The sequence below is a fragment of the Prionailurus viverrinus genome, chromosome D2, assembly GCF_022837055.1.
Source record: "Prionailurus viverrinus isolate Anna chromosome D2, UM_Priviv_1.0, whole genome shotgun sequence".
NCBI lineage: Eukaryota > Metazoa > Chordata > Mammalia > Carnivora > Felidae > Prionailurus > Prionailurus viverrinus.
The window spans coordinates 12,389,403-12,611,472 of record NC_062571.1 but is presented as its reverse complement, the minus strand read 5'-3'; the positions used below and the strand labels follow the sequence as shown (position 1 = coordinate 12,611,472).

Sequence of the window (222,070 nt, the reverse complement as noted above, 5' to 3'; positions counted from 1 at the left end):
GTCACGCCCCAGTTAGAGGAGGGGGTAGGTGCTGGGAATTAGCAAGCAGGGACTGGACCAGGAGCATGTTCCTGAACACATCCATCCAGATTTTCAGCGTTATTCAGTGCGGGCGGGATCCTTTGCCTGGTGATGTGGACGTTCGGCCAAACATGGGGTCCTACCCGCGAGACAAACTCACGAGTGTATAAAATAATTCAGTGTCAGGTGGGTGGGGTCCCCAAGTGATAAAGGGCAGTAGGGCCGGAATAATTGCCCAAGGAGAGCTTCCTGGGGGGATTGGGGGGTGGGAACAAACCAGGTCTTCTGGAAGGGATGGAATTTCATCAGGAGGCTGGGGAAGGGACGTTCTGGAACGTGGAGCCGCGAGTGGATTCAAGGCGCCATCCCCCAGTTGAGAATTTGGAAAAGGAAAGTTGAGAATTTGGGAGGAAGGCTTAATACCAAACCTAGGAGGAATGTGAACTCACTCTAACACTCCCAGGACAACCATTGAGAGTTCTTGACAAAGGGAGATTAAGTGGTATCCTGACGAATGGTTGATCATTAATTTGGCACTGGGTTGAAACAGAGATGGGAGATTCAAGACTGTTGAAAGGGAAAAGGGAGTGGGGGGAGGATGAGAAAGGAAAAGGTGGAAATTGAGAAGAATTGAATCTACGAGGCATTACAATGAAAGAAGGAATGAGACCTGATTTTGAATTTGATATGGGGGTTGGGGAGAGGACTTAAAACTGGGTGTAAGGTTTTGAGCCCCAAGGCTGCCTTTTGAAGTCAGGGGGGAGGACCCAGGACAGTGGGTGTTGGGTATGTATTTGCTGGCAGACCTGTTAAAACCTGGAGGTGTCAACAGGGCATTTTTCTTGCCTGTTGCCAACTAAAATTAAGGACCTAGGACCCAACTTGAAATAATTTTCCCCATAAACAGCAAATTCAGCATAACATAAGGAGCGTGAGTCCCGAACCAGTAGAAAACATAAAAAGCAAATGAAGTCCACCCTCTGAACATAAAATCTTTGCTCTACTCTCGACATCTTTTTCCTTTAAATTCATTAGCCATCAGAGAAAATACTAAGTTTCTACAGGTACTAATTGGCTTTGCAACCGCAGTAACCCTCAGGAACAGAGACCCATCCCCATTTTACTCAAGAGGGGCACAGAGATTCAGAGAGGTTTAAATCATTCTGCTAAGGTCACATGGCTGGAAGGCTTCAGGTGACCCAAGCTGGTCCAGGATCAGCTCCAGGACAACCTACAACCTTAACCACTATATTAACCGTAACCGATACATAGCTTCTGTATTGTATTACTGTGTGTGTGTGTGTGTGTGTGTGTGTGTGTGTGTGTGTGTGTGTGTGTGTGTGTCTTGTTGTTAAAGTGACTAAGGCTGCTTGCAATCCGTGGCAATGCAGTGGCTTTTCCTTCAACTCCCTCCGGGAATTGCAGTGCTCTCTGCCTCTGTTCCCCTGCCCCAAAAGTACTTCCTGACTCCTCCATGCCACCCCTAGCTTCAGCTGCTGCACCTCTGGGCTTCCAGGCCCCAGCACTGCCCATTCGAATTGCCAAGAACTCCGTCTGGAGGCTCCTCTTCTTCCTCTGTGCTTACCTGCACACAGCATGAAGCCTGAAAACACCCAGCTGGCTTTTTCCTGCCTGTGCCTCAGACTCTCTCCTCCTTCAAACCCCCACCCCACCTCCTGTTTCGCTTCAGAGCTACGCTGAAACTATTGCCTGTGCCTGGAATGCTCTCACCCCTCTCACGAATTCTCTCCGTTTTTGGTGCTCAGGCAGCTTCTGAACCTCCTATTGGTTCACGGAATTTTCCTCGGCTAATAGAGGAGCAAGAGCACTTCTCCAGTTTACTGGTTCCAAGTACCAAGACCATTAAGACACAATCCCTTTTGTGCACAGCTCACGGTCTATGGAAGACAGACATACCAGCAACATGGTGGATGTTAACTAGTTTTAGCAGAATTAATACTAGCAACAGTTGCCTAAGTTAGTAGCTTCACGTAGATGTGGAGAAATGAGATTTACAGAAGTTAGATAATGCACCCGGTTCCAGAGTGGGAAAGCCAGGATTTGAATGTTTTCAAATTTCAGTGTCTCTGAAACCAAAGCTCAGATTCTGCCACACCCTCCCGCCTTTCTATAAATGGAGAGGTTTCTCCCTCAATTTCCATCCACAAGGTGTATCTGCTCTGTTGTTTATACATAATGTTCATGCTGTATTTACATATGCTTCTGTTCACTTATTTCATCAGTATGTTCTTGCTCAAGTAAGTCTCATATGTACTGTAAACTGTCTGTCGTTTCCTATTTATAGCCCTGCACTCAGTGAACACTCCCTGGTGCTGGGGAATGTGACATCTACGCTGTGCTGCTGACTAGGACAATGTGGGCTGGCTGCCAGCCAGCCACTCCTTTAGGATTTCTAGTTTTAAATACATGTAGATGCATAATCTTCATCATAGAATACTTAATTTTATGTAGTGCCCTGGTCATTTCCTAAGTGTATATAATAATTAGGTATTTTTCTCTAGTTGTCTTGAGTGTCTTTTCCCCCGATATAAGCTCTTTGGGGAAAGGCTGATGTGTTCTATTCTTTTCCAGAGTCCAGAGAGCCTCACTAATACTGTGTGCACATTAATAAAAGCTAACAGTTTGAAAACTCAGTAGTACTTTTAAGAACTATTTGATATCTGCAGTAGCATATGAACCCACAATGACATAATACACCAGTTTTTTTTTATTATCTTTTTTTAAACCTGCCACTTTAGAGACTCATACTTTTTCACTGACTGCTGTCATCTGGATGAGACAAAAGGAAGACAAAATTCAGGAAGCAGGCTGTATCTATAAGAAACCAAGTTAAACTTTCTATATGGTTTATTCAGACAAAAGTCCAGGCAAATGAGCAGAGAAATAGCTTAACTGGCTATTTCACTGAAAAAGACATCTGTTCTAATCTCACTCTCCTGTGAGCTTTGGCCACTGACCACATATGGTTATGGAAGATTCCTTTATTTACTAGATGTTATGTAGAAATAAATGTGTTAGTGTCTCAATTCCAGGGGAATTCACCTGATTTGTGAATAAGATGATCACTATTTTAAACAACTTAACCTCAATTATTATCTCAGATAAAGATAACATAAATTAAATAACCATCCCCTAACAAAGGGTGATAACTATTTGTGAGAGTATTTTTGTAATTATGTCATGTTCCAGAACAATGTTCATCCCAAGATAATATTATAGGAAACTATTAGGAGATCAATCCAAAAACTTTATGGCTTCTCAGATCCTACTTTTAGTTATCTTATTCTAACAATGAGTTTTCACATGTTAATCACTTTTTTCCAATCTTTATTGAGGCACAAATGACAAATAAAAATTGTAAACATTTAAGGTGTACAATGCAATGATTTGATATGCATATAATATGTGAATGATTACCATAATACAGGTAATTAACATATCTATCATTTCACATATAGTCACCATGCCGTACGTTGTATCCCCAGAATTTATCGCATAACTGAAAGTTTATACCCTTTGACCAACGCTTCCCTATTTTCTCCACTCTCCAGCCCCTGGCAACTGCCACTCTACTCTCTGCTTCTGCAAAAGAATATTGTGACCCGTATTCATTTTAGATGGCCCACATGAATGTTTCATTGAAAATAATACTGATTTAGGGGCGCCTGGGTGGCTCAGTCGGTTAAGCGGCCAACTTCAGCTCGGGTCATGATCTTGCAGTCCGTGAGATAGAGCACCGCGTCGGGCTCTGTGCTGACAGCTTGGAGCCTGAAGCCTGTTTCAGATTCTGTGTCTCCTTCTCTCTGACCCTCCCCTGTTCATGCTCTGTCTCTCCCTGTCTCAAAAATAAATAAAATGTTTAAAAAAATTAAAAAAAAAAAAGAAAATAATACTGATTTAGCCGCAGGAGTCCCACAAGAAAACAAATAGGAGGCATCCGTACTGGTAAAGAAGTTAAACTGTCACTACTTGCACATGACATGATATTTTATATAGAAAATCCTAAAGATTCCACCAAAAAAACTATTAGATCTGATAAATAAATTCAGTAAAGTCACAGAATATAACATAAATATACAGAAATCTGTTGCATTTTTATACATGAATAAAGGAGTAGCAGAAAGGGAATTTAAAAACAATACCATTTACAACTGCACCAAAAAGAATAAAAAAACCTAGGAATAAGTGTACCCAGGGGTAAAAGACCTATACTCTGAAAACTATAAAATGCTGATGAAAGAAGCTGAAGATGACACAAACAAATGGAAAAATATCCCCATGCTCATGGATTGGAAGAATGAATAATGTTAAAATATCCATATGACTCAAAGCAATCTACAGATTCAATGCCAATTCCTATCAATATACTAACAGCATTTTTCACAGAACTAGAACAAAAACTCCTAAACTTGTATGGAACCACAGAAGACCCTGAGTAGCCAGAGAAATCTGGGAAAGAACAAAGCTGGAGGTATCACAATACTGGGTTTCAAGATATGCTACAAAGCTGTAGTAATCAAAACAGTTTGGTGCTGGCACAAAAACAGACACATAGATCAATGGGACACTATAGGAAGCCCAGAAATAAACCCCATGATTATATGGTCAATTAAACTATGACAAGGGAGGCAAGAATATACAACGGGGCAAAGGTAATTTCTTCAATAAATAGGGCTGGGAAAACTGGACAATTATATGTAAAAGAATGAAACAGGACCACTTTCTAAACACCACACACACACACACACACACACACACACTCAAAATTAATTACCTAAATGTGAGAACTGAAACTAAAAATCCTGGAAGAGAACAGGCAGTAATTTCTGACATCAGCCATGGCAACATTTTTCTAGATCTGTCTCCTAAGGCAAGGGAAACAAAAGCAAAATTAAGCTATCAGGACTACACCAAAATAAAAAGCTTTTGTACAGCAAAAGAAACCACCATCAAAACAAAAAGGCAACCTATTGGGGCGCCTGGGTGGCGCAGTCGGTTAAGCGTCCGACTTCAGCCCGGTCACGATCTCACGGTCTGTGAGTTCGAGCCCCGCGTCAGGCTCTGGGCTGATGGCTCAGAGCCTGGAGCCTGTTTCCGATTCTGTGTCTCCCTCTCTCTCTGCCCCTCCCCTGTTCATGCTCTGTCTCTCTCTGTCCCAAAAATAAATAAACGTTGAAAAAAAAAAATTAAAAAAAAAAAAAGGCAACCTATTGAATGAGAAAAGATATTTGCAAATGACATATCCAATAAGGGGTTAATATCCACAATACACACAGAACTTATACAACTTAACACCAAAAAGACAAATAATCTGATTAAACATGGGCAGAGAACCTGAATAGACATTTTTCCAAAGACATACAGATGGCCAACAGACACGTGAAAAGATGCTCAACATCACTAATCATAAGGGAAATGCAAATAAAACCACAATGAGATATCACCTTAGAAAGTTAGAAAGGCTAATATCAAAATGACAGCTAGAAAGGCTAATATCAAAATGACAAGAAATAGCAAGTGTTGCTAAGGACATGGAGAAAAAGGAACTCTCATGCATTGTTGGAAATGTGAATTGGTGCAGCCACTGTGGAAAAAGTGTGGATATTCCTCAAAAAAATTAAAAATAGAATCACCATATGATCCAGTAAATCCACTATTAGGTATTTGCCCAAAGAAAACAAAATCACTAATTTAAAAAGATATATGTACCCCTATGTTTATTGCAGCACTATTGATAATAGCCAAGATATGGAAGCAACCTAAGCATCCATCAATAGACAAATGGATAAGGAAAATGTAATATGCATGTGTGTAGTGGAATATTATGCAGTCATGAAAAGGGATGAGATCTTGGATGAGATCTTGTCATTTGAGACAACATGGGTGGGCACACAAGGTATTATGCTAACTCAAATAGGTCTGACTGAGAAAGACAAGTACCATGTGATTTCAGATATAAGTGGAATATAAAAAAAATGGATAAACAAAGAAAAAGCAGATTCAGACCTATAAATACAGAGAACAAACTGATGGTTGCCAGAGAGAAGAGGGGTGGCAGTTGGGCAAAATGGGTGAAGGGAAGAGGGATATGCTGGCTTCTAGTTACGCAATGAACAATCATCAGAATAAAAGGCACAACACAAGGAATGTAGTCAATGCTATTATAATAATGATTTCATGGGATATACGGTAGCTATACTCGTGGTGAACAGAGCATAATGTATAAACTTGTCAAATCACTAAGTTGAAATAAATGTAACATTGTGTGCCAGCTATACTCAATAAATAACTAAAAAGCAATAGTGATTTGTGATAGATCATATTATCTTTGCCTGAGATTGTCAAATAACATTCAATCTGAGTCAAGTGCAAAAAAAGGTATTATTTCTTAATTTTGTTAATAAATCTTCATAAAGTCCTATTCCTAGAGTGCCTGAGTGGCTCAGTCAGTTAAGTGTCTGACTTGACTTCGGCTCAGGCCATGATCTCATGGTTTCTGAGATCAAGCCCTGCATGGGACTCCATTCTGACAGCACAGAGCCTACTTGGGATTTTCTCTCTCCGTCTCTCTCTGGCCCTCTCTGGCTCCTGTTCTCTCTGTCTAAATAAATAAACAAACAAACAAACTTAAAAAACAGTCCTGTTCCCATGTGGTAAACAATGTAACCAAACTTGAAAATTTGCATAAATTTTGCCAAGAATTCAAATTTGCATAAATAAATAAATTCAGCATAAATTGTGATGACTGATTGTAATGTACTTCACTATATGACTGCACTCAGTCATATAGCAAGAAGGTTGTTAGACCATGATGGCTTATTACTTTGTCTTAGCTAATTAGAAGACAAGTACTTACAAAACTATATTTGTAAAAATCTCCTTGTTGGAATGGGATTATCAATAGTCACCATTTGGCTTCTGGCTCTATGTTTAATGCTGAGAGTCACTAACGACTTAGCAAGGTGGGTAGGCATCAGATCTGCCAAAATTTTAAAAAATTGTAACACATTTCCTTATAAGATCCTTATGAGATCAAGTGTGCTTAGCAGGGTAAAGTAAGTGACTATGTTTAACTAGAACTTCTGTAGACAATCCACGCCAATGGTATAGGCTACTTAGATGCTGCGATTAGAATCCAGACCTTCTGGGGCAAGGTTGCATTATAAAGCGTTCTCTGGATATTTTATCTTTCTATAAAATAGATTAGACAACTGGCTTCAGGGGATTATTTTAGAGGATACAAAAGACTTCTTTAAGTCCTGATTCACCCACCGGCTTTAATTTTAACTAATTTTGTTTGCCTAACTTAAGGTTTTCCTTCCAATTAAAATCAGAGGCCACCTAAGTTTGGGAGTTATGTAAAAGCATCTTTTCGTAAAGCAGAGAGAATTTCAGGAGACTAGATGTAAGGACATCCAATTGAGGATGGGAAAATAACAGACTGGGAAAACTGGGTGCTTAAGGCACAATTGGCCTGTTCCACATTCCCCCAGGGTCAGCCAGGTATAGCCATTCAAGTATTGAAGACAAGGCACACATTTGGTGCTAGACTTTTTTGATGGGTTAATTGACCCCGAATAATTTTACCTAGCATTTATATTTTATACCTTCAATAAACCTATGCTGATCATGCATTCATCAATTACTATTTATTGAACACTTACTATGTACCTGACACTGATGAACAACTGAGAACAAAATATTCCAGTTGGGGGAGATGAAAACAAAGGAATGAACAAGTAATTAGATACTGTGTGAAGTGTTGATGGGTAAAAGTGCTAATGAATGAAAACAAATTAAGAAAAGACTTGACAGTAGAGTGATGTGGGTGGGTGTGAGAATAATTTATTTGGGAAGATCAGGGAAGTCCTCTTCAAGTGCTTATTCCCCTTGGAACAGAGGCCTGAAGAAGTGAGGGAGCCATGTGTGGACAGGATAAAAGAGCAGTGTAGGCAGATGTCTGGATGGGGCCCCATTTGGAGCAGATGTGGGGACCGCAGATGTAAAGTTCCTCAGCAAGAATGGGCCCCTCTGCTCAAAGACCAGCAAGGTCAGATGGGTGAGCAGGAGTAGACCCTTTGGCCTTATTAGCCACAGCAAGGGCTTGTGACAGTTGGTAAGCACCTGAAAGTAGTTCAACAGGCAATATCAAAACTGGAAGCAATCAACCAAATTACCAGAATACTTCCAAGACTGAATTCAACGGCTGCCTCTGAAAATGGTACAAATCTAGTACCAGAGAACCAAGAAGGAAAATGATTCCAGCGTGAGACAAAATGAGACATTATCATTGGAAAGGTATTATTAGTACAAAGAGCAAAATTCTATTGTCTTCTCACTGAACTGTAGGTACACTCAGTCCTGCTATAATGCTTGTTTCAAAACTGCAGATCTGTTCCAACACGAATGATATATTAGGGTACAATTTTAGCATAATGCGATTTTGCATTTGCTTATGCAAAATTTTGTCTTGGAGAAACACCAGATGACCACAGAAAACTGCACCCACGTGAACTGAGCCGTGTAGGAATGTGCAAAATGCACGCCAGCACAGCTCCGGCCAGGACAATGAGCCACGCCCAGTCCCATCTGGGGTTACAACTTTCTGTCTGATTTCAGATATTCCTCCTTCCACTCCTTATGTTAACTTGCAAGCAGCTCCTTTTGCAAAGGTCGTCCTGTCCCCCTGGGCCCAGTGATCTTCTCTTTAATTCCCACCCAGACTACTTCGTATTTTTCCTCTCTATTCTTTTTCTCCCTTGACTTCATTTCTCTCATTTTTCTCTCTTTTTTGTTCCCTTCCTCCAGCACCCTGACCATGGGCTTGGGAGCCGTGCAAATAATTCTACAGAAAGTTTCAGGTGTTTCTCAAGGGAAAGGTGCCATAGGTGCTTCAGTATGTATGCATTTCTCAACCACTGAGCATGTATCAAACTGAGATAATATGCGAATTTCATGTAGTGTTGCTGCTAAAGCATATATACGTTATTTCGTATTCACTTTTTTCCAATCAACACTATAGTATACTGATTTTCCATGTTGGGACATACCTTTCATAGTTATTTCATACACACTGCATTTATTAGAGCACAAGTGATCTGACCATTGCCCTACTGTTAGCATTTGTTTCTATTTTTTTTGGCTATTATTGAATCACATCTGCAGTAAATATTGCTCTTTCTCTCTGGGGATTATTTCCTAAAATCCTCTTCCCCAAAGCAGGATTACTGGGTCAAAAGATGTGAACATTTTTTTTAAAAAAACAACTTTATTAAAATATGATTTATAGACACTAACCTGTAATAGGCATGTGAACATTTTCATGGTCCTTGGTATGTCACTGTCGGGAGTGAGGGCAAAGGGAGTTGAGAGGTAGGACAGGGACAAAAATCACAACCATCACTGGGGAAATAAGATGCATGTCTTTAAACCTTTCTGCATATCCAGTTCAAATGGATCTTCTGCAAAAATCCTTCCCATATCCCCCCAGAAGAATTAATCTCTCTCTTTCCTACATCCTATTTATCAATGATTTTAACGCCACCTCATCTTGGCTGAGAACTCTTTAGTTTACATAGTATGTCTACAATCTCATTTCTTCTGCAGTTTTTACCCTCATTTTATAGATAAGGAAACTGAGACTCAGATTAAATGCCTTCCCAAGGAAGGCAGAGGCAATGCCAGGTCTTTAAACACAGGGTCCTTTCCTTTACAGAGATATGAAAGGACAACTCATATTAATGGTGAACTTTTCATTTTGGCTTTTGAAATAATGCTGACTTCTCCATGCAGCCTCTCCAAGAGGTTGGGCAGCCTCTCAGTTTTTCGAAACTCCACCAGGGACAAGAAAGCACATCCAGCTGTCTTCAGAACAGTGATTCCTGGCAGGGTGGACTGAGAGGTGGGAGGCAGAAAGGAGGGTAAGAGAATCACCTTCCACAGATTCTGATAACCTGGGGGTGTGCCAGGATCTGGGAAGGGGTTGGGGAGACAAGTGCAGCTTACAAAGAGAATCTGGTAAGCAGCCTAGATGGACCATCGTCAATCAAAACTTAAGATCTGCCAACTGTCCACGGGATCATCGTTTCTCACCTGGTTCCATTCGGGACATTCCCATCACAATGGGATTTCCTGCTTATGGACCATTTAATTCTGATTACAAACTATTCCTACACACACACACACACAAAGGTGTAAGAATAAAGAACATTTGAACCAATACAATGGGAGCAGATCAAGGAAGGGCATTTCAACCCCTCTTCGTTATAATCCTGGGAAGAAATGTGTCCTACTAATGGCTGAGTGGCCCAGGGGGCAAAGGGCTGGCCTAGAAATCATGAATGCCAATGAACATGAAAACCAATGGGTTGTTAACAGTATTCTCTATATCTACCTAGTGAAAGCCTGCTGGGAAGTTCCTCTTCCTTCCTTCATCCGCTGCCTGGGATGCAGATGTGTTAGCTGGAGCTCAGCAGTTGATTGAAACCATGAGGTGTGAAACCATGAGGGAGAGTGCTGCAAGCTGCAAGGACCCCAAGGACTGCGTGGACTGCCCCACTGCCTGCACTGGTGACCCCTGGACTTCTCTTATGTGAGAAAAGAATCAGAGTGAAGGGCCAAGTCCAACAAAGGGGATCAATCACAGAGAGTCTCCTGCAGAGTGTACCCCAACCCCTCATAGCTGACGGCGCAAGCTTCCTCTGCAGGGTACATCCTGATTCTCATCTTTTCCAATGCTTGCAGGTTGGATCTGGACTTTGGTCTGATAGGAGGCCTTGTACAGGATCTGGTCTGGAATGAGGGTATGGTAGAGGGTATGGTAGAGAGAAAACAACAGCTACATGGTCACTAACGTATCAGTGCAGGTGCCTGCCTGGAGGAGAGCTTTTCAGTCTGCGCATGGGGAAGGATTAGCTTTTATTTTATTTTCTTTTTATTTTTTAAAAATATTTATTTTTAGAGAGAGAGACACAGAATGCCAGCAGAGGAAAGACAGAGAGAGAGAGAGAGAGAGAGAAAGAGAGAGAGAGAGAGAGACACTCAGAAGGAGGCTCTAGGCTCTTAGCTGTCAGCACAGACCCCAACGCGGGGTTCCAACCCACGAACCATGAGATCATGACCTGAGCTGAAGGCAGACGCTCAACCAGCTAAGACACCCAGGTGCCCCAAGGATTAGTTTTTAAATGCCCGATCTGTAGTGGACTGATACTTTTATAAAAAACAACTAAAATTAAAAAATTTTTAAGTGCTAAAACTCATACTTTTAATTACTAGATTGAACAGATATAAAATTACTCTATCAAATTGCTATAAAACTTTCTAATCACAGATGCTCTCAGGTTGTGTTCTTGTCTCGCTGAGTACTGGTCACAATCCACAGACTAATTCTGGTCTGTAGACCACACTTTGGATAGCATGGACCTTTTAACCTATACCCAAAAGGAATACCGTGTGTGTGTGTGTGTGTGTGTGTGTGTGTGTGTGTGTGTGTGTGTGTGTGATGTATATTAATTGAAATGTCTCATCAAGATAGAGTGAATAATCCTATGTTAGATCATTTTTATACTGAACAATGCTATAATAAATGTAAGTAATCTGACAAGGTCACCACTGGTTAGTTTTCACCAGCTTGTTGGAGGCAGTGAAGTGAGTGAAAGACAATTCACTAAAGGTCTCAGACTCCCATAGCTAAACACATTGTTGGGCCAATGAATCCACCCACCCTGCCTCCAGTTTTCTGGTTATGTGAGATAATACAAATTACCTTTTGGCTCAAGCCATTTTGAGTAGGGGTTTCATTTACTTGTAGGCAAAAACTTCTTACAAGTTCTGGATGCTGACCTTCAGTTCATATGCTGATCCTTAAATAATGTGGCCATGCCCTCAGTCAGTAGCACTAAAGGTCTGCTTATAGTCTCTCTCAAAGACAGAGGTTTGCTGGTTAATAGTCAAGAGCCTGGTTGAAAGTTGTGGTTTTAAGGCTGGGTTTTCCTACTCATTCTTCTGATAACCTTGGAACATTCTGGAACATCAGAAAGCTGTACAATTTGATCAGGTTGTTTGGACCCATACATGGTTGTTCACACTGTGTTGTGACTTGGCTTAGATATAGTTGTTTCTGGCTCACAAAAGGGGATTCTGGAAGAGACACCTGTAGGAAACTCACATTTATCACCTGTACCTTGTTGAGGATATTGCTTACAATATTACCCAGAGCCTTAGATTGCCATTAAATCCAAATGCCAGGAAAATCTTCATCTTCCCTAAGGTACTAATATGGGTTTTCTTCCAGAAATTTAACTATTTTCTTTTTTGTTCCATCTGCTTAAGGAACTATGAGGGCAAAATATAAGGTGCACCTTTAATAACTGCAGACCCTACGTATTAGCTCCTTTAGCCTTTCTCCCATCTTGATCTTCCACTCCCATCTATATTATTCTCATTCTCAATTTTCAAATTTGTTGTAATTTTAATTGTAAAGCTCCTCAGATCAAACCTGCTAACCCTCTTTTCAATGTCTGACTACAGATTAAATCAGATTACTATGAAATTCAAGGGCAGGTTTGAAGAAAAAATAATTCATAAATATAAGACATCCTTAAGGATGTGGGGAGGGCAAAGGGATGATTTTTGGTGATGGAAGGGGGATGGAAAATAGATGTCAGGTGACAACTTAAGCTGGTCCTCTACCAAAGAATTGGAAACCATCTGATGGGCAAATGGATTTGTTACCTACAGTTAAAGCTGTAGGCCCCCCTTGGGATGCCTGGGTAGCTCAGTCAGTTAGGTGTCCAACTTCGGCTCAGGTCATGATCTTGTGGTTCGTGAGTTCGAGCCCCACGTTGGGCTCTGTACTGATAGCTCAGAGCCTGAGGCCTGTTTCAGATTCTGTGCCTCCCTCTCTCTCTGCCCCTCCCCTGCTCATGTTTTGCATACCCTCCCCCACCCCCACCTCAAAAATAAATAAACATTAAAAAAATTGTTTTTAAGCTGCAGGCTTTCTTAATACCCTACTAGTATTTTAAGTATTTACTTGAAGCCCAGAAGGTGTTCACACTCCCAAGTCGATACACCAAAGCAGGCTTTGGCAAAGGTGAAGAGAATGCCTTCCTTTTGTAAAGTGAGAGGACAGTAGTTTTGAAAAGATTGCTAGAAAAGGAAAACTAGTGTGTATGGGCTGAACTGTATCTCCCCCAAACTTCATACATTGAAGGCCTAAGCCCCAGTATATCAGATATGACTATATTTGGAGATAGGGCCTTTAAAGAAATAATTAAGTTACCATGTGGCCATTAGGATGGACCCTAATAATGACTAATGTCCTTGTAAGAGGAAATTCAGACACCCAAGGAAATACCAGGAGTGCACAGAGGAAAGACCGTGTGGAAAGGCATCACGATGGCAGCCATCTTTAAGCCAAAGAGAGAGCCCTCGTGGGAAACTAACCTTGCTAACGCCTTGAACATTTCCTCCAACATTTCCAGAAATAAATGTCTGCTGTTTAAGCTTCCAAGTGTGCTAGCAAACTAAGACACAGTGTGACACCTCAACTTTCTGAGTTTTCTCAGTCACATCTTTCTTTTTAAGTCTGTGCATTAGGACTATGTAAGAACATATACCAAGACAAAAAAGACTGGAAAGAAATCGGCCACATGCTAACGATGTATGCATTAGGATGTATATACGTCCACAAATTATTTTTATATCTTCTATTTTTAAAAATGTGACATAGTTGTATTCTTTTTCCTGCTTTAAAAATAACTTATTTTGAAACTGCTTAAAACTCACAAATAGGTGGATCATTTTTAAAAAGGAATGCAATGGAACTGGAGATCTAGAATGGATTCCTTTGAAACCACCCAAGTTTGTGTAGCCCTTGGAGGGTATACCCGACACAAACCCCAGTTGGAGGCCCTGCCGATTACATAACTTATTTGACCCATTTTGACCCATTTACTCTTTATATCCCATTCTGCATCCATCTGATAATAACCACATGGACTGCCTGTCCAGCCACCTTTCACCTGTTGTCAGCATCTTGCTCATTCTAGGTCTAGATCTTATGCTCTGAATCCCATGAGTCTTGATCTCCCCCAACCCGGCAATGAATAGTCCTACCTTGTCCTACCTGTCTTTTATAGTGTGATTACTCTGATTTGTATCATACTTAGTTCTCTATGTTTTTGTGCTCTCTTCATTGCACAAATGTTTGCTGAGTAGCTACTATGTGTAAGCATGGATCTGAGGAAATAGTAGGGAACAAAACAAAGTCCCTCCTCTCATGATGCTTCCTACAGATGGGAAGACAGATAATAAACAAACGAAAACCTACAGTGTCCAGTGGTGACCCAGGCTGTGAAGAATAATGGGGTAGGGTGAGAAGCCAGAGAGAGGGAGGTGTGGGTAAGAAGGCATGCTAGTTGGATAGGGGCATGAGGAAGACCATGCTAGCTGGATAGGGGCATTAAGGAAGGAACCCCTAATGAGGGGACACTAGCCCAGTGGTTTTCGAAATGTGGGACCAGCAGCATCAGCAGCATTTGGGAACTTGTTAAAATGCACATTCTCAGGGTCCTAACCTAGACCTAACGAATCAGACACCCTAGGAGTGAGCCCCATATCTGTGTTTTAACAAACCCTCCAGGGCATTCCGATGCCGGCTAAAGCCCGAGACCCACTATGTAAGTCCATAAGACTCATCAGCTGGCATTTACATGGCCATCTCCGAATTATCCTCTAGAATTCTCCTCTGGTGCAGGGCCTTGCACACATATCGGGTGGTCCATGAATGTCTTTAGGCTGGATGGAGTAAGGCACTTTTCTTTGCTCAAGCTGTTCACCCCAGCCTCCATGAGGAATAGTGATGCTTTTGTGGCACATCCATGATGCCTTGGTTTCATAATCTCTTCTCACTTTTCCTTGCCCTCTTTCAATTCTCCGCCTACATATTTCCCTTTACACTATTACCTTTTTACTTTTACTTTGTTTGACATGTACCTTCTCTTTCCTCTCATATTCTCTAATAAACAAGAGACATACCCATGTACTTCCCCTTTGATCCAGGTAATTCTGAAAATCAAATTCCTCCTAAACACAGCCACATAGTTCCTGTTTGAGTTCAACTGAAAGTAAAATCGTAGTCATTCAGTCATTCACTCATTCATTCGTTTGTTCTTTCAGCATCTACTATGTGCTGGACATGGTTTCAGGCAGGGGTAGATCAAATCTATCTGTAAAGGGCCAGAGAGTAAATGTTTTAGGCTTTGCAGGCCAAGAAGCAATGTCCTCAACTTTTTTTTTTTTTCAAGATTTTTATTTTTAATCTCTCCATCCAACATGATGTGGGGGGGGGGGTGGTTCTGATCTACAACCCTAAGATCAAGAGCTGCATGCTCTACTGAGCCAGCCAGGCACCCCAGTAATGTCCTCAATTCCTGAAGCAGCTTCTCTCACCAAAAAGCCAGTAGTGGTTTTGTTTTTGTGTGTATGTGTGGTTTTTTTGTGTTTTTTGTTTTGTTTTTTTTCAGATTTTAAAATGTAAAAACCATTCTTAGCTTGTTGGCTATATAAATACTAGGGTTGGGCTGGATTTGACCCTGGGCTATTGTTTGCTGACCCCTGGTTTTAGACACTGGCGATACAACATTGAATGGGATAGATGAACACGACTTCTGTCATGGAACTTACATTATGGTTGAGGGAGACAGGAAATAAATATAATAAATAAATAATATGTAAGAAATGCTTAGTGCTACGGGGAAAATAGAGAAAAGTGGGAACACTGGGAATGTGACAGGAGGGAACTATGAATTTTAAATAAGGTGGTGAGGAAAAGCTTCAATGAAAAAGTGTCAATTGAGCAAAGACTAAAAGAAAGTCAAGGAATGATCCATGAGGCTGTGCAGAGGAAGAGTATACCAGGCAGACAAACAGTCAGTACAAAGGTCCTGAGGTTAGAGTATGCCTGGTATGGGAAGTGGCCAGAGGAGCCAGAGAAAGAATGAGAGAGGAGAGTGGTAGGTGAGGTCAGTGTGTATAGTCATGTGTTGTATGTGTGCATGTGCTTGTGTGGTGTTTGGGATGTGAGCAGAGGAGCAGTTGTTGAAAAAGGGATGTTCAGGAGTACCTCCTGGTCCCTGAACTCTGTCTTACATCCTGAGCCTGATCCCAGTTTGCTCCTCCCAATTAAATCAGAAAGGATCTGATATCAGCCCCTGTCCAGAGTCATTCCACCTGATTCTCTGTCATGGCTGAACCCGGGCCAGCAGTGGGAGTACAAGCTGCTGAACAGGGCCTCGGTTCTAAGGGAGAACTGAAAACTCCACTAGAACATTCAGGTAACCTCTCAGATTTGAAATGAAGGGAACAAATAAAGGATTTCCTGTTAGAGTTGAAAGGTTCTGTCTTTGAAAGGACCACATCGGAAAGGACTGGGTGTTTTGGGTGGTTGTTTACAGGATCTTTACTGGAGGAGAGAAAATAAACCACTTCCTAGGAAAGACCTCCCCTCCACCCCCCAATCAACGTGCATCATGAGGAAGGGAATGCAGGTGGCTCTGGTTTAGGGCATCCTTAGGCATATCCAGGCCAGCTGTGACTTGGGTTGCCAGAATTCAGGCTTAAGAGGGTGCGCTCTTACGCTGAAATACAAACAGAAATGGACTTTGGGAATTGGGACCCTCGTTAACTCTGGTCTCGATCCTAAGTTATCCCCAGTGGGCCTGCTAGCACCCATCCTCCATACCACTGCCAGCGTGAGCTTTCAGAAAAGACAATCCAATTCCCACGATTCTTCAATTGTCCCCTCCTATCACTTCTAGTGATTCCCAGAATTATAGAATTCCTAAGCCTGTGAAATTTTAAGCAAAAATTGAGGGGGCCAATGTTGAATTGCCAATTTTTTATTGTTACTATTGCTTAATGATGGGACATTTTACCACCAAAATATAGGAATGATGTAGTCTCAGAATAAAAAAAGAGTCTTTTTTAATTGAATATGGTTAACCACGAAACATTGGCTTTATATAAACTTGCTTTACTTAGATAAAATTCACCTATTTATATGGGTAACTATATGTGATTGTACACATATAAATAATATGCGATGATAATGCATGTAATTTTAGACAATCTTACAGATAGAGTAGGCAGTTAGTTAGACATGAGCTAGAGGCTAGGATGGTGATAAGTTACACATTAGAAGCCTGGGGACACAACATCCTGACTTTGAGGCTTCCAAGACCTCAGGGCTAAAAGACCAGGAGCCACAGGTGCAGAACATGTACCCTCCTCTTCAACCTTTGTCCCAGGGTAACCTACAGCTTCATTATATTTACTTGGGGTTTCGATCTTCCCCCGCCCCCAGAAGGGGAAGTTGGCCATGACACTTTGGACAAGGACCTTGTAGGGCCTAAAGCTTCCCCACCCAACTGGTGGGAAGGCGTCCCTGAGATGATTGGAAACAACCTAGCTATGACCCATAACCTATGCAAACATATAACCCGGTGCGGACGCCACCTCTGGGCCTGCCCGCTCTCCCACCTTGAGAATGTACTGTCCTTAATAAACTGCTTTGTGCTTGCCACCTTCTTTCTGGTTGTCTTTACTTGAGCGTGGATATCACATAAACCAAGACCCGAACAAGGCCGGCCCCAGAACAGTGCCTGTGAGCAGTAAGCCGAGCGTGAGCTCCGTGACAGCCCACGAGGCCCTCCCCCAGCCCTCACGACCCACCCGTCACGCTAGACGCACCAGCTATTCTGAACCCCTGCCTGCCAGATTCCTGAGCTTCACCCTTTCTCCTCCCAGCCTTTGGGTAAGCTCCTGCTCGTCTCTCAAACCCTGCTCAGTTACCTTATTGGGTTTTCTTTGTTTCCGCGTCTTAGAAAACAGACTTGATTGGGCAGGTGCTCGGCGTGCTCCCGGCGGGCCCCGCGCGGCGGCCGCGTGCTCCCGGCGGGCCCCGCGCGGCGGCCGCGTGCTCCCGGCGGGCCCCGCGCGGCGGCCGCGTGCTCCCGGCGGGCCCCGCGCGGCGGCCGCGTGCTCCCGGCGGGCCCCGCGCGGCGGCCGCGTGCTCCCGGCGGGCCCCGCGCGGCGGCCGCGTGCTCCCGGCGGGCCCCGCGCGGCGGCCGCGTGCTCCCGGCGGGCCCCGCGCGGCGGCCGCGTGCTCCCGGCGGGCCCCGCGCGGCGGCCGCGTGCTCCCGGCGGGCCCCGCGCGGCGGCCGCGTGCTCCCGGCGGGCCCCGCGCGGCGGCCGCGTGCTCCCGGCGGGCCCCGCGCGGCGGCCGCGTGCTCCCGGCGGGCCCCGCGCGGCGGCCGCGTGCTCCCGGCGGGCCCCGCGCGGCGGCCGGGGACTTGTCCTGCTTACACTTGCACGTGAAGAACCCTGGCCAGCTGTGCGCGCCAGAGGCCGCGTCGCAAGGTAAGGTGTAGTTCTAATCACCAGCTAAGGAGGCAGAGAGAGGGCTGGGTGTCTGCCAGACCTTGGAAAGTGAGGGCCCTTTGGACCAGCTTCCCTTCAGAGAGACCCAGGGTCTCTTAGCCAACGTGCTGTGGCTGTCAGGCAAGGTTCTGTGAGGGGCTGCCCCGCGCGGTCTAGAATGGTTAGCAGCAAACATGGTCACCACCCGCTAGATGCCGGGCAACCACAAATGCCCCCAATTTTGCCAGCTGTCACCAATTGCCCCTTCCCCGGAGAACGACTGTGGTGGGGTGATGCAAGCCAAACACTTCTAGTAGGATCTACTGGTGTTTAACTTTCTGGCATCGGCTTGCTTGGCCGGACCATAGGAGTCCAAGTCCACTGGCAATCCTGAGTAGCACTCGTTGACCTCGTGTTGTGTAGCAGTGAACTCTGTGAAGTGGGCACTGGCATCTTTTATACACAGGAAGAAGGAAAATAGCCTGACGCCCGTAAATCAACTGAGGAAGTCGTTGAAGACAAGGCAAGGCTATCCCCTCCTACCTTGGGTCCTACTTTTGAGTCCCCGGAGGTTCAACCAGGGGTGGGAGCCTATTTAAAGGGTAGAACCTGGACCCAACTCAGGTGCGATCCCAAAGGCCTTCTGTTTTCTGGTTCTAAAAGTGTGAATATTTCTTCTGTATAACAGCATAAGGATATATTTTTTATAGCACTGATTAAAAGATGTTTGGAAAATAGCTATGTATTCCTGCTTTTGTACTGAACAGAGAGCATTAATTAGAAAGCCTGGCAACTCCACGGAAAGATGGTTATAAGAGTATTACATTATTCCAATATGTTAGGAAAAAAGTGCTTTTCTGCAGCATGACTACTTTTTGAAGTATCATTTCTTTGCCTAAAAAATGCATATTTGGAACCTATTGTATAGCACAACCTAGAAGTAATGGTATGCATGCATATTTAAAAAAAATTTTTTTAAATGTTTATTTATTTTTGAGACAGAGAGAGAGCATGAATGGGGGAAGGTCAGAGAGAGGGAGACACAGAATCCGAAACAGGCTCCAGGCTCTGAGCTGTCAGCACAGAGCCCGACGCGGGGCTCGAACTCACGGACCGTGTGGTCATGACCTGAGCTGAAGTCAGACACTTAACTGAGCCACCCAGGCGTCCCCCCAAAAAAATTTTTTTAATGTTTATTTATTTTTGAGAGAGACAGAGCACAAGCTGGGGAGGGGCAGAGGGAGAAGGAAACACAGAATCTGAAGCAGGATCCAGGCTCTGAGCTGTCAGTACAGACACAGGCGCGTGAACCCACAGACCGCAAGATGGTGACCTGAGCTGGTGGGACGCTTAACTGACTGAGCCACGCAGGCACCCCCATGTTTCTTTTTTTTTTTTTTTAATGTTTATTGATTTTAAGAGAGAGAGCATGCACAAGTGCATGTGCAAGTGGGAGAGAAGCAGAGAGAGAGAGAGAGAGAGAATCCCAAGCAGGCTCCACTATCACCAAGGAGCCTGATGTGGGGCTCGATCCCATGATGGGGCTCTGTCCCACAACCATGAGATCAAGACCAGAGCCGAAATGAAGAGTTGGACGCTCAACTGATTGACCCACCCAGGAACCCCTGGGTATTTTTCTATAAACAATTACACAAGACTGCACGCCTCATTGCACATTGTTTTGTATATTTAGCTTAAGAAACCGGGTTAGTGGACCCGGGTTAGTGGAAACCACAGTTAGTGGACCTGGCTCTTCTTGTGAGGAAGGACATGGTAACCAAGGCGGGAGACCCCCGTAGCCACACCACTTCTGCAATCTTCATCCAGTATCACAACTGCTGAGGGGTCTTGCGTGAAGTCCTACCCAGAGTCTCCTGAGAACACACCTCATCCTACGTCAACAGCTCCATCATCTGGATCACAGCACTCAAGGAAAACTGCATCAGGATCCCAAGGGAATGGGAGTGCTGGGTAAGACTTGACTAAAACCAAGCCAAGGAAAAGAAAAAAGAGTGCTTCAAGCCTGTGTGGTGCTGAGGCTTACAGCGATGCGAGCCAGCCCTGCCACATCAGAGCGGCCGTTGGATGCTACAACCACAATGTGGGTTCCCTTTCCCCATTCACAAGTGCTTACTACAGGAATGGGATGGCTTTCCTGGCCTGTTGATGGGACTGTGACTGCAACAAAGGAAAGGCAATGTTATATTAAGGTGATTTCTATCCCCCTCTTTGCACAGAATACATACAAGTTTACCTTTTCTGTAATTAAAAAAAAAACCCACAAAAAACAAAACAAACCCAAAACATAAAACTTTGGTAATATGTCTAAACAGTGGGGTGCCTGGGTGGCTCAGTCAGTTAACTTGATTTCGGCTCAGGCCACAACCTCATGGTTTCTGAGATGGAGCTTTGCATGGGGCTCCGTGCTGACCATGCCAGAGACTGCTTGGGATTCTCTCTCTCCCTCCCTCTCCCTGCCCCTGCCTTGCTCGTGAGTGTCCCCCCACTCAAGATAAATAAATAAACGTTAAAAAAAATCTAAACATTAGCAAAGTATGTAGCATTCAGAGTATCATAAATGTTGGCATTTTAAAATGTTATATCACTCTTTGAAAAATATTGAGATAAACCTAAATTTAATGGTAGTTTGAAAACTGTCAGCATCTATGTTAAATTGTATGAGTAAATTAATTAAAAGACAGGAAAAAAAGATTTTTTTTCATTCATGCCCTAGAATAGTATCATTTTTATATCTTTGTTATCATGTTGATAGAAAAAGAGAGTCCCTTTCCCTGACTAGACTCAACATTCCAGGTTTATTTCTAGGTCCTGTCACAGAAGGAGCATAGTAGGTGCTCATGAAATTCTTACCAAACTGAACTGATTTTGAGCAAAAATTATCCTGTTCAAAGCAAAGTTTCCTTAATGAGAATGACTCAGACATGAGTCCATTAGATAACAAAACCACCTCCCTGGGGTATTAACATCAAATCCTACATGAGAGACCAAGTAACTATTCTCCGTCCAGAAGGGTCCTGAGAAAAAACGATAGGTGTCCATACAGGTTAAAAGCAAATACAGTTTTAGGGTGCCTTGGTAGCTCAGTTGGTCAACTCCAACTCTTGATTTTGGCTCAGGTCATCATCTCACGGTTTGTGGGGTTTGAGCCCCACATCTGCTTGGGATTCTCCCTCTCTCTCTGCCCCTCTCTGGCTCTGTATCTTTCTCTCTCTCAAAATAAATAAACTTTTAAAAAAATTTAAAAAATATATAATTTTAAATTGTTGCCCACAAAATAGAATCCTTTGGTAAGATGATATTCCATAGATAATGCTAAGAAATAAAACACAGCTGATTGTCATATTGTTGGGGGAGGGGAAAGCAAATGAGTAAAACAGCGATCATGAAACTGTTGCTATCATTATCTTTAAAGGACATAATGTGTTATGGGTAGAGTTTTTTAACTTAACGTGAAAACTTAAAAAGAAAATATTATTCTCTATTAAGTAGTCTAACCTAGGTGCAAACTGTAGTTTTCACTTAAAACCTGCTGGCTTAGGGCTTACATGGGCTTCTGTGTAATGCGCACGCATTTCCTATCAGCCAGGAAGCCCTGCAGATAAATAACTGGACAGAAACTCCTAAGTGCTTGTTAGTCTTGCAAATCCAGTAACTGTGTGGACTTAATATCCTTCATTCCAGTTAGAAGATCTGAAACTAAAACAATCAGCAAACCACTCTTTTCATATATGGTGTAACATTTTGTCTCGGCACCCCCCCCCCCCCCCCCCCACAGAGTTGCCATGCAGCACAGGAGGGTTTACAAAAGTCAAGACTCATCTTCTTCCAGGAACTAGAGGGCTAAATATTTACAAATGCAAAGAGAGACTGTATGTCTGAGACCCTCTCAAGGGAGGAGTGGTTGACTGAGAGGGTCTTTTTTTTTCCCCCTTTCTAGGTTTACGTTGAAGATATATCATAGCAAAACAAATGATGAAAAATGAGAAATGTGTCCAACTGCTTGTTTGGACAGCAGCAGCATCAGCTGGCTGGTTTGGCCCATCTGTGGAGCATTTTCAGACTTACTCTGCTGTCTTTGCATCAGTTCCATCCTTTACCACTGTCTTGTGATATTAGGGCTCAGCACAGATCAGCTTTCCTGCTGTCTTTGAGCCTGAGCAATTAGGCCTGAAAAGTGAATTTTTTCTTCTTTTTATAAGTTTTATTTTAAATTAATGATACCACTACATTGTGGTTATTTTTTTACCAAAATATCTAGATTTAGAAAAAACTTTTATAAATTACAAAAATAATGCAAGGCTGTTATAAAAAAATTCAAACATTCAGAAAAGCGTAATGTAAAAAGGAGACTTTTTCCTTTTCCCTCTATATATTCCACATCCAGAGGTAATTTGGGATTTGTATTAGGAACATAGCCTCTGGAGTGCGTGTCCCAACTCTGCCACTCTTACTGGGAGACCTTTGGCAAGTTCCTTGGCCTTCTTGTGTCTTAGTTTTCTCATCGGTAGAACAGGGACAGTTACGGAACTCAACTCATAGGGTTATTGTGAGGGTTAAATTCGTTATTACATGTGAAGCACCTGGAACAGTGCTTGGCACACAATAAGCACTAGATTTGTGAGTTACAGTTCTCAGTAGTGGTAATACTGTCAACGTGTTCTGTGTTACTTAGGATACAGGATTAGCTGCCGTAACAGAGACTCCAAACTACAGTGGCTCAAACACTATAGAGGTTTCTTCCTCTTTCTAGAAGCATTTGGAGGAGTGAGCAGGTAGTTGCCTCTGTTCCACGAAGGGGTCCTTGTCTGCATCAAAGGGTTATCTCTGGGTCCAGCTGCAGGAAGAAACAAAGGAAGTGAAAGACAACCAGCTTCCTTTTGAAGGATGTGACCTTTACTTGCATGCATCATTTCTGCTCACGTCCCTTTGGCCAGAATTTAGACCCTCTGCCAAACCTGGCTAAAGAAGGAGGCTTTGGTCATCCATGTACGTGTAGGATTGGGCTACATTGCCCCCTGGGATCTCTATACCCACCCAAGCTAATGTAGTCTTTAGATGCCCATTTAAAACGTACAGGATTGGCAGGAGACCAGAATTCTATTACTAAATGAAATAAAGCAGGGATACTGAAAAACAATTAGCAAGCTCTGCCCCACAAGCTTTCTTTTTTTAATGGCATCATTTCACGCATATTGCTCTACACATAGATTTTTCTCTTAGCAATATGTTGGGTAGGTCTCCCTATGTCAGTATGTAAATATTTATGTTGCCTGTCAGTTCACTGTATTCTGGGAACAGAGGTCTCTTAATTCACTGAACCAAGCCTTATTGATGGGCATTAAGACTGTTTTCAATTCTTACTCTTACGGAGTTTCCATGTGCATCCTTCTACGTAGATATTTTTTGCAGGTTTTTTGCTGGCACTTCTTTAACATAGGTTTGTAGAAGTGTATATGGGCTTAAAATGTTGTCACATACTATAAAATTCTACTCTGAAATTATTGTGTCAATTTGAGCTTTTCCAATAACATATGATAGTCTTCTTATCTATAGAGGAGAGAAGTCCCCCTTTGGAGAGACAACCATTTCTATCTGACAGCCTTGTCTGGAGGGACTGTGGTAAGAACCCCCACCCCACCCATAAATGATAGTCCTGATTTATAGCTGGCTCAGTCTTATGGTACAGAAAAGGGACAAAAGACAAGAGGAAGAAACCTGACATTTATTGAGGACTAGGTATTATTATTATATATATGGAAATAGAGACACAGAGCTGTTATGTAGCTTGCCTACTTCACATACCTAGTAAGGCCTTGCTCCCCTCTCTGCTACCTTTTTTTGGGAAGCTTTCTTTATGTTTTCTTCTCTTAAATTAGCTTTATTGATGTATTACTTACATGCAGTACAGTTCAGCAACCTTAAATATGCAGTTTGGCAAATTTTAACAAATAGATACAGTCATGTAACCACCATCACAATGATGCTATGGAACATTTCCATCACGCCAAAAAGATCCTTTGTGGTTTTTGTTTTTGTTTTTGTTTTACAGTCAGTCCCTGTCTTCCACCCAGCCACTTCTCCATCTCAGTTTCCTCTTTTGTTAAATTGGCTAATAATAGCGCCTACCTTCTATGGTGTTTGCAAGGATTAAGTTATTCCATATAAAGTACTTAAAACAATGCCTGGTCCTTTAAGCATTAAGGTTGTGTTTTGGTATTCTTCTTTCATGATCATCCTCATCACTTGTTACTGTGTACCTATAAGTTAACTAAACTTGATTTCATTGGCACTCTGAGATTTCCTTGCCCAGTACCAAATATAACTGTCTGGATTATACAGAGGAGGCAGCCTCAGGAAAATGGGGGACAAGGGCTATCATAAGGCAGCTACCCCAGCCTTTGATTCTGGGACATAGTTGTCTAATCCATAGAGGGAGCTATTGGGAGCATTTTTTGCAGATTTGCACTAATATGCCCTTTCATTACAGTGTGTGTGTGTGGGGGGGGGGGGGATTTGACAAAGATTCAGGAGAGTTGTAGCTCTACACTGACCTGCTGAGTTAGTGACCAAGTATTAAGTGTTCCCATCCATTAGTGCCCACTCAATCTCAGAACATGTGGCTCTCTCTGATTAAATTACATGAATACCGCTTTGTGCATACCCTAGACATGTATAGCACATTGTTGCAAAACTAGACATGCTTTAAAGTTAATTTGAAATCCATGTATCTTTTTCAATGCACAAGATTGTTGTTAAAGTAGCTACATTACATTCCCACAGACCTGCAACACTTACTTCCTTCCTGGCCAGAGTATTTGACTCACTTCTCAAAGCACTGGCTGTGTGGGGCAGTGTGCCACAGTAGACTGGGAGGAAGCTCTACAGAACCGGAAGGCAACACAGGACATCTGGTCTGGCCTGGCCCCACCACATAATGCTTTCAGGAGACCTGCTGTCTACATGAGGGCTGAGCCCGTGTGTAGCTACCCTATAAGCAAAGACAGAGATGGGCAGAGAAATTGCAAGTGAAAATTATTTATTAATAATGAAGAGAGAAGACGGAAAAGAGGCAACTGAAACAGAGTTGCAGTCCATTACAATGTGGTTTTTGAAGCTCCTGGGGCTTTCTTTTAAGTTCTGTGAGGGCCAGGCTGGTGTCTTCTCTTTATGAGCTGCTCAGCAGAAAGCAGGCACACAGTGGGTTCTGGGTGAACTGTCTTCTCCCTTGGAAGCACTGCGAGTGGACAGTCTCCCTCTTCCATCTGTGACAACCCCCAGGATCCTTGTCCAACGCTCTTCTTTGTACCCCCTCTGCATGTTGGTGTTCTCGGAGTTTCCTCCTCTTACTGCTCTAATACCCCTTTTCAACTGATTTTACATCTTCTACTGATTTAAATGTCCTTGTTTGTGCTGTGAATCCTCTAAATCTTCCTCTCCAGCCCCGATCTCTCTACTGAGTGCCCAGTGGACATTTCCATTGCTGTCCCATAGACATCTTAAATTCAACATTTCCAAAACTGGAAATTAAAATTCTTTCCCTCAAGTGTGTTCTTCCACCTGATTCTTCATCTGGGTCCATGACACCATCTTTCCCTACTTAAAGGGAGTAGGGAAAGATGCTTTGTCTAGAAACCTAAGGCTTCTTCGATTCCTCCTTTTCCATCTCCACTCCCCATGCCTAATCAGTAGTCATAATTGTAGCTAATATTGATTGAGCACATCCTATGTGTCAGACACTATACTAATCCCTAATATTTTAATTTAGTACACTAACTATATGAGGTAGGTACTCTTAGCATCATTTTATAGGTGAGGAAACTGAGGCACAGATTGCTTGCTCAAGGTCACAGAGTGAATAGATAGCTGAACTGAAACTTGGATCTGTTTAATTCTAAAACTTGAGTTCATCATTGCCACTGTGCACTACCTTTGATCACGTGTCCTAAACCCTCCTCACATCTGCATTTCTCTCTCCAACCCCTGCCCTGGGCTGGCCTTTTTGATACTTGCATCATTTCTCATGTGGACTAATGCCACCTTCTATTAATGTCTGCAGCTTCCAGCCTGCACTTCCATATGGCTAATGCAGAGTTCTAAAACTTTTCGGTGGTTTGGCATTGCCTGTAGGAGACAGCCTGACCTCCTAAGAGTGGCAAAAGGAAAACGAGCTCTTCACCCAGATTTTTGCCATCATCTCTCTGCTTGCCCACACATGTCCTGTATTTCCATCTACTCCATGATGGGTCGTGATCTTTCATTTCTTAGGGACTTTGCCCCCTTTGTTCTTTTTTGTGGACTGACCTTTTTACCTACACATCTGTGAATTCTACTTGTCCCTTAAAATTCAGCTCAAACGGTAACTTCCCTATAAAGACATCTGTGATGTTGTGCTTTATAATAAGAAATATATTATTTAGTCTTTGTCCTTTTTCTGGCACAGAGCTCCTTAAACCCTTGGAATTTCCTAAGTGATAAGAGTCATAAAGATCTCTTTGTTATTCATAACAAGCTCTTTTCAACCACACTGGGTTTATGTTAATAAGGTGACTTTTTGAAAGACCCTGAGGATGGGGGCTGGATGCCAAATATAACTAGATTTGGAACTTTCAGTCCCACCTCCAGACCTCTGGGGACTCCAGCGGGACTGGAGGTTGGATCAATCACCAATGGCCAGTGATATAATCAATCATGTCAACATAATGAAGCCTCCATAAAAATTCCTAATTTAGAGTTCATTCATTCATCTGATAAACATTTAACACTTGCTCTGAACATGTCTTACACTAGGCATTTGGAGAGCTTCTGGGTTGGTGGACATAGGGAGGTGTTGGAAGGGTGTGGGAGCGCCATGTCCCTTCCTCCATACCTGGTGCTGTGTGTGTCATTATATCTATATCTATATCTATATCTATATATCTATATATATACGTATATATGTATATATATCTATATATATGTATGTCTATACATATATATATACATATATATATAGACATACACATATATATTAAGCAGCCTGTTTTCCTGTTCTTCAAGCTATTCTAGAAAACTATCAAACTTGAGATGGGGGAGGTGGGAACCTCGGATTTTATAGCTGGTCAGAAGCACAGGTGACAGCCAGGGCTTGCAATTGGTATCTGAAGTGAGGACAGTCCTGTGGGACTGAACCCTTAACCTGTGGGATCTGACATTATCTTCAGGTAGATAGTGTCAGGACTGAGTGAATTGTAGGACACCTAGCTGGTGTTGGAGAATTGCTTGGTATGAGAACCGCCCCCCCCCCCACATGTCTGATGCCAGAATTATTGACAGTAGAATGGTAAATAGAGGAGAAACAATGAGTTCCTCCCTTTCAACATCACAGCCCTCCTAGGCACGATGAAATGTTCTTTCCTCTGTGCTATGTTACTTTTATTTCTTTAATAAGCTGCAGCAATAACTCCTTTATTTGCATGTTACCACAGAGTCCTGGCTGAGAACATACCGTTGCCATGTCCCATCTAAAGAGGACGCATTTCCATCGTTACAAGTGGATTCTTAATCATTGGCCATTTAGTCATTCAATAAAGTCTTACTGAGCTCCTTCACTTAAATCTCAGTGCTAAGTACAGGGGGTAGAAAATTAGTAAGACCGGGAACCATGCATTAAAGAGCTCTTAGCTCGTTAGTACACTTTCATTATTATGTACCTTATCTCTTAGGGCAGGGACCAGGTTCTAATCATACATGTATTTCCAATGCCTAATATAAGGTGTGCTCAGGGCAAGTGTTAAGTAAATGTTTGTCAAATGAATGAATGAACCTGAATTCTACTTCTGTTCCAACTTACGGATTAAAAACAGAAGTGAGGAGTAAGGATAAAATCTCTCTCCAGAGCCTGACATCTTGCTTTCCAATGAACATCCTCAGAGGATTCCAAAAACCCAAAGCACACTTCCAGAACCAGCACTTGCAGCATGAACCCCACCCACATGATCCATTTAGGGACCCCTGGCTTGAGGCCCAGATAAAATTATTGTGATCATGATGCTAATGGATAGGACTTTCATAAACCATGGAAGGGTAGGATTTTGTTTTCTCCTGTGTCTAGAACATACCAACCTCAGTGAAGCCTTTAACATAAAAATGGGACCTGCATGGGGCCCCTGGGTGGCTCAGTGGTTAAGAGTCTGACTCCTGATTTCAGCGCAGGTCATGATCTCATGGTTCGTGAATTTCAGCCCTGCATTGGGCTCCATGCTCAGCATGGAGTCTGCTTGGGATTCTCTCTCTCCCTCCCTCTCTGCCCCTCCCCGACTTGTTCTCTGTCTCTCACAATAAACAAGTAAACTTTGAAAAAAATGGACCTGCAGTTTACTTCCAACCCCTGAAATTACTGCCTTGGTTCTCATATTCTAAAAACCCAAAAGGAATTACTCATTGGTATTTGTGGGTCATTATCGGAGTCATTATGTGGTCATTATCAGGATAAACAGTCATTGTCAGAGGAAGAAAAAGAAGGGTACATGAAGATGACAGTGTGGGTCACAAGCAGAGTGTCCTCTAGATTAAGCCAGTTGAGGGGCACCTGTGTGGCTCAGTCAGTTAAGCTCCCGACTTTGGCTCAGGTCATGATCTCACAGTTCGTGAGTTTGAGCCCCAGATCGGGCTCTGTGCTGACAGCTCAGGGCTTGGAGCCTGCTTCTGATTCTGTGTTTCCCTCTCTCTCTCTGCCCCTCCCTACTCGTACTCTCTCTCTCTCTTAAAAAAAATAAATAGATTAAGCCAGGAGTTTCTGCCATCACCATGGAGCAATTTCAGTGTGCACTGTCCCATCTCCAAGAAGGTTGGGAAACCCCAGGAAACATAGAAATAACTCCCAGGACTATAATTCATCAGGCCCCTTGGTTCCAGAAACTAGGCAGAGCTGCCACACTGGTCCAAGCCAGTGACACCGGATAGCCCCAGGCTTGGACCTAGCAAAGCTCAAACAAGGCTAGAGTATGGAAAAGTAGGAAGAGACGGTCCTTTGTCATCCCTCAGTTTTGGAGAAAACCTTCATGAATCTCAGCATCGTCAGTAGCAATGTGACTTGCTCCTCAGGTCTCAGGTGGAGGCGGGCCTCTGGGGCAGCCCCAGGAAAACTGAGGGATGGAGAGGGTCTGAGGGTCTTCCTCTGTGAGTGTGTATGTTTGTGTGTGACTGAGGGTAAGTGTGTGTGTGGGTATAACTTTCTGATCCCAAATCATCCCTCACATCTGCTCTTCCACTTAGAGGCCCTATTAAAGGCCACCTGAGCACTCCTCTGTCCCTCCCCTGCCAACCAAAGGGACGTCTCTCCTCTGTGTCTCCTAGCACGCTTTGTCCTGTGATAGCGACCATTTCCTGCTATGTGTTGTGGTCATTTAACTTCTCTGCCTGACCTGACTGAAAGCCCCCTGAAGACCGTACGAGATCCAGTCTGGCTTAGGGCTCCCAGCACATAGTAGGTATTTGACGAGTATGTCATGACATTTGAATCAATCCCATGCTCAGCTGCCAGTGTTCTTCAGTACAGACTTGGAGAGTTTTCTCTCCCTACATCCGTCCCTTCAGCTCCAGAGAGCACCTGCTCAGGCAGCCTGGCACGGGGATGGGAACAGCAGCTGGCCCAGGCTTTGTCCTTACCACTCCACACAACGGAAGCCCCACCTGGCCCAGGGGCTTACAGGGCACCGGGTGACTGAAGGCCCAGCCTGGGAGCCAGAGGTGCTGGTCTGTGGGGTCTGGACAACAGCCCTCCTGGAGCCTTAGTTTCTCTTTGGTGGCTAGAGGATCAGCCCCTTTCTACCTTCCTCACAGGGTATTGGAGGTGACAGCAATGGCAGCTTTTAAAAAGCATTAAGCGAGGGGCATCTGGGTGGGTCAGTCGGTTAAGCGTCTAACTTCGGCTCAGGCCATGATCTCATGGTTCATGGGTTTGAGCCCCACGCTGGGTTCTGTGCTGACAGCTGGGAGCCTGGAGCCTGATTCGGATTCTGTGTCTCCTTCTCTCTCTGCCCCTCTCTTGTGTGCACTCACTCTCTCTCTCTCAAAAATAAATAAACGTTATAAAAAATGTAAAAATAAAAAGCATCAAGTGATGCACTAATACCAAGTAATATTACGATGAAAATAATTTTGGTCTGGTCTTTTTGGGGAGAGAAAAATGTAGTTATCAGTGTCCTACAAATAAGCCGTTGAAAATGAATGTGAATGAAGTAAAACTCAAAAGAGGAAGAAGAGAAAACAATCCCGAGCCTTTCTGAAGCTGCTCCTTGGTGTGGAAATGAAGCCAAGGGACTTAGCATTAACAGATCAGGCTCCCCAGGTGTGACTTGCCCAGACCAATGGTGAAGGTCTGTCCCTGACCCAGGAGGCCCGGACTATCATGGGGAGAAACTTTCCAGCAAAGCTGCTGCTGGGCATGCGGCTTGTTGGTACACTCAGCTGGCATATCTTTTCTTGTTGTCTTTTTTTTTTTTTTTTGCTGTGGTTATCTCATGTTAGAAGTTGCTGGAAGTACATTTCTCTCTCTCCTGAGAGAGAAGGTTATGCTGGCTTTGCATGTAGAATCACTTCTCAGTTTCTCCAGACCAGTGGCCTTTCCTTTTCCCATTTTTCTTTCTCTAGTCTTTGGCTATTCTACTAGATGTTAGTATTTGAAGGGAGGGTAGATTGGAGGGGAACATAAGTAGAGTTAAAATTATATCTGACAGTGGATTTGATAAATGTTTTAGTAGGGGAGAAGTTAGTATTTAACTATTGTTTTATTAAATTTGTTTCCCATATTTTTCCTTTTTTTAAAAAATTTTTTAATGTTTAATTTTTTTCTACTTTTTTTTAAATGAAATTTATTGTCAAATTGGTTTCCATACAACACCGAGTGCTCATCCCAACAGGTGCCCTCCTCAATGCCCATCACCCACCCCTCCCCTCCCTCTCACCCCCCATCAACCCTCCGTTCTCAATTTTTAAGAGTCTCTTATTTTTAATGTTTAATTTTGAGAGAGAGAGACAGACCATGAGCAGGGGAGGGGCAGAGAGGGAGACACAGAATCTGAAGCAGCTCCAGGCTCTGAGTTGTCAGCACAGAGCCCAGTGCAGGGCTGGAACCCACGAACCTCGAGATCATGACCTGAGCTGAAGTCTGATGCTTAACTGACTGAGCTGCCCAGGTGCCCCTCCCATATTTTTTCTTATAGATTTTCAAAATTGGCCATATATCAGAGAACAGAATACAAAATATCTATCATATCAACTTTAGTAAATTCATACATGGCATGTAAAAACAGGAGCTTCCAGAAGGTGGTGCCAAAGTCTGCCTTTTCTCCACCTCCTTCCTCACTCTAGAGTTTCAGTCTGCACATTTCACTCTCAAGAAAATGAAGTCTCTGTATCAGCACAGCCCAGCTCTAGTAAGAGATCCACAGCAGAAGATGTCAAGGGGGGAAAAATAGCCTCAAGAGGTGTAGCCGTGGTTGACACAGCTAAGAACTTCCAGGTTTCCCGATTGTTGATGGGTTTTGTGCCAATTTAGGTTTGAAGAAATGTACCAGCAGGTGAAGGTCAGCCTCCCTCCCCATCTGCCACCTCTGCCTCCCACCGACCTCAGGGAGGTCAGATGTTTTGCTTAACAGTGAGGTACTGGGACCCCAGGGCAGAAGAAGGCTCTAAATTTGAGAGTAAGAGACTATAAATGTAAGACAGGAGATCCTGAGCCCCAGTGGCTGCCACTGCTGTCTTCAGGCTCATGACTCTGCCCCAGGCCACGGCAAGGACACAAATGGAGATGAAAGAAAGGGAAACCATCCAAGTGACAGGATTGTCTCTATGCATTGCCTCAAGTCTGGGGAAAAGGGCTGTGCAGGTGAGGAAACCAAAGAGAGTGAGAAATTGCAAAGCCAGGCTAACTAAACATTGACACCAAGCCTAAGCATCTGTTAATTGCTATCTAGGTACGTGGCATTATGAAAATGGAAAAGAGATGCAGTCCCTGGCCTCCAGGAATTAATAAGTAGGGGGAAGGAAAGATTATTCCATCCAGGAGTATGTTAAAGCTAGCTGGCACCTGTGTGCTAAGTGTGGACATCTATGTTCAGTAATACCGCGTCAGTAGCTTCGTATCAGCGGTGGTGGGAGTATTTACACCAGGGAAATCAGTAAACACTGCAAATCATGGCTCCCCCTCACCCAGAGCTGAATGTTAACCATTTACCAGCACACAGATTATTTGCCCCACAGCACAAACTGCTTAAATAAAGGGGGAGCGGGACATGCCAAGGCTGGGAAGCAATGGAGAGTGTTGTGGGTTTGCATTCAAGGTCAAGCTCTCCCACTTGTTGACCGTCTGACCCTAGCCTCAGTTTCTATCTGTCTTTGGGACTAAAATCCTATGCTCATTGCCAAGGTGACAGGGGTAACCTTGTAAAATTTGTGAAATGATGCATGTCTCATCCCAGTTTTATGAGAAATACAGAAGATAATGAATATTTATTTTTTCAATTATTCAATAATGTTTATTGATTTTTTCTGTATGCCAGACATTGTGCTACCTGGGCAGTCATAAAACATAAAAATACTTTGCAGGGGCGCCTGGGTGGCGCAGTCGGTTAAGCGTCCGACTTCAGCCAGGTCACGATCTCGCGGTCCGTGAGTTCGAGCCCCGCGTCGGGCTCTGGGCTGATGGCTCAGAGCCTGGAGCCTGTTTCCGATTCTGTGACTCCCTCTCTCTCTGCCCCTCCCCCGTTCATGCTCTGTCTCTCTCTGTCCCAAAAATAAATAAACGTTGAAAAAAAAAATTTAAAAAAAATACTTTGTAGATTATAAGGCTTTTGTACAAAATCCTTTATAAACTAGAAGGCGTCATACATGATTTTTTTTCCTCCGCTTTCTTCGTGTCTCCCAGTCTGGATACACTCAAGTTTGCCGTATGACACATCCTGCAACTCATTGTACTCTGATGCCCGCATTTAAACTACAACACATGGCAGCCATCAAGAACAATGGTATGGAAAGAAAACTGAGCCAAGAAAATATCCTTGAAGTATTTCATTGACTGGAAATACGTAATAACAAAATTTGTACCAAATTATCTCTACATGTATATATGAACCCAAGAGAATATACATTAAAATATTCACAGTAGCTTTCTCTAGGTGGTGAGATTGATGATTTTGATTTTTCCTCCTTGCTTAGATGTGATTTTACTTTTTCTACAAAAATTACCCATGTAATTTTTGAGTTAAAGATGAAGAAAAACATAAAAAATTTTCATTTAGCTATTTGTTCTATAAAATATTAAATTTAGATTTGAAAGGAGCCTTAGAGATCTTTACAGATGAGGAAACTGAGGTCCAGGGAGATGAGAACTGAACTAGTTGGACTTCCTTCTCTAAATTGGACATTTTCTTTCCCCTCTTTCCATATGGGTTTGCAGAGCTCTTGATTATTAGTCTGAATCTATGCACTTTGTAATTAGATTCTCATCTTTAATTATCTTCCTGACTTTTTGATGTCTCTCCTTACCCTAGTATGGTAGTTTTTCTTTGACTTGTTTCTTTCTTTCTTTCTTTCTTTCTTTCTTTCTTTCTTTCTTTCTTTCTTTCTCTTTTCTTTTTTTTTTTTTAATAATGTTCAAGTGGCTGCTTGGTTTCTTTGGCTTTTGTCTTTGAAAGACTCCTGAGGTAAATTAGCATTTTATTCTAATCAGTAGCCTCTTTAATTATATCTTCTCACATTTGCCCTTTGGTCTCTACCAACTAATTTTCTCAGAAATTTCCAAGGATGAATCATAATTCCTCAAAGCCATCATTCCTGGAATCAGAATATTTTTTTCTTTATCTGATGTAGGCTCAAGTAAGAGTTCTTGTATTATTAATACAAAGGTTTTTGCCTTCTGGGCCTCAGTTTCCATCTGCTAAGTGGATATTTTCTCTACTCACTTGATGACTATTTCTTACTGAAAACATCTTGGAAAATCTGAAGCCCCTCCAGCCTCAACTGGCAGACACTTGACTCCTTAGATTGCATCTGAGTGAATGGATCTGGGCCAGGGGTTGTGATGGAAGCTAAAGAATCAGAGCTGCCTCTCAAGATGGGGAAGCTTGGACTGTACATGGGGGAAGCCCAAAGGGCCACAGCCAGGGTCAGAGCAAGTGAATTTGAATTCGACTTTTTTTTTTTTAAACTAAAGCCTCTTCTCTGACTGATGTCCCACACCCACTTACCCTGCTCAGGCCACCTATGACTACAGTTTGCTCCCTTTTCTGTGGCCATTCATGAGACTTAAACACACACACACACACACACACACACACACACACACACACACACACAGAGTAAATGAATTGATGTAGGCTTTCAGGTTTTCTCTGAGAGTCAAGGGTAACAGTGTCAAGTACAAATATATTTCTGTATATTCTATATATATGTTATATAGAGAATATGTAGGTGTTTATATTATAGATATTATATATATGTTTAATATATATGTGTAATAAATCTATATAATTAACATATATTAAATTAACATTTATATTTATATACTATGCATGCAAACCACAAAGGTAAGCTGCATATGTAATTTCAAGTTTTTTTTAGCAGCCTTCTTAAAAAAAAAGGAAAATGAGATGTGATAGTAATTTTAGTAATACACTTTATTTAACCCAGTATATCCTAAATATTATCATTGTCACATGTAATGAATAGTAAAAAAATATATAATCAGGATATTTTACATTCTCTTGTTCCTACCAAGTCTTTGAAATCCAGTGGTCATTCCACATTGAGAGTGCCTCTCAATTCGGACATTTTAAGTGTTCATGAGGCACATGTGGTTAGTGGCTACACACTGGAGAACACAGTTTGGAGGTGTATCTATATGAATTGCCAAGGTTTGTAAGATGGAGAAGAATATAAAATGGGACTTCCAAGTGCATTTAATCTTACTAAAGGTGTCCCCTCTGTGGAATTGGAAACAGGGAATGAAGTTTTACTACACACCTGGCGTTATGAATATATGCAGTTATTTTTGTGTGTAAATCAAAACTCCCAACAACCCTATAAGACGAGTAGAGAATGCTTATTTTACAAGTGAGAAAAATGAAACTCAGGTAGTCTAGATGGCTACCTAAAGGTGCCCCAGCGAGCAACTGGAGGAGGCAGGGTACAAACCCAGGTCTTTGTAGTGCCAGAGCGCAGAGGTTTTCCCTGCCCCACACCCTCAGTGTTCCAAGCACACAGATGTCCTGGATATCTGGTGGGAGACAAGCAAGTAACCAAGTGTGATAAGGTTGCTCAAGGCCAGTGTGAGAACACTAAGAAAGGGCATCCAGCTCAGACTGGGTCAGGAACAGCTTCTTGAAACCTACTGAGTCTGCTGAGGGTGATGGAGCTGAGGGAAAGGCCACCTCAGAGAGCTGCTGCAGGAAGGTGTCAAGGGTGGCTCTTTGGGGACCGCAGATGTCTCCAGGTGGCTAGAACAGGGCCTCCATGTGCTGTGGCAGATACATGGGCTGAAAGCAGAGAAGTCAGTGAAGGGTATAGAACCAAGGGATTTTACCCCCCAACAGCTATGGGGTTTTAAGCATGTGATTGATACGAAGGGATTTGACTTACATGGCCCCACACCCTGGACACAGAGTGGAGGGTGAACAAGGGACCCTGCCTGGGTATGATCCCACTTGTACGTTTCTTTTGTAAATTTAAACTTCAAGTCTAACCAAAGGGGGTGACCCCCAGCGGTTAGGACCTGCCCAGTCAACAGAATGAAGCAAGAACTCTGGAAGGTGCTTGATGTTCATGCCAGGACTTGGGGCCAGGCAAATCTAAACTCAAGTCCTGGCTTTGCTATTCTCTAGCTGTGCCACCTTCTCCAAGACTCAATTTCTACATCTGTAAAGTGGGAACCACACAGGGACTAACCCGGTAGAGCTCTTGTGAGGATTAAGTGAAACAGTAGTGGCCAAATGCTTAGCAGAGTAGCTGGTACCTGGCCAAGGCTGAATCAAGCGTGCCCGATGGTGTCACTGTTACCAAAGCAGTGACACAGCCAAGCATCTAGGACCATGGGTGGATGGCAGCACACGGTCTTCCCAAGTCACTTCCTGTGTCACATGCAACTTGGCATGTAGCCAGGTACAGGATACCTGTCCCATGACCAAGGTTAGTTAAATGATACAAACAATATGTAAAGTACAACTGTGGCCAGTGTTTCAGGGGAGAACTGTGCTCTAGTTAGAAGTGAAGAAACGCGCTCAGTGTAGTTTGCCAGGGCTGTGGTAACAAAGCACCACAAACTGGGTGGCTTGATACAACAGAAAGGTATTTTCTCCCAGCTCTGGAGGCTGGAAGTCTGAAATCAAGGCGTCCACAGCCATGCTCCCTCTGAAGGCTCTAGGGGACAATCCTTCCCTGCCTCTTCCAGCTTCTGGTGGTGGCTGGCAATCTAGCATTCTTGGCTTGTAGCGCCGGCTGCAAAGGGTGCACCTGCATCCCATTACCAGGTGTGGGTGCAGAGGCTCACACAGGTGGAGGAATGTGGCGGCTCCTGTTCTTCCTCTCCTGTGTCCTGTTTACACTTAGTTCTGCCTTCTCTCCCTCTTTTTTTTTTTTTTAATTTTTTTTTTGAAAGACAGAGAACGTGACCAGGGAAGGGGCAGAGGGAGAGGGAGACACAGGATCTGAAGCAGGTTCCAGGCTCTGAACTGTCAGCATAGAGCCCGATGTGGGGCTCGAACTCACAAATCACGAGATCATGCCCTGAGCCAAAGTCGGACACTCAACCGACTGAGTTGAGGTGCCCCTCTCACTCTTTTTAATATCACCCAACATGGAGTCAAATATATTTTAAAATATTTTTATACTTGCTGAAAAAAATCATCATGCCCTCTTCTCTAGCTATCTGGTGCATGAAAAAAAGTGAGTTAGCTTTCAGAATATACATTGCTAATCCTTCCCTGCAATTTGTCAGGAGATATCGAGAAACTTGGAGGCAGGAATTTCAGTCTGGGGACATGCTCTGAGGATAAAGATATGTTCATTAAGATGTTTTCCATGTCAATATAAAACTTTTTTAGGAAGTGTACTTTATCTTTCTTTTAAATAAAATAGCTTTGGGGCGCCTGGGTGGCGCAGTCAGTTAAGCGTCCGACTTCAGCCAGGTCACGATCTCGCCGTCCGTGAGTTCGAGCCCCACGTCGGGCTCTGGGCTGATGGCTCAGAGCCTGGAGCCTGTTTCTGATTCTGTGTCTCCCTCTCTCTCTGCCCCTCCCCCATTCATGCTCTGTCTCTCTCTGTCCCAAAAATAAATAAACGTTGAAAAAAAAAATTTAAATAAAATAGCTTTATTAGGCTATAATTGACATGAAGTAAACTGCACATATTTAAAGCATACGGTTTGATAAATCCTGGTGCATGAATAAACTCATCATTATGATAACATTTTGTAATTTATTTTTGTCTGCTATTTTATAATGTAGAATGTGCATTTTGTCAAGTTATGAAATATTATTAGAAAATTATTTTAATGATTACATAGTATCTTATGGGATATAACTTATAATATGGAAAAATGATAGATGATTGAAATATTCAACAAGAGAGAATTGTTATTGGCGAGTGAGTATACACACACATGCATGCACACACATACAGAGGAAAAGACTGAAAAAAATCTTAGCTGCTAACAGTGACTATCTAGGTGGTAGGATTCCAGGTGGCTTTTTCTCTGTTTCTGTTTTTCTATGTTTTATGCACAGAACCATCATAATTAATTTTAAAAAACAAAAATAATTCATTTTTTTCTGAAAATTAAAAATTCAATGTCTAAAAGTAGAATTTGACACACAACAGTGGGATATATTGTCATTTAAAATGTTTAGGTGGCTCAGTTAAGCAGCTGACTTCGGCTCAGGTCATGATCTCATGGCTCAGTGAGTTCAAGCCCCTCGTCGGGCTCTATGATGACAGCTCAGAGCTGGAGCCTGCTTTGGATTCTGTGTCTCCCTCTCTCTCTGCCCTTCCCCCATTCACACTCTGTCTTCTGTCTCTCTCAAAATATGAACGTTAAAAATAATAATAATAAATTTTTAAAAGAATATTTCATGATATGAGAAAACATGTTATATTTAGTAAAATAAACAGCTTACAAAATAATATAGCTTAATTAAAAATTTTCAATGTTTATTTTTGAGAGAGAGAGAGAGAGAGAGGGGGGCAGAGCGTGAGAACTGCGAGATCATGACCTGAGCCCAAGTTGGATGCTTAACTGACTGAACCACCAGGCGCCCCAATAGTTTAAAGAGCATTGAAAAGACAAACTATCATTAATATGCCAAATGATCTCTAGACAGTGGGATTATGGGAGATCTGAATTTCCTGTATTTCCCAGATTTTCAACAATGGATGTAAATATATCAACTGTAAGAGAAGTTATTAAAAGTCATGTTATAAAATTCAGTATTTTCAGGTTGTGAAGCAATGGTTAATTTTTATCTTATTTGATGGCTTTCTATGTTTTCAAATACTCAGTGAAAATAAAAATGAGCTTAAACTGTATCAGTTACTGCAATACAAAATAGTAAGATCAGGGGAACACTAATAATAACGTACCTCATGATCGTTTGACATGTGTTGTGTTATCCAGTGTTTTCGTGTATAGCTTCTCACTTGACCTCAAAGGAAGTCTGAACAGGTGAAAACAACCGTGTGGCTCTGAAAAGATGCTGCCTCCCCATGCCGGTTGCCCAGCCAGCATGTCCTACGGGACATGTCCAAATCTGCAGCCGAAGGCCGGTGCATGCTGCTTCTAAGCCTTCTACATAAGTAAACAAAATTGTATGGAATGCTTCAGTTTTCTGTAAGCTGGGGTTTTTTTTAACCTGTTAAAGATCGAAATAGAACATAAAATTTACCATTTTCACCATTTTTTAAAGTGTACATTTCAGTGGCATTAAGTGCATTCACACTATTATGCAGCTGTCGCCTCCATCCACCCCCAGGACATTTTCGTCCACAGCCAAGGGATCGTAAAGGGTTCTGAATGGGTAGTCACATAACACATTTTATTCCTGTCCTAATGGTCAGGTAAAGAAACCGAGATTTTCTAGCTGTTCTTTCCTTGCCTTTCCCATTTTCTTCTCAACACTTGCAGTCTGGCTTCTGCCCACAGCTGCCCTGGAATTGGTCCCATCACAGGGCTGTCAGCATGTCCTGGTGGCAGAATGTCCTGGGCTGCTTACTTCTGGTCTGCAGGATTGGAAAATCTGTTTTCTAATCCCTCCTGGAAATTTTCTCCTTCTGAAATTTCTTTAACACCCTCTCTCCTAGGTTTCCTCTTACCTCTTGGATCTTTCTTCTGACTTCTCCTCGTCCTGGCTCAGGAACTCACCTCCACTCCCAGAACCACCTGTCTGGTTTCCCTGCCTCTAGGCCTGCCCTGCCAACCAGTGTGATATTTCTTAGAGGGAAATGGGATCCTGCCTCAAGTCTACAAATGTGACATGAGTTGACAGGATAAAACCTAAGCTGCTTAGTTAGATATACAATGCTCCTTCTGACCTGGCTGTCCATGACCTCAAACACTATCCTCAGTAGCACCCCTTTAAAGTCTGCAGCATAGAACCATTTGTAGTTCCAGTGTTGGAGATCTAGGCTGCTTATACATTGTCAGCATACGTGTAGTCCCTCTACTCTAGAATGTAGGTTATGATTGCTTGTGTGGCTGTCTCCCACCACAGGGCAATCTCCTGGAGGGCAGGGATCTTGCTTGCCCTCTTATATCTCAGTGTTTAGTATGACACCTTATAGTTGGACAAAAAGTTAATAAATGTAAGCAGCTCCAGAAAATAGATTGATGTCTTGATGGAGATCTCAAAATCATTAAAGGGTACAGCTAGGACTGAAAGCCAGGTCTTCAAAAGTCCTGCCCTTCCCACTATAAACATTCTTAGTACTGAGCCACCTGGTCCAGGGACAAGATGCCGAGAGGAAATGGATGCAGTTCCTGCACGGTCCTAGGAAAATAAGAAAACAGAGTAAGTGCTGCAACCCTAGACTAGGGTAGAAAGACTTATTACCAGAAATCATTTTACGGACAGCCCAAATTGAGGAGTTTTTTTATAGCTGGTATTATAAAGCCACACCACAACAGTGAAGAAGACCAGCATCTGGTGGGAGCCCCTCTCCCACCTCCTGCTGTATGTTCTGGAACAAGAGCCAGCACTGTGCTTCAGCAGAGGATGTCACTCTTTCCTCCCCCAGACTAGGGGGTCTGCTTGTCCCCGATCACAGCCTACAAGAGCTTGTGGCTGCATATGAGCTCACACAAGACAGAAAGGCAGAGTGCTATAGCTGAAAGAGAGCTACATCGGGGTCCTCTAGTCTTCTTTTCTAGATCGGCCACTAACTGGCTGCATGACCTCATAATGCCCAGGAGCCTTCTTCATATGTACACCAAAGGGATATTTGGAGATCTTTCAACTCTGACATTCAGAAAGAGGAAAATATTGCCAGTTAAAGATTGTTCAGTACTTTTAAGGCTAAACTGATTCACATTTTCCAAACTATCAAAGGAATGGCTGAATCCTCTTAGGGTGCGGGTAGTCACAGACTTATCTCCACTCGCCCATGACTATGACCCGAGTCTTGATTACTGTTGCTTATGTAAATGCCCAATTTATTTGAGGTGCTTCTTGGGAAGAAAGGACTTTCACTGCACTCTTGGTTTTAACTATTTTCACATGTTATGAGTTGGGATAAATGACATAATTGATTCATCTGTGTGATATAGAACCTGCTCAGAGTTCTTTGAAAGATGGCTGTACTGCATGAGAGATCTGGCCAGCGCCACTGCTGAGAGGGAAAGGAGAGAGAAAAACAGAGAGAGACAGAGAGATTACCTCTTACAAACCCAGATGGTTTCCTTAGTGGTTGTGAGCGGTTTCCACAAAACCCACCTATCATTTAGTCAAGACTGTTAATTAGGGGGCACAGATTTGGACTGCTGTCTGTACCCCCCAAGCTGGTTATTAACCAGGAGGCTGAGCTCGTGGTTGCAGCAAACACTGGAAATTCACCAAGTGCTGCCCTGGGGGAGATGGTCCACCTCCATGTCCTAGATGGCCATGGGGTTCAGGCATTTCATTGTCCAAAGTCCTACATGCATCTTACTTTACTTAATATTCACAACCACAAAAGGGGTAGAAAATACAAGATTGAATCGCCAGATTAGGAAACTGAGGGTCAGAGAGAAAAAAGAACTCACCCAACATTACACAACTGGGGGTTCAAAACCATTCCTGACCCTAAGACCATACTCTGCCTCTCTGATAGCCTGATCCACCTGCTTCCTTTCCCTGCCTGTTAGGTATTCTGCATTTCACCATCTACCAAACGAATACAGCCACTTACATCCCTCCTTCTGTCTCCCCAGTCTCATGATTCTCTCTGACTCTGATTGTTTCATGGGTTACTTACCACCTGGTAAGTTTCCTGAGGCCAAGGAGCATGGCTCCTACTTTGTTTTTCATCCCAAATCACTAGATAGCAAGCTGGGCACATTTGATGGTCAATGGGGCAACACAGAACCCACAAATGACATGTTCAAAGACCACAGATTTTTGACTCATGGAATGACCCTTCCCTTTGTGTCCTCAACTTTTTTCTCTCCCACAGTCTTGTTTGTGTTTCACAGACCCTCCTGCAGCTCTTCGGATGTCAACCAAAATGTCATTCCACCGGAGTCTTCCCTGACCACTGGATTTCAAGTTTTACCCTGGTTATTCCCTTTCATGGTCTCCCTCTGTCTCTCTCTCTCTGTCTTTAATTTCTCTATAAATGTGTTGTTCTTTGTTTATGTTATAGAACCCAGAGTTCTAAGCCACATCTTTGAATTATTCTGTCCCATGTACATATGAGATGTGAGATATACATGTTAATAAACTTGGGTTTGGGGAGTTTTATTCGTTTTTGCCTTGTTAATCTTGCTTTTATTATACAATGTCACCTGAAATCTATGATGAGTAGAAGAAAATTCTTCCCCTACTGTGTGTCCCGATTGTTTTTTTTTTCCTTTGTGTATTTACTTGATAAGCTCCTGGTTGTCCCGAATGGCCTCTGCTGTAACAACAGCCTCCCTTTCTAGTGTTGATAGGTTTCAACTGTAGAGTGCTGGGGTCCACTGCAGTATTGCTAATAAGTACAAAAAAAAACTTTGAATTTTCTGCTTGGAAAAAAAAAAATCTCCCAAGAAATGTGTTTAGGCCTATTAAGTGTCACTGTCTGTTGACATGCTAAAAGTCTCTTCCTTAAAACCAGTTGTCACAGATCAGGATGCCAGCCCCATTGCTTCACTCACCTGTGACCATGACCTGCATCTTGATTACTGCATTGGACATAGATTTGCTTTGCTATTTTCTCAAGGCATCTCAACATAATAAATTATGTTTTTATTCAAGTATAATTAACACAGTGCTATATTAGTTCCGGTGTACAATATAATGATCAACAATTCCATAGAGTTCTTAGTGCTCATCAAGATAAACGTACTCTTAATTCCCTTTATCTATTTTACTCGTAACTCCTCCTACCTCCTCTCTGGCAATCACAAGTTTGTTCTGCATATTTAAGAGTCCGGTTTTTGTCATTTCTCTTTTTTTGTTTGTTTGTTTTGTCTCTTTAAATTCCACATGAGTGAAATTATATGGTATTTGTCTTTCTCTTACTGATTTATTTAACTTAGCATTAGAATTAGACCCCTAGAAGATTCTAGGTCCATCCATGTTGTTGCACATGGCAAGATTTTATTCTCTTCTATGGCCGAGTAGTATTCCATTGTGTGTATTACACCACTTCTTTATCCATTCATGTACTGATGGACACTTGGATTGCTTCCCTATCTTGACTATTGTAAATAACACTGCAATAAATATAGGGGGGCATATATCTTTTCTAATTAATGTTTTCATTTTCTTTGGGTAAATAACCAGTAGTGTATCATATGGTAATTCTACTTTTAATTTTTTGAGGAACTTCTAGACTGTTTTCCACAGGGGCTACACCAATTTGCATTCCCACCGACAGTGCGTGAGGGTTCCTTTTTCTCACATCCTCACCAACACTTGTTATTCCTTATATTTTTTATTCTAGCCATTCTGACTAGAGAAAAAAAGTGATTTTCATTGTGGTTTTAATTTGCATTTCCCTAATGATTAATGATGTTGAGCATCTTTTCATGTGTCTGTTGGCCATCTGTATGTCTTCTTGGGAAAAATGTCTCCTATTCACATCCTCTGCCCATTTTTTAATCAGATTGCTTAGTTGTTGTTGTAGTTGTTGGTTTTTTTGGTGTGGAGTTGTATAAATTCTTTAGATATTTTGCATATTAACCTCTTACCAGATATATCATTTGCAAATATCTTCTCTCAGTAGGGTGCACTTTTGTTGGTGGTTTCCTTCACTATGCAGAAGTTTTTCATTTTGGTGCAGTGTCTATAGTTTAATTTTGCTTTACTTTCCCTTGCCAAAGGAGACATACCTAGAAAAATGTTTCTACAGCTGATGTCCAAGAAATTACTGCCTATGTTTTCTTCTAGGAACTTTATATTTCCAGGTCTCACATTAGGTCTTTAATCCATTTTGAGTTTATTTTTGTGTATGGTGTAAGAAAGTGGTCTAGATTCATTCTTCTGTATGTAGCTATCCAGTTTTCCCAACACCATTTGCTGAAGAGACTGTCTTTTCTTCATTGCGTAGTCTTGCCTCTTTATCATAGATTAATTGACCATATAATTGTAGATTTATTTCTGAGTTCTCGGTTCTGTTGATCTATGTGTCTATTTTTGTGCCGGTACCATACTATTTGGATTACTACACATTTGTAGTATATCTTATAGTCTGGGATTGTCATACCTCCAGCTTCACTCTTTTCCAAAATTGCTTTGGCTATTCAGTCTTTTGTGGTTCCATACAGATTTTAGTATCATTCATTTTAGTTTTGTGGTGTATGTGCTCAGTATTTTTTAACATTTTTAAAAATGTTTATTTATTTAAGTAATCTCTACACCCAATGTGGGGCTTGAACTCACAACCCAGAGATCAAGAGTCACATGCTCTTCTGACTGAGCCAGCCAGATGCCCTTATACTATTGGTATTCTGATAGAGATTGCATTAAATCTGTAGATTGCTTTGGATAATATGGACTTTTAAACAATGTTAATTATTCTAATCCATGAGCCTGGAATATCTTTCCATTTATTTGTGTTGTCTTCAATTTTTTTAAATCAGTGTTTTATAGTTTTTGGAATATAGGCCTTTCACCTCCTTGGTTAAGTTTATTCCTAGATATTTTATTATTCTTGGTACAATTGTAAATGGGACTTTTTTTTTAAATTTCTCTATCCGCAACTTTATTATTAGTGTATATAAAAATACATATATATATATGTATATATATATTAATACAACATTAATGTATATATATTCATATATATATGTGTGTGTGTGTATATATATATATATATATATATATATATATATATATATATATGTTGTATATATATACCGGAGCTGTTTTCAGGATGTGTTGTAGCAGGAGCCACTTCGGGGGGACACCTGCTGAGTGAGGTGAGTTGGATAGAGCAGACACAGAGGAGAACACTGGGGCCGGGCTGTGGTGTTGGCAAGATGGGTGGCGGGTGTTCACGCTGGTTTCTGGAAGTGTCAGTCTATCCACGCGGGGGTTGGATGGGGGAGAAATGACCTCCGCCAGCTCTTTTGTTCTTGGAGAAGTCTCCAAAAGATCCCTTTCCTTCCAGCACACATTCTGAGATTAGTATAAATCAGTGTTCACATATACCGGAAGTGCTTTTCAAACTGTGCTTCTAATGCTGGATCGTGGTAGAGCTGTTTGTTATCCTTTTTCTTTAAGAGCAGGGACTCAGTTTCCTATCACTCTCCAGCTCTTCTAGAGCTAAGCCCCCTGACTTTTAAAGTACCCTCAGTTAAGCCCCACTGATTGTAAAATCTCGCAAAGCTAAGCCCCACCAGTTTTCAAAGCCAGATGTTATGGGGACTTGTCTTCCCAGAGCAGGTCCCCTGTGTCTGGGATGCTGGGTGTGGGGTCGGCTCCTCATCTTTCTCCATGCTTGGGGCGTCCCTCCTGTTTGTGGTTAGTCCTTTCAGAAGTTTGCTTCCTGACCATGTTTCTGCCCCTCCTACCCTTCTCACCTCCTCTCTGCGAGTAACCGTAGAAAGTCTGTTCTGTCAGGATTCAGGTCATTTCCTGAGTTTGTTGCACTGATGTGCGTGTTTTCTAGATGTGTCTGTGGGTTGAGGTGACCTTGGGATCCTCCTACATTCCACCATCTTCTCTCCTCCTCAATGCATCTCTTTTCTTCTTTGTAGAACTTACCACAATATGTAATGATATGCTCACTTGAGTCTCTGCCTGTTTTTCCCCCTAGAACATGAACCCCCAAAGGTCAGGGACCGTGTACATTTTGTTTGCCAGAGACTCAAAATGTACTTGTTGAATGAATGATGATGGTATCTTTCATTATCTTCTTTCTCTAAGGACCAACTATGTATGTGGTGAGGAGGGGCCCAAGCTAGAAATCAGGGAATCAGGCCCCAGTTTAGGCTCAGTTACCCCCGTGTTGAATGATCAGTGCACACACTCTCTCTTGGGCTCAGCTTTTTACCTGCAAAGCAAGGATAATGGTTCCAGTCACACATGTTCTGAGGCTACTGGGTGAAGAAGGTGGGATAATTTTAGATTTACCTCACTGTTAAAGTTAAAGCCTGATCTTTTATTATTACTTTTTAAAAATTTTTAAATATTTATTTTTAAGAAAGAGAGAGAGAGACAGAGCACGAGCAGGGGAGGGGCAGAGAGAGAGAGGGAGACACAGAATCAGAAGCAGGCTCCAGGCTCTGAACTGTCAGTGCAGAGCCCGACACAGGGCTCGAACCCATGAGCTGTGAGATCATGACCTGGACCCAAGTTGGACATTTAACCGACTAAGCCACCCCAGTTAAAGCCTGATCTAAATGTGACAAATTATAGGTGCCTTGGTGGGATGGGGAGGGAGGCAGCGGGGGTGCAGAGTTCACATCTAACTTTTTTTTAACCTAATTTTTGTGAATAAGCCATCCAGATATATGGTTCAAAAAATATCAAAACCTACAAAAAGGGATACAGTGACAATCCTCCAGGCCTCTGTTACCATGGGCCCAATCCCACCCTCAGCTAACCATTGCTGTTTGTTTCTTTTATAGCATTCCAGAGTTTCTTTATCCATATACAAGCAAACATGGAACTATTTCGCCCACAGGATTATGTCTTATACCTGCAAGTTTTCTAACTATCTTGCTCTGTGCCCAGTACTGAGTAAATCTTCCATAGATATCTGTTGGTGAAAGTGATTAACAGGTATTATAACCAAAAAATTGGGCAAGAAGGAATATGACTTTGCAGTGTGCTTTAAGGAGGGTAATCAATGTACATGCTGAATATGGACCATTAAAATGAACAGTCTGCCTGCACTTTTCCTGCTCTCTTCCAAGACCATTGCCTACATCCGAGCCTTTGTTTGGTTTTGCTTTTTGTTTTTTATTTTTCTTTAACGTTTATTTACTTTTGAGAGACATAGAGCATGAGTGGGGGAGGGGCAGAGAGAGAGAGGAAGACACAGAATCCAAAGCAGGCTCCAGGCTCTGAGCTGTCAGCCCAGAGCCCAACGTGGGGCTCGAACTCACGAACCGTTAGATCATGACCTGAGCCGAAGTCGGACGCCCAACCGACTGGGCCACCCAGGCGCCCCTTGCTTTTTGTTTTTTAATGGATGTCAGAAGTGTATTGGGAAATCGTAATTCATTGATTGTTACAAGGATAAAATTAGTTACTTCATGAAAAGGTCTTACAACAGTGTCTGGCACAAAGACAGAACCCAATGAGCACTAGAAATTGATATCACGTGCCTTCTTACCTCCTAGTCACAATTCACCTCGAATGCCCTGTTATTCCTGTCCCCCCCGAGATTCATACGTGGAAGTCCTAACCCCCTGTACCTTAGAATGTAACTGTATTGGGAGGTTGGATCTTTAAAAGGGAATTAAGGTAAAATGAGCTCATGTGGGTTGGTCGTAACCCAGTATGACTGGTGTCCTTATAAGAAAATAGGACACAGACAACTCAGAGGAAGACCATGTGAGGACACAGTGACGAGTGGCCATCTGCCAGCCAAGAAGAGAGGCCTCAGAAAGAAAGTAACCCTGTGGACACCTTGCTCGTGGACTTCCTTCCAGCCTCCAGAAAAGTGAGGCAACGAACTTCTATGGTTGAAGCCACCCACCCTGTGGGCCTTTGTTTCAGGGGTCAAACGTATCCAACTAGAGAAGTTCCTTGTCTTGTGTTTTAGAGCCAGCCGCCATGCCACCCTGAGGCACAAGGCTCCGCCAGCCCCCGGTGAAGGAGTTTCTGCCCAGAAGGGGGAGGGAGGAGTATGTGTCCCCGCTGTGCCTGGACACAGAAGCCATCTTCCCGGCCAACTCTTAGAAGGTGCGTGTGCACAGCAGCAGCCACAGCCCTGCTGTGGGGAGAAGCTGACCTGCGATGAGGGGACCTCCGGGGGCCCGCCCAGGCTTCACCCCAACACCTGAAGGCCAACCCCACCTCTGCCCCCCCTAAGCTCTGTTCATTGGAGGCGGTTTGGGATGTTCGCAACTTAGAGCATCCTGACTAATGCCGTCTCTGCAGAATAAGATCCTAACTCAGCAGCTCCTGGTCAATGCTGCTGGCCAGGCTCCTCTCTCACTGCTGCCCCCTCTCTCATGCAGGGGGACACTCCATGGGCTGGACAGAGGGGGGTCTGCTTTCACCTCTGAGCCCCCAGATGGTTCTCCAACCAAAACCACCACCCTCAGCTCTGCAAGTGCCTGCTGACACCCCCCCAAGCCACCTCGGCCGGAGAGTCCCCCACCCAAGTTCCCCACCCGCAGGCTGAACCTCCCACCTCTGAGCTTCCCCGGCTACACGGTGTTTGTGAGCGTCTCTGCCTTGGGCTCCTCAAGGCCAAGGCCTGTGTAGTAAACGCCTCTGCATTCTCAGAACCTGCCTTAGTGCCTGATGCCTGTGTTGCAGGTGACCAGCTGGGCGGGCCTGCTGGGGACCGGCTCGTCCGTGGTGGTTTGGCCGTTAGCTCCTGGGAGCCCACCAGTGCTCACAGAGATGCAGCCTACAGGCCAGTTTCGAGTCTCCTACAACTTGCCGTTGCAGAGTCATGTGGGATCCAGACTGAGGCCGAGCCCGAAAAGCAGCTCATAGTTAAAATGCCATTGCCAAGTGGTCACTTGAGCAGCTCTTACTGAAGCGTGACAGATTGGGCTGCCCCCTGGCCCGGGGGCTCGCTGTCCTTGCTGCGCTGACCAGAGTCCAGCACGTGGCTACATATTAAAGGAAGCAGGCCAGGTGGGGCAAGTTACAGTTTATAAAGTCACCTGCCCTGGTGCTGGGGTGGTGGGGGGTGGTGTGTGTGTGTGTGTGTGGGGGGGGGTGATCATCACTGTGCTTTTGGGCAGAACTGTACAGCATTTCAGAGCTAAATGCGAGACTTGCCAGGCCGGCTCTGCCCTCAGTGAGCTGTGTGACCTCAGGGACTCTCCTACCCTCTCTGAGCCTTTCATCACCCAGAGAGAACAGTATGTTAAATTAACGGGAATATGCTTAGGAATGCATGAAATACTATGCCTGAAAATGTTTTCTTTTAACACGTTAGAGATGATCGTTGTTGGTTTTTTTGCTTGTTTGCTTCTCCTCAAGCATTTTTAATTCCCATGCTCAGCCCTCCTCCCCCCACCTTCTCAGGTTCCAGCCTCCTCTGGTGATCCCAGGCCTGCTTCCCATTCCCCCTAACAGCCCACACGACCTGTGAGACCGGACCCCTCTTCTCTTCCGCCCGCCAAACCTTGTTCTGTGCACTCCTCGTTCTTACGTGTCCCCTGAGCCTTCCCTCATGCTGGACTTCCTTCTCTTTCCCTCTTGACCTTGTGATTCTCAGCCCTGGAGCCGAGGGGTCATACGTCTCCTACGTGACTGCTCGCTTCAGGGCACGTGTGGCTGAGTCACTCCCATCACAGTGGGAATGAGGTCGGAGGGGACCGAGAGAGCGGAATACACCTCTCACCACTGACGGTCCCCCATCACCACCCTGGAACTTTCAACGGCAGCACCGTTCACTGCTCCCAACTGGCGGAATCTTCTAGATACAGGGCTAAGAGCTCATATACATATTTTATTTCACTTTTTCACAGTAGACCTGTGTGTTGATCACCTGGTTTGGACAGAAGAGCCATGGTTATCAGCAAGGCTATGTTTATTAAAGTTTATTTATTTATGTTGACAGAGACAGAGAGAGCATGAGCTGGGGAGAGGGGCAGAGAGAGAAAGAGAGAGAGAAAATCCCAAGCAGGCTCTGTGCTGTCAGCGTTAACTCACAAACCATGAGATCGTGACCTGAACTGAAATCAAGAGTCAGACGCTTAACCAACTGAGCCACCCAGGCGCCCTAGCAAGTCTATGTTTAAAGCAGTGAGGCATGGTACTTGGCCATCCCACACAGGTTCCGGAGTGACCCATTTCTGGCCTCAGCAGCTTAGCGCTGGGCTTGTGAATGTCCTTCTTCCTCCTCTGGGGCTTCCGTGTGCTCCAGAAAGCCACGTGGCTCAGCCATCTACTCAGCTGACGGGCAGTGGCTCAGGCTGCATGCCTTCTGGTGGAGGGCTCTCACTGCATCGTCATGGGAGATTGTTCTGAAGCTTGGTAATTGAGTTTGTCCAAGCAGAAGGCTGGCGCTGTTCCCATGACCCAGATGCGCTGAGGCAGCATGTGGTGGACGGGCCAGGGCCGTTGTGGCTGTGGTGTGGCTTTGTGCTGTTCCTATGGGCAGAGGGGGGCAGCTCACCCACCCACTAGCTCCCCAGACTGGCTCTCACTGCTTGTGTGACTCCACTTCTCCCCGACTCGTTTGAGCCCTGTGATTCCCTGGGCTTTACCCTTTCCTTCATTTATATGCTGCTGTGAACTGAATGCTGTCTCCCCCAAAAGTCATGTGTCGAAAGCCCAACCCCCAGTGTGATGGTATTTGGAGTTGGGGCCTTTGGGAGATAATTGGGCTAGGAGAGGTCACGAGGGTGGGGCTCTCATGGTAGGATTAGTGCCCTTATGAGAAGAAACACCAGAGCTTACTTTCACTCTGGCATGTGAGGACACAGCAAGAAGGTGACCATCTACAAGCCAGGAAGAGTCCTCAGGACCCCTGGCCTCTGAGACCATGAGAAAGTCCATTTCTGTTGTTTAAGCCACATACTCTTTGGTACCTTGTTACGACAGCCCGAGCAGACGAACACTGTTAGTTTCCTTATCCTCAGTTCAGGACAAGCGATCGGGCATGACTGCCATTAGAATTCTTCTCCCCAGTGCTGCTTCCCACTTCAAGAGCCCAGTGGGAAAGCATTTTGTTTAGGATCTGCTGCTAGATACTCTTGCACCAGGTTTCAATTCTCTATCTACTCTAGAAGGCATCTGTCCAGATCCAGGCCTCTGCTGGTGACATCCTACCATCCCTGACTGCGCGGCCCGGCCCTGCCCACCGCACGGTCCTCAGTTTGCCTTCCGTCCTCCTCTTTCGCTCCCTCCAGCCCTGGTCTCCAGGCGGCTGATGGTGGAGGCCGCTCCCTGGCACCGTGGGCCGGGAGCTCATGCTTCCCTCTCCAAGCACAAAGCATCACTATGCACTGCCTCACAGGAGAAACGCAAATGAATCTCTGGGTGTGGCCCAGCCTGGGGCCCCAAGTGCTGGACTGCAGTTTTTCTTACTGTGGCCTTTGTTTTCCCTTCCAACAGGCTGGACCTGACCTATAAAGATAGCCTGAAATTTTAATACACCCCAACAGGGACATCACAACCAACTGGGTAACAAGGGCCCTTGATTCAAAGACCACTTAACATTCAGCACTGCACAACAAAGCTTGAGATGCCCTACAAGCTATGGATTGTAAGTGAAAGAAAAGTTCATTGAAGTTTTCCCAAACGGTCAAGAATCTTAAAGCTCTACATGACTAACATTACCAAGTGAGGAAGCTGAAACTCCCCTGAACTTTGGTAATAAAAAACAGTATTTGATTAATCATGTTCTAGGAAAGAATTATCTGTCTCTTCTCTCCACAGAAGATTATACTGCAGAATCATTCTTATGTGAAGAGGCGTATACAGCCAGAAAATAAAGGGAACAAAGTATTTAGAAATGCTTCAGGCAATTAATTAGTAAAATCCCTGCATTGTTCTTCTGGGTTTTGTGATATTTGTGGTGCTGATTGGCTTCTTAAATTTTGTAATTTGTTGTTCAAGTAAATATTCACTTTAACTAGTTTTGTATTAGTAGTTTTGTTTTTCTTTCCTTAAAGAGGGTTTCCGACATTGAGGAAGCTTCACAAAACCTGGATCGAGCCCAGCCTCTGGAACTGCTTTCTCAGAACGACTCCGAACACACACCTCTCACCCTTTTGCCCTGCCCTGTGGCTGTCGGCGAGCCTTTCTACATAGTTCACTGGAACAGACATTCCAGCCACCCTCCATGGCTAAATGTGTGTGTGCCCAGCAGACCCGTGGTCTAACCCTAACAGCTCATTCTCCCTGCTGTGCACGCACCTTCCTCTCCTGAAAATAAGATATGGTTATTCCCAGGCCCTGCGGAATCTGCTTTCGCTTCTCCGTGTCCTGTTCAAGCGCTACGTTGTCCGGAGACGATAATGGGCTACAAAGAGGAATATGGAGCATAGCAGGCAGCTTGGGTGCCTTTCCAAGAAATCCTGGAAAGAACTGGATCTAGTTCCCCTCCCCACCAAAACTTGAGCAAACCCCTGAAAAGTACTCCCCTGGAGCAGAGTGTGATGTTGCCAGGCTCTTGGGGATTCACTGGTAGTTCCGTTTCCAGGCAAGTAGGCAATATCCATGCTCTTGACCGCTGTGGGCCTCAGTTTGCACTAAGTTCCCTTTTTGCCCCAGATCCACTTAATGCCAAAGTTTTAATGCGGTTACTGAATGACCCCGGGAGGCCTGCACCATCTGCCTGTTTGCTTAGATACCGGTTCAGCATTGTCCTAGATTTGGAGTTTGTTACAAATAATCCCACTCTGGATACCTGACTGAATTTAAATCTGATACACTGCTTGTTGGGAGGGATGAAACATTCGAACACAGTTTTATGGAGATAGTTGCACTGCGAGGTGATGAAAAATCACTGAATTGTACATTTGAAATGGGTGAATTTTAAAATCCACTCATTTGGTGGATCCAATAAAGTCGTTTAAAAAAAAAATCTGATAGGGGCGCCTGGGTGGCGCAGTCGGTTAAGCGTCCGACTTCAGCCAGGTCACGATCTCTCGATCCGTGAGTTCGAGCCCCGCGTCGGGCTCTGGGCTGATGGCTCAGAGCCTGGAGCCTGTTTCGGATTCTGTGTTTCCCTCTCTCTCTGCCCCTCCCCCGTTCATGCTCTGTCTCTCTCTGTCCCAAAAATAAATAAACGTTGAAAAAAAAAATCTGATATGTTTTGTAGTCTTTTAATTTAGGAAGTACAAGCATGAGAGAAAAAAAAAAGAAAGAAAGAAAGAGGTGTGTAAGTCACTCGTATTTCACAAAAAGTGAGATTTGTTTGCTGAAATCTTGCCTAAGAATAATCTCAGCTTACAAAACCCTTCTCATTCATGGTATTTCACCTACTCCCCCATGAATCTCTCAGCGTTCCTGAAATGTTTGAAACTCTTAGCTTTCAAAGTTTAAGAATGCAAATGAGACCAGAAACCCACAAGAAATGGCTAAGAACAAACACCGCAGCCATCAAACATCTAATACGTGCTGATCACGAAAATGAAGCGATCACTATGCTTTTCTGTAAGTTTAGGTTTGCTGAGGCAGGACAAATCTATCGTCTCTTACAGCAAAACGAAACCTTGCAGGAGTGGAATGTAGAGACTGACAGCCACATGACACAAAGTTTTCAGGTGCTGAGTTTTAAAAATGTGAAACGACAATAATTCTGGGGCTGCTGGAACCGATGAGGTAGTTTTCACCTAACAATTCACATCTATTAATGTGAATAAGGACAGTTTCTGTTGCCTCAGGGGCCATGCCTTCTTCAGTTGACTGCTTCTCCCCATTAGTGTGTGTGCCTTCACAGGGCCTTTATTAATATGGTCAGGCTGTGGTGGTTATGTGGTTTCTAACTCTCATGCATTTCCGTAGCTGCAATCAGCAGTACCGAATAGGACAGCGTGCATTCTCCCAGCAAAGTACCAGCAAGGATTTGTTTATCTAAGTGAGCTACTTACTACCTTGGAAATTCTAGTCCTCCGAAGTGGAACACAGATGCATTTTATGGGGCTTGGAGCATGGGGTGGGGGTGGGGGTGCTGGAAAGGCCTGGAGGGTGGGCACGCTGTGGTCAGTAGGTCTGGGGCAGCTGTGCGGCTGCAGGTTCCTGGATACCTGCACCCTCAGTCAAGACAGAAAGTACAGAGCTGGAAGAGAAGCCTGGTGGTGAGCTGGACCTCAGCAACAAGCCAAGGTGCAGAACAGATTTCCTTCTTTGGAGTGCTGCCTTCTCACCCTTTAAGTATTTAAAAGAATATCTGAGGACAGCTGACAGATAATTAAAAAATAATAATTTCATGCAAATATTCTGTTTCCCAAAAAAAGTTCATTCTCAACTTGTAACTGCCTACAGACGATAATCTGGGAAGGTCTACAACGATGTAGGAAGGAAGATGTCTGTCACCGTTTGGGCCCCTCCAGCATCTGAACTCTCTTCCTACATTGGGGAATGTCCTGCTTTAGGAAGTAGAAACTCCCACCTTGGCCGCTGAAGATGCTATAGATGCTTATGCTTCCAGCCGCCATTGCTGCTAGGATGTGGGAACATGGCCAAGACTCTACCAAACAGATGGCCTTGCCCCAGACTTTGACTTAGAAGTTCTTGACTCAAAGAAGCGTGAGCTGCATAATCTATTCTAGAGAGAGATTCCCTTACCCAACAGCCCCGTACAACCTTTACAACCCCTTGCCTGCCCCTACTATATAGAGCCTGGTCCTGCCAAGTATGTACGTTCTCAGATTCCTTTTTGTCACTAGATGACTGTTCGGCACACTTCTGGCCAGGCTAATATAGGTGGAGTTTTGTCTTGAGATTTCTGGGAAAACTCTTGCCTTCCTGATATGAGAGTCACGCTTTCTGTCTTCTCCCAGTTTCTGCCTTGACAACACAAATGTCTTATCTGGGGCTTCAGCAGCCATGTTGCAACCATGAGGTTGCAACCACGAGGTAACAACTCTCAGGATTGTTAGAGCCAATATACTAAGGGTGGTAGAACAGACCAAAGAGCCAGAGTCCTTGGCAGATTTTTTGGACAGTTGAATCCATGCTTGCAACCACTGACTTCTAGATATGTGAGAAAAATAAGCATTTATTTGTAACCTATTTATTAACCAGGTTTTCTGTTATCTGCACCGTTTTCATCCCCAGTGGATACAGGCAGCTTCCAGTGTCTGGCGTTGGTATAGCCTGTGACACAAACTTCCACGTCAAATTGACACCAGGAGTGATGGCAGCAACATACCCTCGGGAAATGGGGGAGAATTTGAGACTGATCATCTAGCCTGTTTGGATCTCATGACAAAGGAAATTCAAGTAGTATTAAGACAGTTCATGCGCAAATGATGCCTTGTTGTCACTTGCAGCGGCCGTCCAGTACAGTGAAGGTCCCACTGAGGTTAGGGCATTGAGAAACCAAGCCATTGCTTCCAGAAAACAGCAAGAAGGGAGCAAAGAATTCAAGAACTGTGGGGGTGGAGTGGTTGATCCTAATGGCTGGAAAGATTAAGAAGCGAATGGCAAGGTCTTAACTTCTCGTCCAAGGCACAGTCTGAAAACAAGGGGCTTTCAATGACTACGGAAAGAATACCTTATCTTTTTGCAACTGCAACTGAAACCAGCAGGCAGATTCTGTGGGTTCCTGATTTGCAACATCTGTTAGCTTCACAACCTCCTCTCGTCTCTCATTGGTAGTTAAGGGACTGCTTGGAGAGAGTGAGAAATGGGACACGCGGGGCGGAGGACTCACAGAACACAAAGCTTCCCTTGTTTTACAAAGTAGCCCCTTCTCCCTGCTGTTCATCATGTGCTTGAAGACCCATAATGTTCCTGCCTGAGAAGTCACTTTGCCACCTCTCATGGTCTTCAGACCAAAACCGGAGCTAAATGCCAACACGTGTCTCATGTAACAAAGCCAAACCTGGATGGAAGAGACTTCTACACCAAAGTAAGTGCAAGATTTTGCTCTTTATCTTGGCAAAAGTCTTGGAAATACACGTGGGGATCAATTCTGAGGGTGTTAAACTGGATGTCTCCTTCCCAAGAGATTCTCGCTCAGTGTGCTTCCTGGAGCAGGGGGAGTGGTTCTAAGCCTTGGCTTGCTTGCTTGGTTGAATGAAACCCGGTGGCCCACACCAAGAGAGGTTGAAAGGCCTCAATTCCTTTGGCATGATGGAGAAGCGAGAGCCCAAGGAAATAGGAACGTTGGTGTGGATATACTGCGTCTGAGCCATTCACCAATCCCCCAACTCTGTTCCCTGAGAGGGACCAGGAGATACCCCTTTCATCGAGGCACTGAGAAATACATTGGTGAGGGAAATGCTACCACCTCTCAAAAGCACTGCCATGGCTGTTTTATGTACATCAGGGATGCTGTTCAGAGCTGCTGGAGTCAAATAGACTCCCTCACATTTGCCAGGATTCCGGGCGTCAGAGGTCAGTGGGGGCACAACCACCAGGAGAGGCAAGGTCATCTCAGTGGAAGGCCTGCTGACTGGCTCAGGGCCAGTCTGGGAATCAGAATTATCTACACATCGGATCTCTTTGGCAGAAACTAATTGACCATGAGTCCTAGCACTGAAATAGATGGGTAGTCCTCCATGGCCCTACGTAATCCACACCAGGATGCTCCAGCTTGGACACGTCATCAACAGACAACTTGTACCCATATGCAATTCTTAGGCCTGAACTTGAACGCTTCAGAAGTGGTAACTTCCGACAACATCCACATCTAACGGTCCAGCTGATGTAGAAGATGGATGGGTCTTAGTGATAATGAGTTATCATGAGCTTCACAAGGTGGTAACTTTGTACAGCAAATCCACACAGCTCCTGGAGGAAGATGCTTTTTTCTCATTCCCATTAAGCAAAGAACTCCAAAACTGCTTTCTCTCATCTGGCAAGGACGGCTTCCCTTCTTGCTTCAGTATTATGTCAACTCCGACTCCACATCACAGTTTGGTCTATAGAAATTGTAATCAGCTCAACATTCTTTAGGACAACACAGTGATTACTCCATTGATGATATCATGCTCGAGGGGCCCAACAGCACAAATCATATATATTCTAGATGTGTTGTTAAGAAACATGCAAATCATAGTGTGGGAAATACATTGCATGAATATACAGGGACTTGTGACCTTAGGAGACAATTTTATTTATTTTTAAAATGCTTATTTATTTATTTTTGAGAGAGAGAGAGAGAGAGAGAGAGAGAGAGAGAGAGAGAGAAGAGAGAGCAAACTCGTGCAAGTGGGGGAGAGGCAGAGAGAGAGGGAGACATAGAATCTGAAGAAGGCTCCAGGCTCTGAGCTGTCAGCACAGAGCCCGATGCAGGGCTCGATGGAGGGCTCGAACCCATCAACTGTGAGATCATGACCTGAGCCAAAGTCGGATGCTTAACCAACCGAGCCACCCAGGTGCCACCCCACCCCCCTTTGGAGCCAATTTTAGAGAGTCTAGTGATCTTAGCAGGCTGAGATAGCTTCTCCAAAGCGAAGGATGAGCGGTTGTACCTTACACAACCTCCTATAGGAAAGGGAGACAATGCTTTGAAGTCCTCAATGGAAGCAACATCTGTCACATTGGGTGAGTTACTGGGTGACTCAAAGGGTGCTAATTTTGAGGAATGGCCCAGAGATACAGAAGACTCTCCATCTTGCTCACGCCGCAGTACAATCTGTTCTGCTGCCTTCGACTCAGTGGATCCAATGGCGTTCCAAGTGCCAATGGCAGATTGGACAGACGTATGGTACTCGTGACAAGCCCTATTAGGAGAATCACAGTGTCAACTCTCAGTGATACCTTCTTTGTCAAATAGCTATTTTCCTTTTGAGAAAAAAACTTGGCTTGCTACTGGGCCATGAAAGAAACTGAATGCCTTATGAAGAAACTCAGATTACCATGCAGTCTAGAGCTGTCCATTTGAGCCTAATGTTATTTTGGTCCATCAAGTCACCAAGTCAGGTCACCAAAAGACCCAGTTACACTGGAGACGCTCAGTATTCAAGAGGAGAGGTTAGCTAGCACCTTGAATGTAAGTCAGCTTCTTTCCCCAGCTAGTCCACTGCTTATTCAGTGGGTTCATGGACACAAAGACCATGTAGGCAGAGACTCAGCCTTGTTTTAAGCAACTTAGACTTCCCCTTCCACGGTTGACCTGGCTTCTTTCCAGCATCACTAACCAAATGAGTCTTGCAAAAGGCACCAAATTCAGAGGAGGTCCTACACAGACACCTGGAAGCAGATTGTTATATAGACTTCTTTCATCATGGAGGGGGATCAGTGATTTGTCCTCACTGAAAGAGACAATGCTTCTGAACTTGGATTTCTTTTCCCACCATGCCTATGCTCTCATGCTCAGACTTTCTGAATGGCATGTTCATCATCATGGCATTCCACACAATATTGCTTCTGACTAAAAACCTCACTTTGCACCAAAAGAAGAAATAAGGTGGGCTAATTTCTGTCCCTTAGAAGCAGCTGGGCTTAAAGAATAATGGAATGACAGTTGTAGACTTGGTGATGTTGCCTGCTGGAAGATACACCTGCAAGGACAATGTGACTGTCCTGCACACACAGGCTATCTTCTGATCTCAAGGCCAATATATGGTGTTTCTCCTGCAGCCAGGATATGTGGGCACAGGATCCAAGGGGATGGCATCTCTGATATGCCAAATGACCCACTTGCAAAGTTTTTGTTTCTGTTCCCTTCTCCTTTGGGCTTTGTGAGTTTGAAGGTCATAGCGACTGAGGAGGAATTCTTCTCCCAGGGGACTCCAGCATAGCTCCCTTGAGATCAAAATGGACATACTGGCTATTCCAGACTCTTCGTGCCAGGGGCTGAAATTGCACGAAAGCTCACTTCTACTGTTGGCTGTGATGATAGTGACACTCAAGGGGATGTAAGATTGCCATCACACAATGGGCAAAAGGAGGCCCGTAGAAGCTAGCCGTGCTGGTGGGTCTCTTACCGTGGGATGTCCAATGGGAAATAACTTTTTGTTAAAAAAATTAACATACTCAGGGTGCCTGGGTGGCTCAGTCGGTTAAGTGTTTGGCTCTTGATTTTGGCTCAGGTCATGATCTCATGGTTCATGGGTTTGAGCCCTGTGTTGGGCTCTGTGCTGACAGCTCAGAGCCTGGAGCCTGCTTTGGATTCTTTGTTTCCCTCTCTGTCTCTGCCCCTCCCCCACTCATTCTCTCTCTCTCTCTCTCTCTCTCTCTCTCTCTAATAAAAAAAACCTTAAAATAAAAATTAACATACTCAGATCCCTCAGACATGAGGGTTATCTCCTGATTAGCTGAGATGCTTGATAAAGAGAAATGGAGATTTTGTAATATGCATTGAAGAGACGAGTCATAAATTGGTATCTTTTTATGACTTATAGCTTTGTGACGAGTTGCAAAAATAATGAACTCTAACTTCTACTTATATTTTCTTCCTTGCTGTGCCTTATGTGTGTTTATATCTATTTTAACTAATTGCCTTGTATTTTAATTTTTCTTCTGTTTATATAAGATAAATTAGGACTAGACAACTTAATCTAGGAGATCAGAATATTGAGATGGGCAGTGGCAGGATGAAAGGAAGAATGACTGTGCCCCACAGGTGCTGGACTCCAAGCTGGACCCAGGAAATGACCTTTCAGTGTGACCCCTTGGTGAGGAGGAGTGAAGGTATTTTTCAAGTGTACAAGGCATGTTGCATTCTTTTTAAATATTTTCTTAAAAATATTTATTTATTATTGAGAGAGGGAGAGAGGGAGAGAGACAGAGCGACAGAGCGACAGAGCAGGAGTGGGAGAGGGGCAGAGAGAGAGGGAGACACAGAATCTGAAGCAGGCTCCAGCACAGCAGGCTGTCAGCAGGCTGTCAGCACAGAGCCTGATGTGGGGCTCGAACCCAGGAACTGCGAGATCATGACCTGAGCTGAAATCAGACACTTAAAGGACTGAGCCACCCAGGTGCCCCAGGCGTGTTGCATTCTATTCAGTGCAAATATTTTTATTTTACATAGTTTTTATTTTCAAAAATGTTAAGAATAGTGAGAAGCACATTTGATGCTGGTAGAGACTGCTAATTCCTCCCCAGATCCATTCTCCTCTTCATCCATAATCACAGAACCTTGACTTCTAGCTGTGCATGTTGCCATATGGAATAAAAACTACATTTTCCAATCTCTCTTGCAGTTGCCTCTTTAAGGTAACTAAGTTTTAACAATGAGGGGAAAGCAGATGCATTCTGTGGTATTTCTGGGAAGGCTCCATAAACAGGAAAGGACAAGGGCCCTCTAGTTCTCCCCTGTTCTTCCTAAGGCCAGCCTGGGAGGTGGATGCAATGGTTGGAGAGCTGGCAGCCATATTGGGTCCTAAGGTAGTCTTGCGAATAGAGGTCTCACATGGTGAAAGAGAAATATCAGAGCCTGGGCCTCTGATGACAAACTATATTCTTTCAGTATAATAAGGTAATAACAGATATTTTTTTTAATCTCCAGGCAAACACAGGGAAGACATTGATAAACAAGGCATCATTTCTAGCTGAAGGAAACTTACAGACAAGTGGGGTGACTGACAAATTGTGCAAGGTTGCCCTGTAATCACACAGGTGGTGCATTTAATCTAATCCTGAGTAGATGGTGGGTGGCATAGTCTGGGGAGACTTTCAGGAGGAAGTAACCTCCTTATACATGAATAGGATTTGGCTAGTTGTTGGAGGAAAGGGTGGAAAGAGTTTTCTAGGTGTAGGAGAGTTAAGAGTTGTTTAACATTCTGTAGCACCTGTTAGAGAGACAAGTCAGGGAGGTAAGCTTGGGTAGGGGTGTGGACTTTATCCTCAGAACGGTGAGGGACAAGTGAATATTATTAAGCCTGGGAGCAACATGGTCAGACTTACTCTTCAGAGAGCTCACTCCAGTTGCTCTGTGCAGAAGGGATTGAGGGGAACAAGATCACAGGTGGGGGATTATTTCCTCTCTATTTTTTATTTTAGAGAGAGAGCATGAACACGTGAGCAGGGGAGAGGGGCAGAGGGGAAAAGAGAGAGAGAGAGAGAGAGAGGGAGAGAGGGAGAATCTTAAGCAAATTCAACGCTCAGTTCAGAGCCTGAGGTGGGGCTTGATCCCACCACCCTGGGATCCTGAACTGAGCAGAAATCAAGAGTCTAGATGCTCGACCTACTGAGCCACCCAGGCACCGCGGTATTTCCTCTTCAAATGGCGATGAGAAGGGACAGTTGGAGAAGCTGGAACAGGAGCCTGACGCCAAAGGTACACGTTGCCTTGGTGAAGCACCTGGAATATATCGGGAAGGTGTAAACACTAATTTGGAGGAAAAACAGGGCTGGATCCAGGCTCCGCGGGGCCAGTTTTAGAAAAACCCACAATTTCGCTTGAAGTTGACTCTACAGATGAGAAAAGGAGTCACAAGAAATTACTGGAGCCTTGGAGATTCGGGCCTCTTTCTTCTGTTTACCCGAACTGCTCGTCTGGAGTGCTTCCAGAGGTCAGCCTGGCATCCCCTCTCTGTCCCCAGCACTCCACAACTGCCGGCATCCCGGGGTGACCTGGAGAGATGGCCTGGGGTGTAAACTAAGTCAAGTTTTCTGTCTGGGAGCATCGATCCTGTCTGGCGCCGCAAATGAGGGGACTGGGGGTCTGGCGGACAGAACACCCCGCTGGCTGGGCTGGACTGGAATGTGAGGCAGCACACCCAGGGCAGCAACGCTTCACTCCTGAGTCCTGTGGCCTCCGTGGCGCTGACCCAGCCTCGCCCCGCCCACGCTCCTCGCTGGCCGAACTGCGCCGTTGGGAGGCGAGGGGCGCTGTGAGGGGCGCACGCTATGCATCTCCGGGAGGAAAATGCCCCGGTTACCAGGTTACCACCGGGACCAGGCAGCAGCCACAGAACCATTCCCTTCCTCACTCGCGGTATACGTGACCTCAAAAACACAAACTTTATCTTGGGCATTTTCTGGATTTAGAAATAAGTGTCACCCCAGCCTGAGATTTCCAAGGAAAAGCACCACCACTTCACAGCCGGAGTCGTACAGTTATACATTTTAATTAAAAAAAAAAAAAAAAAAAAGACTGAGTTTGTTGCTTTGAAATAAAAGAATTAACTTGTGCGAAACAAGTAATCATCAGCAGGTAGCGGGAGGCAGTGAGAAGCACCAACCGAGGGCGGGCGGTTGGTGGGGGGGCTTCGGGTGCTGGACGGAGCGGGGAAGGGGAGCGGGGGTGGCGTGCCGTGCCGCAGGCAGAGCCTAGAGTCCGCCCGGCGGCGATGCGGAGTGGAGACCCAGTGGCGGGCGGCAGTGCGGTGCTGGGGCGCGCGGCGCGGTGTCTGGCCCGGGGCTCTGCGGTGCTGGGGCGCGCCGTGAGGTGCGGGACCAGGGGACGGGTGCGCTGCTGGGGCGCGCGGGCGCGGTGTCTGGCCGGGAGGGCTGTGCGGTGCTGGGGCGCGCGGTGCCCGGCGGGGCAGGGGGCGGTACGGTGATGGGGCGCCCCACACAGTATCCGGCGGCTGTAGGTGCGGTGCTGGGGCGCGCGGCGCGGTGTCTGGCGGGGCGGGACAGGGGGCGGTGCGGTGATGGGGCGCACCTCGCGGTGTCTGGCGGGGGCGGGGCAGGAGGCGGTGCGGTGATGGGGCGCGCGGCGCGGGGTCTGGCGGGAGCGGAGCAGAGGGCGGTGCGGTGATGGGGCGCGCGGCGCGGTGTCTGGCGGGGGCGGGGCAGGAGGCGGTGCGGTGATGGGGCGCGCGGCGCGGCGTCTGGCGGGAGCGGAGCAGAGGGCGGTGCGGTGATGGGGCGCGCGGCGCGGTGTCCGGCGGGGGCGGGGCAGGAGGCGCTGCGGTGATGGGGCGCACCTCGCGGTGTCTGGCGGGAGCGGAGCAGAGGGCGGTGCGGTGATGGGGCGCGCGGCGCGGCGTCTGGCGGGAGCGGAGCAGAGGGCGGTGCGGTGATGGGGCGCGCGGCGCGGTGTCCGGCGGGGGCGGGGCAGGAGGCGCTGCGGTGATGGGGCGCACCTCGCGGTGTCTGGCGGGAGCGGAGCAGAGGGCGGTGCGGTGATGGGGCGCGCGGCGCGGTGTCTGGCGGGGGCGGGACAGGGGGTGGTGCGGTGCTGGGGCGCGCGGCGCCGTGTCCGGCGGGGGCGGGGCAGGAGGCGCTGCGGTGATGGGGCGCACCTCGCGGTGTCTGGCGGGAGCGGAGCAGAGGGCGGTGCGGTGATGGGGCGCGCGGCGCGGTGTCTGGCGGGGGCGGGACAGGGGGCGGTGCGGTGCTGGGGCGCGCGGCGCCGTGTCCGGCGGGGGCGGGGCAGGAGGCGCTGCGGTGATGGGGCGCGCGGCGCCGACTCTGGCGGGGGCGGGGCAGAGGGCGGTGCGGTGCTGGGGCGCGCGGCGCGGCGTCTGGCGGGGGCGGGACAGGGGGCGGTGCGGTGCTGGGGCGCGCGGCGCGGTGTCCGGCGGGGGCGGGGCAGGAGGCGCTGCGGTGATGGGGCGCGCGGCGCCGACTCTGGCGGGGGCGGGGCAGAGGGCGGTGCGGTGATGGGGCGCGCGGCGCGGTGTCTGGCGTGAGCGGAGCAGAGGGCGGTGCGGAGCAGAGGGCGGTGCGGTGCTGGGGCGCGCCGCTGGGTGTCTGGCGGGGTCGGGGCAGGAGGCGCTGCGGTGATGGGGCGCGCGGCGCCGACTCTGGCGGGGGCGGGGCAGAGGGCGGTGCGGTGATGGGGCGCGCGGCGCGGCGTCTGGCGGGGGCGGGACAGGGGGCGGGGCGGTGCTGGGGCGCGTCGCGCGGAGCCGGGGGGCGGGGCAGAGTAGTGGCGCGGCGTCTGGAGGGGGGCGGGGCGGCGCCGGGGACGCGCAGTGCGGGGGGCGGGGCGGGGCCACGCGGGGCGAGAGGGCGTGCGGCTCGGGGCCGCGGGGTGGGCGCCCGCGGGCGCGCGGGGCGGCGCAGGGGCGCGCGGGGCTGGCGGGCGCGCGGGGGCGGCGGGCGCGGCGCTGCCAATCGCAGACAAAGGCCGCCCCAGCGAATCATGTGGTGCCGGGGGAGGAAGTGCGGCTTGTTTTCTTTCCTCCAGTCGCCGGGCTCCGGGCGGAGCGCGATGCTCGGAGACCCCCGCGGGGGCGGCGGCGGCGGCGGCGGCGGCGAGCCCCGATGAGGCCCGAGCGCCCCCGGCCCCGCTGCAGCGCCCCCGGCCCGATGGAGGCTCCGCCGTGGGACCCTCTCCGCAACGACTCGCTGCCGCCCACGCTGACCCCGGCCGTGCCCCCCTACGTGAAGCTCGGCCTCACCATCGTCTACACCGTGTTCTACTCGCTGCTCTTCGTGTTCATCTACGTCCAGCTCTGGCTGGTGCTGCGCTACCGCCACAAGCGGCTTAGCTACCAGAGCGTCTTCCTCTTCCTCTGCCTCTTCTGGGCCTCCCTGCGGACGGTCCTCTTCTCCTTCTACTTCAAGGATTTCGTGGCGGCCAATGCGCTCAGCCCCTTCGTCTTCTGGCTGCTCTACTGCTTTCCCGTGTGCCTGCAGTTCTTCACCCTCACGCTGATGAACTTGTATTTCACGCAGGTGAGTCGCGGAACGCAGCGCCGCGAGCCGGAGGCACCTGGGCGGGCGCTCACCTGGCGGGTGGCTCCCCGCCCTGCTCGGCGCCGCCGGATGCCGGGGCGACGGCTGCCCGGGGGCGGTCCCAGAGCCCCAGGGCTGACCGTGTAGGGGAAAAGGCAGTGGGCTGGGGTCACCCGAGCCCTGTCCTACCTGCAGGCCATTCTGCAGGTACAGGTACAAGGTATCGCCCTTGTATTCCCAAAAGAGGCGAAAGCGAAAGGAAGTCGGGGCCGGAGGCCACCACGTCTGTCTCTGCCCTTAGCTCAACATGGTCCGGTGGGCCATGGGACAGTCGGGCCCTCACTGTCCAGACACAGCCGCATCTTCCCTCACACACACATCAGGATCGGTACTGTGGGAAGTGTGTCCGCCAGGAAGACTTGAACTGTAGAATTTCTCCTCCATCCCGTCATCCCAGGTCACCTAACTCTGAGCCTGGAAAGGTCATCCGCATGTTTGGCCTCCAGATTTGGGCCAGACGCCGATTTTTTTTTTTTTTTTTTTTTTTTTTTTTTTTTGAGTGATGGCAGGGTGGGATTGTCCCGTTTCAGGTAAGATGTTTTTCATCTCCAGTTTAGGAGCCCTCTTGAATGAACTGGAGCTTACTAATTCATTTCACAGGGTTGCTAAACAGCAGTCTGGGGTTACACCCAGCTCCCCAGCTGCTGCGGCAGGAGGTCGGGCTTGCTGTCTGAGCCGGTCTGAGAGGCCCCCAAGAAAAAGCCATAAAGTTTACTGGGGCTCTTTTACGGGCACAGAGGAACCAGTTTATGAGGCATGTTGTTAATAAGCTAATGGGAGACCATGTGAATCGACTTGGCTGCTGTGACGGCTGCCTTGAGAAAAGGACAGCTATTGTAAAGTGCTGTGCAAATACCGTGTAAAGAATTGCATAAAGGTTTAATAGCACAATGCCATCACCGCCATCTCTGATTCTCATTAGCTTTCCAAGCACTAAAGCATGCATTTTCACCAGGACTCTGCCCATGTCACCTGTTGATTTAAGAGCTCTCTCATGGGCAGAGGCTTTGTGCAAGCAGGCCTTACATTCCTTTTCACAGCGTCCCTGTTTCTCTAAAGAAAATGCCATTGCTTAAAAAAAAGAAAGGCCAGAAAAGGTAGAAGCAGCCCATGACTGGAAATCTGGTGGAAATACGTTCTGACTGCAAAATAGCACATGTACCATTTAGTAGCTGTTATAACCTTATAAAAATGGATCCACACTTGAAGTCTGCCGATATGTTCTGTGTAGCACCCTGTTTTCCAGTCCACAAGTGGTGGGTTTTATCTCTCCAGCTACTACTCTTAAGCTCCCAAACTGGTTGAGGCAGTCAGCTACATTGCAGACTACTCCAGCTTTTTAGTGGGATCAGAAAGAGATAGTTCCTGCAAGATACAAAAGTCAGGTGGGTTGATGTTACTTCCAGCACTGTGACAGCGATCGTGTTTTGTACTGAGATCGTTTGTGCCCCTTTTTGAAGAAAAAAAAGAAAAGGGAAACGTAGGGCAGTGCCATAGCTCTCTGCTAATCACATGCAAATCCTCCGCCCGGCTGGATTAGGGCCAGGGCCACAGTTTCTGCACCATCTGCTGGTTGGCAAGTAAATGCTGAGTGAGGGAAAGAGTGACCAGGCAGACAGAGCTGCTCAGGCCAAGAGGCCTCAAGCTCTGGCCTCTTTATATCTTCCCAGTCTTTTTTTCCCCTTTATATATCCAGGGTGGCTGGCGGAGGAAGGTGGTGCCTCCGTGCTGGCATCCGAGACCCTGCAGAGCAGAGCCATCCCCTGGCTTCCTGACAAATGCTCTGATATTTCTGGGGAGTTCTAAAGGGAGTCACGCTTTGGGGCTCAGCTCGGCGCTCAGCTCTGACGTCACTCCCTCTTCCCTCCCATGTACCTTCTCTTATTTAAAAAAATTTTTTTTATGTTTATTTATTTTTGAGAGAGAGACAGAGAGAGACAGAGCATGAGCATGGGAGGGGCAGAGAGAGAGGGAGACACAGAATCTGAAGCAGGCTCCAGGCACCGAGCCTCAGCACAGAGCCAGACACGGGGCTTGAACCCACGAACTGTGAGATCACGACCTGAGCTGAAGCCGGATGCTTAACTGACTGAGCCCCGCAGGTGCCCCCCTCCTCCACGTGCCTTCTCTTAGACAAGGTTCTCAACCACTGGAATTGCCAGGAGAGAGAGCCTTAAGAATTCCTGCTGCCCGGTCCCATCTCAGAACAAGTACATCATATTTTGGGGGAGGGGTAGCAGGAAATAATTAAGAAGTGTCTACTGTGTGCTAGGCACAGTTCTGAGTGGTTTGCTTATGCTTCACGGCAGTCCCCAGATAGTGTTCCCTTTTTGGGGAAGGTCAGAGAGGTTCAGTGACTCACTCAGGGTCACATGGTCAGTGCACGGAAGAGCCGGGAGACCCACCCACACTTCTGACATCTGAGTGTCAGGCCTGTCCTGCGTGGTACAGTGTTTCTGGGAGAACATAGCCTATTGCATATGTGACACCTGTTCTGCGAGGGGCGAACATCTGGCTGGGGAGACACAAAATGTACTGTGTACCACACAGTTAAGCAATGACTTCAGGGATCTAGAGCAGTGTATGCTTAAGCTTCAGGAGGCTTGAGTGGGAGCCGAGTCCTCAGGGAAGAGGCGGGTTTGGGGCAGTTTGGGAGGCTGCTTGGGAAGGAGAGGGCAGTGGCAGAGGGCGTGGCAGAAGCCTGGGGAGGAACTGGAAGGTGGTTCTGGAGCTGGAGGAAGTTTTTACTGTCATTGTCATCTGTGTCTGGCCCTGCGCCTGGGGCTCACTGACGTGTCTGTGGATCCTCCTTGATGACCCGTGAGAAGGATCTTCTCACTCTCTCCTCCGAGGGTCGGAGAGGTGAAGACGCAGCCTGTGCAGCACCTGGTGAGGTGCGCTGACCATCCGAGTGCTGCGGTCTGGTCCTTCAGGGGCTGCACTCTTAAGTCTCTCCCCTTCCGTCTTTGGAATCTGGCTCTTCTGGGACTGGCCCAAGGTGGGGGTGAGGGGGTGGGGCGTGGACAGGGTTGTCTCAAGTGACTCCCTGCCTGTTCACTTCCAGCTTGTTCGCCTCTGGCTCTGTGGGTAACCCTGCCATGTGGCCATGTCTACATCGTGGACTTGGTTTTGTCCTGGCCCCCTCTGCCCGCCCCCCTTCCGTCCAATCCTGGCTTTGGGTGGGGCCACACAGGTCATGGGCTGGTGCCCACACGAGGTCTCCTCCCAGGCCCCCACCTGCCTCTTTCCTTTCTTTGCCCGCCTGGGGGCCCTGCCACCCACACAGATCCCAGGTGGAGGCAGGTGCTGCTCCTGAGTCCCTGGTGTCCTCAGACCTCCATGGCACAGGCTGGCCTCTGGCAGGACTCTCTCCACACACAACCCGTTTTGTTCTCAGGTCCCCACCTCTTGGGACTGAGCGTTCCCAGCGCAGCTCCTACCCGGGGAGCAGGGTGGCCAGGTCCCCTGCTTCCTGATCCCCCTGAGCAGTTCCCTTGGAGTTTTGTCTCCAGGGACCTGGGGCGACGGTCACATCTTCCACCATGAATGTTGCCCTCCTGCCGGCAGGCTGATTGATGACTCCTTTTCTCCACTCTCTGCCCTGTCATATGGCCTGGAAGGTGGGGAGTTGGCTACTGGTAGTAATGGTTCTGCCCACTCTGAGCAGGCCCTGTGAAGGGTGTGAACGGCCGGCCCAGATGTCTGGGGCTCTCTCCGGAACACGGAGCACGGAGTACCTTTCGTTTCTGGCTCCGGGCCCCAGCACCCGTGCCGGCCCCCACCAAGCTCCCCCTCGGCTCCTTGCTGGCTCGGAAGGGGTGGGGCCGAGGCGTGAACCGAGGCCTTTCCTCCAGAGCCTGCTCTTCTAGCACCATTTGCCCTTCCATTTGCCCTTCACATAGAGGTTTCCATCAGAGCAGGACCCTGACACCCGAGGCACATGGGGCTGAGGTATTGCCGTGCCTCCCACCCCAGCTCCTGGGCCAGGGCAGCCCCTGGGCAGGGCGGGTCTGTCTGCAGACGTGGCGGTGTGGCCGTGGGCTCGGTGATCCCCGGGCAGCTGTGTCTTCCAGCCATTCTCACTGGGAATTACGAGTCTGGACCCCAGACTCTTGGGGTCCCTGAGTTCGGTTGAGTGGAGGGGGTTCAGCTTCTTGCTGCTACAGCTTTGTCTTGAGCCCGGTGACAGATTCCTGCCATCATAGTAGGGTGGTTTGAGGAAGGAAAAGGAGAGGTGCCCTCTCTCGGTGGGGGGCGATGCGGTGTGATTAGTGGATGCTGAGGCAGGAGCCAGGACCGTTGCGCGTCTTACGGGGCAGCTGGGAAGCTGCAAGGGGGGTTGGGGGGGCGGGGCGCTGAGACTCACGGGAGGTGTCAGAGTCACCGTGGGGACCGGGGCTCATCCTGGGGGTCTGGGGGCCATGGTGGGTGTCGGAGCACATCATGGGGGCCTGGGGCTCATGACGTGCCAGTAAAGGCCTGTGAATCAGGAGGCATCACTGGGAATGGAAGGAGCAGGGACTCTGGGCAGAGCTGGGTTCGAATCCTGGCTTCACCCCGAGTGTGGCTCCCGTGGATGGTTATTGACCTTCCTCCCTGGGGAAGCGGCCACCATGGTGCCCATCCCCCTGGTTGGAGCAGGTCAAAGGAGATAGTGTCTGTGCGGCATCTCTCTGCACCTCAGTTAAGGTCCTCTTTCTGCCTCTAGCGGCAGGGACCACACCCCAGTGCTGGCTCTCCTTTTATCACCCCATCGGGTCACCAAAATGACTTTGACCACCGCGTGGCGGCATTTGTGTTTGTAATACGGTCGTGGCGCATGGCCTGCCCTCAGGGAGAGTGTGGAAGAGCCAGGAGCCGGGGAGAGTAGGAGGCTCAGCCGCCTGGCCCTTCATTTTGCAGGTGAGCCGACCGAGGCCAGGAGAATGCTAGTGACTTGTCCAGGGTCACCCAGCCTGGCATGAAGAGCCGGGATGAGACCTAGGACCTGTGAGCCTGTGCTTGGTGCACACACGACCCCCAACTCAAAATGCATCCCTGTCCTCAGCCCTGCTGACAGGAAGCCAGGAGGCAGCCAGAATCGAGTCCAGGGATCCTCTCTCCCCCCGCCTCCCCCACCAGGAAAAGGGAGGTGTTGATCTTAGGAAGAAACAAGTCTTGGCAGTCCATTTAATCAAGAAATATTTACTGAATACCTGTTGTGTGCCAGGCCCTGATCCAGGAGTTGAGCGGGGGGACGCTTGTAGGCCTGTTGGTGATTATGAAGAAGTAAGAAGCTTAGGAACACACAAGGCAAGCCTTTCACAGCCCCCAGGTACCTTATTTCAAAGCTGGGACCAGTCACACCAAGGCAGGGCATATGCTCGGCCTCACCTCTGTGCACTGCACCCATGATCTCCTTGTCCTTGGCACGGGCTCCTTGTGGTCAGTCAGTGGACTAACAGCCTCCAGAGCTGTGTGTGTACCTGTGTGTGTACATCTGTGTGCATGTGTCTGTGTATGTGTACCTGTGTGTGTGCTTCTGTGTGCATACATCTGTGTGCATGCCTCTGTGTGTACCTGTTTGTGTGCTTCTGTGTGTGTACGTCTATGTACATGCCTCTGTGTGTGTACACCTGTGTGCCTGCATCTCTGTGTACCTGTGTGCATGCTTCGGTGTGTGTACATCTGTGTACATGTTTGTGTGTGTATCTGTACCTGTGTGTGTGCTTCTGTGTGTGAACATCTGTGCACATGCCTCTATATGTGTGTACGCCTGTGTGCATGCCCCTATGCGTATACATCTGTGTGCATGCCCCTGTGTGTGAACGTTTGTGTACATGCCTGTGTGTACCTGTGTGTGCCTGTGTACCTGCTTCTGTGTATGTGTACCTATATGCATGCCTCTCTGTGTACCTGTGTGCATGTCTTTCTGTGTGTACCTGTGTGTGCGTGCCTGTGTGCATGCCTCTGTGTGTGTATGTACCTGCATGTCTTCCTGTGTGTGTGTGTGTAAGCGTCTGTGTATATGTCTGTGTATGTGCCTCTACGAGGGCATGGGCACACAGAGCCCAGGACAAGTTTCCTTATTTACCTTGTGTACCGCCCGGCTCCAGCCTCTCCCAGGAAGTAGCTTCCCAGCTTTCTAAAAATTTCCCCCAGGAAGAAGGCTTCTAATTCCACAGCCTGGCTCCCAAGATCTCTCTTTGCAGCACAAGCTTTTAATTCTCCCTGCTCCCATTATTACTGCTTTGGTGCCGACCTAAGGTGAACCATATCTCATTAATGCCCTCGGCGCTCCTGGGAATGGTTAGACTCACACAGTGTATGTGAAATCAAACCCCACTGACCACGAAGCCTTGATTTCCCAACAGCAGAGTCCGATCCAAGCGCTGCCGGCTTCATCTGTGTGCACCGAGCCCAGACCTGCGGCTCCTGTCCCCACCGGGAGCTTTGGTCTGGGTCCCACACACCCTGCTACCTACAGGGTTTTGTGGCATCTTTTTCCTCCCTGACTTTCCCCAGGTCAGATGAGCAGGGCCTGTGGGGTTGGGGGTGGAGGCAGGGAGAGAGCACTGTCCCCAGGTGGGTATCATTCCCAGGGAGGGTGGCGGGTGCCCTCCCCAAGGACAGGGCTTTCATGTGTCCCCCATCTAAATGCCTGAGGCTTCCAGTGCCTGGGAGGGGCTCTTCCTGGAGGTGCTGGGCTGGGCAGTGAGGGCCGGGCTGTCTAGACGACAGACATTGACGGGCTCAAAGGCCGCTCACCCCCGTGACATCACCCTGAACTTCTTCGGTTTTCGAGAACAACACATCATGTGATCTGGAGCGCTGCTTTCGGCCGTCGGTTCCTGTTCTTCAGCTCCAGTGAGAGGAGAAGAGGCTCTTCCTGGTTTGTGGGCCTGTCTCAGCCCTGACGTTCTGGCAGGTCGGTTTTCCCGGGACAGAAATAGCCTCAGCAAACAATTTCAGACCATACCTGGCACGTTGGCATTCACGGAGGTTTGCAAAGGCTTGTAAATATTTTACTGTTTGTTTATCCTGGGGCTGAAGTGTGGAGTCTGGTAACCAGTGGGGACAGATTGAGGCCGAGTGGTTTTTCTCTACAAGTGGGTTGATTTCCTCAAATTTGTGCGTGGAGGGCCCTGAGGAAGGAAGTGGTGCTGGGTGCCCACGTCAGTGTTTTAGGCCTTTTTTGCTGCATACGGTTTCTGCTGTGTATTCTTTTATTTATATATATATATATACACATATGTGTGTGTGTGTGTATGTGTGTGTGTGTGTGTATATCTTTTAAAAGGTAAAAGCTATTCTTAGCTCACAGGCCATACAAAAACAGACCACGGGCTGCATTTGGTCCTTGGGACGAGGTTAGAACAAACCCAGCATTTACCACCAAGCTCCCGCCCCATCTTTACCTTGTTATTTTTGCTGGGACCCATTGGAAATGGACTCGGATTTTCATATGTCTCATGGTTAGAGAGCATCATTCACTCTCCCCTCCCCTGCCAGGGGCTGGGGAGAGACAGATGAGGGGCCTCGACCAGCTTGATGTCTTGTGACATCATCGGCTCTCTACCCTCTTTAATTGCAGACATACTTGCTAAACGTATGTAAAATTGCACACACGCAATGGAATCGGCTCCCGGGCCGCACCTGCCTCACGCTGCTCTCCTGGGCTTGCTGTTGGGGGCTGTGTCGTCCATCAGGCATGGTGCACGAACAGTGGTCACAGGGAGAGAAGGGTGCAGAATGTGAACACCACCAGCTCCCCTCCACAGCCCCTCCCCCCCACCATGGCTAGGTGGCTAGGCCCCCGTCAGGTCCGCACTCCTGTCGTGAGGGGACAGCACAAGCACAAAGCTGTGTCCACATACAGCTTTCACACACCTTTGCGCCGGAACCTAGAGATTCACTTCGTTCATTCAGCAAGGTATGTTTTTAAAATTAAGGTGGGGAGCACCTGGGTGGCTCCGTCACTTCAGCGTCTGACTTCAGCTCAGGTCATGATCTCGCAGTTCGTGGGTTCGAGCCCCGCATCGAGCTCTGTGCTGACAGCTTGTAGCCTGGAGCCTGCTTCGGATTCTGTGTCTCCCTCTTTCTCTGCCCCTCCCCCACTCATGCCTCTGTCTCTCAAAAATAAACATTAAAAAATAAAATTAAGGTGAACTGCACATAACACACAACTAATTTGTGTTGTGTACTGTTTAGTGGCATTTAGGCCATTCGTGCTATGCAGCTGTCATCTTTCTTTAATTCTAGAATGTTTCCATTACTCCAAACCCGTCGGGTCGGCGCTCTATGGGCAGCCACGGAGTGCCCTCTGTCTCTGCGAGTTGACCTGTTCTGGATATTTCTCATCAGAGGAGTCACCCAGCAAGTGCCCTGGTGTGCCTGCTTCTCTCACCGAGCATAATGTTTTCGGGGTTCATCCACGTCATAGCTGGTATCATGACATCATTTCTTTCTTTTTTAAAGTTTTTAAATGTCTTTTTATTTTTGAGAGAGAGCGAGTGAGTGGGGAAGGGACAGAGAACGAGAGGGGGGCAGAGGAAGTGAAGTGGGCTCAGCGCTGACAGCCGACAGCACGACCTGGGGCTCAAACTCACGACTGCGAGGTCATGACCTGAGCCAAAGTCGGACGCTTAACCGTCGGAGCTATCTAGGTGCCCCACGACATCATTCCTTTTCAAGGCTGCATAATGCTTGGTTGTGGGCGTCTGCCACGGATGGTTACCCTTTCCTCCGTGGATGGACGTTGGGGTTGCCTGGTCTTGTGTTTCTGAGCACCTGTTCCTCTCTAGATGCCGTGTAGACAAGATGAAGGTCGAACATGGCTCCTGCCTTGAAGGAACTTGGTGTTGAGGGGGAAGCAGACTACCTGACGAACATCTCTCGTGCCATTGGCCGACATTACTTGGTCACAGTCCTCACAGCCGTGACACAAAGTGGGATGTCTCCAACAGAAGGTTGAACCAATGGCTTTTGTTACCGTTGAAGTGTAGGGCAAATCTTGTTTGCTCTGGTTTGTTCATGGTGGCGGCTTCCTGGGGCCCAGAGCAATATCGGGACAGAAGGATGGTACTTGGAGGGGTTGGCTGGTTAGCTCCCGTTTCTCCCCATGGGGTCAGGCCGAACAGATAGAGTCCTTCCTCCCACGACAGCCCTTCACAGATGTATCCTCCCGGGTCCTATCCACTTGGGGTGGGACAGTCTCAGTTCCTTTCATTGTTTCTGATGGGATGTGGGTTTGTCCCTCCCCATCCTGGTCCCTGTCGGCCCCGCCCCGTGTCCCACGGTGAGCGGTGAGCCGGGGTGGGGGAGCAGCTCCAGGAGCACGAGGCCGCCCTCCCCGTGAGCAGTTTCTCCCTGCCAGACGGCATTGCTTTCTTAGGACAGACGGATGGCGGCTGTCTCCGGGCAGGGAGCATCGTCTCTGCCGTCTTCGTGTGCTCAGGCTGCAGGAACAGAACCGCACCGACTCTGCAGCTTGACAGAAATTTGCTGCTCACGGTTCTGGAGCTGGGAGTCTGAGATCAGGGCGTCGCTGTGGCCGGGCTGTGGCGAGAGCCGCTTTCTGGTTGCAGATGGTGACTCCTCTGAGTCCTCACCTGGCGGAGAGCAGAGAGAGCTCTCTGGGGTCCACTGAAGGAGGACCCTGCTGACACCATCACATTGAGGGGCAGGACTTCAGCACGTGAATTTGGGGGAACGCAAGTTGGCAGTCAGTAGCAGGTACCCCACTGCTCCCAGCGAGGGCCAGAGTTCCCAGGAAATGTCAGGATCCTCCTCATTTCTGAGGCAGAAGGTTCCGTGGGGGGAGCCCCCGAGGCGTTTTCACCGCTAACCTATTTTGTAGTTCTGCGTACCTTCCTGCAAGGATCCGTGGCGTAGCGAGACGTGGTGCGCTGGAGGGGCGCAGGGACCTGCCTTCTTGGAGCCTTTGGGCCCCGCCGGCCGGTAACCCCCGGCTGAGCTTCCCGTGCTGGACAGAGTGGCCTCCGTGCTGCTAAGGTGTTACTTATTTCAGCGCATCCGGAACCATTACAGGCAGGGCCTTGACTGGCAAATCGGGAATGGCCTCTGTTGCCAGAGGAGTGGTTCAGAAGCCTAGTAATGATAATGGCACCTTGCGTGGCCAAGGTCATTCCCGTACATGAGGCTGAAGAGAGAGAATCCTGCCAGGGAGGCCGATCCGCATTGTCAGTCCCCGCCTGTCCCACAGGGAGGGAGGCCGCCTCTCCCTGTGGCCTCTGCCCAGGCGGCCTTGGCAGGCCAGGGTGGGTCTCTGCTGCTGGGGGCTGTGGGACCCACCTCCTTCCTCCCCTGCAGGTGGGGCACATGTGCACCTGGAGGCAAGGCCGCAGCAGTCACGGTGGGCTTCCCGGGGCAGAGGACGCAGGCTGCCCTCCAGAAAGGCACTTCATGTTCCAGAGTTTCTTTTCTTTTTTTCTTTCTTTTTTTTTTTTAATGTTTTACTTATTTTAGAAAGGACGGGGAGGGGCAGAGAGGGAGGGAGACACAGAATCCAAAGCAGGCTGTAGGCCCTAAGCTGTCAGCACAGAGCCCGACATGGGGCTCGAACCCACGAACCGTGAGATCGTGCCCTGAGCCAAAGTCGGTGGCTTAACTGACTGAGCCACCCAGGCACCAAGTCCTAGAGTTTTAAAGGTAGAAGGCACCTTCATGGCTATTGGGACTTTGTCTCACTGATAGACACGGAAGGTAAAGAGGGGTCCTCGGGGCTGAGCAAAGCAGGTTCATGGCCATCTGGCCAGCCACGCCCCTGAATCCAGATACTCCGGTGACAGACGACAAGGAAAAGCGCTAAAACTGAGGGCCAGGGTTCGGTGCGTCGTTAGGCGAGGGCCTCCGGACAGAGGTGCACGCTCCCGGGCACCACTGCCCCTCCTGGGCTGCCTGCCAGACTGCCTTAATCAGTGTGGGGCCCGGAGCCTTCTGGAGCGGCCTGGCCGGTGTGGGCGCTGTCAGATGGAGCGAGGTTGTGTTGACGAAGGACAAGGAGGGGTAGAGACAGAGCAGACTTGGCCTGACCAGTGGGGAGTGCCAACAGGAGAGGAAGGGAGGAGGCAGTAGAGATGGTGAGGCCTTTCCCGCTGCCGTTCAGAGGAGGGCCGAGTGTCGGGGGCAGGTTAGGTGTGAGGCCCGGCTCCTGCTGCCCAGAGCTCCTAGTCGGGCTGCAGGGGTGACACAGACACGCACGTGCATGCACGCGCAGGCGCCCGGAAAGGCATCTTTGGCTCTGGGTCCGCTGGACAGGACAGGACGGCAGACTCTCAGGCTGGAGACGGCTGTCGGTACTTGTAGGGAGTTCTGGGCTTTACAGACGGGGAGGCAGCATCACTGTCGGTCCTGAGATCACGCAGGAAAGAAGCTTGCCTGGTGCTGGGGGCTCCCGTGTTCCTCAGGTCAGCGTGAGGCTGAGCAGGACTCACTCCTGGGGCCGTGAGCTTGCCAAGTTCAAAAGCAGGCGCTGGGGAGGTGGAGACCTGACCCTGGCCCCCCGTCACCTCCCTGCGGGTCCCTCACAACCTGGCCAGCTCAGGACCCAGACAGAGCACACCTTGCCTCCAGGCTACCGCACCCCAGAATTACAAGGCACGAACAGCATACACCTTTTTCTTTCATGGGGTTCTGTGGCTTTAAAGACACAGACAGCGGGACGCCTGGGTGGCCCAGTCAGTTAAGCGTCCGACTTCGGCTCAGTTGTGATTTCGTGGTTCGTGAGTTCAAGCCCCACATCGGGCTCTGTGCTGACAGCTCAGAACCTGGAGCCTGTTTTGGATTCTGTGTTTCCCTCTCTCTGCCCCTCCCCCGCTCACGCTGGGTCTCTCTCTCTCTCTCTCTCTCTCTCTCTCTCAAAAATAAATAAACGTTAAAAAAATTAAAAATTAAAAAAAAGTAAAGACACGGACAGTCTCTGCAAAGATAGAGACACCGTGCTTGCCCTTGTTTTCACAGAGAGCAGACCTGAACAGCTGATCTCCCTAGAGCTGTCTTTTGCTCATCTCCAGGATTGCCACAGAAAGGGAGAAATCCCACATTTGGGTCTCAGGGACTTTGTCATGTCACCCTGCTCTGGTGAATGAGGGTGCTCAGCATGGGGAAACACTGAGGCAGCTGACTGATGACTGTCACCTGGGGAGAACAGGCCCCCGGGTTTGCATAATTTCCCCAATATGTCAGGAAGTGGGCACCCCAGAGGGACCTTAATAAGAGCAAAGAGCGAATGTGTCATGGTTCCTAATCTTTTCGAGTGTGAAAGTTCCTTTTATGGTCAAGAGAGCCTCCGTGGTCACAGTTTAGAAGTTGTGCATTTACAATCGTGGCTTGAGAAGATAACACAAGGACTAACAATAGTAACAGCAGCAAACACACAGAGTGCCTGCAAGGTGGCCACGGTTGTCTAAGTGCTGTGTGTGTGTGTGTGTGTGTGTGTGTGTGTGTGTGTGTGTGTGTGTGTTAATCCACCTAATCGTCACAGAAACCTATGAGGTGGGCACTGTTATTAATTTCATTTTACAGATGCGGTACATGAGGCACGGAGAGGTTAGGCAACTTTTCCAAAGTCACCCAGCTGATAATTAGTGGAGCCATGATTCAAGTCCAGGGGAGCCAGCGCGAGTCCACACTCTTCACCAGCTTTACATGTCTCTGTGCCAGAGACAGACACACAGCTGTGGCCTGTGGACAGTGGGATACCGGGCCTTAGTGAGAATGCATGAAGCAGGGTGTGTGTTTCAACCTTCGAATGTTGCAAACACATCACAGCGGGTGAACAAAGAAGTTGCACAAAGGTAGGGAAGGTGGTAACATGTTCAGATGAAGTGAAAAACCAGGCAAGAAGGTACTATGTATTTGTTATATGTGATACGTGTTATTTTGTGGACACATACGTATTTATTTGTATGCGATGTGTTATTTAGGAATACCTACGTACATAGTAAGAGTATAAACTCTCCTGGGTATAGTAATGCTGGATTCAGAAAGCAAAGATCTGTGCAGAGGAGGGAGGGGTCAGAGTGGGGGAGAGAGATGCTGGGGGCCTCGTGTTTATCTTTTTGATTTATTAAAAATAAAACAGACCTGGAGCAAACCTTGCAGGTCGTAACAGGTGGCCTGACCTGCGTGGTGGGTACATGAGTATTGGCTGTGTTACTTCTTTGGGTATACGTGACATATTCTATGATGAAGCTTGAACAGCCGTAAGTTTGCGAAGTTTTCAAACGAACGTGCCTACATACATTTAAAAGTAGTGCGTGTGTGAGCGAGAGAGACCTCCTGGTTTCTTCCGACCTCAGCCTGCGTGGTGCACACAGCGTCAGCCCCACTCCGTTCCTGCGAGACTCTCCCAGGGACCACGGCACTGAGGATCCGGGGCGGTGGGGTCTGGAGACTGTTATGGGTGGGAAAGTTGGGGGGGGGTGTCCGCCCTGCGTGTTCATTTCCAAGCGGCAGAGCTTCAGGGGATATGGAGCCCCAGAGACACGGGTCGTGTTTGGTGGGGGTTCATCAGGCGGGATGTCTGCATGCGACTCTGAATCAAGTGCACATTTGGAAGTTCAGTCGGTCGTCGCAGACAGTTCCTCTGGGGCCAGAGAGCTTTTGTTTAGTTTCGCTGAATGCACAAGGGAGACCGTCCTACACGCAGAGTAGCGTGGGGAGTTTCTGCCAGAAGCAGCCAACGTGACATTAGGAAAAATGATTGTAAGGCAGCAAATGGCCAACTTGAGTCAGTAGGAGGAAAAATAGGCAGGAGTTCAAAAGGTCGAGCGGGGTGGGTGAGAGGGTCAGGGACTGTAATTTACCAGGGGAAGGAGGCAGAGGTCAGCAGCCGCTCTCGAGCCTTTCTGCTTCTGTCCAAGCAAGTACGTCATCTATAGCCCTCCTGCGTCATCTGAAAGGTGATGCAAAGGGCCTGGGGTTCCCAAGGGGACCTCGGAGGGCCCACAGTGGGGAGGCGGGGTCACGTTCTGCCCCAGCCACAGGGGTCAACTGGGGGACAGCTTCCAGCTTCACCCCATGTCTACCTGGAACTGGGTCTTAAATCAGAATCTGAGGAGGCAGGTTTGCGCAGTGACTTCCGCAACCCCAGATGACATCTTGGGAAAGTCCGCTAGTTTTCCTCCCGTGGGCACCCGTTCTGGGCAGGACTTTCTACAGTGGTGAGAATGATGCTGAGCCCGTGGGGCGTCTGCGATGGGAAACACTGTATTTTTGTGATGGAGCAGCCACCTTCCAGGGCAGCAGCTGTGTGCTCCTGCCCTACCCTGTCCTCCCAGCCTTCACCGCCATGGGGGCCCCCTGAAAACCCTGGTGTTTTCACCGACTGTGTAGACACCAAAGGGATGTCGGGAAAGGAGACCTGACCCCTTCGTTCACCCTTCTCCTTCCCCAAGAGGCAGCTGGGGCTCTCCCTTCATCAGAGCTCCAGCCACACCTCACAGTCCCCCGGGGCCACCACCCCCTGCTGCCCGTGACACCCTGCGGCCCCTCCTTCCTGTCTCAGTTTCCCTGCCATGGGCCTCCCTCTGAGGGTGCCCTCCACCACCCCCCATCATCTAGCCTCTCTCTCACACCTCCTGTCTCCAGGCCCCTCTCCCTGGGGCCTGTCCCCTCCCCAGGCCCCTCTCCCGTGGCCTGTCCCCTCCCCAGGCCCCTGTCTTGGCCTGCTGCTCGCTTCCTTCCTGCTCCTGCACTTGGGTGGGGACACAACCCGCTCCACACGGCCACCGCCCTGTGAGATTTACAACACTGTTACCACTCCCAAGGAGACCCCTGTAGCCTGAAGCTCCCTGTGTCTCCCCAGATGCCCAGACCTGGGTCACCAATTACCTGCCTTCTGCCTTGGATTTGCCTTCACTTTCACCTCCCCTCTCAAGCCCCCGGCGGGCCCTTTGCTTCTCGTCCCCCTGCTGCCCCCACCCCGATTCTCATCATCCCTGCTGCCCCCCCCCCCCGCCCCCTGAAAGCACCGCTCCCATGTCCATTTCCCCCACTGAACACCTTCTGTGATGTCCCACCCGGGGACACACGTGCCTTCCTGCCCACGGGCTGCTGCTTCCCAGCCCTGCCGCTGTGCCACTGCCGTCCCGGAGCCGTAAGGTGCCCCCCTCGGCCGTCCTCCTCTCCTCACGTCATCTCAGGTCTGCTCCTGCCTCCTCATAGCCACTTACACCCCCTCACACCCCCTCACACCTCCCTATACTTCCCTACACCCGTTCACACCCCCTCGCACCCCCTCAAATCACTCATGCCTCCCCACACCTCTGCCCTCCTCACATCACCGGCATGTCTGTGTCTGGTTGTGAGTTTCTGGAGGTCAGGGACCAACTTTTCTCTGTCTTGCAGTCCTTGAGTCCAGATTCCGTGCGCCATGTCAGGTGACCTGATGTGAACGCCATCAATCTGAAAGTGGGAATGACACGGATTTTTGTCTGGTCTCAGATTTTCCTTAGCTATTCACACAGTCCCTGACTTCCTCCTCCCTGATTTTATGGGTCTGGTTTTGTACTGAGCAGGCAGGGCCTCTGCCGTCAGGAGCACCGTAAAACAGGCAAAGATAATTAATCTTTGTGTGCCTGCCCTTCAGGAGCTGTCTCCTCTCCCGACCGAGTTCCTGCCGAGGTCAGCGGGAGCTAGCAGTGGACTGGAGGAGATGGGCAGCCTGATAAGGGATCCCTGGGGGGCCAGAGAGCAGGGATTACCCAGAATGCTTAGCTCCACTTCTGGGCACTAACCAACCTTTAATGACGTCTCTTGGAGCACAGATTGGATTAGGGGTGAGTGCAAGAGTTTGGATTTATTTTGCTGGAAATTTGGTCCAGACATTTATGTACTTTTCATTAATGGAGGCAAAAACTGTGCTGTAAAAAATATACACGTACGTGTATTTATATGCACGTGCGTGTTTGTATGTGTGTGTACTTGTGTGGGGGGAGTATATAATAACGGAATGTATATATTGCGCTTTAAAATGGCAGGAATTTAAATATAGCTTTAAGGAACTTGACTTTTGGAGGATTAACTTGAAGGATAAAGGAAGATGTTCTCAGCACGGCTCGACTAGATTCAATTGCATTCGAGGCATACACTCGTCACAAATTGTCAGCAGCGGGTCGAGTTTTTACAAATCATGGACAAGCCTTGTATTTTGATGTGGTTATCACCTTGGCTTTGAGTTTAGAGAGGATCAGATGATTTACGATCAGATTGTGCCTTTCCCTGGTGATGACCTTGTCCCTCCGGGCAAGGTGGGAGTTTGAGTTTTGTGGGGTTTCCCCCTCTTTTATTGCACAAGTCATCCCGTGGTCCCTCAGGGTGGAACCCCTCACCCACGGGCCCCCCATGCTCAGCGCACTCCTTGGCTGCTGTCTGTGTTTAAGGGGGAAAAGTCTGAGTATCATTTAGAAGTTATCCTTCCTTCTTGTTTGTTGCGACTATTATTATTGCCATCATTACTCTTACTAAGGCCGCAGTGAACAGTCCGTGCTTAGTGCCGAGCTCTTTTCCTGAACTCTTTTCCCGAACTCTTTCATTCTCATTCAGAAGATCTTACGTGGCCAAGTAAGTTTGGAAAACGGTTGCCTACCGTATGTTTTGCTCAAAGATTTACAGCAGGGGCGCCTGGGTGGCGCAGTCGGTTAGGCGTCCGACTTCAGCCAGGTCACGATCTCGCGGTCCGGGAGTTCGAGCCCCGCGTCAGGCTCTAGGCTGATGGCTCGGAGCCTGGAGCCTGTTTCCGATTCTGTGTCTCCCTCTCTCTCTGCCCCTCCCCCGTTCATGCTCTGTCTCTCTCTGTCCCAAAAATAAATTTAAAAAAAACGTTGAAAAAAAAATTAAAAAAAAAAAAGATTTACAGCAGATCAGAGTCTTTTCCAGACTCTGGGAAGTTCCTGCAGGGAAAAACTGTTTAGCCTAGCAGTTCCTAAATGTGTTTGATCCCATGACATTTATTTCCCTAACACTGATGAATTCTCAGTTCTGTGGGAACACCTTGAGAAGCTGTGCCTCCGAGGAAATTTCTTAGAAGCGGAACTGTTGGAGCAAAGCATGTGATTGCTTATGAGGCTTGCATCCTGGACCGAGTTTTTGATGGTCGCGGCTGGGCACGCCGCCCTTCACCACGCTCCGAGAGGGGTGTTCTGGGGTCCAGGCTGGCCTCGGAGGCAGTCCCCCCGCACCTGACTCTGTGCGGTCTACGAACGTATGCAGGCGAGCTACAGAGGCAGGGGGCTGTGGGAAGTTGAGAAACGTCTGTTTGGTTTGTAAAGAAGGTGGGCAGGTGGGGACTCCTTCCGCGCATCCAGCCTGAAGACCCAGCGCTGGCTGGTGGCGGGAGCAGCAGGGAGCCCTGTTCGCCTGAGTTGACCCTGATCCACCCAGACTCCCTCCTGTTGTCTCTGAGCCACCAGGAGCTGCTGCAAGGACCAGAGGGGGCAGTACTCCGGGCGAGACAAGAGGAGGCCGAGGTGCCCACCGCTGGAGCCCATGGCTTGCATGTCGGCTCCCTGCGCTCAGACCCGCTGAGGCCAGAGCCTCTTTCTGGTCTGCGTCCCATCTTGTCTCCTCTGGGTGTCTCCCCTCCAGCTGTAGGCCTGTTGAAGGCACTTGGCACAGAGCCGAGTCCACAGGATGCGACCACCTAGTCGTGCCCCGTCCGGGGGACGCTATCCCATGGAGTGCCCTTGGGCCATGCCCGGGAGCACCGGGATAGGCCTGGTGTGTATGAGTAAACTGAGTCACTCAGGCCGAAGTTACCTGCCGCTGACCAAGCCCCACTAAGTGCGGCACAACGTTAAAAATATTTGCACATTGACTTGACAAGGTCAGGCACTTTTTCAAAATATTGTAGTTTCGGGACACCTGGGTGGCTCAGTTGGTTCAGGGTCCAAGTTTGTGAGTTTGAGCCTGGCATCAGCCTCTGCTCTGACAGTGGAGAGCCTGCTTGAGATTCTCTCTCTCCTTCTCTCTCTGCCTCTCCCCTGCTCGTTCTCTCTCTCTCTCTCTCTCAAAATAAGTAAATAAACTTCATTAAAAAAATACTGTGGTTTTTTCTACACTTCGATATCTATGAATTCTTAATTTTTATTATTATATTTTTAGATGTTTATTTATTTTTGAGAGAGAGACAGAGCATGCGCAGGGGACAGGCAGAGAGAAAGGGAGACAGAGAATCTGAAGCAGCCTCCAGGCTTGAGCTGTCAGCACAAAGCCTGATGCGGGGATCGAACTCACAAGCCATGAGATCATGACCTGAGCCGAAGTCGGCCGCTTAACCCACTGAGCCACCCAGGCGCCCCTGAAAATGCGTTTTAAAAGGAGGGTTGGTAGTTCTGCTGATTGTAAAGCCTGTGGGAATAGGTGTGGTCCCTCCTCCCCCAGATACAGAGTCTGTGCCTGAGGGTCCCCGTTGGCAGCCTGTTATTGGAGACTTGAGGGAGGGCAGGAGTGTATATGTCTGGGGGGCTGTCCACGGACCCTGAGCATCCCCTGATCTTTGTTCTTTGCATCATACCTCTCAGTGTCGTGTGATTATCGTGGTGGCCTCCTCCAGTGTGTTTTAAATTAACGATTGCAGAGCTATTCAAGAGTAGTGCTTTTTCTCATGAGGTGGTCCTTGGACTAGCTGGATCAGAATCACCTGGGGTCGGGAATGTATTAAAATGTGGATTCCTGGGCCCCTCCCCAGACCCACCAGGTTGGCACCTCTAAGGGTGGGGCTGTGGGATTTGCATCTTTAACAAGTTCCCTGGGTGATTTTTTTTTTCTTTTAATTGAAATATAGTTGACACACAATGTTACGTTAGTTTTCCAGAGTACAACATAGTGATTCGACAAGTCTGTACATGACTCCGGGCTCCCCATGGTGAGCATGCATAGTGACCGTCCCCATACCACGCTATTACCTTATTTACTGTCTTCCCTATGCTGTACTTTTCATCTCTGTAACTTACTAAGTTTATAACTGGGAGCTTATACTTCTGAATATCCCCTTCACCTATTTTGCCCATCCCCCCCCACCCCAGTTCTCTGCATGTAAGAGTCTGCTTGTCTGTGGTTTTGCTTTTTCAGATTCCACATCTGTATGAAATCACACGGTGTTGGTCTTTCTCTTTTCTCTGACCTATTTCACTTAGCATAGTACCCTATAGGTCCATCCATGTTGTCGCAAATGGCAAGATTTTATGCTTTTTTATGGTCAAGAAATGTTCCATCGCGTATGCATACCACTTCTTCATCCGTTCATCTGTCCGTGGGCATTTAGGTTGCTTCTGTATCTTGGCTATTGGAAATAATCCTGCAGTACTCATAGGGGTGCGTGTTATCTTTTCAGAGTAGTATTTTTGTTTTCTTTGGGTAAATACTCAGTAGTGGAATTAGTGGATTGTATGATACTTTTTTTAATGTTTTGGAGGATTTCCGTACTGTTTTCCATAGTGGTGGAGAGAGGGGATTAACTGCTGAAGGTCCTCAGAAGAAGGCCTTTTAGAAGGCTCCCAGAGGGACATTGCATACGTGTCCTGGGAACTGGCCCTTAGAGCCATCACGGAGGCTCCGTTGTGACATCTGCATCCGCAGACTTGGCCAGGCACTTGGGATCCACCGAGGAATTTCCTGGGATTACTTTCAGATATCCCTCTTGGAAACGGATTTCTCACTGTGTCTTCCTCAGACCCGGGGGTTCGGGGAGGGGGGGGCGCCAATATTTAACCTGTGTGACCTCTCAGATCCCAGAGCTGCCCCTGCACCCCCCCCCCCCAGCCATGCCCACCCCATTCTCCCTTTGCCCCTCCTTCACTCTTTCCAGCTCTGGCAACGTATCTGCCCCTTAGATATTTTCAGGAGCTGAGCCAAATCCACGAGAAGTCCCAAGTACAAAGAGAGCTGCGAAGCTGGAGAGCGTGTTTGGGAGCTCGGTGCAGAGGGGCTCGCTCGGTAGCGGGGAATGCGGGGCTTCTCATACTCCCCATCCACGGCAAGGTCATCCCTGGAGAAGGGTCGCCCCTTCTCTACTCTCCCATACCCTCCCTTCTCCCAGAGTCACCCCCGCCCTGCAAACACCAGGGGTCCAGGAGAGCCAGGGCATGAGCTCGTGTGCTGCAGTGTCCTAGCCCCGCGGGGTCCTCGGGACCCGCCCGAGCTTGTCCCCGAAGCCCCTGCGCGCATGCGCACTGCGTGTCATGGCCGTGTCGCGGCTGGGCTGAAGGGAGCCGCCGCCTGCTTTCTCTGCTCGTCGCCTCTCAGAGTCTCTGCCAGGCCGGCCGCTGCACCCTGCATGGACGCAGTAGCAATTGTGCAGGACGCAAAAGCTGTGGCGAATTCCCAACACGTGACCTTTCTCCTATAGATAATGGTTGTTTGATGCTTCTAGAGACCAGGGACATTGACAAAGTGGGCTGCAAAGTGTGAGGCCTGGGTGCGTGGATGCTTATGTTCAAACAGCATGAATTTGGTGCCAGTGAAAATTCTAATAAAGGGTAAGGGTAGGCTGTTTATCTCTGGTGGGAGTATGGGCTCAAATATGAATCTTTATTAAAGTTTTTTTAATGTTTATTTTTTAGAGAGAGAGAGAGAATGCGAGTGGGTTGGGGCAGAGAGAGAGGGAGGCACAGAATCCGAAGCAGGCTCCAGGCACAGAGCTTGATGTGGGGCTCGAACTTACCAGCTGTGAGATCATGACCTGAGCCGAAGTCGGCCGCTCAACCGACTGAGCCACCCAGGCGCCCTTCAAATATGAATCTTATCATAAGAGAAACACCTTGGCACTGGTAGACCAGTAATACCTTTACATTTTCTCCCCTTTTTACCATTTTTATCATTAAAAAAAAATTTTTTTTTTAAGTTTTATTTACTTTTGAGAGAGAGAGAGAGAGAACAAGGTTGGGGGCAGAGAGAGAACCCCCAGCAGGCTCCATACTGTCAGCATGGAGCCCGTTGCAGGGCTTGAACTCACCAACCATGAGATCATGACCTGAATCAAAACAAAAAGTCAGATGCTTAACTGACTAAGCCACCCAGGTGTCCCCCCACCCCCATTTTCACCATTTTTAAATACCTTGGTCTTGAAAATTGTATGGGTGGCTTAAAAAATCTTTAGCTTAACAAACATTCTCACAAAGCAGATCTGTCCATTTCAGAAGCTGTGCCCTGGCACCTGGGTATAAAGGGAAAGGGGCGTTGAAGCGATGATGTTGGTTTGTTGGTGTTGTCAACGTATCGCATCCCCAACCCGCCATGTTGTTCTGTCTTGCAGGTGATTTTCAAAGCCAAGTCAAAATATTCTCCAGAATTACTCAAATACCGGTAAGTACCCCGGGGGAATTTCCATCCGCGTCCAGCAAATACGTTTTTGACTACTTAGTACTCGGCGAGGCACCCTGAGGCAGAAATGTAGTCCTCGTCCTTGAGAACCAAACACTCTGTAACAAGAGGTCCTTAACCAACACAGAAACTCACAGAATCAGGCAAAGCGGTGGTTGTTCAGGAGCAGGAGCAGTCTCTGCCTCGGGCTCTGTGCACTGTGAGAGTCACGGGAATTTTGTGGAAGAAGTCAGTCTGTGCTGAGCTGAGAGGAGAGGCTCATAATCTGGAAGGAAATGCCTTAAATCATATGCCACGTTTATGTGAAGAGGTCGATAGGCATGTTTTTCTGTGGAGAGGGCTCACGGGTTTCCCAAAATTTTCAGAGAGGTCTGTGACCCCAACACCCTCCACCCCAACGGCAAAGAACCAGTGGCTTAAAGAATGTGAGACTTGGTCAGGGGGAAAGGGAGACCAGGCATTCGGAAGGGGTGAGGCCAGCATACGGTGTTCTGATGTCCTTGCCCGGGAGGGCCCCACTGCCATGGGCGGACGTTTCTGAAAAGGCGACTTTGGCCAGTTACCTCCTTGAATCAGAATGAGAATGTATTTCCTTTGTTCCTTGAGAAGTGTGTAAAAATGTGTGCCTGTTATGTTTTATGTAAATATATAATTTTAAATGTATAAATGCTTTCTGTTTAAAATTCCAAAGATGTACTTTTATTCAGATGTAATTGACATACAATGTCGTATTAGTTTCAGGTATACCACAGAATGATTTGATATTGGTATATGCGTATTGCCCAATGATCGCCTCAGTAAGTCTAGTTAACCTGCATTACCATCCATGGTTACAAAAATTGTTGTTTCTTGTGATGAGAACTTTTAAGGTCACAGAAGTGCGTATTTTGATCTCCCATTTTATATCCAAGAAAACTGAAATTGAGGAAGTGATATGACAGTACTCAGATCAAGAGACAAGTCTTGGCCACGTTTCTTTTTTTTCACCTCATCTTGATGTCTTTGTTCACTACTTTGTGCATGTTTCTACCAGACTACTCAGCTGGGATTTTAGGGTCCACCATGAAATAATGTTATTATAATAATAATAATAATAAATATTATATAATAGTAAATGTAATATGATATGATTGATATAATATAATATAATATAATATAATATAATATAATATAATATAATATAATAATACTATTATAATAAGGAGAACCATTTAAAGGAGCAGTTCCCAAGTTAACTTCTCCGGAAGCAAAGTACCTGGCCTTTCCTCCACACCCATAATCTCTGCCTCCATCCTCTTGACTCTGGAAATGTAGATCAGCTTTGGGGACTGGGGAGCCAAGAATGGGTGAAGATTGGGGTGGAGGAAGAATGATCTGATTCTTGAGCTGGTCTTGTCTTGGAAGCAGTTGGTTGAGCCTGGGGTAGTAAGGTGTCTTCTCGAAGTGAAATCCCAAAGCACTGGTCAGAAAATTTGCAGCCTGAGCACTTGGGGGATGGGATTCCTTTCGGTGAGAAGATGAGTGTGTGGGGACTGTACTTGATTCTGGAACCAAAGTGCAGCCAGTAGGATAGGGTGTTTCTAGTGGGAGGGGATTTGCAGAAATGAAGGGAGGAGACCCGGAGAAACCCGGCTGGATGCGACGCTTGGGCTGGAGAAGGCATAAGAAGCCAGGAGGGGTAAGGTTTCGGTGGGAGAAGCCTGTCAACTCCGGTCTGATAATAAATCCTCAGAGCTATTCGTGTTTATCTCTTCTATCTCCTCTGCTTGATTCCCCATTTCCTTAAGCCAGATGCCCCTGCAGACATTTCAGGCCATGATTTATCCCTTGAGATGCTTTGATACATTGGCTTGTAAATAGACTGGCTTTTCTTTTTTTTTTTTTTTTTTTAATTTTTTTTTTCAACGTTTATTTATTTTTGGGACAGAGAGAGACAGAGCATGAATGGGGGGGGGGGGGCAGAGAGAGAGGGAGACACAGAATCCGAAACAGGCTCCAGGCTCTGAGCCATCAGCCCAGAGCCTGACACGGGGCTCGAACTCACAGACCGCAAGATCGTGACCTGGCTGAAGTCGGACGCTTAACCGACTGCGCCACCCAGGCGCCCCATAGACTGGCTTTTCTAATTGAATCATGACTCATTTGAAATGAAACAGTAGCCCTTAGTCTAGAACTAGTTGCAACTCCTCACCCCAAGCTACTCCCATAGCAGTTCGATGTTGTTGTTGTTTTTTAAGCTCATTTATTTACTTTGAGAGAGGGAGGGAGGGAGGGAGGGAGGGGCAGAGAGAGGAAGAGAGCGAGAGAGAATCCCAAGCAAGCACTGTCAGTGCAGAGCCCGATGCAGGGCTCGAACCTACCGGGCTGGGTGCTCGAGAACGCTTTGACTTTAAGCCTTTTAAACTGTTTTCCCTCCATCTTTGATTTTTTTGTTGTTGTTGGTAAGTAAAAATGTAACGAGCCAGGCTTTGCTTTTCCGGCTCTGTAAGGAATCTAAGATCTAAGAAGAGAAATGGAAACGACGCTTTCTAATCCGTTAGCGCCATCCCCTCCCCGGAGGAGGTAGCCAAGTAGCAAAGTTCTGTCGTGTTGCATTAGCTGGCACTTCTGTCCCCAGGCCCGTGTGGGCAGGACTCCAGGAGCCACCTCACAGGCCCACCGTCTCTGCGCTTGGGGACTAGCCAGAAGCTGATCCCTCTGGGCTCATGAGCAAAGTCGTCTTCCCAGATGCAGGGCCCCACTGATTTTCTTCTCCTTTGGCCTTTTTTTCTCATCATAGGCTGTTTATCCTGACCCTATGGTTTGAATTGAAAGGCAGTAATTCTGGGGAGAGAGTGTACATTGTTGCCATGGAAACACACATTTGCCCTAGGATCTGTTCTGCACCCCTGCCCACCATCTAAATCTCTTTTCTGCAGAGCTGCAGACCCAGGAGGAAAAGTGAAGTTTTGTAAGGTTTGTTTTTTTTGTTTTTTTTGTTTTTTGTAAAAAATGATAAAATAGAAAAAGATTGAAAGTTTGGAATGTGGACCTGTGGAAAGAAAGAAACCAAATCTACTGAGCTCCCCCACTCGCCTCCCCACATAACCCCCGTCCAGCCCTGAGGAAACACAGTGATGTTTTCCATCATAGGTTTTCATATACATTTCCCAGGACAGAGTTGTTTTACCACATTGACGATTTAGCTGACTTTTACCTTAATGTTGGAGTCAAAGTACTTTTTCCATATCGTTTCACGTCTCACAACACAGCTTATTGAAGACAAAAACAGGCTTCGGTGCACCTGGGTGGCTCAGTCGGTTAAGCATCGGACTTCGGCCCAAGTCATGATCTCACAGTTTGTGGGTTCGAGCAGTGCACGGGGCTCTGTTGTCTCAGCACAGAGCCTGCTTCATATGCTCGCTCTCTCTCTCTCTCTCTCTCTCTCTCTCTCTCTGCCTCTCCCCACCCCCCGTCTCAAAAATAAATAAACATTAAGAAAAGAAAAAAGACAATAACAGGTTTCTGTTTGGCAGGTGGTCTTAGAAGCACTCAGAGCAGGCCGGGATAGAAATTACGGGGCAGGAAGGTTTTCGGCAGAAAGATCGGCTTGGGTAAAGACAGGGGGAGATGGGGACATCTGTGGGCTTCACGACAACACACAGACTGGCTTAATTAGGATGTGGGGCACCCACCGATTGACCTGGCTCCGTAGACTGATTGGGAGTGTGGCGGAGTAGAGGGTTTAGGGTGGGGTTTAGGGTGAGGGTCAATCTGGACACCAGCACGTTGGTTCTAGACAGAAGGCATGGGACCATGTGGTTGGTGAGGACACGGAGGGGGGCACACCAGGGAGCAGGAATAAAGAATCTGTTGACCTTGACAGCTGAGTAAACCGGGGTTGTAATCAAGGAAGATCTTTATAGTTCAGGAGTCTGCAAAAAAAATGGCGGTGCCTTTCATAGAAACAGGAAAAGAGAGAAGTGCTGGAGGCGGACCGTCGGGAATTAGGCTTGGACACGGTCTGAGGCGACAGGGTGGCAGCTGTTTGGAATGTGGGTCTGGTCGTAGGACGGGGGCAGTGGCTCAAGACAAGATCTTTATGAACCTGGTCATACAGAAGCTGTAAGAGTGAACGTATTTCCCAGGGAACGGGGGGTAGAGGAGAGAGCCAAGGATGTCATCACTTTGGGGGAGGAAGGGGAGGAAGAGGAACCAGGGGCTATCCAAGGGGCAGGCTCAGACAGGGGAACGTGAGGCAGGTGAGGGCTGTGGAGTGATGGACAAGGGAGCACCAGGAAGGTGGGACAAGATGGCGGCCAAGAGTTGACACCTTTGGATTTGCTGCGTGGGTCATGGGGGCCTGGGAGAACGTGGGGTCAGCAGGGGAGGACCTGCGGAGGAAGGAATGCAGGAAGAGGTAAAGACTTTGTGGGCAATAGGAGAGGCTGGGGTGAGACCTTGAGGCTCCGTGGGGTGAGGACAGAGGAGAAACCAGAAGGCGCAGGATCCGCTGGATTCCCACAGCAGCTCTTTGAGGCAGAATAGGAATCCTCATCTCTGCGGATAAGGACACGCAGCCCAGAGTGGCCCAGAGACTCGCCTGACGTCTCAGCTCCATGTGTCGCCCACACCCTTCTTCTCTGGGTCACGCCAGGCAGGTGAGGGCAGGGCAGGGTGATGGAAAGGAGGGAGGGTGTGGCGGAGGCTTGGTTGCAAACCCAAGGTGGAAACGTGTGGCAGGGAGGCACCCCATATCAGCTGCCCTGGGTGCCACACGGTCAGTGTTGAGTTAGGTCTGGCTTCCTCACCCTTTACTTACACTCTCCTTCTCCCTCTGCCCCTCCCTCCGTGGGTCCCATCAGTGCCATGAGGTCTGGAGCTGGGACTACGATCCGGGATTCTGGGTCCCGGTCTGTAACAGCTTTTGAAGACACCGGTGTCATTCTGTAGCTTCCAGACCACTTCGAGCCGACGGTTTCCATCTTTTGGATTTCCAAATGTAGTCCAGTTAGACCAGTCTGGTTTTGAGCCAAGCAGGTCTGTTCCTTGTTTGCATATCTGCCGAAGGCAGCGAAGGGTATGGGCAGTCTTGAAGATAAGCGTGAGGCTGCTGATTTTGGTTCTAGCAAATCCGAGAAGTCTTTCTGTAGACCTTGCACCAGTCACCCAGGACGTGAGGAGATCTGGGAAACTACAAGATAAAACTGGCAGCGACCTAGACATTTTGCGTCCGTTCAGCCTCGGGCAAGATGCTTGGGCAGATTTGCATCGCCGCGGAATACTGCCTCAGTAGTGAGTGTTTCCGGGTCAGTGTGAGCACCACCCAGACTCCCCCCTCCATCTGTGACTTTTTTGGGGGGTACAGCCTTGTATACACACACACTTAGTCCTCAGCAACACCCTGCAAAGCAGGTGTTATTTAGTCTGCGTTCAGATGACGAGGCTAAGGCTCCCACGGGATGGTTTTGCCCAGGGTCACCGAGCGCAGCCTTGTGGGTGCCCCCCTGAGATCCAACTCTGACCTGGAGCCCATGCGCTTCACTCTCAGCGTGTCCTCGTGAGGAGTGAGCACTCAGCAGGGGCTTCAGTCCAGACGTGCGCTGTCCCACCCAGTCCGCATGGCCTCCCGGATGCAGGGAAGGGTGGCTCCGAGGGCACCTTCCTGAGGGCACAACTTGTAGTTTTATCTGTAATTTTTTTTTTTAATTTTTTTTAACGTTTATTTATTTTTGAGACAGAGACAGAGCATGAACGAGGGAGGGTCAGAGAGAGGGAGACACAGAATCCGAAACAGGCTCCAGGCTCTGAGCTGTCAGCACAGAGCCCGACGCGGGGCTCAAACTCATGGACCACGAGATCATGACCTGAGCCGAAGTCGGCCGCTTAACCGACTGAGCCACCCAGGCGCCCCTTTTATCTGTAACTTGAATCGTGGAACAGCCACCTCCGAAATCTGCCCTCGTAGGTGTTGGATAACTCTGGTACGTTCTGCTTCTGGCAGCCAACCAGAAAGTGCCGCGGTTTCCTTCTGGATGGATCCAGAACGTACAGCCAGCGTGCAGGCAGCGTCTGACATTTCTCACTGGTCCCTTCCAGGTTACCCCTCTACCTGGCCTCACTCTTCATCAGCCTCGTTTTCCTGTTGGTGAACTTAACCTGTGCGGTGTTGGTGAAGACGGGAAACTGGGAGAGGAAGGTCATTGTCTCCGTGCGTGTGGCCATTAATGACACTCTCTTTGTGCTGTGTGCCGTCTCGCTCTCCATCTGTCTCTACAAAATCTCGAAGATGTCCTTAGCCAACATTTACTTGGAGTCTAAGGTAGGTGGAATGACGGTCAAGATCCCCTCAGTAAACTTATTCCGAAAATAGTTTCCTGGTTGCAAACAGACAACTCAACAAATACCTTTCACACCTGCCCTAGAAATGATTAGCCGTGCCGTGGTTGCCAAAACACAGAGCTGTGTAGTTCGTGAACTTTGTACGCAAGGAGGGTTCCGTTCGAGCTGGCTCAACGGAACCAAGAGTGCAGAATTACTGGCAGAGAGGTCATCTCTGGCTTATAGATACAGTGTTTAAAGGACTTGGCAGGATTGACCGTGCTGATAATATTCGTAGAAACACACACCCAGTGACCCCTGTGCTCCAGGCACTTTTATAGAAGGTAAGCGTTCTACACGGGGAAGCTAATGTAATCCTCACAGATCCCTGGGGGGAGGTATTATCCCCACTTCATGGACTGGGGGACCAGGGCGCAGAGGTCAGTAGCTCGCCCTGGGTTGCACACTCAGTGGATGCTCAGCTCAACTTGGGACCCGGCAGGCTGGCCCCGGGGTCTGTCAGGTGCGATTCACGCTCCCCTCGGGACCGGCCTGCATGTCAGGGGATGGTGGACATCCCAGTGTGGACAGCGCCCCCTGGGGTTCAGAACAACGTCTCTCTCCTGCTGATTGGTCAGGGATGGAGGCAGATGCTATGAGAGGGAGGCTCCTGGCCCCTTCTCTCGCTTTGCTGCTGTATGGCACACCCTTGAGTCTCTGTTTTCTCCTTCCTTTCCCTGGAGTTAGAAAGGACAGGGGCGCCTGGGGGGCTCAGACCGTTAAGCTCAGACCATCTGACTTCAGCTCGGGTCATGATCTCGTGGTTCATGAGTTCGAGCCCCACGTCGGGCTCTGTGCCAACGGCTCGGAGCCTGGAGCCTGCTTTGGTTCTGTGTCTCCCTCTATCTGCCCCTCCCCCATTCACACTCTGTCTCTGTCTCTCAAAAATGAATATTAAAAAAAAGGGGGGTGGGTGGATATGCTCCTGGGGTTGTGGTGCCCAGGTGCCCCTGAGCGGCTTGATCCCAAGTTTCCCTTTGTCGAGAAGCTCAGTGAAGTGTGGAGGCCGGGGAGCGGCCCCAGCACACCAGTCACTTGACCTCTCTGGACCTTGGCTTTTCTCATTTGTAACATGGTTGAGTGACTTCCGTAGCTCCCTTGCTTCTCACCTTCCGCGACCGTGTCCTGTGGCAGACCCCCTTGGCTGCCTTCTGTGCCCCGAGGCCCAGCTGGCTGCGGTAAATGTTCGGTCTGCAGACCGTGAGGCAGCTCTGTCTCCACAGTGTCGTGTCTTCAGCAGTGACCAGTAGATTAAAATCTGTGCCTCTGACTTCAGATATACAGAGCCGTGGGGCACCTGGGTGGCTCAGTCGGTTAAGCGTCCAACTTCGGCTCAGGTCATGATCTCACGGTCCGTGGGTTCGAGCCCCGCGTCGGGCCCTATGCTGACAGCTCAGCCTGTTTCAGATTCTGTGTCTCCCTCTCTCTGACCCTCCCCTGTTCATGCTCTGTCTCTCTCTGTCTCAAAAATAAATAAACATTAAAAAAATTAAAAAAAAAAAAAAAAAAAGAAATACAGAGCCATCACCAGGCATCCTGTGAGTGGCTGACCTCTTGCAAATCCCAAAAGACTTCGGTACAACCAGAATATGTTGTACCCACCAGAATAGTTCCCACTTATAAGTTCTCTCCCTCCATGCTTTACCTGTGGGTTCTCTCTCTCTCTCTCTCTCTCTCTCTCTCTCTCTCAAAATAAGTAAACATTAAAAAAATTTTTTTTACAGAAAACCCACAAAAATCCTGGTTTTTACAGGAAGGGTTAAATTTCAGACTGCCAAAGACCATTTAGGTCACCCCTGTGGCAAACAAGCTAATAACCTACTACTGACAAAATAAAATACTATCTCATTAACTAGTGACTTCCAAATGCAAATCTCAAAAATCGATTTCAGTTTTTTGGTTATGTTTGTCAACTGTGTGTTTCTAGCTGGCACCCATTGACTGTAAATCGATAGCTTCCTAAATTGGGGCACAAATCACCAATTTCCATATAATTCCAAGTCCAGAGTGACACTGAGACTCCAGTGCTTCCGGCTTAGAAGATTCTGGACTTTGAGGCAGCGCTCCCTGCCCAGAGCCACCATCAGCGGGATCGCACTCTCCCAGCTACCATCCTGCTGAGATGGGCTCTCCCTGGGCCACAGGCTGTGCACTGGGCTCATAAGTCAGGGGTCGTCTTGGAAATTGAACAACATAAGCCACTTGACTTTGCGTTAGGCAAATGGCCCATATTTAAGGCATCTCCAAATTGACTTCCAGATTTTGAAGCATCTATATGAAGATAATCTGAAATTTGCAGAGGGGAGGGGCACCTGGGTGGCTCAGCCGGTGAAGCGTCCGACTTTGGCTCAGGTCATGATCTTGCGTTTGTGGGTTCGGGCTCTGTGCTGACAGCTCAGAGCGTGGAACCTGTTTCGGATTCTGCGTCTCCCTCTCTCTCTGCCCCTCCCCTGTTCATGCTCTGTCTCTCTCGTTCTCAAAAATACATTAAAAAATATTTTTTTTAATTAAAAAATTTTAGGGGGGATGTGGGATGCACTGAAGCTTGGGCTTGGGTCTAATGTCTGAGGGTGGAGGCTTTGATGGGGCTCGCGGGCACCATAGCGCATGCCTCTGAGGCATTAGGCTGAACACAGGCCGGGTTCCGGGAGGAGGCCGGTGTCCCGGACCCGGATCGGGCGCAGCCCTCATGGCTCCCGCTCTTCCAGGGCTCCTCCGTGTGTCAAGTGACCGCCATCGGAGTGACCGTCATCCTCCTCTACGCCTCCCGGGCCTGCTACAACCTGTTCATCCTCTCGTTTTCTCAGAGCAAGAACGTCCATTCCTTTGATTACGACTGGTACAATGTATCAGACCAGGTCAGTGGGTGCCGGCGATCTGTCACCTGAACGGCGACTCTTTGCTTCGCAGCATCCCATGTGGCAGAGAGGTATAAGCTCCTTGCTTCTGCGGCTAAATAGCTGGGTGACCTTGCCGGTCGCTAACCTGTGTGGTATCTGCATCCTCATCTATAAAATGGGATCATAGTACCTGCCTTGTTCCAGCTCACATTTCTGAGAGAACTAGGGTATATATGTGCACACACACACAGACACGCGCACACAGACATACAGGCACACACATGCATCCACTTCTGCTTTCTCCTTTCTCCTTTCTGGGGCTCTTGTCAAGCAGTACTTAAAAAAAATTTTAAGTGCTTCCATATAAATGTGAGATGGTTTCCTTAAAGGGTGAAATTTGCCAAGGGAAAACAGAGTGTATGCAGGTTTCAGAAAATACATAAAACCATGACTTAAAAAAAAAAAAAATGGAGCCTGTAAACAACAACATTTGAGGAACTCGAGACAAAAATGACTGGGGTATTAAGGTGTTAGTAAAAGCTCCTTTTAGCAGTTGTCTCCATCTGCTGTTCTTCTCATTTAATATATCCTAGAAGCTCATAAATTATAAAGCCACAAACAAAGGTAGCGACGTATCATTTGGGATTCTTGTCCAAATGAGAAAGACTGAACGTAAGTCATCCCCTCATTTGGGAAATAGCGACGCTTTGTCCTCAGCCGTGGACGGAGTGCTGGGGACACAAACGTTCAGACTCCCTCCCTGCCTGGGGGAGCGACTTATGTCCACTGAGGAGAACACACACACAGGCCATTACAAGAGAGAAACAGAACTTCTGTTTTATGACAGGAGTCTACTGGATTGAATTGCAAAAGCCCTTAACTTTTCCTGGAAAAATACTGAATATTCAACCATATACAGATGCACTTCTAAAAATCCCAGCAGTGCTCAGAACCTGGGCCGGGTTAAGACCCTGGAGGAAGGCACTAAATGACCACAATAAACACGTGAGGACAAAGGGAAATTCAGGACAGGCACATGGAAGGTGTCATAATTAGAAAAGATTAAAACAGCCACCACCACCCAAACCAATACCACACGTGCAGGATGGTAGAAAGTTGAGCACTGCTGAAGGTGCGCCCTGTTTTGAGAAAATCAAACATAAAAATGTATTTTTCCTGTTGGTGAATTTAACCTGTGCAGTTAACCAGTGTGTTAGCTAAGGGCAAAGTGGGTTTAGGATAAAATCTAGACAGAGAGGTGTGCCTGGGTGGCTCAGTTCGGTTAAGCGTCCAGCTCTTGGTTTCAGCTCAGGTCATGATCTCACGGTTTGTGGGTTTGAGCCCCACATCGGGCTCTGTGCTGACAGCGTGGAGCCTGCTTGGGGTTCTCTGTCTCCCTCTCTCTCTGTCCCACTCCTGCTCTCTCTCTCAAAATAAATAAACTTCAAATACACACACACACACACACACACACACATACATATAAACTTTAAGCAATAATAAATTAGAGACTTATTCGTAAGACAGAGGATCTCATGAAGTAAAATATACATAAAACTTACAATTGTAACCATTTTTAAGTGTACAGATCACTGGCATTAAGCACATTCCCATTGTTGGGCAACCATCACCGCCTTCTGTCTCCAGAACTTGTTCATCTTCCCAAACTGAAACTTCATATCCATTAAACAACAGAGATTAGGTTTTAACAAAATAATTATTTCAATTTTTCTTTCAGTTAAGGGCTTCTGGTGATAACAAATTTAAAATACCACGACCTTGAAAGTCCTGTTGTTTTTTTTAGGGGGATGGTTGTTCACGAGTAGCTAGACCTGTGGGTTGCAACTGAGAGAATCTAGGAGCAAATCTAACAGGTGGCCACAAGCTGCCCGCTATTCGTGTAGAATGAATAGAAGGGACAGCGTACTGAGCGGATGTAGCAGAGATGGGACTGGAGATGCAAAGCTCGAGAGGGATCCTTCCGAGAGTGGCATGGTTAGTGCTGCTTACTGTACTTCGAATCCCACGTAATGGAGAAGGCAGACGGATCGAGTTGAGGTGATTGGCCAGCTGTGGCCCGATTTTGGCACACTGTCTAGGTTTGAGATGCTGGCCTCTCTGGTGGAGTTGCCCAGACGCGACCATGTGTGCTTCTCACAGGCCGTGTGCCCTGCAGGAAGGGAGGGACGACGCACCGGGCCCATTCAGCTGTCTCACTGGTCCGGACAAACGTCCTGGACTCTGAACAGTTGTTTCCAGACAATCTAGCCTGCGCAGTTGATGGGTTGGGGCTCCTGGGTGGCTCAGTTGGTTGAGCATCCGACTCTTGATTTTGGCTTGGGTCACAGTCCTGGGGTTATGGAGCCCATAGGGGATTCTCCCTCTCTCTCTCTCTGCCCCTCTCCCCCGCTTAAAAAATTCACGTGTTTATCCTAGGGATGAGACAAAGGGTCACAGTTACATGCCGCTCTTAAAAATTGGGGAGGGGGTGACATAATGGCTCATTATTTGATTGTTGAAGGAAAGAAAATCAAATTCAGGAGACTTAATTAGGATATGAGGAAGATTTTGGAGGCTGGAGGAGTAAAACATCAGAGACGGGCAGTTTCTGTCCTTGATTCTCTTGAAGGTGATAATTGTCTCTCCTGTGTGGCTGAAATAAGCCCCCACCTGAGGTCTGGACCATTAGTTTTGCCTGATTTCAGCACGCACGTCGTAGCATTAGAATTAGTCTCTGTTCACGTTAGGAAGAATCAGATCAGACTTCTTTCCTCCGCCCTCAGTCTGGTGACTCCATTTCCTCTCTTTTCCGCAGGCGGATCTGAAAAACCAGCTGGGGGATGCCGGATATGTGGTGTTTGGAGTGGTTCTTTTCGTGTGGGAGCTCTTACCCACCACCTTGGTCGTCTACTTCTTCCGAGTTAGAAACCCTACAAAGGACCTTGTGAGTAGACCATTTGATGTTTGCAGAAAAGATCTGCCTCTAGTCACAAAACACACAATCAGATTTTCTTCTCAGATTTTCAGTAGCATGCCTCTTCTGTCCTGTCGTGTTATAAAAATTTCCCATGTCTGTCTGTGACTGTCTTTTTGCGTAACTCTTTTCAAGGCAAATTCATTCTTCAGCTAATGCTTTTAGTTGTATCTCCGGCCTTGAGCTAGTGATCAGCTGTTTTTCCTAAAGCAACAACAGTGTCATTAGTATCTTAGCCTTGCCTTGGGGCGAACCCCATCTATAAGCTTTGATTTTAGCAAAAGGGAAATAGAAAATGGGGCTCCAGTTCCTCACCCCGTGTTATGCCGGAGGCACGGTGATACGGAAACACCGTCAGGAGTGCTGACCCCACTGTCCCAGTTTGGTCCCATTTCTGCTCAGCCAGCTTCGTATAAATGTCTTTATGAGGACAGGACAGAAAGTGCACGACTTCCTAGAGTGAGGAAACTCCTGGGAGTGTTGGCTTCGTGAATTATTCCAGCCACACTAACCAGCCCTGGAATTCTGAGTCACTGATCTGTGAAACCCGTGGAAAAGTACAGTAAGTGGGTCTTGGCCAATGTGAGCCAAGCGTGGGCGGTAAAGAAAGCAGCGATCCGATAACCAGCCCGCCGTGTATTCCCCGCAGCACAGCCTGACCGAGGCCCCCGCAGACCAGGCAGGTGGGCAGTGTTTTTTAGAGCTCGGGATCCGTTTCCTCCCCTTGCATGATTTTTTAGGAAGCCGCCCTGCACTTCATCTGACCTTTACTGGACTTGGGAACAGCCAGAGGCGTCTGTAACGGTCAGATCCTAAACACTTTGGGGTCACCGGCGAAGAGACAGGACCGGACGGGCAGGCAGCGGATTCCAGGCCGGGAGTGCAGCTGCATTGCTTTCTCTCCTTTCCTGAAGTCTTCTGGGCGCCTTGCTTGCCTGACTGAGGGATAGGGCGGGGTCTCTTAATCACGCTCCCGTGCCCAGCGAGGCCTCACCCAGGCATCACGTGCCTTTTCGTCACTTCCCTGTGTTTCAGGAACTGCAGAACTGGGCTCCCTAAGCCCAAGGCAGCCTGAAGGAGAGAGTAGGTGTCCAAATTTAATGAGAGAAAGGCTAACGTGATAGTGTTCAAGGTACTATTTTCTTAAATGAATGCGGAATAATGTCTCAATTTGTACTCTCAGATCTCATTGTCCAGGGAAATAGGTCACCCTTTTTTTTTTAATTCTTTTTTTTAATGTTTATTTATTTTTGAGACAGAGACAGAGCATGAACAGGGGAGGGGCAGAGAAAGAGGGAGACACAGAATCTGAAACAGGCTCCAGGCTCTGAGCTGTCAGCACAGAGCCCGACGCGGGGCTCGAGCTCACGGACCGTGAGATCGTGACCTGAGCCGAAGTCAGCCGCTTAAACGACTGAGCCACCCAGGCCCCCCTAGGTCACCCTTAACATACTCTGTGTAGCTGGAGTTACTTGGTTGTAGTCCCTTGAATAGCTCTGCTGTTGAGGGCATTTTCTAGAGCAGTGGTTCTTAAACTTTTCAGTCTCAGGATACTTTACACGGATTCTTTTTTTTTTTTTTTTACTGATCTGTAACTGACCTATCAATATTTCAGAGGTATGGTGTAATGGTTTGATATCTGCATATATTGCAAAATGATCACTGTTAGTCCAGCTGACGTCCATCACTGTGTAGTTACAGGGGTTTTTTTTCTTGTGATGAGAACTTTCGAGGTCCATGCTCTGAGCTACTTTCAAATATGCAGTCCACTATTAGTAACTGTGGGCCCCGTGCTATGTGTGACATCCCCAGGACTTACTTCATCACTGGAAGTTTGTACCTTTTGGCCCTCTTCGCCCATTTTGCCCACCCCCCATCCTCCACCTCAGGCCAGCACCCATCTGATCTTTATATCCATGTGGGTTTTCTTGGTTTACTTTTAGAGTCCACCTAGGTGAGATCTTACGGTATTTATCATTTTCTGTCTGGCTTATTTCACTTAGCATAACGCCCTCAAGGTTTACCCATGTTGTTGCAAGTGGCAAGATTTTGTTCTTTTTCTTGGTTGAGTAATACTCCAGCGCGTATAGCTTTTCATCCATTGATGAACTTTTAGGTGGTTTCCATGTCCTGGCTATTGTTAATAATGCTACAGTGAACACGAGGGTGCATGTGTCTTTTCAAGTTAATGTTTTTATTTTCTTCAGATAAACAGGTAGAAGTGGAATTGTGGGATTGTAGGGTAGTTCAATTTTAATTTTTGGAGGAACCTCTGTACTGTTTTCCACAGCTGCACCAGTTTGCATTCCCACCAGGAGTGTACAAGGATTTCCTTTTCTTCACATCCTAGCCAATACTTGTTACGTTTTGTCTTTTTCATTGTAGCCATTCTGACAGGTGTGAGGCGGTTGCTCACTGTGGTTTTGATTTGTTTCGATGACTAGTGAAGGTGCCTGTTGGCCATCTGTAGGTCTCTGGGAAAATGTCTGCTCAGGTCCTTTGCCTGTTTTTAATTGGGTTTTTGCTATTGAGTTGTAGGAGTTCATATATTTTGGAGATTGGATATATGATTGGATAGATTGGATATTTTGGATATTGGATATATGATTTGCAGAAATCTTCTCCTATTCAGTATGTTGTCTTTTCATTTTGTTTATGGTTTCTTTTGCTGTGTGGAAGGAAGCTTTTTAGTTGATGTGGTCCCGCTTGTTTGGTTTTGGTTTTGTGTCATTTACTTTTGGTGCCAGATCATTGCCAGGACTGACATCAGGGAGATTACCACCTGTGTTTTCTTTTAGGAGGAGTTTTATGGTTTTAATTCTCACATTCAAGTAGTTAATCCATTTTGAGTTAATTTTTGTATTTAGTATAAGACAGTCGTCCAGTTCCATTCTTTTCCATGTGACTGTCCAGTTTTCCCATCTATTGAAAAGGCTGTTCTCTTTTCATTATGTATTCATGGTTGCTTTGTTATAAAGTGATTGACCATGTAAGCATGGGGTTCTTTCTGCGCCCTCAGTTCTGTTCCATTGATCTAGGTGTCTGTTTTTATTGCAATACCGTACTGTTTTGATTACCGTATCTTTGTAATATAGTTTGAAATCAGGGAGCGTGACACAGCTTTGTTCTTCTTTTTCGAGATTGCTTTGGCTCTTATGGGTTACACCGATAAATTATTGAGCACCCCACAGGCTCTTGTTTGGAGGTGTGTGTGTGTAATTTAAAACCAACAGAGCCTGGATGGCTCAGCTGAGCATCCAACTTCAGCTTAGGTCATGATCTCACAGTTCATGAGTTCAAGCCCTGCATCGGACTTGCTGCTCTCAGCACAGAGCCTGCTTCAGATCCTCTGTGCCCCCTCTCTCTGCCCCTCCCCCATCTATCCTCTCTCTCTCTCTTTCTCGGTCTCCTCTTTCTCTCAAAAATGAATAAACATTAAAAAATGCACTAAAAATAATAAACATTACCCTAATTTTTTTTTTTTTATGAGAAAGAACATTATCCAAACCAAAATAGAAGAGTAGCATTGTTTTAAACTTGGGGGGGATTTTGACCTGCTTTTAATAGAAGACATCTGGATTCTGCTTCTGTTGTAATATGTTGTTTTCGTTGAGTATATGAAGAAAATTCCCCTCACAGAAAGATGTGGTTGCAATGAAGTGGAGTGTTCTAATAAGTTTGAACGTAATTGTGGATATTTTTCTTTGATACACATCAAAACTGACAAGTTGTGGTTTCTTAAAAGGTACCTGCAGTGTGGACTCTAGAACCACACCAGTGAACTTTCCGGATTGTTGTACACGGACATCCATCAGTTTGTCTTATGCTTTCAATGGATATTTTACCCGCGCATCGTTTGTAATATGCATCAGTCATCAGGAAAACACTGGCTTACTGAGTTATGCAGATCTTCTAAAATTCATTCATTAAATATCACCACTGATCTCATCAGGAAAATCTTTAAGTATTGGGATGCCCCCTAGCTCATGGTGGGGAATACAGGTTTTCCAAAGCTTTAATTTGGGCTTAAAAGCTCAAATTTGATCAGTGACCACAAATACCATCCACACATTCTCTTTCATTTACTTTCAAGCGTCCGTCAAATACCCACGTCCAAAAAAGCATGGTCTGAGTTAAGTTGCACAGAAAGAGGTGGTTAAACTCACACTGCTGTGAGTCTGTTCCCAAAAACAGCTCTCTCGCAGCAGAAGCGCCGTGTGCATACGTCCCATTTTGTCACATCACGTAGTAAAATGACAGGTCCGAGGGGCACCTGGGTGGCTCAGTCTTTAAGCACCTGACTTTGGCTCAGGTCATGATCTCATGCTTCATGAGTTCGAGCTCCAGTTTGGGGGAGCACAAGCCCTGCTTTGGGGAAAAAAAACCACGATCCCTGCTTCAGGTCAGCCCCACTTCTTTCTCCCCGCCCCCAAAATAAAAAAGGCCCAAGGGTTAAGATTTAATACAACTAATAACTTCCTCTTTGTCGAAGGCAATCTTTTTTTTTTTTTTTTTGAGGGAGAGAAAGCAGGGTGGGGGGCAGAGAGAGAGGGGGGACAGAGGATCTGAAGCTGGCTCTGAGCCGTCGGCACAGAGCCCAATGCGGGGCTCCAACTCATGAGTTGTGAGATGCCCTGAGACAAAGTCGGCTGCTCAACCGCCTGAGCCACCCAGATGCCCCGAAGACCATCTTCAGTGAACCTGCTTTACCTGACTGTGCAGTGTGGGGAAGGACGCGGTGATGGCCGGTGGGGTCGAAGCCACAGCACTTTGGTTCTCCATTAGTGCCAGTGTTGAGACCACGGAAAAGGCAGATTACATCTTAACACAGTCATGACCTTGCAGAAGAAGATCTCCGGGACTTCGAGTCCGTGCACCACACTCACGAGAAGCTCCCACCGACAGTAGCAGATTAGTGAGTTACAGCGACCCTTTATGCCCCCAAGGGTATTTTCTCCTAATTTACCACGAGGAAGGGACTTCAGTACGAAGGATGCATGATCCTGAATACAAAAACACGCTCCCTTTTCTACACACGGACTAACTCCAACGAGCAGGTGGCGTGAGTGTCAGATTGGGCTTGGCAAAGCACCAGGGTGCCTAAAACATCCTCAGGCAGAGGACTGCAGAGTTAATGCCATTATCACGTGCAGAGTTTGCTGGAAGTAGTTAACGGCTGTACGGTGCAGTGCGTGTGCGTGCTGGGCCCGATTCTGATCGGCGCTTTAATCCTCGCCCTCTGAGATGGAAACTGTTATCATACTTAGATGAGGAAACTGAGGCTCAGGGTCCACACAGCCGGTCGGAGACAGAGCCGGGACCAAATGCAGTCTGGCTCCCAAGTCCATGATGCTCATTACTGTGGTGAGCGGTGGCTCTCCTTGGCATAAGGTTTGGGGAAGCTACATTGCTAATATGCATGGCTCAGTAATAATCTGATTACCGTCTGTAATTCCTGTCGTTGCTTGGAGAAAAAACAGTCTAATGTTGCTTTGGGGCCGGGGGGCGGATTTATAATACAACTCGTGTTTCGTTGACTTTAAAAGCGCACGCTGCAGGTGGAGGCATTTCTTTAAAACGTTATCTACCGCTGTACCCATCGTCCAGTCGGTATAAACAAGCCTCTGCACTTGGCATCACTAAAGCCAATGTGACCGTCCTCGCAGTGTGGCTCCCTCCCGTCCCCATAGAGTCCCAAGGATGCTCAGTGTCAGCACCGACTCTTAGGCCACGTTCCAGACCCAGGTGAGGATCTCCCGGGTAGGTTCAGGGAATCCACATTTTCAATAAAAAGCACCCCAGGTGATTTGAATGCAATGTGAAGTTTGAGAATCTCTGTATTCTTGTTGTTGCTTAAACAGCTTTAATGGGCTAGAATCCCCATACCGTGCAGTTTCCCCATTTCGTGTCTACAGTTCCGTGGTTTTCGGTGTATTCAGATACGTACGTCCGTCACCACACTTTTGAGAACGTTTTTTATCAACTCAGAAAGAAACCTGTACCCATTAGCTATCACTGCCCATCCCCTGCCCCCAGTCCCTGAGCAACTGTTAATCTGTGTCTATTCATCTCTCTCTTGTGGGCTTTCACAGGAATGGGGTCATATCGCGCGGTGTTCCGTCACTGGCTTCTTTCCCTCGGCATGATGTTTTCAGGGCTCATCCGTGTTGCAGTATGTGTTAGTACTTTGTTCCTTTTTAGGGCTGAATAACATTTCATCGTATGGATAGATCACATCTTGTTTATCCAATTACCCATTGTTTCCATTTCTCAGCTTTATAAAAAATTTTTTTAATGTTTATTTTTGAGAGATCAAGAGAGAGAGCGTGCAAGCAGGGAGGGGCAGAGACAGAGGGAGACACAGATTCCGAAGCAGGCTCCAGAGTCTGAGCTGTCAGCACGGAGCCCGACGTGGGGCTCGAACTCACAAATCATGAGATCATGACGTGAGCTGAAGTCAGATGTCCAACTGAGCCACCCAGGTGCCCCTCCATTGCTTAGCTCTCAAGAACAGTGCTTCTGTAAACATCAATGTACAAGTTTCTGTGTGAACAGAGGTCTCTATTTCTCTTAGGTATGTATCTAGGAATGCAACTTCTAGGTCATGTGGTAACTCTGTGGAACTTTTTAAAAATTTCAGTATGGTTAACATATAGTGTTGTATTAGTTTCAGGTGTATAATATGGCAGGTTGACATTCCTTCTGTGTCTTAGTGCCCATCAAGATAAGTGTACTTACAATTCCCCTCCCCTGTTTCTCCCATCCCCCACCCATCTTTCCTGTGATAACTGTTCTCTATAGTTAAGAGTCTGTTTTTTGGTTTGTTGTTCTTTTTTTTCCCCCCTTTGCTCATTTGTTTTGAGTGAAAATCACATGGTATTTGTCTTTCTCTGACTGGTTTCTTTTGCTTAGCATAATACTATCTAGCACCATCCATGTTGTTGCAAATGGCAAGAGTTCATTCTTTTTTATGGCTGCATAATATTCCACTGTATGTGTGTGTGTATATATATATATATGTATATATATGTATATGTATATATATATATATAAATACCACATCTTCTTTATCCATTCATCTGTCAGTGGATACTTGGGCTGCTTCCATAATTTGGCTATTGTAAATAATGCTGCAGTAAACATAGGGTTGCATATATCCCTTTGAATTAGTGTTTTTGTATTCTTTTGGTAAATGCCTAGTAGTGCAATTTCTGGATCATAGGGTAGTTCTATTTTTAATTTTTTGAGGGAACTTCCATATTGTTTTCCACAGTGACTACATCAGTTTGCATTTCCACCAACAGTGCACGAGAGTTCCTTTTTCTCCACATTCTTGCCAACACTTGTTTCTTGTGTTTTTGAGTTTAGTCATTCTGACAGGTGTGAGGTGATATCTCATTGTGGTTTTGATTTGCATTTCCCTAATGGCGAGTGATGTTGAGCATCTTTTCATGTGTGTGTTTGCCATCTGGATGTCTTCTTTGGAGAAATGTCCTTTCATGTCTTCTGCCCATTTAAAAAAAATGTTTATTTATTTTGAGAGAGAATCCCAAGTAGACTGCACACTGCCAGCACAGAGCCCAACACAGGGCTCAATCTCATGAACCACGGGATCATGACCTGAACAGAAACCAAGAGTCAGACGCTTAACCAGCTGAGCCACCCAGGCACCCCTTTAGTTGGATTATTTGGTTTTTGGATGTTGCATTTTATAACTTCTTTAAAATTATTTTTTTAACGTTTATTAATTTTTGAGAGACAGAGCACGAGGAGGAGAGGGAGACACAGAATCCAAAGCAGGTTCCAGCTGCAAGCTGTGAGCACAGAGCCCGACGCGGGGTTTGAACTCACAAATTGCGAGATCACAACCTGAGCTGAAGTTGGTCGCCCAACCCACTGAGCCACCCGGACGCCCCTATAACTTCTTTATATAATTTAGATAGTAACTCTATATTGAATATGCCACTTACAGATATCTTCTCCCAGTCAGTAGGTTATCCGTTGGTTTTGTTGGTTGTTTCCTTCGCTGTGCAGATGCGTTTTATTTTGATGTGGTCCCAATAGTTCATTTTCACTCGTTACCCTTACCTCAGGAGGCATATCTAGAAAAATGATGCTGTGGGTGAGGTCAGAGAAATTACTACCTATGTTCTCTTCTAGGATTTTTATGGTTTCAGGTCTCACATTTAGGTCTTTACTCCATCTTGAGTTTACTTTGTGTATGGTGTAAAAATGTGGCCCCGTTTTCCTAATACGATTTGTTAAAGGGACTGTCTTTTTCCTATTGTGTGTTCTTGCCTTCTTTGTTGAATTTTAATTGACCATATAATTGTGGATTTATTTCTGGGTTTTCTGTTCTGTTCCATTGGCCTATGTGTCTGTTTTGTGCCAGCACCACGCTGTTTGGATGCCTACAGCTTTGTAATATAACTTGTCTGGAGTTGTGATCCCTCCAGCTTTGCTTTGCTTTTTCAAGATTGCATGGACTATTTGGGGTCTTTGTGGTTCCATACAAATTTTAGGATTATTTGTTGAGTATTCTTGATGGCAGATTTTTTCCTTTGAATATATCATGCCATTCCCTTCTGGCCTGCAAAGTTTGTGTTGAAAAGGCAACGGATGGCCTTATCGGGTTTCTCTGGCATGTAACAGTCCTTTCTTTTGCTGCTTTTAAAATCTTTTATCACTGTTTTGCCATTTTGATCACCATACGTCCTGGTGTGGACCTCCTTTGGTTGATTTTTTTGAGGGATCTGTATGCCTCCTGGATCTGGGTATCTATTTCCTTCCTCACATGACAGAGGTTTCAGTTATTATTTCTTCAAATACATTTCCTGCTCCCTGCTCCCTTTTCTCTTTCTTCTTTTTCTGGGATCCCTGTCATGCAACGTTATTATGCTCGATGGAGTTGCTGAGCTTCAAAGTCTGTTCTCATTTTGCACAATTTGTTTTTTCTTCTCACCTCAGATTGATTACTTTCCAACACTCTGCCCTCCCAGGTGACTAATGCGTTCCTCTGCTTCCTCTAGCCTTTTTTTTTTTTTTTTTTAATGTTGAGAGTATGAGTGGGGGAGGGACAAAGAAAGAATCCCAAGCAGGCCCGGTGCTCAGAGCAGAGCCTGATGTAGGGCTCAATCCCACAACTGTGAGATCACGACCTGAGCTGAAATCAAGCATTGGATGCTCAACTGAGCCACCCAGGTGCTTCAGGCTTGCTAGTTATTAAATCTAATGTGTTTTTAGATTATCTTGTCTCTGATTCTATTTTATCTCGTGTTAAGGGTCTCACTGATGTTTCCCACTCTTTTCTCAAGTCCAGTGAGTAGCTTTAAGATCATTAAAGTTTCTATGAGGTATATGACTAATATTGGTTTTGCTTAGGTGTTTTGCTGAGGTTTTGTCCTGTTCTTTCATTTGGGACATGTTCCTGTCTCCTCATTTTGTCTACTTCTGTTTTTTTTTCTTTAATTTTCATTTTTTTTAATATTTATTTTTGAGAGAGCGCGAGAGCATGAGCAGAGGGAGAGGGAGACAGAACCCGAAGCAGGTTCCAGGCTCCAGGTTCCGAGCTGTCAGCACCGGACGAACTGTGAGATCATGACCTGAGCCCAAGTCGGGTGCTTAATTGACTGAGCCACCCAGGCACCCCTGATTCTGTTAGAAAAGTCAGTTACTTTTCCTGCCCTTGAAAGTAGTAGTGGGCTGTGTACTTTTAAGAAGGTGGAACTGGCCCTTTTACAGAGGGGATGTCCCTCCACCGCCAAGCCCCGCCAGCCTGGATTGCTCCACAAAGTGCACAAGTGGAATGTGAATTGCCCGTGCAGTTTCGCGTGCGGGTCCTCTTCCACAGGGGACACGCAGCCTTGCGGAGACAGGCTGGCCAGGGCCGCTCTGCAGTGTGTACAGAGGGCAGGGCGTGCAGCTTCCACGAGGTGCAAGCATGCTCCGTGGGGGGTGACCCACCCCTGCTGCCAGGACCCATGCCCTGCCAAAACACACAGTAGGGACACTCGGCTTTGGCAACGTTTGTGACTGTCTTCCGGAGGAGGGGACCCGCGGCACCAGGGCTGAGGCAGGCGTGGGTGCTGGCTCCCCCAGGTGGCTATGTTTACTGCTGGGGGTGGGGGTGGGATAGCGAGGCTGTGTCTGCAGCCCCTTTGCTCCTGGAGGCGTCTCCCAGTGAAATCTGGCCCTCGGGGTACGGGCCCTGAGGTTAGTGACCAACTCTCGCTCCCGTGAGCCCCAGGCATCTCTCAAACCGCAGCTCCCGGCTGTTTGGTGTGCTGCCTCATTAAGAGTGGCCCACGGTTTCCCTCTCTCCCTCCTGCCTCTTCGAGAACTGAGCCTGGTGAGTTACGAAGTTCCAGGCTTTCAGTGCAGCCGGTGGTAAGAACTCAGGAAATTCGGCCCTTCTGGCTTCCAGAGCCACATGTTACGGGGATTCACTTCCCCATGCAGGCTCCGGGGGTGTGAGGAACCCTTTCTCTGCCCTCACTGTGCCCACAGGTCCTGGCCACCTGCAGATGGCATCTCCCGTTAGCTCCCGAGCAGGATTCTGCTCTCCCTACGGTCTTTGACGTGACTCCTTCTCAGCGTTTACTTGTGGAGTTTGCTGTGTCAGTGTTTGAATTGTTTTCTGGGTTATTTACACCGATGTGTCATCTGCTTGTATCTGTGGGGTGAGGTGAGCTCAGGCCCCTCTGACTCTGCCGTCGTCCCGGAAGTTGGTGCCGCACGTCTTCTAAAAGACCTACCTGCCACGCTGTTTTCCACAGTAGGTGCCCCATTTTACATTCACACCCGTCACGTGTGAATCTTCTGGCTCCTCCACCTCTTCCCCAGCGCTTGTTATTTGATTTTTTGATTCTCGATACCCTGGATGGCTAGTACCTCGCTGTGTCTTTTGATTTGCGTTTCCCTGATCACTAACAATGTTCAGCATCTTTCCACAGGCTTATTGGGCATTTGTACATCGTCCTTGGAGAAATGTCTATTCAAATCCTTTGCTTCCCCTGCTTTTATAAAATAAGGAATCTTTAATGTTTGTTTTTGAGAGAGAGAGAGACAGAGTGTGAGTGGGGGAGGGGCAAAGAGAGAGACAGACACACAATCCGAAGCAGGCTCCAGGCTCTGAGCCGGCAGCCCAGAGCCCGACATGGGGCTCGAACTCACGGACCGCGAGATCGTGACCTGAGCTGAAGTCGGATGCTTAACCGACAGCCATCCAGGTGCCCTGATTCTTTGCCCATTTTTATTTATTTATTTTTTTTTTTTTTTTAATTTTTTTTTTCAACGTTTATTTATTTTTGGGACAGAGAGAGACAGAGCATGAACGGGGGAGGGGCAGAGAGAGAGGGAGACACAGAATCGGAAACAGGCTCCAGGCTCTGAGCCATCAGCCCAGAGCCCGACGCGGGGCTGGAACTCACGGACCGCGAGATCGTGACCTGGCTGAAGTCGGACGCTTAACCGACTGCGCCACCCAAGCGCCCCAGCCTTTGCCCATTTTTAAATGGAGTTATTATTGAGTTGTAAGAGTTCTTTGTGTATTTTACATACAAGTCCCTTGTCATATAAGGGATTTTGCTCCCTTTTTTGCTCCCATTTTTGGGCTGTTTCTTCACTTTCTTGATGGTATCTTTTGAAGTTTTTTATTTTAATCATGTTTTTTTCTTTTGTTGCTCATGCTTTCGGTACCATTTCTGAGAATCCTTTGCCAAATTTCCTGGGTCACAAAGATCCGTGCCTTTATTTTTCTTCTCAACAATTTACAGGTGTTACTCTTACATTTAGGCCCTTGATCTGTTTTGAGTTACTTTTTGTATCTGTGTGAGGTTAGGGATCCAAATTCATTCTTCTGCAAAGACATTCTTGAACTGCTACAAACTGATAAATTTTCAGGCATCCCACCTGTGTAAGTTGTTTCCTGTATTTGCTAGATTAGTCTCAGAAAAGGAGGCATTTCCATATAGATACCATCATATAGCAACCTTGTTTCAGACTCTTGTTTAACTCTAAGACCAGTAGTGATACGCACAAGGATGTCAAACAAATTCTGTATTTTATGCCAGCTTTGGTTTGCCATATAATGCAGTTCTGATCTTCTGCTTACTTAATGAAACCAGTCATTTGAAATCTTTTGAAAGGTGAGCTCGGCATGGGGACAGAAACAGGATGAAAGGATTATAGAAGCAGGATATGGAAACTGGATACAAAACCTTCTCAAAATTATTTCATCATTATCGTTTCACTATTTTAACTTGTGGTAAATGCCCACATGTTTATAGAGGTTTGTAGCTAATTCGGGACTATGGAGTTTGGCTACTTTGGGCCGTGCCTGGTGTTTCAGTAAGGGATTGAAACAGTAATTCATTGTTGCAAGCAGAACTCTGAAAGAAGATTTTGTCCATACTGAGAAAAGAAAAAGTTAACACCTCTTAAATAGAAAAGCAACTAAAATGAACACTGTAGTTGAACAGGTACATCCTCCATTCAGATGGGCACAGAATCTTCAATTTCCAACAAGAAAGAATCTTCCTCGTGACTTTGTCTAGAGGAAGGCATAGTGTCTCAAAGTAACTGAACAATTAACTGTCTTTCTAGACGAACCCTGGGATGGTCCCCAGCCACGGATTCAGCCCCAGATCTTACTTCTTTGACAACCCTCGAAGATACGATAGTGATGATGACCTTGCCTGGAACATCGCCCCTCAGGGACTTCAGGGAAGGTGAGACCCTAGTTCAAGGTAGAGAGGCATGGTTAGTAGGCTGAGGACTGCACTGGTGAAATCGATTCAACCCAAGAGAAAACGCCCATGTAAAATAGCCCTGGAGCTGGAGGCTGTGCGGCAGAGAGGAAATGGAGGGAGGAGAAGCCCCTGACTAGGAGACTAAGTGCAACCTGAGAGGCCCGCCCCCAGGATTATGCTTCCTTACTCTGCGGCAGACAGGAGGGGCGGGAGCTACTGGGGTTCCCTTCCCCCTTTTCAGCCTGTGATACTTGGCCACTCCCCAGGGCCCAGTGATCATCGAGTCCCCTCTTGCGGCCTGTGAACCTGGGACTTGAGGGCCAGCAGCAGGGAGAGAAGCAAAAAGGGCTGAGCTGGTGCTTACTGAGCGCCTCTCTGCTGGGGCTTGTGGTCCCAGGACCCCGTTCCCTTGCTGTGAAAGGGAGGCTTCAGGCCTCTTTTCTTGGAAGTGTGTTTCTTGGAAGCAAAAGGTTTTTTTTGTTTTTTGTTTTTTGTTTTTTTTTTTTGCAATCCTTTGTACATTTAAAGGGTGATCATTAACATTTTAACATAAATTATCCTCCCCCCCCCCAACTCCACCCTCAGGATGGAATGATAGAAGATAAGCTAGCTTTTTTACTCATTATGAACAATAAATGTCCTTGGAAAACGTGAGAGGCGCCCTTGTGTTAGGGACACAGAACTGAGGAGAAACTTGGGGGACACATGGTTTGCTCACTAGATGAGGGAGCAGCGAACCAGACAGAATCCAAGATGGTGCTTGGGGAAAGCACAGCAATCCACAGACCACGCCAGCAGATGTGAAGAACATAGAAATCTGGAGGGGAGCCTATAACCAAGGACTTCCCGAGGTCAAAAGTTGTTCTCACCCTCCTCCCTAGAATGTTCTCTCATCCCTTTCCCCCACCACATTTCCCTCTCGCTATGTGTGTCCCTCCCTGTCCTGCTGGAGCTGCCCTGGCCTCTCACCTGCCAAAGGCAGCCCAGAGCTGAGAGGGTCCTCACTCCCCTTGTGGAAGAAGATCCCTTTTCTACTACACGGAAGGTGAGAAGAAGAATATAAAAGGTACACTGTTGAGGGCTTACTAGACACTGAGATACTGTTCTAAGCACTTTACAGGTATTAACTCACAGAAGCCCAACAGGGCAGTTACTGATTCTACAAGTGTTCGACACATGACAAAATCAATGCGAAGTTACCTGTCCAGAGCTGTCAGACACAATTTGCTGGTGGAATATTTTGTTATACATAGTGATTGGCTTACAGTTCTAATACGATGCTTCTGGGCTGCACAGCGTTCAGTAGGTTTTTGCGGGTGAACTTCTGGCCACTGCACATGGACTTCAAGAAGCTACTTTAAAAAACTGGGCTTGTCTACACTTTATCTACAAAAACCCCAGTTCTGTCCATCTAAAATAGGTCATCAGGAGGAAGTACAGCATTCCAAGTCACCAATGTCTTTTTCTTTTTAAGTTTTGCTCCAGACTACTATGACTGGGGACAGCAAACAAACAGCTTCCTGGCACAGGTGGGAACTTTCCAACCAGACTCCATGTTGGATCCTGACAAGCCAAGCCAGGGGCAGCATCAGTAAAAACTTTTATGGAAGATTCCTCAAGTGAGAGGCTTCAGAGAGACTAACTCAATGACAGCTGAATTTTTAATAAGGCACTTTTCCTTAAGAAATAGGACTTGATTTTTATTTGTTACAGGTTTCTAATGGCTCCATAGGACTAAGCAATAATTTAGATTGATAAAAACCTTATTTTAGTACTAAAAAGTGAGCCTGGCCACCTATTTCAGTGGGTATAATTTAAACTTTAAAAAAATTCTGTACTTTTATAAAGATGTATTTTATATAACTTAATAATGCTAAAATATATACTAGGATTTTTTGAGAATGTTATTGCAATATATGTTTGTAGTTTGCACAGACTTTTATGCATAATTCACTTTAAAAGCATCCAGTACATGGTCTGATGGTTGTTTAAGGCTTTTGGACTAAAGTGTTCTTTAGGTCCTCACTTCTTCGGGTCATGCAGATCTGAAGCTTCTGAATCAACTCGAAATACAGTTGACATCTCGGAAAGCCAGTTGCAACTCCAGTGTTAAAAGTTAGGATGTAGGAGAATGTCCAGGACTTGTGCCAGGTAATTGGCCCCTTCCTCTGAGTTCTTTAAGGTCCAGGCAGTTGTTCCCTCAACTAATCTCCTAAATTTTGCCAAAAAGGTGGTATCCTTTCAACAGGGCACTAATGCATACGCTTTGGTGATGAGTCGGTGTGTTAAAAACCGAGTGGACTCACGCTATTAAACGTGCTCTGCTCTATGTGGAAACTTTGCCTGGTTTTTCAGCCCAGTGAAATCTGATAAGCGGTACCTGAGGGCCTCTGCAGGACGGCGCCATTCCCAAAGCACCGATGGTTCCTTACCTTCAAGGAACAAAGGAGAGGTTCTCGCAAGGGGATGAGTAAGAAATGCCCTTGATCCAGAAGACTCAACAGGTTTCCTGTAATTTCCCACCATATCTCGAGTAATGCCCTTTATTTTTAAATAGCTCTGAGAGCAGCCTATTAGAAACTGCAACTTTAAAAAGGGCAGTTTTCTGTAGCAGGATTCCTGCCTCTTAGCCACGCAAAAGGGTGTGTTCCAGACGATTGCTTAGAAGTCCTCTTCCGTTTAAATGAGACCCCTGTCCTGAAATACTGGTTCCCCAGCCACAGGTGCTACTCTGAAACCTCCAAGATCTTCTAGAAGTAAAACTGCCTCTAATGCAAAACCGTGGTGCATGGCTCTGTCAGTTGAATGCTCCGATTTTCTGTAAATCAGAGAGAAGGTACTAGAGGAAGTGCTGTTACCAGAAAGTATCTGCTCTGCCTACGAAATCTTACATCTCGGGACAGGAGGAGGAGATGAAGAGAAAGTTATATTAATAAGCTCTGCCTTCAGGATGAAACCCATTTCAAAATGTCTTTTTTTTTTTTTTGTGGTCTTCAGAAATAACTTATCTCTGGGCACTGATTTCATTCACAGAGATCAAGTCTACTTTCTCTTGATAGTATTTAAAATTGCCATCTCAAGTCATAAATGGTTTGTGATTGGGTTATGTCATTTGTACAGAACACATTTATCCTGCAGAATCCCACATAACCGCATTCTTGCCTTTTAGTATATGGAAGAATTGGGGTCACATCATTGAAAATAGTTACTGTCAGGGAAAATTGTACACTGAAGCAAAATTTGCACTGGTTACTTGGGTTGCCTATTATATTGTAAGTTGTCATTCTAAATAGCTTTAAGAACACCTGACTTGTCATACTGTCTTTGTTACTAATACTTAGGAAAATTTAAAGGCAGACCCGGCATATGCTTAAAACTTTAGATCATGCTTTCACAGAAAGTACTTAAGATCATTCAAGGGTAGGTATATTTTTTTAATATAGTAATAAATCACTAAAATCATCCAATTACTCTACTCCTGCTGTATCAACACATTATTCTATCACTACTGGCAGGAAAATTAAATACCCAGCATTAACCTATTTTTATGATAAAGCTGTTTGAACTACTTTTTTTACTGGAAAGGATAAAAATGTTCTAAGAGCCTATATTTCTCTTCCCCTTTCTAAAAAGTATTGCTAAAGCACAAGTATTGTAAACACATCTAGAATGTAAAAAATAGGATTGTATCAAACTCTCTCTCCTAGTAAATGACCACATGTACCCTGTGAAATGTTACAGGTATGGTATGGAAAGGGAAGTGAAAATTTCCTTTAGTTTCCTAAGTGTTATGAAATAGGTACACTAACAAAGCTACTCCTGCTTACGTGAAATATTAAAGGCTAAGAGAAGACAAGGAGTGGGGATTACTGGTTGTAAAATATCCGAATGTCCTCCTGTTTTAAGGCAACATGATGAAATTTAAACCCTGGTCATTTAAAAGTTAAAAATGGGGAAGAGGCAGAGTCGCTGAAAATTGTGGACTAAGTCTGATTCTGTGCTGAAAGGCTGAGTATTTCTGTGCACCTGCTGGAGATCTTGCAGAATGGGCATGCACCCCTGCAGGTAACGGTCTACAGGTGCCAGCTGAGTCGTGTGGATACCTTTCATCGGCTCTTTTTCTCTTTCTACAATTAACCTGTTTAATTGAGCCAGTGATTGTGATACACGGAGCTGGGACCGTAAGAAGTTTTGACGGTTGCACTCTACACATCAATCGTATTTAGTTATGCCAGTTCTCTCTTGAATGTATCAGGCACGTTGTTAAAACTTTGCTTGTTTAGCTGTGTAAATCAGGGACACCTGCAAGTGTGTCCCCAGATACCCTCTTTTACCCTCTTTTACCAAAATCCAACAGAACTGCTCTTTGTTGGCCTTGAACACTTAATTCCTATTAAGAGGAAAGGAATAAGCATTAGTAAATCCTAGAGCACGAAAAGTGCTTTGAGGAAAAGGTTCTCATTTATATTTACTATTGCTTTTATTTTTTTAGAACATTGCTTTTATTTTTTTAATAAAGGTAAATTTACATTAGAATTAAATGGGTATAAGTATTTGAACCTTTTTTGAAGGTTTCCAACTGAAGAAACTTTGTTTAAAAAATACCTTTTCACTTTAGAGGATGTATAATAAAACCTAGACAAGTGTCAGGTCCATCAAAGACCTATCTCCTAGGCCTTTCCATTTTTTTGTCCCGGGTTAGTGAGAATTTCACTAATTAAAAAAGTTTCTAACTATGCATAATGCTATTTTAAGGCTTCTCATGGTCCAGAGAGAGGAGCTGTTGGAAAGGATCAGGCTAAAATAATGGAATTCTCATCAGAAACCGTAAAGTGATTCACGTGAGGAAACATTTAAGGAACGAAGGGAGTGGAATCCTGTCAGTGTCTAGAGTGTGCTTATTATGTGCTAGACACTGGGATTATTGGGTGTTTGCCAGTCTGTGGGTCCAGGGTGTAAACTCAGCAGCATCCTTCCGTTAACTCTCCTCTCGGCCCTTAGTAGGGATATATGCAAAGGCCTTGTGCCAGTGGGTCAGAATACCTGGAAGTAGCTAAAGATGTCCCCATACCTCCAACCTAGATATCACTGTGGATTCCCTGTGCCGGTCACGCAGCTCCTCGGGGCCTGGGCCTTCACGGCGGGTCCCTCCGTGTGGAGTTCTGAGGTGGACCGCCCTGATCATCAATTAGGGGATCCAAGTCCTCGGATCCAAATCACCAGCTCCTGATGGAATCCACCTGGTTCCTCCAAAGCTGGATTTTCATCTTTTCTCTGACCTGTGGCTGAAACCTCTCCTCTCTCTGCCCAGAAGCTGATGATACTTCATGCCAGCATAGCCTCCAAATCTGTCTTCCCTTTTGCAACGTTAAGGCTCAGAACATTAAGCCTCTTTATCTCCAGAACAGGTTTTCTGCCTCTGAACTTCAGCGTGGCCAAAACTGGAGATCAGATGCCTGCTTCCTCAAGCTAGATTTGTGACTTCCCTCTAAATCCCTCCCTTTCTCTGAACCTGTTTTCCACGAATCTTGCTAACCGACAACAGCCCCTCCAGTCCCTTGGCGGTCCCCACATGGTGCTCCTTGAATTTGGGAATTGAGATATAAAACGGTATGTTTAGGAAGAACAAATGTTTTGTCAGAGCCTGATCAGTTTGTGTTACTGAGTACCCGTGGTCTGCTGTCCCCTTACTGAAGTTTGCAGACCTAACACCTACGCAGTGGAGAACACTTTCCCATTCGGAGGCATATTCTGTGAAGGAAATCCGTATGGAAAGTTAAATAATTTATCCAAGTGCTGCCTGAAGAATGTGGACTCTGCTGTGAACAAGGGGTGTTACGGTGTGATTTTAATCCATCTGTGACAACTTGATGGCATCGTCAGAGAGACACGAAGATGTGTTCACACTGAGGGCATCTTCTCTGCTAGACAGGTGTCTATGTTAGCTATTCCTGGGTGTGTCCTCGCTGGAAGCTAGGGATAGCCTAGTTAGGTTACATAATTCATAAGCTACATGATGACTGGGGTATTTGTGTTTTGTTCACTGTCCTGACACCCACAACAGTGAATGAACAGTCCAATCCTGTTCTTGTGGTAGACGGTGTCTTTTTTAAGGGTAATTTCTTTGATTTGCACTTGTATCTGCTATGTATTGATTTGACAAGTATAGTATTCCTATAACGGCCTATCCCTGTTTTCTTAGGAGTCTGACAGATATGTAGCTTTTGGGTAAAGAATTCATAATGGAATAAAAAAGGAAATAAGGGTTTTACGTAAAGATAGCCTCTAAGAATCATTTGAGAACTCCATCTTAAAACAGGAGCATGGAGATGAAAATAGGTCTACACAGGCACCGCATGCCCAGTCGTGGCCCTCACCTGTCTGGGCACTGGCAGGTGAAACACTGAAATAATGAACACAACAGGCAGTAAAAAGTAGATTCTTATCAGGTAAAGAATAAAAAGAGTAGGGACACATTAGGTGGTTAAAAGGGCAACTCGCCAGAGAAAACACCGAATAGGGCCAAGTTCTAGCATGGTCTGTATGTTAAGAATGTTTTTAAAACTCATATGGAATAAACAAGCAAAGCTAAAGAAAACGGTTTTTTTAAAAAAAGGGGAGGTTGGGGAGAAGAGGGGACCACCACACCAGATATTTAAACACAGACCCCCAGTAATTAAAATAACTGTGGTACTGGTACCTGAGTCAACAGACCGATGCAGCGGAGAACCCAGATACAGACCTAAATGCATGTAGGGTGTTAGATACAATAAATGTAGCATCTCAGACTGGTGAGGACAAGAAGAACTGTCCAGTGATGACACTGGAACAACTGAGCAATCAGGCAGGAAGAAATTGGGTCGAATCCATAACTTACGCCCCATGCCAGGACACACTCCAAAGGAATCAAATTCCGATCTAAAAACGGCCATGAAAGTTCCAAAAGAAAAGGTAGGTGAATCACTGCTCTGAAAGTAAGAAGGTATTCCTAACTCTGACTCAAAGTCCAGAAACCACTGAGAAGCTGATAAATTAGACTGCATTAAAAAAAATTGCATGGCAAAGCTATCCTAAATAAGCCAAGTCACAAGACAGACACCAAATAGAAAAAAAAAAAAATACAAAGGGTTAATATCTGTAACAAAGCACTCGCAGAAACAGAAGATCAACGGTGTAGTACAAAAATGGGTAAAAGATATGAACTCAAAAGACACGTACAAACACCATGGATTTCCAACGTGTTAAAAGGAGTCAGTGTCACTGGTGATAGAAAAATCAAAACTGAAACACACTGATACACAATTTTGTATCTATCAGAACAGCAAACAGCAAACCCACATCCACATAGGTAAGGTGGCGGGTAAGCACGTAGATCCGTCAATTCGGTGAAACCGCCTCCGTGGAGGGAAACAGTCTATCTTTCAAAATTATAAATGGATATGGCCTGTGACCCAACAGTTCCATTTTGCGGAATTTATTCTACAAGTACATATTTACATATGTGTGGAATGACACATGCCCATTAGTAGGGCGTTGGTTCATTAAACGACTGTCCATTCACACTATGGAATATCGAGCAGTTAGTAAAAAAAAAAAAGTTTATTTAATGAGTGAAGTAACTAGTGAGATGGGAAGACTACCAAGAAAAATTAAGTGAGTAAAAGCAGATGGTACGTATAGGATGCTACTCCTGGGTAAAAATGAGAGGCAAAATGAAGACTTTACATTTGTATTTGCTTGTGTAAAGCCCAAGTAGAGTGTGGATGGAAAGCTAAGAAACCAAGGGCAGAGGCTGGGGTGAGGGGTGAAGGGTGGGGGAGGTCCGCAGTATGGGAGGTTGGCCAAGGACAGAAAGAAGACATTCCGCTGTATGGCCTTTCCTATTTTTTGGTTTTTCAACCATGCGAATGTATTACTTATCTGGAAAATTAAATAAAGAATATTTGAAAAGCCTTGTGACTCAAAACAAGTCAAAAAATCCTCAAAGTCCCCAATTTTTCGTTGAGTATTATAAGCCAACTTCTGTGATAACACAGATACACTACGTTCCGAGCAAGGGACATGGAGTCAGACTTATTGGTTTTAAACTTTAGTCCCACGACCTACAATTTGTGACTACGGACAAGTTAGTCATCCACTCTTCTCCGTTCTCTCCTAAAACGGATTAGTCACCGGACCTACCTACTGGTGCTGCCGCAGCGACCAGGAGCCCGAGGAAACCCTGCACGCTGGAGGCTGGTGGCTGCCATTCCGAGAAACCAGCTCTGACTGCTTCCGTCCTCTCTCACTTCTCCACTAACTATAATCAAATCCTCAGCTCATAACAGGAAACATTTCAAAGGCGGGGCGGGGATGGAGGGGGGGGGTGGGGAAGGGAACAAGAAAAGAAAGATCGCAGAAACATTTACTTTAATTCACATTTTCTACAGTCTGGTGGGTACCACAATGGATTATTAGAACGGTGTTCAAAATCAAAGCTGCACCTGTTCAGATCTGAAGCTAGAACGCACACCCACCTGCGGGCATGTCTGTGTCTGTGACGTTTCACCAAATCATTTCCGCGATCCCTCGGAAGCAGTCTGTGTGCTGTGGTGGACAGCCAGGGGTTCTGCGGGCACTTCAGGCTGCAAACGGCTGAGCGCCGGACTGTCGGCTGTCCCCCAACTTCCAGCTGAAGGTGATGCTGACGTAGATGGAAACAGCTGCCCTTTCTTACAGTGGCACCTAGGTCAAGTCCAAAAATATGGCAGTGTTTCGTATACACACAGAGCTGACAAGTATTGAGTAATTCACAACGTTATCGTGTCACCATGTTTGACTTAAATTTCAAAGCTGAAAACTTAGTATTCTGTCTGATCCTCTTGATAATCTAAGAATCAACACAGGAGAAGCATTCAAATTTTATCAGTTTTAATATATAATATTTCTAACTTACATAGATGCCACTTAAGGGGAAAAAAAATAAACCCATGCTGTTGAAGGAAGGAATTATTTTCCTTTTCTTCATTTTCATTACTTCATCAGCCAGTACAATCATTTCTGTCAGTTATAGTATCAAGTGCTGGACTTTTAAATCAGGTGACGAGAGAAGACACAATGCGGGAGGAGATACCAGCCACGTGTTTTCACGACACACTCAGTGCTCTAGTGTCCCTGCACAAGGGGGTCTGTGACTTAGAAAAACACATTATATCACAAAGATCGTACAGTATCACCAGGCGCACAAAACAGAGGTTCCTACACGTACATTTAGGAGATACACACATACGTGAAAATGTAGGCTGCCCCCCCCCCCAATCCAATTTGCGGTAAAATAAAGTTACATAAATTTCAGCTTAAGAATACTTCACTTGTTTATTTTCTTGGTAGTGAAAACATCCATTAAAACCCTGAAAAGAACTGAATCCTAACCTTTTAATTTCCTAGAACTCACTCTAATATACAATTTTTCCTAAGCTTCAAGCAAATCACATAAAGAAAAAAAGCAATAAATGGAAATGACCAAGGATTTTCTCCAGTCAACAGAATTTAAATAACAGTTTTATCTTTAACGGAGGGAACAGTAAAGTAACACTACCAAACGATTTTTTAAACTTACAGTAATAGACAAAGTGCAAAACTTTCACATTTTCTTAAACTCTGAATGAACACTAAGAATAATTCTTACTAATTTACCAACAAGATTACTTACTCACTTTTTACCTTAAGGTCCCCCTCTCCCACCGCACAATACTTACATTCCTAAGAATGAAAAGAAAAAGTAGAGAAGGCTCTCCAGTCAAGCCGGTCTGTTTTATTCGACTTAACAAACAAACAAGTCACCACCATCAACAACAAAAAACCCCTGGGTCTATAAAGGTTAGAAATTGGGTAAGAAAATAATTAACTAGTGAGACCTTACTCCCCTTCAGCCATATCCCTCCAAGGGATGACCGAGTATTTTTAAAAGAGGGGTGAGCCAACGAAGCACAATTTAAAACACTCCACTAAATCATCAATGAACACATTTCAGACTCTGGCAGGTGAGATGTGGGTTTAAGAGCACTTCATAAAAGACTGAAGGAGAAATGTCCCCGCATTACTTCTACACAGTGCCTCCTTCCAAATTAATCTATCTCTAACAGCTTTAAAAAGAGTATTTTAAATATTAAGGATATCTAAACCCCAGCTTTAGAAAATAAGCTGAGGACTTGAGAGTCACTTGTTGGTACAAGTCCCACAAGGTACCATTTATATACAAGGGACTGAAAGGAAAAGAGAGGCGGGGACGGGGAGCATCACGGAGGCTTGAACTCCTCTACCTGCTCGAATGACCTACTGAAGATATTCAGGTTGACAGGGGATTGCATAGATTGTATTCTAAAATAAAAATAAAAATAAAATTCCTTTAAAAATGCTTAATTTAAAAGAGTAAATTTTGTGTATATAATGTTTGAAGGTAGCGTTACAGATCCATATAATCCCATTCACATTTTATCAAGGCAAAACTTAAATATTTACGCAATTTTTTTGTTTTCTCAAAGTGAACAAAAATTCTGTAATTCGAGTACGGACAGAGAAATACAGAGTCAAAGGAAATGGGTATATAGGATAGGCTCTAGGTGAAGACCTGCCCATGACACACTTGGGGGGTCCGGCCGGGCAGCCAGTACAGGGGATGGTGCTTTTTCACCTCTACTGAAGCAGGGCCTTTAGACCAAAACAGCCACAACAACAGCAACTAAAAACCTTACATAAACACCAGGGAAACTGAAGTTGAAGCCCTGGGGATGGGGATTCTTACACTGAAAGTACCATTCATCACACCGACACCTCCATGTTACAGAGGGTGACACCCGGAATGAGGCAAAGCTAATCCAAACACGTTTCAAAGATCACTGATAAATTTTTATCACGGACATCAGCTCTAAGCAACATTTGTTCTCTAGCTCTCTTTTTCCAGAACAGACTGCTAACAGTGTTATCAGGATGGTCATATAAGTTGGACAACTGGAAATCAAGGATAATAGAGTAAGAACAAAACCAGTTCTAAACAGAATAGCAGAATATTCAACAAGTGGAAACATGAAATTAAACACAGAATTAGTATAATTTACATGTTTTAAAAGCATATACTTCATTTATAAATATCTCTAATTGACAATCTATTAAGAATCATAAATATTCAAGTGAACATTTGAATTTTCTCTCTAAGAGTTCAGAATTCTTTCTTCAAGTCTTTGAAGATTAGTCTCCTTCTGCTGAATGTCCAAGACTAACAGGCTTCACACAGTCACATTATGTCTCTAATTAGACATATAAAAGCCTTTATTACCTACTGTGTTGTAATAAGACTTTAAAATTCTGTAACTCTCTTATACTTGTAGAAAGCCTAGAAAAGAAGAAAAAAAACATATTAGGACAGTTAATATGTGCACATATTTCAAATTATTGATACTGTGATATGAGCTATAATTTGAAAGCAAAATCCAAAATAAAAGGTAAGTAACACTGAACAATGGAAGTTCCATTTTTAAATGAGCACGCTGTAATTAACGATTAAAGACTGACAAAACACACAGGCATGGTTCCTCAGTCTTGGCTCAGAAGGGGAAAAGGGAGCTATGTCACTTATTAACAACAGATTCTAGACTAATGACAGGAACCGTGATATGAATAACTCATTACAATAAAGAATCTCAAATCATTTACAGTTGGTCATATAAATTCATGGTGCACCTTCCTCTCCAAATATTCAGTCCTTCCCTGTCGCTCCCCAAACACACTATAGGTGACCCTTGAGCACAGGTTTGAACTGCCAGGGGCCACTTACACAAAATTTTTTTCAATAAATACAGTACTGTAAATGTATTTTCTCTTATGATTTGCTTAATAACCTTTCTTCTCTCCAGCTTACTTTATTCTAAGACTACAGTACATAATACATATAATGTATGAAATAGGTGTTAATAGACTGCTTATGCTATTTGTAAGGTTTTACTGATCAACAGTAGACTATTAATAGTTACAATTTTGGGGAATCCAAAGTTATACGTGGATTTTTTACCACATGGGGGGACTATAAACCCCACAAGGTAAAGATGGTTTATTTATCTCATGGTGAATACCTGTGCCCTATGCCCATCAATATTGAAGGTGTTCAATAAGTAATTACTGAATCAGTTAATGAATGCATGCATGCTTCTGGGTCCAGGCCCAAAAATTCTGGAATGGGAATCACAAAAAATAATTCTATAAGCCCAGTTACCCTTACAATTTAGGGTTGACAGAATAAAGTCTAATGTTTTTCTTTCTAGAACATAAGATGATGTAGTATGCAGTATTAAATGTCTTTCTTTCCTCTAAGTACTTAATATGTTTTCTTATATCCAATGCTTAGGATATGCCAGGCAATGTCCTGAGCACATCACACACATACTCTCAGTCATCATGAAAAAATTCTACAAGGTAGATAAAATTAACCCTGATGTCCTATTTGAGGAAAACTGAGGCTCAAATAAATCAGTAATTTTTCAGGGTCACCCAACTAATAGATGGGTTCCAACCTGTCCATCATATCCCATGACCACACAGCCTCTCATAAAGTCCATGCTCTCTAGAGTCTCAACAATGTTTTCTTTATACTCTTCTAAGATGCTTGCAAGATGTGGATTAATAGAAAATGAATTCTTACTCTAATCCTCAGAATATTAAAGGATTGAAACAGTTTTTGATTATCAGAAAAAAGCAGTATAATTATTAAACAAAATAAATGTGTAAAATCATGTGTGTTAAAGTACCTACTTCTAAAAAAAACCTGTCAAAATACATATGAAGGTACAGCAAAGAAACCAAGGCCCAAAACTAAAGAAAAGAGAGCTGAGTAAATAGCAGGAAGGGTGTTCAGAATGAAAAAGCATGCTCGAAGTCTGATTTAGACACAGACGGCAGAGGATCAGAGAGCTCCAAGGTTACACACAAATTAACCACAGGGATTCCTTTCACCCAGAGACCACACACTGGCCAGCACAGCCAGGGGCCATCACAGCACAGTCTCTGTGGAGAGGAGTCCCAGACCTCACATCGTATTACCCAAGAGACGTGTGACACCTTCGTACACAGGAGGGCACGGGCGCACCTGTGTCTACCTGCTGCTTCTCTCTTTCAGAGGCGCGTTACAGGATATCACAACACCCAACGGGTATATTAATGACATATGCAAACCATTTGATACAAATGTAGAAACTAGCAGAAAATGGCTGTGCGTGTAGGAAAGATACTTACAGAGTATTCAAGATACAGAAACCACATTTTCCCTGGAAAATGGCTGAAATGGCTTCAGTTCAGTGGCTAGAACTGAAGACAGTGCGCATTGTATGTCCCTGCTCACCAGCATCACGTGACAGAGCAATGTGGTGCTGGGTGCCCTGAGCTAAAACTGTATTAAATAGGCTGTTGGACAGAGAAAACTACGAATTCACTTATGTAAAGCTAATGCACAACCTCCCCGACGTGTAACACAATAATTTTTGTGTGTTAGTATGTGTTAGTGTAGCCAGTCATTTACTATTTAAATGGACTGAGGGGCGCCTGGGTGGCTCAGTCGGTTAAGTGTCCGACTTCAGCTTAGGTCGTGATCCTACTGTTTGTGGGTTTGAGCCCCGCATTGGGCTCTGTGCTGCCAGTGTGGAGCCTAGAGCCTGCTTTGGATCCTCTGTCCTTCCCTCTCTTTGACCCCACTCCCACTCTTGCATGCTCTCTCTCAAAAACAAACATAAAACAAACAAACACAAAAAACAAAAACACCCAAACATTTAAAAAACAAATGGACTGATAATCAGGTAAAAGATACAATGAACAAATCCCATAACAATTAGTAACAAAAACTGTTGCATTAAGGAAAAAGTAAATGTATAGGATTCATATGAATTAAAAAAATAAAGCTCAACTAAGATTAAGAGGAGAGTGGGGCTAAGTTAATTGCAGTGTGTCCTTATAACAAATATTGGAATATTGGCACATATTTAAGAGAGAGAGACAAGCCAAGAAACAGACTCTTAACTATAAGAGAACAAACTGATGGTCACTAGAGGGGAGGGGGATAGAGGGATGGGTTAAGCAGGGATGGGAATTAAGGAATGCACTTGTCGTGATGAGCACGTGATGTATGGAAGTGTGGAGTCACTGTATTGTACAGCTGAAATTAATATAACACTGTATGTTAACTATACTGGAACTGAAAAACCTCATAAAAAATAAAATAATGCTTATGTATTTGGAAGTTACTAAGAAAGTAAACTTTAAAGCTTGTCACAAGAACAAGATTTCTGTAACTGTCGTGATGGATGTTAACTAGTCTTACTGTAGTAAAAATCCCACAATACATACAAACAGCAAATCATTATGTTGTGCACCTAAAACTAATATAATATTTTCTTCTCAAAAAGAAAAAGAATAATCCTTATTAAAAAATGTAATCGTATCAGGAAATGATTGTAATACAATGCCAAATAGAACAGGAAAATACATAAAAAGTATGCTTTCAGCACTATGAACAGCCAAGTTATAGAAAGAGCCCAAAATGTCCATCAACTGGCAAATGGATAAAGAAGATGTGGTTTATATACACAATGGAATACTACTCAGTGATGAAAAAGAATGAAAGCTTCCCATCTGTAACAAAGTGGATGGCACTGGAGGGTATCATTGCTGAGTGAAATAAATCAGTCAGAGAAAGACAAATAACACATATTCTCACTCATATATGGGATTTGAGAAACTTAATAGGACCATGGGGAAAGGGAAGGAAAAAAAAAGATAGTTACACACTGAGAGGGAGCCAAACCCTAAAAGACTCTTCAATACAGAGAAAAAATTGAGGGTTGACGGGGGGCAGGGTAGAAGAGAAAATGGGGGATGGGCCTTGAGGAGGGCACTTGTTGGGATGAGCACTGGGGTGTTGTATGTAAGTGATGAATCATGGGAATCTACTCCCAAAGCCAAGAGCACACTGTATACTCTGTATGTTAGCTAACCTGACAATAAATTATACGTATAAACAAAAGTATGTTTTCAATTCTGTTAACACATACACACATATATGCGTGCACACACAAATATTTTACTTAGAAGTAGGGGGAAAATACACATGAAAAATACAACAAATGTTGAAATAGTCCTGGGTAGTGGGAATATGAATGAGTTTTAAATTTATTTTTAAAATTATACTCTCATATGTTTTTCTAATTTTTTTATAATGACCATGAATTACTTTTATAATTGGGAGTGGGGGGGGAGAGGATTATTTTAAGAGCTTTAAAAAGCACATGAATAAACTAGTGTTTGTGTTTCGCTGGGGAATAAAAAGGAGATTAAATTAGGCTGTATCCTTGTGTGACCATCCCAGCCTGAGTGTCACTGCCCTTAGCAGAACAGTTTCCCCACATCTGGTGAGAAACAAAGACAATTTTTTAAATACTCGAAAACAAGAGCACTGAACCTCCACTGGTTTGTAAATCCCCATCACCAGCACCCCTACCATGGAATTCAGGTAGCATCCTGTAGTTTTAGAAGCACGGTCATGTCTAATCTCAGGTCATCATCACGTTAGCTCTGGGAGAAGACTTTCTATCATCCATCTGTCACAGAGAGGGGCACGAGCTGGAAGAGCGAAGTCATTTGCCTGAGCTCACACGACCAGTACACGGCAGGCCTGGGATTCTAGAACTCCAAACCGCGGACTCAGAGTCCGGTTGTCTTTAAAGAACAGTAAGAGAGGGGCGCCTGGGTGGCGCAGTCGGTTAAGCGTCCGACTTCAGCCAGGTCACGATCTCGCGGTCCGGGAGTTCGAGCCCCGCGTCGGGCTCTGGGCTGATGGCTCAGAGCCTGGAGCCTGTTTCCGATTCTGTGTCTCCCTCTCTCTCTGCCCCTCCCCCGTTCATGCTCTGTCTCTCTCTGTCCCAAAAATAAATAAACGTTGAAAAAAAAAAATAAGTAAAGAACAGTAAGAGAGAAAACCAGGCTCTGGATACAGAACTAGAGCCAGAAGGGTTGCATTTATGAATATTCTCTAGGAGACTCAGAGAAATCTGAGGACGTGAACATCTGTTTTTTTCCTCAATTTAATTTGGATTTAAAATGCTTAAATTGTTTAAAATCTTTTTCATTTAAGGGGTGCCTGAGTGGCTCATTTGGTTAAGCGTCCGACTTTGGCTCAGGTCATGATCTCACAGTTTGTGGGTTTGAGCCCCGCGTCAGGCTCTGTGCTGACAGCTCAGAGCCTGGAGCTCGCTTCAGATTCTGTGTCTCCCTCTCTCTCTGCCCCGCCCCAGCTCATGCTCTGTCTCTCTCAAAAATAAATGTTAAAAAAAAATTCAAAAATCTTTTTCATTTAAATTTCATTTAAATACTTTAATTCAGTTTCTCCTGTTCCATCTTACTCATAGGCCTCATAAGTGAGTGAACTAAATTTTCCATCAGGCACTAATCACTGATGTCCTATGTCCTCTGTCATATGCCTGAAATCCCAACCTACAGAGTCATCTTTAAATACACAGGAGCAACAGGTGATATCTAAGATGGGGAAGAGCCAATTTAACTTAATGGCCCCGTTTTAATTCAAAAATGCACATTAAGAAAACCTAAGAAATGATTTCTGCATCATGTGGTTCCCTATTTTTTAAAACAATTCTTCCTTGACTTGACTTTGGGATTCTTTTCCTTCTGCTCTGTATTCTCAGTTCACTGGTACTGCAGGCCTCTCTGGGGGAAAACTCAAATTCTGTTTGAAACCATCCGTGTGCAAACCAAAAGCGAACTCTGTGTCTGTGCTGGGAGAATGGGGTAAGAATGAACGAAGGGAAAATGCCGCCTCGGCTTAGGAAAGAAAAAGCAGTGAGAAGGTGTCGTCTGTTTCTTTTATCACCATCTCAACCCAGCTTTCCTTTCCTTACTCCTGCTGCTGTGTGCCAACAGGCTACAGCCAGCTGAAGGGAGCATTCAGGAGAGTATCTGCCCCATGACACTGAGAAGGCGATCGGACTTTATTCATTTTTCCTGGGACCTGCGCAGACCCTGGACGGTGTGGACAGGTAGGATGCCATAGAATTCTTTCTCTTTGTCAACCAAACAAAGCAAATGACGTTAGCAGAGAAGATGATCTTTGTGGTCCTGCTGAAGCCAGCAAAACCCAAGAAGCCTTCACTGTGAAAACCGTTCTTACCTCCCGAAAGCATTTAAAAGAGCAACTATTTCCTGTCGGGTGAGTTGGAAGCCTTTAGATGGGCTGTTCTCTGGGAGCTTTTGGATTTCTTTTTCAGAGAATAGGATCTTCAGGGCAGTTCCTAAACCCTGAGTCTAAAGAAAATAGTGATACATGTTAACAATTAAATTCCTGTAGTAATAATTACTATAAAGGTTAAAAGGAATACGCAGTCACTGTGATGAGAGTCAAGAAATTCATATGAACTGAACTTTTCACCAAAATGTTAAACTGCAAATTACAGTTTCTACTTCCTCACACATTATGTAGATGATAAATGTATCTAAACTATTAAGGAACCTGAATAACTTAACACTTGTTGGACATAAATTACTAAAATGCTTTAACCTAGAAAATATCCCATTAGAATAACAGTGTTCAATATGTAACCCTGAAAGCAATCTTTATGGCCCCTAGCAATTCAAAACGTAGAAGCTATTAGTGAAAACCACACTTCAAAATTTATCAATTAGAACTAGAGAAAAAATTTTGTCTCTGATCTTTCCAGGACTTCTTGTCATACTTGTAAATAAATAAGATAAAGTATCAATCCTTTCACACTGAATAGACACAGAAATGGGCCTGCTTGGCAGAACTCCTCTTTTATGTGGGTTCAAGCCCCCCATCAGGCTCTGTGCTGACAGCTCAGAGCCTGGAGCCTGCTTCGGATTCCGTGTGTGTCTCTCCCTCTCTGCCCCAACCCCGCTCACACTCTGTCTCTCTCTCAAAAATAAACATTAAAAAAAGAAGAAGAAGAAAAAATGAATCTGAGATTGTACCAATAGAAACAAATACAATAAAACCAAAATCATTAACACAAACAGGAGAGACATTCTTACACATATAACACAGATTTAATATATTCATCTTTTTCATCGAAGAAGCAGGAAATCCACACTTTAGATCCTCTAATTTCAGTGAATAATGAGGGCACTGTACTAAAAACCTGCAACTTCCCGGGAGGAAAATTTAAGGTTAGAAATAGTTTTAAAACAGAAGATAAAATACAAACCTGCAATTTCCCCCATAATCTGCATTTGTCACATCCAACGCAGTCCATTATTCGGGAGATGTTCTTGAAGTGTAAGCGGAACTCCTCCTAACGTGCAGGACATATTTTTTATGCTCATTAGAGGTTTAAAATTAAACTGCATTGGTCTGAATTCTAAGAAATAAAGTTCTGAAGCTTATTAATGAAGGAGTTTCTCAACAGCGAAGAAGAAAAATATTTGCATTTGTATGACATAACATGGTACATAAAACGGACCATAGAAATTTATACAAGTCATTCTATGTATTAACACAAATGTTTTATTGAGGTGCTACTCTCTACAAAGTAACACTATGGGAGAAACGAACGTAAATGATAGGTGGGTTTTACTCTGAAGGAACTTCACTGCTGCCTCCATTTGATATCTGCATAGAACAAGGGGTAAATACCTCTCTATCAAGTTTGGCTTATTTTTCACATATTGCTTGTGTGAGGCCACATCGGAAAGCCGGCCTTAGACCAATGATCAATTTTCATCCTTCCCCTTAGAACCACACACTGTAATGGGTGCTCCATCAGCCCCGGTGATCACAGGGCTGTGCGATCCCCACATTTGCTAGACAGCCTCTGCAGGGACGGCTGCCTACTGGACCTTGTATTGTGCTGTAATTGTTTCCTACACAGGAGAGACTCTAAATCCTGGTTTCTAGGACTCTAAGACCAGTCTCCTCTGAGGCTAACACTAGTTAAGAGAGTTTCCTCATCTTTTGCATTTGGCAAACACAGAAAATAAATTTCATTTCATTGTACCCAGGTAAACATTTTATTGTATGAAGCTAGAGGCAAGCGGCCTGAAAACTCTGGCCACCAGAAGCCCTGTCTGGCTGCCCAAAGGGTTCCCAAGAAGCAGTATCCCAGCCACAAGACAACAGAAAGAACACAAGTCCTCTACTCTCCATTCTCATATAGTTTGTGTTTTCAGAAGCAGATGGAAAAGTGAACTGAAGTCCCCCTTTATACCCTTTGAAAAACAGCAAACACAATTTCCAGCAATTTCTAGTTGAAAGCTAGTTCCTTTCTCACTCCCACCTTCCTCCTCCACAGAAAGATCCAGTTATCCAAAAGTATAACATTTGTATAAATACTTAGAAAATAGACATCAATACAAAAACATATTAATGTTACATTACATACCACAACAGCAACATGCCCCTCAAATAATCATCAAACAAAACAATCTTCCAAAACTAAAATAGAGTTGTATTTAGTATACAGGGGACTGTTACTTCACTTCCGAAGCCCCTAGAAACCCCTTCCAGAGTGAAGCATCACTCTGTGCTAATTTAGTAGTTCTTGTAGTATATCCACAACTAAGACATCTCCGAGGCAAATGTGTTTCAGAATTCAGAATTTTCCAAATTTCAGAAATACAGTACATATAGGATTTATTACGAAACATGCCACCGGAGTGTGTGGCAAAACCTAGTCATCAAATACATTAATGTTTCTGTTGCAAAATGTAAGAATATTCATACAGCGGAAATTTTACAAAACACTATGAATACTCGTGTATCAGTTCTGGTCAGGTTTTGCTAACAAATTAATTTGCACCCAACAGAAGAAAAACATTACCATGTTGGAGCTTTCTGGATTTCAGAACTGCTTATAAAGGATTGTGGAGCTGTACTAGAAGACTATTTGCCAGTCCATTTCAACTATTTTTGTGAACATTTTAAGGGTACAGTATATTCCCTAACATACTGTAAGCAAATGAAAATACAGAGCTGCTAACATGAAGTTTGATAAGGTTCCTTAAATATAGTCTCCTTCTGATATCCTAGGTTAGCAGGTAATTTTTTTGCCTTTTAGATCAGTCCATAAAGACAAAGACATAATAGTTCCAGAAACTGGAACATTCCAGAAGATATCCCATTAAATAAACTTTAGAAAAAATACGGTATTTATTGCCTTCAAAATGGCTAACAGTTCACGATTTTAGAATCAAAACAGGACACGCTGTGATTTTAAAGTAAGAAAACTTGCTCTCAAGATAAAGACCTTTAAAAAGACATTTACATTTACAAAGGTTCCATATTCATTGGTCAGAGTAACAAGTGAGGATTCACTGAGAGTTGGCCAGACCAGAAAGGAGAAAAGGGGAATTGAAAAGTACAGAGAAGAGGTTTTCTGTGTCATTTGTAGTAAAGTCCAATCAGACCAACTTCAACAAGATAGAGAACTGGAAAGAGTTCGGATGGACAGGATTAAAACACAGCCAGTAAACTGCTCCCCACCCTAGCCCCCAAGCTCAAACTTTTTACCTTTAATGACTTGGCCCCCTTTTTGTCACCTGCAAACATGGACTTCTCATCAAAGTGCATGGGAAAGGACCTGATGAAATGACAAGACTGTAAGTTACAGACGAAAAATTCAAGTCCTATGCAGTAGAGCTCTGGCAGATTTCTGTCCCTTGAACAAATGCTTACACGTCATAATTTACACGTGTGTGAAGTTCAATAGCACAGGAAGGTGGCAAACAGCTCATATGTAAACTACTCAATAAAAGAGTAAAACAACATAAACATGGCTTTGTAATTTAGAAGACTAATGTTTTAAAGAAATTACATGAGGGGCGCCTGGGTGGCGCAGTCGGTTAAGCGTCCGACTTCAGCCAGGTCACGATCTCGCGGTCTGTGAGTTCGAGCCCCGCGTCAGGCTCTGGGCTGATGGCTCAGAGCCTGGAGCCTGTTTCGGATTCTGTGTCTCCCTCTCTCTCTGCCCCTCCCCCGTTCATGCTCTGTCTCTCTCTGTCCCAAAAATAAATAAACGTTGAAAAAAAAAATTAAAAAAAAAAAAATTACATGATAAAAAATAATTCAAAAAATGAGTTTAAAAGCAATTTATGTGGAAAATGTGCCACACTCTTAAAAAAAGGTTTTAAAATTTAATGCATAATTTAAACACTTGCTAATCCAACTTTCCTTCATGCTCATTTTAACAAGCAGTAAACTCAAATTTTACAAACTCAGCATTTTTAAAAGGGGTTCTATTCTAGAAGGTCAAGCTAACAACAGTCCCTCAGGTATTTACCTTCATGCTAACCCCCTGATAGCAGCATCTGAATTTAAACAGCAATGGGAAGAATACAAAACTGGCAGAATACATTAAAACAGCATTAAACTTTGACACCACATAAAATGTAAAGTTATGTTTGAAAATACAGGCCATTCACAAGTGTGGACAGGCTGTTCTACTTGCTCTGCTGTCCGTCTGAGCATTTTCCTTCTCACGTGTGACACTCCCTCTTCCTAACTGGCTTTCAGGAATCAGTTTCTGTTGTATTTCAACCACTGCCTCATTCAGAGTGCAGAATTTCAGATTGCTGATAGTCAATTCTTACCTTGTATCTTTTTTTTTTCAATATATGAAGTTTATTGTCAAATTGGTTTCCATACAACACCCAGTGCTCATCCCAACAGGTGCCCTCCTCAATACCCATCACCCACCCTCCCCTCCCTCCCACCCCCCATCAACCCTCAGTTTGTTCTCAGTTTTTAAGAGTCTCTTATGCTTTGGCTCTCTTCCACTCTAACCTTTTTTTTTTTTTCCTTCCCCTCCCCCATGGGTTTCTGTTAAGTTTCTCAGGATCCACATAAGAGTGAAACCATATTCTTACCTTGTATCTTGAAAGATATTCAGTAGAAGGGTTTTTGTGTCAGCATCTTCTTCTACGTTTCCAGTGTAAAGATCAACAATTGAGCGCTCAAAATACGGGGCGACCTTTGATAAAGCTCGAAGCTCAATTAAGTATAAAAAGTACAGATTCTTAAGCCTTCTTGGACCTTCTCCCTTAGTTTCCACAGGGTCAAAGCGGCGTTTAAATTCTTTCATATTGGGTCCCCAGCTAGGTTTACCCCACGTTTCTACAGAGGAAGAGAAATACATAGCATACCTTTAATAAGTAGGCTTTTTTCCCCTCTCTAGAGTATATCCACCCCCAACAATTTTTACATTCATAGAAGATTTCTACATAAAAATGGGATTACCTTCCAAAAGATAATTTGCACACAGATGTAAATTGATACTAGCATGAAGTCCCGATATAAGCTTATAGAAGACTCTCTTCTCCAGACACAAACCTATTCAGAAAAAAATTGAAAAAGAAATCACATCCATTTAGATAATGGAAATACTGAATCAAGGAGATTCAGTACACAGGCTTATTTTTAAAGTTAAGGTTCAAGGAAATTAAAAATAATCAAGGAATAACAAAATGATTAGATCAAGATTCTCTTACTAGAAGATTCTGACTTCTGAATGGAGTTATGCACATGCTAACCTAATGCAGAGTAAGACAGAAAATGCTGGGCCCTGGAGGTCCAAGCAGCATGGGTGTACTTGACAAGTTCCCACGTTACTCAGAAAGCAGTGGCACAGACTTTTCACGGGTCAGGGCTAAACTGTGAGCCAATATAACTAGAAAGCCACTGCTTTGGCTTAACAACAGCTGTTTTTCCCTTTCCCTTTCCTATGGCTATCGATTCTCCGACCCTACTTGATTGTGGAGGAAGACGAGACCGCATTCCATTTCTCTTCTTCCTCCGGATTCTTTAGTGTGTCTTACTAATCCTCCACCCTACAATCCTCTAGTTCCACTGGACTATATGGTCCACTTGGTAAGGAGGCAAAACCTGGGAAACAGTAATCCAGGAATTTCAACCAAGGAAAAAAAGTAGGTTGACTGTTTCCTCTGAGTAGAATCAGATCAGACAGAATACAGGAATATGATGGAAAGTGATTTTATGTAGCCTTAAGCCACACAGGCTTTTGCTCAAACAGAGGTCAAGATAATTCCACTACCCTATCCTACCCCTACCTCCATTTTTACTCTTACTACAAAAGTACTATGCATTGTGGATGTACTTAACGCCACTAAACTTAAAATAATTAAGATGGCAAAGTTTATGTTATGCATATTTAAATGGTAAATTTTGTTATGTATATTTAACCACAAAAAAAGAAAAAAAATCTAGAAAATATTCTTCATAGACAATTTTTGGAATAGATAAAAATGCAAAAACCTAGATTTTAAGAATCCACTGAATGCAGAGCATTTGGCTTTTTCCTTCTCTTACCATCCAACAGATTTTTTGTTTTTGTCATTTTTGCTTTTTGTTTTTTTGTTGTTTTTTTTTTTTTTTTTGTAAACTCTCCCCGTGGAGGAAAAATGAACTTCAACAGTGGGAAGGAACTAAGAAAAAACCTCACTTGTAAGCTGTGGGATTTTTTAAATGTAAGAGTACGTACGCGGCTGGCTTTGCATTTTCCCCAAGATGTTTTAGATCTTCAATTTACCCGATGTTCTACCCTATATGGCTGTGAAGCAAGTAGCTTTTAACAGGAAAATATAATTCTTTTGAGATCTCATTCCCTAATTTAGAATTCCTGCTAGAATATTCCCATTGTCATGGATGGAGACCAAAAAGTAAAAATTAAGTTCTTTTTTGCAGCTTCTTCCTAAAAGTATATGGCCCAGTTTGAATGCTCATGGTAGCAAGGCATATAAACATCATGAACAAGTTTAATGAACTACTAAGGACTAACTTTTCCTCTAGTAAAACTTTTCATTAAATCTGTTACCAAGTAGCAAAATGATCAGATGTATAGTTCACTTTCTTTTCCTCCTGACGCACCTCTGTAAGCAGTGTTTACAGCCAGTAAAGTGTCTAAAGACCAGAGAAGGGAAAACAGGCAAAGCACGGCTTGTGAAAATTCATATGCCTAAAAATAAGAACACAGACTGGGAGACAATTCTAATTTGCAAAGCCCTCAAAACCCTTTACTTGGAATGGGGACAGGTGAGGAGTGAGAAGGAGTAGAAATGTCTTTCCATAAACTGTGAAAATAAGGTAACTTTAAGCAAAATGGTTAATAGAAGATGTGCCAACTGAGTGTACCAATAAAACACACAGCACACCTTGTGGGAAATTGCTGGACAGCTCTTTCCTGCCTGCAGTCTGCTGGCAGGCATGACGAAGCCATCACAGTCATGTTAAGTAACATCTACAGAAGCTGATTTACAAAGGCAAAATTTACCGATTTCTATTTCTAAAAATACAGAGCAAATTCAACTATCCAATTTAGACAATGGTTCTCTTTCTTTTGGATTTAATTTCACCCAGATTCATTTTCAACAAGTGAATTACAGGACACGGATATGTAATTTTTTCTCTCACAAAAAGGCTAGATTTACTGTAACAGTATTATTTGATATTTGCACATTGTTTAGTGATTTTCAAAGGCATTTTTACAGGCATCATCTACACGTACAGTGTAGGTGAACTGGATGGCCATTGTTAATCTCATGTCCAGATGAGGGAACTAGATCTCAGAAAAGTTCAATCAGTTGCCTATATATAGGAGTGTTCTCTGAAACCATGTATCAGTATTCAGGGACTCCCATCAGTAGGACACTAGAAAAGTGGTTATTAAAGAATACCCTAGAAAATTCAATATTGCCCGTAAATCTCATTCTCATCCTCCATTATCAATATTCAGAGTCCCTTACCACCTCTCTCAACCTAAATACTACTCTTCACAATTTGTATCTTTAGAATACAGCTAATGAAATAAAATTAAGAATTTTCTTCCACATAGGCCATTTATCAATATAATTCCTAGTGGTACTGGCACATCAATAATGTTCACCTTAATAATGGCCAACACAGGTACATACTACATTAAAAAAGAGAAATCAGGGGGCTCCTGAGTGGCTCGGCTGGTTGCGTGTCTGACTTTGGCTCAAGTCATGATCTCGTGGTTTCTGAGTTCAAGCCCCACATCGGGCTTGCTGCTGTCAGCGCAGAGCCCGCTTCTGATCTTCTGTCTCCCTCTCTCTCTGCCCCTCCCCTGCTTGCGCTATCAAAAAAAATAAACATTTAAAAATAAAAATAAAAAAGATAAATCATTTTCACAAGGTAACATCACCAATTAGCAAACATAAAATACTTAGTTTAACTCTGGAGAGTTCCTATACAGTTATGATTTCCTGTATCATTCAACTTGGTTATCTTTCACTGACACATTTTAACTTCTGCTTTCATAAATTAATGACAATTTGGTAAATTTTTAAAAAGCATATACCCAGTTTTTTTTTTTTAATGTTTATTTATTTTTGAGACAGAGAGAGACAGAGCATAAACGGGGGAGGGTCAGAGAGAGAAGGAGACACAGAATCTGAAATAGGCTCCAGGCTCTGAGCTGTCACCACAGAGCCTGGCGCGGGGCTCAAACTCACGAGCCCTGAGATCATGACCTGAGCCTAAGCCAGACACTTAACCGACTGAGCCACCCAGGCGCCCCTCATATATCCAGTTTTTAACTGAAGTTGTTAAAATCCTAGAATGCTTCAGTTTTCCATTACTAGTATTTATATTTTCAACACCAAAAAATGTAAGAGTGCAAAGTATCTACTGGGAGCTATATTGCTTTATCCTTTAATTAAACAAGTTTAGACTATCTTAACATGTGTAAACATTGTTTAATCTTCTGAAATCAAACGTACCTTCCCTCATTTTCATATATATAACAAGTACTTCCTTCCAACAAGAAGGTCTCTACCTAGAAAGCAAATCTGCAAAATGGTTACTAGGAAAGCAGTCTGGATGAGTGGTACAAACAGAATGAAAATAACACTGAGGAGCCAGTTATGAAAACCCGAGGACAGTATATGCCGTGTGTATCTCCCTAATGCTGATTATTTTTGGCTGACCAATAACCTCAAATTTTTCAAATAATTATATCCTAAAATACAACAACCTACAATATGTTATTTTCTTTCAACACTGTAAAAATTAGTTGTCTAGGTAATGAATCCTGAACTTACAAAAATATATTCAATCAATCCATAATTTTTATAGGTGACTAATAAATTTAAAATGCAGATGTGTAAGTTTACCTTCTAGCCACGTGTAGAACGATTCTCCTTAAAAAAAAAAAAAAGATACACACAGAATTGGGTTAAAATATTTTAAACAGTCATCTACAAATAAGAATAAATTAAGCACATAAAGTATTTCCTACGACAGATTAAGGAACACCTCTAGAAATGGCCACTGCTTCATGTGAAGTAGAAAAATAGGCATATGGTTCTAGAAAATAAAGCCCCAAAGTACTTTAAGTAACTTTGGGAAAATTTTCTTATAAATGATACTTGACTAAGCAAAATTTTTTAAAAAATTTGTCAGTCAAAATATTATGCAATATTATTCATTAGAAGGCTTAAACATCCCTAAGTATGGTGCTGAAAGAGTTTAACAATCTTAAATTTGCTTTTCATAACAGCCATATAATGCCTTAAAATTTCTAGGAAAAAACAGTGAATTATAATCCAAAAATCAAATTAGTAATTATTCCATTTTTTCCTGAGCAGTAAAGCTAGATACATTTCCTCAATTATCTAGAACTCCTAAACTGCAAGAGGTAATTTTAAAATCCCTTAATTTTTAAAAAATTTTTCAGGAACATCAATGCCTAAAGTATGGAAGGACCTGACTTACCCATGTACTAATGCTAAAAGAGCGATTTCTAGACCAATGCTGTTCTGACTAGAAAAAAAAAAAAAATGACAGCCAATAAACATCAATCTAGTTCATCAAAATAGACTTTGTGAGTTACCTATCTTTATTCTACCTGAGAAAAGCAAAGCAGAAGAAAAACTCAACACATAGATGAGCCGAGCAAGGAGCCTAGGCGATAAATTAGATAGTGGGGAGTAACTTTGTCTCCTGAGAGTCTTCATACTTTGCAAAACTACACAAACATCTTCCCACAGATGAACTTATTCCACATACTCTGCCTAAGGACCATTCATCATAATCTCACTTGTTTACTCAAGAAACCCCAAACGCTATCAGGAAAAGTTGAGCTCCCCAATCCTTAAGAATGTGGCCTCTGCTCCTCTCCCCCAACTTAAACTACTACTGTATGAAGTGTTCCCTACTGCTAACACGGTCTCCCCAAACACGCTTCATTCTTCTCTTCTGAGCTCCTTGGTCCATGCTATTTCCTCCTAACAGCACACAGGATCCAATTTCTATCAGCCTAAACCTGTCCCATTACTCAACACTCCTCTCAAATGCCACTTCCTCCACTAAGCCTCCAGATCAGTGGGACAGGATCTGTCCCACCTCTAAAGAGCTAGCTCACTTACTGTTTTATTATGTATGTGCAGCACTTCTTTGCCATTATTTATGAGCAGTGCTGGTCATTCCTGCTACATACTGTCAGCATCTGTAGGGCAAGGCATCATCTTTCACACATCTTTCAACCTTGCACAATGCTCATCACTGCCTTGAGCACAGAGAAGTAAACATCTACTTGAAATAACTATTTTGATTGTTTGGGGGCAATTTATGACTGATACTCATTTGGTAACCTGGAGTAATCAATTGGTGGTAAATTACTATTCATCAGATTACGTATTACTGTAACAGAGGTTACAAATTACAAAGACAATAAGAAAATAAAGGCACAAGACAAACTATCTGGTAAAACTATCTTGTCTCCATTTCTACAGGACATATTCAAGCAGATTATAATAACCGGAAAGTGGGGAACTTGTAATGTAATCCTGGTTTCTACACTAAATATTTAAGATGGAATTTATACATCTTTCAAACATAGGGTAAATATACATTATAAAACATTTATTTTTGTCACCATTCATTGGTGGCTATTTCTGGAAAAATAGGATAAACATTTTCTTTTGAATAGAGAGAAAAATCAAATTTTGATCACTATTTTCTCTACACTTGAGGCAAACCCAAATAGAACAGTTTTAACTCACCATCATCTTCTCCTAAAAGAGAAAATAATAAACAGGATTTTAGAAACTGTCTTCCATAGTTCAGATTTTAAACCTACTTAATTAACATCAGATTAAAACTTACTGTGTTAAATTATTAATTATACTATGAACCTTGGTCAGTGTATAGTGATCTTCCAAATGAGACTTCTTGATAAGAATGGAGGCCAAAAGGTACAAGATTTTCACAGATGTTTTATACAATAAATATCAGAAAGCCTCTGGGGGTGCCTGGGTGGCTCAGTCAGTTAAGCATCCAACTTCAACTCAGGTCATGATCTCCCGGATAGTGGGTTCAAGCCCCGCGTCGGGCTCTGTGCTGACAGCTGAGCCTGGAGCCTGCTTTGATTTTGTGTCTCCCTCTCTCCCTGCCCCTCCCCTGCTCACACTCTGTCGCTCAAAAATAAATAAATTTTTTAAAAGCCTCTGAAAATACTCCTGAAGATCACTAGTTTCAATAATTAACAAAGAGACCCAGCTGCTTCCTTCATCCTATGTGCACAACCCGCTCTGAACATTGCTGTTTCCATGCCGGATACTTCTCTGTTTCCAGGTATAGCTGCTCAACACGGACACACCTTAATAAAAGTACCGCCCAAACTGTCATCCGCAAAAGCCTCACTGCAGGTGCTGCAGAGCTCCCCAGACATGGAGAAGCACTAGAAGGTTGGGCTCTAGGGATCCACAGCAGCGCTGCCTTTGTCAGCTCTGTATGTGGCATTCTGATACAAGGTTTCATTTTCAGAAAGAAAGGTTCTGCTGTGGAAACTGTTGGAAAGCCAGTTGTACATGCCTAGCTGTCTGGCTGGGGAACAGCAAGCAGCATGGTGGAGACGGTTGAGGAGCTGTGAATCGACATTAGCAGTTTCAGCAGAGATGGTGTTCAAAGAGCATCGGCCAGAGCTACTGAATTACTGCATGGATCCCTCACCTGGTGGCTGGGACTCTCCCCCCCCCCCCCCGGTCCCTTGTCTCCCCTCTTTCTTGGCTGTTTTTCCCCCCCTTTCTCTGCCTCCCATCTTTTCCTACGTGGTGCTCTCCTTCCTCTCATCTTTCCAGTGGTCTCACGCCTCTAATTTATCATAATATGGACATGAAGTATTTCTTGGGATGTGATCGTTTTGTTAAATTAACTATATTTTCTGCTTTAAAAGCCAGTGATGGAGGGCGCCTGGGAGGCTCAGTCGGTTAAGCGTCCGACTCTTGACTTCGGCTCAGGTCATTATCTCCCAGTTTGTGAGATTGAGCCCCATGTCAGGCTCTGTGCTAAGCAGGGGAGCCTTCTTGGGATTCTCTCTCTTCCTCTCTGCCTCTCCCTCCCCCGCCCTCAAAATAAATAAATTATTAAAAAAAAAAAAAAAGAAGTGATCATATTACTCAGCCATAAAGGAAAGGAAACCCTGTCACTGGTGACAACATGGATGGACTCTGAAAGAAAGAAGTCAGAGGACAGATAACGTATGATCTCTCTTAAATGTGGAATCTCAAAACAAAACAGAACAAAACTCCCCAAGCTCACAGATCCAGAGAGCAGACAGGTGGCTGTCAGAGGTAGGGTGTAGGGAGTGGACAAAATGGGTGAAGGTGGTCAAAAGGTATGAAATAAATAAGTCCTGGAGATGTAATGAACAGCTTGTCAATTACAGTTAACAACATTGTACTGCATATTTGAAAGTTGGTAAGGATGTAGATTTTACAAGTTTTCATCACAAGAATAAAGATTCTGTAACTACATATGGTCACAGATATCAACTAGACTTACTATGGTGATCATTTTGCAATATATATAAACATGGAAACATTGTGTTCTACACCTTGAGCTAATATAATGTTGTCTGTCAATTATACCTCAATTTTTAATGTTTGAACTCCAATCCTAAAAAACAAACAAAAAACTAATCATAAAAAAGGTCTGAAGAATGCCTTTCAAGATCTGCTCTATGGAACAGAGTGTGTGGACCAGGGTGGGTGTGGGGGGAGCCTTCTCTTTTTACTTTATATAACTTTTGCGTTTCCACTTTTATAATAATCAATTATAAGGTCAAAGTAGCAAAACAGACAAAGGATGAGAAACCATGCACACCCTTTTCATGATCCAATTCCCTCCTCCCCTAAGCAAAGAACATTTGCTGCATTGTAAAAGAGTAGCTAAAAGCAGTCCATTCAGTCAACCTTTAAAGATGCCTTAAAGATACAAATCTAGACCGGGGAAATTTAAGTTCTTAAAATCAATCCTGGTCTGAAGAAAACATCAAAAGTGCAAGTCAATTACAGAGTTGCTAACAGAGTTTGGCTCCTTGTTGAGAGCGGACTGAAGATGTGCCCAGGTAGTTTCACGTTGATTAACCTCCAACTGTCTACAACAATGCTGTCCCATAGAAATACAACACTAGCCACATGCGTAAAGTTTTTTCTAATAAAAATTTCTACTAAAGTTTTTTCAAATACCCATGTTTTGAAAAGTAAAAAGTATACATGCACTACAACAACTGCACATTATGTGAGGCAAGAGTTAAAGCAGTCCTATCGAAAGAATAAAGTTGTTCCATGGTAGAAGTATTTTACACTGCTTCCATTTTAAAATTTAAACAAATTAAGAAAAATGTCAAAGTTGGTTTTACACTAGCCATATGTCACGTCCTCGATACAGCCCAGTGTGTCAAGTGGTAAAGCTTGGACACAGCAGGTCTAGAGTAAAGCTGCAGGCAACCTAACTTTCTGACTCCTCTACATCTGTAGGACTCAAATGTGCTACATGGATCAGCAAGAACCCTAGGCATCACCTGGGAGCTTGTTAGAATCTTGGGCCTTACCCAAGACCTACAGAATCAGAGCCTGTATTTCAACAAGGCCCTTAGGTACTTCGTACGCACACCTGAAGTCTGAGAAGCACGTTATAAGCCACTGGTTCTCAGACTTGCCTGCATATTGGAATCACCTGGACAATTAAAACAAAACAAAACAAAACAAAACAAAACAAAACAATACCTGGGGCTAATCCCAAAGATTTTGACTTAAGTTGGTAGAGGATAGGGCCTGGAAATCCAGATTTTTAAGAGTTCCCCAGGAAACCCCTGATATATAAGCATTACTCATATATTCTGATTTATTTCACCTAGAACTCCTACGTTGGGGCCTGGCACAGATCAGGCACTCAATAAATGTCAGTAATTAAATAAAACACATAGAAACCTTGAGACTCAATTATGAACTAATCTTATACTTTTTTCCAAATGTTTATTCATTTTGAGAGAGAGAGAGACAGAAAGGGGCAGGGGAGGAGCAGAGACAGGGAGGGAGACAGGGGAACCAAGCAGGCTCCGCACTGTCAGTGAGGAGCCCGATGTGGGGCTCAATCCCACAAACTGTGAGATCATGACCTGAGCTGAGAGATCAAGAGCTGGATGCTTAGCCGACTGAGCCACCCAGGCGCCCCACGATTTAATCTTATACTTCTGATCATTCAAATTAAGAAAAACATAAAATAGTTGAAAATTCACTCAAAATTTGTCTAGTTACAAAGACATTTTGTAAATCATCTCCGAAAGCATGAAAATGTATGAAACACCCACCTCGGCTAGGCGTCAGAGGATTTAAGGGACGATAAACAGATCGAGGCCTGAAAAAGCAAGCGTGAAACTCAGTCATACAATGGTTTGAGTTTTGTATGGAATGTTTTCCCTGCAGAACCATACCCCCCTTACTCCATCCTCCCTTCAGCCGTTTTCCCTCCAGTTACTTGAAACAGTTTTCTTCGTAGATGCTGTTCCACACTCTCCATGCAGAGGGCCCTTTGTAGCCAGTGTAACGCTCTGGGTTCAGCAACAGGTCGACATACTGAGCAGCTGGGGATCGCTCATCTGAACAAGAAACAAGTCATAAAAACCACCTCTATGTCACCAGTTATATGAAATTTCACATTATAACACAAGCAGAACTACCCAAAGGTTAGAGAAAGGCCAGCTTTTCAGGTAATCTCCAATGTGAATGGTAGAATGGTTAGCACACTTGTGACTATACTTGACCCAGGGTAACTTACACTTGAGAGAGAGGAAAAAACAACTCCTCCCTTTCCTTCCGATACTCGATACTCTCTTCAGTAATGGAATGCACCTCCCCTTCTTAGAGGCATTCGTTATTCTTAAGTTTTAACCACCCAGGATCGAAATGACCAAACAGACTATAACTTGTTCTAGTATTTTATTTCTTCCCTATGCATACACCCACCTACACACATGCTTGCAACCACTTTTTTATTTTACTAAATATATATTGTACTAGAAATAGAAAAATTATACTGACCACGCTTCCCAAATGTATGACTCATAATGCATGTAAGCTGGAGTGCTATATATGTTGGCCCAGATGTATTCCTTTATTTGTATGTTTCCTCCCTTTTGGTGTCATGAGATCAAACCAATGGTATACAGGCACTGACTTAAAACAGTGGCCAAACACAGTCATTAAAATACGGCCCCTCTTCTTTTCATTACCTAACAATATTCATTGACCATTCAGTGACCACAGAGATTACCCATAACCATTAAGAGTAAAATGGAATCCTGATGCACACCTTCCAAGAACTACTTGGCTTTTGTAAGGAAGTAGGAAGAATACAAAGATAATTACAACTTGTCCTTACTAAATGAGTTATATCTAACTTACAGACAACAGAAACATGAAGAATACTGCCTCTATTTCTAGCCCTAACATTATATAGACATTCCACTATACAAGCTAAGATAGAGAAAATAGGTAATTTACAGATGGATGAACAGAAACTGCCCATGGACATGGATTGATTCAAGATTTAAAAACAATAATTTAAAAAATCTTCATTACAAAAAGATTCAAATTATGAAGTGAATCAAAGTGTGACTTTTATAGGAAAGTTCAAACAAAAGTTTTACAATTCACTAGCTTCTGTTACAGATTTTTAATTTCTTTGAGTTGTTCACAAACTCATTTGCAAAATTGATTTTACATAAGCTTTACAATATTAAACATATCATAAACACCTATATGCATGGATATATACGTATATACACATGTATAAAGAACGTGTGTGTGCATGTAAGCCTACACATTTGTAGGCTCACCTACAAATGCACACAATGGACTGCTATCAACCCCTTCACCCAACAAAAGCAACTAACCAACCAATAAGGAAAAACAAACAGATTCAGATATTAAAGTACAAGGATTTAAAATGTAATTTTGGGCGCCTGTGTGGCTCCGTCAGTTGAGTGTCTGGCTCTTGATTTTGGCTCAGGTCATGATCTCACGGTTTGGGAGATGGAGCTCTGTGTTGGGCTCCGGGCTGACAGTGCAGAACCTGCTTGGGATTCTCTCTCCCCCCTCTCTCTGGCCCTCCCCTGCTCATGCACCCTCTCTCTCTCTCTTTGAAAAATAAACTTAAAAAAAAATGTAAGCTAAGGCAGTGACAAATCACAAAAGTCAATTATATCAATGTTTAATTTAAAACTTGCACCTCAACGTTCTTAATGTATGTTCCCTTAAATTAAATCAAAAGTGGTTTTAAAAATTGTATTACTTTTTCAAATGATGAAAAAGTGGGTCTTATTAACCAACAGAATGGGGTTAGCAAACTACAACCCAAAGGCCACATCTAGTCTAGTGTGTACTTTTTGTAAGGAAAGTTTTATGGGAACACAAGCCATGTTCATTTGCTGTCTCACACTATTATGGCAGAGCTGAGTAGCTGTAATAGAAGCCATATGGTCCATAAAGTCTAAAGTACTTACCATCTGTCCATTTACAGAAGAAAACGTTTGTCCACCCCTGACCCATAGTGGCAAGAACTTTGTGACATCTAGATGGGTGGTGGGGGGCAGCATACATAGGTCGCATTCCCCCTACAAACACACCAGTGCTGGTACCCCAACTTAGTGCACAGCCTTTCTGCGTATGGACACGGATAAAAAATCCTATTGTATACTCAGGATTGAGCCTACAACCCTCCATCACCAGCTTGTTCCCAGATTGCTAGTAATGCACTGTTAAAGTATACTCAGTTGAGGAGAACCTACAGTTCACAAAGTCCCCAAGTAATTTTGATACACAGCCAGATTCAGAAACTACTGTTTTAAACACTTTAAATTTACGTTATGTTTAAATTAATGTTATAATGGAAAAAATAAAAGTAAAAATCACACTATTTCAGTTATATCTGAACCAACAATGTCATGCAGCAAATATATATTGAGCATATATCACGTCCAGGCACTGTTCTGGGCATGAGGGTGGCATATACCACATAAACAACCAGGGTGGCATATATCACATCCAGGCACTGTTCTAGGCACTAGGGTGGCATATGCCACGTCCAGGCACGGTTCTGGGCATGAGTGTGGTAGTGGACCAGAGGAGCTCTCACTGTAGCTGGAGAAGACAGACAACAAGCAGATAACCTAAACAACCCACCACGCACGCTCAGGTAGTTCTCAGTGGTCTGAGAGCAGGCAGCAGTGCAGACAGAGAGGGGCAGTGGTTACCATTTCATACAGGGAGGTGACAGAAGGCTTCTCTGATGAGGTGACATGTGAGCAGAAACCTCAAGCAAAAGCAGCAGCCAGCCATGCATAAAGACAGCAACGACGATGACAAAATGAGCAGGGAAAGCAGCTTACCTTAACCTGCTAAATTATTTAAAAACCTACCGTTTGATCTATGAAGATCATCTTCCTTTCCAAACACAGAACAACAACAAAGCAGCCGAGCACACGGGCGTATAAACACATTCCAGTAAACGGGGGTGACTATTCTTCAGATTTGTTGTTTTGATCCAGTGAGTTTAGATAACTGAAATTACTCAACAGTGACTCTACAGCTACTCTGATGGGCTTTTAAAAATTGTATGTATAATACTCTGGTTTCTCTTCAGATTGTATACATCTTTCACCTTTTACTAAAAATTGTACGTATAAATCACTGGGAGGCACACGAACATTACTACCCGGAAGAGCAGTGGTAATCCAACTAGCAGAACGGTTTACATGTTTAAGGACTACACAAAATATAAACACCACTAATTATTTTAATTATACCATCCTAAAAATCTTAAGGGATGATTCGATGTAAATTCTTTTAGGACACTTCTTCCATTTTTACAATAGAAGTAGCTAATGTCAAAAAATTAGTTAATACTATTTATATTGATGAGGTAATTGAGTACATCAATTTAATCATATCAGGTGATCCCTGCCAATAAGTGGTATTGTTTACTAAATACCTACAAAAGAAATATATATTGATATCATTTACTGAGAGAAATATTCACAGAAATGATTTTTAATGTAAAAAACCTGTCAACTAAGCACTACTGAAAATTTTTTATTTTAATAACGAACAGGTAAAATAAGTTGGCAGGAAGTGACCGTGAGTGTTGAACGTTACATGTAATCAGAATGATGACCCAAGAGCAAATGAGAGTAAGCAGTGATGTCAATTCTTAACCTAGGTACGGCGGCTTGCTTCGACGAAACCTTTGGCGATTCTAAATATCCTAACAGGAGTTATGATACCCAAAGACACTTTTTTCAGATCTCTTAAAAACGTCCTTGCTGAAACCATATAAACCATGGTGAGACCGTTCCACTTCCTGGCTTTGTCTCAATTTCCCATACTACTGTAGCAGCTCACTGTAACTTACTCCATTACAGACTGGATTCACAGCACAGTTCTACAGACGAATCTTCCAAAAACCTCTAGAAAGCAGTATGACCACTCTATATGCTTTAAGAATTCAGAGGAACTTCTGCGATCTCCAAATGGGCAGGCTTTATCCCAAATTCTTTTCCACTACCCACAATATAAAGGTAAAAAGTGAAGAGAGGCCAAATGAATGATTTCAGCCTACTCAGCACAAAACTCTTGGAAATATTCTCCTCAGAAAAAATTCTGAGTCACTCCAATTTCCTTCTGCCATAGGAGTCATGGTAGTTATTGGTAAATAGCGCCCTCTCTTCGTACCATTCTGCAGACTCTTGGCAAGAGGGCTCTGGGGAAGTCAAATTAGAGTCCTCCCCAATACTGCAGGGTATCTTTATGTTAGTTTGTTGAGACCTCCAGAAAATTCCATTGTGAACATGTTTATATGTTCACAGACCTAAACTAAGTGGCTTGAAATAGAGGTCCACAGGAGATGGTATGTCGTGATGAAAAAAATATGGGATTCAGATCTGGGATCGAATCCCATCTCAGCCTCTGGCTACTGTGTGATCCTAGCTAAGCCAGTCTTTTTGAGACTCCATTTCCTTGGATATGAAATAACAGATACTTATTAAAGTAACTGCAAAGGGGCCCCTTGGTGGCTCAGTCGGATATGCACTGACTTTGGTTCAGGTCGTGATCTCACAGCTCATGACTTTGAGCCCCACATCAGGTTCTATGCTGACAACTCGGAGCCTGGAGCCTGCTTCGGATTCTGTGTCTCCCTCTCTCTCTGCCCCTCCCCCACTTGCTCTCTCTCTCTCTCTCTCTCTCTCTCTCTCAAAAATAAACATGAAAAAAAATTAAAAATAAAGTAACTGCAAAGATGAGAAATAACGCACTTCAAGCACTGAGCACAGGGTCTGGAACATAAGCTCTCGATAAATGCCATTATGAACAATAGTAAGATCCACACAGCAACATCCAGTGTGTTCAAGTTCTAATTCTGAGTATATTTTCATTGACTTCAAGTTCTTATAAAAGGATTAGAGTGAACAGAATTTAATTACAATAGTTTATTTTATTACCATCAAGTTCACAAAAGTGATCCTGTGAATCATCATATCTTGCCCAGTCAATGAAGGCTTCTTTGCTTTGATTACTAGGGAAGGAGGGAACAAGAAAGAAAAAAAAAATGATTAAATCTGGAGTTGAAAATGTTTACACTGCATCTTGTATAACTGAAAACAGATAACCCGAGGTCACATCTTTAATTTAGATAGTGTCACAAATTCAATTAGTGGTCACATGAAGGAATGATAGCAAGTTTTATGAAAAACACAGATATTAACTCTCCCGTGAAGGATTTCTATTCACACTAAAGCTATTATTAGCCCTACTGCGATAATTACTTTAACTAGAAAATTTACAAATATATATGAGATTTAGTTGAACACAAAATTTAAGCTAGCCTTTTCACCTAACTTAGAAATTGTGGTATTTTCTTCTAAAGCAGGAATTGAATTTACCTTCATAATTCTTTTAACTTGTTTCTGTTATTTATAGGACAAAAACACCAAAAGCTGCATTTCCAGGATGTCCCTTCCAATGTGATATTCACTGGTAACACCAATATCATTTTTAATCAGGACATATCATTCATTTTACATACTACCTCACATTTAACAAAATCTATGATCAAGATCTCTACTTGGAGAACTAATAAAGGAACAATCACAGTCTCTCAAATAAACTTGAACCTACATTTACTTTAACTTATGTTCAGACCTTCTCTGTCTTAAACCCAGACTGGCAACATCTATAAGAGAACTATTATTACTCTTCTTTATTCACTACACAATAGGGGGAAAAAAGATTAAAAAAAAATTATTTGTGTACTAAGTTTAAATCAGGTAGTTCCTAAATGTGTTACTTTCATAGCCAAGAATTTATTTTGTATTTGAAAAACTGCTACCTTGGGGCGCCTGGGTGGCGCAGTCGGTTAAGTGTCCGACTTCAGCCAGGTCACGATCTCGCGGTCCGGGAGTTCGAGCCCCGCGTCAGGCTCTGGGCTGATGGCTCAGAGCCTGGAGCCTGTTTCTGATTCTGTGTCTCCCTCTCTCTCTGCCCCTCCCCCGTTCATGCTCTGTCTCTTTCTGTCCCAAAAATAAATAAACGTTGAAAAAAAAAAATTAAAAAAAAAAAAAAAAAGAAAAACTGCTACATTACATAACCACTACGAGAAGTATATAAGGCTGACTGACTGGACTACCCCAACTTTATCAATAAATGTTTTCAATTCACTGTGGGATTTTTTTTTTTCCACTGTGGGAATACTGAGTTAACTTAATAATAAAAGTTAATGGAAATACTCATATCTTAGTTGACTCAGCTGAAACATATAATTCCATAAAACGAGAATGTCTAAGTTCTAGTTACAGCTAAAATAACTATCGTTAGGTTTAATTAGATACATCTTCCATTGAAAATAGTCAAGAACAAGACCACTGTGACATAAATTCCAATTTTCTTGTTAACAATCTGACTTAGAAAAACAAACTTTTTTCTTTGAGCATACTTATTTGATGACACTTTGTTGTTTCATCCTAAACCCCGCCTGAAAGCCAGGAAAAGACAGGCAACACTAACCTAATGCTAACAGAGCTGGCCCAGTTTGCTTTACAAATGAGTTAGAAGGAACCTCATCCAGGGGTACCTGGGTGGCTCAGTCGGTTAAGCATCCAACTTTGGCTCAGGTCATGATCTCATGGTTTGTGGGTTCGAGCCCTACATCAGGCTCTGTGCTGACAGTCCAGAGCCTGGAGCCTGCTTCAGATTCTGTGTCTTCCTCTCTCTCTGTCCCTCCCCCACTTGTGCTCGCTCTCTCTCTCAAAAATAAATAAAATGTGAAAAAAAAAAAAAAAAAAAAAAAAAAAAGAACCTTGCCCAGCTTCTCTAAAAGTCAGTTTGAAGATGGATGCCAAGCTACTTCTATAAGAATTTCCTGGGCTTAAACCAGGGCTTCCTGTCAAGATGGTGCTGTGTGTTAAAGCAGGAGCCTTCAAAGTGGGAAACGCAGGGCAGGAAAGAATGGAATGAAGGCCTTTCCAAAGGTCATGAGAGAATTTTTCAGGGTGGTGGGTAGGACAACTATCTTGACAATGCGGATTTTCATGAGTGCACACTTGTCAAAACATCAAACAGTATATTTCAAGTAGGTGCAATACACTGCATGTCAATTAAACTTCAATAAAGCTTTTTAAAAAATTACAGACCAATTGTTGGAGACGTGGAATGAGGAAATCTCGTATACTACTAGTGGCAATGTATTTTAGTGGTCATTTTGGAAGACCACGTGCCAGTATTACTTAATTCCACTTGTAGGTATATTCTACACAGAAATGCATACCAAAAACACCACCAAATACCCACCAAATTTTTTTTTTTTTGTAATGGCTGCAAAGTGAAAAACTCCAGCTATCAATGATAGTTGGATGGAAACATTTTGGTGCAGTCTTAACTATGGAATATTATACCAATGACAAGAGAATTAAATGCTACTAACCTTAAGAACATGAATGACTCTCACAGATGTGATGTTTAATAAAATAAGCCAGATACAAAAAAAATACATTCCTTAATAGTTCATTTATATAAACAGGCAAAACCAATCTCTACTAATATAATTCAAAATCATGGTTAACTCTGGACAGTGGTAATGACTAGGAAAGCCCACGTGGCAATCTTCAGGGTATCGAGTGCATTATTCTGGATAGTTGCTGCAGAGTTGATTTACTCTGTAAAATTAAACTGACCTTTATGTTTAAGATTTATATACTTTGTTATATGTGAGTTACACTGGAATTTAAAAGTTTAAAAAATTAGTAACTGCTGTTCAACAAAATATCTGTAAGCAAAATTAAAAGACAAGCCATTGTCTCATATTATATGAAGAATGCCTACAAATTAATAATGATCTAGAAATGCACACCTACTCCACCTTTACCCTGCCCCCCCCCCCCCGCCCCGCCCATGGAGAAACAACAGCAAAGAATATGAACAGGGGCTTTACCTTAAAATCTTAGAATGACTTAAGGCCCAATCCTTTGATGACTTCTCTAGTTATATTCTCTCCTGGGTAATCTTATTCAGGTTTATAGTTTTTCAATAGCATATATTTACTGAATGACTCCCACATTTTCTCCTTCCCCTGAAACTGAGACTTGTATATCCAACTGCCTGCTTGACATCTCCAACTGGATGTCTTATAGGCAGCTCAAACTTAACAGGTCCAAGGTTGAACTGTGATTTTCCACCAAACTTGTTCCTCCTGTAGGTATCCCAGTTCAGTAAATGGCAACTCCATTTTTCTAGTTCCAAATCTTGTAGTCATTCACAGTTCCTATCTTTTTTCAAACCTCACATCAAATCCCACAGCAAACCCTGTCCGCTCCATCTTCAAAATCCATCCAGAATCTGATCACTTGTCATCATTTCCACTGCCATGGCCCTAGTCTAAATTAAGCCACCATCATATCTTAACTGGATCACTACAATAATCACATAACAAGGCTTCCACAGTGGAACACCTGCCTCCCTCAACACCTTCTCTCAAAACCCTCCAGTGACTTTTCATCCCACTTAGCCTCAAAGCAGTATTCGTAGTCGTCTTCAAGGCTCTACAAGATCTCCACCCCACCCCACTCCTACGTCCACCCCTAGGATCTTGTGACCACTGTATTCCAGCGACACTGGACTTTCTGTGGTTCCTCAAATAATCTAGGCGTGCTTCTGCCACAGGTTCTTTTTACTAACAATTACACGTGCTTGGAACACTCATGCCCCAGGCAGCCATAACAGGACTTATGTCTTCATGGGCATTTTGTTCAAATGTCCCATTATCACTGTGGCCTTCTCTCACCAACCCATTGGAAACAGTGCAACTCGCTCCCCTCCCCACCCTGCCACCCTTAGCTCTCTATCGTTCTTCTCAGTTTTCTTTTTCTCCCAAGCACTCATCATCATTTTACTTACTTCTGATACATTTTACTCAGTTACTGCATATCTCCAACTAGGATTAAGCTTCCTGAGAAAAAGAATTTGCCATGTACAGTGCTAAATGCCTAATATTCTAGAACACTGGCATATTGCAGGCATTCATTTACTGAATAAAAAACATAAATGTTCAATACACAGATCAAAAAAATGCTCAAACTCACTAGTAACAACATATAAACAAAAATGAGGTACTACTTTACAGTCAAACATTATCCATTTTTGGCAAGGATGTGAAGAACAAAACAAGTTCTCAGTCCCGGAGGCAGTATGTAACCACACGAGTATTCTGGAAAGCCATCAGGCAGTAACACGAATAGGCGCACCTGGGCAACAGGAAGATGCAGCAGTTTTTCTAGCGTAGGACAAATTTCCTAGCGTACACCCAAAAAAATTTCTCAAGGATGCTCAAGGTGGCATAACTTATAGAAGTAAAAATTTGAACAATTCAAGTGTTTATCAATATGGGAACAGAGAAGTAAAATATATATTCATAAGGTAAAAACCACTCCTCAGTTAAAAAAATGAGACAGATCTAGAAAAGCAAAATGTACAGTATAAAAATAAAGTTGAAGCCTGTTAAGTACAGTATTATTTTATATAAGGGAAAAGTAAAATCATACACGAAATAAAGATGATACATATGATAAAAAGAAAAACATAGTGGGTATACAGCAAATTCATGAGAGGAGCTCCTCCTAAGGAAAAAGGAAAGAAAGCAGGATTGGGGAATAGGCCAGAGAGGACATGGTAGCAAAAGTTAACAACTATTCATCTGGAGTGAAGGACACGGGAGTATTTATTATATTATCTTCTCTAGTTTTCTATAGAATTGTTCTTCAATAGATAATAAAACTGCTAACTTTATTAAGTCTTTAACAGTTATAGTACATAGATGCCAACCTAAACAAAAAGGGAAATTCAAAAGAAGTTCAATGATACTCCATTCCCCAGATTCAACTATAGATACAATCATTTCATAGCGCATAATCTGAGACCACTCACAATTACACTGGCCTTCCCAAGCAGGTTTTTATTACAATAAGGAAAAGTCAATAGGAAAAAGAATCTACGAAACTTAACAGTTATGGTAATAACTTTTCCCATTCAAAATGTAACCTACAGATTGAATTACTATTTATAAAACACTTAGAGGTTCAAGTTCCTTTTCCTATAATAACCAGGAAAAATAGACCCATAAGCCCTGCTAGTTGAGCAACCTTCTAAATTTTTACTTTTTGATAAAGTCACCATTGATCATACATTCCAGAAATTTAAGAACAAATCAGCTAACAGGAGGAAGCAAAGCAATCGTGGAATGTAAGATAAAAATAACTTCTTCCTTTTAAGAATTACTTGAAGCAAAATCACAAACAGAAGATTTCTGATATAAATATACTAAACAAGAGAATATTTTTCAACACTCCTAAAATAAACTTGCCTTAATGTGCTGTTAATTGCTCCCAGTTTATTAGCTTGTTCACAATCTTCTAATTCTTTGGTGCTGTTTGCCACTTTTGAGTACTGAAAGGAAGTTCATAGGAAGTTTAGTAATAATCTCAAGTACGACTGGCAATCTGACAGTGATGACATAGATACATCAAAATCTCTCACATATGTAAGAAATACAAATCAAAATGCATCACAAATTTCCACCAACTAAGCTAAGACATTAAAAACAATTAGTACTGGTATGTTGGTGATGACCTAAACTGAGAAAACCGTCTTGGGAAAGTAATTTGACAATATTTATCTGGAGATGCAAAAATGCATAACATCCTTGAACCAGCAGTCTTAAAACTGAAACCATATCCAGAGCAACATTTAAAAACAAAACTAAAAACAAGGTACAACCACTTTAGAAAGGTATTAGGTACTATCTCATGTTGGGACAGCATAACGGATGCCCCAGCAACCTTACTTCTAAATACAGACCTAGGAAAACTCTTACATATGTACAATGAGACAAAGGACAGAAATGCTAGTGCCTCACTGTATGTAATAGCAAAAAAGTCAACACAAGTGAAATGTCCATCAACAGAGGAGGAGCTAATCAATGACATAATCATACCATTGAATACTATGCAACTATTGGAGCGCCTGGGTGGCTCAGTCGGTCGAGCGTCCGACTTGAGCTCAGGTCATGATCTCACAGTCTGTGAGTTTGAGCCCCGCGTCGGGCTCTGTGCTGACAGCTCAGAGCCTAGAGCCTGCTTCAGATTCTGTGTCTCCCTCTCTCTCTGCCCCTCCCCTGCTCATGCTCTCTCTCTGTCTCAAAAAAAAAAAAAAAAAACATTGAAAAAAACATTGGAAAAAAATAGAATACTACCTATAAAAATTAACAAAGCTACATCAGAGACAAAAGCATAATGTGGAGTAAAGGTAACTGAAAAAATGTTTTTAACCTGAAGAAATAAAAAAGCATAATCTTAATGTTTAAACTTCATATTAAAAGATCTATATGTTGGGCGCCTGGGTGGCTCAGTCGGTTAAGCGTCTGACTTCAGCTCAGGTCATGATCTCACGGTTTGTGAGTTTGAGCCCCACGTCGGGCTCTGTGCTGACAGCTCAGAGCCTGGAGCCTGCTTTGGATTCTGTGTCTCCTCCCCTCTCTGCTCCTCCCATGCTCATGCTCTGTCTCTCTCCCTCAATAATAAACAAATGTTTAAGAAAATAATAAAAAATAAAAAGATCTATATGTCACTTGTGGCTACATGTGCATTAGAAGTAGAAAAGTTAAGTAACACAGAAGGACACACGTAAGTTTCAGAAAAGTGGCTATCTCTGGGGACTGAGGAAACAGAATGGGATTGGGAAGGAGTCCAGAAGAGGTTTCAAATGTCTCTAACACTGTGTATTTAGTTCAGAGCTGAAACAAAAATAAATTAAAGAGAGTGAACACAAACAAAAGACCACACAGGGGAGAAAATGCAAAAAGAAAATGGAGAGAGGGAACAGGGAGAGAGAGGGTATGATGATCTTTACTATATACACATAATAGTGAAAAACTAGAAGTAAACTGTTACATAAAAACATGCACGGCTAAGTAAATTATGGCATGCTTCTAAAAGGGCAAGGGTAAGGGCGCCTGGGTGGCTCCATCAGTTAAGGGTCTGACTTCAGCTCAGGTCATGACCTCACAGTTTGGAGTTCGAGCCTTGCATCAGGCTCTGTGCTGATAGCTCAGAGCCTGGAGTCTGCTTCGGATTCTGTGTCTCCCTCTCTCTCTCTGACCCTCCCCTACTCACACTCTGTCTCTGTCTCTCTCTCGAGAATAAACATTAAAAAAAATTTTTTTTTAATTTAAAAGGGAAAGGGTAAAAAAAAGGGGGGAGGGTAATCTTTAATAAAGGAGTATTCTAATGCCGTTGAAAAGTACTATGCTCCTAATACCTTAATAGCTGTTTATACAATATAATCCTGAATATGACAGGTTGACTGGTTGAAACCGAAAACTAAAAATACATGCATGATAAAACACCTGTTGAGTAGGCCATCTGACACTGTAGTTACATTACACTACTGTAGTTCTTCTAGAGGTTCCAAAAACAGAATTGAAATATCTTAAAAAAAAAAAAAAAGTATATAATTTAACTGTAAAAAAAATACACAAGCTCTCTGTTGCTGAAAGAATTGGAAATATGGGATTCTGGGGCAAAAGGTGCCCACTCCCAACTGACCACAGTACAGTTCTCCTTCCGTAACTACTGTCAAGCAGTAAATGGTAAATTTCATAACATAAAGCAGAAATACTCAAGGAAAAGGGACTCACCTTATTAGAACTCCCGGCTTTAATTCCGACTGGAATTTTACTCTTAAAAGAACAACAACAGCAATTTAAAAAATGACCATCGCTTTTTTTTTTTTTGAGATTTCTTCACAAATAATGACATTGCTCAAATAAAGGGTATTTTATTTTATTCCATGATGAGAAAATATACATTCATTCAAAATCTGTTTCCATATTACCTCTTTAAGATAAATCGTAAAGAGGTATACCAATTTACAAACTTGTAAATCATAGTATAGCAAACCAAATGACATATACAAAATAAGAGTGTCAAAATTAGCTATAATTTAAATTCTCAATGAAGTATCTAATAGTTTACATAATTTTTAGGTTAAAAAACCCTGACAAAAATCACTTTTCCATAAACTTTCTTACAACAGAAACAGAAGCTTTAAAAATTTTCAGTTATTTGAAATATCTTAGGCTCAATCTTAAATTCTGCTCTAAATTGACATTTATAGTGAAGGCAGTTTGGGATTAATACTAAGAGTCAGTTCTTTGGTCCACAGGATTAACCTAGGGCTTATCAATCTAGGTAACCAGGGTTTACTAGCAGAAGATCTGCATGTGGATCCAATTTGACTCACTTTCCTACAAAGCCAGTAATTAGTCTTAGGCTTTAATAAATAAATCTAGAAATCATTACAGCTGGTTTATCAAACACAGTTTTAAAACAAAAACCATACTGAAAAAGAAAATCACAGGTTGGTAACTCTGATCAATTCAGGGGACTGATTGATTTTCAACATCTGGATCTACGGTATAGAAAATTACCTCTTAAAATTTTTTTATGTATCATGATAAATTTTAACACAGGCAAACTTAACCAAATATTCAGAATAAATATCTTCCTGTCAGGTGGAAGAATGTATATAATAGTAATGATGTAAGAGATATTTCCCTTATCAATAAAAAGATTAATCAATTAAAATGTTCCATGCTGCCAGTATTTTATCATTTCAGTGCTTCCTAGGACACCTAACAGAAGGCAAAAGAGAGAAGACTATAAAACTCAAGTCAAACCTAACAGCCACAGACCCTGAATTTAAAATACGGAATAAATATTAACCAAAAGTGACTGCTGGCTACAGTGTGTCCTCTAGTGTAGTATAACGTGCTAAAATCAAAATCTTCAGCAGCTTTTTTAAAGGTTTGATGCTAAATGCAGTAACTTGACTTAAGCAAATCTTAATAACAAGGCTTTTAGAAATATTGGGGTAGGCATCACAGATCACTGTCACGGATAATATATAACAATCACAAAAGAGAATTATTAGAAGTAATGATAAATGTAAAACTAATGACTAAAATCAAGCATGAAAGAAATCTGGCTGGGATTGAGGCTGGAAAGATGGTGGAGGACGACGACCCTGGTCTCACCTCGTCCCAGGGATACAACTAGGTAACACTCACCTCAGCACAAATAACCCAGAAAACAACCCAAAGACTGGCAGAACAAACTCCACAACTAAGGAAGAGAAGAGGGCGCATCTCACTCTTCTCGGGGGGGGGGGGGGGGGGGGGGGGGGCACGGAGAGGGGGAGAAATAGATGATCACACCAGGGAGCCTGCACAGGGAAGACCAATCCCAGTTAACATTGGGCTCTGAAAGCCAGGGGGTCCAAATTACAAGAGTTCCTACAACCAGCAGGACTTGAAGCCTGGAATTTTAAGAATCAGCAGCTCTGGGGCGCCTGGGTGGCGAAGTCGGTGAAGCGTCCGACTTCAGCCAGGTCACGATCTCGCGGTCCGTGAGTTCGAGCCCCTCGTCGGGCTCTGGGCTGATGGCTCAGAGCCTGGAGCCTGTTTCGGATTCTGTGTCTCCCTCTCTCTCTGCCCCTCCCCCGCTCATGCTCTGTCTCTCTCTGTCCGACAAATAAATAAACGTTGAAAAAAAAAATTAAAAAAAAAAAAAAAAAAAAAAAGAATCAGCAGCTCTGGTGTGGGAGAGCCTGAAGGGCATTAGGAAGCAGAGTTCCTGCCCTTAAAATGATAGCATGACAAACGGCCCAGGTAGATACAGCCTAGAAGCAGCAGTTTGAAAAATGCCCAGGGCACATGGGACTGAGATTTATTTACTAATCACAGAGCAAGTCCAGAGAGGCAGGGATCACTGGGAGACCCTTCCAGGTACAAAGGAAGAGGCAGGTGTTATTTCCCTCCTTCCCCCGCAACCCCCTTCCACAATCCCCACTCCCTGCCCCCAGCAGAAACACACAGGCACCGGCAGGAACCAGTGCTGCACAACACTCCCTACCTAAATTGCTCACAGCAAGCCCCACCCATCCACGCCTGGCCGATCTGCCCTTTTCAACAGATTTTCCTCAGTCCTGGCTTCGAATCACCTCCCCCACAAGACCAATGTAAACATCACATCAGCAACACAGCTTCTCCTGACCCATGGGTTTTTGCAGGGCATAGGTCCCAGCAGCGTGGGCTCTGCAGAAGCTCATGGCAGATCCTGTTACAACTGGTGCCCCACCCACACACCCTCCATTCCCCCAGTGCAGGCAACAGGTTTCATCTCACAAACAGAGCAGCACACACCTTGTGAAAATGTGCGGCACAGGTCTGGGACCGAATACGGCCCACAATGGGCTAAGAGAGCCTCTGCAGATGACCGGACTAAAGGAAAAAAGCGGCCAAGGCACAGGAGCAGGGCATTTGCAACACACATAGGAGACATTTCCTGAAGTATAAGGTCGTGGAGAACAGGAGACATTGCACTGCAGGGCACTATAGGACCTCCTCCTCATAAAGCCATTACTGTCAAGAGGAGGAGATGTAGCGGACTTTCCCCAACAGACAGAAACAGATCCACAGAATTAGACAAAACGAGGAGACAAAGGAACGTGTCCCAAATGAAAGAACAAGACAAAAGCACAGCAAGAGACCAAAGAGAAAAGAATAGAATATGACTGATAGAAAATTTAAAATAATGAGCATAAACATATTCACAGGATGTGAGAAAAGAGCGGAAAACATCAGTGAGACCCTTAACACAGAGATAAAAAAGAATAAATCAGAGATGAACACAATAAATGAAATTAAAAACACACTAACTGGAATAAATAGCAGGCTAGATGAAACAGATGAATGCATTAATGACCCAGAAGCCACAATTATGGAAAGTAATCAAGCTCAGTAGGTGTGAGAAAAAAATTACACAGAATGAGAACAGACAGACTTCGGGAACTCAGGGACTCCATCAAGCATAATAACATTCACATTACAGGGATCCCATAAGAAGTAGAAAAAGAGGGCAAAAATTTTATCTGAAGAAATAATAGCTAAAAACTTCCTGAATGTGGGGAAGAAAACAGATATCAAGATCCAGGAGGCATATAGATCCCCCAACAAAATCAACCCAAGGATGTCCACACCGAGACACAGAGTACTTAAAGTGACAAAAAGTAGTGATGAAGAAAAAAATTAAAAGCACCAAGAGAAAAGAAGACAAGTTACATACAAGGGGAAACCCTATAAAGATATCAGCTGATTTTTCAGCAGAAAATTTGCAGGCCAGAAGGGAATGGCATGATACATTCAAAGTGCTAAGAAGAAAAACTGTGCAGCCAAGAATACTCTATCCAGCAAGGCTCTCATTCAGTATACAAGAAAATACAAAGAGTTTCTCAAACAAAAACTAAAGGAGTTTATGACCACTCCACTAGCCATACAAGAAATGTTAAAGGGGACTCTTTGAGTGGCAAGGAAGACTAGAAGACTTATTATAAAAAGTAGGAAACACAAAAGCAGTAAAAATAAATATATATGTAAATATCAGTCAAGAGATTCACAAAATAAAAATGACGCCATATACCTAAAATGTCAGGCAGAAAGGAAGAAAGAATAGGTTCAAACTTAAACGACCATCAACTTAACATAGACTGCTATGCAGAAGATGTTATGTACAAACCTAATGGTAACCACAAATCAAAAACCAGCAATAGATATGCAAAGAATAAAGACAAGGGAATCCAAGTATATCACTAAAGAAAGCCAAAACACTATGAAAGAGAGCAAGAGAAGGAGTAGAGAAAAACTATAAAACAATCACAAAGCAAGTAACAACTTGGTAATAAATATGTATCAATAACTACTTTGAAGGTAAATGGACTAGATGCTCTCATCCAAAGACATCGGGTGACAGTGTGGGTAAAAAAAAATAAGACTCATCTAATATGCTACCTACAAGAGACTCATTTCAGACCTAAAAGCACTTGCAGATTGAAAGTGAGGTGATGAAGAAACAGGTATCATGCAAATGGATGTCAAAGAAAGCCAAAGTAGCAATACTTATACTGGACAAAATAGATTTTAAAACAAGACTGTAACAAGGGACAAAGAACAACACTATATAATAACGAAGGGGAGAATCCAACAAGAAGATACAACAACCGTAAATATTTAGGCACCCAACTTGAGAGCGCCCAAATACACAAAACAGTTAATAACAAACATAAAAAACTGATCAATAGAAATACAATAATAGGGGACTATAACACCCCATTTACATCGATGGAAAGATCACCCAACCAGAAAATCAACAAGGGAAGAGTGTCTCTGAATGACACACCAGATCAGATAGATTTAACATATTTTCAGAACATTCCAACCTAAAACAGCAGATACATATTCTTTGCAAGTGCACACAGAACATTTTCCAGAATAGATCACTTATTAGGCCATAAAACAAGCCTCAACAAATTCAAGATCAAGTCATATCATGCATCTTTTCTGACCACAATGCTATGAAACTGGAAGTCAACCACAAACAAAAATCTGGAAAGAGCATCAATGCATGAAGATTAACTAACATGCTACCAAACAATGAATGGGTCAACTAAGAAATTGAAGAAGAAATCAAAAATTTCACGGGTACAAATGAAAATGAAAATTTAACAGTCCAAAATCTTTGGGGTGCAGCAAAAGCAGTTCTAAGAGGGATGTTTAGGGCAATATAGGCCTACTCCAAGAAGCAAGAAAAATCTCCTTACACATAAAGGAGCTACAAAAAGAATAACAAAACTTAAAACCAGCAAAAGGAAGGAAATAATAAAGATTAGAGCACAAATGGTACAGAAAATTAAAAAAAAATAGAACAGATCTATGAAACCAGTTCTTTGTAAAGATCAACAAAATTGATAATCCTCTAGCCAGACTCATAGAGAGAGGTGGGGAAGGGGGAGAGAGGATCCAAACAAAATCACAGATGAAAGAGAAATAACTGACACCACAGAAATACAAGCAACTGTAGGAGAATATTATGAAAAAGTATATGCCCACAAATTGGACAACCTAGAAGAAATGGATAAATTCCTAGAAACATGTAGCATACCAAAACTGAAGCAGCAATAGAAAATTTGAACAGACTGATTACCGATAAGGAATTTCAGTGATCAAAAAACTCCCAACAAACAAAAATCCAGGACCAGACAGCTTCACAGGCAAATTCTACCAAACATTCCAAGAAGAGTTACTACCTATTCTTCTCAAACTACTCCAAAAAAATAGAAGAGGAAGGAAAACTTCCAAATTCATTCTATGAGGGCGGCATTACCCTGTATCAAAACCAGATAAAGACACCACTAAAAAAGACAACTACAGGCCAGTATCTCTGATGAACTTGGATGCAAAAATCCTCAACAAAATACTAGCAAACCAAATCCAACAACCAATTAAAAAAAATCGTTCACAGGGGCGCCTGGGTGGCGCAGTCGGTTAAGCGTCCGACTTCAGCCAGGTCACGATCTCGCGGTCCGGGAGTTCGAGCCCCGCGTCAGGCTCTGGGCTGATGGCTCAGAGCCTGGAGCCTGTTTCCGATTCTGTGTCTCCCTCTCTCTCTGCCCCTCCCCCGTTCATGCTCTGTCTCTCTCTGTCCCAAAAATAAATAAACGTTGAAAAAAAAATTAAAAAAAAAAAAAAGAGTACACGATCTTGATGAGCACTAAGTAATGTATGGAACTGTTGAATCACTATTTTGTATACCTGAAATGAACACAACACTATGTTTTTACACTCTGTTTTTTAGCTATATAGCACTTTATTAAGTCAGCTGCAAGGTCTACAGATTAGACATCAGTATTATAATTAATGTTAATTTCCTGATTTTGTTAATTATGTTGTGGTTAGGTAAGAGAATAATCTTGTTTTTAAGGAAATACACACTCAAGTATTTAGGGGTAAAAGATCACCATGTTGGTAACTTAGACCCAAATGCTTCAGAAAATATTAACATATGTGTATAGAGAGAATAATGAAGCAAACATGATGAACATTTAGGGAATCTGAATAAAAAGTATATGAGGACTGCTATTATTATTCTTGCAATTTTTCCGTAGGTCTGAAATTATTTCAAACTAAAAAGTTAAACCATTTTATTCTTAAAGGAAAATTAGAATTTTTAAAAATTGTCCCTTTAGGAAGGACGTTGCTTCAGATAAGGCTCCCCTCCCCCCCCCATTTTTAAGGGTAACAAACTAGACTGATTAGGTAAAAAAAGAAAAAAGTGAATGAAAACATAGCTCATAACTAATTACTGTTTAAGAATTAATTGTATCAACTGATGAATGGATAAAGAAATTGTGGTTTATATACACAATGGAGTACTATGTGGCAATGAGAAAGAATGAAATATGGCCCTTTGTAGCAACGTGGAAGGAACTGGACAGTGTTATGCTAAGTGAAATAAGCCATACAGAGAAAGACAGATACCATATGGTTTCACTCTTATGTGGATCCTGAGAAACTTAACAGGAACCCATGTGGGGAGGGGAAGGAAAAAAAAAAAAAGGGAGAGAGAGAGAGAGAGGTTAGAGTGGGAGAGAGCCAAAGCATAAGAGAGTCTTAAAAAATAAGAACAAACTGAGGGCTGATGGGGGGGGGGGGGAGGGAAGGGTAGGTGATGGGCATTGAAGAGGGCATCTTTTGGGATGAGCACTGGGTGTTGTATAGAAACCAATTTGACAATAAATTTCATATATTCAAAAAAAAAAAAAAAAGAATTGTGCTAGATGCCAAAAAATGAAGTCTAAAATATAAGTATAGCTATTTTTTTTTTTTAATATAACAAGACCAAGTGCAAACCTGATACCAAGCCTGAGATTCTCCCACTTTACCCATGGTAATTCCCACTCTAAATGTAAAATTGAAGGTCCAGTAGCATTACTTTTCATTTGAGAGGGAGGGAGGGAGGGAGGGAGAGAGGGAGAGAGGGAGAGAGGGAGAGAGGGAGAGAGAGAGAGAGAGGGAGAGAAAGTACAAGACAAGGAAAGGGGCAGGGGGAGGAGAGAGATGGAGAGAGAATCTTAAGTAGGCTCCACGCTCAGCACAGAGCCCAACACGTGGCTGGATCCCATGACCCTGGGATCATGACCTGAGCTGAAATCAAGAGTTGGACGCTCAGCCAACTGAGCCACCCAGGCGCCCCTGGTAGCATTACTTTTCTTATGAAACAAGATGCACATCCAATAAAGCATGAAATAAGCGTTAGACATTGTAGATCCAATCCTAGAACAGGCCCCTGATTTTCCATCTGTTTTAGAATACTATACTTCCATATCCAATCATCAATACCACTGGATACAAGTGTCTTCAAACCCATTTTGGTAATGAGTATAAAATCTTTAATAATCTCAGTAAAAAGGAGAGAGCTAGGGGCACCTGGGTGGCTCAGTCAATTAAGCATCCAACTCTTGATTTCAGCTCAGGTCATGATCCCAGGGTTGTGAGATTAAGCCCCACGATGGACTCCGTGCTGAGTGTGGAGCCTGCCCAGGATTCTCTCTCTCTCCCCCTCCCTCTGTCCCTCCCCTGCACTCTCTCTCAAAATAAATAAATAAAATAAAAATACTTAAAAAGGAGAGATCTAACAGTTTATGAATTTGATGACAGGTCTAAATCCATCAATAAAATATAAAGTTCATGTTTGTCTAAAAGCCCAAGAGGAAGCAATGTTTTCCCTATTCATATTTTTTAAATTTATCTTACCTCTGGACAGGGCTCCACATGGCAGTCTTTTATTGAACAATGGCCATCTTCTGCCCAGAAAGGACATGGTCGCTTCAGATTAACCTTGAGAGAGAGATTGGATTAACATTAGGATAGAAGTGTCACAGTCCGCATGCTAAGTGTCACTGTGTGGGCGCCAATGACATGCTGGTGAGTTAGAAGAAAAAGCTTCCTCTCCCGTGTCATCTATAGAGTTCAGAATCTTAAATGACTGCAGGTTTTCAGACACCCAGGTGTAATATTAACGTAAAAAATAACTGTTATTAGTCCTCTGACACTTCCCAAAAGGAATAAAGTCCAAGCACACTGCTCACCTGCAGACCCTGGAAAGCATTTTCACAACTGTCGGCACCATGCCGTTACCTTACCCGTGAGGATTCGCTCATGCACCCAGCCACCTAAACGTGCACCGAGCACCCACTATCTGTCTGGCACCATGGAGGTTCTGGGGCAAAAAGAGACACAAAAAGCACTTTCCCCCTGGAACTGATAATCTACTGGAGGGAATTAATGTTTAATTACAAACAAAAATCCAGAGTTTCACAATGGAACATAATGGGGCTGGTGGATGGCAGCCTCTGAGGAGGTAGTATCTCAGGATGGATCAAAGTTGGAGAAATTGTGCATTTGGATAAGGTGATAGAGCTTGAACAGTTGTGGGAACTGGAAAACAAAACAAAACAAAACAGTTTAACCAACTTTTAGTGGGAGAATGAGTGCAGACATAGGAAAGGGATGGACCATTTTTTCAAATTAAAAAAAAAATTTTTTTTTTTTTACGTTTATTTATTTTTGAGACAGAGAGAGATAATGCATGGGCACGGGAGGGGTGGAGAAAGAGAGAAAGAGACAGGATCGGAAACAGGCTCCAGGCTCTGAGCCGTCAGCACAGAGCCCGATGTGGGGCTTGAACTCATGGACTGCGAGATCATGACCTGAGCCGAAGTCGGACGCTCAACCGACTGAGACACCCAGGCGCCCCAGGGACGGACCATTTTAACCATGTTGTTAAAAACTCTGGATTTTCTTATCTTGAACTTAACAGAAAGTGATTCAACAGGACTGCCAGATGGATTGCCTGAGCCAAAAATCAAAGTTTTATTCTTGTTTCTTCCCTCTGCTACCTCCATGCACAATTCATTATCCACTTCTTCCCACCACCTCCACTGCTTTTTTTTTTATTTATTTATTTTGAGAGAGAGAGAGGGAGGGAGGGAGGGGAATCCCAGGACTACCCCATGTTCCCTGCTTCCACTATACAGCAGCCACAGTGATCCCTCTGAAACGTAATTCAGACGGTACCAATCAATCCCTGCTCAACACCTTCCTGTGGCTTCCCGGGACCTTCAGAAGGAATCCCAGCTCTGTAGCAAGCGCCACTAGGCCCTCTCTCACCTGGTCTCCTGTGCACCTCCAGCCACGCTGGCCCTCCTGCCTGGAACATACCCCCTCCGGCCTGGAACATACCCAGCTCCTGGTCTCCAGGCCTCTACAGTGGCTCCTCTTTGCCTGGCCTGTTGCTCCTCCAGGTCTCACGGCCTGCTCCCCTCACCTCGGCCGGGGCTCTCTCAGATACCACCTCGGCAAAGAGTTTCCCTGACCAGACTCTCTGAAGTAGCATTCAGTATGCACCCTACACCCTGTTTTTATTCTTTTATAGCACTCACCACTACCTATTTCTGATTTACTTATTGCCTGCATCTCCCATTGTAAGGACTGAGATTTCACCTTCTTCATTATTCTATCCCCAGTGCCTGGGATACTTAATAGCTCAATCAATAGCCGTTAAATGAAGTGAATAACACCTACGTCACGGAGGAAGAGGCAAAAACACGTGGAACTGGTGACACAAGGAGAGTGCGGTCAGCTCTGACCGTGGAGTTAATCAGGGGAGGCCTCCCTTCAGTTACATGTAAAATGAGGAGAAATCGGATACAGGTTTCCTAGAGAAAGAGATTTCCAGGCAGAGGGTTCGGGATGTCCAAAGACAACCTCTTTTGGGAACTGCAGGTTCCTCAAACTCCTGGCTTATGCGTCCAATGCCTCTTGGATCTCTCCACAGGACATTCTTCTTGCCATCTCAGAAAACAGCAACCCCATTACTCTAGATCCTCGGGCCAAAATCCCAGCATCACTCTTGACTCCTTACTTTCTCACTCCACATCCAATACTTCTAAAAATTGGGTTAGTTCAAAACCCAAGTCCCTGTAATGGTCAGGAATGCCTTACATGGCCTGTCCGTCTGCTCTCTGCCCCTTATTCACTGGCTCCCGGGTTGTTCCTCAAAACAGGAGACACACTGTAGAGTCAGGGCCTTTGCTCCCGCTGGTCCCTCTGCACGGGGTGTGCTCCCTCCAGATATTGACATGGCTTGCTTTCCTCCTCTCTTTAGGTCTTCCCCAAATCCCACCTTCTCAGTTTGCTGCTTTATGTCGCTACATTTTAAACATTTAAAAAAATGTTTTTTTTAATGTGTATTTATTTTTGAGAGACACAGCACAAGCAGGGGAGCAGCAGAGAGAGGGAGACACAGAATCTGAAACAGGCTCCAGGCTCTGAGCTGTCAGCACAGAACCCAATGTGGGGCTCGAACTCAGGAGCGGCAAGATCATGACCCGAGCTGAAGTCCGATGCTTAACCAACTGAGGCGCCCCTAAGTTGCTACATTTTAGACTAAACTGCCTGCAGCAACAGAAAACTAGTAACACAGAGCAAGGAGCGGACTGTGGTGGACACTGGAACATGCTGCTAACGTCAGCCTTCAGGAAGGGCTTGTTACCCCGGGCTTCCAAAAACATTGCAGGCAGCTGGCCTCAGCCGAAGACAGCCACTTAGCACAAGGACACACCACTCCTTCCAACAGCAGCCTGCAAATGACTGATGGAGGGCTGCAGAGGCCTAGGTCTCTCTGGCAAGGGGGGAGAGTTCTGGAGGGCCATCCCGTCTCCAGGGCTCCCAGAGGGTCACCTGAGGTCTCCACAGAGGCGGACTCCCAGAGCTCCGCCTCCCTTCCGCTCGGTCCTTCCCTGAGCCATCACTTCCACGAGCAGTCCCTCAGTAACCTCTTGCACACCAACCACGGTCTCATCTGCTGCCCAGAGAACTGAGGCTGCAACGACTTGTCCAGCTCCAGGAAAAAAATATTGGTCCTTTTACTAGGATCACACTGAACGTAAACGCCAACGTGGAGAGAACCAACCTCTTTAGCTATAGACACACCTGTCCATTTCTTGAAGCCTACTTTTGGGTCTCCCAGTAGGGTTTTGAGGCTTTCCTCCTCTAGGTCTTGCACAGTTTTTGACTCCTATATATTTCACCTTTTTTCACACTGCTTATGTAAATGGGGATTTCTTTTCCATCAGATCCTCTAACTTGTTATTGTTTGTATTTATGAAGATATTGATTTTTGTACATTAACTTTATAGCCTGCGAGCTTAATGCATTTATCACTTGTGTTCGTTTTATTACTTGGGTTTTCTAGAATACTTCTGTCATTTATAAAAGGAGACCGTTTTCCTTATTCTTTAAAAATGTTTATCCTCTAGCTGTTGTGATATACTAATCCCTCCAACAGTAAAGGAGATATGGGTGCCTCTGTCTTGGTCCCTCACCTAAGTGTGAATTCCTCTATTATTTCCCAGCAAGTAAGAGGTTGGCAATGCTCATGTTAGCATTAAAATGTTCATGTTAAGGAAGTATCCATCATTCCTATTTTTAAAAAAAATCAAGAATGTGTGTTTAATTGTGTTAAAGACCTAAAAGCCTTGTCCTTGCATTCTTAGAATAAGATGAACTTGGTCAGGACATACTTTTTTGTAGTATGCTCACAACTCAGCATTATCTTTGATTTCACCTCTACCCTCAGAGCTTACATTCACACCATCAGACAAGTTTTTGGTGTTACCTCTTAGATATAATGCTCATGTGCTCACTTTTCACCTCTTCCAAGTCTACTGCCCTATTCCAAACCCGTTACCTTCCATCTGCAGAAGCCTCCTACGTGGTTTTTCTCTATTTCCTGTCTCACACCCTTAGTCTGTTTTGTACAAATCCCTCCAGAAACTGATCACACCTACACTAAAATTCAACATCCTTATGTGGTGAATAGGGCCTTCTAATTTTTTTTTTTGTTTTTAATCTGGCCCCTACCCACTTTTCCAACTCTCCATCTCACTCACTTTGCTCCAGCCTATCCCTGTCTTCTTATTCCTCAAACACTCTAGACCTTTACACCTGCAGTTCTCCTCCCCTTCCCTGGAATGTTCTTTCCCCGTATCTCATCATGGCTTTCACGTCATGTAGGTCTTCACTCAAACAGCACAGTATGAATACCTTCCTTTCCTGGTCATCCTCGTCAAAGATAAAGCTACCTTCCATCCCCACCCCATTAATTACTCTGTATCTCCTACTTTATTTTTCTCCATAGCACTTACCATATAACCATATGAAATTACATTTCATTGTTTATTGTTTGCCTTCCTAATCAGAATAAAAGCTTCATGAAGTCAGAGTCTTTGTGTTATTCACTATTGTATCCACAGCACTTAGAATAGGGCCTCCCACAGAATAATCATTCGATAAATACTCCATGACTAAAGGAATGGAATGGATAGTACAAGAAATTGTAAACACTAACTACAACAGCCAGCTGACCAGTCGACAGGGGCAGACTGGTGCCTCAACCTGTGCACCCTTGCGTGCTCAATCACCAGTATGTACGTGCATGTTTACAATTCACCTCTTCTCTTAGCTTTCCTTTCTGCCACTGGTGCACATACAGGATACCGTGGTGATTAAATGTCCCTTTAGTTTAATTCATAGGTTGACAGAACTAGAAAAGGAGTGGGTATCACTGCTATCCTTGCCATGGAGATAAATCCATTAACTAGATTACTGCATGACCCTCCCTTGGGAGAACAGGACTATGTTCCCATTACACACGGAGCAATTTTGTTAAATTGGGTAGGACGTTTTTTAAGAACATTGTTCTTTCTGCCTATCCAACTTTCATTTTTCCTTCTTCTGTAACACATTCTCATGTTCCTTTAAGAAACAATCACTTCCCTTATATTTATGCAAGTAGGATTGCTAACCAAAGTGTCTTTCCCTCTTTTGGTCAATTAGACACTTACAGAAGTGTTCTGCCAGAAATTTGACACCTGTACAAAGTGTTGCAAAAATATGGGAAATTGATTCAAGATTTTGGTGGCACCATAAAAAGAATGGCCATTAGTTCCTCCTCTAAATTTTTTTATCCTCAAAAATATTTAAAGACTAAGACAGCCTATGTAGGATCAGGATTTTAAAAAAAGTGTAAAATCATGCTCAATTTTTAAAATAAACTAAAAATGAAAATCAGAGAACTTATGAACCCAACTGAATGCTGAGCACAAGAGCATAGGCAAAGCAGAACAGCAGCTTCTAAAATATTGTTCTTAAATTTAAAATACCGTTCTTTTGAATGTTGCCTCATTTCTCCTCCCTTTAAGCTGTTATGGTTATACTTGGAGACGACTGTTAGGTTTAAGAACCGATTCTGCAGTTTTACTATGAATGGTGCTTGTACCCTCAGCCTGGGGGCCAGCCCTTCCGGTGAATGTCTGCCGCGGGGGTACTTTGTACAGCTAACACTGCTAACACAGGCCACTGCCATCAGCACAGCAGAGAACCTGGGTCGGTGTCTAGATGGAGGAGGCAACGTCACAAGGAAGGCTGACCAAGGAGGTCTGGCATTTTGAGCTTCCGTGGAATGAGTCTCTGTCTCAAAAACAAAACTTGAAAGATGACGAATCCCCCAAACACAGGAAGAGGGTTCAGATTCTTTGTGTTCAAAAAGACTATCAGGTTTCACCACAATACTTAATACATTCCAATGATAAAACACACAGAGGGTGCTGAGAAGAGTCAAAATGGGCTTTCAAAAGGGTCATAAAAGTCACATCTGTAGACAGCTGTGTAAAAACCTTTGCTACGAATGGAATCAAAAATTATAACTGTACCTTGTAATAACGGAAGTAGTCTCTCTCTTGCAACTTTTTTATTTTGGGGAAGATTTTGAAGGTGTTAAAGTTATCAATGCTATCAATATCACACAAGCAATCATCCAGGACTCCGGTGACCTGTGGGGTGGAAAATATATACACAAACATAAAACTTTAAATATGTGCATTACTGATATTCCGACCTTAACAAATCTGTAATATTATATAAAAGAGATAATTTGTTAATTCAAGGTAACTAGTCTTCATTGACTGAGATATAAAACACTAAAGCAATCACTTACTTTTTACTATGGCCAATTAAGACAAAATAGAAGGATCAGATACACCTATTCTGAAGAACTAAGCATTGATGTTTAATGGCTAAAGAGAAATATATGAAACATACATAAATTCCAACAAGTATTTGGAATAATAAAGCCATTTCTTCCAAGATTAACCTAGAAGTCACAGACTGTAAGAATATTGCTGTAGTAGCCTTGTCTTTCTTTTCCACTGCCACTTATGGAAAACTTATATGACAGGCATGGTGATAAGAACATTACATGTTACCTCATTTTTAAAAAAATATTCTATGAAATAGGTCTTATCCTCATTTTACACCTAAGAAAATCAAGGCTGAACACGGTTAAAATAATTTTTCCCAAGTAGCAATGAGACTTAGTCCTAAGTCAATCACACTTAAAAATACATGCTTCATCCACTACTCAAAGTATACATTAATGCAACAGAAACTGATATGTACAAAGGGAGTTCAGAATCCAAAACTTCCATAAAACATTCTTCCGCTAAATTTAAAAATGGGACTCACTGACATCCACGTCTTGGATGAATCTTCAGGGAATCAGGCTGAGTGAAAAAAGCCAACCCCAAAGGTTACATACTATGTGGTTTCATTTTTACATTTTGGAAATGGAGAACAGGTTATTGGTTGCCAGGTTAAAGACTGGAGGAGGGAAGGAGGTGGAGTGGGGGCATAGGTTGGAAAGGAGGTCAAGTGTGGTTATAAAAGGGCAAGAGGAAGGATCCCTGTGGTGATCAAATTATTCAGTATCTTGACCATGGTGGTGGATACACAAACCTAAACGTGATAAAAGTGAAAAGAATACATACACACACAAATGAGACAAGGGGGAATCTGAAGACCAGCAGACTGAATCAGTGCCAATGTGCTGGTGATAATACTGCACTGTACGTTTGCAAAATGTTACCATTGGGGAAAACTAGATGAAGTGTAGGTGGCATTTCTTTGTATTATTGCTTACAACTGCATGGAACCTACAATTATCTCAATTGAAATTAAAATTTAAAAACAAAAAGGGGACCGTCTTTTAAAGGTCATTCACATGATCCACTGGAGGAATCTATGCAAAGAATGACCAGAACCTGGAAACCAGAACATCCCAGTTGTTTCTTTCTCAGGCTTTGCCCCTAGGGCTGTAAATAAGTCCCCAAACTCTCTACAACATAAACAGCCAGAGGTACACTCTCTTTAAAGAACAAAGGATCATTAACGAGAATTTTAGCTCTAGAATTCCATATGCTTTACTATCCTAGTTACTAAGATCCTGTCACCAACTCTACTGAAATTCACTCCATTTCTCAAGCTTACTATTTATAAAACCTCAAATTCTAAGTAATAGGGATGGGGGGGGGAGGGTAGAAATAAGAACCAAAAGCTTTCTATGTTTTAAAAATATTTTATCCAGATATTTCTCTTTCGTATAAATTTTTCTTAAATTGTTTATTTTTAGTTAGTAAACCACCACAGTTTATTTTTTAAAGATGTTTTAATTGTGGTAGGGGTTGGGGTAAGGTATACAAAATTGTCACGTACCTACTTCTAACTCTTAAAGACAACTACTAAGACAAAAACCTGTGTATCACCAAAATTTTTTTAAATTTTTTTTTTTTTAACGTTTATTTATTTTTGGGACAGAGAGAGACAGAGCATGAACGGGGGAGGGGCAGAGAGAGAGGGAGACACAGAATCAGAAACAGGCTCCAGGCTCTGAGCCATCAGCCCAGAGCCTGACGCGGGGCTCGAACTCACGGACCGCGAGATCGTGACCTGGTTGAAGTCGGACACTCAACTGACTGCGCCACCCAGGCGCCCCTCCAAAATTTTTTTAAAAACACAAATACAGCTTTTTTTTAAGTCCCTTTCTAATTACATTCATCTTCCTCCTCACGGAGGTAGAATATCTTATTTTTGTTATTTTTCTTTTGTAATTTCATCACATGTGATATATATCCTGAAGCAATATACTTAAGAGCTCATTTTTGAACTTAAATATTAATGGAATCTATTGCGGGAATTATGTTGTAATATACTTCTTTTGCTAACATTTTGACATCTACCCAAAATAATGAGTTTTCTAGTAGCTCATTCATTTTCCCTGCTGTAAATGTTACATTACATGAAAATATCATAATGTATTTGTTCTACTGTTGACCCATAAGGTAGGCAGAATGATGCCCCCCAAAGATATCCATACCCTAATTCCTAAAACCTGTAAATCTGTTATTGTATGCGGTGGAAGGGACTTTGCAGACATGATTAAGTTAAGGATCCTGAGATGGTAAGATTATACTAGATTATTTGGGTGGACTCAATACTAAGAACCTTGAAAGAGGAAGACAAGAGTGTGAGTCAGAGAGACCTGGAAGATGTTACACTACTGGCTTCTAAGATAGAAGAGGCCACATGCCAGAAGCACCGCAGCCTCTAGAAGCTTGGAAAAGGCAAGGAATGATTCTCCCCTAGAGCCTCCAAAAAAAAAAAAAAAAAAAAAGGCAGCCTTGATTTTTATCCCTGTGAAACCCACGTTAAGCCACTAAATTCGTGGTAATTTGTTAGAGCAGTAACAGGAAACTAATACAAAACACATGCAGGTTGTTTCCAGATTTAGCTAAATAATGCTACACAAAGGTTTGCCATGATCTCATTACGTATATGTATAAGAGTTTCTCCAGTTTATATGCTTAAAGTGGAATCACTATAGCTTATTTTCAAAATAGGTTACCAATTCACAACCCCATCCAACAGCAGATGGAATTACTGCTGAATTATCTCCGTACCAATATTGGATATTGTTGTAATTTTTGCCAATCTAGTAAGAACAAAAGGGTATCTGATTTTTGTACTAATGAGGTATAATGTTTCATAAGACATTTGTAATTGCTCCTTGTGTGAAATACCTGTTTGTCCTTTCTCATTTTTCTTTTTTTAAAGATTTTTTAAAGTTCATTTATTTTGAGAGAGGAGAGAGAGAGAGAGAGAGAGAGAGAGAGAGAGAGAGCGAGCTGGGGAAGGGCAGAAAGAGAAGGAGAGAGAGAGAATCCTAAGCAGGCTCCACACTGCCAGCATGAAACTCAATGCAGGGCTTGAACCCACAAACCATGAGATCATGACCTGAGCCAAAACCGAGAGTCGGACGCTTAACCAACTGAGCCACCCGGATGCCCCTTTTTTTCATTTTTTTACTGGGTTGTCTTTTTCATACTGACCTGCAGGAATCAGTACCGCTTTCCCCACTCTATTACATTCTTCTGGAACTCCAATCACACAAATTAGACCATGTCTCATAAGCTCTCTTTAAAATTTACTATCCCATTATTTTTCTGGGCTTCATCCTGAATTTGCATTTATTTCCCCTTCATTTATTCATTCATTCATTCAACCTATTTGAGGACCTACCTAGCATGAGCCTTGCACTGTTCTAAGTGCTGAGGATGCAGAAGTAGAAGGGGAAAAAAAAAAAAGGCAAAAATCTCTGCCCTCCAGGGGCTTCCAGATGGTAATAAAGGGACAGGAAAACTAGGGAATGGAGACCATCAGTGCAGAACTGAGCTCCTACTATTTTGGAAAGTATAATTTAAAAAGGTCTCAGTGAAATTTTGGCAAATTTTGGTAATACTTCAAGGGGGAAAAAGAACAAGCCGGCGCCATGTGGGGGTGTGCTACGTGGGGACGCATGCCAGGCACTGGGAATACAAAGCTCAATGCCCTGAAGCAGTATGCTCACCTGAAGTTCCTGAGGAAATAGGACAAGGACTATGTCGTATGTAAAAAGGAGAAACAGGAGACCATTTTAAGACTCTGGCCTTTACTGGAACCTGGTGTTTTCTCACACCAACCAATTCTCCCACTCTCCAACGTGAACTGGGCACCCAATTCAGTTCTGATGCTATCTGGAGTTAGAGCAGACCTCACAGATTAGGGGTTCAGTCACACACCACGATCCCCACTTTAGGTATCACTGCCAAGCTCCAGGCCACCTGTACGTCTGACTGACCGGCTATGAACTGGGGGTTCCAATGACTCTCAAGTTCAGTAATTTGCAATGGCATATAGAACCAGAGAAACACTTACCTTATATCTACTGGTTTATTGTTAAGATGCAACTCAGGAAGCACCAAATGGAATAGGTGCAGAGGGAAAGCTAGTGGGAGTGCAAGTTCAGGGCTTCCATGCCTCTGAGCCCCTTCCCAGAAAGTCTATGTTTCGCCCACCTGGAAGCTCATCCATCTTGTTTTAAGAGCTTTTATATTTTTCAAATTTTTTTTATGTTTATTTTTGAGAGAGAGTGCTAGCAGGAGAGGGGCAGAGAGAGAGGGAGGCAGATTCTGAAGCAGGCTCTAGGCTCTGAGCTGTCAGCAAAGAGCCCGACTCAGGGCTCGAGCTCAGGAACTGTGAGATCGTGACCTGAGCAAAGTCAGACGCTCACCCGAATGAGCCACCCAGATGCCCCAAGAGCTTTTACGGAGCTCTGTCTGCAGCATCCCTCTCCCTGTCCCAGTGGTCACGGGTGGGGCTAAAATTCCAACCCTCTAATCACTTGGTGTGTCTGATGATCATTACCACCCTGAGGTGATCTACGGGTTCCCATTAGCATAAGTAGGTGTGATTAAAAGGGGCTCATTATAAATAACAAAAGGCATTCCGATTATTCTGGAAATCCCAAGGTTTTTCTTTTTTTAGTGTTTATTTTTGAGAGAGAAGAGAACAGAGCAGGGGAGGAACAGAGAGAGAGAGGCAGAGAGAGAATCCCAAGCAGGCTCCACACTGTCAGCACTGAGCCCAATGAGGGGCTCCATCCCACTAACCGTGAGATCACGACCTGAGCCAAGATCAAAAGTGGGACGCTTAACCAAATGAGCCACTCGGGTGCCTCGCCTATCCAGATCTAAAGCTGAGAATCCTGTTCTGGAGATTTTGACAATCAGTTATATAGGTGGTATTTAAAGCTGAGAAACCGAATGAGAGAACCAAGATAGAGAGGGGAAAGAGTACACGATCTGAAACCTGAGGCTGAAATAACTAGCGGTCAGTAGTAGCAGAGGAGAAATAAGCAAAGGATACTAGTACAGCTAGCCTAAAAGAAAGGAAGAAAATCAGAAAAGTACAGTATCCTGAAAGCCCAAAGAAATATGGTATTTTCAAGGAGAGTAAGCCATGAGCTGTGGGGAAAAAATGCTGTCTATAGGTAAAGCTAAGGTTTAAAAACTAACTATTGGCTTTAGTGACAAGACAGACATTAATGACCTTGACAAGAACAGTTTCGGAGAGGTAGGGGCAAAAGTCTGACTGGAATAGGCTGGCGAGAGGACCAGAATAGGACGAATAAAGATAATTCCTTTGAGGAGTTTTTCCATAAAGGGGAACAGAAAAATGGAGCAGAGCCAGAAAAGATGGGTGGGTCAAGACAGAACTTTAAAACAGAATTAACAGTATGTTTTAGGATGACAGTAACAATCCATCAGACAAGGAAAAATTAATGATCCAGGAGAGAAAAAAGATTCGCTCAAAACACGATCTTGAAAGAAGGAACTGGGACCTAATATATGAGAGGGATTGGCTTTTGGTAAGAGTTCACAGTTCATCTATGGTAATCCATTGGAAGGCAAAATGTGAGGGTACAGAGACAAATGGGGGAATAAATATGGATTACATTGTTAGTGTGAAGTATGAAACGAAGAAAAGGAAAAGTGGGGCGCCTGGGTGGCTCAGTGGGTCAAGCACCCAACTTCAGCTCAGGTCATGATCTTGGGGTCTGTGAGTTCAAGCCCTGCATCTGGCTCTGTGCCGACAGCTCAGAGCCTGGAGCCTGTTTCGGATTCTGTGTCTCCCTCTGTCTCTGTCTCTCAAAAATAAATAAACATTAAAAAAAAAAAAAAAAAAAAAGGAAAAGTATCGGAGGATTAGAAAAAGACATAAAATGGTTGCCTGATTCAGGAATCATTTCTTCTGCTGGATATAATCAGCTATTTAATCCATCCATGGAGTTTTTAATTTCATCTCTAGAAATCCTATCACACTGTTTTAATCTTTTTGATCATTCTTTAAAATCTGTTGTTCCCTTTTCACAGTTTCAGGTCAATGTCCCTATCTTTGCCCCCCACCCCTTTGTATTTAAATACACTATGTCTCATGGGTTTAAATTATGTCTGATATTTTCAGAATCCAAGGTTATCACAGGTCTTTTTCTATAGGCTATATTTCTATTATCTCATTCACGGTGCCTTGTGTTTTGTGATTTTTGACTATTAGCTGCTTGTTCTCCTTGGCACGGGCTCTTGAAGACTTCTTTAGGGTTTGGGTTGAAAATAAATTCCTCCAGAGGGGATGGACGTTTGCTTTTACCAGTAAGCTGGGGGCATACCAACCTGGGTCTGCTATAAATCAAATTTTCCACTTGAAGCTTTTCCCAGCATAGGTGGCATGAATTTGGCCTGCAAACCTTTATAGGAACAAGTTCATGGTTACAAATTCTCGAGGGAGTTTCCCCCCCTTCCCTTCCCTGGCAAGTTTCTTACTCTCCCCTTATTCCTGGTAGGATTCATTTCTCATGTTGAGGCCGTAGCTCTTTGGAGTTCAAGCTTTATGATGGGGTCTTCTTTTAGTTTCCTTTCTTTGGGCACACAACCCTTATTTCTTGTCCATTCCACACCAAGGAGCAATTAAAGCAGAAACTCAGGGTCTTCAGGGTTTGGGGGAATTCCTCAGGGTCATGGACTGGAACAGCACTGTTTGAGTCTCAAGATCTGACTTTCCACTGGGGGCTGGGGGCAGGGGAGCTCTATGTATTCTTTGATTTCATGCCACCTCAGAAATGCATTTAGAAAGATTTAAAAATACATCTGACTAAAATTACTTCTTTACAGGAAGATTAACTTGTCATATCATTTGTATGCACTAGGTCTTTAGTTTCTAGTGCTTTCCAGACTACAAAGCCCATTCGCATTTAATTTATAAGAAAACGGAGTATGAGATATACAAATGCCTATCATTTTAAGTGTTCAAAAATAACTTTATGCTTTCACTGCAAGGAGACATAGTCGATATAGTCCTGTCCTTAAATGATTTCTTTTAAATGGAGGTGTTTTCTTTATTTAAAAAAAAATTTTTTTTTTAACGTTTTTATTTATTTTTGAGACAGAGAGAGAGCATGAACGGGGGAGAGTCAGAGAGCGAGGGAGACACAGAACCTGAAACAGGCTCCAGGCTCTGAGCCGTCAGCACAGAGCCTGAGGCGGGGCTCGAACCCACCAACTGTGAGATCGTGACCTGAGTTGAAGTCGGATGCTTAGCCAACTGAGCCACCCAGGTGCCCCAGGTGTTTTCTTTTTTAAATTGAATTCTTCCCTTTATGCTTTATTGGGCTTCCTTCCCCCTCCCCCCGCCAACAAAAAAGAACTATCTTAGTTGCACTTTTTTTATTTTCCTGGGTCTCCCCTCAGATTTCTATACCCCAAAGAAGCAGGCATACAGAGATGTACTGCACAGAAGAAAACGGGGCCTACGAGGGGTCCAGTTCAACCTTGTTCACTTAACAAGTGTGGTATTAGTCATGTAAGCTTTTTGAACTTCAGTTACCTCAATAGCCCCACTTCTGAGAAGTATCCAATAAAATGAGATAATGTATATTTAAACGTGTTAGAGATTAAAATACTATCTAAAATGTGCTCCAACTTCTATATTAGAAAGTACCACTGGAAACAAAAACCAAACGTATCCACTTTTGAGGACTGTTTGGAACAATGCTACTTTGAATATGCACAAACCTTTAATTTTTAAACTACAGGTATTCATTTGGACATGATGAAATTACATATATTCACTTAAATACAATAAAAGTAAAATTTTACCTTAATAAATTGCATGTGTAACGTGCAATTATAAAACATTAACACATGTAACTAGCAGATAAAGATGACTAAAATGAAGCTTCTAGATTGATGGCAACGTATATAATTAATATAAGGCATAAAAAGGAAAAATGACAAGAATCCCATTTTAGAAAAATATCTAAATGTACATGCCACTCAAAAACAATCACCCAACCAGTGATTAGAAAATAATTTTGCTAAAGGTAATTTGGGAAATTTACTTTTTATTAATATAGTAGATACTCCCACCCAGATTTCCGCTACTTCCGTGTTTTCTAGGTGGGGTTCAAAAGGTAGCTCAAAGGATAATTGCATTACAGCTACTTACACGGCTCATTTAAAATTGCTGATCCCTGGGGCACATCCGGATCCACTAAATCAGAACACGCGGCGGCGGCAGGGCCAGAGAATCTGCATTTTAACACGCTCACCAACACCAAAACCAAGTCTGCCCCCTTTTATTTTTAGCACATCATTCATTTGAAAAAATACCCAAACGCGAACAAAACAGACTATTCAGGCATTCTGGGACTTAGTGCAGGACACCCTAACGCCCTGAAAACAGCGTGCGAACAGTCAGAAAAACATGTTTACACGGCTCCACTCACAGCTTCGGTTTTTCTCGGCAGTGAGTATTAATTGCCTACAATGACATCTCCCCTCATTATCGAGCCACCTGAGACACGGTTCCTTCCTCTCTCCCTCTTAGCAGTTTTGCCCCTTTGCAGCAGGTGCAGACAAGGCGCGGCTGCACCTGGCAGTCTATTCAAAATCTTCTGTAGAAAAGCAGTCAGCGCCGCTCTCCAGGCACAAGGCTGTGGTCAGCTAACCTTCCCACGTCCGCCGTGTTGACAACACGTCTGTAGTAACACTGTTTCACAAAGGCAGCCCCTCAACTCCAGCTCACCCTCCTACCATCACCTCGCTGCTCACAGACCTACAAAGGCCAGCTCCCCCCCCCGCCCCCCCACCACGTCTCTTGCTTGGGCTCATCCGGAGGTGCCACAAGTTGGGTGGAAATACAGCAGTCCCAAGGAAAGATGCCAGAGCGAGGGTAGCAGCCGAGGGGCTTAGAGAGCCCCAGAAGTTCAAGCAAGTTAGGGATAGGGAGTCCCGTCCCCTCCCTATCCACCCCACTTCTGCGGGGCGCGGGGTCCACCTCCCCTCCCTCCTGGGAGGGACGGGAGGGCTTCACCGTTTCTACGCGTCTTGTCTCCCCCAAACCGCTGATGACGTTTTCATTCCCGTCTCCTCTCCCGCCACACTCCCAGCCGCTTAAAAAAATCAGAAAAGGAAAACGAAAACACCTCAGGGGACCGTCACCATCTTCCTCTTTTTGCTGCCATCACCCCGCGAGCGTCGCCATCCCCCGCACACGGCACGCGGCTCGCGGACGTTTCCTGGACGTGACGGTTCGGTTCCAGACCCCGGCCCCTTCCCGCTCGCCAGAAATCCCCCTCGGGGTCTGGCGCCGGCCCTCTCCCGGAGCCCCAGCCCCGGCCCGTTCGCCACCGCCGCGGGCGTTCGGCCGGTGTCCCCGCCCCGCCATCACTCGGGCTCACCTGGGCCTCGACGACGCTCGGGAGGAAGCTCAGAGTGACCAGCAGCTGCACTGCGGCCGCCGCCCCCTGCCCGGCGCCGGCCCGCCGGGGCCCCCGGCTCATGCTGACCTCTCCCCCCACCGCGGCCGGCCGGGCCCCTCGGGGCCGGGGAACGGCGGGCGGCCCGGGCGACGACCCAAGGGGACGGCTCCCGGCGGCTAAGAGGCTCCAGGGTCAGAGGTCTGCACGCCCGTCCCGAGGAGGGGGCCGCTCTCCCCAGCTCCCGGCAGCTGCGAGTGAGGCTGAAGAGCCGAGCGCCCCCACTTCATCCCCTAGGCGGCCCCGCCCCCGGCTTCCCCTTCGCCCCGGCCACGCCCCCTCCGAGCGCGGGGCCTTGTGGGAGTTGTGGTCTCGCGCGGCCGCGAGGGGGCCTCCTGCCGGAAGGCGGGGCAGGGGGCCGCGAGAACCCGGGAACTACAACTGCGGAGGCCGCTCCGCCTCCCCGGGGCCTTGGGCTCCACGGCGGCCAATGAGGCAGGACCACGAGGGCCTCCAAAACAAGAGGAGGTGGCGCGGGGAGCGCTCCTCCCGGCCGGCCGCCGTCTCCGCTCCCCCTCCCCGGGCGGTTGCTCCTGGAAACCGGGGAGAGAGGGGGCCGCCCCGCCCCGTACGGTTGCTCCTTAACATCGCAAAGGCGCCAGGCTTCGGGATCCGCCCGCTACCTACGCAAATGAGGAACCAGTGGTGCAGGATCTTCGACTTTCGAGCCGAAGCATTTTCTTGGTTCATTCAGTGTTCTGTGGCTTCACATCTACTGCAAGTACCTTATAAGAATCAACCACCTCCACCTGCTACTTGGAGAGGTGACTTCGGCTCCTCTTTTATTTTATACGCCCGGGACGTGAATGTCCTCTATTCCCCGGCCCACTCCCTCTCCTCTGATGAGAGAAACACAATGCACGTTGGAGAATGGGAACAAACCCAATCGTTTATAATGATGTATTGGAACGGGGCTATACGCATAGAAGAACTGGAAGTGATACAGAGCGGGTTCATTTCCCGCCTCTAAAACATCCTAGTTTGTTATGTGTCTTTAGACAAGTTACTTAACCTCTGTGAGCCTCAATTTGTTCATCTGTAAGTGAAGACAATAATACCCACCTCAGACATTGTTCTAGGATTACGTAAGATTACATAGATTACATACATAAAGGGCTTAGTAGGGTGCGTAGCACAAAGAAGTGTTCAATAAATGATAGCTGCTACTCGTTTTATTAATAGCCTTGATTTCTAGAGAATTAGTAATACATCACCATACGTTTATGTAGTGTGTATTACTTTCCCACCGCTTCTATAACAAATTAGCATAAATTTAGTGACCTAAGTTTCCCAAGACCGGAACCCCAAATTATATCAGCCAGGCTGCATTTTTTTTTCAACGTTTATTTATTTTTGGGACAGAGAGAGACAGAGCATGAACGGGGGAGGGGCAGAGAGAGAGGGAGACACAGAATCGGAAACAGGCTCCAGGCTCTGAGCCATCAGCCCAGAGCCCGACGCGGGGCTCGAACTCACGGACCGCGAGATCGTGACCTGGCTGAAGTCGGATGCCTAACCGACTGCGCCACCTAGGCGCCCCCAGGCTGCATTTTTTCTAAAGGCTTTAGGGGGCAATATGTTTCCTCGCCCATTCCAGCCTCTAAAAGCCACCTGCATTCCTCGGGTCATGACTGTACCACACATTATCACATTTCACTCCCTCCTCTTCCATTGTCACATGCCTTCTCTTGCTGACCCTAACTCTTCTGCCTCCCTCTGATAAAGACCCCTGTGATTACCTGGGGCCCACCCAGATAATCCAGGGTAATCTCTCCATCTCAATTTTTTTTTTGAGAGCTTGTTTATTGGGCAGGTGGATGGGTGGGTGCCAGCCCTTAAAATTCTTAATCACTTCTTCAAAGTCCTTTTTGGCCTATAAGGTAATACACTCACAGCTTTGGGGATTAGGGTGTGTACACATCTTTGGGGACATTAATCAGTCAACACAGTGTGTTATACCTTTCTGAGCATTTTCATAATTTGTGGAGCTTAGTGCAAAATGAAAATGCAGGGTCCTGGTTCAAAACATGCTAAGAATTTCAAGACAGTGATATTAGGGCATTAAACCAAGTGCAGGGTCCTTCTTTAAAAAAAAAAAAATAGTGTTTATTTTTGAGAGAGAGAGAGACAAAGCGCCAACGGGGGAGGGGCAGAGAGCAAGATACAGAATCTGAAGCAATTATTATTAATTGTTATTAATTATATTGTGATAATTAATAATAATTAATTATATTAATGTTGATGTTAATATTAATTATTGATATTATTATTAATATAATTAATAATAATTGTTTTGTGTGCTGCAGGTTTTCAATGAGTAGTGTCATAATGGGCTTAAGTCAAGATGAATGGTTCTTTTGGTTGTTGTTGTTTAAGTAGGCTCCACATCCAGTGTGGACCCCAATGCCCCAATGTGGAGTTTGGACTCACGACCCTGATATCAAGACCTGAGCTGAGATCAAGAGTCGGACGCTTAACCGACTGAGTCACTTAGGCGCCCCAAGTCAAGGTTAGTCTTATTCAGAATATTGGTACTTGAAGTGTAGTCACATTGACAACATGCACAAAACCAAATTTCTATTCATCGCAGATTTTTTCCATTTTGCTCTCAGATACAAATGTTTCCCGTCCCTCTTATCTCTTTGTTTTCTCTCCCCTCCTCTCTGCTCCATACCTCTCTCCTCTCTGAGAGGATGGCCTAATTATGTCATCTCCAAAGTCTAGAGTGGGTCATCCAGATTCCTATCGTAGTTCCTACCCATGACATTCATTTAACTCTAACAGTCTGCCCGCTCTGTATTAGGGTTAGCTTTTCCAGTGTATATGCATATTATAGGTGTCTAGAGTGTAAATTTTCAGAGGACTCTGTCTTTTTATACTATATTCTCTTTAGGGGCTATGTCAGTTCGCATGAACAGTAGTTGATACACATTTGTTATTTGGTTGATATTACTTACAATCTCAATTTATCTTAGAAGACATCTGTCTCAGAACCAATCCTGGATGGGTGCCCCTAAACGTTTCCTGTGGACAGCTGGGAAGTAGCTTCATTGGACAGGAATATTCCTGGAGAAGCCAGGAAGACGAAACGGGCAGCCTTTCATCAAGGCAAGGGATTACATGTGCTCAAACAGAGGTGTATTTGGGCACTATCGAAAAGACTGAGGAAAGTAATGGACTTCAGAGGATTGGTTGAGACCAATTACTGGAAATCTGTTACTTCAAGCATTTCGGTTTTTCCTCAAACACTATTTGAAATGTCTTTACTCGTGGTGGTTGAAGCAATGGCTTGAGACTGGTCTTGAACAGATTACTGTAACACTTAAGAGACTTTGTGAGTTAGCAACGCTGCACTGTCTTCAGGCTTCCAAGATACCAATACAATCAAATGTATTGTGTTTCTTTGATGATTTTTTGGCTGGGTTAACTTGTGACTTCTAATGAAGGAAATCGTTGATGAATGGTTCTAAATAAAAGCCAAGGTAATGGGGTGGAAATTTAATAACATCAATAATTTTCACTTCTGATGGCAAGCTGAATTGCGGTTAACAAACCTGCTGAGTAGTGGCAATCTGTTGTGTTTAAACAAGTGTATTTGTACTGGTGTATTAACAACCTGCCAAGGCTATTTTGTTTTGAAAGTCGATTTCCACCTGCGACTTAGTTATAAAGGGAATTTCTGGGTGATGATAGGATTTCTCAATTTTACTGAGGGAATTTCTTCCCCTTTTCTTCTGACAAGTAATAGGGATTAAAAGTAATTAAAATGAAAGACCTTGGCCAGCCTGTGGCCTGTTATTAGTTACCTACCTAAAGCATTCACTGTTTTTCTTTAATATTTACTCAGCTGTGACACTGTCAAGCATTTTCACTTAACAGCATTAAAGCTGATAAACTGGAGTAAGTTGGAATTATTTCCACTTCTAAAGGAGTTTGCACGGAGATATGTGCAGTTTGGATAAAACCTTTTATGTAACAAACACATGGCATTATGCTAAAAGTTAATATGTAATGCAATCAGAGGGGAAATCTCCCAAATGTAAATAATTGAGAAAACCAGAATCAGGATTCTGCCAATTTCACTCTCCCACCTAATTTCTATGATGCAAAAGACTGCACATAATCACAAAGTCCTATGTAACTGGCCTGCACATTGGGACTGTGTGACTTTATTCCAGCTGCTACTCCGCTCCACTCCACATAGGGTCTGGGGCACGTCACAGAAGGGCTAACACTGAGCATGTTCTTATGATGTGAAAATGAACATTACAGGAAGTAGAGGGGGACAAGGTCATGGAAATGGTGATGGCAGGGAGGGAAAAGCAGAGAAGGTCATAGGTGGTCATAAGTAGCTGCTGGAAGTGTGTTTCTACATTGGCACTGACTGAGCTCTTCCTTCCTGTCAGTCAGTTCCCCCCAGGCACTGGAACCTTAAGAAGTTTCGTTTTTCCAAATTCGGTTGCTTTTTCCTTAGTTCAATCCAGTAGGCATATCGAGTCCAGCCAGTTGTTTCATCCTGGCTTTGCGCTGCTGCTTCTTTTCCAAGGATCACATTCACACCTCCTCTCCCACCACTGCCCTGCCAGCCCCTCTTCCCCATCCCCGACCCCTAGCAGAATCCGGTTCTTATCGTGTAGGATCCTAACCTCCTGTGCATCATTCTCTCTCATTTGCCAACATCTTGATTCAGCTTTGGATTCCATTTGGCCATAACAGAATCACATACTTGCTGGTTTCCATTTTGTATTATTCCCCTTTGTTCCATCTGGGGGCTTTTGATCGTCCCTCATAGATACACAGTCTCCCAAGGATGATCTTCTACTTGAGCGGAATGGCCATCTTGCATTCACAATGTTACACATAAACTCTGTGCTCTTTTCTAAAACACAAAGAGGAGCATGGCATATACTATGCAAGGCACCATAAGTACCTCTTACCTGATACCTCTTAGGGTTGGCATCCCAGCGGGGTTCTCATTGTTTGCAACTGTCCACAGTCACCCACAGAAACAGGTTGAGCCACCAACCTAAATTTCTTTCTTAGGACTCTCCTCGTCCCCCAAGAATGAAATGGGTCATTTACGCTTCTCCTTTCTTTCATGATCCCAGGGATTCACTCTCTGCTATCTAATAAAATCAACTACAATTTCCTACAAAATACTACCAATTTTTACCATGCTGCAATTGTCACTGGATGGTAAAACAATCAGAAAACCCAGAGAAAATGTTCAGTTATTTTAAAGATAACTTTGCAATTACTCGAGAGAATCATTCCCCCAGTTTTCAGGTTCTTTTTTTAAAATGTCTTGAAATCTCACGCTCCTGGTCTGTGTTGCTTTTTTCAGACTTCCCTGAATTTATCATACGACTAAATTAGAGTGATTCTTCACTATACAAAATAATTTATCAAAGAAGTCCCCTTATCAAGTTGCCATGTATAAAAATTTACTAATTTATCAAGAATGGCTCTAAGGTTTTTTTTAAATATTTATATGTATATATATTTTTTGCATTTTTATTTTATTTTAATTTTTTTTAATTTACATCCAAATTAGTTAGCATCTAGTGCAACAATGATTTCAGGAGTAGATGCCTGAATGCCCCTTACCCATTTAGCCCATCTCCCTTCCCACAACCTCTCCAGTAACCCTCAGTTTGTTCTCCATATTTATGAGTCTCCTCTGTTTTGTCCCCCTCCCTGTTTTTATATTATTTTTGCCTCCCTTCCCTTATGTTCATCTGTTTTGTCTCTTAAAGTCCTCATATGAGTGAAGTCATAGGATTTTTGTCTTTCTCAGACTAATTTCACTTAGCATAATACCCTCCAGTTCCATCCACATAGTTGCAAATGGCAAGATTTCGTTCTTTTTGATTGCCAAGTAATATTCCATTGTATATATATACCACATCTTTATCCATTCATCCACCGATGGACACTTGAGCTCTTTCCATACTTTGGCTATTGTTGATAGCGCTGCTATAAACATGGGGGTGCATGTGTCCCTTCTAAACAGCACACGTGTATCCCATGGATAAATGCCTAGTACTGCAATTGCTGGGTCATAGGGTAGTTCTATTTTTAGTTTTTTGAGGAACCTCCATACTGTTTTCCAGAGTGGCTGCACCAGCTTGCATTCCCAAGGTTTTGTGTGTTTTTTTTTTTTTTATTAAGTATATATATTTGGTGGGGAGGGGTAGAGAGAAGGGGAGAGAGAGAATCTCACACAGTCTCCGTGCTTAGCGTGGAGCCTGATGTGGGACTTGATCTCACCATTTGGAGATCATGACCCGAGCCAAAATCAAGAGTTGGATGCTTAACTGACTGAGCCAACTACATGCCCCCAAAATGGCTCTAAGATTTTTAATAACAAAAGAATACTTTGGAAATTAGAAGTCCTGCTTATTGAAAACCGTATGTTTGTGTCTGAAAACTTTGTGAAATTACTTTTTAATAGGGCAGTTTTAGGTTCACAGCAAAACTGAGCTGAAAATACAGTTCCCATATACCCTTCCCACCAACCTGCACAGCCTTCCCTACTATCAACATCCCCCGCCCCCCTCAGAATGGTACATTTGTTACAATCAATGAACCAATATTGACACATCATTATCACCCAAATCCCATAGTTTATATTAGGGTTCATTTTTTTGTGTTAGTCATTCCATGAATTTTGACAAATGTGTAATGACATGTGTCCACCTTTGTGGTATCCCATGGAATAGTTTCACTGCCTTAAAAAATCCCCTGTCCCACCTATTCATTCTCTCTCCCCAGTGAAATTATTTTTTAATAAGCTTTCCTGCCCTGAGGTTCATGTCACAAATGGCAAAGTCCGTATCAGTTGGAATTAATTCTAACGATGTAGAATAAAGCGAAATGAGCCCCAAATTCATTAACCCGAAATGGTGTCTCTTCACTCTGCGTGATGTGATTTCAAGAGAAAAAAAAAAAAAAAAAAGATGCGTAGTGGTGTCCAGGTATCTTACAAAGCATTAATGATTATCATCTCAATCTCCTGACCAAAATTATGCATTGGGAGGGTGGGATTTCCAAGGTAGCAATACAGATTTCTTGCGCTAAATCAGAGACAAGAGATGTGTCTGTGACACTGTCAAGGTTACAAAAGAAAATGAAGGTAGACATAAGACCTTCCTCGGTAGCTTTGGGATAGATAGCGCCCTATAGCTCAGACTTCCCACCTGTGAAGTGACTGGTGCTTCAGACCAGAATTAGCTGGGGTTCTCAGCATCTCAGCCCGCTGCACAAGGTATTTATACCATCTGTATGTCTCATTTTGTATCTATGTAAAAAGGTTTAATTCTGATTTATATATTTTTTGCACAACAAATGGAAAATCTCTTGACTGTCCTGAAAAGTAATTTTAAATTTTTTTTCAACGTTTTTTATTTATTTTTTGGGACAGAGAGAGAGACAGAGCATGAACGGGGGAGGGGCAGAGAGAGAGGGAGACACAGAATCGGAAGCAGGCTCCAGGCTCCGAGCCGTCAGCCCAGAGCCCGACGCGGGGCTCGGACTCACGGACCGCGAGATCGTGACCTGGCTGAAGTCGGAGGCTTAACCGACTGCGCCACCCAGGCACCCCGTGAAAAGTAATTTTAAATAAAAGCTACGAATGTGTTTTTTGTTTGCTAATTTCTATGATGTAGAGGAGTAAAGTAGTCACTTCCCTGGACACTGGACAACCTCTCGGCAGGGGTGTTATAAGGGAGTTTGAGCGTCAAATGAATTGGGCCAGAAAATTTTTGAGACTTTTTCAATCCTGACTTCCAGTGATTCCACCTAAAAAACAGAACTGTACCAAACCTTTTTTTAAAAACCAATGGACAAGCAAAAAGCCTTCTTCTAACATCTTTTAAATATTTTAGCATTCTCCCTTCCCATTTTCAGTATGAGCATCAGTATCAGCAATTCAGTAAATGGCCTATTATCCCATGTTCCCACATTTAATAGCTTGAACAAGAAAATAGCTATAAATTGCAAATTGAGTGAATGGAGCAATCAGCAGGCATATATTACCAACTTTTGAAATAGACTAGACTACGTTTAATAATGCCCAGGAAACAAGAATGTAGCAAACTGTGAGAAAAAAAAATAGCAAGAAAAACTTTCGGACTCAAAGATCTAAACTAACACATAGCTGATATTTATCTAAGAACTAATCATTGTGGGCTTATTTTAATAGAGTTGATCGTTAAGGAAACACTTTAAAACAACCAGATAACTGTCAGAAAGAACTATTTGGGAGAAAATCCACGATGCTATCTTGGAATATTAGTACACCATTTTTCTCATTGTTCACAGCAACCACATTAGCAACATTAGGACTTTTCAGATTATAAAGATAGCATTTTCAGGGCACCTGGGTGGCTCAGTCAGTTGTGTCATGATCTCATGGTTTGTGAGTTCAAGCCCTGCATCAGGCTCTCTGCTGTTAGCATAGAGCCTGCTTCAGAACCTCTGTCCCCCTCTCTCACCCCTTCCCAACTCACGCTCTCTCTCTCAAAAATAAATAAGCATATACATAAGTAGATAGAGAGAGAGAGAGAGGGAGAGAGAGAGAGAGACAGATTTTTTATCCCAAGGTGAGTACCTCAGCCATTGCTATCTTTGTATTTAAAGCAGAAGTATGTTAACCAGAAATTTTATTTCATTTGCAGAAAGCATACAGAAACCAAAGTATAGCCATGTCTCACACCCCCTCATCTATCCACTGACCTGTGTCTGCCTTTCATCTTTTGCCCACCCCTCCCCTTACACCCTAGCTCTGTTCCCTTTGCCAACTAAAGTGCATTGCTGTAACAATTCTCTCATGTTACCGCATGCTGACTTTCCCACTCTGCAGACGGATTCTAACAATATGTAACAATGTGTAAGTACTCCCATGTTTTTTTTTTTTTTTTAGTTTATTTATTTTGAGAGACAGTGTGGGAGCTCTGGGGAGGGGCAAAGAGAGGAGAGAGATATCCTAAGCAGGCTCCACGCTGTCAGCACAGAGCCTGACACGGGGCTCAATCTCACAAACCCTGAGACCGTGACCCGAACCGAAATCAAGAGTTGGATACTTAACTGACTGAGTCACGCAGGCGTTCCAGTACTCCCATCTTTTATTTATTTATTTATTTATTTATTTATTTATTTATTTTTATATGAAATTTATTGTCAAATTGGTTTCCATACAACACTCAGTGCTCATCCCAACAGATTCTCTCCTCAATGCCCATCACCCACTTTCCCCTCCCCCCCATCCCCACATCAAAGTTTTTGTCTCAGTATTTAAGAGTCTCTTATGGTTTGCCTCCTTTGCTTTCTGTAACTTTTTTTCCCCCTTCCCCTTCCCCCTGGTCTTCTGTTGAGTTTCTCAGGATCCACATATGAGTGAAAACATATGGTATCTGCCTTTCTCTGCCTGACTTATCTCACTTAGCATAACACTCTCCAGTTCCATCCATGTTGCTACAAAAGGCCAGATTTCATTCTTTCTCATTGCCAAGTAGTATTCCATTGTATATACAAACCATATCTTCTTTATCCATTCGTCAGTTGATGGACATTTAGGCTCTTTCCATAATTTGGCTATTGTTGACAGTGCTGCTATAAACATTGGGGTACAAGTGCCCCTATGCATCAGCACTCCTGTATCCCTTGGGTAAATTCCTAGCAGTGCTATTGCTGGGTCATAGGGTAGATCTATATTTAATTTTTTGAGGAACCTCCACACTGTTTTCCAGAGTGTCTGCACCAGTTTGCATTCGCACCAACAGTATAAAAGGGTTCCTGTTTCTCCACATCCTCACCAGCACCTACAGTCTCCTGATTTGTTTATTTTAGCCACCCTGGTGGGCGTGAGGTGGCATCTCAGTGTGGTTTTGATTTGTATTTCCCTGATGAGGCGTGACATTGAGCATCTTTTCATGTGCCTGTTGGTCATCCGGATGTCTTCTTTAGAGGAGTGTCTATTCATGTCTTCTGCCCATTTCTTCACTGGATTATTTGTTTTTCGGGTGTGGAGTTTGATGAGTTCTTTATAGATTTTGGGTAGTAGCCCTTTATCCGACATGTCATTTGCAAATATCTTTTCCCATTCCGTCAGTTGCCTTTTAGTTTTGTTGATTGTTTCCTTTGCAGTGCAGAAGCTTTTTGTCTTCATGAGGTCCCAATAGTTCACTTTTGCTTTTGATTCCCTTGCCTTTGGAGATGTGTCCAGGAAGAAATTGCTGCGGCTGAGGTCAGAGAGGTTTTCTCCTGCTTTCTCCTCTAAGGTTTTGATGGTTTCCTGTCTCACATTCAGGTCCTTCATCCATTTTGAGTTTATCTTTGTGAATGGTGTGAGAAAGTGGTCTAGTTTCATTCTTCTGCATGTTGCTTCTTGACCCTACATCTGCCATGCCTTCCTTTTTACGGAACACTCCTTAACATAGTTATCTATGTTTGCTGTGTCCAATTCTGCTCATCCTGTTCTCTCATGAAGCCACTTTAATTATTTGCCCCTGCTGCCCCACCAACACTGCTCTTATGGAAGCTCCCCCACTGACTTCTGTATTGCTACATCCAAGGTCAGTTCTCAGTCCTCATTTACCTGACCTAAAGTAGCATTTGGCACCGCTGGTCACCTTCTCCTTGGAACACTTTCTTCACTTGACTTCCCCTGGTTTTGCTTCTACCCTTCGGTTTCTTTCCTCTAAGTCTCCTTTGCGGGTTCATTATCATCTCCGTAAATATGGCCTCTCTTTCGTCATTTACTCTCACTTCCTTGTCGACTTATTGCGGCCTCTTTAAATGCCGCCATTGGTTGATGGCCCCCAGATCTCTGGCCTAGACTCCCTGGCGTTCAACTGCAGACATCTAACGAGCATCCTGCTCCAGTGGGCTTCTCTGCCATCTTCCCCACGTCAGAAAATGACAACTCCCTACTTCTCGTGACTCAGCCCCAAATTCTCGACATTATGTTGTCTCTTGTCTTTCTTCTTCTCTCACCCCACCCTGATCCAATAGCAACTCATGCTGCTGTTCGAAATGCATCCAGAATCTGGTCCCTTCTCACCACTTCCATCAGCACTGCCCTAGTTCAAGCCGCCATCGTTTCTCACATGGATTATTGCAAAAGCCTCCTAGCTGGTCCTCCTGCTTCTTTTCTTACCTGCCTTTAATTTTGTCTCAACAAAACAATCATGGTACTCTTGTCAAAATACACATCAGATCATGTCATTCCTCTGCTTATAACCCTTCGATGGCTCTCTCCTCACTCATCACACGAGCCCAAGTGTTGACAGTGACCTCACATGATCTGACGCTCATCATTCTCTAACCTCATCTCTGTTTACTTTCTCATTGGCTCGTTCATCATCAGCCGTGTTTGCCTTCTTACTCTTCTTCAGGTATACTGAGCAAGCTTCCGCCGTCCTTTGCAGCTGAACCATCTGCCTGCCACACTCTCTTCCAAATGCGAAACACCTACATGGCCTGCTGCTTCACCTTCTTCAGATACTCACCCAAAATCCAACTTCTCAGTGAGCCTTCCATGCCTAGAATTGTCATTCCCCTTGCCCTGATACTTCCTCTCTTTTCTCTGCTTTATTTTCTCCTTAGCACTATATGTAAATACGATCTGTTTATTTATCTTGCTCATTTCCTTCTTTTAAAAAAAAGTTTATTTATTTATTTTGAGAGAGACAGAGACAGAATCCCAAGCAGCCTCCGTGCTATCAGTGCAGAGCCTGACACAGGGTTCGATCTCATGACCCGTGAGATCATTTCAAGAGCTGAAGTTAAGACTCAGACCTTAATTGACTGAGCCACTCAGGTGCCCCATATTTCCTTTCTTTTCAACTAAAAAAGGAAGATTTGGGGCACCTGGGTGGCTCAGTCGGTTAAGCATCCGACTTCGGCTCAGGTCATGATCTCACGGTCCATGAGTTCGAGCCCTGCGTTGGGCTCTGTGCTGACAGCTCAGAGCCTGGAGCCTGCTTCAGATTCTGTGTCTCCCTCTCTCTGCCCCGCCCCCATGCATGATCTGTCTCTGTCTCAAAAATAAATAAACATCAAAGAAAAAAATTTTTTTAAATATTAAAAAAAAAAAAAAGTAAGATTTGTCCTCTGCTGTGTCCTCAGCATACAGAATAGCACCTGACGCACAGGAATCACAATAAATATTTGTTGAACAGATGTGGTGTAGACTTTATGCCAAATACTTTCTAACCCATGATGCACAAATGTCCTACAATCCTCATTTACAAAAATAAGCTCGTGAGCACTTAGGCTAATACAATTGCCCTGGCCAAGGATGGGAGTAGGGTTCCCGTTCAGAATAGCTAAAACAATGTACAGGAACAAATAGGGAAAGCAACCTGTGAATGATTTTTTTCTGGTGCTCCAGGTCACAGGAGAGTACTGAGGGAAAGTACCATCCAAGATCTTTATACTGTTGCTGGTTCAGACTCGGGAGGTGAGATGTAGTGTCACAACATAAGTATAATTAACCCAATGTTGTATAATTTGTTATTTGATAGATGACTAAGGATTCCCTACTGCATTTCTTCAAGTTCTCTCAGAATGGGGACTCATTTGGTGGGCCCACAAATGGAGTAAGGCAGAAAAGGAAGACTTACAAAAGTCAAATTGATCCCTGAAGCTTAGTGACTTTTGCCAAGATCGCTAGGTCTACTCAATGTTCTTAGATGGCGCAGAGCTGATCAAGACACAGACGTTTACAGTTCTAATTTTCCTTTTCAGCCTTTGGCAAACAGAAAAACATTTCCTGCAGGCATAATTAGTGATTCCAATTTTATGTCAGTGCAAAATTAATAGAGAGCTACCTGAACCAGCTTAAGCAAGGAGGAATGTATTACAAGGACACGGGAGTGACTCATGGACCACAAGAGTGACTCATGGACCACAAGAGCAAAGAAGAAGCTAGACTGCAGGACTAGACTGGAATTAGGACCCAAATTCCTCTGGAATCTCAGTGTTTCTCATCTCTGTGCCCTTTTCTGGATATCAACTCGTCTCTTTCACCACCCAGCAGCTTTCTCTGCTTATCCTTCTATATACGCAAAACATAGCAGAAGCCCTACCTCTCTCTCGTTCCTTTCTAGAATGAGAATATAATCGCCTAGTCCCAATTCCAAATTTTCAGAAACTGATGGAGCCAAGTAACCACCTCTGATTCACCATATGTGTATCAACACGGATACTGTTATTTGAACGGGGTGGACGAAAGTAGACAGTTGCCAAATCACTTGGGAGTGGACTGGGGAGCAGATTGATTGAGGCAATCCAGCAGATAGCTACTATATTTGGGTTTCATGGAAATTCATGATAAAAAACGTTTTATTTGTGGGACGCCTGGGTGGCTGAGTCAGTGAGGTGTCCGACTTTGGCTCAGGTCATGATTTCACAGTTCATAGGTTCGAGCCCCGTGTCAGGCTCTGGGCTGACAGCTCAGTCTGGAGCCTGCTTCCGATTCTGTGTCTTTCTCTCTCTCTGCCCCTCCCCCACTGGCACTCTGTCTTTCTCTCTCTCAAAAATAAATAAACATTAAAAAAAAAAAAAGAGTTAGAAGAGAGAAGACAACACAGTGTCCTCAATAAAAAACCCTTGACGGCACAGATATTTCTGTTTCTCTGACCTCATTATAGAACCGAAGCATGTTGTGATGGTAGCAACTGACAAGGGCCAGGAGGGTTTATCATTATGAGGGATCATTGCAATAGAACAAGAGAAATTCAAACAAACAAATAAACAGCTAGGTAAAGAGGATGCATTGACATGCTCATGGTGTATTTCAACAATCTTAAATAGACTTGGCCACCACCGGCTCCTCATATCTCTTCAATCAGTACATCCAGAGATGGCCACAGTGTCCCTCTCTCTAATTCTTGTAACCTGTGTTTGTAGTCTGGGATAGGATTTTCCCTTGTGGCAATCTTCTGTGCATACTTATCACAATAAACAGACATCTGAAGGGAAGATCAGACATCACTCAGTGTTTACTCTTGGCTTCATTTCCCTCTCACATTTGATGCATTAACAGAAACAGTAACAAAAACAACACACCTTTGTTTTACCTGGTGGAGAACAGGAGCTCCGAGCAGGAATTTGCTCTCTACCTCTATCGCTCACCGCGTCTCCTGTCTTTCCTCCAGGGACAAGGGAAAGGAGACTCTCCTAACCCCACGGATGGTGAACACTCACGTAATCAAAAGGAGACAAAACAAAACAAGGTCTCACCCTGCCAGTAACAGGAAGTGGCCCTACTGTACTTCATATTGTGAGGAAGTTGTTCCAAACAAAAGACTGAGAGCCAGAGGAAAATAAAGCTATTAAAAGGCTTAGTGAGGTGAAAGTGAATTGAAAGTTGTCTTTTCCCTGGGGCAATTGTAGGTAACATTTCTATGATTAGTAGGCTAAGCCTGTGGCTCATTGCTTGACGAAATAGTCCAGCCTAAGGCTGCCCATTTAAACCAAGATCCGCAAATGAAAGTCAAGTGATTCCATGTTGGTAGCTACTAACTCGAAAGCTCTCCTGATGGACGATAACTCCGATTTAGGCACTCTGGATTCCCACCTGTTCACTCTAGTCATGGGTGAATCACAATTTCAAAAAATCACCAGACATACATGAATCATCTGCTATCAATAAAAGTCAACAGAAAAAACCAAATAACAGATTGATGCCTCAAGACTCCAAGGGTGGGAATTTTTACCAGATTCTGAATATAAAATAACTACGTAAGACAGGGTTCAAGTATAATCAAATTAAGTGCAGACAAAATTCTAAAAATAAATGAACAGCAAGGGATGATTGAAATTGACATAAAAACAATAACCCCAAAAAAACCCATTAAAAAATGAAAAATATAAGCAGGGATATTTCAAATTCAAACTGGATTAAAAACTATACACAGGTGAGAGAATTAGTTAGCTGGAAGATAATTCTGAGAAAGTCCCCAGATTTCAGCACAGAAACTAGAAGATGGAGAATATGAGAAAGAGGTAAGAGACATAAAATCTACCGTGAGGAGTTCCAACAAACGTTGAATCAAAAATGTCAAGACGAGAGAAAGAAGAAAATGAAAGGAAGGGAATATTCAAATAGATCGTGACCAAGAATTTTCTAGAAATGATAAAAAGACACATATTCACAAATTTAATACTCCAGTGAATCTCAAGCAAGATGAATAAAAAGAAACCTACATGCAGGGGCGCGTGGGTGGCTCAGTTGGTTGGGTATCCAACTCTGGCTCAGGTCATGATCTCACAGTTTGAGCCCCATGTCGGGCTCTGCACTGGCAGCTCAGAGCCTGGAGCCTGCTTCAGATTCTGTGTCTCCCTCTCTCTCTGCCCCTTCCCCCTTGTGCTCTGTCTCCTCTCTCTCTCCCTCTGAGAAATAAATAAACATTAGAAAAATTAAAAAAAAAAAAGAACCCCACATGCAGATGCTTTGTAGTGAAATTGCAGAATAGGAAATGAGAAAAAAATCTTAAAAGCAAACACAGAGACAAGGCAGATCACTTCTGAAGGAAAGACAGACAAATATGCTGCAGACTTCTCAAAGCAGCAATGTAAGTGAGAACAGAGTGGAATAAACAACTTCAAAGTCTCAGAGAAAATAAGTGGCCACCTAGAATTACGTGCCATCAAACCTATCTTCCAAAACTGAGGGCAAAATAAAGACATTTTTATAGTAACTAAAACCAGAGAGATTATCTCTAACACATACTAAAACAAACTTCATAGACAAAGTTTCCTCCAAAGGAAAGTCTGAGCTACAAAAATGGGTAAGTAATTGGTAAATACAAATTAATATAAACACACACTATCTGTTTTTTGTGTTTTTTTTTAAGTGACATTAATGTCTGTCTCATGCGGAGTTTAAAAAGACATTAATAGCAAGTAAATTGGGAAGGAGTGATCGGGTAATGTTCTGTTTCTTGATCAAGTGATTACATGAGTGAAGTTACTTTGTGAAAATAAAGGTATACATTTATGTCTTTTGCACGCTTTTGGATGTATGTTATACTTCTGTAAACATATACACACATATGTATGTGTATGTATGCATACATGTCTATTTCCTTATTATGCTTTTTTTTCCCCTGACAAAAGAAAAATGACTGCCTCTGGCCAGTTTAAGTTTTACCAAAACTTGAAAGGAATACATCATTCCAATTTCTAAAACCTCCCAGGATGCCTGGGTGGCCCAGTCAGTTGAACATCTGAGTCTTGATTTCTGCTCAGGTCACAATTCCAAGGTTGTGGGATTGAGCCCCACATCAAGCTCTGCACTGATCATGGAGCCTGTTTAAAGTTCTTTCTCTCTCTCTCTCTCTCTCTCTCTCTCTCTCTCCCTCTGCCCTTTCTCCCCCACTAGCATTCTCTCTCTCTCCCTAAAATTAAAAAAAAAATTAAATTAAAATTTAAAAAATTGTAAAAGTTCTGGAAAATAAAGACAGGAAATCATCTCTAATCTGTTCTGCTAGACTAGTGTAACCTTAATAGTAAAACCAGACAAGGACAATATGAGAAAGGAAAATGTATCCACAAGGACATAAAGGAGATGATAAAGTTTAGTTTATTCCCAGGATATAAGAATAGAATAACATTAAGTAATGAATTAATACAGACTGGAGTAGAAAACCTATATAATCTCAATAGATGTAGAAAAAAATAAAACTCAGCTATTAGCTTTAAGAGGGGAAAAAACTCTTAGCAAATTAAGAATAGAAAACGTCTTTTATTCAATAAAGTTTCTATACCAAAACTACTGCAAACATTATACTTAATGGAAAATCTTTAAGATACCTTTAAGCTAGTAAGCGAGAGAAGTGATACCTGACATCGTCGCTACAGTTTAACATAGTATTTTGAGGTCCTGACCAACACTATGAGGGAAGTAAGAGATAAGAGATGTATACTTGACTAGAAGATGGTCTGAAGGAAACAAAAAAGGAACAATATCCCATGATTTGGGATGGAATACATCTATATTACAAAAATATCAGTTTTCCCCAAGTTAATCTTTAAATCTAGGGCCATCCCAAACAAAAATCCAGTTGTAGTTTTCTTGAGAAACCAAATAAATTTATTCTAAACTTTATATACATAAACATCCATAAATAATTAAGTCAATCTTTAAAAAGAAGAAAAGAGAAAGAACTTGCTTTTCTAGGTATTATGACATATTCCAAAGCCATTTAAATACATTTTCAAATGATGATATTGGCCCAAGAACAGAGAAATCACTCAACGGGACAGAAGAGAGAGCTTGGAGATGGAATGTATGTATATGGAACCAAACATACCATAAACGTGGTACCATAAACCAATGGAGAAAAGACAGATCACATACTACCTGCTGTTGAGAAACCCAATTTATTATGGGGAAAAATTAAACTATTTCTACATAACACCATACAAAAGGGCTCTCAGTGGATAAAATATCTAATCTTGAAAGGCAAACCCATCAAGTTAATAGTAAATGATATAGGACAGCACCTTTGGAACTAAGAGGTGGCAAAGGAATCATTAAACAATTTTGAAACAACAAACCAAATTGGTAAATTTTATTACAACAAAATTAAGGGTTTCCATTCAATGAAGGATGCCGTCCACAAAGTTATGGCAGGTAACAGAACCGTCATAGCATCCTTAATGTCCCCATAGTGTGTGAAAAGTAAGCTCAGTCTGGCATGACTTATTACATGTAAATGTAAGCATTACAATTGTCAGATTGTGTATAGTTTTTGTGACCACTTGTACTAAGTGTGTAGCCATTCAATACCATGGTTAGATGGTTACATGGCTAGGCCACTGTGGACCGAGTTTATTATTAGCAGCACCCTGGGAGCACTGGGATCCCGTTCACTGGAAATTCTATAAAGACCTTTCATAAAGCCAAGGAATAGCACGTACTGCTCCAGTACAGCCACCCCGTGGAAGAAAGACCAAATACAAAACTGAACGCTTGGTCAAGGAATGACGCATATACTCACTTGGTTCCCTTGTTGGTGCCACCGTAAGGCTCACAGCATACACTCAGGCAGTTATTAATGGCATTATCTTATCGACTAGCGAGTACCCCAAAAAGCTGTAGTTCTCGGCTCAGCATTCGCAGTATTACGAGGGAGAATGGGATTTAACTCAGTTTGTAAACCTTCTCCACTTAAGTTACCGTTCAATGAAATAGCTTTATACAAAGCTAACATAAAATAGAGGAATACTAAAATCAAAACCAGGCGGAAAGGAATTTTTTGCGTGCAGTTCTTCGACCCCCATGCGCTGCGTAAGGCTAGGCTTTGGGTCTGGAATATTTCTACCCAAGAGATAAAAAGTCACCAAATCCTGTGTTGAACTTGTTACCTGGTATGGGAATATTTCTCTCTGTTTTAAACTCAATGTGTAATCCTTTATCCTGCTTAAGCGTGTGTATAATATGGCACCCGGCTGATCCTGCTGCTAGATCTGTGTCCTGTGGAGAGGGGACAGGGTCCTTCTGCCGTGGCTCAGAGGGGTGTCTGAGAGCCAGTTGTTTAGGGGGCAGGGTCTGCTGGCCATAGGGGACCAAAACCCACTACTGAAGATAATCTTACTTATCTCTTCCCCTTGTGAGCAAAGGGGTATTCCATCCAGGGCTAGACTGTACGGCGTTCTCCTTGGTGACTCCAAAACCAAGATACAGCGGGCAGAAGTGTTCACTTTTACTCCTGATAATAAGCAACCAATGCTACTGGCTCGACAAAAGTGAAAGCAAACCATAAAGCAAATATATTATACAAAGCAGAGACAAATTTGGAATTGTGAATAGTGGTCCTCAGACTGTTGAACTAAAATATTGTTGCCTAGAAATTCTGAACTATTGTGATTACTAGATAGGGAGTTATTATTTTGTTATTTGTTGTCATGTCAGATGAACATTAGTCCCCCTTTTTTTTATTTAGTATAAAGACAGAACACAATAAGCGTATACCATGCCTCAAGATATCCTTCACTCATTTGTCTCCATTCAATAGGAAAAATCAGAGAAGAATCCTTCCATGGAGCCCGGGAGCTACTTCCGTAAAGTTGCCAGGGAGCAGAAGCAGGCACCATATTGGTAAATCCTAAGACACTGGGGTGTGTTTTAGTCTAGTGCTTCTCAAACTCTCATGAGCATTTTTGTCACTAGAGAATCTCATTACAGTGCGGATTCAGATTCAGGAGGTCTGCAGGGAGCCTAAGATTCTGCATTTCCAACAAGCTCCTAGGTGCAGTTGATCCTGCCAGTCTACCCTGGCAATCTGAGTAGCAAGGTCCCAGTCTGTCTTACAGTTCTTGGTTTTACCAGTTGTGGTTTGGGGTGGTCTAAAGAGGTACGAAGAGCCTCGGCATACAACGTTCGGTCTTTCTGAGGAGCAAATCTAAAATCCACTGCACTTAAGGCTACAGGGAGGGAGGGACTTATATATAATGAGTGAGCATAGAATCTACATCCAACAGAGCCCCTTCCCCTTCTTCTGCTCACCATGCTGGACATTTTATGAGGAAGGTTTTAGACTTTGAAGATTCAGGACACGTGCTTTGCCAGTTCCAAGCCAGCAGTATTCATTTCTGGCATTTATATCTTATCTAAGATTCTTCAGGGAAAGAATGGCCACCTTAAAGGAGAGAGAAACTTCAGGAGAAGAATATAGATTGCGAAGCCATCATTAGCGCTCTGCGTTATGGTATCTTCTCAGGTTAGACGTGACTTTTCCTGCTAAAGTGGCTATTCTCCATCATGGAGCTACACAGGTAATTCATTACAAGACAGTACGTCTTCAAAAAATTCTTCTTTAAGTTTATTTATTTATTTTGAGAGAGAAAGAAACAGAACACAAGCAGGGGAGGGGCAGAGAGAGAGAGAACCCCAAGCAGGCTCCAAGTTGTCGGTGCAGAGCCTGGCACAGGGCTCGAAGTCATGAACCTCCAGATCAAGACCTGAGCTGAAATCAAGAGTCAGATGCTCAACTGACTGAGCCACCCAGCTGCCCCAAGACAACACATCTTCAAAAGTGCATGTTTTGATGTAAATAATATTATGCTCCCCTATATTTGCCATTTTAATAAAATTCTGATGTAAGAGAGCATTTAAATCAATATTTCCTCCTTTTTTTGAAACTTTAGACTAATTTTTTTCATGTTTATTTATTTTTGAGAGACAGAGAGACAGAGCATGAGCAGGGGAGGGACAGAAAGAGAGGGAGACACAGAATCCGGAGCAGGCTCCAGGCTCCGAGCTGTCAGCACACAGCCGGATGCGGGGCTCGAACCCACAAATGGTGAGATCATGACCTGAGCCAAAGTTGGACACCCAACCGACTGAGCCACCCAAGTGCCCTTAGACTAATTTTTAATGGGTCATTTATTTCCTCTCTTTCCCAAAGGTTTTTATTTTTTGTTCTACTTGGACGTATAATCTCACTTCGAAGTACTTCACATGCCTAAATGCAAATCTGGTGCACACCTCCCTTCTCCTCCCTCTGACCCACAAAGGAAAGAATTTCTTACAAAGACTTCATTCTTCAGTTGAGGGTTCAAGTGTAGAGCAATGGTCTTTGATTTTTCCTTCATTTCTATCAGTACTAAATCTTGTAAGTAAACGCAATGAGTCTTTAAGTCAGCTAGGGTATTATTACTTACTAAATTTTTAAAAAATAAAATTCAGGGGTGCCTGGGTGCTGTCAGTTGAGTATCTGACTCTTGGTTTCGGCTCTGGTCATGATCCCAGGGTACAGGGATCCAGCCCTACGTTGGGCTCAGTGCTCAGTGTGGAGCCTGCTTAAGATTCTCTCTCTCTCTCTCTTCCTCTGCACCCCCGCCCCTGCTCTTGCTCACTCCCTATAAAATAAAAAAACAAACAAACCAATAAATAATAAATTTGTAAAAATATTAAGGTTAGTGATGACACTAAAAATGTCATACTGGCTAGATAAAAAGATAGGATCTTTTTCTGAAGAGTGTGATCTTTTTTTTGAGAGAGAGAGAGAGAGAGAGAATGAGTAGGGGAGGAGCAGAGAGAGAGAGGGAGAGAGAGAATCCCAAGAAGGCTCTGCCTTCCAAGCTGAGCCCGATGCTGAGTCCGATCTCACAGACCACGAGATAATGAACTAAGCCAAAATCAGAGTTGGTGGCTTAATTGCCTGAGCCACCCACATGCCCCTGAAAGTTGTGATCTTTTAAACCGAGGGAAATGTTGAACTGTCTACATGCCCTTTCCAGCTCTTGAAGTTTCACTAGCAACTCTAGGAAACAGTCCTAAGTCCACACTTCCAGAACATGGGAAGTCTCTGGAAAAGATTTCTTGAAGGGGGAATTTGATAAGACAACTGCGTGAAGGGGCTGGAAGAGACGCCAATTCTGATAATGCTCAACGTCCACTGCAAGTGATGAACTAGAACTTTTCTTTTCAGGCAATGGTGAGCACTTTGGAGGGAAACAGAAAGTAGACTTTGAACACAAAGAGTGAAAAACAATGATGTCACTCACTGTAACCTGCCTGGCACGAACCCAAAATTCTAGTGCTTTAGGGAGGGAGAGGGAGAGAGAGAATCCCAAACGGGCTCCGGCTGTCGGCACAGAGCCTGATCTCACAAAGTGTAAGATCACAACTCTAGCCGAAATCAAGAGTCAGACACTTAACCACTGAGCCACCCAGGTATTTCCTCAACCACCAGGTAGCTTTTAGTGACCTCTACCAAGTCATCTTACCTTTCTGTGCATCCTCATCTAGAAAGTGAGGGCAAATACAGCCGCCTTCCTCAAGCCTGATAAAGCCACTGCAAGAGTAAAATGAAGTAAGGTAGGATTTGTGCGTACCCCCTCTTTGCTATGTCTACATACTTTTCCTTTCATTTCAAGAATTGTCCAAGCTTTGTCGGCAGATCCAGTTGCCTAATAAAGACAAGGGCTAAGAACCTTATTGTGGATGATAAGAATTCCAAAAGTCAGCTTCGTGACAAACTTTCCACCAAATGACACCAAGCTCTTAACCACCGTGGAGGCAGGAGCAGGGTCTGTACTGATTCCAACTGAATGCTCAGCCCCAAGACAAGAGGCTAATATAAAAGTGGTCATCAGACACTTGTCGAATGGACATGGAGATTGGTCTTCACAGTTATCTCTATGGAGAAGCTGATGAGAAGCCCATATTTAGGTCTGAATGCAGTGCTTGACGTTATACGGGAATATTCTACCAGGGAAGGTAGCCCAAACCGGGAGAAGTTTGGAAAGTATATACTAATGGCTGTTTGCTTAAGCAATATTTTATGTTTGACTTTGAACCCTACATACTGTGTAACTGTGGATATGAGCCACGTGGGCGGAGATTTCACAAAATAGCATATATTGCTTGATGCATTATATAGCGTTAAGGAAATCAGTGGTTCTTCAAACCTTATAGGCAATTAGCAGACAGTAGTTTGGTGCAAGTCAGAGTATTTGCTGGATGGATTGCTGTTCATGGTTCATTCAGTTCTGGTTACAGGGCCCAATAACTATTCTTTGTCTTTACTACCTTACATAGCTTTATAATAATGGATAAATAATATCCAGACAAACACACCTTGGATCTTTGGAGCAAGCATTTCCTTCTCCCCAAAAACTAAAAGGGGAAATAACAAAGAGGAAAGAGAAAGCTCACATTTTACGATTGGAGCCAAATCTGATCCTCGCGTTGGTGGTACTGAGCTGAGCCCGGCCAGAGACACCAGGAACTGAGGGCCCCACTGCTTTCCTGAGTGCAGGCTGGCAGACAGAACTTCACGATGGCTTGTCACAATTTATTCAACCAAAACTAATTTTTTTTTTCAACGTTTATTTATTTTTGGGACAGAGAGAGACAGAGCATGAACGGGGGAGGGGCAGAGAGAGAGAGACACAGAATCAGAAACAGGCTCCAGGCTCTGAGCCATCAGCCCCGAGCCCGACGCGGGGCTCGAACTCATGGACCGCAAGATCGTGACCTGGCTGAAGTTGGACGCTTAACCGACTGCGCCACCCAGGCGCCCCCAACCAAAACTAATTTAAAATAGGAATACAGTATTAAAAAATATGTTAGTTCAAGCCTTCTGCTCTGTCATCACTTACTTGTATTTGTCATTAGCCCATATATGAGTTTTAGAAATTTCAGAGGGCGCCTGAGTGGCTCAGTCGGTTAAGTGTCTGACTTAGGCTCAGGATATGATCTCACAGTTCATGAGTTCAAGCCCCACGTCCGGCTCTGTGGTGACAGCCCGGAGACTGGAGCCTGCTTCGGATTCTGTGTCTCCCTCTCTGCCCCTCCCCAGCTCATCCTCTGTCTCTATAAAAAATAAAATAAACATTAAAAAATTCTTTTAGAGATTTCATGTTTGTCTTTTCTGCCTAACCAATACTTGCTGAGGAGTAAATCTTGATCCACAAAGAAGTTCTTTATGAAAGACACTGGTTCCATTTTTAAATTAAAATTGTTGTGCCGAATAAGAGCTATTGGTAATTAAATTGGACCAATGTTCTATATATTTTTCAGTAGCTGGTGTTACTGGTGATGTTATCCACACAGGTTCAAGAGAATGATTTTTACTTAAGAAGAATGATGGATCATCATTTCATCATTAGTTTGAGTTACACTGTGAACCCACAGTTCCTGACACGACAGAGATTTTTTAATGCCTCGCTTTCCAAATATACATTTAAATAATGCCACATTTAAAATATAACATCAGGGGGGCCTGGGTGGCTCAGTCGGTGAAGTGTCAGACTCTTGATTTCGGCTCAGGTCATGATCTTGCGGTTCTCAAGACCTGAGCCCTAAGTCGGGCTGTGTGCTTAGCATGGAACCTGCTTGGGATTCTCTCCCTCTCTCTCTGCCTCTCTCCCGCTCACACTCTCTCTCTCAAAATAAATCCAAATGCATTTTTTTAAACAAGAGGACATAATTTAAGAACTCTAGTCCTTTTTTATATGCTATTACTTATATACCCCCTAGGTTAAAATACAGTCTCTTTAAAAGAATTATTCACCCTTGATATTGCCATACAAGATGCTCTCTAAGGGAAATACTGAAGAAAAGAGGGCAAACACTTAATCTATTAGAACCTTTCTTCCTATTTTCACACCCATTTTGCAGATGAGGCGATGGAGGTGTGGGAAACCAGCCCAGGGGGAGGACCAGGAAAAACAGCCAAGCTGACTGGTTGGGAGGCGGGAACGAGGGTAGCTCAGCCAACTGGGTCCATCCCTGTCGTCTTCTGGCCGGGAGCACTAGCAGGGGAGGGGAATCAGCCATCAGGCTGGAATTGTGGGGGTGGATAGCACACCCTGCCTGTCCCTCATTTGCACTGGAAATTGGCCCGCATCTGTCTGTGGTGCTCCCCTAGACCCTCACTCCCCCTCTCTGAAGAGGAGGTACAAATAGAGGGAAGAGACGTTTTATAGAGTCTCACCTAGGAAGGTAAGCCCATGATCTAAAATGACCAAATCCACGGGGCTAGGTGATGCTATGGAAGAGAGAAAATAAAGGGACTTACTTGGGAGAAAACAGAGGTAACAGAGCAAACAGGGCAGAACTCTGTATGTTTTAATTTTTTTTTTTTAACGTTTATTTATTTTTGAGACAGAGAGAGACAGAGCATGAACGGGGGAGGGTCACAGAGAGAGGGAGACACAGAATCTGAAACAGGCTCCAGGCTCTGAGCTGTCAGCACAGAGCCCAACGTGGGGCTCTCGAACCCACGGACCGTGAGATCATGACCTGAGCCGAAGTCGGACGCTTAACCGACCGAGCCACCCAGGCGCCCCAAACTCTGTATGTTTTAAAAGTGTAATTAGTCTTCAAACACTGAAGAGATCACATACAGGAAAGGTTATTATACATTACAAAATGTTTCGAGATCTCGGGGAGTAAATATCTAGTTGCTTACAAATCACATTGGGTCATCAACAGATGAATGGATAAACTAAATGTGATATATGCATACAATGGAATACTTTTCAGCCTTGATAAGGAAGGGAATTATTTTTTTTTTTAAGTCTATTTATTTATTTTGAGAGAGACAGCGCAAGCGGGGGAGAGGCAGAGACAGAAGGAGAGAGAAAATCCCAAGCAGGCTCTGTCAGCTCAGAGCCCACCTCGGGGCTTGATCCCATGAACGACGAGATCATGACCTGAGCCCAAACCAAGAGTCAGACGCTTAACCGACTGAGCCATCCAGGCGTCCGGATAAGGAAGGGAATTTTGACACATGCTACAACATAGACAAACTCTGAAGACCTGCTAAGTGAAGTGAGCCAGACACAAAAGAGCAAATGTTGTATGACTCCTCCTACATGAGGTACCTAGAACAGGCAAATTCATAATGGCAGAAAGTGGAATAAAAGTTACAGCGGCCAGGAGGGAGGGTGGAAGAATGGAGACTTAGTGTTTAATGGATAAAAAGCTTCAGTTTGGGATGATGGAAATGTTCTGGAAATGAATAGTGGTGACGTTTGCAAGAGCATTATGAATGCACCAGGGCCACTGAATTGTGCGCTTAAAAATGGCTGAAATGGCAATCTTTATATCATGTATATTTTACCACACACACGCAAAAACACTTTGGGTTATATAGGAGAATGAGCTTAGCAGCTAATGACGAATTTCACCCAAAGATAAGAGGCATGGCAGATACATTTAAAAGTTCCAGGGGCGCCTGGGTGGCGCAGTCGGTTAAGCGTCCGACTTCAGCCAGGTCACGATCTCGCGGTCCGGGAGTTCGAGCCCCGTGTCGGGCTCTGGGCTGATGGCTCAGAGCCTGGAGCCTGTTTCCGATTCTGTGTCTCCCTCTCTCTCTGCCCCTCCCCCGTTCATGCTCTGTCTCTCTCTGTCCCCAAAATAAATAAACGTTGAAAAAAAATTAAAAAAAAAAAAAAAAAGTTGAAAAAAAAGTTCCAGTACTGGGCCGCCTGGGTGGCTCAGTCGGTTGAGCGTCCGACTTCAGCTCAGGTCATGATCTCAAATTTCGAGGGCTCGAGCCCCGGGTCTAGCTCTGGGCTGACGGCTCAGAGCCTGGAGCCTGCTTTGGGTTCTGTGTCTCCCTCTCTCCCTGCCCCTCCTTCCCTCTCAAGAGTAAATAAACATTAAAAGGAAAAAAAAATCTTCTAGTACTAATTGGCCTACATTTTAGTGACTTTATCGGTGTCATTTCTCATCAACTTCTCCACCAGAGAAATCACCATAAGGGCCTAGCCCCTTCCCACCCACCCACTGTAGTCCTGTCTGCACTTGGCACCTGTTCCTGCCCTCGCCTCCCCGTGCCTCAGAGGAGCCCCTCGAAGCCAGCACCGCCAGCAGCCCCTCGACAACCTACCAAGGGGGGAACACCTCCGTGGCCCAGCCGGTACGGTTCGAGAGCGCAGGTCTCAGGAGACGAGAGACTGCAGAATCAGTGTTTCAATCACCAGAAGTTGCGAAAACTCTTCCTCCGGCTTCCGGTGGCCCCAGGTGAAAGCTGAAAGGTCAAGTATCCTCCCTTCTTCCTCTGCAGCTCCCAGCTTACTAACTTCTCCCTCAGCCGGAGCCTTCTGGGACCGTCCCCTTGTAGCTGGAGTTCTCTCTCTCTCTCGGTATCTCCAGGTTCCCCCAGCAGACTAGGGAGGAAGCAGTCGTGGGTAGGAAGAAGGGGGAGCCCGTGACCTGGGACACACAAGGAGGGAGCCGAGGGGCCTGCAAATCAGGCCGAAAGCTGCTAGTCTTGATGAAAGGAGCACGCGAGCCCAAATGTGCCGGGGTAGCCTCCAGGCTGACCACTGTGCTGAGACCCTGTTTGGCACCCATTGTTCACGAGCTTGGTGTCCCCAAGCGAACCTGTTCCAGGAGACGCCTCGTGACAGGCCTGGCGATACCAGCAGGTGCCAGTTGCCCATGGCTTTACTGCTTTGAGTGGATGTGGGGGTGCGGATAGAAAGGTCTGGAAGTTCCTTTCTATATCAGCCCAACAAAACGGTCCATTCTAATCATCTATTCATGAAATGACTGATCTGTGACTGTGTAGCTGGCCTCCAATAATGTCAGCAGCAGAGGCATTGGAGGGTTCGCTGCCCGCCAGGTTTTATGGGGTTTCTTGCGGATCATGTCATCGGATCGACCAAATGAGGCAAGCACTGCTCTTCGTCCTGCTGTTGAAATGAGGACGTGGAAGTCCAGAAACAGTTCACAGTGCCCCCCAGGACGTACTAGAAGAAGCACGAGGGGATGTCAGATGTGGCTCCGTGCGATCCGATTCCAGGGTCATGGCCCTGACTGCCGATACCCGTGTTCCTGAAGTCTAACTTTAATTCGGCTTCGATTCAGCTGCGTGACCTTGAGCGAGTCATTTCTGTGTCCCGGCCTCGCTTTCCTTATCTGTGAGCGATCATGAAGCTGCTTTTGAGCTGAGGTTTTATGACTATGATTTGAACACTTGTCTATCAGCAAAGACGTTGAACTAATAAAAATGTTTTTGAGTGAACTCTTTGGTGTCCATTAAGTTTGCAAGGCCATTTAGTCCAAGAGGCCTCTTTTGATTTCTAGACTTTACTACCCAGTTTGCCCCTCAACCCCAAATTGTTCTTGCACACCCCAAAACAAGTACCAGGTGATAAGCTTTTCGTTTTCTCTACTTTTGGACAAACCTTTTTATATGGGGTCTGATGTTTCTGGAGAGGCTTTTTCCTCCCCTGCCTTTTGGGTTATAGGACCTGTACCAGCTTTGCCTTCTTTCCTTATTGCCTTGAACCTGTCTTCCTCTTTGAAGAGCTCAAACAGTCATTTGTAAGGATACTTACTGCAATTGATTCCTACAATATACTGAATTCCAGTGTGACCAGGGTTTGTAGCAAAACCTGGTTACGTACAAATCACAAGCATTCAACTTTATTTTATTTATTTGGTTTTTAATGTTTATTTATTTTTGAGAGAGACAGAGAGAGAGAGAGAGACAGAGAGAGCACGAGCAGGGGAGGGGCAGAGACGGAGGGAGACACAGAATCTGAAGCAGACTCCAGGCTCTGAGCCATCAGCACAGAGCCTGATGCAGGGCTCGAACTCACAGACCGCGAGATCATGACCTGAGCTGAAGTCGGATGCTCAACTGCCTGAGCCCCCCTGGCGCCCCACAAATCACATCTATTAAGCAATCACACAAACTCAACATCATTATGACAAAATTGGGGGGTGGGGGTAAATAGCCCAGAGGACTATGTTTAGATTTATACTGGAATTCAAATTTTGGCACCTAGTTTTTCTATTTTTTTTTTTTTTTTTGAAGTGGTGTGACTTTGGGCAAGTCGGTTAGCTTCTCTGAGGCCCAGCTTTCCTCACATTTCCAAAATAACATTTTTCTGATAATAGCAAGCTGTATGGTGCACTGAGTATTCACTTAGTTAATCCTCACGACAACCTCATAAATAGGTAGTTGATTATCCCCATTTTACAGATGGGTTAAGCACAGGCAGGTACTAAGGAAGCAGTGGAGCCACAATTTGAACCAGACGGTTGGTTCCGGAGCTCGGGTTCTGTAACCACTGCGGAACCTTAACTGGCTTAGTAGCGGGTTTCTAACACCAACTCCCTGGCGCGTTTTTTTCCTTTTTATTGAAGTGTACTTAACATACCCTGTTATATATTAGTGCCAGGTGTATAACATACGGATTCGATAATTCTGTACATTACAGAATGCTCGTGGCAGGTGCTGTCACCATCTGTTATTCCAACGTTATTGACTATAGTCCCTGTGCTGTACTCTTCTCCGTGACTTGGTCATTTTATGACTGGAAGTTTGTTCCTTTCAATCCCCTTTTCCTATTTCACCCATTCCCTCCCCCACCCACCTCTCCTCTGGCAACCACTGTATTTAAGAGTCTGGTTGGGAGCGCGCGGGTGGCTCAGTCGGTTAAGCATCTGACTTCGGCTCAGGTCATGATCTCACGGTTTGTGAGTTCGAGCCCCACATCGGGCTTTCTGCTGTCAGGACAGAGCCCACTATGATCCTCCGTCCCCCCCTCTCTCTATCCCTCCCCCATTCACCCTCTCTCTCTCAAAAATCAATAAACATTTAAAAAAAAGCTGTTTGGGGGAGCCTGGGTGGCTCAGTCGGTTAAGCATTGGACTCTGGCTCAGGTCATGATCTCACCGTTCGTGAGTTTGAGCCCCGTGTCAGGCTCTGGGCTGACAGCTCCGAGCCTGGAGCCTGCTTCGGATTCTGTGTCTCCCTCTGTCTCTGCCCCTCCCTCACTCATGCTCTGTCTCTCTCAAGAATAAATAAGCATTGGGGCGCCTGGGTGGCGCAGTCGGTTAAGCGTCCGACTTCAGCCAGGTCACGATCTCGCGGTCTGTGAGTTCGAGCCCCGCGTCGGGCTCTGGGCTGATGGCTCAGAGCCTGGAGCCTGTTTCCGACTCTGTGTCTCCCTCTCTCTCTGTCCCTCCCCCGTTCATGCTCTGTCTCTCTCTGTCCCAAAAATAAATAAACGTTGAAAAAAAAAAAAAAAAAGAATAAATAAGCATTAAAAACATTTTAAAAGAAATCTGTTGGAGTGAGTACTGGGTGGCGTATGTAAGCCAGTTTGACAATAAATTATATTCAAAAACAAGAGTCTGTCTGGCCTGACTTTTATTCTCCAAGCTCTCAGTGATTTGTTACTGAAGAACCTAAGTACTAATCAGTATACAGGAGCAAAGCGGAATAAGGGAAATGCGTTTCATGCTCTTAGATCCCAGGCAGAAGTAGAAGCAGCTGCATTTCCCATAATTTTATTCAACGCAGAAGATTTACTTGTGACTTCTGGGAAAGGACAGGGCCTCTGCTGGTTCCGAAAATGGTGAGGGATTGAGCACTGATTGACTTTGAACTCCAGCTTCAGGGAAGGAGCTGGCCGGGTGCACAGAGACACTGTGTGAAGCTTAATCATGGAGAGTCCACAAAAGCAGAGGAGAGAATCCCTAATGCCGTTAGCCCTAGGCTTAGCTAAGAAGAGGTCAACCTCAACGCTCAGTATTCTTCAGCTTCCTTTGGGAAATGTTCCACTGTGAGGGTTTCAGACTCCTCTGGCCCAACCCATCTGGCTTGCAAATTGTTGACCTACAGACTATTTAAAAATGTAGTTAGTTGTCAACATTTAATTCACATTTGTATCCAAGTTGCTGGATTATTGGAAAATCTGCAAGTCTGACCTGTCCCACCTGTCAACCGCTCCGCAGATGCTGCCGCCATGAGAATGAGTCGGTGCACCACTCCCCTAGACCCCCTTCATGCCACCCCCAGCCGCCTGGTTCACTAGTGTCCACACCTCCTGGACTCCTAATAGCCACTGAAGTGGCCATCCTTTTTCCAGCCTTTTAGGATTTTTCCTTGACATCAGCCCTTTTCACCAGATGCCTAGTACATTTCACCAGATTCATTTACTCACTTAGGGGCTCTTTCCAGGTTAAAAAACACTTAGCCTTGCTAAAATGCACACATCTCCTTACAGGACATTAAGGTAATGGTGTTATTAATAAAGATTCTAGGCATCCAGAAAATCCATTTTGTCAAATGGTCTTTTGGCGGGCTTGCTTGATAACAAATCATCTTCAGAGCATAAAATATACACATTTATTTCTTTTTTTATTATTTAATTTTATTTTTTAAAAGTTTATTTATTTATTTTGAGAAAGAGAGACCATGAACAGGGGAGGAGCAGAGAGAGAAGGAGAGAGAGAAGCCTAATCTGGTTCTGAACTGCCAGTACAGAGCTCAACGTGGGGCTTGAACTCATGAACCATGAGATCATGACCTGAGCTGAAACCAAGAGTCAGATGCTTAACCAACTGAGCCACTCAGGCATCCCTATTTTTTTTTATTTGAGAGAGAGAGAGAGAAAGAGGGGGATCGTGTAAGTGAGGGAGAGGGGCAGAGGGAGACAGAGAATCTTAAGCAGGTTTTATGCTCAGTGTGGAGCTGATGCAGGGCTCAATCCCATGGCCCTGGGATGAAATCAAGAGTCTGATGCTCAATTGACTGAGCTACCCAAGTACCTCTAAAATATATACATTTTAAAACTATACGTTTAAAAAAAATTTTAATGTTTATTTTATTTATTTTCAGAGAGAGAGAGAGAGAGCATGAGCAGGAAAGGGGTAGAGATAGAAGGAGGGAGAGAATCTTGTGCTAACAGACAGAGCCTGATGAGGGCTTGAACTCATGAACCATGATAACGACCTAAGCCGAAATCAAGAGTCAAATGCTTAACCAACTGAGCCACCCAGGTGCCCCAAGACCATAGTTTTTTAAAGTTTTTATTTCACAAGTGAAGCTTTTGGAAAAATGAGAAGTCCAAATTCCAGAATTATTTAGATAATATGTTCCAAATGTCATGCTTGCAGAAAACTATAATGATGATCAACATAGAGCTAGCTTATGAAGTGACTATTCCTTGAAAACTCTTGAAATAGTATGGACATAAGTGAATAAAATACAGTCTTTCAAGAGAGAATTTTACTCATGATAACTCTTCATGAGGAAATTTTCAAACCTCTAGGTTGGTATATATGGTCCGAGATTTTATATTTATATGTATTTATAGTATTTAATATATAACATATAAATGTTATACATAGATAGATAGATAGATAGATAGATAGATATGTAGATAGATACTTTCTAAGGGAATATCCTAGTCTGGATTATTTTTAGATATCCTTCACTGTTTATTATTCTTGACAATAGTTAAACCATGCTAAATCAAGACCTCTGGAAAATCTAGAACTATAGTCCCATATATAATGAAAACCCATTCAGATGCAAGTGGCTATGAACCAAGAGAGTAATATCACCAAAACCACAATTAAGAATATAGCTTCTCCCATTACTAACCAGTAATTACAGATTTATGCTCTATTTAGCATCTTTTAGAGCATGTACTGTATAGTATAAGAAGCATTATAATTTCACTTCTCCATCAAGAATGAGAAAACAAAACAAAAAGAATGAGAAAGCAGTGCTGACAAGCAGGTGTGCTCTCCGACAAGAATAAGAAGGGCCAGGGGTGCCTGGGTGGCTCATTGGGCTAAGCACTGACTCTTGATTTTGGCTCATTTCATGATCTCATGGTTGTGAGGGGGAGTCCTGAGAGAGCGCTTGTGGAGCCCTGCTTAAGATTCTCCCTTTCTCTCTCTCCCTTCCCCTCTGCCCCTCCCCATTCACGTGAGTGTGTGAGCTCAAAAGAATAAATAAATAAGTAAATAGGAAAAGACAGTGCTAAATAGAATCACAAATGAGAGAGAAATAACAACCAACACCACAGAAATACCAACAATTATAATATAATTTTATATATATATATATATATATATATATATATATATATATATATATATAATATTATATATAGCAACAAATTGGACAACCCAGAAGAAATGGGTAACTTCTTAGAAACGTATAAACTATCAAAACTGAAACAGAAAGAAATCAAAAACTTGAACAGACCAATAACCAGCAAAGAAATTGAATCAGTAATCAAAAAACTCCCAACAAACGAAAGTCCAGGACCAGATGGCTTCACAGGCCAAACATTCCAAGAAGAGTTAATACCTACTCTTCTCAAACTATTCCAAAAAACATAGAAAAGGAAGAAAAACTTCCAAATTCATTCTATGAGGCCAGCATTACCCTGATACCCAAGCCAGGTAAAGGCACTACTAGAAAACAGAACTACAGGCCATAGTAGTATCTGATGAACATAGATACAAAATTTCTCAATAAAATACTAGCAAATGGAATCCAAAAATACATTAAAAAATCATTTACCAGATCAAGTGGGATATTTTCCTGGGTTGCAGGAGAGGCTCAGTGTTTGAAAACATACCAGTGTGATACATTACATCAATAAGAGAAAGGAAAAGAGCCATATGATCATTTCAATAGACACAGAAAAAGCATTTGACAAAGTACAACATCCATTCATGATAAATAACCCTCAACAAAGTAGGTTTAGAGGGAACATACCTCAACATAATAAAGACCGCATATGAAAAACCCACAGCTAACATCATCCTCAATGGGGAAATCTGAGAGATTTTATTCTACAGTCAGGAACATGACAGGGATGCCCACTCTCACCACTTCTATTCAACATAGTAATGGAAGTCCTAGCCACAGCGGTTAGACAACAGAAAGGAATAAAAGGCATCCAAATTGGTAAGGAAGAAGCCAAACTTTCACTGTTTGTGGATGACATGATACTTTATGTTAGAAAACCTGAAAGACTACCAAAACACTGCTAGAACTGATAGACGAATTCAGTAAAGTTGCAGGATACAAAATCAATGTACAGAAATCTGTTGCATTCCTATACACTAATAAAGAAGCAGCAGAAAGAGAAATTAAGGAATCAATCCCATTTATGACTGCACCCAAAAAGGTAAAATACCTAGGAATGAACCTAACCAAAGCAGTGAAAGACCTGTACTGTGCAAACTATAAAACACTGATGAAAGAAATTGAAGACAACACAAAGAAATGGAAGGACGTTTCATGCTCATGGATTAGAAAACAAATATTGTTAAAATGTCTATACCACCCCAAGCAATCTGCACATTTAATACAATCCCTATGAAAACACCAACAGCATTTTTCATAGAGCTAGAACAAACAATCCCCAAATTTGTATGGAACCACAAAAGACCCTGATTCAATCAGCCAAAGCAACCTTGAAAAACAAAAACAGGGGTGCCTGGGTGGCTCAGTTGGTTAAGCATCTGACTCTTGATCTCAGTGTTATGAGTTCAAGCCCTGAATTGGGGCATGGAGCCTACTTTAAAAAAAAACAAAAAAAGAAAGAAAAGAAAAGAAAAACAAAGCTGGAGCTGTAGTAATCAAAACAGTATGGTACTGGCACAAAAATAGACACATAGATTGAACAGAATAAAAATCCCGGAAATGAACCTACAACTATATAGTCAATCTTTGACAAAGCAGGAAAGAATATCCAATGGGCAAAAGACAGTCTCTTCAACAAACGATGTTGGGAAAACTGGACAGCAACATGCAAAAGAATAAAACTAGACCACTTTCTTGCATCATACACAAAAATAAATTCAAAATGGGGGCACCTGGGTGACTCAGTCAGTTAAGCATCCTACTCTTCTCTTGGTTTGGGCTCAGGTCGTGATCTCACAGCTTCATGGGTTCAAGCCCCGTGTCCGGTTCTGTGCTTATGGCATGGAGCCTGCTTAGGATTCTCTCTCTCCCTCTCTCTCTCTGCCCTCCCCCACTTGCACTGTCTCTATTTCTCTCAAAATAAATAAATTAACTTAAAAAAATAAATTCAAAATGGATTAAAGACCTAACTACGAGACCTGAAGCAATAAAAAGCCAAGAAGAGAACACAGGTGGTAGCTTTTTTGACATCAGCTACAGCAACTTCTTTCCAGATATGTCTCCTAATGCAAGAGAAATAAAATAAAAAATAAACTATTGAAATCATATAAAAATAAAAAGCTTCTGCAGGTGAAGGAAAAAATCAACAAAACTAATAGGCAACCTAGTGAATGGGAGAAGTTATTTGCAGATAACATATCCAATAAAGGGTTAGTATCCAAAATATATAAAGAACTTATGGAATTCAACACCCCCAAAATGAATAATCTGATTTATAAATGGGCAGAAGACATGAATAGACAATTTTCCAAAGAAAACATATGGGAGCCCAAAAGACACATGAAAAGGTGCTCAACATCACTTATCATCAGGGAAATGGCAAATCAAAACTACAATGAGATATCACCTCACATCTGCCAGAATGGCTAAAACCAACAACACCAGAAACAACAGGTGTTGGCAAGGATGTGGAGACAGGGGAACCCTCTTAACATTGTTGGTGGGAATGCAAACTGATGAAGCCACTCTGGAAAACGGTATGAAGATTCATCAAAAACTTAAAAATAGAACTACCCTACGATCCAGCAATTGCACTACTAGGTATTTGCCCAAAGGATACAAAAATACTAATTCAAAAGGATACATGCACCCCCATGTTTATATCAGCATTATTTACAATAGCCAAAGTATGGAAACAGCCCAAGTGTCCATCAATTGATAAATGGATAAAGAAAAAGTGGCATATTTGTGTGTGTGTGTGTGTGTGTGTGTATGTGTGTGTGTGTGTAATATCCACTATATACAATGGGATATTACTCAGCCGTAAAAAGTGAAATCTTGCCATTTGCAAACACATGGTAGGAGCTAGAGAGTATCGTGCTAAGCAAGATAATACGGTCAGAGAAAGACAAATATATATTATTTCACTCATATTTGGGATTTAAGAAACAAAACAAATAAGCAAAGGGAAAGAGAGAGAGAGAGAAACCAAGAAACAGACTCTTAATTATAGAGAAGGAACTAATGGGTACCAGAGGGGGGGGGGGGATAGGTGAAATAGGTGCTGGAGATTAAGGAGTACACTTGTCATGAGCACCGGGTGATGTACAAGTGTTGAATCACTGTATTGAACACCTGAAACTAATATTATGCTGTATGTTAACTAACTTGAATTTAAACAAAAACTTGTAAAGAAAAGAATAAGAAGTGCACACGGTAGTTTGAAGTCAATCCTAGTCCTCGATGGACCACATTTGACGCACTTAAAATTACTTTCTGTCCTTTAAACATTTAAAAAAGAACTTACAATTTTGGTTAACTTGGATGTTCACAGAATCCTTTAACTACAGCACATCAGAAAGAAAGAAGGCAGCATCTACCTATTATATTGTGTAGGACACCCAAGCTCCCTGCCACTCAACATCACTAGACTTTGACAGTCCCTGAAATCACAGCTGTTGGAGACACACAGTGATGCCAACAAAATCTGTACACTCTCCCACACAGGTGTCATCTCAACTCATAATCTCACATTTCTGTCAGTCTATCTGAAATCTCTGTCACCTCTGATTTACTCCACCTGCGGTAAGCAATACAAATCAGTGTCTTCTCTATTTCACATTTCGCCATCAGTTATGCTATTACTGTGTCTAGTATTTCCTACTCTATGTAGACCAGTAATCTCCAAACATTTTTTTTTGGTAATAGCCTTATTGAGATATAATTTATATACCATATAATTCACCCATTTAAAGTGCACAGTTCAATGCCTTTAGTACATTGACAATATTGTGAAAACATCGCCACTATCAATTTTGGAACATTTCCATCATCCCCCAAAGAAACCCTATACCCACTGGCATGCACCCCCCCTTTCCCTCCAACCCCTCAGCCCCTGGAAATCATTAATTTACTTTCTGTCTTGGTCACTTTGCCTATTCTGGGCATTTTATACAAATGGAATTGTATAATATGTAGTCTTATGGGACGTGCTTCTTTCATTTAGCATAGTATTTTCAGGGTTCACTTGTGTTCTAGTATGTATCAGTTAATTTCTTTTTGCTGTCAAATAATGTTCCATTTTGTAAGTATGCCATATTTAAGAATCTAAAGATACCAAGTAGTTCAATGATGTGGGACAATGAGAAATTTGCTGTATTCCTAAAGAAAGAGAGTAAAATTTTCAACCACTATGAAGAGCAACTGGCAATACCCTTATAGTTAAAGAAGTGGGTACCTTAAGACACAGCAGTTACCTTCTCAGGTATGAATTCTACAGGAATGTTTGTATGGTGCACAAAAGACACATACATGTACTCTCAGCTTTGTAATTGCAAAAAGGTACAATTCTTCTTACTGTTCATGAAGAAAAGAATGGGTATACCATTCTCATGAACAGTATATTCAATCAGTGGAGTATTTCGTAATGAACTACAGACACAGATGAAACCTGAAACATATACTAAACAAAAAAACCCAGCTTTCCAGAACATATAATATCATGTATGTAATTTTTAAATATTTTTATTTATTTTTAAAATTTTCAATGTTTATTTTTGAGAGAGAAAGAGAGAGAGACAGAGCACGAGCAGGGGAGGGGCAGAGAGAGGGAGACACAGAATCCAAAGCAGGCTCCAGGCTCTGTGCTGTCGGCACAGAGCCCAACATGGGGCTCAAACTCAAGAACCATGACATCATGACCTGAGCCTAAGTCAGATGCTTAACCAACTGAGCCACCCAGGCACCCCATGTAATTTTTAAAGATTTTTACACTTATGTATAATGTACAAACTTTTATATTTCTCTAAAAGCATCTTTATTTTCAAAAACTAGCCCCTTTCCCCCACCTCAGCTATGATTCTTTGACATATACAAGCAATAGAAAATAATTCCAAAATTTTTCAAAAGAAAGGGATGTATTACAATTATACTGAACAGTTCATATAGTCAAAGAAAGTGCTGAACCAAAAAAATCTTGAAATTGATTATGGCAGCACCAAAGTCTTCAGCAGCAGGAACCTTCCTGTGGGTCCTGCCATACTGTGACTCTGCTTCTGACCTTAAGTCTGTTGTGGGTTTTCTTCTTGGGAATCGAAATTCCTGAAAGGGTATGTCATTGACCCGCTTAGTCTCACTTCCTTTGTAGTGGGAGTGGATAGGCTGGCATGTTCCCTCCTCTTACTGATCGTGCAGGCAAGGAGAATGGACCTCTCAGATCTCAGAGATGCTGTGCTCTGGAATCTATCGTTAGGTTAGCTCAGAGCCCACGCTGCCCACAGGCTGCTCCCAGCCAACCAGTGAGCTCGGCACAGCTGTGAGACAAGCCCATTCCTGGGAGTATCCAGGTCTGACAGCTCTCCCAGCTTCTCCCATCCTCTTCCTGCTCCCTCCCCATATCAAGAACCATATGGAGTGGGCACTCTCCAAAGGATGGGTGCTGAGCAGAAAAAAACACACCTATATTCCAACATCACCACATTATAGTACTTAACTTGCCAGAATACACACATATATACACTATAAATCCTTCTTCTGAGGCTTCCCCAAAATGTTCCTGAGATTCTGCAAATTTCCATATGCAACTTGTAAACACTTTCATTCCCTGACCAATGGAAGACAACCCAAAGTCATGCCTACCTCTTGCATCTAGAATAAAGACTTAGATGTTTTTAGAGTTTACAAGCTCCCAATAAAGTTCATTCCATTTCTTATTCCATCCAAATACTTCCTTACTTGTTTTTTAAAGTTTATTTATTTTGAGAGAGAGAGGGAGTGTGTGTGCGCGCGCGAATGCGTGCATGCATCAGTGGGGGAGGGGCAGAGAGAGAGAGAATCCCAAGCAGGCTCCACACAGTCAGCGCAGAGCCTGATGCTGGGCTCGAATTCATGAATCCTGAGATCATGACCCCAGCCGCAATCAAGAGTTGGACGCTTAACATACTGAGCTACCCAGGCACCACCCCCCCGCCCAATATTTTCTTAATATGCTGACATCCACGGTGAATTTAACCATTGCCCAAACTCCTGCTAATGATGTGAGAGGTAGGCATAAAGAGAAGGAAAATTTTTTAAATAAACAGAAGACAAAGAAAAGCAGGAAGTACAGATTGAAGTAAAACGTGGTCAGAGGATACAGCTGGTGTTCACGTCTTCCTTCCCCCATCAGGCCAGCAGCTCTACTGGCCAGGGATCTGTGCTTAGCAGAGTGCCTGAAGTTTTATTCCTGAGGGCTGAATTCATGGTCTTTTTGCCAGTGTAAAGTAAGAGTAGTCCTCATGCATTTTTGCTACTAGGATTAGTAATTAAGGAAGATCCCAGAACGGACTTCAGAGGGTCACTATTCTCTTCATGACCTCATTGTATCACAAAATATCAATTTAGAGGCTTTGGGGGAGACAGTGGGCAGATAACAAAATCTCCATTTAGAACTGAATAAAAAAACAATGAATTTTATTTTCTCATGAACGGGAAGTGAGAAAGTAGATTAGGTTTCAGGCACATTTTTATCAAAGCCCTGCTCAGTTTCTGGAATCTTCTCTTTGGTCTGCCCTCCCTTGTGAGTCAGCTTTATCTGTGCTACCAAGAGCGACTATAATGGGGGATTGGCTGCTGCCTTTCAGATGCCTTGAGTTAGTGACACATCCAGTTTTATTTTTCCCTATAGAAGAATGCAGAGATATAGGAACCCAAGAGGAGAGCTGGATGAGGGAAAGACAAGAGAATTCTTCCCAGAGTTACAGCTCACGAATCATCTGCTTCCTTTCCCCTGGACCCTTCGTTCTCCAGGTCCAAAGGTTTTCCTGATGTGTTCTTCCTCTCTATACCACCCCCAGGACATAGTAAGTTTTTTTGCTGAAATAGGTGTTGCCATTGACTAGTTTTGGCTTTTTGCTCAACCAGGAAAACAGACAAGAAGGAGAGAGTTAGAGTTAGTGTTGGCACTGACTCTCACAACAAGGGAAAGAGAATTTGCTCCTTATCAACACTCTTCCCTCAGCACCTATCCATCCCCACCTCTTTTACATCAGATCCCCCATTTTCATCAATCATTTGTACCCCTTATGATCCATGTGATTCTAGAGATAATAATCTCTCTCCTAGCCACAGGGCTCGAAGCCAAACATGCTGAGTCCATTGGTCTTATCGTAATAGAACCGGAAACCAAAGTTAGAACCAATCAACGCATGACAACCCCAGACAATTATCATTGGTTCAAGGTTGGGTAGGTGACCAATGTTGGTCGAGTCAGACTTCTGGAAGGAGCTTTCATTCTATGACCAGGATAGAGGTAAGCAAAGAAGTCCTTTCTTAGAAGCTATTAGCAGCTATCTTGTGATCTGCAGGGAAGGTAGTCTGCAATCTTTTCTGCAGCATTACTTAAAAATTTAATAAAGGTTATGAGATTTGTATTCTTGTGTTTACACAATTCATTTTTTTTTTTTTAATTATTTTCGGGGCGCCTGGGTGGCTCAGTCGGTTAAGCGTCCGACTTCAGCTCAGGTCACGATCTCGCGGTCCGTGGGTTCGAGCCCCGCGTCGGGCTCTGGGCTGATGGCTCAGAGCCTGGAGCCTGCTTCCGATTCTGTGTCTCCCTCTCTCTCTGCCCCTCCCCCGTTCATGCTCTGTCTCTCTCTGTCCCAAAAATAAATAAACATTAAAAAAAATTTTTTTTAATTATTTTATTTAATCCAAGTTAGTTAACATATAGTGTAGCGTTGGTTTCAGGAGTAGAATCCAGTGATTCCTCACTTACTTCTAACACCCAGTGCTCATCCCAACAAGTGTCCTTCCTCCTTAATGCCCACCCCTCACTTAGCCCATTCCCCCCCCACTCCCCTCCCATCCAGTAACCCTCAGCTTGTTCTCTGTATTTAAGAGTTTCTTTTGGTTTGCCTCCCTCTCTCTTTTTATCTTATTTTCCTTTCCTCCCCCTATGTTCATCTGTTTTGCTTCTTAAATTTCACATACGAGTGAAGTCACATGATATTTGTCTTTCCCTAACTTATTTCACTTAGCATAGTGCATTTTAGTTCCATCCACATAGTTGCACATGTTAAGATTTCATTCTTTTTGATCACTAATATTCTACTATATATATACCACATCTTCTTCATCCATCCATCAGTCAATGGACATTTGGGCTCTTTCCATAATTTGGCTATCGTTGATAGTGCAGCTATATACATTGGGGTGAATGTGCCCCTTCGAACCAGCACTCCTCTATCCTCTGGATAAATACCTAGTAGTGCAATTGCTGGGTTGCAGAGTAGTTCTATTTTTAATTTTTTGAGGAACAGCCATACCGTTCTCCAGAGTGGCTGCATCAGTTTGCATTCCCACCAGCAGTGCAAAAGGGTTCCTCTTTCTCCGCATCCTCATCAACATCTGTTGTTTCCTGAGTGGTTAATTTCAGCCATTCTGACGGGTGTAAGGTGGTATCTCATTGTGGTTTGGATTTGTATTTCCCTGATGATGAGTGATGTGGAGCATCTTTTCATCTATCTGTTAGCCATCCGGATGTCTCCTTTTGGAAAAGTGTCTTACACAATTCATTTCTAATTTGCTTTAAAAGCACACTTCTCAAAACAGAATTCTGTTTTTCCAAATTAATCGACAGAAAGTCAGAACTTAATCTGTTCTTTAACATTACAACTACTGATCAAACACCTATTTAAGTGGTGCAGCAGATCTCTTGCAATTTAATAGTATTTCTTTTACGCAAGCCATGATAAAATAATTTTTAATCTGATTTATAATCTTTTTTTTTAAGTTTTGATACCAGAACTTATTACTTATGTTGTGTATACATTACAGATTTTTGTGGTTATGATTATTCCCAAACATTTGCTCATTTTCTTGTGCACTAGTGTTATAATTTATTTACCCACCACTATCAGACGATTCCAATACTCTGCTTATATATATATATTTACTGTAATCAGTGATATTTGTACTTAAATAAGATCTTTTGTTGCTTTTCCTGTCCATTTATTTCAATTAAAACTACTTATTTTATCCCATCTTTAAACCAGGTTTAGTGATAAATTACATCCAATTTTGTTTAATGAGAGTAATCGTTATAAAACTGTCCTTTAAACCAGGAGATATAACAATCTGATTTATAATCTTAAAAAATCTTTTGATGATTCTTTCTAATGTGTTCCACTGTGGGTTTTTTTTAAGATGTTTAAAATTTTTTCTTAATGTTTATTTATTTTTGAGAGAGGGAAAGAGAGACAGAGCATGAGTGGGGGAGGTGTGGAGAGAGAGGGAGACACAGAATCCGAAGCAGGCTCCAGGCTCTGAGCTGTCAGCACAGAGCCCAATATGGAGCTTGAACTCACAAACCATGAGATCATGACCTGAGCCAAAGTCTGACGCCCAACCAACTGAGCCACCCAGGCACCCCTGTTCTGCTGTGTTTTATAGTCCAAAATGGCTTGTTCCATTACTTGAGTCTTGATCATTTCCTGCTACAAAAGACAATCCTCAGATAATGATGCTGGGGGAGGCAGGGCAGACAGAAAAGGCAAATCCAAATGCAGAATGGGTCTGTCCCGGTGAAGGAAAAATTCCTCCTTTTTCCAAGAAGAATGAAGTCCAAAGTCACTGGCATTCTACGAGGTAGCTGGCTGGTCATCTCAGACCAGGGTGCCAGGTTGGGGTTCAGTGTGAATGACGGTGGCCAGCAAATTAGGCATCGCACAGTGGCAACACTGGGGACCAGAAGTCCATGTTACTGAACTTGCACATAACTTGAATCCTGCCACAGGATGATGGATTCATGAGCGCGCTGGGTTGGCCAAGGAAACAGGACACTAACATCCAGACCCCAGGTTGTCTTGTGTCTTTAATTAAAAAGTTCTCTCTGCAAGAGATAAAAATAATTTTCTTGTCCTTTTGGGACCATAGCAAGGGCATGAATGAAAATAACATTCATGTGGCTCAAAGCCAATATTCTCATCATGCCAAGTCTTGGTAATTCTTCCTCTACATCAGGATTTCTCAACCTTGGCACTACAGTCATTGGGGCCCAGATAATACTTTAGTATGGGGGGGGGGGGTGGGCTGTCCTGCTCAGTGTAGGATGTTGAGCGGCACCTCTGACCTCTATCCATGAGGCCTTGAGCGCTGTCTCAGTTGTGACAATCAAAAATGCCCACAGACAACTGTCAAATTGTCTGAGAATCACTGTTCCATTGTGCCAACAGATTTCTTATCTATTTATATCATTCACCCTGAGCACCACGAGGTCTAAGCTTACAAGAGGCAACCCAGAAAACTGTTGAAATGTAACTGACTTTTATGGTGAGCATATTGGATGCACACTGGGGTGATTATGCCCATAGCAATACCTTTCTCCGGATTCAAAATTATTATCCTCTCGGTCAAACACTGTAAAATTCAGGTCCCACAGAACTTCCCCCAATTTCTTAGAAATAAAGTAGTAGATTCTTACAGTTGTTTTTTTTTAACCC

The 222,070-nt window shown here is 44.1% G+C and overlaps 3 protein-coding genes across 6 annotated transcripts; 1 reads left to right on the top strand and 2 right to left on the bottom strand.

Moving 5' to 3' along the window:
• Positions 1 to 50,264: 50,264 nt before the first annotated feature.
• On the bottom strand, positions 50,265 to 63,932 carry LOC125147558 (basic proline-rich protein-like). Its single transcript, XM_047824654.1, has 3 exons — positions 63,840 to 63,932; positions 62,078 to 63,589; positions 50,265 to 50,417 (listed from the first exon to the last, which is right to left on the bottom strand). Exons 1-3 carry the CDS (start codon positions 63,930 to 63,932, stop codon positions 50,265 to 50,267), a joined length of 1,758 nt encoding a protein of 585 aa, XP_047680610.1.
• Positions 63,885 to 113,552, top strand: GPR137B (G protein-coupled receptor 137B). 2 transcript variants are annotated; one of them, XM_047824628.1, is made up of 7 exons: positions 63,891 to 64,466; positions 85,783 to 85,832; positions 91,929 to 92,151; positions 94,919 to 95,068; positions 97,866 to 97,994; positions 110,628 to 110,752; positions 112,248 to 113,552. In XM_047824628.1, exons 1-7 carry the CDS (start codon positions 64,053 to 64,055, stop codon positions 112,366 to 112,368), a joined length of 1,212 nt encoding a protein of 403 aa, XP_047680584.1. In that variant the 5' UTR covers positions 63,891 to 64,052; the 3' UTR covers positions 112,369 to 113,552. The 2 variants fall into 2 exon arrangements, with proteins under 2 accessions (XP_047680585.1, XP_047680584.1); XM_047824629.1 differs by lacking the exon at positions 94,919 to 95,068 and having other exon boundaries at positions 63,885 to 64,466.
• ERO1B (endoplasmic reticulum oxidoreductase 1 beta) lies at positions 110,740 to 179,445 on the bottom strand. 3 transcript variants are annotated; one of them, XM_047824627.1, is made up of 18 exons: positions 179,131 to 179,445; positions 169,397 to 169,516; positions 163,377 to 163,460; positions 155,367 to 155,408; positions 153,036 to 153,118; positions 147,628 to 147,701; positions 142,608 to 142,728; positions 142,441 to 142,487; positions 138,851 to 138,862; positions 136,961 to 136,987; positions 133,050 to 133,142; positions 132,680 to 132,926; positions 131,325 to 131,394; positions 129,025 to 129,111; positions 127,974 to 128,107; positions 122,088 to 122,144; positions 119,290 to 119,497; positions 110,740 to 110,760 (listed from the first exon to the last, which is right to left on the bottom strand). In XM_047824627.1, the coding sequence occupies exons 1-17, from the start codon at positions 179,230 to 179,232 to the stop codon at positions 119,326 to 119,328; spliced, it is 1,572 nt and encodes a 523-aa protein (XP_047680583.1). In that variant the 5' UTR covers positions 179,233 to 179,445; the 3' UTR covers positions 110,740 to 110,760; positions 119,290 to 119,325. The 3 variants fall into 3 exon arrangements, 2 of the variants coding, with proteins under 2 accessions (XP_047680583.1, XP_047680582.1); XM_047824626.1 differs by lacking the exon at positions 110,740 to 110,760 and having other exon boundaries at positions 119,153 to 119,497; XR_007145234.1 differs by lacking the exons at positions 110,740 to 110,760; positions 119,290 to 119,497 and adding an exon at positions 126,291 to 126,412 and having other exon boundaries at positions 119,667 to 122,144.
• Between the last annotated feature and the right edge of the window lie 42,625 nt (positions 179,446 to 222,070).

What these genes read in the sequence shown, in the direction of transcription:
- LOC125147558 (XM_047824654.1), bottom strand. Translation starts at nt 63,932, where the DNA reads ATGATTCGCTGGGGCGGCCTTTGTCTGCGATTGGCAGCGCCGCGCCCG. An exon ending in GCGCGCCCCTGCGCCGCCCC is followed by an intron (nt 63,590 to 63,839) that starts GCGCGCCCGCGG and finishes CGCCCCCGCCAG; the next exon opens with AGTCGGCGCCGCGCGCCCCA. An exon ending in CCACCAACCGCCCGCCCTCG is followed by an intron (nt 50,418 to 62,077) that starts GTTGGTGCTTCT and finishes CTCTGCCCATAG; the next exon opens with GAACAGCACAAAGCCACACC.
- GPR137B (XM_047824628.1), top strand. Translation starts at nt 64,053, where the DNA reads ATGAGGCCCGAGCGCCCCCGGCCCCGCTGCAGCGCCCCCGGCCCGATG. An exon ending in TGAACTTGTATTTCACGCAG is followed by an intron (nt 64,467 to 85,782) that starts GTGAGTCGCGGA and finishes TCTGTCTTGCAG; the next exon opens with GTGATTTTCAAAGCCAAGTC. An exon ending in ACATTTACTTGGAGTCTAAG is followed by an intron (nt 92,152 to 94,918) that starts GTAGGTGGAATG and finishes CCGCTCTTCCAG; the next exon opens with GGCTCCTCCGTGTGTCAAGT.
- ERO1B (XM_047824627.1), bottom strand. Translation starts at nt 179,232, where the DNA reads ATGAGCCGGGGGCCCCGGCGGGCCGGCGCCGGGCAGGGGGCGGCGGCC. An exon ending in ATGTGGAGCCCTGTCCAGAG is followed by an intron (nt 155,409 to 163,376) that starts GTAAGATAAATT and finishes TGTTCTTTTAAG; the next exon opens with AGTAAAATTCCAGTCGGAAT. An exon ending in GTTCTACACGTGGCTAGAAG is followed by an intron (nt 133,143 to 136,960) that starts GTAAACTTACAC and finishes TTTTCTGAATAG; the next exon opens with GTTTGTGTCTGGAGAAGAGA.